The 263,040-nt window shown below is 37.9% G+C and overlaps 4 protein-coding genes across 12 annotated transcripts; 2 read left to right on the forward strand and 2 right to left on the reverse strand.

The window, feature by feature from the left end:
- The first annotated feature begins 847 nt into the window (after positions 1-847).
- On the forward strand, positions 848-33,431 carry tada2a (transcriptional adaptor 2A). Its single transcript, XM_028806596.2, has 15 exons — positions 848-1,008; positions 1,205-1,311; positions 1,443-1,502; positions 1,668-1,759; positions 4,565-4,722; positions 16,524-16,612; positions 21,171-21,243; positions 23,688-23,751; positions 26,638-26,681; positions 27,917-28,027; positions 28,160-28,231; positions 28,418-28,550; positions 29,792-29,835; positions 29,929-30,008; positions 32,817-33,431. The coding sequence occupies exons 1-15, from the start codon at positions 984-986 to the stop codon at positions 33,000-33,002; spliced, it is 1,338 nt and encodes a 445-aa protein (XP_028662429.1). The 5' UTR covers positions 848-983; the 3' UTR covers positions 33,003-33,431.
- Positions 33,432-61,583: 28,152 nt separating this feature from the next.
- dusp14 (dual specificity phosphatase 14) lies at positions 61,584-85,919 on the forward strand. Its single transcript, XM_028806597.2, has 2 exons — positions 61,584-62,043; positions 82,461-85,919. Exon 2 carries the CDS (start codon positions 82,605-82,607, stop codon positions 83,220-83,222), a length of 618 nt encoding a protein of 205 aa, XP_028662430.1. The 5' UTR covers positions 61,584-62,043; positions 82,461-82,604; the 3' UTR covers positions 83,223-85,919.
- A 1,230-nt stretch (positions 85,920-87,149) lies between these two features.
- On the reverse strand, positions 87,150-186,391 carry synrg (synergin, gamma). Of its 6 annotated transcripts, XM_028806598.2 has the most exons (23): positions 186,304-186,391; positions 170,156-170,196; positions 167,165-167,301; positions 166,214-166,332; positions 164,545-164,650; positions 160,115-160,226; positions 154,494-154,811; positions 153,937-154,161; positions 151,944-152,021; positions 147,223-147,419; positions 146,854-147,111; positions 145,300-145,439; positions 143,496-143,611; positions 142,688-142,750; positions 126,181-127,227; positions 112,315-112,893; positions 106,569-106,732; positions 106,426-106,479; positions 104,040-104,136; positions 103,790-103,938; positions 99,389-99,499; positions 97,966-98,001; positions 87,150-87,589 (listed from the first exon to the last, which is right to left on the reverse strand). In XM_028806598.2, the coding sequence occupies exons 1-23, from the start codon at positions 186,336-186,338 to the stop codon at positions 87,458-87,460; spliced, it is 4,314 nt and encodes a 1,437-aa protein (XP_028662431.1). In that variant the 5' UTR covers positions 186,339-186,391; the 3' UTR covers positions 87,150-87,457. The 6 variants fall into 6 exon arrangements, with proteins under 6 accessions (XP_028662431.1, XP_051787401.1, XP_028662434.1 ...); XM_051931441.1 differs by lacking the exon at positions 154,494-154,811; XM_028806601.2 differs by lacking the exon at positions 153,937-154,161 and having other exon boundaries at positions 186,304-186,390.
- A 5,126-nt stretch (positions 186,392-191,517) lies between these two features.
- Positions 191,518-235,455, reverse strand: ddx52 (DEAD (Asp-Glu-Ala-Asp) box polypeptide 52). 4 transcript variants are annotated; one of them, XM_051930406.1, is made up of 16 exons: positions 235,323-235,420; positions 235,021-235,151; positions 227,903-228,104; positions 226,282-226,424; positions 224,362-224,547; positions 222,958-223,101; positions 222,206-222,317; positions 215,494-215,566; positions 212,638-212,841; positions 212,377-212,467; positions 212,095-212,217; positions 206,310-206,460; positions 204,788-204,863; positions 202,069-202,140; positions 198,853-198,951; positions 191,518-191,991 (listed from the first exon to the last, which is right to left on the reverse strand). In XM_051930406.1, the coding sequence occupies exons 4-16, from the start codon at positions 226,378-226,380 to the stop codon at positions 191,958-191,960; spliced, it is 1,464 nt and encodes a 487-aa protein (XP_051786366.1). In that variant the 5' UTR covers positions 226,381-226,424; positions 227,903-228,104; positions 235,021-235,151; positions 235,323-235,420; the 3' UTR covers positions 191,518-191,957. The 4 variants fall into 4 exon arrangements, with proteins under 4 accessions (XP_051786366.1, XP_051786364.1, XP_028662437.1 ...); XM_051930404.1 differs by lacking the exon at positions 235,021-235,151 and having other exon boundaries at positions 235,323-235,455; XM_028806604.2 differs by lacking the exon at positions 235,021-235,151 and having other exon boundaries at positions 226,282-226,427; positions 235,323-235,455.
- Between the last annotated feature and the right edge of the window lie 27,585 nt (positions 235,456-263,040).

Genomic DNA, 263,040 nt, shown 5'->3' on the forward strand with positions numbered 1-263,040 from the left:
AACCGGAGCCCCCGGAGGAAACCCACGCAGACACGGGGAGAACATGCAAACTCCACGCAGGGAGGACCCGGGAATCGAACCCAGGTCCCCAGATCTCCCAACTGCGAGGCAGCAGCGGTACCCACTGCGCCACCGTGCCGCCCCAGGTAAGAAATCAGATTCTTTATTTTGTTTTCCTTACAGAAGCGCCGTAGGTTTTTAAGTAATAATACAAATTGCTTTTGCATGTGCTATGTTTCAAAACTTTTATTTTATGATGCTGCGAATGTTTACATATACTGTATATGACAGCTATTTAACATTTTGGTACTCTACACTTCTTAGAAAGGAAGTCTGAGGTCAATGGTGAAATAATGTAAACGTCTAAGATTTTTTTAAAAATTGGATATAATGTTTTACACAGCCTTGTAACGGAGTTGTGTTGTTTAGTGAATTCTTGGCAAGAATCAGGCATAAAACACGATTTTTGTCATCTCAACACAGCTACAACTTTACACACTTTAGGAACTACAAAAACTGTTAAATTAGGAAATATCAAACACTTTTAGTGAAACTTTAATGTCAGCAATGTCGAAAACAAAAGGGAAACTGGTGCATCACTTTAATGTACAAGGTGAACAAGAACTGGATGAGATTTCATTCGAGTCCTCCGAAGCTACCTGACCGCCGCGTCAACGTGCAGCCCATACTTTTTTAGCTAGATTTATGGAAAATGATGGTGTTTATTTGTGTGTTTCTTTATCTTGTTTGTTGAAATAACAATTTATTTACCTCGATTAAGTCTCCTTCGCAAGGCACCGCTAAAGAGAGTCGGGATTGCAAAGCTTCTGCCACTAGAGGGCGTGAACTACAGTGCTGCCTGCTCAATGGTGCTCACGCTCGATTGCTTGCGCCTGCGCTCTGTGTGCCGCTGCCCTGCCTGCTATTGTGCGACCAGCTAAAGAAGTGAAACACTCTAGTAGTGACACGAGTTAAACAGGGACATGGACCGGCTAGCGCCGTTCGGAGGTGAGTGTCCCGTTATCGTAGATCTGCTACCTGTTAAGTCGTTTTGCCTCCTGTTTACAAGTGCCTGGCTAATGCATTCGATGTCGGAGCCAGGCCACTACTGAAACTGTGAAGCTCCTGTTTGCTAGTTGTGTAACCACAATGACTTTGGAAACCTGGCCTTTTCAGAAAGTTAATTCTTGTGACTGTTTTGCAGCCGATCCTTTTGACAAGCCACCATGCAGGAGTTGCTCATCGTATCTGACAGAACCTTACATTAAATGCGCCGAGTGTGGCCCGACACCTGTCCTCCTGTGCCTACAGGTAAAATGGGAATTGCTGCCTGCTTGGTGGGTGAATGATGCATTTTCTTTGGTTGTCCTGATTGTCTGGTTGATAGCACTGTAGCAGCCATTGTTTGCTCGTTTTTTAAAATACATTTTTTTCGTTTACAGTGTTTCACAAGAGGATTTGAATACAAAAACCACCTGAGTGACCACAAGTATGAAATCATGGTATGCCACAATAAGTGCCCATCTCCTAGGGCACCAGTTTCACTTTGGAGGCTGACGTTGCTGCTGCTTTTGTTATTCTTGCATGTGTGTTAGTCAGAGGCATACTCTGACCGATTTGTGTTTACCTAATGAATTGCTTGTTTGTTGTCCTTATACTGTTTGCAGACTTCAGATTTCCCTGTTCTAGATCCTAACTGGACCGCTCATGAAGAAGTTACATTGTTGGAGGCAGTTATGGATTGTGGTTTTGGGAACTGGTAGGTGAATTGGCTATTATGGAACATACAGTATTCTGTATGGTTGCCTTACACTCAGGGTACTGTGTATTTACTGATGATTTAATTAAGAATTTCCATAATTACATTTATGCATGTTTACAACTTGTTTTTTTTTCTTTTTTCTTTGTCTTCTTGCTTAATGGTTTTTTTTTGTGTAGAATGAAAAAGTAATTTTTCTGCCAGCTATTTTGATTATTTTTTGGTTAAACAAAACAATGAACTCTGAAATAGTCTTCTGTGGATTGCATATTTTTAATGGTTAGTTTCAGGCCAGGGTCTGGTGACAAGTTGGAATTCACCATGAGATGTATATTTTTAGAGGAGTTGCATTTTCTGTGGAAGCTGACTTACACATCAACAAATTCAATTTACAATATGTCAATGACACACAATATATTTATGAACAAGACATACTTCTAGGCTCACTAAACAAAATAAATTCAAATGATTATATTAAACTATAATGGAGATTAGTCAAGTTACGCATAAAAGACAAAACTGTTTATCTAGGTAATATATTCATATACTAGCAAATTACTACCATGAATGCAATTAACTCCTATAAAATTAAATGTTAGTATACCCCTTCTGGGTGGAGTGGTGGCTCTGAGGCTAGGGATTTGCACTGGCAATCGGAAGGTTGCTGGTTCAAATCACATAAACGCCAAAAGTGACTCTATTTTGTTGGACCCTTGAGCAAGGCCCTTAACCTGCAATTGCTCTGTCCTGGGTATGACGTTAATCTGCATCCAGCCCTGCATGTAGGCCTTCCAACCTGCAAGGAAAAACCTGGGGGCTGGTGGCAGAATTGGCACTCCAGCCACCATAAAAAAAACCTCATGAACTAGTGTGGTGCTGAGGTGTTACCCATCAGGTCCTAATCTGGGATCCTGAGTTGGTTTGTAAGCGTATGCTCCATCCTCTATACCCCTACCCAAAAACAGTCCAGTTCTTCTGGTCATAGGTTGAAACTTGCCAAGGAGTTTTTGGATTGCATTGGATTGCAAACTCAAGTCCTGCCTTCTACACTATTTATATTTTTTATTTCTTACTATATTGAGAAATTGTTCTGTTCTGTGTACTGCATTGTATTGTATTGACCCCCTTCTTTTGACACCCACTGCGCGCCCAACCTACCTGGAAAGGGGTCTCTCTTTGAACTGCCTTTCCCAAGGTTTCTTCCATTTTTTCCCTACAAGGTTTTTTTGGGAGTTTTTCCTTGTCTTCTTAGAGAGTCAAGGCTGGGGGGCTGTCAAGAGGCAGGTCCTGTTAAAGCCCGTTGCGGCACTTCCTGTGTGATTTTGGGCTATACAAAAATAAACTGTATTGTATTGTACACTGTTTTAGCCAGAAGAGACAAAGTGGAGTTCTTTGTGGCCAGCTATGTGGCCTTTTGACTGAAAGTATTCCTGTTACAAAAGGCTAACTTAACTTGTGCCTTGTTAAACTGCCTCTTCCATTGTAAAGAACTTTCTTGTACAGCCCAATGAGGTCAAGTGATGGTACTAAAGATGCAGGGATCTTTCCATTTCCAGTCCCATTGTATACAGCAGTGTGAGCTTTTATCTTGCTCTACGTGAAAAGAGCAAACAAATGTACATGGTAGCTATTCAAGTCAAAAGAAATTTCCTTCCTCCCATGCAAGCAAAATACAGAAAAATTGTAAGTACTCCTCTTAAAACAAGAGGTTATACTGGGAACTCTGGATTGCTGAATCACTAAATAGCAGCTTCCAATTTTTTATGTTATAGCTTCATAACAGGACAATGGTAACATTATGGACTGCGATCTAGTGGTCAAATCAAACAGACTTGCTCTCACAAAACTCAGAATGTTCCATCTAACAAAGAAATAAAAGTATTTGACTAAACGGTTTGCCTATTCATTACCTGAAAAAATAGTCCTCACAAATTCTGAATATTTTAAATGTTTAAAACCTAGTACCACCTCACTGTGGTGCAGGTTAAGTTCCTACTTTAGCCAACGGTTGCACCTGTAGGGTGGAACACAAACCGGAAATGCAATTTTTAGTACTGTATTATTTATTAATTGTACTATACTAGCTGTGTAAGCCTGTGCTGTAAAAAGTCCTGAATCCTAGAAACTATTGAAATCCTCAGAAAAAAAATTGAAATGTAGAGATGTCAGGTAATTGAAAGGACCTACTCTGGGCATCTCTCTCCTAGGAGGATTAGTTTTGCCGACGTGCTCGCCTCGCTTGTGCGTTAGCGACGGGAGGAAAAGTAAAAGGGATACCATGTTGCCAATGTTGTTAGTGGTTTAGCGACTTTGACTTTCTTCTGAGGTTTCGTTTTGCTGACGTGCTGGCCTCACTTGTGTATTAGCAGCTAAGTGAGTTTCTGTTTCTGCCCTTACCCCGACTCCACCTCTCACTTCCGGGACGGACAGAAACACACACTTTTTTTTTCCATTTGTTCCACAGCATGTTATTACTCGACAGCAAACATCTGAAAAAATATAGTATTGTGTTTATTGAGGTTTTTATGAGTATAACTGAAATGGCCAATCACAACACAAAAAGAGATGCATGAGAAACCTTCTGTTATTTTAGCAGTAAGTGTTTAATGGAAATTTGCTGAAAATTTAGAAAAGTGGAAGTATTTTGCGTCAGTTTCACTGGCTCCTTGACATGGTATCCGGTGACAAACACCACTACGGTGGCTGTCCAACTTGATTACTGAATGGCATCAGAGTCACATTTGTACTCGACTGTAATTTTATCTACTTGTTTAATACTAAGAATGTCTCCTGTTTCCCTTGTAGGCAGGATGTGGCCAATCAGATGCGGACAAAGAGTAAAGAGGACTGCGAGAGTCACTATATGAAACATTTTATTAACAATCCCCTTTTCTCCTCCACGTTGCTGAGCTTGAAGCAAATGGAGCAAGCTAGAACAGCAGACACTGCCATTCCCTTCAAACGTGAGTAGCTGGCAAAAAAGAAGTTATGGAGCATTTTAATAAATCTTTCTCTGCATTGATGTCACAGTTGCATCTGAATTTTGCACCTATTGGAATGTGTATTGCTGTATGAATTTTCAAAATATAATAGAAACTCTCAAATCTTTGCACTTCCAATTATGTTACTATGGATGCCATTTTGTGACACTGTGCAGATTTTTTTCAGCTCACCATCTAATTTGTTTTTATGCTTACATTATGTCCAGGAACAACATATTCTTATTTTTGGTTTGGTAGTTTGTTTGTTTTTTTCTTCAGTGAAAAAGACTTGTTTCAATCAAGTGTAAAAGAATAGGTTTTTTAATATAAAATGTAGGCCACTTTGTATCATGAACGCTGTTACAACTTGGTACCGTCTTGACTAACAATCCATAGATGAGACAGTTGGGCACGGGGTATAAACACACTAACAGATGGCACAGAGTGGAGTGTGCATACTTAACAAACTCTTACTGTTCTGGACAAAACTTGGATCAGATCAGCAAGTAATTAAGTGTTTATGCTTAATGTACTACCATTTGGACAATGCTTGAGAACACTTTTGCCCTGACATTGCATTATGTGCAGTTCTGCTTTCAGACACAAAAGGCCCTAATTTCAATACAACAATCTGGTACATTAATTTGTTGTGTTGATTAAGCATGCAAAGACAAACAGTCAGCAATTTAGATGAAGATAACTGAAATAACATTAGGAAAGCATCTACAAAAAGCCTTCAACTCAATGTGTAACTTTGTTGATCAATGACTAATAAAGTACACCTTCTTACTCATATTTTTAAAAATCAAAAATATTTCTTGGTTCTCTTCAAAAGAAAAAAAAAACAGTGTAAGTTTTTATTTTTTCAGTTTCTTTTTTTATTGAAATAAATTTTACAAAAGAAATAAGAAAATATAAAATAACTCCAAAAACAAACGGGGCATTACTTTTTGTGGTACATGAGTGGACAGGGTTCATCTTTGTGTGAAGAATAAATCATAACCATAAGGGCCCATTCACACCTAAGCATTTTTCTAGCATTTTAGTGCTGGACCAGAATATTATAAACCTCTTGAAAAGTTATTTTCCATTATTTTCAATGACACAATTCACACCTAAGTATTTTTGTAGCAAGTAATTTAGAGAACTCATGCTGGCAGCAGTTTTCAAGGATATTTAGACAAACACTTGTTCCATTGAAATCACTGCTAACACTCATAAAACCAGCGCAGCGGAGTCAGAAGCAATTATTGGCTTATTAGAACTGGAGTCAGTGGTACCATAAATTGAGGAGTTGGAGGTTTTGTGCCCCAACTCAACAGCCATGTATAAAATGTTGGTTTAATAAATAAAATTTTTAAAAAATTGGTTGTCACAGCCTCCAGAGGCTGGATGGCTAATTTTTATGTCAGACCTAGGAGTACTTCCGGTACAGGGGCATAGCGAGACAGAAGCACTTCCAGGTCAGACTGAAGCCTCCTGAATCAGGGAGTCCCTCTCTCTGCAACACAACCTGGCGGACCACCCTGAGGACTACGACTCCCATACATCCCTGGGAATGTCCTTATTGTGTCCATAGCAGCAGAGCACAACCATCAACCATACTGGGGGAGGAACTGCTCGAAATGTACCAACTCACCCACATTATCCATTAATTTATCCCTTTGTAAGGGATGTTGCTTCAGTCTCGGTTTATGCTTCCTTCCATACTGCCCTTCTATTACAGTGACCCGGCTGGGAAAGGGTCCAGCACAGCATTTTCAATTGGTATAAAGTAATTTTATACATGCACATATGTTTGGGCCAAACCCAAATTTGTGCAATGTGGTGAATGGGTAGTTACATTTGACTCTGTCCAAGGCTTTTTCTGCATCCAAAATTAATAACATCTCTGGTGTACATTACTTTAAATTGACCCCGAAGGTTTGAAGCTAAGTGTCTGCCTTTAGTAAATCCGATTTGGTCTTGTGATATTACAGAAGGAAGCACTTTCTCAATCCTTCTAACTAAAACTTTGGAGAGAATCTTAACATCATTATTCAGACGTGAGATTGGTCTATATGATGCATTTTGTAATAAGTCCTTATTTTTCTTTGGAAGGGAAAAACTTTAAAAAATCCAGGATTTGGTATATGAAGCTTTACAATAGTTAAATTCTAGAACAAAATATATTCTGAATGGAATCTCAAAACCTACAACTGAAAAGAATAACAAATATTTGTTACTAATAAAATATCCATCCATCCATTATCCAACCCACTATATCTTAACTACAGGGCCACGGGGGTCTGCTGGAGCCAATCCCAGCCAACACAGGGTGCAAGGCAGGAAACAAACCCTGGGCAGGGTGCCAGCCACACACACACACACACACACACCAGGGACAATTTAGAATCGCCAATGCACCTAACCTGCATGTCTTTGGACTGTGGAAGGAATAATCAAAGAACAGATACTTGCTCATTCATTAACATTCTTTAGTTACAATTTCAAATTTAAAACAAGAAAGTGTTATGACATCTTACTTTAGGGGTAGTCAATTATGATTTAAGGAGGTCCGGATAGAGAAAATTTCCTCATGTACAGGTCCGCAGCATCATCATGTTTAAGTTGCATTATAATTTAGTTATACATTACAATTAATTTATATATATTGAAGTAGCATTTCCATTGTATCAACATCTGCACTATGTGAAGTCAATGACTCAAATCGAACAAAGAAAGCTATAATTCAATGCCATTTCAACAATATTTATTTTCAGTGCAACTCTGGACTCTGGAGGGCTACATACAATAATAAATAAAATAAATAACAAAAAATAAATAACAAAAGTAAAAGCAAGGTAAATTTGGCATTCAACTGAGAATTCTAAATAATCAGTACTTTCATAATAATAATAACAAGTTTTAACATTTCAACAAAAAAAAAAAGACTTGGCCTCATATAAAAATAAAATATATGAGTTTTTAATATGTGCACAACTGAACAGGCTTAACCAGTTTCACAGTAAGTCTGATCATCTTTAAATAACTGAACGTATCTTCCCCTCTTTCCTTCCCTCGTATCCCGCTGCCTACTTTCTCTTGTTCAGTAATAGAAGTGCGCTCCTGCTTGGTCTGCCAGGATTTTAAATCTGGGCTGGAATGGTGTCAGTGCCATCCTCGTGCATTTGTGAAGATTGTCATCACTAAGTGGTTTTTTGTGATGTCTCAAAATCCACACAACTCTGAGGGAACACTCGTTAGCGAGTTGTTGGCCAGTAAATGAATGTGTTAAAATCCTTCCTGACCGATCGTACTTGGCTTTAAGATCACTTATTTTCTGTAGCCTTACTGGCACATTTAGTAGGTAACTTTTCTCAAATATAATTTTGTGCTTAGTTTCATAGTGGCGTTTCACATTCCCACTTTTAACCACTGCCACCGCCTCAGAGCAGATGAGACACAGCGGTTTCGAGCTTCCTACGGAAGTATGAACATAAATCCATCCATCCATCCATTGTCCAACCCGCTATATCCTAACTACAGGGTCACGGGGGTCTGCTGGAGCCAATCCCAGCCAACACATGGCACAAGGCAGGGACAAACCCCGGGTGTTGGGCGCCAGCCCACCGCAGTATGAACATATTGTAAATGTCTCGGTCCATGCTGGATTAAAAGCCCGGTTTTTGGTGTCAATTTTTGCCATTTACCAAAAGCCATGGCATATTGACTCACAATTTTATTGCTTTTCTCTCTCTTGTCTTCTCAGTCATCTATATTTTCCTCTCCCTGTCACTGCCACTGCCACAAGAGTGCCAGCTGTTTTCACACGAAATGTAGGTTTTCCACGCCTCTATTCAGTGAAGGCCTGCCCTACTCTGCCTGTGATTGGCTGACATTCTTGCCTTCACCTTGACCAATCTCCGTCTTCATGCTTAACCCCAACCAACTTGAACCCACGAAGGCAACAAGTACTGGCCAATCAGAGACACGTAGGAGGTCCCTTTCACTGAGTAGCGGTGTAGAAACACTGTCATAAAAGAGTCGTCAGTAAAAATTTAATCTCCGCCAAAACTCAATGATATGTCTGTTCCGAGTCTGGGTCCAGACAGAACAGAGTCTGGGTCCAGACCAGGACCGCGGTCCACCTACTAGTGACCTGTGTCTTACTTCATTGGAGTCCTACATTGTTATTTTTTTAACAGTAGGCAAATTTAAGTAATACAGGGTAGCACTGATTAACTTCTCCTACAGAACCCATTTCACTCTAGTTATGTAGGAAATGTAGAGAAGTAGCTATATTTAATTTATAAAGAATACTCTTTTGTTTTGTGTAGTGTGATATTTGCCCGGACACCATCAGACCGACACTGCATCTTTATCAAAATACCTTTTATTGTCGTCCACACAACACAAGACTATTCACAGTCCCGCACAACTCACAGTGCTTTAGCCCCAGTCTCCCTTCTCCTGGGCCTTCTCTCGCCTTGTCCCTGGGCCTCCTCTACTCTCTCTCCAGGAGCTTCGTCCTGCTCCTGCTCCTGACTCCAGCTCATTGATAGGAGGGAGGCGGCCCCATTTATCCTCACCCGGATGAGTTCCAGGTGCTCTGCCTGACGTCACTTCCTGGTGTGGCGGAAGAGTCAGGAGAGCACCCAGAAACACTCTGGGTGACCCTGGAAGGATCGTCCTCCATTGGTGTGGCAGCATTAAAATAGTCCTGGGCTCCATGAGGCTCAGGGCGCCCCCTGGTGGTGACCAGAGGCCCCAACGGTCTTGAGTCTCCTTGCTCCCTTTCCGTGGGCCTCTTCTATTCCAGGGCGGTTGCCCCCTCGTGGCCCGGAGGACACATACGCCACCAACTCATCCTTCCAGGCTTCCCGGCTAGGTCTGACCCCCAGCCGCGTACCACAGTAGTAATAGTGAAAAGGGGAAATTTAACTAGGTTAATACTGGCTAACATTTATGTATCTGACTGGGATCATAAGAAATAATAATGTTGGATAATGTTCTTGTTTAGTGCCCAATATATAAAGCATCACAAACTGATGGCTTCTCCAATAATATTCAGCATCTTCCTCTTTTTTATTTTCTTCAGTGCATAATTGTTTGTCTCTAATAATAATAAATATAATAATAATTTGCTACCCTTTGTCAAAACAGACACCATTTTTGTTTCTGGCCATTCTCTACTTTTTCTAAAACTTATAGTACTAATAATTTATCTTAACAGTTGGCGATTATTCCATCATTCTTAGCAAAGATTTTATTAAATGTGTGTCTACATATATTTTTGTGTTTTTTATCTTGGAGATATAGTACCTTGTAAAAGTATTTAGTCTCTGAATTAGTTCTCTAATTTCACTGAGTAACAAATGCTACAGTGATATTTTGTTGCTGTGATATATTTATTTCAAAGCAATGTATCTGAAGGTTTAATCTTGTCAATGTGACATTGTTTTTGTTAAAAGAAAAAGAAGGTGGCAGAGAGGAAATATTCTGTATTTAGTCATGAAACTTTAATATTTTATTCAGCCACATTTACAGCAATAACAGCTTTAAGTCTTTTGGGGTACATATGTACCAGCTTTGTACCATTTTTCCAGGCAAGTGTTTTCCAGGGCGTTCACTTCAATCTTGCTCATAACAATTTCAAAGCTTCAGTTTTTTAGCAGACCAGACTGAAACAAATTCCTTTGCAGTATTTGTAGGTGTTTTCCACCATTCATTCTTCCTCTTATTGTAATCAGATGCTTAGTCCAGGCTAATATACACCAGCCCTACAATATAATGCTGCCACGCATATCTGAGTAGACTTTGACCAAAAAGCTCTATCTTGGTCTCATCTGTCTACCAACCTTTTACCTGCATCACAGCTGGCTTATTCTCAAGCTTTCTGGCAAAGTGCAGATGTGTTTTCACATAGTTCTTTTTGAGTAATGGCTGATTTAGTGCTACCCTGTGCAGTATTCTTGATATGGTTAACTGTTGCACTTTTACTCCAGTCTCTGCAGAACTCGGTAGTACCTTTAGTTGTGGGCATTTCTGTGGCTGCTCTCTCACAAGTCTCCTCCTTGCTTGCACAGAGAAGTTTAAGGGTAAAATTTTCTGAGCAATCTCTGGATGGTTTGACATCTATCCCACTTCCTATAACTGTACCAAAATGGAGCATACAAACACTTGGGTATCGTTTTGGATGTTTTTCCTAATTCTGTATTTGTTGATCAGTCATACTCTTGCCCATTTAAAACACCTCCCTAATATTGTGTAATTCCCTCTTGTGCCACCAAAACAGGTCTGTCCTTTCGAGGCATGGACTCCACAAACCTCTGAAGGTGTTTCCTTTGTTATCTGACACCAGGACATTAGCAGCTGACTTTTTTAAAGTCTTTCATGGATCAGATTTGTTTTTCTAGCACATCTCACAGATTTTCAATAGGATTGAAATCTGAAGAATTCGAAGGCCAAGTCAACACATTGAACTCTTTCTCATTTCCCTGAACAATTTTTTCAGTGTGGCAGGGCACATTATCCTGTTGAAAGAAGACAACACCATCAGGGAATACCATTGTCATGATGGAAGAACATATTCTGCATTGCCCATGGCAATACATTGTGTCTGCCAGCTTGTCTTCTTCACATATAGTACATCCTGCAGTCATCTCTTCCATAGGCAAATGACACACAAACACCTGACCGTCCACATGATCTACAAGGAGACATGATTTATCAGACCAGGACACCTTCTTCCATTGCTCCATGGTTCATTTGTGATGCTCACATACCCGTTGTAGGCGCTTTTGGCATTGGACATGGTCCTTACCCACACACGTTAATGTGCCTTTGGGTGTCAGTGGCCCTGTCACTGGTTCACTGGTCGTCCTTCATTGGATCACTTTTAGTAGGTACTAACCGCTGCCTACCAGGAACATGCAAAAGACATGCCATTTTGGAGATGTTCTTACCCAGTCTACTAGCCATCACAATTTGGCCCTTCTAAAAATTACTCAAATCTTTACGCTTGCCCATTTTTCCCGCTTCCAACACAGGTACCTTTATGACAAGATAATCAATGTTATTCTCTTCACCTGTCAAATGGTTTTAATGTTGTGGGAGATCAGTAATAATAATAATAATAATACATTTTATTTATATAGCGCCTTTCCCATGCTCAAGGCACTTACAGAATTTAATAAAGAACGGCAGAATATACAGTATATAGCATTGTACAAACCAGATAAATAAATAAAGAAGATTAAGACAGTAAATTCTGAAAAAAAAACAGACAACATAATTGATGGTCTAGCACACACACACACAGGTTACATGAGCATCTTGACAGAGAAGTAAACTGAGAGAAAGGTAATAAAGTCAAGTAGAGCTAAAAGCCTTCCTGAACAGATGAGTTTTGAGTTGTTTTTTAAAAGAATTCATGGAGTCAGCTGACCTGATTAATTTTGGTAGGTCATTCCAGAGTCTGGGCGCTATACAGCTGAAGGCCCTGTCACCCATGGAGTGTAGATTAGTGAGGGGCACAACAAGATTACCAGAATCAGAGGACCTTAGTGGGCGGGCAGGCACATAGTGATGGAGAAGGTCACTGATGTAGTTTGGTGCGAGGTTATTTAAAGCTTTGTAGATTATTAGTAGGATTTTATATTCGATTCTGTAGGACACAGGGAGCCAGTGAAGACGGAGCAGGATGGGTGTGATGTGCTCGCTGCTGCTGGTTCGAGTAAGGACTCTTGCAGCTGAGTTTTGAATAAGCTGGAGCTGTGATATAAGATTAGAAGGGGCACCTGCCAGTAAGGAATTACAATAGTCGATGCGGGATGTGATAAAAGCATGGACAAGTTTCTCAACATTAGAGAAGAGAGGAAGGAGCGAACACGGGATATGTTACGGAGGTGAAAGTAAGAAAGTTTCTTAAAGTGATTTATGTGGGCGGAATAAGTGAGGGAGGAATCAAAAATGACACCAAGATTTTTTACAGTAGAGGCAGGTCTGATGAGATCACTGCCAAGATGGACTGGGAAGGAGCTCATTTTATTAAGTTGCATTTTAGTCCCAATTTGCAGGAGTTCAGTTTTATTGCAATTTAATTTTAAAGAGTTCTGCTCCATCCAGGTTTTAATTTCACTAAGGCAGGTTGTGAGCTGAGAAAGCTCTGATGAAGTTCCACTTTTAACATTGAAGTAGAGCTGAGTATCATCTGCATAAAAATGATAACCCAATCCATAACTACGGATAATATGGCCAAGGGGAAGCATATAAATACAGAAAAGCAGAGGACCGAGGACAGAGCCCTGAGGGACTCCTTGTGTGACTGGCACGGAGTTGGATCTGCTGTTGCCAAGACTAACAAACTCTTGCCTATCAGTCAGATAGGACTTGAACCACTGGAGGGCAGTGCCAGAGATACCTAGCATGTTCTCCATTCTGGACAGTAGGATGTCATGTCTGACAGTGTCAAATGCTGCACTGAGGTCTAACAGAATTAATATGCTAGTTTGTCCAGAGTCTGCTGCCATAAGCAAATCATTGGTTACCCGTAGCAGAGCAGTTTCACAGCTGTGCCGCGCCCTGAAACCAGACTGAAAGGGTTCCATCAAATTATTAGAGGTTAGGTAATTGGTGAGTTGGGAAGCTACAACACGCTCAAGAACTTTTGACAGGAAAGGTAAGTGGGAAATAGGCTGGAAATTGTTAAGATTGTCAGCATCAAGGCCAGACTTTTTTAACGTTGGGGTTACAGAAGCAATTTTAAAAGTGAGCGGCACAGAGCCAGTGTCAAGGGATGAGTTTATTATTGTTGTAACAGTCGGGATTATGGCATGAAGGCAGGATTTAAGTAGTGTGGTGGGGATGGGGTCCAGTACACAAGTAGTCGGCCTCATCTTACAAAGCAGGTTATTAACAAACGCAGAAGTGACTGGTGAGAACTTAGAGAAGGAGCTGGATGGAGTGGGAAAACAGGGAGAGATATAAACAGATGATATATTTATGTTAGTTGAATTATTTAGATCTTTAATTTTGTTACGGAAAAAGTGGAGGAATTCCTCACAGACTTCAGTAGAAGAGGTAGTTGGGATAGATGCGTGTTCGAGTAGTTTATTAACTACAGAGAACAAAACCCTTGGGTTATCATGGCCACTTTCTATTATTCTGCCGTAATGGGTGTTCTTGGCAGAAGTTAGTGCTTCTCTGTAAGCTCTTTTCTAGTCAGAGAAAGCCTGGATGTGCACGGTGAGGCCAGTCTTACGTGACATTCTCTCAAGGCGTCGGCCAGCTGCTTTCATAGATCGCAATTCTGAGTTATACCAAGGAGCTGAGCGTTTAAAGGAAACCTCCTTATGTTTTAAAGGAGCTGTTTTATCTAATGCTGAGTGAAGGGCTGTGTTATAGTGGTCAACAAAACTATCTAGTGTTGATGGAATAGGTGCAGACAGTAAAAGATCAGAAATGGATCCAGAAAGGATAGAGGGACAGATATTTTTAAGGTTTCTGTAAGAAATTTGTCGTTTACAGGTAAGAGGTGGGAGAGGTAATGAGACAGTGAAAAATACTGCTTTATGGTCAGAGAGTCCCAAATCAGTGCTGTAAATGTTGGCAACAGATAGTCCAGAAGTGCAGATCAGGTCCAATATATGACCGCCAGAATGGGTTGGAAAATCAACATTTTGTATCAAGTCAAAGCAGTCCAGTAAGGACAGGAATTCATTTCTCAGTTTAGATGTGGGGATGTCAATATGGATGTTGAAATCACCAAGAAGGATAATTCTCTGAGAGTAAGAGCTTAGGTGGGTCAAAAGTTCAATCAGATCGGATAAGAAGGATGCATTGTATTTTGGGGGACGATAAAGAACAATGAGTGAGACAGGACCTGATTCCGTTATTAGTTTAAGAGCCAGGCACTCAAAAGACAATGGACAGTCAATTGGGATTCTTTTAATGTTTAAGTGTACAATATGCATCTGTATTATTGTTTATTTCTTTGGAAGGCAGGTTTTTATTTTCACAGCTGTCCTTTAGATTCACAACCTGAATAATGGTACCATAACCATGAGGTTTTCCATCCAGAAAAAGTTATGTCAATGATTTATTGGTGGAGACTGGCTGTAAGGCAGGTGTGTCCACATTAGGCAGATGGTTTTCACATGTTCAGTCTTGAAGCTTCCACTACGGAGGACTTGAATATTTAGGCAAACAGGATAATTACATAATGATTTAAGATTTATTCAAATTTAACTCAAACAACATGATAGACTGCAACTACACTGTATTGGTTACATCTTAACCTGTTTAACTAGAAGAATCCTTACTCTACTACCATAACACAATTGGAAAATATGTTCTATTTTACTTAAGATTTGAAAAAATAAAACATTTGCAAGCAACAATTCAAAGTTTTTGGAGTCTGGCAGTTGAATGAACATGCTCTACCATTGCTAACTTTTTTTTTTTTTGCATATTTTAGTATCTCTTAAGTGACTACTTCATATTAACCATTAAATATTTCTGTTGTTTAGATGAGTAAGGAAGAGAGATTTAATAATATGTTTTATTGATCTATAATTTATGTATTGTAATGAATATTTGAAGTCAATGAAATAATTTAAAATAAAAAAAATATTGTTTCTGGGAGGTACAGAGCATTACAGGATACCTATTTGTTTCAGATGGTTATTAAATATGTAACTTCTTCATTCTTGACATGATTTTTTTTTCTAAAAATGTGTACCACATCCTGTTAAATGTTTAAAAATTAAATAATGTTAATGGTGTCCTCCTAGTGTTGTGTACCTCAGGCAGGACACATATACTGTAGAAATATGTATTTATTCAAATGAGGTTGAAAATTGTGGTTATTACATATATGTTTTATGACACAATGGTTGGTTCATATGGCATCCCCAGCAGCTTGATTTTATTTTAAAGAATTTAATGGTTTAAATGAGTTCTATTCATGTCTCCCCTATTTTGGTAAAACAATTTACTCCTTCTTAAAGAGGTTAAGCTTAAGGAGAGTTGAAGGACAGATAGTTACAACTAATTAGTTACATTTTTAATGAATCAGAAATTTTGGGGCTCAAGGAATGTTTTACATGATCAGCCTTGATCAAGTACACATTAGGAATTTAACAATGGTAATATGTGGAGACAAGGAGAATTGACTTATTGTCAGTTGAAAATGTCATCTGCATCTTGAGATGTGTTCAACCGATAATCTGTCAGTGAGCCGTATATATGGTGTGCATACAAGTTACTTATATGAGGTAGCATGCAAGTAAGCATTTCTTTGTGCTACTGTGCATTTGAAAATAGTCTAAAATTATACTTGCATATTGAAGACCTAAGAAAAAAATAACTTATTAGGTTGAAGGCCTAAGTATGTGTTATTTCTTCCTAATTTTTAAAAATACAATGTAAAGGTAAAATTACTGCCCACTTACAGCAATCAAACAAGAAATAATACCCAATGAAAGTAAAACCTATTTCCTAAAAGCTTTTACATTTACACTTTGGGAGCAGTCTTTCCATGAATAGTATGGTATATTTTTATTTTTTTTATTTTTAAAGTATCTGGGGTGGTATTTTGGCAAGAGCTGTGCCAAGAAGTCTGAACTAGGGTGGGAAAGATGTTGAATTCATAAAGCATACTCTTAGATACACCAGGTTTGTAATTCTGAGAAACTCCTATCAGAAATATATAAAGATTTATGCAAGCCATGTAGACATTAACCTTTGCACTAGAGCTATATCTGGATTTTTCATGTCCTTCACTTTTTTTCTCTTTTCAGCCGCTGATGATCCTCCAAGACCTGCATTTGATTCATTACTCTCCCGAGATATGGCTGGATACATGCCTGCTCGAGCAGATTTTGTTGAGGCGAGTGCCCTGGGATTATCATCGAGTTTAACACTGTACACATTAGTATTTGCAAGCTTTTTTTATTCTGTGATCATAGACTTACTTAAATAGTATTGATCTACTCCGTTTCCCTTAATCAGCTAGTTGCCTCTGAGCAAAATAAGAAACTACTCACAAAAACGTTAAACAAAACTTCATTTGTGATGAATAGATAGATACTTAATTAATCCCAAGGGGAAATTCACATACTCCAGCAGCACCTTACTGATACAAAAAACAATATTAAATTAAAGATTGATAATAATGCAGGTAAAAAAACAGACAATAACTTTATATAATGTTAACGTTTACCCCCCTGGGTGGAATTGAAGAATCGCATAGTTTGGGGGAGGAACGATCTCCTCAGTCTGTCAGTGGAGCAGGACAGTGACAGCAGTCTGTCGCTGAAGCTGCTCCTCTGTCTAGAGATGACACCGTTTAGTGGATGCAGTGGATTTTCCATAATTGATAGGAGCCTGCTGAGCACCTGTTGCTCTGCCACAGATGTCAAACTGTCTAGCTCCATGCCAACAATAGAGCCTGCCTTCCTCACCAGTTTGTCCAGGCGTGTGGCGTCTTTCTTCTTAATGCTGCCTCCCCAGCACACCACCGCGTAGAAGAGGGCGCTCGCCACAACCGTCTGATAGAACATCTGCAGCATCTTATTGCAGATGTTGAAGGACGCCAGCCTTCTAAGGAAGTATAGCCAGCTCTGTCCTTTCTTACACAGAGCATCAGTATTGGCAGTCCAGTCTAATTTATCATCCAGCTGCACTCCCAGGTTTTTATAGGTCTGCACCATCTGCACACAGTCACCTCTGATGATCACGGGGTCCATGAGGGGTCTGGGCCTCCTAAAATCCACCACCAGCTCCTTGGTTTTGCTGGTGTTCAGGTGTAGGTGGTTTGAGTCGCACCATTTAACAAAGTCATTGATTAGGTCCCTATACTACTCCTCCTGCCCACTCCTGATGCAGCCCACGATAGCAGTGTCGTCAGCGAACTTTTGCATGTGGCAAGACTCTGAGTTGTGTTGGAAGTCCGATGTATATAGGCTGAACAGGATCGGAGAAAGTACAGTCCCTTGTGGCACTCCTGTGTTGCTGACCACAATGTCAGACGTGCAGTTCCCAAGACGCACATACTGAGGTCTGTCTTTAAGGTAGTCCACGATCCATGCCACCAGGTATGAATCTACTCCCATCTCTGTCAGCTTGTCCCTAAGGAGCAGAGGTTGGATTGTGTTATAGTATCTTGATGTTTTTTAATTATGTTAAGTAAACCTTGCAGTCTCAAATTTCAACACTCATTTTGAGCTTGTCACTTGACCCATCTGAGTGAAAACTGTCTAAACCTACTTTTCTGGTTGTGTGCTAATGTACTTTAAAAGCCTTTAAAATAGTAGTAAACATAGGAGGATCATCCATCTGTCTTTTTTCCCCCCCAATAAACTAAACCCACTTTGATGGTTGCAGAAAGCCAGAGTCTACCCCAGTAGCACGGGACTCCATTATGGTGTGCCAGTCCATTGCAGGCTAAACTCATGAACACATCCACACTCACTTCAGATTAATACAGTTATGTTTGTACGTTTGTTTTTTCAAACCAGAGATATACATTGGACCTTTGTCATTTTCCAGTTTAGTCATAAAGAACATAGATCTTATTTTAATTTTTGCCTGGATTATTGCTGTAAATGTTTGTTTTTTTTCTACCTCAGGCAATTATTACAGGCACATATAATCAAAGAAAGCAAAATTAGTTATAAAAAATGCAAGGGATTAGTGGTGATGGTTTTATTTCCCTGTGATCAGCAGTATCAATAGCCTTGTAATGACCCTGAAATGAGTGTGTTACTGAATACCTTCGAGCCAGCCTATTCAAATGGCAGCCCGCGGGCCACATGCAGACCAGAAGCAACCTCCGAGTGGACCAGCCCCTGGTCCCGCCAGAAACACAGAGAAAAAAACAAGAAAAACACACTTGATGAGCCTTCAGAAATCCCTGCATAAATTCCTACAGCAGTGCAGACCATGAATGTCACACCCCACGTAGCCCAGCAACATTCAACCCACAATGTAGCATGTTATTGTGTGTCTAGAAGTGGTGGTAGTAGTCTATGATACAGTGATCGATTTATTTATTTTGACTGTACACGCTTGTACATTGTCCCGGCACCTCAGTCATGACAGCTGGTGGTGGCATTGACTACGTGTTAAATGATTCTATAATCAATGGTAAGCAGAGTCTTAGTTGTATTCCAGTTTCATCAAGTGAGTACAAACATGGGTTTTCGCAAATGAATCTAATTGTTACTCCAGTGACAGCTGGACAAGCACTGTCTCTGTACTTCTCTTCATACGATTGGTTGACCCTCAACTCGGTGTCTTGTGCAGCATATGGGGTCACAAATGTACAGAACACATTTTCTGTGAAAATGACAATACATGTATACCTTTAAATAGTTCGAATTTTCCAGTCTTCTCTTCAGAATACTCCTGGTAGTTACCTTTTATCTTATTGTAGTCTGTATTTACTCAAAAAGCTTTGTGTTAGACCCATTTTTATAGCTCTTATTAGCAAGCCAACCTTGACAAAATTCTTGTCATTGCTTTTCCTTTAATTATGTTGTTCTCCTTTACAGAGTAGACACTTTAATTTTTGTATTAGTAAATACCAATTAAAAATGTTCATTTTAAATTAAAGTCCAATATCTTTCACCCACCATTGCTTACACTGTAGCATGTAGCTGTTGAGAACATAACATTCTTAGTTGCACTTAATTCAATTCAGGGTCACAGATCAGAAGAGCTTGGCCCTGAAGTATTTTTTCATAAGGTAGAAAACAAGTTTAGAATAGGACTCAAGTCCATTGTAGAGTCTGCTCATTCACTCAGAGCCAACTTTGAACCAAGAAATAACCTAATCTACACAGTTTAGGAAATGTAGGAAGAAGACCCACACAGATATAAGTAGAATGGATCAATTCACAAAGTGACTGGTCACAGGATTCAGATTCAGGATGCTTGATATGTGATGAAGTAGCATTTTACTGATTCATCATCATCTTCTTCTTTTGGCTACTCCCGTTAGGGGTTGCCACAGCGGATCATGTTCTTCCATATCTTTCTGTCCTATGCATCTTGTTCTGTCACACCCATCACCTGCATGTCCTCTCTCGCCATAAACCTTCTCTTAGGCCTTCCTCTTTTCCTCTTCCCTGGCAGCTCTATCCTTAGCATCCTTCTCCCAATATACTCCGCATCTCTCCTCTGCACATGTCCAAACCTATGCAATCTCGCATCTCTGACTTTGCCTCCCAACCATCCAACTTGAGCTGACTCTCTAATGTACTCATTTCTAATCCTGTCCATCCTTGTCACACCCAATGCAAATCTTAGCATCTTTAACTTTGCCACCTCCAGCTGTCTCATGTTTTTTAGTCAGTGCCACCGTCTCCAACCCATATAACATAGCTTGTCTCACTTCTGTCCTGCAGACCTTCCCTTTCACTCTTGCTGATACCCGTCTGTCACAAATTACTCCTGACACTCTTCGCCACCCATTCCACCCTGTCTGCACTCTCTTTTTCACCTCTTTTCCACAATCCCCATTACTCTGTACTGTTGAGTCCAAGTATTTAAACTCCTCCACCTTTGCCAACTCTACTCCCTGCATCCTCACCATTCCACTGACCTCCCTCTCATTCACACACATGTATTCTGTCTTGACCTTCATTCCTCTCCTTTCTAGAGCATATCCCAATATTTTACTGATTTTTTTTTTTTTACTTACAAAAAGTTTGGTAGCTTTGAACTTCTTTTGTTGTTTGTAGTTAAAGGCAGCTTTGTTGAGCAGGCAGTGTTTTAAAGGAAAACATTGTTCACATCATTTAAATAGTCAAGTGTTATAATAAAAATAATAGTAATTGTACTGATAAGAGTTCGAACAGCACTAACCCAGACTTTGTAGTGTTACTCTGATGGTTACAGTTGCATGTTTTTGTTAAAAATGGCATTTTCTTCACTTTCTCAGCAAGTCAAATACATGTGTGAGGCAATATAATATCAAATGCAACCCAGCAGGGTTTCTGAAGTTATTCTGTTATTTTGTGTTAATAGAGGATTTCTTTTAATCTTGTGTTTTTGAAAACACAGTTTTCCAATATGTGGAATTATGTATGTGTGTCTAGATGAGATTGGACAGAACTTACTCTTGTTAACAAACATAATGTAATTTCTCTGGTGTCTTAATTGAACAGCAGATGCTTTGAACAGCAACATCTGGAAACATATGCTATGCTGTGCTATACATCAGAATTAATGCAAAATGAATGCTTTAAACATAACTATTTTTATGTCAAAAGTGTGTGGAAGAGTGATTATTTGATTTAATAAGGTTTTTATAGTTTTTGAATCTGTGTCAATTTCTCGGATTAATTCCTTTTGTTGAGTGCCACATTATTTTTTTTTTTTTTTTTTCAATTTTCTTCATTTAAAAATAATGATATTATGTCTTCTCATTTGTTTTCCCTTAGGAGTTTGACAATTATGCAGAGTGGGATTTAAGAGATATTGACTTTGTTGACGATGACTCTGACATTCTTCACGGTGAGATGTCGCCTCTCCCATGTAGATTTAAATAGATAGATGGACAATGCTTTAAATGGTTATTGTAAACATAAGAACAATTTCAGGTTTTTAAGTATTTAATTGATGTTTTCCCTCTTTTAAGTTTTAGCATTTATGATAACTGAGAATTGTCACTAGCTGAATACCCATTATATTAATGTTGAGGGTTTTTTCTTGTTTTAACAAGAGTATGTTAACTTATCCCAACTTTACATAGGAATGTCAGAATAGACGATTTAAGTAGATTGTATTCTTATAACTGGCTGTGTTATCCCACTTCGTCCGGGTAAAGCAGTGGGCCACAGTTATAGTGCCGTGAGTTAATCCAAATGTATCAGAAGTGCTATGTAACCAAGTACTTTCCTGTATGCAATATTTGTTTTTTAAAATAAGGGCTAATGTTATTGGTAGGCACACAGAAAATTTTGTTCCTTTGAATTGAAATGAGCAATCAGTAGTAATAATGTGAATTTTGAGTATATGTTATTATCGGTTGGCTGGGATTGGCTCCAGCAGACCCCCGTGACCCTGTGTTCGGATTCAGCGGGTTGGCAAATGGATGGATGGATGGATGTTATTATCGTTATTAGATAATGAAAATCATTAACGTTATTCACTCAGGTATTTCTTTTTGTGTTTTTCGTCAGTTGTATGTGGTTCCCCTTTAAAGTCTGCAGATATAAATGTATATGCAAAGCAGTGCTTAAAGTGGATATACAGAAGTGCCAGTACCCTATGTGTTATACTGATGTATTTATGTGAAGAATGAGGTGCATGGAGCATTTGCCCACTAGAAATGCAAGCACCACTATCTAGGAATGACGTTAGATGTTAAATCTCCCGTGGAGTTTGCAGTAACGCGATCAAAGAGTGTGGGATACTTGGTGCTCCCTTAATGTTACGAGTGCCACGTTCAAAGAGTGGGGGTGGGAGGTGAGTCAGTTTTCAACACCACAGCCAAGGTCAGGAGATCGACAGAGTGAAACAGATAACCATGTTGAAAGCCAGTATGCATCTAAGAGTGCCAGTAGTGAACTGCACAAAGCAGTGCTTGCTAACTATTGAACTTGTATCTTCCTCTGTCCATTCACAATGTGATCACATCTCTTTTTTCCAGTCCAGGATACTGCTGTCTCCAGCGGGGGGCACATGCTCCCTGGGATTGTGTTCTTTACTGAAATGCAGGATATAAATGAACCTGTTTATATACCCCTTCAGTAACCATGAAGGAAATAATCATATGAGATATATATGGTACAAAAAGAGATATATATTAAACATTGTCTAAAATGCAGCTTTCACTTCAATATACAATGCAGTATAAACACTTATACATACATATCCAAGCCAAAGAAAAGCCATTTGAGCAGTACAGTCATCATCCAGTTCTTCGGGGGGAATGCTGATGAATGTACACCGAGTATGGGGGTCCTCATTCTTGCAGATGGTTTCTAGATGGTCCCTTGCCATTATAAATGGCCACACCTTTTGTATATTCAGTGAGCTTTTTATGAAACATGCCAGGTATGCATACCTACCATACCTAACAGCGGAACCATGTTATTTATGGACTTTGCTTTTCAAAGACCCAAATAGCAACTTTTTCCCTATGTGTGCACTGCTCACCAGCTTTAATCACTAATGTGTTCTGCCTAAAGTGATATGCCAGGCCTGTTGTAATCAACCAAAATCCCTGCCTGAAAGAACTGTCCCTACATCAGCTCTATGTATGCTAAACAATTAGGCTCACAAATCACAATTATCAAATAGTTATTTTTCATTGCTGGTTACAGCCCATCTTCAGTCATCCGTCCACCCTATTGGTTTGTATTGCTGTTCGTGTGACCTATCAAATCATTTCTGCTTCATTCTTCTTTTTCATAAAGCATGTTGTCATCCTATTTCAGAACATTTAAGTTAGCATAATAGTAAAAATTAGTTTTCTTTTTTTATATAGCGTCACCAAATTTCAATGAAATCCATCAAGGTATTTTTGAGATACAGAAATATTTATTTCTTCTGTTTGGGTGGGTTGCCCTAAATATTGATATTCTTAGTGGATGCCTGCTGACCTGGATGTACTGTCCTACCAAATTTCATCTTTTTAACTTAACTGAAAACAGTTTGTTGATTGCCGAGTGAGTGTGTGAATGAGTCTGTCAACTTTGCATTATATAGATACAGATTAAAAGTTGCCTAATGAATTTCCCATCGGGATTAATAAAGTATCTATCTATCTATCTATCTAATGTGTTTTTAAAACTGGTTTTTAAAGTCTTGTAATTTAAAAAAATATGATTATGTATCATAGCAGATATTTACATTTAAGATTAGAATAGGCATTTATATTTAAGTGCTTCAAAAGCTGTTATGTGTTGGTGGTGTTCATTTAGAGGCTAAAGTTGTTTTACTCTTCTTTGCAGCCTTAAAGATTGCAGTTGTAGATATATACCATTCACGCCTTAAGGAAAGACAAAGGAGGAAAAAGTAAGTTGCCTCTGTGATGATCACTTGTTCACTTGAAGGGTCATTTTTAATTAGCTAACCCTTTAAATCTGTAAATAGCATCAGTTATAGAAATCTTTTATTCTCTAATTATCTGTTTGGCATAGTGTAGCACAAGTCTTTTAACAAGTTTCCAATTATGTTTTATATTGCATCTGCTTGTATTGTTATTGGGGGTAACACTGGCAGTAGGTACAGCTGTGTGCCTTTAAGATCCAATAATACTATACCTAAGCAGATGAAATTGTAATGAATTGTAATTACATTATATATGTACAGTTTCAAGAAAAAAGTCATTAAATATATTTAATTGAATTTTATTTATCTTGTTATTCTTGGGATCTCCTTAACAGCTTCATTTTCTCATTGTTAAAGGTAAAGTCATGTTGTGATACTTATGCTGAACAGTAGGGGGCAAAACAGCTTTGGTAATGTTTCTTTGCTATTTAGGAAACTTAGACTTGTATATTTGTAAAGATTACTTCTGTTTCATTTGAGAAATCTTGCTTTGTTGTTGGCAACCATGTCTTTATATTTCTGCATTTAGTATTTATCAATTGGGAGTCAAACTATTTTTGGTAATATAGTTAATTACACACACAAATATCCAGGAGTATGTAGAATTCACTCAGTATTTTTTTGGCCCAGCATAAAAAATGAGCAAAGCTGTCGAGGCATAATCTCCAGGTTTAACACTCTAATAATCAAGACATTAATTCCCAGGTTTTTACCAACCTGTGCATTATTGTGTAACTTGTCAAGCTTATCTACTGTACACATCACTGTTGTGAAACTCCATTGTGCAATATACTTAGCTTTGGAAATGCATCTGATGCTGCGCTGAAGGCCCCCAGCAGTAGTCTTGAATAGTTTTGACATACAGTTCATACTTAAACAGCTGAAATCCAACACTGGCCATTGTTTTTTTATAGTGGACTTCCAGTCATGAATTCTTTGTATACTGGCATTATTATCCTGATAACTCATCCATCAACAGTACGTCAGAAATAAATGTGAAACCCTTTTAGAATTAGTTGGGGGTATTGTTTGAAGGAATAAAAGAAACAGCACTCCAATAAGATTAGCCTGACCCTATTATGTAGAATGACAGTGGGAAAATCAGGGGTTTGGAACTGCATTTCAGTTTCATGACCCAGACATCTTAAAGTTATCAAGTGCCAGGCTTTCACTAGATAGATTTCACATATGCAGTTTATAGGCCTTCTTTATTTGTTTCATATAGAGCAAACATTATCAAAGCCACCATTGGTGCTACAACGAATTGCAGGAAAAGCTGGACTTTTGAGCTCTGTGTGTTCTTGTCTTTTTGGTTTTGTCAAGGAAGATGTGTTCATCTTTAATTCCTTTATTTGGTTATTTTACTTAGTTAATCAAAATGTCTACTTCTGCCGCATTGAGGTAGTTTTTATAATATTTATAGAATTAAAGCTTACTAATTTACTTCTCAGAAGCAAGTGTAAGTTCTGGTATAACAAATGACCTTGAAATTGACTGTGTTTGTTTATTTTGATAGAGAGAAAGCCATATTACCCATATATGTCTGAGATTTCTGATTGATTTGTGCTGTTTTTACTCTAAATGAATGGTTGATAATGGTTATCGGTAAATTATTATGCACCTGGAGGCAAGATAAAACAGAACACCAAATACAATGTATGGATAAACCATTCATATATTTTCAGATTTTCTGAAAGTGGTTCTCTCTATTTTCTAACCTGCTTAGCCTATTCAGGGTCATATAATAGAAAGTATTTCCTAATTCTTGTTAGAATCCTTGCTTCTAGATTTTTCACTGTATAGGACAGAGTGGCAAACATTATTATTAGAAGTCGAATATGTGTGCATGCACTTTATTATGTTTAATATGTAAAATTAATACTTTTTAGCACAGTAGAGATTTCAGTGGGCCATTCCTGTTTTTGTGTTCTGACTGTAGACATGTTTACTAACAAATTAATAAAGTACTTGCATCTAGTTCAAAATGCTGTAAGTGCATTTCATGTTTTGCTATTTGTTTCTAATAGAATACATCAGCAGGTCTCGCTTTTTCATAAAGCTTTAATAATGTTACCTGTAAAGTGACCAGCAAGGCACAAATGGACTGATACTTTGTTAATCCCATAGGGAAATTGCAGAGTGACAGCAGGTGAAACACAAAAACTGCACCAAGTAATTTTTAAATAATAAGAAAATATTTTAAGAAGATGGCAGCACGGTGGCACAGCGGGTAGCGCTGCTGCCTCGCAGTTAGGAGACCCGGGTTTGCTTCCCGGGTCCTCCCTGCGTGGAGTTTGCATGTTCTCCCCGTGTCTGCATGCATTTCCTCACACAGTCCAAAGACATGCACGTTAGGTGGATTGGTGATTCTAAATTGTCCCTGGTGGGTGTGTGTGTGTGTTTGGTGTGTGTGTCCAGCGGTGGGTTGGTACCCTGCCCGGGATTGGTTCCCGCCTTGCGCCCTGTGTTGGCTGGGATTGGCTCCAGCAGACCCTCGTTACCCTGTAGTTAGGATATAGCGGGTTGGATGATGGATGGATATTAAAAGTAAAATATTTAAGTAAAATGCAAATACAGTTGCAGAAAAACAGAATTTATGTTGTAAAAGCTAAATCATCTGGTTTAAAAAATGAAAGAAGTTCCTGCTAGTGAGCACTGGAGCTCCATAGTAAAATTAGAAAAAAATATAAAATTGTATAATAATTACACACTCCTGTAATGAGTTCATTTGTAGGTGGATGGTAGCAAACTAAATGCCAAGCTTTTTTTTTTTTTTTTTACCTTGTTTGTGTTTTAATCTTGAAGGATATCAGCCCAATTATTTAATTTCTTTATTTTTTCTCATTTTAGAATTATTCGTGACCATGGATTAATAAACTTGAGGAAATTTCAGAGTAAGTATGTACTTTGCTTTCATTAAGCAGCATAAAAGTTCTTTGTAATTTCTTCATTCAGGCTGCTGACAAAGACTTTTGTTTTTTTGTGGAGTCCAGGCACCTTTCCAAATTTTAATTCAGATGATAAAATGCAATGCTGGAATTTTTAATAGCAAATTAGCTGCCACCAAAAACTAGGTGATCCCTCATGTAGACCACGAGGGCACAAAGATTATTTTTTTTTATTCATCTTCTAAAGCACGGGTGTCGAACTCCAGTCCTGGAGGGCCGCAGTGGCTACAGGTTTTCATTCTAACCGTCTTCTTAATTAGTGACCAGTTTTTGCTGCTAATTTACTTCTTTTGCCTTAATTTTAATTAACTTGACTTAAGCCCATTTGTTGTTTCTTTTTCCTTAATTAGCAGCTAAATAATAGACATAAAACATGCCACCACATGACCAGGCTCACCTGTGCAACAATATCTGAAAATAAAGAAAGGTGAAGGTCTCAGGAAGGTTGATCTCTCAGGTCACCAAAACATTTTTACAGTGTTCTTAGATAAAAACAGAATATCAACAGTTTTAGAAATGTCTGCTGTGGCAGCATGAGAGTAGCAACAAGCCATGGAATTAAATAAGCAGTTTAATTAACAGCAAGAATCGGCTTCTCATTAAGAAAGTGATTCAAGTGAAATTGGTTTGGAGTTTGTAACCCCAATTTAGCTGGTCATCTGTTGGCTTGTTTCGTGTCTCATTTCTGATTGGCTGCCATTTAATGAAGAAAGAAATCAATTCAGAGCACTGAATCCTTAAAAACAGGGCTATTAAAATGAAGGGAAAAGAAGTTAATTAGCACTGAAACCTGGTCACTGATTAGGAAAAAGGATGAGAATGAAAATCTGCAGCCACTGCGGCCCTCCAGGCCTGGAGTTCGACACCCCAGTTCTAAAGTTTAAACTAAAGTGCATAAGTCAGTGTCCTATGAGAACTCTTTTTCAAGGTCATTTTCTGAATCGCCTTAATGCTCAGTAGTTAAAGGTGCCTTCTTTAGCTCCTCATTTGATTTTTAGGCTATGAAACGTGTTTGTTGTGTCCATCCACCTTTGACTAACAGCTTTGGCATCTTTCATTGTATAGCAGACTCGTGCGTCTCTTACCATTCTCTAATAGTCCATAGTTGCTCACCTTTGCTATACTTCTTCATCATATTTATTTATTTATTTATTTTTGGAAAAAATATTTCTAACTGGCAGTTTTGGAAAGAAGATATCCAAAAGAGGTTCAGGACATGTATGACAGTATGAGGCATTTTGCACGAATCCTTGGACCAGTCGAACACAGCAAATTCATTGAGAGTCATGCACGTAAGTGTGAAGTGAAACAATAGTGTTTTTGTGGAGTTACCTTTTAAGAAACCTGCACATGCTTTAATTAGTTACTGTACATTATTGTATTCCCATCTATCTTGTACATTTTTGATGGTTTGTTTTTTGTAGTTGAATTTGAGCTTCGCCGAGAAATTAAGAAACTTCAGGAATATCGAAGAATGGGAATCCAGACTTTCTGTAGTGAGTAGACAGTAGTTGCCTTATCTTAGTGCAGCTTTTTTCAGCATTTCTGAACTCGTCCTGATCCAATTTTATTCAGACGGAGACTGAGTATGTCATATTTACACTCTGGTGTTTTTTTGCCATAGGCGAATATCATTTAAAAATGTAGCTTTTTTTAACCTGGTATTTCTTTTTGAAATATAGGTGCAAAAGTGTTTGATCGGTTGTCAAGGTCACGGGAGGAAGAAAAAAGGAAGCGTAGTATGTTGTCAGAAGTACTGCAGTACATCCAGGATGGGGGTGCCTGCCAAAGATGGCTGTGCAAGCAGGCTGCTATGTGAGTGCCACAGCCACAAAACTGAATATATGTGTAATAGTAAATGCAATATCACCAGCCACGTTCAGAACCCTAAAATGTATTCCCAAAAAGTCCTAATATTTGGGCCTAGATTTTCCTTTGACTTCTTGACTTAAGTACATTTCAGCTCTCAAGTGTCAATTGAGTTCTTTTGTCACAAAATGCGGTAAAGTTATTTATTGTAAGAAGAGATCTCAGTTAAGAGTTCAGTTTACATTCATACCGAGTTAATCACAAGAAAACAATGGCTGTTGGATCATTTACATATTTGTAGTTGTTTAGCATATTTTTTTCCACTGAATTTTACATATAATTATTTGAAACATTTTTATTTATTTATATGACTTTAATAAATATGAAAAATTATGAAATTCTTTTTGGATTAGTAAATTGATGCATTATAAAATAAAATCTAGGTTTTCATATACACTATTGCACTTTTACTACAGTGCTTTAGTATGCTTGGGTGCTTCAAAATGGAGTCAAGATCAAGTAAAAAGAAGCATAAAAGAGAGAAGCAAGTGCGACCATAACTGAATTTCAGTGCATATAAATGTATTCCTTCTCTTTTTAAAATGTAATTCATAAAGTTTTCATAAAGTTCATAAATGTTTCATAAAGTTTAAAGTTTGCTTTAAATAATGTTCAGCCATCATCTGAATCAGTAATTGAGGTGACAGTTTCAAGCTAGAAAAATGTTCTTGTTCAAGTATATTTAAAATTGAATTGAAAATTCTTTGTATGGAGTAACATGACACTAGCAAGGAGCTCTCATAACTTCTCTGACATCTCTCAGGTTTCCATGTTGGTGTTAAACAGGCAAAATAAGATGTTAGCTCTTCTCTATACTAGCAGTAAAAACAAATTAGCCTTTTAACCAGAGAAGGTTCTAAAAGTGGCATTTTGCATCTGATTTTCAAACTGAGTATGTGCAATATATTAAAGTAAAAGCATGTTCATTTTATGAATATTATACTGATTAATGCTTTTATGCCCATTTCGAATATACATACTGTTGACCTGAGCGACTGCTTATATGGTAGAACTTAGAGTTACCTAGAAAAAAATGTCTGACATCAATCTTGACAGCATTTTGATGGAATGTTCAAGAAAATAATATGGGTTCCAAAATTAAACCTTTATAGTGGATTAAATGTTTTCATAAACCATGATGGTGGTGGTTTAATTTTGCAGTTGATTTTGTTTTTTCTTTTCTGTAGTGACTCAGGTCTCAGCCCAGCCTCATCCGTAATCTCCAGCTCAGGTATTAATATGTATACCTTTTTTTTTTATACTATCCAGTTTTATAAAAATCACAAATGTTATCTTGAATGCCTTTTTCTGTGTTGTTCCTCAGCAACTGGGAGACGCCATGCTCCACCCTTGAACCTCACTGGTTTGCCTGGGACTGATAAGCTCAATGACAAGGAAAAAGAGGTAATGGTTCACTTTTGTGACAGTTTTACTGGAAAACTGGCAAACAAGGACTTTTAAATTACTTTAACTAGGGGGCTTCACCCCTCCTCACTTCGCTCGCCAATCCCCCGTCCTACGCTACGCACCAGCCACTTGGCTTCTTTGCCGCTCACTTATGTGGATTTCACTTTCACCAGACAACAAATCTTTTATAATTCTCGCGGATAGGCCTCTTCATTGGAAAGTAACACTACTTTTCCCTGATGTCAACACGAATTAGACGATCTACAAGTCTCCGACTTAAAGTTTAAATCCAAACAATATATTTGATCTCTTTTCACTGTTCCATTATTTCACAGAGTAATAATTTCCATTTGTTTGTGCTAATGCGATCTTTACTATCATTTTTTTAGACTTTCTTTACGACATTCTACTTTGTCATCTACTCTTTGTCTTTTATTTCCGGCCCCGGGCATGGTTAAATCTCTTGGCACAAAGTCTCGTCTCATAGGAAAGTATCTCTCTGAAAAAGTCTCATCTCATCCCAGGATTTTTGTATTATAATAGAGAAATATAACATTCAGAAAGTGTAGATTTAAAAAAAAGTCTTCAGTAGAAGAAAATGGTATCTTTGAAAAGGATTATGAGAGAAATAGTGGATGCTGAATTATCAAAGAATTATAAGTAGCCACCCAATGTTGCTTTTAAAAAAAATCTCGAGAGAGAGAGGGGGGTTATGTGAGATCTAGATGACCTCTTTGGTCAACTGATTCATTGACTTTATATGAAATATTAACCCCTGTCTTTAGATTATTTTTTTGGTCATCTGGCTTATATACGATGAGTTATGGGATTTAAAATTGTTATAAGCTGGTTTCATTTCACTTTAACAACTACATTATACATCCTGAATATTCATAGTATTTGTTGGAACAGTTATTTATATAAAAATTATAAAATTAGTCATCCTTTTTCATCCAGTATTTTGATATAATAGCTCTTTTTTTGTTTTCTTTTCTTTTTTTTCACACTTTCAGTATCCAAACTGTCTGTTCACTGTAAGGCTCATTTTATCCAATGCGCCACTGAAATAATTTTAAAATTCTCACTGCACAACTGCACTTATGTAACCATGCATACTGCTATTACTGACCACATGATCTGAGCTGCATGCCGCAAGTCTTTCACTTTTTCACTTAACTACGAAGCACTTGTGCATTGATTACAATTTATCACTAAACAGCAGAGTAATCTTGAAACATGGCTCCAAGAAAGGTGTAGAAAAAAATCTAAATAATTGAAATGGTAGTGTAGAGTGTTTTTTCTTTTTAATCATAAGTTTCATAAACACATTTGGTGTTAAGACAAGTCCACCATACAGGTCAGCCTGAGAGGCAAACATTTCTTCTACATGAGAATTGTAAAGACACAGCTTCTCTTTAATACCCACAGACATAGCCTAATATGCAGTAATATTCCCATTGTTGGCTGAATTAATAATGTCTTAATTAGGTACTCGACAAATGAACTGTTCCAAGGTTTAATAGTTTATTTAGATGTTTAAAAGTTTTTTAATGATATTTGGGTAAACTGGTTCTCAGTTTGAGATGGTCTTGACATACATTTTTTCCGCATTTATAATAATGTAATCTGACCCATTTTTAGGAAAGGATTAGAATCCGGTAACAAGGAACAACTGTACATGAATGTGTATTACAGTTTACATAATCAAAATTTAAATAAAAAAAAAATAATTGTCTCTATTCAACTTTGCATTGCTCAATACAGCCATATTCATCATTTGAGGATTTTTTTAGACCGCCATTTTGTATACTTAGTATGGATAAAGGATATATGAATGATAAGAATTAGAGTAAAAACTTATCTTTGATAAAGAACACATTTGTAAAGTAGAACATGAAAAGCCTAATGCTATATTTAGTCTCAAGGCTAGATTAGCCTGTCCTTAACTGCTTTGAAGGCTGATAGGATTAGAACATACATCTGTATATCCAGGAGGAGGACAAAGAGGTCACAAGATGCTTTATGAGAGGTGTGTTTTCAAGGCCTGCGGCATCTTTCAAGTAACACAACAAACTAAAAGCATTTCACGCTTAGCAGACAAAACTTTTCACCCAACAAATCCATGATGTGCTGCAGTTTACCTCAACAATCTAAATAAAAAGGTAGCTATTTTAAATAAATTAATGAATACAGACCATCAATGTATGCGTTTTTCTTTTTTTTTAAGGAGCAAACATTTTGTTAAATGCTGTGACCTGACAAATGATGTATACTGTATATGAAATCTTAATTTATTGTGAATGCAACATGGTAATGATCTTATTGCAAGTATCCTTTACATTATGTTGGAATTTTCAACTTCCATTAAATATATAAGACAAAGACATTTGACATTTAAATTGTTAGGCTACCACTGTCACACATTACAGATGTCTTAGATTTGATTCCTGGCACAAGCCCGGCTTTTGTAGAGTTTGTTTTTATTACCCATGTCTACCTGGGGTTTTATTCTGGTTTAACTTCCATATCCCAAAGATGTGTAGTTGGAGTTAAATTGGAGAATCTAAACTGGATATGTGTGCATGAGGCTACCCTGCAATAAAGAAGTGCTCTCTCCACCTTGCAGCAAATGCGAAAGAGATAAGTGTTGGCTTCCTGCGGTTTATAACGGCATAAGAATGTTAGCAAAAATGGACATTTGAATATCATTGATATTGATGCTGTCTTTTTTTATTATTGAAGATTTTTAAAAGTGTACTTACTGTATCTACTTAAGCCACTTATAACTTTTTCTCTCTCCTACAGCTTTGTCAAGTGGTCCGCTTGGTCCCAGGTGCATATCTGGAATACAAGGCTGCCTTGGTCAATGAATGTCGTCGTCAAGGTGGTCTGCGTCTTGCACAGGCCCGATCCCTGATTAAGATTGATGTGAACAAGACCAGAAAGATCTATGACTTTCTACTTAAAGAAGGCTACATTAGCAAAGCCTAACTATTTAACTTGATAGATAGAACTCATCATAAACTGACAAACCGTGTACATACTATGGGGTCTTTTTTCTAAAAGGAACCAAAGTGGAACTTTAAAGAGTTAGCAAAATGATGCTGCTACTCCAGCAGGGATTGATACGATAAGCGTTAGCCTCTCTGTCATTCTAGTCCCTCTGTTTCCTGGAGTTCTTTCCTGTATATTTAAATTACTCCTAAATTGTGCACAGAGCCTCAGTACTGTAGTTGTGTCTTGCTATATTTGCACAAAGCTTACCAAATCACACAGAATATAAGTGACTTTGCTGTGTTTACAGCTAGTTAAACAAAGGAGCATATCTTTTAGTTTAAATAATTAAAGATTAACTTTGAAATGGCATTTAACAGTTTTGTAATTTGGCTAAATGAATACATGTGACTGCTATCACCCACATAGTGTTTCTCTGCCATTTTGGAAGGGTAGACCTGTGGTTAGCATATAGTAAGGGTCTCGGGGTGGAAATATTGGGTGTGAATTGGAAAAGTGCTGTTTTAAAAGATTAATAGCATTGAATACCACAAATTAAATATACCCAAACATTGGAAAGTGGAACATAACATATTTTGATAACTGCATACCCTGACATGCTGCACCCTTCTTATTTGATAAACAGTTTAATTAAAGCAGGCTGCTGTCAGTTATCCGTGACATCATATTGCTGTTGTTGTTACTGTGACTTTAACAAGTATTCCGGATATCTATAGTACCAGCATCAACCTGTTATACAAATAAGCAGAGTGCTGTCGTTTTATTGTTTTACTAATTTACATTGGGCGTAAAAACTTTTTTTATTCATTTCTATGTGTTGTCAAACATGACAGGGTTTTAGGGGCTGAATCCACCCCCATCAACATCCTATATTAGACATGAACCAACCTTGAATGTGGCATTGGTTCACTGCAGGAACATCCAAAACATAAATTGTGCCTACAAAGGTGCGAATCGTTTAGTGTTTATTTCTCTCAATTTACTGAAAAATTCAATTCACCCAACTCTTTTTGACTTGTGCTGCCACACTTTGGCTGCTGTGTAATAGGCAGGAACAATCTTGTAAGAGGTTGCTTTATACAAATCATCAAAAAAGAGTTTAAATTGAAAATGTGTGTTTATCTTATGACATCAGGTGAAAAGATGACTAAGTAAAATTACTTGTACAGGTTAAAAGACTTTACTTATAGCCATTTTTATTGATCACAATTATTAAAGTAGCCCTTCTACATGGCTTTGGCCAGGTTACTGCTGTCAGTATGTACATAATTAAGCACATGAAGCAGGACTATGTAAGCAACTTAGTTTGGATTGAGACCCGTGAGTAGTTAGGTGGGGTTCAAATCCAAAAAGGGTACGCTTTGTATGACTGATGCTGAGGGGCATAAGAAATCTGTAATGAGTTGTGGCATAGCTGAATGTGGCCTGAGACATGTGCCATACAACAATAGCTGAAAGAAGTCTGTAGAAACAGTAAGCAGTAGTTGTCAGGTTTGAAATTGGCACAACACAAATAATTTAGTAAGTTAATAATCTGAATTAACATTGTTTATTAACTGAATTTAACTACTAACTTTAATGGAATTAATATTAAACATTCTTGACCAGCACCGTCTTTTCCTTGCTTGTAATGAAAAGACGTTTTTTTTTTTTTTTTTTCCATGTCATGCCTTGGAGGCAGGTTTCCTCCGCTTCTGCGTATAGCATTATGCACTGGTTCCCATGACTATTTGCAGAATGCTTTAAATGAGAATCGATATTCCGAAGTGTTTGCCCTTTTCTATAAATAAATGCGCTGCCTCTGTGTGTTCATCTGCTGTGTCTAAGATTAACTGTTTTTTTTCTGCTATCCCCAGCATCACTCACATGCATTTGTCATTTAGCTGATGCAGGTAACAACAGTCATACTCTAATTTGCTTCTGTTCTGAGAGACACAAAGATAAAGGGGGTGGCCGGGGGGCTTAATTAGGCACTGCTGACGTTAGAAGCAGATGTTTCAGTGAGAACGAGGGACACCCACGTCTCCTGATTTGGAAGAGCGCTTTTGATCTAACGATTAGCACTGTGATTGAAAGCTAATTCTCTGCTGGGTTCCTATTTGAGAATCTATGAGAATTTGGTAAACCCCAGGTTACTATTTAGGTACTATATATACACACTGATGTCAAGGATTCAGGATATTCTTCTGTTTTTAGTTATATCTTTATGCCTGGTGAGAGTGGTTGAGGAGACTTGCTAAAAAATTTCAACGTTAAATTCTTCTGTTTGGAAGTATTTTTAAAATAAACACTAGAGAAGGATTTCACATATTGATACAGTGGGTAGCAATGTTGTCTCACGGAGTTTGAATACCATTTGGATTTTTGGTTTTGATTTCTGCCTTCTCCGTGGAGTTTACGGTATACCTAGGGTGTAGATTTCCTTCAGCCGAGTTTATTCTTGCTTTAATTCCAGTGCTAAAAGGTAGGCTCCTGCTCTCTGAAAACTTGTACTGGACTGTGCTGGTACAGAAAATGGATGGATGGTCCTGCAGGTGCTTTTAATACCACAGTGGTGATCTGTGAAGTTAAGATGTGTTGTGAGCAGTGACAACCTTCTTGCAATATGAGCGGTTTCTCAAATAATTTTAATGCCAACATCTGGATTTTTTTGTTTAATTCTCTTTAGAATCACTCAATTGTCAGTGGTGATATCTTACTGTGTTAGATAAATGTAGAATTGAGGTCTCTCCGCCATTATTTGACAGTATGGTTCATGGTTAGGTAACCACCTATCGGTTTTCTGGAAGTGGAGTAGAATGGGAGACCCTTTTTTTGGTTGACAGGGAGTCGCAGTTTTGAACATGTTTCTAAGACCACAGTGTTAGGTCTCAAGTTTGTTAAAGACAATTCCTAAGAAGACAAAGGGGTAATAGGCAGAAACTCTAAACCATTATCACAATAAATGCAGTATGGGCCTTATCTTCAAGCACTGTATTGTATGTTCTGGCTTTTGGAGGAGGTTGTGTTTGTAAGACTGTCTACTGCAAAAAGATACAGTATATACTGTAATACATTTTTGACATTTATTTTCTATTTGTAACACACGCCAACTCCACCCAGAACTAGAAATTAAATGAAGCACTGCACTATGAATGTTGCCAGGCTGCTGACAGATATTTGAAACATTTTTGGGTGTGCTCTTTCACCCTTTGGCCTGATCATTGCAGCTGTCGAAAGTTGATATTTAGCACCAAGAAACTGAAATTGGCCAGCTGGTTCAGCAGTTTTTAAAAAAAAAAAAAGAATTCCATCAGAACAGAACAGAAACAGTAGATTCATGTATGGACTGGGGAGTGTTAGCAAAGTGAGACATGGCCTCTCTCTTAGTGTTCTGGAGACGAGTCTAATCTTGACACACTATTAAAAATGCAGGCCAGGTTATTTGATCTTTCATGGTGTGGCTCACATTTCTCCCTTTGTCTCCCGCTGGGCACTTTTCACTTCTATTTAAACTGCAAGGATGTGCTGAATAACAGGAGCTTTATCTCTCTCATTCCTTTGTCTCGTCACTTTTCTACACTCCATACTTTCCTTTGTCAATGGTATAGATGTAAAATGGCAACCCAAGCTGGCATAACTCACCTTGTTTTAAAGAAATGAACATGCATAGAAGGTTGGGGTGACATTGCAGTAAGTAAGGAGTAAATGAGCCAGACCTGGGTGCCAAAGGGTGTAGGGTAGGGTAAATGAAGGGGGATGGGGGGGGGGAAGGTTGGCCAACAGATCCATGATCGGTGCATATGAGTAAGATCACTGAGAGGGCTGCTGAAATAATAATCAACTAGGGGTCTCTTTGCCATGGTGGTATGTTTTATCGGTTAATGGCTGTAGTTATGTGATCCCAGCAGTGTGATGTTATGAGTTGGCCTTTTACGTTACTTTTAGTAACCTGTCACTGTAGGTTTCTCTTTGCATACAAGCTTCCATATTGGCTGAATCCTGTTACAAATATCAACTGCTTGTTTAGGAAAAAAAGAAGGGAGTAGTTTGTAGTACTAAGGTGTTGTGCCGTGTTAGCCATTATGGATGTAGTGAGAAGTCCAGCAAAATGACACCTTTTATTGGCTAACTAAAAAGACTACAATATGCAAGCTTTCGTGGCAACTCAGGACCCTTCTTCAGGCAAGATGTAAGAGTTGTTTAAAATCAATTATTGCTTTGCAGGCTTGCTGTTTTCTTCACAAAAATATTTGTAATATTTGATAACCATTTTTACCATTATAGCTTTCCTCAATCTAATATCCTCAAAAAGAAGCATGTCATGGATGGGTAAGTAGAGAAAGTGACACTAGATTCATGCTAGACTTTCCTTTTGTTAACTGTCAAAAGTCACAAATTAGTTTATGACTCTGGTTGACAGCCTGAGTGCAGCCATGCAATGGGTGACACCTTGGCACCACACTAATTCAGATGGAATGGAACCAATGGGAGATTTTTTTTTTATGGTGGCTGGAGTGCCAATTCTGCCACCAACCCCCAGGTTTTCATCATTACCAGGATGGAGCAATTGCAGGTTAAGGGCCTTGCTCAAGGGCCCAACAAAGTAGAGTCACTTTTGGCGTTTACGGGATTCAAATGGCCAACATTCCTATTGCCAGTGCAGATCCCTAACCTCAGAGCTGCCACTCAGCCCAGAGTTGGTTTGCCAGCTCCAGTCCTGGAGGACCACTGTGGCTGCAGGTTTTCATTCTAACCCTCTTCTGAATGAGTGACCTTTTTTTTGCTGCTAATTAACGTCTTTTGAATTAATTTTAATTGATTTGCTCTTAAAGACTCAGCCCCCTGATTTTTTTCTTTTTCTTTAATTAGCAGCCAAACAATAATGAGATACAAAATGAGTCTAAACAACTGGTGTTCCTCATACAATATCTGAAAATAAAGAAAGATGAAGGTCTCAAGAATGTTGATCTTCTCAGGTCCCCAAAACATTTTAACAGTGTTCTTAGAAAAGAGAAAAGCAACAATTTCAGAAATGTCTGCTATTACACAATATGAGCAGCAACAAGCCATGAAATTAAATAACAGGCTTAATTAACAACAGGAATTGCCACCTCATTAAGCAGCTGGTTGGAGTGAAATTGGTTGGAGTTTGAGGCCCTGACTTAGCTGGTCTTCTGTTGGTTCCCTCACTTCACATTTCATTTCTGTTTGGGTGCCATTTAATGAAAGAAATGAAGCAATTCAGAGGAATGAATCTTTAAAAATAACTTCTTGTGAATTCATTTTAATTGAATTGAACAGCACAAACAGGGCATTCATTACAAAAAGGGTTAGAATGCAAACCTGCAGCCAAGGTGGTCATCCAGAACCGGACTTGGCAACCCCTGCATTAGAGCATTGGAATAAATATATTAGTAACCTCATAAGATTATTTATTTTAGCTGCAAACCACTCAGGCCTCCAAAGCGCTTATTAAAAGTATACAAAAAAGGCATTAGTGCCATTTTAATTAGATCTTACAGATTACATCATAATTTATTTAGGGAAATTTGGAGAAAACCGGTAAGTTCTTTACCAATATTTTGTAAAGGTTAGGTGTAGGGCAGTATTGTCATATTTTAGAATATTGCCCTGTACATCTTATTTCCATGTACAAAGTAAACTAAATTAGAAAATGTGAGTCAATATGCTTGGGTGTGTGATTAAGTGTAACCCACGCTCCAGGGTGGTTCCTCTCTCTTACCTGATGCTGCTCTGGTAGGAGCTTAAGGAACACGGATATAAAACAAGATTAAGGGGTTCTGTTAATGTGTAGGCTGATTGCTCATAAATTATCAAAAATGTCTTTAGTTTGACTTTGGCTGCTTGTAGTTTGACTTTCCCAGGTTAAAAATGCTGCTGTAAAACCTAACACATTTGTGTGTGTGGTGCCAAGATTTGGATGTACAAGACTATTATATCATGGGCATTAGACTGGTCCGCTCTAGTGGTTTTTCTGCAAAATTGTTTTTCAGAAATTTGGATCACCTTGACGACTTGCATTATTCTGCAGTCTCGCCCTCTCTTTCTCCCTTTTCTTCTCTCACATTTGTTAATTCTTCCAGTAAATCGCTGACACAAAGTGAAATTGGAACAGAGTGAATGAGTGCTGTCCTGAATTGGCACCCGTCAGCCTGCTGCAGCTGCAACGCTGTCAAGAATTTGATAACACTTGACACGCACACACGCTCACACTCTTAATTGTAGGCACTCACACAAGTGTGCTGTCCCTGCCCCCACCCGCAGCCTGGAGCAGCCCTCCTCTTGATGTGCCGCGCACGCAGCAGATGACGAGTCATCCGTTACTCCAATGCAGAGTGGCTTTCGGCTCCCGTTGCGCGCAGCTATAGGTGGAGAGGAGGAGTTTCCAGGTAACAGTCTCTAGGAAATTCACAGGTCAATTGGCAGCCACAAATGAAACCAGCAGACGAAGGATATGGCTTGAGAAGCAAGTGTTCTTTTAATAGTCCATGGCTACTGGAATAGGATGTAGACAATATCGTATAATAACCTAAAAGGATGTTACAACCAAATAAATCCAGTGCCGTTATCCTTTATGTGGCTGCATATTGGTTAACATTTCTGCTTCATGGAGCCTGCATCATGTTGCTGTCTATTCAGAATTTGCATGTTCTCGTACCCCCAAGGACATGCTGGTTAGGTTAATGGGCAACTCAAAAATAGGAGTGGATATGTGTGAGTGAGTGGGTAATCCATGGATAAAATGGTGTTAGTGAAGCCCCCTAAATTCCTAAACTGGACTAAGTGGATATGCGAATGTTATGTTATCTTGTTGTTACTACTTTCTCGTATACAAATTTTACAACCTACTCTAGATTTTTTTTTTTGTTAAACTCCGCTTGTTTTCTTTAATTTGGTGCAGATGACTAAACTGAGTCCTGTCCTAATTACCCACCTATTGAGTTGCCCAATGTTATTAAATCACCTGGGTTGTGGGTGGGGGTAAAAGTAATAAAAAGAAGCTTGTTTGGGTTTTTAGGGTAGAGAGAGAGAGAGAGAGGATGGATGGATGGATGGATTTGGATTTGGGTTTCACAGAGCAGGGTATGGAGAGTTAGGGTTGGATGGCCTGGCTTTGGGTTTTTGTTTCTAATCACTTGCTAAAGAAATATAATTGTTGTAAACTAGCTGTCTATATGATAAATGTGGATATTGTGTACCCAGCTGTGTAAATTTTGTTTAGCTAGATAGCTAAGTTAGTGTTGTCTTTCTGCCTTGTTTCTGTTTTGTGTGTAACTTTCTCCATATTTTGTGAGGTTTTTCTTTTTGAGTCGTTTTAGTTCGCTGGTTTAGTTTTTTGTTTTTTTTTCTGTGTTTTGTCTTCCTCTATGTCTCTTACTTGTGTACGGCCTATTTATGTACCCTTAGGCCTTTTAGTAGGCCGTAACAATGAAGTACAGGGAAAGTATTGTAATCCTCCAAAAATTCCATTCCAAGATTTTGATGAACCTCGACGTTTTAGAGTCCGAAAATACCATTTTTGGAATTAGTGGTGTGAAAAACTATTTGCCCCCTTCCTGATTTCTTATTCTTTTGCATGTTTGTCACACAAAATGTTTCTGATCATCAAACACATTTAACCACTAGTCAAATATAACACAAGTAATCACAAAATGCAGTTTTTAAATGATGGTTTTTATTATTTAGGCAGAAAAAAAATCCAAACCCACATGGCCCTGTGTGAAAAAGTAATTGCCCCCTTGTTAAAAAATAACCTAACTGTGGTGTATCACACCTGAGTTCAATTTCCGTAGCCACCCCCAGGCCTGATTACTGCCACACCTGTTTCAATCAAGAAATCACTTAAATAGGAGCTGCCTGACACAGAGAAGTAGACCAAAAGCACCTCAAAAGCTAGACATCATGCCAAGATCCAAAGAAATTCAGGAACAAATGAGAACAGAAGTAATTGAGATCTATCAGTCTGGTAAAGGTTATAAAGCCATTTCTAAAGCTTTGGGACTCCAGCGAACCACAGTGAGAGCCATTATCCACAAATGGCAAAAACATGGAACAGTGGTGAACCTTCCCAGGAGTGGCCGGCCGACCAAAATTACCCCAAGAGCGCAGAGACGACTCATCCGAGAGGTCACAAAAGACCCCAGGACAACGTCTAAAGAACTGCAGGCCTCACTTGCCTCAATTAAGGTCAGTGTTCACGACTCCACCATAAGAAAGAGACTGGGCAAAAACGGCCTGCATGGCAGATTTCCAAGACGCAAACCACTGTTAAGCAAAAAGAACATTAGGGCTCGTCTCAATTTTGCTAAGAAACATCTCAATGATTGCCAAGACTTTTGGGAAAATACCTTGTGGACTGATGAGACAAAAGTTGAACTTTTTGGAAGGCAAATGTCCCGTTACATCTGGCGTAAAAGGAACACAGCATTTCAGAAAAAGAACATCATACCAACAGTAAAATATGGTGGTGGTAGTGTGATGGTCTGGGGTTGTTTTGCTGCTTCAGGACCTGGAAGGCTTGCTGTGATAGATGGAACCATGAATTCTACTGTCTACCAAAAAATCCTGAAGGAGAATGTCCGGCCATCTGTTCGTCAACTCAAGCTGAAGCGATCTTGGGTGCTGCAACAGGACAATGACCCAAAACACACCAGCAAATCCACCTCTGAATGGCTGAAGAAAAACAAAATGAAGACTTTGGAGTGGCCTAGTCAAAGTCCTGACCTGAATCCAATTGAGATGCTATGGCATGACCTTAAAAAGGCGGTTCATGCTAGAAAACCCTCAAATAAAGCTGAATTACAACAATTTTGCAAAGATGAGTGGGCCAAAATTCCTCCAGAGCGCTGTAAAAGACTCATTGCAAGTTATCGCAAACGCTTGATTGCCGTTATTGCTGCTAAGGGTGGCCCAACCAGTTATTAGGTTCAGGGGGCAATTACTTTTTCACACAGGGCCATGTAGGTTTGGATTTTTTTTTCTCCCTAAATAATAAAAACCACCATTTACAAACTGCATTTTGTGTTTACTTGTGTTATATTTGACTAATGGTTAAATGTGTTTGATGATCAGAAACATTTTGTGTGACAAACATGCAAAAGAATAAGAAATCAGGAAGGGGGCAAATAGTTTTTCACACCACTGTATGTCTGTCTATCTGGCAGTGTGTGTGTATATAAACACGATAACTTGAGTACACTTTCACTTAGGTCAGCCAAATTTTGCAAACAAGTATTAGGTACAGAATGTAGATTTCTATCAACTGTTGGGCTATTTCCACTAACCAGAAGTGGTACTTTACCTGAATGCATGCTAGGTTTTTTTTTTTTTTTTTGTTAATTCATGCAGCTGCAGAATCCAATTTGCTCAACTTTACTTTTATAATTGTTCAATATATTATTGATTTGTTGTTGATGGTTCTTTAATATACAGTGGGTACGGAAAGTATTTAGACCCCCTTCAAATTTTCACTCTTTGTCATATTGCAGCCATTTGCTAAAATCATTTAAATTAATTTTTTCCCTCATTAATGTACACACAGCACCCCATATTGACAGACAAAAAAAAATAATTTTTGAACTTGTTGCAGATTTATTAAAAAAGAAAAACTGAAATATCACATGGTCCTAAGTATTCAGGCCCTTTGCTCAGTATTTAGCAGAAGCACCCTTTTGAGTCTTCTTGGGAAAGATGCAACAAGTTTTTCACACCTGGATTTGGGGATCCTCTGCCATTCCTCCTTGCAGATCCTCTCCAGTTCTGTCAGGTTGGATGATAAACGTTGGTGGACAGCCATTTTTAGGTCTCTCCAGAGATGCTCAATTGGGTTTAAGTCAGGGCTCTGGCTGGGCCATTCAAGAACAGTCACAGAGTTGTTGTGAAGCCACTCCTTCATTATTTTAGCTGTGTGCTTAGGGTCATTGTCTTGTTGGAAGGTAAACCTTCGGCCCAGTCTGAGGTCCTTAGCACTCTGGAGAAGGTTTTTGTCCAGGATATCCCTGTACTTGGCCGCATTCATCTTTCCCTTGATTGCAACCAGTCGTCCTGTCCCTGCAGCTGAAAAACACCCCCACAGCATGATGCTGCCACCGCCATGCTTCACTGTGGGGACTGTATTGGACAAGTGATGAGCAGTGCCTGGTTGTCTCCACACATACCTCAGTGCAAGACACATGACAGCCCGCATGGAGTTTGCTAAAAGACACCTGAAGGACTCTGAGATAGTGAGAAATAAGATTCTCTGGTCTGATGAGACCAAGATAGAACTTTTTGGCCTTAATTCTAAGCGGTATGTGTGGAAACAATGAGGCACTGCTCATCACTTGTCCAATACAGTCCCCACAGTGAAGCATGGCAGTGGCAGCATCATGCTGTGGGGGTGTTTTTCAGCTGCAGGGACAGGACGACTGGTTGCAATCGAGGGAAAGATGAATGCGGCCAAGTACAGGGATATCCTGGACAAAAACCTTCTCCAGAGTGCTAAGGACCTCAGACTGGGCCGAAGGTTTACCTTCCAACAAGACAATGACCCTAAGCACACAGCTAAAATAACGAAGGAGTGGCTTCACAACAACTCTGTGACTGTTCTTGAATGGCCCAGCCAGAGCCCTGACTTAAACATAATTGAGCATCTCTGGAGAGACCTAAAAATGGCTGTCCACCAACGTTTACCATCCAACCTGACAGAACTGGAGAGGATCTGCAAGGAGGAATGGCAGAGGATCCCCAAATCCAGGTGTGAAAAACTTGTTGCATCTTTCCCAAGAAGACTCATGGCTGTATTAGCTCAAAAGGGTGCTTCTACTAAATACTGAGCAAAGGGTCTGAATACTTAGACCATGTGATATTTCAGTTTTTCTTTTTTAATAAATCTGCAACAAGTTCAAAAATTATTTTTTTTTGTCTGTCAATATGGGGTGCTGTGTGTACATTAATGAGGGAAAAAATTAATTTAAATGATTTTAGCAAATGGCTGCAATATGACAAAGAGTGAAAAATTGAAGGGGGTCTGAATACTTTCCGTACCCACTGTACATAATATAATCATTGTCTTGCGGTTTACTCCTCAAATATCCATCCCCATATCTAAGTATACGAGAAAGTCTAGAGGAGACCACTTCTGATTTTTGTCATAACAAGAAAACAACAAATTAATGTCACCATATGTCATAAGAAGGGAAAGTGGTGATATGAAATTATTAAATCAAGACTTAATTGTTGCTTTCCATCAACCTTACTAAAGTGAACTGTATATAAAGTACAGGGTGACTTTTTTTTCTATGTAAAGGTAACATTCTTAACCTCACACTATTACATTTTAATTTAAAAATGCAGATGTTAGTCTCTATTTTGCCTTTCATCCGCACTACCCTGGCATCATTAACCCCTGAAAATGGAGAAAACGCTCTCTAGGGCCATTTCTAAAAACGTCGGCTTGGCGTTGCAGCGTGGACTGGTGAAAACTGACTTTTGAAAATGCAGACTCCTGACTTGCTCTGATTTTTTTTGTGTTAATGATGTAGCTCTTATCTGATTGGATCCTGCTCATTACAATATTTCATTCCCTGATTGGTCGCCCTTTCTTTGGGAATATTCCAACATAGAATACATAGCAGAGTTGCTTTCCATATTGCTTATTATGCTGCTTGCATTTATGCATCTGCATTTCTACAATTTGAATGTTACATTATTTGCATTTTGTACATTTATGCAACGGTTGCTAAAGTTGTCCAGTGAATCACAAGGCTGCTTGTGTTACCACTCCTGATTTTTCTGCAAAAGCACACATGCCCAGTGTAGGGGAACATCTGCGTCATACACCTTTTCATTTGTTTTACTGTGGACGGAGATGGTTAATAAACATTGTAAAACGCTAGTGTGGATAGAGATCGTTTTTATTTAAAAAAAAAAAACACTTTTTAAATGAAAATATGGTAGTGTGGCTGTAGACTCACTGAACCCAACTGAGGACCACCAGAGCCTATCTCAGCAACAGTAGGCACAGGACCATTGCAGGTCCACTCATCCTCACACAGGGCCAATTTGGCATTGCCAATTAACCTAACATGCATGTTTTTTGTGGAATGACCCACACAGACAGCAAGTGGACGTATTATTCAGACCACGGAGGCTGAAGCCCTAGAACTTGCACCACTCACAATTAAACAGAGTCTACACTTCACCAGGTTTAAAGACCCTACAGTATAAATAACTTGGGGACTAATTGCAATATAAAATATCTAACTTGCCAGTAAAAATTAGATAGTACAGAAAGCATAGTAAAGAGTCACTAACAACATAATTGCTTCCCTCTAAAATTAGAATGTTTGGGTGGCCCCTTATTTTTAAGTTGGTGTGCACATCCCAGCTAATTGACCAGCACTATTTGCACATATCATGCTGTCATTTACTGAGTGGTCAAAATATATAGGAGGACAGCAGTGGATTGTAAAGGCGTACAGTTCAGAGACCGAAGATTTATGTAGCATTGACCATGCCAGTGGGCAATAGACATGTTGGGATCAGGGTAACAGTTAGAGAAACCCTGAAGGGGCTTTTACACGTGTACAGAGAAACAGTTCCGTCTGAAAATAATGTCAAAGTGTCCGGTGTATCCTCATACCCACCACCTTTGGTGAACCAACGTTTGATTGCAATATCATTTTTGAAAACTGTTGCTTGGCATGTGCATATATTCCTTCTTGGCAGCAGTGTATGCATCTCTGAATGAGTTTTAAGCAGGATAACAATCCATAACAAAAGGCTTAACAAGAACTGGAATGACTTCATGAAGGAGACTGTGATTTCAGCTTACTCATAGCCTACCAGTCGAGCGATTTCAATCCAAATAAGCATCTGCTGGGTGTGAAGGAATGAGCTATTCTGAATAGAGATCCATAACTAATATCCATAACTAATTCACATGCAATAATTACAATGAACACCTCATTTAGCCCAGTACTCAATGAATTTAGAACGTTCTGACAGAAAATGTAAGTCCGGTCAATAAAATGGCCAACTGGTGAGAAGGGCTTTAGTAAGTATTTTCCCACTTGGACCTTTGCACATTTTTTTATTTTATATTACAATATGGGCTCTCTACTTTTGCTTGTCTCATGACCCTGACACTGCAGCTGGTGTGGCCAAATGACAACTTCCTCAAGCTATGTGGGCCACCACTCCACATCTTCAGATGATGCTTTCAGTTTTCAGGTCAGTCTACATCCTCATCTTCACCTATGGGCCATGGATAGTGATGGGAGGAGATTGTGAATCCAAGCAGCCAAAAACAAGGCTCCACCTAAAGGGTTGCTAACCTCTCAGTCATGGGCTGTGGAACTTGGAGAAGAAGATCAAGAGGAGTCAAGCAAGGTAAGTTGGGCATGTAGTCTGCCTGTCACGCCTATGAGAGGTGCATAAAACACAACACACTGAGAAGAGACCCGGGACAAGCTGGAGGCACTTCTCAACAGGGAGCATCTAAGGACAGGTTGGCCCGGTCTGCACAACTTGGCATGTGTCCACTGTGATCCTTGCCAGGATAAGCTGAGTGAAAGTGAAGTCAAGGCTGTGGAGTCTTCATTTATTTAAAGGGGAAGGTCAGTATTTTTAAGGATTTTGTTCTCTTGTTTGAACAAAAGCTCCTTCCCCACCATTTTACGAAGCAAAAACAGACAAGGTATTTTTAAACAACCCATAAAATTGCTTCACTTCAGAACATCACTACATGGTGCAAATTAATATAAAGTGGATTCCGAAAGTATTCAGACCCCTTCACTTTTTCACATTAAGTTATGTTACTCAAATCCTTTAAGCTCATTTTTCCAGCACATCAAGCAACACTCAATAACCCAGAAAAACAAAGCGAAAACAGGTTTTTAGAATTTTTTGAGAATGTATTAAAAATAGAAACTTAAAAATCTCACTGACAAAAGTATTCAGACCCTTAACTCAGTATTTTGTTTGAAGCCCCTTTGGCAGCGATTACAGCCTGGAGTCTTCTTGGGTTTGATGTGACAACCTTCACACCCAGATTTGGGACCTCTCTGCCATTCTTCTCAATAGATCATCTTGTGCTTTGGCGGGATGGAGACTGTGGTGGACAGCTTTTTTCAAGAAGAAGAAAGAGTATGTCATCATATGATGTCTCAACAGGGAACACTCTAATTGTGATCCCCAGAAAACAAGGCAATCATACTGAAGATTGAGTTTATTAAAAAAAAATTAAACACACAAGGGGTTGGTGACCAAAGAGTGAATACAATGTACAAAATATACAAAAAGACTTCCTAAACCCTACACCCCTTTGGGCCTGGCCAGCCTTCTGTCTGCCTGATGGGTCAGCTTTCCCACATGAAGCACTCCTGTTAACTCCAGTCTAACTCCTTTTCTCTCCACCCTGGTCGCTCTTTCCCCTGCTAGCTCAGCTTTCACCCCAGCTTACATTCCAACTCTGTTCTTAATTAGGTTCTAGGTGCCAGGCGGGTATTGGTCTCTTCCGGGTCAGGATAGTCCTGCCTCTCCTCCAATTAGAGTAGGCTAGAACTTCCTTCAGTAACTTCTAATGTACTCCTGAGTCCAAGTCTCAATGGCAGTTGCCCACCGGCATGCAATCTCATATATTCCCTTATGGGACTGTATGCCTTCCTGCAGTGAGGTGATCTGATTTTTCTTCCTTAGCTTCACTTCTCCCTTTGGATAAAGAGGCAGACATCCCTGCCAACTATTGGGCAGTCTCCTTTCCAGCACACTGTGAGAAACATTCAATGCCTCTACTTAGTGCCTTTGTGGGGCACAACACACATAAAAGCCATAATGCCCCCTTGCAGCCCCTTACATGCACATTGGCATATACAACATTTTACCTGCTGCCACTTTGGCTCACATTCATGTCTTGAAGTTTATAGTGAAATGTCATCTTTTCCTGTGCTAAAGTGATGGCAATCTTGCCCTGGTAACTTTTTGCCAGTGGGGCGCTAGTCATAAAAACTGCTCTCTCATGAATTTGGATTAGTAATTGGATTTTGTGTTTAAGTAACATGTTTTTAACTCCCCTTCTTACCACAAAATTGCTTTAATAGGCTTTTAAACCAGGGTCGCAAACCTTCTGCTGTTAAAACCGGGCCCACATGCATGATGAGTTTTGTCAGTGTCTACCATGAGACTGCTTCACAGATCTGAGGCCATATGCAGAGTAGATCACTTCCCCAGGAGGGAGCTAAGATTTAGCAAGTTTCCTATTTTAATCTTTTGCAGACTGCATGAGATTCTAATCAGAGCAGCAGGCGTAGGGCAGCAGTTGTGTAGTAGATGAGTTCATTGAGCTGATGAGAATGATTTTGAAGGAGAAAATAAAATACTCCATCTGTCGTCTGTCTTCTTGTGCACGTTTTATTACAAGAGATGAAACCATACAGAGTGTATCATGCTAAGGACAAATGGCACTACTTTAACCAGCCTCTCTGTACAGTAGTGCTGGTGTCAAATAACTGAAAGGGCATCAAGTCAAGTATGTGAGACACTAAGTAACGGAGCAAAAGAAAACCCCACCAGGTCATTCCCATTTAATCATTAGGTTTTGGTTCCAGGGCTGCTTCCTGCCTTGCTCTCAGTGCTACAGTCCATTTCCCTGGGATCCGGGACAAGAGAAAGTAAGTGAAGAAAATGCATGGATGATATCCTTCTCCATATAGTTTTCAACACTGAATTGGAGGCCGGGTTGGGGAGCATGTACTGGTACAGCGTGTTACCGCATCCCCCACACAGCAAAACACCTCGAGATCCTGCTTGGATACCCCACAGGCAGACACGTGGTCCAATCCCACACTCCAGAAATAACCATCTGTCTGTGACAGGCAAGTGTTACATGGGTGTCTCCTTAGCCTGGTCCAGCCGTTCAGGCCCTCAGCAATGAGGATTCTGAGAGCCAGATCACCCTCAGGGAATCATGCTGCATGGCCGTAGTGCCGTAACTGATGCTCCCTCATAATGTATGTAATGTGCCTCTTTCGGGACTTTTTGAGCAACTGCTCATTCGACACAAACCAGCGGTACCCAAGAATTCTCTGAAGAGACACTGTACTGAAGGAGTTCAGTCTTCATCTCAGATCACTGGATAGCATCCTTGTCTTGTGAGCATATAGCAAAATAGGAAGCACCAGGACTCTAAAGACCTTCATCCTTTTGCAGAGCTATCAGGAGCACCATGCACCCCCTTTCCAGCGACCTCATAAACCCCCATACTTTCCCAATCCATCTACTGTCTTCATGGGAAGAGTCAAAAGAGTCATGAATGTTGCTGCCAAGGTAAGTAAACCTCTTGAGAAGGATGACATTCTCTCTGCAGACAGACACACTGCTGATGGCTGTGCCCAAGAGGTCATTAAAGGCCTGGATCTTGGTCTTTATCCAGGAGACTTGCAAACCCAGACACTCAGACTCCTCACTCAGTCTCTCAAGAAGCAATCAGAGTCTCCATTGACTCTGCAAAGATCACAGCATCGTCAGCAAAGTTAAGATCAGTGAGTCTTTCTTCACCAACAGATGCCCCACACCCGCTGGACCCCAAGACCCTGCCCAACACCAGTCCATGCAAGCAGTGAACACAGAAGAGAAAGAACTCACCACTGACCAACCCTGGAATCAACTTGGAAGAATGAAGAGGTCCTCCCTCCACTCTGCACAGCACTCACAGTTCCAGTGTATAGGTTTGCCATGATATCCAGCAACGTCTCTGAATGTTTCACAGGGCAGCTCGATAAACGGAGCCAAACGCTTTACAAAAATTGACAAAGGCTGCAAAGGAACTCTGCTGATATTCGCGTTTCCGCTCAATGAGAATCCTCCATGCCTGGATGCAGTCAATGGTAGATTTCGTAAGCTTAAAACCAGACTGTTCTAGTCACTGGTAGGTGAGTAAGTGATCACAGTTCCAATTGAGGACGGCCATAGCAAGGACCTTACCCGGCACCGAGAGCAGTGTTATCTCCCTGTAGTTGTGCAATCCAGGCAATCACCCTTCCATTTCCAGATATGGACGACAAGTGCCATTTTCCAGTCAGTTGGGATGATGCCAGTCTCCCAAATGGAAGCAAATATTGCTTGTAATGCCAGGAGGACAGCCTTACCACCAGCATGGAGAAGTTCACCCCGCATACCACAGGTCCCTGCAGCCTTTCCTCCCTCAGCTGGTTCACGACCTGTGCAATCTCAGTGAGATTAGGTGGTTCACAGCTATTTGGAGGATCAGCCTCAAGAACTGTAGACCCAGAGATATCCAATGTCCTAGCCGGAGGATCAGCTTTGAACAACTGTTCAAAGTGGGTCACAGCGTGTCAAAATGCAGTGTCATCCATAAGGATCGTTCCATCACCCTCCCTAACTGCGACTCTCCGAGGAATAGATTTGGATGTATCTAATGCTTCGATTACTATGTAAATAGGACGTGGGTCACTTGCTCACAGATTCCTCTAACAAACACCTCCTTATCTTCCCTCAGAGCCCTCGCAGCCGTCCTTCTCGTTTCCCGGTACAGACCAGAGTTGCCATCAAGCTGTGCATTGTGACTCTTCTCAATGATATCCAGGGTGCCTGCGAGATGAAACACTGGCTTTTGGGAACACCTGCAACACCAACACAACCCTTAGCAACCTTTAGGGTCTTGTCACATAATGTCTCCCACATCACATTAGGATCAGCAGTCACACCCAAGTCTGCAGCCTCCTTACAGAAACTGCATTCAAACTCATTAGAAACAGCCTGATCATGGAGTTTGGCCAGTGTCACACACGTTCACATGGGGGACAGTTTGCAGGCTCAAATAGTGTTATTCGACAGTCAGACCTCACCTGATCCTCTCTTCTCTTGTTCCTCTGCAGTTCAGCCGAAGGCCCTGCCTCTCAATGACATCACCACCAGTCCACCCACTGTTGACATCACTTCCGGCAAACCCTGATGACATAATATCTGGTACCCATTATCCACCTTCCTGACGCATCAGTTCCTGTTCTCCACTTCTTCCTCATATCTGCCATATTTATAGAGCAGACTCAACCTGTTTGTTAGTTCAGTTGTGAACTCTGCTTATGTTTGGAAGTGTTTCTTTTCTTTTCTTTTGCTGATTTTTCAGTACATGGGGTGGCCATTCCCAAACCTTTTTCTGTCTGCTGCATAATTTTTTATCACACCAGGTCCAGCCTCATTCTCCTAGTAGATGGTAGCCTATTGGACCTAAGCTGGATCTTCAGAGTAGCAATAACAAGTCTGTAGTCAGAATTCACAAAATGTGCACTTCTGAAGACACTGTAGTTTTGTAAGAGCTATCGGTATCTGTCCACGAGGATGTGATTGTTACAGAATGGAAGAAATGTATATATTGTAAAGGGCAGCTGGGATGGTTCAAGGTTCCTTACCTGGCTAGGAGGCCCACGCCGGTAACTGGACAAGAAGAAAGGCAGAGTGTTCCTTGCCTCAGTCAGGAAATTGGCAGAAGGTGTCAATACCATAGCAGAGATGCTGGCATCCCAGATGGGCGCAATCGAGGATCCTTACTCGGCCGGAAAGTCAGTATGCTGGAAGGCAGGGAAAGATAACTTATGTAAAGTATTTGCTCCCCTGAAACACTAGATGGCAGGATTCCATACACAAGGCATGCTAGGAACTGTAGACCTGAGGGCTGGCCCTGTTGGGTTCTGGGAGTGCCACATGGGGTGCTGAAGGGACTAGTACTCCTTACTTTGTGGGGCTTCTGCCTGACCCAGATGGACTTCCTATGCGCGATATCCTGGCACAGGAAATACATCTAGGTCTTGTGTTGTGGGCATTGTCATCAGGAGAGGAGCTGGACAACACTGACCTTGGAGAAGAGGAGGAAAGAGAGAAGAGAGAGAGAGAAGAATTGTGTTGTATTGCATTGCTGTGCTCACAGAGAAGAAGACTGTAAAAGGTACTTTATTAAGTAAAAGTATGTGTTTTGAACCTGGGACTGTATTTGTGAGGTTGTGTTTGGAGTTTGGGGGTGTAATTATAACCTCTACTGGTGAATATGTGTGTCATTCCAATAGATGGCACATAACAAACATGTAGGTATGTATATGTATGTATGTATGTATGTATGTATGTATGTATGTATATATATATATATATATATATATATATATATATATATATATATATATATATATATATATATATATATAGCCATATATATACTCTATATATATATATATATATGTGTGTGTGTGCGAGACCTGATTCCAAAAACTAATTATGGAAATTAACCCTCAACCTGATGACACATTTTTACAAGTGACAGTGGGTTGAAAAAATGATTCTGTCAAAGATGCCTACTGGGACAGCAGAATGATATGACTGATACAATTGTGTGGGCTTATTAAATACATACCGCCAAAGGGGACTCCCTGGAAGTAATACAAATATAGAGAATAAGAATAAATACTTTTAAAAATTATTTCAACTAAACAGTCTCCTCAAGTTGACAGGAAATGAGTAGAAAAGGTGGCCAGTCTTAACCCTGTATTTGTCAATTAAAAATACAACTATAATAATGCTGGATCCTTGTGTACAAACACACACATAGAGGAGTGGTTCAGTATATTGTGTTGGCTTAGAACAACCAACATTGGCCTAAGTTAGTCCATAACTATATAAATGAAAAATGTAATTACTGTATAGAATTTTAGAAGACAAATGTCAGACAGGCGTGACAGAACGCCAGAGCTCCAGGGATCTGTTTTTAAAGCCTATCCTATTGACTGTCTTGTATGGTGTTTCAAAATTCTCAGTGGGCTGTCTCCAGCTTCCTCCCATATCTCACAGATATATCTTTCTCTCCCTCTTTGCACCGTCTCTATGTCTACAGCTGCCAAGGAAGCTGTTTTTAGTTGCAGACCTAAGTGCCTTAGTTCTTTTTCCCCTGTCTGTCATAGTTCCTTGGGTCTGACTCGCTTCCTCTTGCCTTTAGGTGTACATCAAAATTCCCCCTTAGTAATGAACATGGGGTCATTCGACATACAGTATATGGCAAAGCTGTACTTCATTTTAGATCGTATTTGGCCAAAATGTTTTCATGATCCTTTGCAATCATTTAATTTGGAAGTCCTCACACTTATGCTCATTTGTAGTTCTTGTCTTCTAGCATTCTTGCCCATAAAGTAGGATACTCTTGAAAATCTTATTTTTTCATATGGGTTAAGACTGGTTGCTTTCCAGATTGACTTCAGTGCTGCAAAGGCATGACTTGCTTTGCTAATTCTGCTGTTAATTTCTTTGTCGCAGTCTCCATCTGCTCTAATTTTGCCGCCCATGTATGTAAATTCTTCTGTAGAGGTGTGTTTTGGATGCTAAGTGCTTGGCTTATACTGTCTTTTCCCCTCATGACAAATGTCTTTTCAGTGATGATCTAAGGTCTGTAGTGTTATCTGATTCAGTTACATTCCCCAACTCCTTTTTGGATGTCTTGCAACCTACTTGATAAGTGTGCACTTTTGTTTGCATTTTTTAGAATCTCTGGCACTGAGGTTAGTGTCCATTATATACCATGTTTCCTCTTGCCCATTGCTCTCTGCATCAGCCAATCAGCTGCTAATAAGAAGAGAATTGATGAGATGACCCACACTTGTTTCCACCAGTTACCACTTTCAAAAGTTCTGTAAGCTGAATTTGCGTTTATAGTTTGTATACAGCAACGTAATAGCACCAACCATCTTCTTTGGTAGGCCATATTTCCTGAGGATCTTCAACAGTAAAGGCTGTCAAACACCTCCTCAAATTCCACAAATACTGCATACAAGAACTGTTTCATTCTTGGGTCTGCTCCAGGATATGGTTTAGGACAAAAATATATTAGTAGTACTGATCTTCCTTTCCAGAGTTCTTCTCAGAGAATCTTTTTCACAGCTGGTGCGATCATTTTAAGTATTAAATGATTGAAGATCTTACTTGTGAATGACAAGGGATATCCCTCTTCCATCATTACAGTCTAAGAGGATTCGCCCCCTCTTCGCTTTGCTCGCCAACCCCCTGGCCTGCGCTACGCGTTAGATTCTTTGCGGTACTTCCACGCGCGTATGGAGATGTACAATTTAAACAGATGTTTATTTTCATGGGAATTGTTACATATGCATCAATGCAACGTATAACTGCTTGTGATTGAATTTTGTTTCTCTCTATTAAATAAAACTACTTTTTCGAATGTTTAACTCTGAGATTGGTTAATTGTCTTATCAAAAGCTATTCTAATGGGAATCTGTTAATGTTTAATATGAATGGTATATCAAGATCTAATTTGTTGTCTAATGTTATCCACGGAAGATGTACTACATTACCTTTCTTGGATACATCCTTCTTTCTACAGTAATTCGTGCGTTGTAAGACTGGACGTTGTTAATGGTTGTAGATATTGTTCATGATATTCTAAGTTGTTGTTTTCATCTTCCACATGATCACCACCAACTGTTTCAGCATAGTCTATTGATATGCATTTAACCAATTTGCTGTGTAACCGTTCAACATTTTTGGACGCATTTAACCAATTTGATGTATAATCGATCGACATTTTTGGCATTAATTCATTTGACTTCGTCATTTCTCAGTGCTAGGATTGCCCGTGTACTCATTTCTTCTGTTGATAACCCTTCATGATGAAATTTGTCAATAAGATTTGGACATAATACATCTTCTTTAATAGGGAACTTAAAGCGAGGAAAACGTTAAAATGTATAAGAGCTGAGAGCACAGGAAGTGTGTCTGACAAAAGAATTCACACGAATGAGAGTTGAGGTCTTGTTTGAAAATGTTTGAGAGGAAGGCGTGACTTCAAAAAATGTGAAGGCAAGGCAAATGTTTCGTCTCGCAGGACTTGAAAAAATCCATCCATCCATCCATTTTCCAACCCACTGAAACCGAACACAGGGTCACGGGGGTCTGCTGGAACCAATCCCAGCCAACACAGGGCACAAGGCAGGAACCAATCCTGGGCAGGGTGCCAACCCACCGCAGCTTGAAAAAAATCTCTCTTCCAAAAAGTCCATCTCCAAAATGTCTCAATGCGCCAAAGGATTTTTTTATATAATAGAAAGATTTGGTGGTCACCTTTCTTTGGGTGTTTTACTGTAAGTTCAGTTTTTCGTTTCATTGCTATCTTTTCACTATTCTACTCTTGTAGCACTTGACATGGAGTGCATGGTGTTTCCTGATCTTCTGCCTTCAGCATCTCTGCACGCACATCATCTTTCTCTGTTGCTTTTCCATTTTTTTTAATTTATGGATGGTTATCTTTACTTCGTTGAGTGTGAATTCACTAAGGTTCATGTCCAAGTCTACCTCATTTTTGGGGAATATAACCAAATATTTGGGAGCTAGCCTGACTGAGGACTTTTTTCAAAATATTGTTTGGATCTTTTCAACCTTTCTTGTGCTAGAATTAAAAAGGTCCCACCTTTCCTTTTGAGGGGAAGGTCTTGATTTTGCCAGAAGCTACCTGTCAGTGTTCTTATAATCTAGTATACAATTTTCAAGTCTTTCTGTTCTGCTTGTTTCTCCTTAATTCCTCTTATCTTTTCTTGATGAGGACTTTTATTTTTATCTTTTTGTCAGTATTCTATATGGCTTGCTACTTCAGTCTTGGAGCATTTATGTTGAGGAATCTTTTTTCTTTCTTTGCATTTTCTCTTCAGTAGCTTTCCATGTTGAGCCTGATATCAATTTTGTCTCCTTATCTTTTTTCTTACTTTTCTTAATGTTTTCTTAAGACATTTTTTTCCAGTTTCTCTCATGGCTCCATTAAAGCTGTCAGTACTGAGGGCCATTTCATTCTGAGGAATAGCAAAATGATCCTTGAGGACTAACCTAAATTCTCCCCAAAACCATCTGGTCTATTACATTTACTTTTATTTCATTTTTTTCTCCAGTCTTAACTTTCCTCTTTTTCAGAGTTAACAATGCCATGAGAAGGTTGTTATCCTTGCCAATATGAGCATGTCACTAAACTCGCAAAACTTGCAGTAAGTGTCTACTCTTATTGTTAATAATGTGATTGATTTGACTGTGCGTTCTTCCATCTGGTGATGTCCATGTAGTCTCGTGGATATTCTTATGTTTAAAAACTTTACCTCCTATGATTGGGTGATTTGCTTCACAGAGGTTGACTAATCTTTCCCCATTACCTGTTATCATGCTCACACTGTGATTCCTCTGTTTTTATTGTTGCTGCCCACACAGTCATTCAGATCCCCAATGAAAGTAGGACATCATGTCTAAGGATATATTCTGAAATGATCTGCAGGTTTCTATAGAAGGCATCTTCCTTCTGATCTTTTTCATCTTCTAGTGGTGCATAGTCCAACCACCACAAATAACTTGGTCAGTTTAGAATCCATCCTTACTTAGAACAATCATTCATTCACTGGTTTCCATCGCAGCAGTGTGTTAGCTATTTTCTGGATATTTGTTAAAGCTACTCCTTCTTGCTGTTTTCCTGACCTTATGATGACTTCTCCTGAGTTCCATTTCCTGTTCTAGTCCATCTGGATTCTGTTATCCCTATAAGACTCAGGCTGTAGTTGTTCGTTTCATTCATTGCCTGTGCTCGCTTTTCTGACTGGAATAGTGTGTGCGCATGCCATCACCCTGTTCTGATCCATGATATTGGCATTAGCAGGTGTGCTTTCAGGATGGAGACTTCATTTTCACTTTGAGTCCCTTCCCTCATCAGTCCAGTGGTGTGGCCTGCTATGTTATATTTGATTGTGGTGTGATTACCTTAAGAGCGAGACCAACATTTTTACATGATGAAGTTACCATTCCCATGGCCACCCCTCTTCCTTTATCATGACTTGAGACTGGTTAACTGGTGGAGTACCCAAAGATGTATGAGGTTAAGTCAACAATTATCTGCACTATTGTGATCATTTGTTTGAGTTGCCTGTACAGCATTCCCTGCACACGTGTAGAAACAAGGTGTGTCTGCGATCACATTGGTGACAACCGTGATCCATCAGATTCTCTTTTTGTTTTTTTCTAGGATTAAACATGGCCACTCTGCTGTCTGTTTGCACCAAAGAAGAGCGGTGATAAGCTTTTGAAGGGTTAAAGTCCATAGAAGGCATTCTGCACAATTTGGAGACAGTGTTTTAAATGGGGGCGGCACGGTGGCGCAGTGGGTAGCGCTGCTGCCTCGCAGTTGGGAGATCTGGGGGCCTGGGTTCGCTTCCCGGGTCCTCCCTGCGTGGAGTTTGCATGTTCTCCCCGTGTCTGCGTGGGTTTCCTCCGGGCGCTCCGGTTTCCTCCCACAGTCCAAAGACATGCAGGTTAGGTGGATTGGCGATTCTAAATTGGCCCTAGTGTGTGCTTGGTGTGTGGGTGTGTTTGTGTGTGTCCTGCGGTGGGTTGGCACCCTGCCCAGGATTGATTTCCTGCCTTGTGCCCTGTGTTGGCTGGGATTGGCTCCAGCAGACCCCCGTGACCCTGTGTTCGGATTCAGCGGGTTGGAAAATGGATGGATGGATGTTTTAAATGGATTGAGAAGTTCAAATGAGGTTGTACTAGCATTAAACATGAATTTAGTTCACAGGACACCTATCCACATCTACGAATGACAACAACATCAGGTAAGTCCGTACAGTGATTCTGATGAACCGATGAGGATTTTGGTACCTGGCACATCTTCTGTCCATTATTACCGTTCGCTGCTCTTCTTTGATGCAAATGGAGAGGGAAATAGCCATGTTTACACCTAGAAAACAACACGAGAAATTGACTGATCAAGGTGGAAACTTTCCACTGTGACCACAGACACATCGTGTTTCCACAAGTGTGTGTGAAAGCTGTACAGCCAATCCAAGCCAAAATGATCACAAAAGTGAGGATAGTTATTGACTTACTGGGCCCTGGTATATGATAACTCGATTGATTGATTCCGTTCTATCAACTGATGCTGCTCCTATGCAGAAAAAACAGGTTCATAAAATGGATGAATGGATGCGGTCATCCACATCTGGTTCCTTCCTTGATTGATTAGTCCTTGTGGCCTTGAACATGAGAAGGCGATTCAGGAAAAAACATAAACATATAAAGCATGCGCTATATTGAGCGCTTTGAGTGGTGAGAAAAGCGCTATATAAATGTAAAGAATTATTATTATTATTATCTAGCGCCTCAGCCTGTGACAATAACGATTAAATAGCTAGAGAGTTACAGCCTTAGGAATAAAACAAACGAAACGAGATCCGCATAACTTAAGTCACCAAGGAATCCCACTACAGTCCATTATACTGTATAATGGGCAGACTGGATGTGGAATACAAGGTGAACGTCACAAGGACGTGCGTATTCCTTTAACTCGCCATTCTAAATTGATCTGTCTTGTGAATGTCAGCGCGCTTGCGTATGCTCTACAAATGACTAGTGCCCGTCCAAGGATTGGTTCCTGATAAAACCATAACCTCCAAGACGAGAGAGAGGAGTCGGTTTGCAGGGGGTGGACGGTTTTGGTGGGTGTGTGGACCTCTGCTGTTCTGTGTTTCCTCCCACAATCACGACCGCTCGTGCACGCGCACCTGCGAGTTGCGGGGCAGCCTATCAGCTCCAAACACGCGCACGTCTGACGCTGCCTCGCTTTTCGTCACGCTGCCCTCATCCCTTCGTTATTCTGCTCGCAGCCTATAATGAGCGCGACCTGAGGTGACTCAGTCTACGCGCTGTTAGGCTCCCGGCGTTGATGTCAGCTCCCACGCAAGCGAGAAGCAGAGTGCCTTTTTTCAGCGCTTGGCTCTCAAATAAGATGCCCCGATTGTATAGTTACATTAAATACCTCCTCTGTTCAAGTCATAATCCCCAAAGGCACAGGATCGTGTTGACTGTGTTAAACTCGTGTACACGGAAACTCAAATAACTGAATACTAATCAGTCTAGTTAAAGATTATTCACGTTAAGGGCGAACGCTCACTGCATACAAATATACATGCACGCAGTTGGGTACCTGTAAGCGCTTCATATTAAAACAGAGTTCAGAATTAGTTTATTAAACCAAACAAATAATTTGTCTGTATTAACTTCAAAGCCATTAAAGTAATTTTACAAGAAATATTCTACCTTAATATATTTTGCTTTTCAGGAAAACATAGTATATATACGGCTATATAAATTTGGATCATTAAGTGGGTGGCATGGTGGCACAGTGGTTAGCGCGGTTGCCACACAGTTTGTTCAGCTTTCACGTTTTCCCACGTATATACAGGTTTTTTCTCCTCTTCCCACAATTGATGCCAAAACTGCTCGAGGTGAAGTTACAATTCAGAACAGGTTTAGTTTGTTTATCTCTGATCTGAAGATTCGTGTTTTTTTTACAATTGCTATGACCGCTGCACTCGGGTCCCAATCCAGGTAGTTCGTCGTGTGCTCCCAACCTCTCTTTCTATGACATACATTTCTCAATAGAGGGTTCACTTTTTTCCAAACTCTGCACACAGTTTTCATGCCAACATGCTGCTTAGCACATTGTTTAATTTTGCTAACATAATGAACTAAAACCCCCAAACATTTCGCAAATGTCTTAAAAGTGATTCATAATATCAAAAAAAAGAATAGAAAAGCGTGTAATGTAAATAAATCATTTATCAAAATGACTGACAAAACCGTAGCCTCGAAATACAGTTCAATCGTAGTGTGCTTATAGTATCATTCTTAAATCTCAAACAGAGTCAATGCCAATCCCAAATCAATGTCATACATTTTAATCAGCCTTTATGGCGTTATTGTTAAGCATCATACCAAAACTGGCAGTTTTTTCTCAACTGGGAAAAATGTTCCACTCCCTCCAATGTGAGGCAGTCATTAAGCAGTTAAGCAGAAACACAAAAATGTCTGCTCCTGCGTGGCTATTCTCACAGTTCTTCTAGTAAATGATGTTCATTCATATGTTCTTGCACAATATGTATTTTAACTGTTGGCACGCCAGGAAAGTTCAAACAATGGATGTCACTGTAGAGCCTGGTAGTTTTGGCTGTACTCACAGACCTGCCTCTTTCATGGATAGTCTCTGATTCATAACATGACCATGTAGTGTTAGCTAATATTAATGAGACTATGATATTTGACCTTCTTCTCTGGCTTTAACCACGCATGCAGGTACACTTCTCCCTATTTTGTCAACTACTGTCTCTGACAGGATCCATGTCTGTGGATGAGACAAGACCCCGTTTTGTAAGGGTGGTAATGAAAGCCAAAAACAACACACCCGACCAGGTGTGACCCGGGATGGTCAAGTAAAATCATCATCAGATAGAATTGGTTTACTTTTCTACTTGTTTTAACATATTTGTTTTGGATTTTCAAAATCTACTATGGTGGCATGGTTCTCGAGAAGTGATGCATTCTTCAAAATCATATAACATTACAATAAATATTGTCCCACATTTTGAATTTAAACTTACCAGTTTTGAAAACAGTGTGTTGGCATTTACAAAATGTGGTGTGGATAGAAGTTGTGAATGATCATGTACTGCATTTTGTGGAGAAGGAATGAACAGTGATCCATAGTCTTGTGCACGTAAATTGATGTTCTGTGTACTTGGTGAGGAGTTTGGGAGAGATGAACCCTGAATTGAGTAGTTTGTGTCACAAATTTATAAAAATAAAAAAACAAACAAACTGTAAGACAGAAGAAACTTCAACGTTTTATCCAAGACGGAAGGACCCACAAAGGTCTCCATAGCAAAGTTTTTGGGATAAAGAAAATCAGCACACACACAGTCACATACACAAACAAATCTAAGTATTTCTCTCTCTCTCTCTCTCTCTCTCTCTCTCTCTCTATATATATATATATATATATATATAAATAAAATGTCCTTTTCGTGTTAAACCCACCCGAATGTAGTTAGCAGGTGCAGTACATTACTGTTTGTATTTCTACATTTGACACGCAGAGTGGCTTGCTGCTCCTACTTTAGTAAGTCCTTGTTGGGGTTTGAAATAAAAAAAACCCCGCGACTTACAATCCAAAGGATTCCCAAACCTCACCGTCCTTCTCCTTAGACATCTGCAGCTCAGGATTAAATAGAAAAATCTGCGATTTACAGTCCAAAGGTTTCCCAGTCCTCAGTGTCCTTCTCTTTAGACCTCTGCAGCTCTTCTGCGTTCTCCCGGCGCCGGATGGTTTATGACTGTTCTGATCAAACGTGTCATTACATTAAAGGTCTTTCATATCAACTGAAGGTGAGTAAGCAAATTCTGAAGGCAGTTACAAATTAGCTGGGAGGTGTAGTCAGACCTGTGCGTGGTTGGTTTGCTGGGTTTAAGCAAAAACCTGCAGGGAACATTTGTGATGTGTAAACAAGAAGGTGAACGGTTGGAGGTAATAAAAGCAAAAGATGTGACAGGAACCGCAAACTTAAATGGACATAGTTCCGTCACTTTGAAACGGTGATGCAACCGGGAATGACGATATAAAGACATAAAAAGAATTCGCATAAAAAAAAAATTGTAAGACAATCAAGCTTCGCTCCTGAAGGGGTTGAACATTTGGGTGCCTTGCGCACTTTCGAGTGCGCGCGTGTCAGTGTGTGTGTGCGCGCGCACTAAACGCAGAATGGTATCTTGGTAACGGGAGGCGTGCATCTTCCGTCACTCCCGAGAGCTCGGCTTTATCATACGGAGACTAGTATATGACGTGGTCAGATGAGCTCGGCTCAGCCCTGCTCAGGGATCTTTCTCGTTACAAGGAGTGTCCCTCACCACCCCCTCCTCTTCACCAAGAGACAGTCCCTCCACCTCCTCGCCCGCCTGACAAGCCAAGCCTGCGCCCACCGCCCTGAGGGACAAGATTGGGACCGAGTCTACAGTGTGTGAACTGGGTGCCTTTGAACGCGCACACGTTTATGAGTGCTGCTTCTATTGCTTATTTTGCATCGCTCCAGATAGTAACAAATGCATTAACATAGAAGGTGGTAGAAACATTCTCGAGAAAAGCCACGGGATAGTCATCTTCGCTCTTCAGGTGAGTCTGCACACGAGAGTCCGTGAGTCTCGAGAGGACAGCGTGCGTGTCTCCTGCCGGCGCCCGCCAAATCGTGCTGGAAGTCAGTTACTGGATTTGCTGGCGTAGGAGTAAGAAACGATTCAAGTTTGTATATCGACCTTTTCATTTGCTTTTAAAATGTAAATTACTGTACAAGTAATAAATAAGTTTTAAAATGCGGCTACACGAGTGCACAAAATGGACAGCAAGTTTCAGTTTATCACTAGTTTTATTGCGTGCTACTAAAAGTATTGCAACGTGTGTCGTCAGTGAGACAAATATTTAGTTTATATAATCAATACTGCATTTAAATTATTGTGTAATTATTTCTACGTAATATGATATTGCTTTTTAGACATTCACATATTACATTTTACAATCATGTAGCGATCGCAGTTGAGTTTATCTTTATTTTTTTATATTTATTCCTACATATATATAAATCATTACAGTTAACTTTTGTGCACATATATCAGTTTAAAATGTTTATTTAGTTTAACTTTCGTTTTTATATCTATATTAAATAAGTATTTGCAGTTTTTTGTGTTTTTATTTCTGCACGTATCTACATCATACTTTTGCTTAATTACATACATGTATTCTCAGGCTCCCACTTAATTACATGCTTACATTCTCAGGCCTACTTAATCCACTTCAGGGTCATTAGTGGGTCAAAATCCTGGCAGCACTGAGTGCAAGGTGGGGAAACAATCTCAGAGGACCCCCACATACATCCATATGGTTCCTGTTTAGAGTCGGATATTATCTTACAGATAGACACGGGGTGAACGGGGAAAGTCCGCACAGGCAACGACCCCACATTAACTTCGAAGTGGATCTTTGAGGCAGCACTTTGACACTCCACATGGTTAAATGAACGGGGTTGAAACGATGCTTAAATGATATGGGTTAACTGTATTACAAGGAAATGTGTAGTAAATACAACCACAGCTTCGTCTAACAGTCTGTCTTGTCAGTATAATATTACTCAGAAATTTGTTGAAACGTTTATTTTCCAATAATTATATAAAGCCAAATTACAGTTTAGTGTTTGTAACCAATTAAACAACACTTAATACTTATTAAACGGTATTCCATGTAACATTATTTACTTATTGAAATGTAACTGTCCATAGTATTCAGATTAACACAAATTATCAATATAATTACAGCCGCTCCTCAATTATTAGAAATGCTAAAATTTGGCTTGTTGGTTTTTAAGCATTTGTAATGTGTCATAGGATTCTATTACTGCTATCTATCCACGGGCTGCTGTTCTATTTATGCTGTGTACTGTAGTCTAGCTGTGCCAGACACACTCATTTATTGACCAGTGGTGATGGCAACTGCTGAACGGGGAAGCCCCTAACCACCGCCTTTCTGTGACGCTTGTTGTAATAATAGTGTTGATTATTCAGCTTTAGCTAATTTGGCCTGCATGTAATGTACAGTTAGAATGGTCTGCTCCAGCAACTGAATGTGCAGATCAGTGTACTCAGGGAAGTGCAGACAGCTGAAAATTAACTGCGGCATTTGCTGGAAGTAACACACCTCGACTTGAACATTTTCTGTGCAGTTCAGCTTTTTTCACAGTCTTCAGTTCTTTTATTTGATTTCTAGACTTGGCAATAGGATAACAGTGCAAAAGGTTGAGAGCTTGCTGACCGGAGCATGCTTTAGTTTATTTTTTTTATATATATTGTGTCAGTTTTTTCCACTTGGATTCTCATTAAGATATCTATCTATTAATAATGCAAGTTACACATTTTCTGTGTTTCCTTAGCCTTGATGTCTCATTTACAGCTTCAATATTTGCTTTTATAATAATTTAACTCTGATATTTATAGCAGCTGGCAAAAAATAAAATACAGATGAGATCTAAATATAGCATATACGAGCATTTAACTAGTGTAGTCGCAAAAGAATAAGACAAAAGTTTAATATTGGATAATAGTTTTTTATGCCCTTATGTGATAATTTTGGCATGTATAAGCCTGTGTTTCAGTCTTCCATCTTGTTTTTCCATTTTAAATAAAATGATATATCCATGATGTCATTCTTGTACACATTTCTGTTTAATTTTATTTTCTTCTGCTAACAGTGCTATTTTATTTTCTCAAGAAAAATATAAAAATTGGTTATTGTCCACACAAGCAATACATATAAGAGCCAGTTATTTGTTAGTTTGTGCATTTATGTATTTCTGAGTAGTCCCTGGATTGATTAATTTGTCTGCATGGCTTGACATTGCAGGATCAGCTTTTATTTTTGATTTCTGCACGATAAATCAAAGCACTATTGAACTATACAAAAGACCATTGTGAATGCCGTATATGTGAATGAAAATGTTATATATCACAAATAAAAGACCAGCAACATTCCTTATTTGAGACTTCATGCACATTGACATCATCCTACTTTTATCCTTTTTATATATTGTATGTATTTGGCACATTAAAAAGTAAATAAAATAGTAGTTTGTGAACATTCTACCTAATTTAAAAAACACTTAATAGGGGAAAAATCTAATTTCGAAATTCTTGCTTTACTAATTTAAACCTAATTCTTTGATTTAAATTCTGTTGACTGCAGGTAATTTTTAAAATCCAAACATCTCATCGTATGCAGCAATTATTGTTTTTGAAATTATGATGTATAATCATTGAAAACCGTGTAAACACTTTAGAGTATTTTTCTGTAATTTCAGGCTTAAATTTCAAATAAGGAAAGGTCCAGGAAGTTAACTGACATTTGTACCTTTAACCTTAATCTAATGGGATCCATATATATAAAAGTGCTGAATATTTCTTGATGAAAGCATCTTTATATGGTCAATTTATTTTTTCATAGAAATTTTAAGGTGCTGTGCAAATAAGGCAACTAGTTTGCATCTTTATTTATAAATAATTACTCAGACACACCAAAAGTAAAAATGTTCTTATTTAGAGCCTGACACACTTGCAAAATCTTCAGCTCCCATTTAGTTACATATTTACTGAAATTCAATCATCCAGTTTGCAGTAGTTTTTTGCTATCTTTTTCTTCCGCTGTGCTTATTACATATTTTTACTTCAACAGATAATGTTTTGTATGTAACGTGTAATGCATGATTACATTATCAAACTATCCGTTTGTTTGTATCCCAAGCCTGCTTTTTCCCATTACATAAACTATAAGAGTATCAACACATAGCAACACAGGAAAAACTAGAGTACTTGGATATTATAATAATATATCACAGGTATATTAAAGTGAACGTTAGTTATTAAAGTAAAGAAGTATTGTATATAAATTGCCTTTACATTTTAACCAAAACACATTCTGAAGATGACAGAAGCAGCATTGAGGATTCTTCACCTAATCTCCGCAACTTCTTCAAAGTTAATTAGTTCCTTGAGTGGGAAATCATGTCATCCTTTTGGTAACAGTGTTGAAATATGCCAAATCAAACCCTTTTACTAGTTGTAGTAGGGTGTAAACTTCATTTTAGTTAGAGATGAGAGTAAAATTTGTTTGTTCATAGTAATTTCAAATGTAAAGGACACATTTTCACATTTGTATGAAGATTTTGGATTGTTTCTTCTGGTAGATCATTTTTGGCTTAATATATTTATTTTGTATTTCACAAGTTTGCAAAAATTAAGATAATGAAGATTTTTTTCATTAAAAGTTACTTGCCCCCGTGACCCTGTAGTTAGGATATAGCGGGTTGGAAAATGGATGGACATGTTACTTGCAGGACTTTTGCTTCTAAGGATTTAAACCAGTATGACATGGTCGCTAACACTGTGGCCCCAGGGTTCTGGACCAGTCACTCACTGTCTGTGTTGCTGTGGCAGTTCCATGTTTTTGGGGAATTTTTACACCAGATCCCTTTGGGATGCTTTAAGTTTTTCTTAACACTAAATTGCCTCTTTTTGAATGCTAGGGAATGCACAAGCGTGCCTTTATAATCGAACATAGTCTATTCTAGCTGTGATTCTCTTCCACTCATTTGTAGTAGAAAATGAGTCAGGAGAGATAGATGAATGAATAAACTAGTTGGGGATGGATGAATTTTGCCAAAATCTCTATCTTTAAAAAGAGTTCATTTATTGTGTAGCTATAAAACCCCAAGGAGAAGGTATTTTCATTGTAGTAATATTTTGTAGTAATGCAATGCTTATCTGAAAGTACATTTGGGATTTCACAAATAGTAAGATAATAAAATATCAGGCACATAGTATATTCCTTTCTCTATGCATGTGTGTTCATTGTTGCAAGATTAAGGACATGTTGCACTTGTGACTTCTGCTACAGAAGGGTTTTCTGTTTATAAGGTTGGTTGCCATAGAACCAATGAAAGCAGACAAACTCACATGAGCAGACGTTTGAAGCAGGGTGTGGTCTTCTCAGTTATGTGCCAGAGAAACGTGTTCATGAGCAAAAAGGTAGATTAATAAAGTACAAGATGAACACATCAGGGAACTGCAGCCTCCTAGGCAGAAGCCAGCTCCTATCTTTTGTTGCTTATGTTGATAATATTAATATGCTTAGAATATTTTTTCAGTTTTATCATGCATAGCAGACACACTCTGCAAAAAAGTGGGTTCCCTTGCAGGTTGCAAGAATCGGTAGTACAAAATACAGTTCTTTCATTTTTAATTAATGCATGCTTTGTATTATTTCAGGTATAAGATTTCAGTGTTATTTTAGCGTTTTTGTATATGAAATAATTAATACATGCACAGTAGTTAGTGATTTTTCTTTTCTAAATCACTTTTTCATTTTAGTAGCATGTACACGATTTTCTAAACATAACGTGTGTAATGAACAGACGCACTTCCACCCACTTGCAACCAGCATACCAGCAGGCATAACAATATACAGAAATGGAACTGGAAATTGAAGAAAGCCACATGCAGTCAAGTTCCTATTTTACTGCTTTGTTAAATTATGTTGCCTTATCACTTTCTTCTTCCTATTTACACATCTGAACTTGTTAATTGGCATATGTGTAGTATTCTGATATGTGTGTGTGTGTATAGACTGAACCAGCTGCAGTCCACTTCCGAGTAAGATGAGCATTAACAGCTGATCTGAAGTTCCTGTGCCAGCATGTATTCCAGACTAAAGAGGTCAGAGGGGTGATTTTTTTGCAATGAGTACAGACCAGGTTTTATTTCACATAGCAAATGCAAAACTACATTCACAGTATAATACAAACTGATACTTTAATTTGCATCTGTCCGTACAAACTTAATTTTTATTTTTGATATTCTATTTAACTGGTTTTGGGCTTTTCTTTACTATAGTTATCTGTCCAGAAACAGAAAGAATAATACAATTTTTCAATATAAACCATAATTTAGTCTTGTTATTGCTTAAGTGTTTAGAGAAAACACATATTCATACATAGTGTGATTTTTTGGGAATCACTGCAGAAGGGCTTGGGAAAGGCAAGTAACCTTCATCATTGTTTCTTCCAGTCTCAAATATGATTCTCCATAGTTACTGATTTACTGTACTGTGGGCCAATCATCTTCAACTTGTAGAAAATGTCATTATGAAAATACTGATATAGATGTTATCTATTTTTAGTGTGAATTGCAACACTACAGACGTGTGCTGAAAGCTGTTTTACAACCCAATCTTATTCTAGGACGAGTCTAAACTTGCCAGGTGTCAGTTTGTGCAGTGTAATTGCAGTGTTCTTCAGGACATCTTTTTATCTTGAAGTACTAAAGGGATGGATACACTGGAGGGCTATATGTTTACCAAACATTGCTCTGAAATAGGTTGTTGTTTTTCTCTTTAGGCTAGCTGTCAAGGCTACAGGAGTGGCTGCACTTCTATGGGTTAGTTCCATAGGCTATTTCTGATGTGTTATATTTCCAGAAGGGCAGATATCAGCCAAAAAATAATAAATTATGGAACAGAATGTCATTGGTAAACAGTATGTTATTGGGTACTTTATTTGAATAAAGAAAAGTTCATTTATTTCAGAGTCACTAGAACTCTGCAAGATGTAACTGAAGAGAATTTGTTGTGACGGCTGAGCTTCACTAGGGACTGGAGCCTACAAGGCATATTTGAAATGGAAGGTATTTATTCTGAAATAAATTTTATGAATTAGGCATGTGCAATATTAAAAGAATTAGGCTGGTAACCCATAAACCAACTTGTGGGAACTCTCGTTGTTTGTCACATTTCCACCATATTGCATATTAACACTGGAATAGGCTTTGTTTTAATTTTTGACAGAAATGTTTGGTGGGTAGCGCTGCTGCCTCGCAGTTGGGTGATCTGGGGACCCGGGTTCGCTTCCCGGGTCCTCCCTGCATGGAGTTTGCATGTTCTCCCCGTGTCTGCGTGGGTTTCCTCCGGGCACTCCGGTTTCCTCCCACAGTCCAAAGACATGCAGGTTAGGTGGATTGGCGATTCTAAATTGGCCCTAGTGTGTGCTTGGTGTGTGGGTGTGTTTGTGTGTGTCCTGCGGTGGGTTGGCACCCTGCCCAGGATTGTTTCCTGCCTTGTGCCCTGTGTTGGCTGGGATTGGCTCCAGCAGACCCCCGTGACCCTGTGTTTGGATTCAGCAGGTTGGAAAATGGATGGATGGATGGATGTTTGGTGAAATTCTAATCCTTTGTAGTCATTTTTTGTTCTAAACATCCGTTAGAAATGTGTGACTTCTTTCTGGGCATGAACATTGATTAACAATGGCATACTGATCATCCTTTTTATGTTGTCACTAATATGGCCTAAACAAATACCAACAGAGATTGATACTATCAATGAACTTGCCTCCATCCACTCAGTTTAATATATGCAAATAGGACGACCAAAACAAGACAAACTTTTGAAATAATGTTTCGTCAGTAGAAACAATTTCAGTTTGTACCACATGAGAAAGTATTTTCCTCCTTTCTTGAGAGAGGAAGAATGTGAACTCCAATATTCATGCATTAATACATCAAGAAACAAAAATGTTAAAGGACACACATTTTTTACCTTGTGCCGTCCATGGTGGCTTCAGTGTTTGATGATTTAGTGTAACTCGAATATGTATTTTTTTTTGCCTCTGAAAATGTGTCAGTTATAGAACTTTGACACTGTCACTTAATGTTTTTTTCATCATTAGGTATTTACTACTTATTACACAGAAAATATGCATTAGCCTGAAGGTGAACACAGTAAATACACTGATACTCTTACTTGTATATACAGTAGGTGGTCATATTTATCTTAGGAAGTAGTTAATTTCTATTGCTTAATAATGCTGGCTATTAAGGCAAATTATTCTTTAATAGGTATGTTATAGATTAACAGTTGTCTTTTCATACACACAAGCATTCTCCCAAATTTACTGGTAAATTATCAGGTTGACTTTGACCTCTTATTTGAATGAAAGATAGACTCTCAGTATGCTAGGATATATAACTGGGTTCAGTGTATCCTGGTTTAGTTTTTTTGTGAACAAATTTATAAAATTGGCAGATCTATTGAACAGAAAAATCAAAATAGGCTTACATAAGAAATGTTGATTAGCACAAGTGAACCAGTCCTGGGAGTCTGAAGTGATGTTTGAAAAGGAGTTCTTTGACCATTGAGTGCCATGTACAGAACCATTTGAGAAAAATAACGGATGTGGTATTATACAGAAATATTAGAAAGGCTGTTCATGTATGGTGATAAAAACTATAAAAAGGGCTTTTGTTATAAAGAAACTTGAAAACGTTAGGTTACAGACTTTTTATAGAAGTTAAAGTATTCAGTTCTCCTATATCTGTCTGAATTTCTCTCCTTGGGTGCAGTCCACTTCGGAAAGGAATCGGGTCAGCTGTACAGTTGTGAATGAGAAAATTCAAATTATTATTGTGATATTTAACCAACTGTTTTGTATTGTATGTGTGAAGATGGCCTTTGAGACCATGGCCACCTGGACTCAGTGTGCATGTCTGTTTTAAAAGTTAAAATTAATGTAATCTTCTTTTAGAATGTGTAGTTTAATCTGTTCTTGATTTAAGTGTTGAAATATCATTTGAGACATTGAAGCATATATTATACTATTTGTCCCAAGATGAATTAGTGGACTTAGGTTAAGACCGATCTCTTCATATTATTGGGTTGCATTTGTCAAGAGTGTACTCTTCACAAAATACTTCAATGACAGCAAATGCTTCATGAAACCCTGTAGTCACTTGGAGCAACAATGTTAGGAACATCCTGTGAAAAACAAGACAAATCACTAAGAAGAGGTGTGAGGATAAGATCAGGAGATGGAAGACAAACAGAGCAGTCAGAATTCAAAGTCTTGCCAGGCTAGATTTAATAACAAAAAAGGCAAAATTCACAAAACTAAAATGCAAAATGCTAAGGCAAAATCTGTGGGAAAATATGAGCATAAATCTAATAAGACAAACTAAAAAAAAGAGGATTTCTCTTCAAAAAAGAAATATGCAAGGCTTTCAAGTAGTAGATTATCTTTAAATTATGCCAAAGCTAATATTGCAGGTATTACATGTCGCCATCATGGATAGGTAAAGAGTTATGGTGTAGTATGTCATATAAACAAAATGAGCACAGTAACTGGAAATTGTATGTCAACAGCCATGAAAGCCAGGCACAATAGGGCAGTGCCTAATATGGACAAAGATCCTAAGATAGCATTGAAATTATCACTATTGCCATAACAGTAAAAAAAATTGAATAATGAAATAGTAAATTTCCAAACATAGACAAAAATAATTTAGAACATAAAAATAATGTGTTTAATGAGATACAGCTGATGCAGCACACATCTTCATTCTCAGGCGTATGACTTGGCTCAAGTGCATTTTGTGCTTTTTCTAATTTATTGTATTTGTTTTCCTTTTTGTGTTGTTTTGCTGGTGAGTTTACTGTATATTGTTTCTGGAATCCAAAAAAGCTGCTACACCATGGCAGTATGGTAACGTGATGCATTGGCCAATGTTACGTGACCAACATATGTTGTTACAGGATTGTGGTCATCTGAGCTTGGCATTTCCCCTCAGATTATAAACGCAGGCCTACAGAATGGTAAGCTTTTTATCAAAGCAAGACTGTTGTTGTTGTTTTTTCTGTTTTGATTCTTTTTGATGGTGCTTATAGACATGGTTTTGCCAGTTTTTCCAGGTTATTTTAGTTATTTATTAGTTTATTTATTTGCTTGTTTCTCTTTTTAGCAGTCTAGTGAATATACCAATTTGGGGTTAACTAAAGCAAAAAGGTACCCAATCTGGCTTCTCGGGTTCCTCAGCTATAGTAACTAAAACATGCTGTATGGTCCTTTCCTGGACAAGTGTTAGTGCTGTTAAATTTTCTAGCATCATGTTCTGTTTTTGTTGATTTCTCAGTATTAAGTTAAAATCTGCTTTTTTATGTGCCCACTGGTCTTGTTCATTTTATTTGCTCTGCAGTATTTTCCTACAGTCTGGGATTACGAGATGCTGATGATGTGACTGTAGTTGTTGTTCAGCAGTTGTGTACAAGTAAAGCACAGGAATCTATGGACTGCCAGAAGACTTGACTTACTGCTCTTTTCACATGGAGGGGCATAGGAGCTCAGATAAACTTTTGTTCTTTCTAATCATTTTTCAATGAGCTAGACATTGTTCTTTTGATGCATTTTCCTCACTGTGTGTTAGATTTTTTTTAGTTTGTTTCTGCAGCAAGCATATTGTTTTGTAAAATATCCAATCACCCTGTTCCTATTCCTTGTTTTAGATTGGGTTTTCAACATTATGGTGCTGTTTTACTCCTCACTAGGAGTAAGTTAAAATAAGCAAATTCCCACGCTTACCTTTTGGCGATAGGTTATTGACGTTAACCCATTGTAAGGTTTGATATTAGTAAATTCATTATAACTTTTTTATTATAGCTGCATCCTATTTAGCTTATTAAATCTTACATCACTGGATTTGTTACATCACTTTATAATATTTACATAATTTCCAAGAAAAGCAATTAGTTGGATATGTTCTCTTATCATAACTGAAGCTGTCAGTCATATGTCCAGTGAGAAACAGCAGTTTATTAACCACAATAAAATTAGCTTAACCCTCCCTTTCAAGTGGAGGAGACAGACAGTTGATTTATACTTCATGTGGAGGTGAATTTCAGATTCTCTATGCATACAAAATGGCATAAACAAAGGTAGAATGGAGAAATGTGCATTTAGTGCTTTATGCCTTGTTTTACCTGCTACGTACAGTGAGTTTATAGGAATTTTACAGACAAAGAACATTTAGGCAGTTACTTTTGATTAAGCAAACCTGTTTCAGAAAGTCAGTAATTGATTTAGATGCTTAAAGATTCTGCTTAATTGTGCTGTCAGAGCCCAGTCATGTTCTGTTTTAGGTAAAGAAAATCTTTGTGTTTCACAAAACAAGTGGATTTGGTTGTGTTGGTGAGTACATCGTGTTATTGACTGGTATGTTGGCTCCTCGTCCAGGTATGCTTCCTTTCTTGTCCCCAATTTTACCAAGATAGGTGCATGTATTTTCATCATGGAAATGATCTTACTTCACAGAATGCAGTTTCCATATTATGTTTAGTTTGTGCAAAGTGTAAATGGCCATTGTGCCACCACTTGCTAAAAAACACACTCATTGCCATTGTTTCAGCAAGCAGTCCAAAGTTTTTATTCCAAGCAGCTTAGAGTAGAGACTTCTTTGTAAAGTCTAACCAGCCAGTATGTCAGTGTCTTTTTCATTAAAATGAAAATCCTTAGTTTACTGATTTTAAATTACTTCTTTTTATTTATATTGGGGGATTGGACCGAGTTCATTAGAAAACAGTGCAGTGGATGTCAATAGTCAGGGAATGGGACTAAAACATTACTACACATGGCTGTAATAGTTTAATAGCTCTATACCCTGGAATTGCCTTGATATTTATTTTATCTCCATAACTTTGTTTGTATGTCTTGCTTGTGTCACATAGCTTAAATCATTGTCATCCTCAGTGCAACTATTGCAACCCAGGTTGGTTTGTGTGCCAACATTCTTGAATTAAGTTTAAAATAAGTTAAATTTGCAGTTGGCATATTGGTGTGTTTTTCTAGTGTGTTAGCCACTAAAAATCAACATATGTCACAGTTTGAGTCGTATTCCTACTTACTAAAATACTTGAGATTCAAAAAACGTCTGCTTCCACAACTCAGACACTTACTCCATGCTCTGATTTCAATGGAACATGTTTTAAAAGGAGTGTAACACTTTAATAGTTAGAATGTAATAAATGGAGTTAACTATCAACTTCTTATTAACAGTTGTTTAGCTGCTGTGTTATTCCTTAAGTATTTTTGAAATTTCACATGAAAAATTTTAAGAACATTTTTGTTTTAGAGAACTGAAACAATACAATAAACAAACAAGTATGAATTAAATTGTAGGTAATATATATATAACACCCACAACCTACACACCTGTACAGAACAGCTGCTTTTCTGTATTTTCTTTCAGAATTGTTATTTTTCCGTAAATGCTTGTTGCAGTAGGGGATGTAACATACCTCTGCAGTATCAGGCACAAGGCAGGAACGAACTCTCCATGGGACAGGGCAGCAGTCCATTACAGTGCATACTCAGTCATACACCCTGTCAACTTAACTCACTACAGTTACTTATACAGCCCAGTTCAGATTTGTGGATTGATGTAAACTGCATGTATCTTGGATGTCAGAGGAAGCTGGAAAGTATCCATACCAACCACTGTACTGAGCAGGTAACTCCTGAATAAACTCTGATTCCAAAACCAGAGCAAACAAAGCATTCCCTGGCCCTGAATAGAAATCCCCCACTCATTTAGTTAGATCATAGAGTTCCTTGTAACTCCTAGCATGTTACTGACTGCTTCATAGTTAACACCTTAAAAGAATTAAATGTATTTGCTATTTCCCTATCAACATTTTTTACTTCCCAAATGTGTTAAAAATCTTTGAGTGTTTGTTTTTTTATTATTTTAAATTTTATTTTATTTTCCTCCGTTCTATTGGTGAGGGTAGCAGCAGTTTATATTTTTTATGTACAGTATATAGTAACTTTTTTTTGCATACTTCAATATTTACTTTAAAGGTGTGAGTTATCTATCTAACTATAAACTTGGCATCTTAAATTATATAGTTGGATTATTAACTTTGTTTTTATAGATTTCATCTGTTTACATTTAGTCTCAATGAGTTAAAAAGTGAATCATTCTATTAATGTTTTTATCCATTTTTATAGGATTTTTATTTGATTCATAATAAATTGTAATTATGAAATCCCTAGCCAAGCTCAGTTTTATTGATATTATCATAAAGTTGTTCATTGACACTAATATTTGAGCTGTGGGCAGTGCATAACCCTGCCCTTGTCATGCTTTAATCTTTGCCACTTCCTTTCTAACCCAAATCCATATAAATCATCCATCCATTTTCCAACCTGCTGAATCCGAACACAGGGTCACGGGGATCTGCTGGAGCCAATCCCAGCCAACACAGGGCACAAGGCAGGAACCAATCCCGGGCAGGGTGCCAACCCACCGCAGGACACACACAAACACACCAAAGCACACACTAGGGCCAATTTAGAATCGCCAGTCCACCTAACCTGCATGTCTTTGGACTGTGGGAGGAAACCGGAGCACCCGGAGGAAACCCACGCAGACACGGGGAGAACATGCAAACTCCATGCAGGGAGGACCCGGGAAGCGAACCCAGGTCTCCCAACTGCGAGGCAGCAGCGCTACCCACTGTGCCACCGTGCCGCCCATATAAATCATAAACAAGATAAAAAAAATACCCAACTAAATGGCAGCCCTGTGGTAAGGAAGAAGACAGTTGATAGAAGCCGACACAACTTGTTTAGATGAATATATATTGTATTTTGGCTGTAACCATTCACTGACAGTGATACTTAAAAAGACATATGAGAATGCATAACTTGTCGTATGTTATGGGTGTAGCATCTGATAACCATGATGTTTTTAAATACTACAGCTTTTTAGATATATCCTGTCAACTGTGCTACTTGTGTAGCTTTTGAATTGTACAGCATACATAAAAAACATTGCTGACCGCATGCACTGCTCCATTTTGCATTGCTGGGAAAATACTGAAATGGTTTCAGGAAAATGACAGAGAATCTGGGTTAATGAATGAGGCTTTACCATTCACCAGATCTTAGCACTATTAGATTGGTGTACTCATTAAAGAGGCGACTAATTGTAGTTGATTATCAGAAACCAAGTCATTCCTAGAACATGTGAGATGTGTACAACTAGTGGTATCAGTAATGTAGGATTTAAGTATTCAGTTGGCTCAGCTTTCAAATATTATAGTCTGTTGTCCATAACATTCAAATTAGCTTTAACCCTATTTTAAAATATTATTTCAGTATTTTGTCATATTTCTCACCATTTAACAAACAGTATGAAAGGAAAAGATTTTATTTGTTAGGTAGATTTTTCTCTCTGCAGCATCACTCCTGAAACCATTTTTGTTGACCACAGATGACTGTCTGTAAATAGGTACTTATCCCAACACAGACAATTCTTCTTAATTATTTAATCTTTAGTGTATCTTTCTTCTGTAAGCACTGACCCATTTGTAAGTAAGTCATTCCATTTGTTTAATAATTTCTACCTGTAGCTCTTGGTTTAGCATCTTAAAAAGCAAAAAATAAATATACATATGATTTCTACACCTATTTTTAATAAACAGAAGAGTTTAGAAAAGTGATGCTGTAAAAATTGCCATATTCCATTTTTATTAATGAAATATTATTTTTCAAATGCATAATGTTGCTACAAGATCCTGTGAATTAATGGGACATTTTTTGATCCATTGAATTTTGAAGTTTTTCACAAGGTTAGTTACCTCACATTTAGTATATGTAGTAGAAGCTGCAGTAGAGCTTGTTTATCGTAAGTCTGTCCATCCCTATCATTTATTCTGTTAGGCTGTGGTCACTGCAACTGTGAGCTAGTAGTGAAAGCTGAGGACAGGACACCTGTCTGTTGTGATCATTGCTACAAATAGATATTACACGTATGTAAGGAAACAATGTCTGATCTATCTAGGCATTGTGTCATAGCAAGTGACTTAAATCACAGTCTTTAAAAATTACTAGTGATGTAGAGCTGTACACCAAAGCCAGTCCCCTGTAGCCTACAGCAGAATGCCTGGGCAGAAGTCTGGTTGGCTAGTTGGCCAAGGTCAGCCACAATATGACAACGCCCGTTTCATATTACTGTTAGTTCCATTTGTGTTTTTCTCCTGAAAAATATGTAAACCTGAGTTTTTATTTCTCTCCTTCATTAATAACTATAATTGTATACCCTGTTAGTTTAAGTTGTTCCCTTACATTCCACCCTTGGAACTAATAAAAGCAATTATATAAATGTTTTCATTTACTATTTTTTAATGTCTTGTTCGTAATTACACGTACCAGTATATGCAAGTAGTATATAGTGTTAAGGTTTTTTTATTGACATTCTGTATTTGTAAATCAATATGTGTGTTCCAAGCCTCTCTACTGAATAAAGTGCTATATAAAATTAAAATCTAATGAGTTCCTACAGTTTATAAAGATATTTGTTTTGCTGATTTGGAATTAGAGATTACAGAATTGAGATGATAATATGGGATTTAGCAGCATGAGAATTTTTTAAATTATTTACAGCACATTTTTTCTAAGAAGCAGTGTCATAAATTACTGGTAATACCAGTATGTCAACAAGAAAGTAAAGTTGTATAAAGCAATAAAATGATATTTTTTTAACCATTTGAACTGATTTACCAATTATATTAATGTTGAAAGTTGCAAGAACCAAGCTTAGGACAGATGTTAAATGATGATTTTTTTGTTAAATCCATGAATCAGAAAGTAAGCAGATTAATGTGGCTTTAATCAAAAATGAATCATCTTACATTAGGCCAAAAGTATGTGGAAACGATCTCAAAGTGACCTTTTTAAGTGCACTTCACATAAAAGTGACCTGCTGTTACTCCATGATGAAATGTTGTCTATGTACTTATCAACAACGTGCCGTTTTGGGTGGGATGCTTGGCATGGACTGATTCACAATTTCTACAGTGAACATATTTGTTGGTAACCTTCCTCGACAGAAGAAGTACCCAGAATTGTCTCTGAAACAACTTGGAACTGATTAAAGTAATTGGCACCCATCATTGTTTATTCCATATTTAACAAAAAATCAGAGTTTAGAGTTTTGATTCAACAGATTATTTCAAACAACACAAGTGAAAATAACATAGACAAATACGATGGGACCCTTAACCTAATATTTTCCTGCACATCCTTTACAGGCAATCACTGCAAACAAGCGATTCCTGTAGCTGTCAGTGAGACCTCTGCACCGGTCAACAGGTAGTTTGTCCCACGCTTACTGAGCAAACTGCTCCAGCTGTGTCAGGTTTGAAGGGTGTTTTCCCAAGACTGCATGTTTCAGTTCTTTCCATAGATGTTCAATAGGATTGAAATCAGGCAGTATAGAAGGCCACTTCAGAACAGTCCAATGTTTTGTACTTTTCCATTCTTGGGTGCTTTTAGCTGTGTGTTTTAGGCCATTATCCTGTTGGAATAATCCATGACCTGTGCCTACGATAGAGCTTTCGGACACTGGGCAGTATGTCTTGCTCCAGAATGTCTTGATAGTCTTGACATTTCATTGTTCCCTGCACACACTTGAGGCACCCTATGCCAGACGTAGCAAAGCAGTTCCAAAACATAACCAAGTTTCCACCAAGTTTCACAGTAGGTATGGTGTTCTTTTCTTTGAAAGCTTCATTTTTTCGTCTGTGGACATAGAAGAGCTGATGCAACTTGTCAGAAAGCTCCTGTTTTGTCTCATATGTCCAAAGTACATTCTCACAGAAACACTGTGGCTTGTCAAGTCTGTTTTTTTTATGTTTTTCTTTCAACAGTGGAGTCCTCCTGGGTCTTCTTAAATTGAGCCCACTGTCACTCAGACAGTGATGGAGGGTGCAATCAGACACTTATCTCTTCGGATGCTGTCTTTGGCTTTTTGTCTACTATTCTCACTATCCTTCTGCCCATTCTGGTGGCATCCAGGGATGTTGGCTACAGTCCCATGGACCTTAAACTTCTAATAATATTTGCAACTGTTGTCACAGGAATATTAAGCTGCCTGGAGATGGTCTTATAGTCTTTGCCTTTAACATTTTTGTCAATAACCTCTTTCTGATCTCCTCAGACAGCTCTCCCCTTTGTTTCTCTGGTCCATGTTCAGTGTGGGAAACACGATGATATCAAACAGCAGAGTGACTACATTTCTTCATTTAAATAGGCTGAATTACTGTTTGCTCAATTTGAGATTTGTGAGATACTAATTAAAGAAAACAGCTAGTCTGAAATACCACTCTAATCCAATTATTTATGATCTTCTCCAGAGGTGCCAACAAAGGTGTCCAGGCCATTTCAGAATATCTTTTCAGATTAAGCAATGCTTCAACTCTTTTCACACTTGCTTTGCTTTACTCGATGACATACTTTATTTACCAAAGACATACAGGTATACAGGGGACAATTGCTTTTCATTTAATCACTTTTCAGGATGCATGCAGCATATTCTCAATGAGTTGTAAGGTTACCAACAAATTTGTCCACTTCTAGATTTACTTGCATCTTGGAAATACGGTGTGAAGCACTCTGAACATCCAACTGTGGACAATGCAGTGGCTTCAGTAGAATGGGACAGTTAGTCTCCCCATCTAACACAAGCTATAAAGCTGAAGTACGAGAAATCACTTTGTGTAAAAGTACAGTCTCCTGTGTTGTGCAGGTAATTAATAAGAAATTAGGCATTCACTGCTCTGGAATGAACACCAATAATGTAGTCAGATAAAATGATAGAATTTAATGTTTAACATTGTTAGAGAGCCATATTGTTTGCTGTCTTTAATTTTTATTATCTTGTTAAATGAACCAGTCAGAATCCTGCAGCCAGTGCAGCTCTCCAGGGGCAGTTAAGCTGTGTGTTCAGTCCACATTTAGGGAATATTAAGTAACACATAGAATTATTCCACTTAAATGTGCCAAACCCCTCTGTGAGCATTTCCCCGTATTCATCCATCATTGACTCTTCTGTTCCTATATTTGGGAGGTAATGCATATTTCACAAATGGTACTGTACCAAAATATGAGAATAAAATAACCTGCTCAGACCTGCCTAATCGAATTTAGGCTTGAAGAGGGTTGGAGCCTATCCCAGCAGCACTAGGCACAAGGCAGAGAAACAACCCTCAAAAAGATGCCAGTTGAACGCTTAGCTCAAGTTAGGGAAATTGGGTTCAGATAAATGCATATTTTTTCTAGTTGCCATGTGCCACTTTGAACCATGTGCTTCTAGAACTGAAGTTCGGTATGTAGTGCTTGACACTCTCAATGTGATGTTGGTCTGTGCATAAAATGAACTAAGTGAAAATACTCATGAAAAATACTGAGGGGTGTATGGGTAAAAATGTTGTTAAAAAAATCAAAACTTAGAAGATGTCAACTGCATTTGGCATTTGCTATGATTTGGTACTAAGAAAATAAGTTCACACTTTCTAGTGACAAAAGTGATTTGCAGTAGATAGATAGATAGATACTTTATTAATCCCAATGGGAAATTTACATTCTTCAGCAGCAGCATACTGATACAATAAATAATATTAAATTAAAGAATGATAATAATGCAGGTGAAAAACAGACAATAACTATGTATAATGTTAAATGTTAACGTTTACCACCCCGGGTGAAATTGAAGAGTCGCATAGTTTGGGGGAGGAACGATCTCCTCAATCTGTCAGTGGAGCAGGACAGTGACAGCAGTCTGTCGCTGAAGCTGCTCTTCTGTCTGGAGATGACACTGTTTAGTGGATGCAGTGGATTCTCCATAATTGATAGGAGCCTGCTGAGCGCCCTTCGCTCTGCCACAGATGTTAAACTGTCCAGCTCCATGCCAACAATAGAACCTGCCTTCCTCACCAGTTTGTCCAGGTGTGAGGCGTAAGTCTTCTTAATGCTGCCTCCCCAGCACACCACTGCGTAGAAGAGGGCGCTCACCACAACTGTCTGATAGAACATCTGCAGCATCTTATTGCAGATGTTGAAGGACACCAGCCTTCTAAGGAAGTATAGTCGGCTCTGTCCTTTCTTGCACAGCGCATCAGTATTGGCAGTCCAGTCTAATTTATCATCCAGCTGCACTCCCAGATATTTATAGGTCTGCACCATCTGCACACAGTCACCTTTGATGATCACTGGGTCTATGAGGGGTCTGTGCCTCCTAAAATCCACCACCAGCTCCTTGGTTTTGCTGGTGTTCAGGTGTAGGTGGTTTGAGTCGCACCATTTAACAAAGTCATTGATTAGGTCCCTATACTCCTCCTCCAGCCCATTCCTGATGCAGCCCACGATAGCAGTGTCATCAGCGAACTTTTGCACGTGGCAGGACTCCGAGTTGTATTGGAAGTCCGATGTATATAGGCTGAACAGGACCGGAGAAAGTACAGTCCCTTGTGGCGCTCCTGTGTTGCTGACCACAATGTCAGACGTGCAGTTCCCAAGACGCACATACTGAGGTCTGTCTTTAAGATAGTCCACGATCCATGCCACTAGGTATGAATCTAATCCCATCTCTGTCAGCTTGTCCCTAAGGAGCAGAGGTTGGATTGTGTTGAAGGCGCTAGAGAAGTCTAGAAACATAATTCTTACAGCACCACTGCCTCTGTCCAAGTGAGAGAGGGATCGGTGTAGTATATAGATGATGGCATCCTCTGCTCCCACCTTCTCCTGATATGCAAACTGCAGAGGGTCAAGGGCGTGTGGGCCTAAGGTGGTGAAGCAGCAGCCTCTCCATCCAGTAAGTTGATCTTTAGAGTTATTTGTGTGCTCTTGCGGACCTTAGACAGCATCTGTAGGCAGCCATGAGCATAGCCCCTCAGGACGGGTACAGACACAAGGTTGGCCTTGGGACTAAAAAGGGGCAGAGAAAGCTGACCTTATTCGAAGGTGAAGTTCCTGTAGGGTTCTGTCTTGCTGCCTGTTTTTAGTGAGATATATTTACACACTTGGCTTATTTATTATGCTGTAATATGCTTAATTTCTGACATTTATTTAATCCTGTCTGAATTGAAATTTGTTGTTTTTATAGCTTAATGTTCTGATAGTCTCGCCTCTAACTGCTAAATTACCTTAAAACCTGACCTATCCTAATAGGCTCTGCATCACATTGTTGTTTAGTTGCCCTGGTGAAGAGTGGTAACACTTGGATGGTGTTGGAGAGATGGAGGGGTGCGGTGTGTGTACTTCGTTCTACCGATGCTTGTATTAAGGAAACCTGACAGGAAAGATCAAACTGGAATGCATTGGCTTGTGCCATTACATTGTAAGCCTTCAGACAACAAGACAGGCTACTCCTGTTCAGGGAGATCCATCTTAAGAATGTAACCATCAAAAAGTTATTCAAATTAATGACTTAAGTTTGTCTCATATACTGTATAACAAATTGTGTGTTTTATGTTTGAAACTGGACTCAGTCCAGTCTTTCTATACTATGTCTTTGCGGGTCCATCTCTCTTAAATTAAAGGGTGTAGTAGAGCGTTGCTGCTATGTCTCTTGTTTTCCTACAAGTCACTTGTGCAAGTGAATAAGGACTTTCTTGTCATATCAGGTCTTATCATCATTTAAAACTATACTTCAATATTTTCCTTTTCAGTAGTGTTTAATATTAGTAAAGATTTTTAAAGTACAGTATAACATTATGAGACACAAGAATAAGTCACCAAAGTTGTAAATGACTCTTTGGATACCATTAAATATTTTGGCTATCAGTAAATGAACACAGAAAAACACAACTGACCATGACAATGGACCAAGTGGGTTCAGATTGATGAAAATGCAGTTGATAAAAGAAATTTGTCAAAGATACATCTAAAATGCTTAATGATAATTACACTATTTAATATTAAAAGCATTTGGGAAGCTAAAAAGTGACACATTGTGTTTGTTAAATAAGTGTATTTTTATTAAGTGCCAGTTTGTGTCCCCTTCCTTCAGTATAATGGGTTGTAGGGGGCGAGCAGGCATGCAGAAATATGTTGAACATGGGTATCCATCCACCTGCTTGTTATTTGAGTGCCAATGTTTATGTCCTTTATGTCCAAGTGTAATAGAGACTGAAGTGGAAATGATGGTGCTTCAAAAATATACTGTAATGTAATTGCAATTTCCTATAGAGATTCTTTGATTTAGACCAGTAGCACCATGGGATTTAGGGTTAGGGAAACCATTGGGATGTCATTCGTGCAGCATTGGTGCTTTATTGTTTTCAACAATTCACTTTATTTTCAGTACATTTTAAATTTTGTTCTGTCTTTTTTGCAGATTTATAGCCTTTTGTGAAGATGCAAATCCCTTCCTTCAGTGCTGTCCATCTTTCTGTGCCATGGATCCTGGCTATTAGATGCTGATGCGAGCCTGAGTACAGCTCCCTCTGTTTCTACCAAGTGATATTGCTCCGATTCCTTAATGAGTTCCAGGAGTCAAACCTACTTCCTGCATCACCGGGGCTCTGCAATGCCCACTCCTGTTCCTAGACTGGTACCTGAATCAGGGGTGCTCAGTGGTATTGCCCAGATTACACCATCTCTTTTTCTCAGCCGAGGCAATGTGGCATCCAATCGAAGCTTGCTTCTAGCGAAAGGCATCACCTGTGTGGTTAATGCCACCATAGAGCTGCCAAACTTCAACTGGCCCCATGTAGAATATGTTAAGGTACCACTGGCTGACATGCCTCACTCACCCATTTCGCTCTATTTTGACAGTGTGGCTGACAAGATCCACAGTGTGGGCCGGAAGCGGGGAGCAGTGCTTGTCCACTGTGCAGCTGGAGTCAGCCGCTCGGCCTCCTTGTGCTTAGCATATCTCATGAAGTACCACCGTGTCTCACTGGCAGAGGCTCATGCCTGGGTGAAGTCTCGTCGACCTGTCATTCGTCCCAATGCAGGCTTCTGGAGGCAGCTTATTGAATATGAGCGGAAGCTCTTCGGCAGGACCAGTGTCAAAATGGTACAGACTCCATATGGAGTAATTCCAGATGTCTATGAGAAAGAGCGTCGCAACCTGACTCCATACTGGGGCATCTAGGTGGGCACAAACAACTACTTAGCACTCCAAAATGTGTGTCCATTTATAGTTTTAAGATGTACATAAGTGCAGCCACTGTAGTTAAGGGTTTCCAAGCGCTCTCTACTGTGTGCACAAGCTGGAAAGAACTGTCCATGTCAGTCCAATTGTCAGTTCCTAATCAAAAAACCGGGTTAAGCAGAGGGCAGTGGCTCTGACATGCCAAGGGTTATCTTGAGCCATACTCGTCCAAGAAGAGCTAGGTCAGTGTGCTAAGCAGTATGTGGAAAAAGGAGACCAGTCATTCCACTTGAAGGATGTATACGTTTGTCCAGCATGGTTTTGTGCATTTGTGTCTGCATTTTACTCAGTTTGTGGACCATTCCATAACGGGAGGCTGCTTTGCTTTGGGGGCATCATATCGATCCTAGGTAGAAGTTTAACTATATCTCTTGTGCTTCTTTGAAATCCTGATCAGTAAGAATTTGAACAGTGGCTCTGGAGAGATGCCACACAGGGTCAAACACATGTATGCAACTGAAAATGAAATGGCGTCCAGCACTAACGCTTGACTGACAAACATGGGACATCTGCTGAGGAAACCTGTCCAAACGTCTGTAAGCAGAGACTGTGGCCTCATTCTGTTCAGGGAGAAGACATTTGTCACTTTGCGCTCTCTTCTTTGTTTTGGCTGGTAGACAAGTCAGTTTAATGAGGTGTTGTGTGGGAAGAATCACACTGGAGTTCTCAAGTGTCACCTCAGTAGGGAGGGTAATGGAAGCTGCTGTGACTGGAACAAGGTGTCTGTGAAAATGGGAACCTTTAAACAAGTCTGGTGGGCAAACACGTTTTATATGAGCAGACACATTCGTGCCAGGCTGCTAAGGTTTTTAGGTTTTATTTTTCTAAAGATGTCCTTTTAAATTTTATACATCATCATCTAGACACAGATGTAAACGGACGGTGTGAAGCTCCACATTCTCATTCTGCACAGCCCTTCTTGTCCTCACCCCATTCCAGATTCTCAATTGGACTGGTCGGCTAGGTGAAGCAGACTTCACGCGATTATCAAATATTATCTTCTCCATATTGTATTCAATGTCCTGTAGTGTTGTTTGGTGACGTCTTTTACAAAGTCCTTAAGCGTACCCACGAATGAAATAGCTGGGGTGACGATGCCTTCAGCTTGTCTTCTGAGCAGCTCTGCCACATGGCTGGCATCAAGCACACTATCTTTTTCTCTTCCATGTTTTCCTTATGGGGTACCATGTCACAATGTGCCTCAAAATCAAGAATGTCCCGGTCCCTGGCCTTTGGCTCACAGCATCTCTCACCATCCCAGTAATTTTTTTTTACCAATACAAACTTAATCAAAAATGTTGCAGCTATGGGGTGCAGATATTATTAAGTCCACTTCTCTTTGGGCACACTTAGGCCAGATATCTCTGAGGTATATTAAAGAATTAGTCAAAAATGTTGATCATGAACACAATAATCGTCTCTCTACATTTAATGTCATACTGGGTCACTGGACATGTAGGATTAGAAATTGTATATTTACTAAAATGAGAAGAATTTAAGTATTTTAAGATGCCCGTCTCTGGAATAATCTCAAGCATTTATCGGGAGCTTGATAGAAATCAATCTGAAAAGTGTTAACTACCTAGAAATGAAAGTTGGACAACAGCTTGGACTTTCAAGGATTAAACATACAGGTAAACATGGACGTAACCTTTGTCCCAGGGGCCAGCTGTGGCCGTGGCTTACAATCTTTTTTCTCCACAAACATAATAAGCTTCTTACCCTGGCATTCAGCGTATGTGGGCACAATGCCGGGGCCAGCAGACGATGACCTGGTCAGACCTTTACACAGCCGAATGCCATCCATTACCAATACCAAGCATCATAGTAATAACGAAAAAGACGAATCATCCAAGATTGCTGTAACTTATTAGCCTGCAGTTAAGCACAAGTTAATAAAAACGGTGGAATTAAACTGACAGACCTCTGGGATCAAATACACATTTTTTACAAAGGGAACAGGGTACAGTCCACCGAAGAATTCTTACAATTGATGCTGAAAGCTTTTTTGCTCCATATTTTGTTTTAGAGAAACAAATTGCATATTTTTGCATCTTTGAAAACTACAGTAGAGAGCATTATAATGCATAGCAGGGTCCTATATTAGTGCTTTATTAACAAGTAGGGAACTTGTCTCCTTATGTCCAGGTTTAGTCCTAATGCTAAACAAACAACGAATGGCCCTCTGCGGTCAGACAGCCAAGGACCACAAATGGCTCGGCACTAAAGTTTGGGTTTTTTTTTTGTACTGTACTGGATTTCCACTGTGCAGAAGAACCAGTTTAGGTGTGGACTCTCATCTTTTTTATAAAAAAAACATATATATATATCACAGTATGTAGCAGTTATAGGCTGTAAGGCAAAGGTTATTCTGAGATGAAATATATAACCGATATAATTATTTGTGAATATTTATTTACCAGCATACCATGCTCCTTTAGAGAGCTCGTGAGTTGTTCACACATCTGCTTTTGAAATGTAAGCTGTCAGGACAAAATGGACAATCTGTGGTGTGTATCCAAGATGTGAATCATGACACCTCTTCAAACTGAAATGTGGGCCTTGGTCCACAGATGAATTATGGTTTAACTTCATAGTGCTGAAGAAGTGAGGCACAATAAAACTAATGATGCAAAATGTTCTGTTGTGGACTTCTTTATGCCAGTCAGGCAAGTCAAACTGTGCACCTCAGGAGCCTTGGCGTCTGAAAACTTGTTGTTTATTTTTTGCTTTTAAAAATAACTGAAATGTTATGAAATGAAACATTTAGATGTTCAACTGTGATATAAACGTGTTTAAGATTTGGAAATGGCCGCATTTAACCTTATTTTCCCGAAATGGGCCATAAAAAGTGAACAAAACCTGACAGTTGTTAACACCCAGTGTACCGTTTGGCCTCTTGAAGCCTTGAGCACACTGCAATTGCATCGCAGCACATCCCTGCCAAGCACCGTGCCCTGAAGACACGCACGCCGAACACAGCAGCTGCACTCGGAGAGATGGCGTAATGCTGCAATGTGGCGACTGACTCTTCGCTCTCCTTTCTCGTCGTGTATCTGAGTGTGACTAAAAATGTTAAACCGTGAACTGAGGCGAAGCGAGCTTTCAGAGCCGAGCACAATGAAGCAACAGTCGAGATGGCAGATGCTGCCCTGTCACCTTGGTAACCATCACCTAACGAGGAGTCTTGTGTATTAGGAGGCAGCGATGATTTTAATGTGAGAGTGAACACCATGGCCTGTTTGTGGGCACCACCTGGAAATGGCGGAATGCTATAGTGCCCAAGTAAACTCTGTCTTTAATAAATGACATGGGAGGATATCCGTTGATGTGTTTTGGTCAGGATCACTGGATCGGCCCACTGCACTGTGCAGTCTTTTCCTTCCCATCAGCGTTGTGACCGTGTCTCCTCACACCAGGACAATTCTGTTTGAAAAACATGGGAACTCCACACAGATGGCAGATGAGTCCATTAAAGTGAGGCGGCACTACAGCCCCGTGTGCCGCAAGTAAAAATGACCAGCACTGAGGTCAGGTAACCAAAATGAGGAACTTAAGGGAGGCTTCAACAAACTGATTTTCCTGTTCGTTTAAAAAAACCAGTAGACTTAAATGTGCCAAGTCCTGTTCTATGTCTCCGTTCAGCGTTCTCCTCACGGGTAAAGGCTTTAAAGTGTGAAGAATTGAAGTGACTTGTATTATGGCAAACTACTGTAAACTGATAAAACTAAATCTGATAAGAGAGAAATGCGCAGGCACAAAGGAGGCCGCACTCGTACATTTCCATCACAGCCGTCTCTACTCGCGGTATTCAAGTAAATCGAGTTTTAGGTCTACAAAGCAGACACCGAATGCTTTACCCACTTGAGCAACCAACCACTTTATTTCCCAGTTAAGGTTTACATTTCTTTTTTATAAGACCATATATACATAAACGTCTCTCCTCAATAGTATATGCCACCCCTCAAAATGGAATAAATACAAATCCTCCAAATGTTACTTTAACTGACAATGAAAATAAATTAGTGAATGACCAGAAGTCCAGTTACAACTAATGCCCTCCAACTACAGGCCAAGTGTGGTTAGAGATGGGGCACCGCGTGATAAAGAGGTGAAGATACCACTGTGGAGGAGTCCACTCCATCAGCCATCATCCTCCAGGTCAGCATCGCAGCTCACAGCAGGTCTGGCAGGATCAGTCCTGGGGGCTTTGGTTCTACACAGTTAATCCAAAAGTTGGCACAGCTGGCATGGTACTGGTGACCTCCATAAAGCAGCTTAAAGTTGTCCGTTTCTGAGTTGAAGGCCTTGGATTGAAAGAAAAGTAAGATGCTGGTTACAGAAATGCATATTTGTTGAGGTCCAATGTGTCAAATAAACAATGATATTACTAAATGGATTTCTGTTCTGGGCACCTGTCGAGTGGTCACACCGTTTCACGCCATCAAGTTCTAAACCACTCAGACCATCACAAGGTGCGCTGATGGATAATGGGGGGACTTGTACAAGGATAGAGACAGGCTCCCTGTGCCAGCCTAAGACCTGCTATGTCACCAGGCTTGTGTGTGCAAAATGAGGTCTCTGTGTTAAACACAATCTCAAATCCATTTATTACAAAAGAAGTGTTTGTCGTTTGGATTTTAACAACATAATTGCTATGCCTGCTGGGATAGGCGGCAGCTCTGCCAGAACCCTGCTCAACATAAAATGGCTTTAGAAAATGGATGGGTAATTGTCCTATGTGCAGCAAGCATGCAGGTTTAAAGCTTTTTACTCATCCCTTGCAAACTGTAGTGTTTAGAACTGGAAATCACAAAGCTAAATTATGTTTGACTAAAGAAACCTTACGATGCCAACCACCCAAGTTTTTGAATGGAAATCCATTTAGTCACATCGTCATTGTAGAACTGGGCACAACATTACCAAGAGATCACTTGCTGAACGTCTGTTTAAACGTCGAACTATAAAGAGGATGGCCATGTAATCAGATGTACCAGTGAAGAGTGTCAAGCCGAAACAAAACAAAAAAATATATTTACAGTTTTTATATTCATGCCAGCTATGTTAAGGTTCTACTTGTGAATGAAAGGATTTTGCTACAAATTCCCCTTTTCGTTTTTAGATGCCCAAAATCTCTCATAATGGGTGACATTCTTCCCTGCCAGCGTGTTCATCTAATGGCACACAATGGGTATTTCAGAGCCCCCAGCTGACCTGGCACTGCGGCTCTGGATGGTAGAAGACTACAGGAAGACTTGGGAACTCCATGAACAGAATGGTTCGGTTGGCACACTGAACTTCCAAGTTCTGTGAAGGGGCTCGCCATTCTGCTTTATTGCGAGTCTCCGTGTTAACACATTGAGCAAAAATGGCAATCATGTCGACATGTTTGGCTTCCACTTGCTGCATAAAAGAACCACTTGTGCTGTAGAAACTGAACCTGCAGGCTACTCCTGACATTTCCCTTTTCTGTTGTGTGTGCCTGATGTGTGGCTCGTCTCTTGTGGTCAAACATGACGGCTAACCGTCCCGCAGTCACAACCCCATCACGCATCCGCCGCCCATGCTCCTTGAATACGCCAGCGGGCACACACTTTGCATGCATCCCCCTTGATGGTGTGAATTGTGCCGAGGGATGATCAAGACAAACTGTTTTAATTCACTGAGAGTTCCTTAATTGGGATATCATTTCATCAGACTGTAAAAAAAAATACAATTAATTGTGATTAAATGCAGCAAATGGAATGAATCACCAGTTCATGTTTTGTGCCCGTTTCACTGCTCTAATGTATATAAATGGGGCTGCAGTGCAGCAAAGTCAATAACGTCTAGTATGTCTAATGACAAAAGAAAAAGTGAATCGAGTACAATGTTCATATTCATCACACCACAATAAGTATGGAGGAAAAGGCTCTTCTGTGTTTTTGGCTTTGGTGGTCACCTGTACACATGCGGCCTGTTCCATACGTGGACTGTGTAGGTGTAAACAGAGCAGCACGTATTAAAAACAATGCAGAAAACCTTAAAAGAACTCGGAACAAAAGGCAGGCTGCCAATATCTGGAGGTGACGCACTTGTGACCCGTGTGGCTCTCTACCCAAGCATACTGGTACTGAAATGAAAGAAACAAAGCATATGAGCTTTTAGAGTAGACGGTCTCAGGGGTATTAACAAAAAACGGATGAGCAGCATAAGAACTGCAGCACCCCCAGTTTACGTAGGCGGCCTACTGGCTGCTTGAGGCCGTGACACATTACCTGACCTTTCAACTGAACTTCAGTCGTTGCCTTCACTTACAGAATCTTTGCGAGTCGGAGGCAGCCGTCTAGTCTGATAAACCTTGAGAATCATCCCAAGTAGTCCGCAACTCACTGGGATAAAATAAAAACTGGTCTGGTTTTGTCTTTAGTCGTACGGGATGTGCATGAGAGATACTCGTCTGGAGGTACAATGCACAGAACGCAGCGAGAAGGAACACAAGTGTACTGGAACTCCGACAGATGTTTGTGATGTCTCATATTTTATACACCACGACAGAATGGAAAAAGGAAAAAAGACCCAAGACTGCGGCTGAACTCGCCGTACCTGTAAATCTTTTATAACGGCGGCAGGTCTGTCTGGCAGCAAGCTATGGACTGTCATGAAATGGGGGGGGGGAGCACGGCTGCGCTGGAACGTCGGCCGCTCTAAGTGACAAGCCCAGCGACTTTCAGTCATTAAAACTGACGCAGTCTGGCAGTCAGCGAGTCTGACACACCCGACGACTACAAGTCATATAATGAGATGTTGCCGTTAGCTGTTTCTTGACAAGGGGAGTCCTACTGCACCATTAAGCTAATGCTTAGGGTGGCATTTTCTTTTGGAATCTGCTGCTGCTGTCCGTCAACATGAGGATTAAAGAGATGTCCACGTCAGTAAAGTTGGCCATCAAGAGGCTTTAAAAAACAAGCAATCTGAGACACAGCAGAAAGTTTGGGTTTGCCAAAATCAATCCTCATTAAAAAGCATGAATGGCCTGGTAAACCAAGGAGGACGACTGAAGAATACTTTCACTTGGAACACCTCCTCACGTGTAGGTGTAGCCATGACAGAGACGGCCATCAGGAGAACACTACAGATGCCTAAATTTAGAGGGTCCGCCACAAGATGCAAACCACTGGTAAGTTAGTAAATGGCAGCTTAGAAACACATCAACAAAATGGAATTATTATCAAGTGGAAAGATGAGATACAGAGAAGGCTGTGGAGGAAGAAGGGGCCACCTCGTGCTCCTAAAAACACCACCTCCTCTGTGGGCTTAGGACCGCATTGTCTGCCACCATTGTTTTTTTTTTGATTAAAGTCACAAGTGATGCAATAAAGTATTTTATTGAATTAAAACTACCTGTGCTCCTTTTAAAAAAAAAAATGTGTTGGTACAGAAGCTTAGTGCTGGTGACAGCGAGGAGGAGGTTAAGCTCTTGCATGAAGGGAGAAGAATAAAAGTTAAGATGTATGCATTTAATCTGACCAGTTTAGTGGCACGAGGAGCCATCACAGCAACTCAGGGTTTAAAGGAAGAAGTAAATGTGACGGACGGCAGGCCAGTCCTTTGAAGGCTTAATCCCACAGCCAATCAGAAAAGAGCGTGCAGAGTGCAGTCCATGTGACTGACACCTACTTGTACCAATCGAGTGTCAGTTTAGTTTTCCCCCGGCTAGCCCAGTGTGATCGGGTAGTGCAGCGGCCAGCGTTCATCTTCGGGGGCTCACACTGGGGATGGTAAAAGGCGATGAGTGTTATTTATTTCACAACACATGAAGGACTAAACGTATTTATAAAACACAAAAAACATCTACCCGAGTTTCTGGTCAGTGTCACAGAAGTTCAAAATGGGCATAGGATTCAGTACCAAATGCTGGCCAGTGGAAAGTGCTGTTTTGCGTACAAAAGAAGAAAAAAGTAACACACTGTTTGCAATACCTTCCATTTTAAATATAAGTAACTGTATAACGTGGAGAGGGTCTTTTTTGTAAGTGTTGAGTAAGTAACGCGTATTTACTGATGGGGTGATAAAAGCAGCAGGATGAGTTCTGAGGTCCACACACACATCTATCTTACCTGCGTGGATTCACCAGAATAGGCCCAGATTTGCCGGGTGACGTGTTGCTCTGCAGCAGGACAGTCTATGGTATAAGCTCATATCACCTGTTTAATTTCAATACCAGTATGCTTAAGTAGAAAGCCACAACGGTGACAATGGTGTCATGTCAAAATGCGTATGGACTGCACTGTACTTACAAGAACACCTGAACCTGCCCAGGCCAAGTAAAAGCTTCTCCAAACCTTCATGAACACTTTAAACGTAATGGGCACCAGAGCGGATCAACGACATGAAGACACCACAGCTCACTCCTACTACTCAGGAGAAGCACCATAAAGTCTTCGGTTCCCCCTCTCTGTGGCACCAGCAAGACTTGACAGATAATGACGTGTATGAGGAGCCAATTACAGTGATGCCTCTCCATGTCAACAAATCAGGGTCCAGATGAAATGATGACTATGAGGACCACGTGCAGAACAACAGCGTTCACTCTTCTCTACTTCTATGCTTTAATGTTTCATATCGTTTAATGCTACTTCTCCCATTTTTGGTGACTGCATAAAGGCACAAAGCGCTGCTTCTTGACTCCCTTTGACTAAAGTGTTGGATTTGGCCAAAGCTGCGCACACACACCCTTCTACGTCTATGGTATTTTGTCACAGGCACTATTTAGGTGCTTTTCTTTCAGAAACCAGGGTCTTATCTCAAATTTCCATTGCAGGGACTCAGGCCATTTGTATTTCCTGCTACTTTTTTTTTTTAGCTCCTACTCCAGGGTACGTACTTTCCGTTCAACCAGAAACGATCACAGGTGGGGCTCAGGCGATGAACTGTGCTGACTAGCAGACTACGAGCCCTGCCGCCATCTTACAAATCTGTTAGTAGTTTGGACTTGTGAGAGTAATCAGTAAAGATGGAGGGCTGCACTTCACACCGCATCGCTCTTCAAAGCCGCCTCCCTGGCACGCCACAGCGTTCACATCAGCGAAGCAATAATCGCCCCCATGAAGTCACAATCGCTTTGAAGCTATAAGGTGTGCGGAGTCCACCGTGAACTCCCCAGCTCACCTCACTTTTCTTTGCACATCGCATATTTTGAATAAAGATGACAGGTCCTGTGGTGCGGTGGGAACACAACATAGGTAAGCGATCACAAGTGTGACAGGACAGGACGATGTCGGGTCCAGGAACTCATTGGTTTCTAAAACAAAGTTCCAGCGGCGGAAAAACTTCTTTTGATTTCACATTTTAGAGCGCGTACACACACAAGAGTATCACTTTTCTTGTGTAGTGAGGCTACATTACCAGCAGTTAACCACCCTATCAAAAAATCAACAACACTTCAGAAAAAATGTTATATTTCAATTTTTCAAGCTTAAATCCGTAATTTGGGTATTTCTAATAAAGAACAAAATATAAAAGAAAAAATAATCATTCTGATTTGTTAGTTTACAAAAGTAAAGGTCTCCACCACCTTCAAAGTGACGACTGAAGCAGCAGAAGCAGCAGACCCCCCAAACCCCCCGACTATCTCGATGCCTGCCACAAATATGCAGGTGACACAGAATTTCAGTAAAAATACGCAAAAGCAGCACTGGGGGGAAAAAAAAAAAAAAAGGAAGCAGAACGGCGGACACTCCAGGCTACAGAGAGGGGGCCTCAGCTCTTCTGGCGTTCCTACCCTGTGGAGATTCCCAAATCTGAACATGAGGATTATTTGTTACTAGTTGAGGAGGGGTGAAGCTTTGTAATGAACCTAAAACAGGACCCCCTGTGCTGTTATGAGATTTGGGCATTTTGGGCTCAAATCCTGAACCCTGTCATTGCTCATGTGGATGTTTTGTGATCTGCGTGTGTCTTCATGGAGTTTCCTGCCACGTCCCTAATGACATGCAGGTCGAATTGATTAGCCATTAATAGCCAATGGCCCTGTGTGCGTGTGGAGGTGCAGTGGGCTGGCGTCCCATCCGGGGGCCGTTTACTGCCTTGCACTAACTTGGCTCTGGTCTTTGAACTCCTGAGGTGCCTCAGTAATTGTTCTCTAAGTTCTACCATATGAATGGCAGTCAAGTCAGCTGACCATCAAAAGAACACAATTGGATAGTTAAAAAAAAATGAAAATGTGTGTGTGAGATGCGCCCTACAATTCACAATATGCGTTTCCAGGACTTATATAGTGCCAAAAAAATGTACTTGACATTTTTCACATTTCATTCTTACACAACACTGAATTACAGTGGATTTAATGAAGCTTTTATTTGATCTTGACCATCAGAAGACGACTCTTCAATGTCAAAGTGAACACAGATCTCTGCTAGGTGGACTAAACAAATTACAACCATACAGCACAGAGTAACTGATCACACACAGTAAGTATTCACCTCTTGTACTCCGTATTCAGCAGACACCCTTTTGACAGCCATCACAGCCTGGAGTCTCTTTGCACATCGGGACACTGCAATGTTTCCTCACTCTTCTGTATAAAACTGCTCAGGCTCTGTCAGGCAGCATGGGGATCCCGAGTGACCAGTCTTTATCATACCCAGCCTGAAATTCTCAACGACTTGGCCACTCCAGGACTTCAACATTGTTGTTGTGTAGAGCCATTCTTGTGTATATTGGCTTCATGCTCAGAGTTGTTGTCCTGCTGGAATCTTCTCCAAAGGTGCAGGCTTCTCGCAGACTAAATTGGCTTTCCCTTTAGCATTTCTCTGTATGTTGCCACATTCATTTTTACCCTCCACCCTCACAACTGTCCAGAGCCTGCTGCAGAGAAGCAGCATCTCCACATCATGATGCTGTCTGTGCAGTATTTGGCTTACACTGAGCAGATCATTTAGTGTGATGGCCAAAATGCACAACCTTATCGGACATTACAATCTTCTTCCAGGTGAATACAGAGTCTCTCACATATGCTGTCATGTGGTTTTCTAAATAGTGGCTTTCTCTTTGTCCCTCTCCCATAAGGCTGCAACTGGTGAAACATGCAGGGTACTGTTATTGTCTGCCCAGCCTTTCCAACCTCATCCACTGTAGCATGTAACTCCTTCAGCGTTTTCATTGGTCTCTGGTGGTCTCTCTTACTAGTCTTCTTCTTGCATGATCACTCACAGGCTGCTGTAGGCAGATTTCCACCTGTGGCATATTCCTTCCATTCATTATTGGTTAACTGAACTTGACTCCCTGCGGTGGGCTGGTGCCCTGCCAGGGGTTTGTTTCCTGCCTTGCGCCCTGCGTTGGCTGGGACTGGCTCCAGAGGACCCCCGTGACACTTTAGTTAGGATCTAGCGGGTTGGATAATGGATGGATGGATGGATGGATGAACTTGACTCCAAGGGATATTTTCTTGTTTCATTCCCCTGGCTCGTGCTTTTCAATCCCCTTTTCACCGAGACACCTGGGGCCTCATGTATAACGCCGTGCGTAGAACTTACACTATAACATGGCGTAAGCACAAAAGCAGGAATGTGCGTACGCACAGAAAAATCCAGATGCAGGAATCTGTGTGCACGCAAACTTTCACGTTCTTCCACTACATAAATCCCGATCAGCGTGAAAAGTAACGCATGTGCACGCGCCTTCTGTCCCGCCCCAACTCCTCCCAGAATTACGCCTCTTTGAATATGCAAATCGATATAAATAGCCTTCTGTGAAAAGACAATGGGAAAAGCACGGGGGAAAAATATAAGAATTTCAGCGAATACCAAGTGGAGGCAAAGGAAAAACTTACTATTTGTTGGTTTAAAACAGTGGCATAATCAACAAAAGAAAGTTGATCAAGTGACAGAGTGTCGGAAAAACTCGAAAGCTCAAGTTCACAAAGTCGCACAGTGCCCGAAATAAAAAAGAAGTTGTCACATATCAAAGTCGGCGTGAAAAGGCGACTCGCAGCGGACCGTCTGAGTGTCATATGAAAGCTTATTAGGGTACAGAGAAAAAAAATAGGCACACAGTGGGAAATAAGCAAGAAATGTCAACTTTAATCTCGAAATTTCCACTTTAATCAGTAGCTTAGTTTGTCATTAAAGTAGAACATCATAAACTTCATCTTAAAATTGTTTACTTTACTAGTTTCTCAAGTAGCACGTTAAATGCTTAGAGCACATAGAAGATCAAATACAGATCAATGTGTGTGAATCACTATGTGCTTCCGTTCTTTCTCTTTCTCCGACAGGACACAGAATCCATTACATTCGTGATATTACAGCTCTCTGAATAATTAAAATACTGAGATGTATATGTGATATCTTTTTCATGATGACAGGAATGAAAGCATGTTATTAAACATGGGAACACGGTGGCGCAGTGATTGTTCATATCTCACGCAAGAGGCTTGCTGCATCATGTGCGACCTTCGATGAAATAATTTATCGCAGCAGTACTGTCTCTTTCAAACTTACTAACCTCCAATTCCTGTCCTTACTTTTCTTTCTCCAAATACCCAATCGCCACACAATCAGCTCTGTAATAGACGTGAAGCCATCTATAAGCTTAGAACGCCGATTCTTCAAAACTTTTAAGGAACATTGAAATCTTCGTAGTACATGTTTAATTATTCTATCCGTCTATCCTTCCAGTGTTGCGTCAGCACCAGCAATAATACAGCGCAAGGAAGGAGCTATCCGTGAACTAGCTAGCGCTGCGGCACCGTGTCCTCACATGTTTAATTATTAACAATACAGATTATTTAAATGAAGTTAAAGTTTTATCTATATACTATAAGCAACATGTTTTGCTGCATTTCATCTTAAAAATAATATCGTCATCATACACGCTTTATAAAGTGGCGCAGGTTGTGCAATATTATAACTGTAGTGCAAGTTTACAGTGGGGTAATTGTACTTATAAGTACAAACAGTTCTACAAGGAGCACTTGATGGACTGATTGAGTGCGTTTATGGTTCTTGGGATTAAACTGTTTCTGAAACGCGAGGTCCGTACAGGAAAGGCTTTGACGCATTGTGGCTGAGGTAGTGTGTGCTTGAAACTGTACACCGATAATTCTCTTTACGATCAGCTGCTGCTGTGATTCCCCACTCAGATACAGTGATATAAGTACTCCGAGTGGTGCAGTGAGAGTAATATGGAAAAAGATGATCCGCTGTGGCAACCCTTAACAGGAGCAGCTGAAAGAAGAAGATGATGCAGTGAGATTAACAACGCTAAAGCAGTTCTGGTGTTTGGAATACTATGGCTATTCCCTGGACCATTATATTGCTGCAGGTTAATTACAATCAGATGCATTACACTAATAAACAATATGCAGTTAATTTCAGTGTATTTATAAAGCCGTGTCAGGAATGTGGGTCTAAGAAAGAAAGGGTGACCACACAGGAACAGTAACACTGCTTTGAAGCTGGGTGCCGCCAGTCTGAAAAACCAAGCGGAGAAATTGCATACGCCAGGGTATGAGTTACCATGGAAATGTGCGTGGCTTTACGCCAAGTTTAGGTTTTATACATCGCGATTTGAGCGTGGAAACGTTTGTACGCAACATTTCTGTGCGTACGAACCGTTTATACATGAGGCCCCTGGAGTGTTCTTTTGTCTTCATTGTGTAGGTCAGGCCACCACACACGCACAACCTTCCAGATAAGGTGCACTTCTACTACAAGCAAGTGAAGCCCCAGACAGGGGACCTCCATTGAACTAATTTGGGACTTCTGAAACAAGCTGGCTACACCAGTGATGAGTTAGGCATGTCATATTAAAGGTTGTTTTGTGTTTTATATTTATAATTAATTTAGACCACATGGTGGAGATCTGATTTCACTTCGACATTAAAGTCATTTCTGTTATTCAATATCAAAAAAGTCAAATTAAATCCACTGTTATTCAGTGTTGCGTAACAAAAAATGTGAAACCTTCCTATGGGCCCTTTATTTATTATATACTACTACTACTAGTATCGAACAGCTTCCAAAAGACCTGTCTGGGGTCAGTTAGGCCACATTACACTGAAACACGATATGAAGTGGGGCCAGCAGAACGCTGGTGAAATATTAAAAAGCTCATTCTTCTGTTCATCATTTAACAGGCTAACTGATGTCAAGCATCAGCAATCGGCACCGTCTTCGGCTGCTTCAGTCAGTAAGTATCCTTTTGATAGGCGAACACCTGGCTTGAATCCTCTGGAGCCCTCATTTATAAAAGCCGAATGAGAGAGAGAGATGCCATTTGTTAAGTTGTGTTAGCTACTGAGTGTCATGATGAGAACATGAATGTCTACCTAAAGTTCAACTTCTGGTTCAGTGCAAAATATCAAAAGCTAATGAACAAGGCATTCTGAGCCAAATTAAATATTCTGGTCAACTCTCTTGCACTAATCTGTATTTCCCAAAACAACATCTTCTAGTATTGAGCTATTCCACCTGCCTCATTATGGTAAATCAAACCAGATATTTTGATTCAATATTTTGAATGTGCATAATTTCACTCTCAATTAGCTGGTTGGTGATGATGAGCATAAATGGTTAGAAGCACAGGAGAACTCAGTGAAACATAGCCTACAAATGTCATGTCTCTTCTCATTCACCTTCCAAGTAAAATAGTCCCAGCACCCCAATGATTTTATTACAGAAGGGATATTAGGAGCTCCTACTTTTTTAGTTTTCTGCTGTTTAGATTTTTCTTGCATCTGCAAAATAAAAATGTTCAAAAACCCCAAAAAGAAATGGTCAAAGACAGAATGAAATATGACTGAATTATGATTTAATCACACCCAATTTGTGGAATAGCTTCCTTGCAGCAATCAACTGTGATGAGGGCCAGTGAACCATCTATAGGGTGCAGCAATCCGCTCTGCAAACATGCTGGCCAAATCACAAAAACATCTATTTGGCTTGGCTGGAACTGGCAAAAACCTCTGCTCCTTGCTTGCGAATGCACAACATTTACTGAATGCTGCTCCCAGTTTTAATGGGCACATTCAATAATGCCTATCCAGCAGAAAGCAGCAGAGATGAAGCATTGGCAGCTCTGGAAAACACTTTCAAAAATAAAACTTCTATTTAACATGTGGGGGAAGACCCAAACTGACCCATACTGGATATGATCAGTAGCATGGGGTTAGGGTGAAGTTATCAACTACGCGGATATGTATTGCATGCCTACGGTCTTACACTTTGAGCTACATCCTTTGTATTAAAATGTGCTATAGACATTAATGTTGTGATCAGTCAGCCATGGGCATTGTGCTTACTTCATCAAGCGCGTATTTCTGGCAATTATTCTACAATTTGTGCACATGATTTTTGCAATTTTTTTTCCACAAGCCAGGCCATGTCGAACATCAGACAATTGTGTTTTTTTTTTTTTTTTTTAACATTAACGCACATGTTCATGAAGCGTTTCCCTATCAGGGTGTCTCTGTGGGAAAGCATCAGGAATAAAAACACTTGGTGCAATGGCGCAACTACACAAACCATGTTAGAAGTCAAAGAGTTTTTTAAAAAAAGAAAATGTGGTTGTTGCTTCACAACTCTGTATTTGCCAGGTCTCACTACTTGTGACTGTTTTTGCTCCCAAAATTGAGGCTGAGACTGAAGGGAAAATAATCTGCTACCATGTTAGAAATCAGGAAAAAAAAATGGCAGAAGGCTCTGGACACAGAAACAACAGGTGAGCACTGGAAATGTTACAAGAAGTGCTTGGACAAGTGTGTTGCATCCGTACTCTAACTGCTGAAAGATGTGTAATGCATTTTTTTTTAAACAATTCCAGAAATTTTTGGTTCCCCCCTAGTATATAGTTAATACCAAACAAGTATAAATATTATCAGTAAGCAAAAACCTAATAACCAAAGACAAAAAAAATAGTTAAATCAATCACATGCCCTGACTCTCATAACATCATACTGTACTTGTAATAATAACTGGATAATAAAATAAGGAGTTTTTGTTTTAATTGGAGATATAATCTAGAATGGAAAATGCTAATAAATTTAACTGAAATGTAAAATAAAGTAAAAACAGAACAATGCAATTACTAATTTTTGTCTCTAGCCTCTATGTAGTTATACTTACTTTACTCCTTGAATCAACATTTAGAAGACAAACCCCACATGCAAGTTCCTTAGCATTCCTGATGCCGTGGCGAAGAATACATGAAGAGAAATCCAAGGAATTTTCATCCGGCTGTGAGAGAAAGACACAGCATATAAGAACACAGTAAGTCTGACTAAGAACATTAGACCTGTCAGGCCATCAAGGCTGATTGGTCAGCTATTAGCCAGTTTGTCCCCAGTATCTCAACTAGATACTTTTAAAAGTACTTGCTTCAAGGACTTGACTTGAAAGTTTCTTCCACATTTTAATGTCCGTGTGTGTGAAGAGGTGCTTTCTGGCTTTGCTGTAATTTCTACCGGTGTCCTCAAGTATACAATTCACTGTTTAACCGACAGAATACAGATGGGTCCAATTTACTGATACCTTTGACAATTCTGAACACCTAAATTAAGTGAACCTTCTCTGCTTGAGGCTAAAGAGGTTTAGTTCCCTTGGCCTGTTGGAGTAAGACATGCCCTTCAATCCCAGGATGCATTTGGCTGCTGTTCTTTGCACAGCTCTTGAGGGCTTGTCTTTTTTGTAATGTGGTGACCAGATGTGAGTTTAACAGCACTTGAACAGGGTCAATAAATTTTATAATGCTACTTAAATTTACCTTTTTAACTGTTAGTGTACAGTGACAGGACAAAAATGTCATGTCAAGGTAAACTACTACATTTTCAGATGTTGCTTCCTATAGACCAGGTTCACTCATCTTGAATGTTTAATTAACATGCTTTTTACCTTAATGTAGCACTAAGTACTTTCCAAGTAAAATAAACCATTTTACAAATATTTTTTCAGTGTTAAAGATTGTCTCTTGAATTATTTTGTTGTCTGTAATGTATTTGCTGTTTCATCAATGTAAGTGTCATCTGTGAATTTCAGAAATTATCAACTATCTTATAATCAATGTAACTAATAAAAATGAATAATGTCCAATATCCCTTAGGGTCTGCACTAATGATTCATCATGAGGAGTGTTCTCTTCTTACCTGCAGTTCTCGTCTAAATTCAATTACAATGTTTACCTGGATCTTAAAATAAGGTCTCATGCCTGAAGCTACCATTCATTTCAGTAGATCCACTTAACTTAACTTTACCAGTGGCTGGAACTTAATCTGACAGCTTAGGGAGCAAGACAGGAACTCCTTACAGTTAAAAACAGGTCCCTCATTTTGTTATGAGACAGCTGTTTTTTATTTCCTACACTGGATCACATATTTCTCCTACAACTAACTTTTTAACTTCACTCTTCATGTTCTTTCACTCCTACTCCTGCCTTTCACTCATTTCACCTGCTCTGGCTTTGTTTTCTCCTACGTAGGTAACCCGATTTTTTCTTTTCATTGACACGCCTGATGAAATCTTTAGAGCTGAAAAGTTGCATTTCTTACCTTGTTTTCTTTCCAGCATTGAAATAACCTTTAATTTTTTTTTCCTATATTGAACCTAATCTGCCAACAGTCAATGCTAATGGAATTTTTTAAGCTGTTAAAAGGTCACCTGCATCTTATATGTTTGTTCTTTATTGGATTGTGAACCTAAAACAACATGCACTGTAACTATTAGATTACCAGTAGTATTTACACACAGTGCTCTAATTACTCATAAACTACTCACATCTTCCTCAGTAAAAAATAATATTATATATACTGCATACTTGCTTGGATGTGTACATCCCTCCAAAAAAAAGCCAGCTGAATCCATAATACTTAAGCAGAGGATAATCAAATTTATTTGAATAAGTTATAAGAAACAACCTATAAATCCAATAAATCAAGCCTTTGATGAAGCAAATAGCCAAGAATGACTGGTAGGGCAAATTCAGAGTTAAGTATAAAGACAAACATGCGTCATCTGAATCTAGAATCTTGAAAGTTAAATACTTTCTCTTTGAGAGACTGAAGCAGTACTATCTAAAATGTGCAATGGCAAATCCAGTCCTGGTGGGCTACAGTGGCACTGGACTTGCCTTCTGGACAATCCTTACAATGACCAGGACCACCTTCATTGAAGTGCCTGTTTAGTTGGATTTATTCCTTTGCTTTTCTTTTGGTATTCTACCAGTTGTTCTTAGGTTTTAGGGTCACTCTTTCTAATGTGGCTATGAGAGTGAGGGTGCTGCCATGACAGACTGGCAGCCTCTCCAATTTGGTTTCCTGTGTTGCTTTCAGTGTTGCGAAACTGCCTCATGCAACCTTAAACAGAAGGAGTGAGTTATAAACAAATCTGAAAATGTGTGCCTGGCGTAATATTAAGGTGCTTTCTGGGACTTAGTTAATCATTTCTAGAGTTGGAAGTGTTTAACATTTTTTCAAACTAGCTCAAAAAGTCAGTTATCACATTTTTGTTAATAAATGTTTTTGTATACACAAGTCATATTCATTCAAAGCATTCACACTAGAGTGTGTTGTGCATCACCTGACAGTGTTGCAATCCTTAATAATTAAATTCAACAAGGTTACTTGAGAAACAAGTTTTGAAAGTGGGATGTTAATGAGAAATTTGAATTTGAAACAATAATAATTCTTTGCATTTATATATGTACAAAGAGAAAATTAAATTAAAGTCTGTGTAGGTTTTACTTCCACATCCTAAAGACAAGCAAGAACAATCGTGTGCAAAAGTTAGTACACCCCATATTTTTTTTTAACATATGTGGATATATTTAGATTGGATCTTCATTTAAATTGTCTCCTTTGATAAAAATCATGTAAGTGATTAAAAACCAATGACAGTTGTGACGTGCAATAATTTTAAAAATTAGCTCTAACATGTTGTATCACACCCTCAGGTAGGTGTTTCTTCTAACTGTCTACCAGACTCTGACATCAACTGAGATAAAGTTTTTCCCCACTTCTCCATGCTGAATTCTTTTGACATATGAAGGGTGTCTTGCATGTACTGCCAGTTTCAAATCCCCCCGCAGCATCTTGATGGGATTCAGGCTTTGGCTTGGCCATTCCAGAACCCTCCTTTTTCATCTTTTCAGCCATTCCATGGTGGATTTACTGGAATGTTTAGGCTCATTGTCATTGTGCAAGGTCCACTTTCATTTCAACTGCAAAATCCTCATAGATGGTCTCCTATTGTCCTCAAGCACCCTCTGGTACAATAAACAAAATCACTGTCACTTTATGACCATGAACTGCTTGGGCCCTGATACAGCACAGCAGCCCCAAACCATTATACTTCCACCACCATACTTTACAAATGGTTTCAGGTTCTTCTGGTCAAGTGTTATCTTTGGTATTCACTAAAACTTGTCTTCTGGTACTGTGGTCAACTTTACTAACTTTGCCTTGTCTGTCCACAGCACACTGTTCCAGGAGTTCTGGTCTTAGCCTAGGTGTTCATGGGCAAATTTTAGTCCTGCCCTAACGTTCTTTCTTTAAAGCAAAGGTTTTTTCTCCTGGCACCCCTATCACGTGGATCTAATTTGTGCAGATTTTTCCTAATGGTAGGCTCATGCACCTTGACATTAACAATGGCAACAGCTACCTGTAGGGGCTATAATGAAATTCTGGGTTGCATTCTGTTCTCGGGTGGATTTATTGGGGTGGCCTGGCCCGGACAAGGCAGTGGTTGTTTGAAATTTTCTCCACTTGTAGAAGATCTCTGGACAGTGGAATAGTTGATTTCCAAGTATTTGGTGATCTTTTTAAATCCCTTCCCAGACTCATAGGCAACTATAATCACCCTTATGAAGGCCTCAGGGAGCTCTTTCGATCTTAGCATGTTGATAACATGTAACGAAGAGCAAATCAAGCTAAATGTCTAAAGTTTAAATAAGACACCATTAGACAAAATCTTATTAATGATGTTTTGTTCATCTGCTCCTGATCTAGTACACCTGAATTTAGTTTTAGATATATGATCTACTGATAAGTATAGGGGTGCACTCGCTTTTTCTACATGTAAAATTTGTGTTTATGTTTTTTTAAATTAAAACATGGACAGCAAAATGTAAATGTGGCATGATGTTTGCTATATCACTTTTATCAAAAGATACTATATATACAAAGATCAAATCTTAATATATCAATGTATGTTAAAAAAGAAAAAATATTTCATGTGGTGTACTTACTTTTTCTGGGGCTACTTGGCAAATTTAAATGGACCCTGTTTGAGTGAGTGTGGTTGTGTTGCAAGAGTGTCTTGTGATAGACTGGCACTCTGCCCAGGGTTTGGTCCTACCTTGTGTCTGGCAATGCCAGGATAGCTGTTCTCTTAGATCCTGGCTTAGAAAGGATGAGTAATTAAATGTACACAGCTAGAATTAGTAAATAGGTGAAAACAAATTTGTAGATAAAATGTAATTTTTCTTCAAGTGTCCACTTGAGGTGAAGAGTTCTGCAAAACAATAAGCATACTTACTGATACATTAGCAATGGACATGAACCCCATTAGGTTGTTCCAAACTCGGTTGATATCCTTCAGAAGCTGCTGAAGCTTCTCACTGCAAACTGCTGTTGCCTTGATGCCCAGCTCCACACGTTTTGAGACTCTGTAAACTTCCACAACACCTGAACATAACATATGAAATATGATGTATGTACATCTCCCAAAACCACAGCATTGTGATGAAATAATAAAAGACCCACAGGCATATCAGAGTTCACCTTACCCTGAAGATATTCCATTCCCTGGGCAGACTGAATAACTTCGGTGCAGACAGAAGAGCTGCTGATTCCATTCAGTGTATCATTGGCTTTATCAATGACCTGCCAAAAAAATTTCTTCTTTACTCAACTACTGTGCTTTATTCAAGAAATGAACCCATGAACTAATGGTCAACAATTTAACAGAGGAAGAAAAAGTTTATATGGGGTTCCTTTAGTACATTTAATCCATCATATTAATATTCTACGAAAACACAAGTTTCTATAATTTAATATATCAGCAGTAAATAAAAACATACCATAACATTTATTAATTAAAAATAATGAATAAAGAATGCTCATAGCTATTCACACTTTGTTTCTTTGAACATATTGTATGTTTAGTTCATACAGTTAGGTCCATAAATATTTGGAGAGAGACAACTGTTTTCTAATTTTGGTTCTGTACATTACCACAATGAATTTTAAATGAAACAACTCAGATGCAGTTGAAGTGCAGACTTTCAGCTTTAATTCAGTGGGGTGAACAAAATGATTGCATAAAAATGTGAGGCGACTAAAGCATTTTTTAACACAATCCCTTCATTTCAGGGGCTTAAAAGTAATTGGACAATTGACTCAAAGGCTATTTCATGGGCAGGTGTGGGCAAGTCCGTCGTTATGTCATTATCAATTAAGCAGATAAAAGGCCTGGGGTTGATTTGAAGTGTGGTGCTTGCATGTGGAAGATTTTGCTGTGAACAGAAAACATGCGGTCAAAGGAGCTCTCCATGCAGGTGAAAGAAGCCATCCTTAAGCTACAAAAACAGAAAAAACCCATCCGAGAAATTGCTACAATATTACGAGTAGCAAAATCTACAGTTTGGTACATCTTGAGAAAGAAAGCAAGCACTGGTGAACTCAGCAATGCAAAAAGACCTGGACGTCCACGGAAGACAACAGTGGTGGATGAAACCCCTTCACAACAGCCAACCAAGTGAACAACACTCTCCAGGGGGTAGGCGTATCGATATCCAAGTCTACCATAAAGAGAAGACTGCATGAAAGTAAATACAGAGGGTGCACTGCAAGGTGCAAGCCACTCATAAGCCTCAAGAATAGAAAGGCTAGATTGGACTTTGCTAAAGAACATCTAAAAAAGCCAGCACAGTTCTGGAAAAACATTCTTTGGACAGATGAAACCAAGATCAACCTCTACCAGAATGATGGCAAGAAAAAAGTATGGAGAAGGCGTGGAACAGCTCATTATCCAAAACATATCACATCATCTGTAAAACACGGTGGAGGCAGTGTGATGGCTTGGGTGTGCATGGCTGCCAGTGGCACTGGGAAACTAGTGTTTACTGATGATGTGACACAGGACAGAAGCAGCCGAATGAATTCTGAGGTGTTCAGAGACATACTGTCTGCTCAAATCCAGCTAAATGCAGTCAAATTGATTGGGCGGCGTTTCATGATACAGATGGACAATGACCCAAAACATATAGCCAAAGCAACCCAGGAGTTTATTAAAGCAAAGAAGTGGAAAATTCTTGAATGGCCAAGTCAGTCACCTGATCTTAACCCAATTGAGCATGCATTTCACTTGCTGAAGACTAAACTTCAGACAGAAAGGCCCACAAACAAACAGCAACTGAAAGCCGCTGCAGTAAAGGCCTGGCAGAGCATTAAAAAGGAGGAAACCCAGCATCTGGTGATGTCCATGAGTTCAAGACTTTAGGCTGTCATTGCCAGCAAAGGGTTTTCAACCAAGTATTAGAAATGAACATTTTATTTCCATTTATTTAATTTGTCCAATTACTTTTGAGCCCCTGAAATGAAGGGATTGCATTAAAAAAATGCTTTAGTTGCGTCACACTTTTATGTAATCGCTTTGTTCACCCCACTGAATTAAAGCTGAAAGTCTGCACTTCAACTGCATGTGAGTTGCTTCATTTAAAATTCATTGTGGTAATGTAAAGAACCAAAATTAGAAAAAAGTTGTCTCTGTCCAAATATTTATGGACCTAACTGTAATTTACAAAATCCACAGAAACAAGGTACATAAAATGTCTGAAGATTAGAGGCACTGCAAGTGCTCTAACCTGTGCTGAAAAATCTATAGAATGTCAAATGTAAATCAGTATTATTAAGAGGCTATGCTTTGATCACCAGAAGTATCCCCTTAAAGAAACCTGTATTTTGTACATCTCTGATATCTTTGTAATGCTGAAAATGTTGTATGATTTGGTATTTAGTTTAAGAATAATATTCATATTTTCATTTAATATACACATTAAAAAGGTTCAATAAAGTGTCTTTCAATACATTTTGTGTAATGGATGATTGTATACAAGAATCTGTTGTTCCCAAACAATTATCATAAAATTGCACCATTCTGATTTGACTCACTTTTAAGGCACTCTCCAGACATCTCTGCCATTCAAAGGCATAGCGCTCGCTCTCCTGATGGAAAGGAGAGGGAAAAAATTAGCATAGATATCTGTTGTAAGAACACAACTTTAGCTACTTCAGCAGAAAGGAGGCAGTTATACCTCAACTTCCCCAGTGAGATCTTTGTATTTGTCACGGATGATGGGCAGAGCAGGCTTCTCACTCAATGTATTGGAGCGATCACGAAATTGCTGTTCTGGTGCTGTGTTTGAAGCCGATCGGTTAATCTCTTTATCTCCAAGGCTCAAACTTCTTTTGTGAGAACCTACCGCATACAGTCAAGAACAACAGTGGAAGAAAATTAAAAAAAACAAAACAAAAATTCACATAACTATTGGTGATTGTCCACTTTATCTATTTGAGAAGGAGCTAAGAACTTTCCATACAAGAAGCAAAAACTGAAGTGAACATGACAAGTGTAGCTATGAAAAGTACTGATGATCTCAACTTTGACCCTCTAAAGCTTCATCCTGTTTACTTTCAGTGCCATACAATTTCAGCACGTTAAGCTGTACCACATATGGATGGTGCTTTGCCTGCTTGAGGATTATTTTAATCAGCACTGATGCACTGCCCACTAAATAAGCCAAATGCAGATAAAAGCTCTAGATCAATGCCTTTTGGATAAGTGTTAAAAATGTACATTCAAGATGTCCAGATTATGGACTGGCAGTGGTGTGACATTACTGCAATGACAAAAACTGGAAGACAAAAGGATCAGTAGAACAAAGCAGAACATAAGCAAACATATATTAGAGTATACAACAAAAAATATGGACAGTCTGGTTTGAAACACAACTTGACAAAGACACAATAAGGTGCTAAACGTGAATGTGAATTTCCCCTTGGGATTAATAAAGTATCTATCTATCTATCTATCTATCTATCTATCTATCTATCTATCTATCTATCTATCTATCTATCTATCTATCTATCTATCTATCTATCTAAACGCAAGTGTTGTGGACCTCTTGGTTCTGTTACAAGGTTCAAATATAAACAAGGAAACACAATTTGGCAGGGGTCCATTGTTTAAGTTCCTCTGCCTTAAAGCTCTGTGTTGAATTAATAGCCTACTGGATGTTGGGTTAACTGGTTAATTAAAACTGGGCCAGTATGAGAGTATGTATATCTTGGATTGGAATTATATCCCATCTAGAGTCACTTACTATCTTCTGTCTGATGTTATCTGGACAAACTCTGGCTTTCCATAGTCCTGTAATGTGAAAGGCAGATGCAGAAACTGATGGTTGAACATTTGCTTTATGCAGGTTTAAACTTCCAATCAGATAACTAAAATGATGCAGATGGATGATCCTGAACTTGCAAGACTATTCAAGTGGTTTTTGCTGCAGCACTTGAGAGCACAAACATCTGCAATTCAGCTATGATTTTTTAATGACCACAGATTTTGTTGAGACTTTCCAGCACATCCCCACAAATGACACCAGCTGCTTTTTATAGTAATTTTGCACAGTATACCAACAGAAAACAAGAGAGGATGTCAGGCTTCTCTGGTCACTTGTATAGCATTTTGCCTTTTACAGCTGTTTTTTCACATTTGTTAATAATGTTGCAGTTGGGGTAAATTGTGTCTTTAAATGTTTCACAACAGGGTTTAGTGGCTGTAGAAATATCCTCCTCTGTTCTCCACATGTATTAATTTTCCAAATGCTCTTATTCTTATATAGTATTATGTAGAAATCGAGGTTAGAATACGTGGGCTGTGTCTTGACTAACCGTTTATCAACAGGCACACTCATAAACCCACATCAGGCCAGTTTACAGTTATTAATAAATTTAATCTGAATGTCTCTGGGATGTAAGAAGAAATTGGAGTACATGCAAAAACAGCTTTGCGGGCCGGGTTTTCTGGACTCTGGAGCTAGGAGGCAGCCATGCTAACCATTATGTCATAGCATCAGCCTGCTCTATGTTTTGCTTTTCCAAAAAGGGCTTTCTGTCCATTTTTTTAACCATTCAGCATTTATGTTGATATTATGGCACATGGCTGTGGTGTGCTGTTCTTACTTCATAAGTCATGTGAGAGCATGTCTTGCTTCAACAGTTATTTCTACGGCTGTACTGCTGTCTCTGTGAATTGTAGAAAATAGGTCAATTTCGGTCAGATGCTTATTAGTATGATGTTAGTCTGTTCTTCCCTTGCCTTGAGTAACGAAGCTGGACTGGGAAAGTTGTCCAGTTATGGATGGCACTTTTGTATGTGGGATCATTCTGTTCTTCCAATATTGGTGTCATGTGTTCTGACTTAAGAGGCCTGAGGAAGTTTACTGTTCAAACCATCAGCTATCCTGTTCTGCAAGAGAGTTAATTATCCCACAATCACATGATCACTGATCTTATGTAGAATATATATGTGTGACACTTGAGGACTGGATCTTCTGCCTTTTCGGTGGTTTGTCTATTTGTCACTGGACTGAATTTTACACTATTCAGCATGAAATGCCACTTTGTATGCTGCAAACAGCACTATGTAATTTATGTGCATTCATTTCATGGTTGGTTCCAGTCCTTTTTATTTTTTATTATTTTAGAGACCCCAGTGATGTCTGCATTTTGGATCAGATCAAATTGTCAATACATCAAATCAGTGTTGTCTCTGCAGAAATACTATAGGCAGTATTTTATTCAAAATGCATTTCAATTACCCTCATAATGTACCATTATTTTTACTGCACAATGTCAAAGAGACACACTATCTTCAAATTGCATCCCTTGAAATAATGTGAAGTTCTCTTCACTTCTGAGGGCCTAATGTGTCTTGAAAAGGCTAGGCAGTCAGGCTCTGGCAATGGCCCTTCAGTTTTGGTAACTGCAAGGATCCACCTCAAACTCCTGCCAAGCCACACATTTTACATGAAGTAATGACAATGAATTTGTGAAACTGCAGCAGCATTAGAAAACAACTACTAAACACAAATGTTGGGCCATTCTTAGTGTGAATGTACAAGCTATTTGGGTAAGAAAGCATATGTCATGCTTATATTTGGGGGTTTGTTATGTGGAATATTATTCTCTTGGAGAAGGTGGTCCAATCCTTACTAATATCTTACATCTCATGCTGTTTCTTTGAATTTAACACTTTTGTGTTGGTGAGACATCCAGCTTCCACTGTGCTCATCAACACAGTTAGTAACAAGCTGAAATTTCTTCCCACTTACATTCATTAATGGTTCCCCTTGCCTTTGTTCTTCTTATTGTGACAGTCTGTCATCTTTTTGTGTAATACACAGTCTTCACAGCCAGATTTGTGAAACAGAGGCTGACATGTATGCCCATGTATATAATGAACTAGACTTCTTATAAGACTTATTTTTTATTTATTGAAAAGAATTTGGTGTGCTAGAATATCTTCAATATCATAAGCCTCCTGAAGGTGTCTAACCATATTCAATTCAGCTACCTTCTGTAAAGAATACCAGTTTAAATATACCTATGGAAAGCCAGTTGCTAATTTATGATGAGGCAGATTACGTGAAATGGTCTTAATTTGAGTAATGTATGATTTCCCCCTTTGTCATTAATTATGAGCCTTCACTTGTTGGTGAAGTGCTACAACTTTTCTATGAACTGCATTCTTGTCAGGGAATAGAAAAGAAGTGGTTTGTTGGCTATAAAATAAATTTTCAGGAAGGGGAAAAAACACAGAAAGAGGAAGCACAGCCATACCATCAAGGAAATACTAACAAAAAACATTCAATATATGTAAGTGCAACTGATACACAGTTTAGTAGAAACTGGTTAAAAAAAATGAGTACTTGATAAACACACATGCTACTCATGGGGCTGCTTCAAAGAGTACAGATGGTTTACCATAATACCCAAGTGTTGCAGGAAATAATTTCTGATAATAGGACAGGCTGATTGGTTTGATTTCAAATGAAAAACTGAACAGCAACCTAACTAGCACTTGTACAGAATAACTTATTAAAAAAAAAAAAAACACTGTGAACATTGGGTACATTTTCCACAGATGTTAAACACAAAAGTAAACATTAAAGGAATACTTCACCCAAAAAGTATATTTTTTATAAGTTACTTAGCCCATGTAATTTATAGCAGTGGCTGAGAAAAAAAAAAGTTCTCTCTTGTTTTGTAAAGATGATACATATTGAAGTTTCTATTTCCTGCAGTGACCAATTCTGGGCAATGGCATACAATGTGAAAAACATCCATGGAAAAAAGCAAACAAAAAAAAACTACATGTCTGCTATCCAGTCGTATGGTCAAAACGTGTACATTACTGTATATCAACAAGAAAGATGTCTTTCTAACAATACAGTGCTTTTGAATGGAAGGTCAGCCTTTCCCCTAATTCATTGATCACAAATTCTGTCTTCAATTCAAATACAGGTATGGTGTCTTTCCTTTTGACATTCAATGCAGAGTTTTCAGGAAGGAACCATTAATAATATTTTAGCAAAAAATGTTTTGTCCATACGAATGGTAAACAGACACGTGGAGTACGTGGCACAAGTTACTTGAGTTTTTTTTTTTTCCTTTTCCCATGGATGTTTTTCACATTGTTTGCTATTGTCCAGTATTGGTCACAACAGGGTCCTGTTGAAACTGAAATCTCAATATGCAATTTATTCACAAACACATGTCATTAAATTTCTTCTCAGGCATCACTACAAAACAATATGGTGTAACTAACAAATAAAAAAGAAAAACACTTTTGGTGGAGTATTCCTTTAACAAATGTATACAGTATCTGCAGGGGGCTGTAAGCATTTACAGGTTCATTTTACAGTTGCAGATTTTCAAGTCATCTGAAAACCAGCATTTCAGATACAAATCACTCAGACTAGAACAAAAATGTTTGGTAAGGAATATGTTAAAATGTCTTCTGATACTAATGCAACATGTACAACCACTTACTACTTACCCACTTAGTAATAAAGAGGGCTTGCTCCATATGTAACTCAAATAAGATAATTAGCAAATGCCATGTACTGTATGTGCCCAATTCAAATGCAATAAAAACCAGAGTACTACTTGGCATAAACTTAATGTAATTCTTTTTGAAATAAAGAATTATTACACTATTTAAACTATAAGCCAATGACAATGCCCCAAACTGTTTCATGTATATCTGTGACATATTTAAAAAGGTAACCTTATATTACCCAATGACTTCCATGCAGTGAGAAAGTACATCTTATACATCTTCTAAATAGAATCTACTCCAAACTGTGTCTGCAATGAGCCTGGTAAATCAAGTGTCAATTTTTTTTTTTTTTTCTCATAACTGTTTTAACGTTATTTTATTATTGGTTTATCTGTATGCTTTATTTTTATGTTCTTTGTACCTATAATTCCTTTACTTCTTATGAAGCCCTTTGATCTACACTTTTGGTATGGAAATGTACAAAATAAAATAAACTAGTTTAATTAAAATAAAACAATATTATTATTGTGCAATTCCCAAAATGGGAATATGTTAGCAAGCAGCTTCTTTACTTGAAATCAATAAAAAGAAGGTATTACTTATTATAGCATCCTTAGAGTATGAAAGAAAAGGTTCAAAATATGACTGACTTGTGCTTGCAGGAAGCATGACTTTTTTTAAAAGTTTAAAACATTTTAAAAAATCGTCTTAAGAATACCACCAAATTCACCGATAACAGAATGAAAAATCAATTATACTTTACCCCATTTTAGGTTACTTCCACAATGAACAAATTGGCTTGTGGTGTTTATAAAAACACACTTTTAAATCCTACAGTATGTTTTATACATTAAATAAAGGTGAACTTACTCTTCGATATGGCTAGGCTTGGATCACAAGTAGAGGATTAAGTATGCTTACAAATGGATACCTACCTTGAACAGAAAGGTCAAATGTGGCCAATTCACTCTGAATCATCTCTTCACTTGACTTGACTTTAGTCTGGGAGCTGGCCATAAGAAAGTCAAATTTGCCAAATTTGGGTTTTTCACCTTGAAAAGCACCAAAATCATCCATATCACCAGATGAATGCCTGCTGCCATTCCGGGGTTTTTCTGTCAACCCAGATGACAAATTTGATGTAACTGAATGTGTACTAGCAAAGTCCCCAAATTCATCAGCTTCTGAGCTTGCCTCAGGTGGTCCAGCATCTGGCAGTTGCCCAGGCTTGGCTGCTGTAGAGGCAGCTTCATCAGTGGGAAAGGTTGTCACTATAGCAGCCATGGTGTGGGTTATATTCTCAGAACTACCAAAGGATGTTTCCTTCTTGTTCAAAGCTAAGGAAGTGGGTTCTCCATCACCCTCAGATTCAACATTCTGGTGCATTTTCACATCCTTACTGGTCAAATGTTCTTCTTGCTCACACCAGTCGTAGTTGGCAAGGCTGCTCACAGCAGTGGCACCTGGATAGCCATTAAAGGTTCCAAATGGGTCAAACTTTAAATCATCTGGCTCTGCAAGAACAACAAAAAAAAGATGGATTTCTCCTCATGTCAGTGGTGTTTTATTAAAAAGGGGCTGAAAACACCTTAATCCTCACTCAAATGAACTTGAGTTCTGGTCTCAGAAAAGAAGGAAGCATGTTTATTTGAAATTATTAGTACATAGTGGCAGCATGGATCATCAAATAAGGAATAAACTAACTCTAAACTTAAAATAAAATATGTAAGGCTAGATTATCATTTATGAAAAAAACAAAGCGCAGAAAGCCTGATTAAATTAGATCAGCAAGCAAGTTCCAAGAGCAAACTGAAGTGACTTGGTACTAGTGTTAGAAGGGTGGCTTTCTCATAAAAAAATTGAAAATGGGATAACAACACATCAAGTAAATGATATTTTCCTGGCATGTGGAAGCAGTGACTGTTTAATGCTAAGAATCAGAGGAAAATTGTATAGCACAGAGCTACCGACATTCAGATGATGACTGGTAATGCAAGATCTATCACTATGAATTATTTTATAAGAACACTACACCCTACAATTTTCCTACACTGGAAAAAAAAAACGGTTCCAAACACTACCAAAGTACAATGCAACTTTAATGTCCTGGGAAAGGAACAATTTCTTCCAAAGTCTTCTGGAGGTTTACAACACTGATGACTATTTCTTCCAACCTTTACATGGTCTTGACCCCATATTTTGTCAATAAGCAATAGTCCATTTCTGAAAGACCACTTACAATAAATCAGAGCAAAGCTGGGACCTGAAGTGGGAAATTAAGTTCCACGAAAAGGAGAATGATACTCATTTGGTCTTCATTCAAGACAAGAATTCATTACATAATTTGTGTTCATTTGGTTTCTTGGTAAGGTGTCTCTAACTTTATGATAGGTAAATTAAAAAAATAAAATAAAGTTATTGATGCCTATGTGAATGTCTCCTGCATCTGAACATGATAAACGTTAAAATTATGTTCAACATTTGGGACAGGATCATCTCCAAGTTTAGTGTATCTGTAGGACAGGCACACAATACATATTTACAGTTCACTGCATCTACAAAAACATGATTTTCTGATGTTTATGGTAGTCTGTAAGGCTGTGGTTTTTGCTTGTTTGGTAAAGCATCTTCGTCAAATTTCATCACTAAGCTAACATTTTTCAAAGCCGAGTAGAGAAGGCTTATTCTGTGTGTTTTATTGGAATATCAAATATACTGTTCAAATGCATTACAAATTGCTACCTAAAATGTATTCATTATTTAAATTAATTTTTGTATTTTTGGAGGTGTTATTTGTAAAGTCATATCTGAACAGTTAATGTAGTCTTCAAGATAATCTGGGGAGGCTGCAGGTCAGTTATTGAGATATTCTTAGTGATAATTATGTTTTAATAATAGCTTTGGATCTCCTGGTAGAGCAATTAAGGGATTTCTATAATTAGGTAAATGCTCACCTCAGGTTCACTATGACTGCAGAGTTCTTTTACTTGCTTGATTTGTAGATACTGCTCCATAAGACATTTACAATATAAAGACTGTATAAAGAAACATATATTAAGCTCAGTGGTTGCAGTTTCCCGGTTAAGAAGTCAATTACCAAGTTCGATCATCCACTTTATTCACCTGACTTTAACCCTTTGTTATTTCTGGCACTTACCAAAAATAAAAATGGTCATGGAGGGAAGAAGATTTTCAGATATTTCTGACATCCAATTTAACATGACAAAGGAATTCAAGGGTATTCCAGAAACAAAGTTCCAAGTAATTTCTAGCACTGGCAATGTCGTGTAACTAAATGAAGGAGTTTACTACAAAGGTGGCAGTAGCTGCTAGTGCATAGATACACACAATTTTTCTACAGGTTTGTTCTGGTACATAAATTGTCACAGAACGCAAGGAGACGACTATAATACCTTAAAATATACAGTAAATATGTTGTCTCTAGCATCAGACAAGACCGCTGCACAAAAATGAGAGAGAGATGCTTGTGGGAGACAAGCTTTTGCAGTTACACTAGCTGCAAATCAGAGCGGCTAACCTGGCAACTTGGTGATGATAAGTGTCAGTGTGGGTGTAAGCCTGGCTGTGATTCACAACCCACCTCTGCTTCCTGCTTCACCTCCACTTTTCATGCACTTTCTTGTAGGAAGCTACACTTCTAAATCCCACTCAAAACTCTTCAAGAAATAAGGCATGTCTAATATAACATGCAGCAGCCACAGTTTGTTTAATGTTAAATGTTTAATTTCTGTCTATATCTAATTTTTAATTAATTCTTCTTGGCTTATAAAGGAAATAACTAATCTAATAAAATTACATGTGTAAATAAAAAATTCTGTCAAGATGCTGCGTTTTATCTAATATAATTAACATTCAAGTACCATACAATTAACACAGCCATGAACCTTACAATAGTTATCACCTCTGGGGTTCAGGAAATGGGCTACACTTTTACTTTCTGTAGAGAAAAACATTCATTAATAACCGGGTGGTCTTATTCTATAATGTGTTATGCTGCCAGATCCAGACTGTCAGGCTTGTAGGGGCTAGAATCTCAGAATCTTTCACCTCACAAAAAGTCATGTACTAAAAGTAACAAGGTATCAAGCATCAACTATAGTTGTGATACGTGCAAGCTATAGAAACAATAATCCACACTGCATTCTTCTGGAATCACTCTCGTGTGTGCCTGTGCAAGAGACCCTTTCATTTCAGAAAAAGGTTTATACTTGTGCTAACAGGAAACCCTACAGTGTTTTGAATAATAGTTATGTAGTTCTTGACCAAAATCATGTGCATCAGCAATTATGCACAAAAACAAAAACAACTGTGGGGTAAGGACAAGTGTCTGCTGAAACAACTGCGGCATTAAACACAAACTTTTTTCTTCAAGTGACAGCCTGTTATTACAGAATGCCTAACCAGAAAAGCATGCACAAAAATATAGCAGCACTGGAGGGTGGCAATCACTTCAATGAAATCAAATTCAGGGCCAATTTCAAACTTTGTTTAATAATTATTACTAATGCACTATATTTTTAACTAAACTTTTTTATGTTTTAAAGTAAACATTGATGTAGACATACTGTTTTGTTCCCTGCCAACATACTCTGCCATCTTTTTTAAAATTTCTTGTTGCAGAAATGAATTATTAGCACTTCTGTTAAGTAGGTGATTAATTTTACAGTATAGTGGTAGGTAAAAAAAAAAAAATGTAAACGCAGTTAATTACAATGGTGTCTTCCAGCTTTATACACAAAAACACCTGCTTTGCTTACAACTGTTCTTTTGAATTGCCAGTGATGCTTGCTAGACTTTACGACAAGATAATTAAATTCCAGTAGAATCTAACTTACAAATTTATATGCATTCTTACACATTATAGTATAGTGTGCCATGGCTTATCTTTTGTCAAAGCAACATTTAGTTAAGGAGTTATTAAAGATACTTCATTGTTAGTATACAATGACTGTCAATGATTTGAACTGCTCCAAAATGAAGGCTGTTTCTTAAGTTTTCAAATAGAATGTACTATTTTAATGGCTCAAGGTCTGGCTTATTGAGACATTCCCTTACTACTCTAAAGATTACTTAAAACACAGCGTCAAGGATCATAACCATATGTATGATCTTAGAACTCTTGTCTTTAAGGCAGAGCTCTTATTGGTATGACAGCTAAACTCTGACATGACCTACCTACCAAAATTTAAGAAGCCCCACCACTTTCATCTTTAAAACCAAGGTTGAAGACACTTCATGTTAGTTCAACATTCTCTTGTTAGAGTTACTATTGAGGATGTTTGATATTACTTTCTTAAACAGCTTTTAAATTATGATTTTTCCTTTACTGTTACTAAGTCTTTTACCTTTTATTCTCTTTATTTCTGTGGTGGTGTTTGATCTAGCTTGGAACAGGTACATTTTTGCGTATAATAGACCTGTTTTCAGATTTCTTCATACCAAATGAAGTTGTCATCACTTGCCTGCAGATTGATCAACGGCAGAATATAACTGACCTTAAACTTAAAACCATTCTGTATATATTGGCACATATTACTTATTCATCTGTTTAAATTTCAACATAACATGTTCTAGTTCATGCTTGACTAATAAATGTATGTGTGTTTAATAACACTAGATGAACTGCATTTACTGATCTACTCATATTTAATTTCTATTGAGATTAATGGTGAGGGATGGTAATTGGTGCACTTTGAAAATCTCCAATGACTTACAGAAAAGGGCGCAAAATTAACTAGTCAGAGAAAAATAGTAAGCTCTTTTTTTCTGTTATTTTTTTTCCAAACCATATTGGGAAAAATTCTAAGACTTTCTGTGTTATGGCTTTTAAAATATCTGGTTCAAAAACAATGAACAATACCAGTCATGTAAACAAAACAACTTTGAATAACAGAACAGCAGTTTTCAATAAATTACTCTGCAGGTTGAAAATTATAGTAGAAATCTATTCTTGGAATGTGTTAAAACAAGATTCGCTCGCCCATAATCACAGATTAAGAAATAGATATAAATAAATGGTTATTGGAAACCCTGCAATTAAGTGGGCAAGGAAAAAAAAACCAAAACAAACAAAAAGCCTAACAGGAAATGTTGAATTATCAAGTGACGGAAGATGGTGGTGGTGGTAGCATTAACCAAAGGAATGTTTTTTTTATTATATCAAGTCACTTTTCCACTGCATGGCACTTCCTGCAATAACTGTTGCACTATTAGCAATACACTAATAATAATTAAACAAAACCCTGAATTAATAATGGACTGGTACAAACATTACTGGAGGTCATCTGATTTTTAAAAGTATCTTAATTTCTCAGCATCAAGATTTTTTTTTTTTTAACGTAGCCATATTGTGCATTCTGTGAAAACTTTAAATGCTTTTGCCTCAAACATTTACAGCACTGAAGTTTAAAAATGCAGAAGGATCCACAGGAAAGGGGCACTACACAACAATGGATTTAAGTATAAAGTAATAAAAGAAACAGACAAACCCCAAACAGCTTCCCAAGGTGTAAGGTGGAGATTTCTTGAATTTGGAGTGCAGCTGATTTGCACTTGATATACTGTGAAATTGACAAGGAGCACAAACAAATGCAAAAGGAAAATGCATTCCCCCCAGAAATATTTGCAAAGCAAAGATGCATTCTTGTGGTGCATTTCTTTTGTTTATTTTTAAGAGTCAAAAAATCAGAGAGAAATCAACACAACATTAGGCGTGTCAGCTATGCCAAGTTAAATATTTATTACAACAAGAGTGGAAAGAGAAAGATCACAAAATACTGTGAGCATTGTCACAAGAAAGAAATGATTACCAGTTGTCTTTTCTCATTTTTAGAGTACATAAGGGCATGCAGAAAAAAGGAGACCCACAGCAGATTTAAGAAGGCACATTCACAGAGAAGAGTAAATCAGTACTATAAGAAGACATACAGTTGCAGTATTGGAAAAGCAACAGTTGGGTGTTAAGATTCTAAAACCATACAGAACATGACTTAAAGCCAAGAGAGCCTGTAAGAATTTCAATTACATTTTGCAGCTTGGGTGCTTTTTTAACCCTCTGAGAGCTTAATACGGCAATGTTAAAATCTTCTAATAATATAAATAAATATTTATTTACATTCTTTTTTACCATACCAGTTACAAACAGCAATTAAAACAAAAATCAAGCTAATGCTTTAAGGATAATGTGCTACGTGATCAGATTGTTAAGGATAATTTAGTATTGACACAGTAATTCTGGATTCTGCAGCATTTCTACTGATGCTTGTTTCTGATTATTTCTGACTTCTTTTTAGAATTCATTCCAGTAATATTTCATAAATGCTATTTATTAGTTTATTTTGGCACTGCATGAAAGCATTCACAATGCCCTATTTATCATTTACTTGTAGACCTGTTTAGGAATTGTTGTAATAATTTAATATGTGGAGTTTTGTAAACAAAATCTAAACACTAACGGATTTTAATGGAAGGATTTGATGTCTGAAATGGACATGCCAATATCTGTTAAGCAATCAAAGGGTTAAACTCACAAAAGCAGAAAGAACAGCATTTTATTTTCAAGCATTCTGAATACAGATAATTTCAGCAAAGTTTTAAAGAAATCTGAAATAAAGATTTAAAGAAATAGTACCCCTTTTGCTATTATTAGGCTGTATCTTGTCAATTTCACATCTACTGACCAAAAATGACAGTAGATCACACAATGACATTGATTTTAAAACTATAACAAGCAAATCTTATAGAATGTTTGGAGATGATTGAGAGGTCATTAAAACTGAAATAAGATAAGAACAATTAAAAAAAAAACAATGTGAAGCTTAACAAAACAGATTAATAAAAAAAAAACAAAATTATAAAACATCCTGCTTATTAAATATGACAAAAATTAGTGTTCTACATTAATCACTTTTAAACACCATTAACCTAAAACTATGAATACCGATTCTTCAAAAGATGGCACAGATTGCTACAAATGTTCTTTTCTTTGTAATAGAACTTCCATACGCTTAGAACAAGTGACCAAGGTGTGTCACAAATTATTCTATGCTTCTTGAGATGCTAATCCATGAAGGAATAAAGGCATAATTTAATTCTGATAAGACTTTGGTGTGCAGAATATAAATAGGTCAGTCATGAAAAGAAAGTTTTGGGAAATTATGTATTCACAGTAAAGGTTGTCCTTTTGTTATTACTACCTCAGGAACTACATTAATCATTTACTTAATTAATCATTTTGCATTTTTAAAATTGAGTAAGGAATGAACAAATTATCAGGTTTGGATGGCATAACAATCCACTGTTAAGTAAGTTCAAGCCGACATCCTTGATCATTCATTTCTAAGTACATTTAAACACACCTGTACATTGTTGAGGGAGAAAGCTGAACCTTGGGCATACAATGAATGAGCAAATATGACATTGACATCAACTGGAGGAAAAATTAAGCTCAGACTGCTCAGCTGTAAGGCCACAGTGACTACTGTGCCACCATTCTGACAATTCCACCAAATTTGACACTAGAAATTAAACTCTGAGACACAATTTAGCACTGACATTAAAATTTGAGAAAAAAATCTCTATATATGCATGAACAGTATTTTAAATGTTTTTCAGCAATTCAGCTTGAATTTTGGTTTTATTCACTGAAAAGTCATGAGATTACTAAGAGAATGTTGTAAATCATTAATGTATATGTAAAAAATGGTCGCTGTTTAACAGGACATTTTTACTTCATTGTGGTATCTTATTATTAAAATAGAAAAAACAGTCCATATTATTTGCTAAAACAGATTTGTACATAGATACTAATGAGTGAAAGGAGCAAAGTTACATGCTATAATACAAGGAACTGCCATAAAATAACACAAAAGAAATGGGTTCAGACAAAAGCATGAAAGAGTATTTCATATGGCAACCAAGGACGGATTTCAGATGCTATATTGCTATAATGCACTGCTCTTTCCAGCAATGGTGTTTGTATTTTTAAGTAGGTGGTGGTGATGGTGCTGTGATCCTGTAATATGTTAAAAGTTACATTGTGCTTCTTAAATGTCTGTAAGAACGTGAATACTGACAAAGACAACTTGGGGTAGTATTTTGAGAAAAAAAAATGCTGGAATATGTAAATTCCTTTTCAAATTATAACTTGTTATTATTATGAAAAATAAAGACTTTTCTGTCTGTTTTTATTTTATGGCATTTTAGGGTGCTGTTTCTGAAAGGCCTTATATTTTTTTAATCTAGCAATTCTTATTAATTCTGTTGTTTGAAATGTAGCAGTCTATTGTACAGTATATGAAATTCTTTGCAGTTTTATAGAATAGACTGAATACTTTTTGTTAGTAGTTGCATGTAAATGCAGCAGAGGCAGTTTCACTGCTTGGACACAGCGGATGAACTACTTATTTCAAACACTTAATTCTATGTCTTTTTTCATTATCAAGCCTTAGATAATGACATGTGCTCCAGCCAATGGAGTAATGTACCTCATGAAGTGCTGAAGTAAAAATACTGATTAGGCAAGTGAAAGACTATTTCTTTTAAATTAAATTAACTAATTAAACAAGTAAACAATTAAAGCTTGTTAATCGTCAATAATACATCCTGATAAAATTATTTAAATTTTAAGGCAGCTTTTCACTGTAGTTAAACTTATTGTAAAAGATTTTGGGCTGGCACTATTAGAATGAAGGCCCTTCAGTAAACTCCTTCATTGTATCTATGTGTGTTACTTAAAGCTTTGTTAGAAACAATTACAAATTGCATTTAAATTCTAAGCTATCAGAGAAGGTAATCCTAGTCATCAGGAAGCTATATAGAAACAGGATCAAAATTTCTCACTGTGGGGGAAAAACTGACATCGCCTTGGTAGAGTCAGTAAATAAATGTAAAACCATTTAATTTTGTATAATGTGTTTCCACCAAATGGAAGAACGGATTTTGCCGCATCTTTTCTTGGTAGGCATGGATTATGAAAGACATCAATAATATTTCAATAAAACAGTAAAAGTGCAAAAGTTCTTTTAAATAATCAAACCATAAATTAAATACTTTTTAAACCAGTTAATAACGGATTAAAAAATAAAATTAAACCCTTCCAAAGATTACTCCCTTCAGGAAGGGTGATCATTATTCTGAGGCTGAACAGCAGGCATTAGCCAACTATGAACTTTAAATTACATTCTGGTATGCATTAGGAAGTGTGCTGACACGATGTGCCATATTGAAGGTACTATGATTTTTTCATATTTGACATTTTAAGATTAACAGATGGATAGATAAGCAATGGTCAACTATGTAATTACTGTATAAACATGTACGAGATGGCGGATATGTATTGTGTGCCATTATTTCAGTAAGATATTACAAAAAATAGAGGTGACAAGCAAGATATAAAAATATTATGCGTTAAATAAACTATATAAACATATTATATGTGGAATCAAACAACAAAAATTGCACAATTTTCATCATACATTTTTTCACTAAAACTGAATTATTATGCTTTAGGATGTAAACAATTCACAAATGTAATGGAAGTCTAATACAAAGGATTTACCATCATGCAAATTATCGGTATAACTTTTTTTCTAGTGGAAAATAAATCACTCATACTTCTTCAGCCTGAATGGTCCCAGGTGTATGTTTCTTGCACACTTCCAAGATTTTTGTTTTAGTTTTCTTGTACTTTGAAATGTTCTATGTGTAATTCAACATGAACAAAACAAGACCCAGTATTACTGCTTAATCTGTAGTAACACAGGAATACATCACACTAACACAAATGAATTTGAAAAAATTTTCATTTTAAAGATTTTCTGTCCACACTAGCACTATTCTAAAAGTATATTATCCACTCTGAAATGGTTGAAAGAAAAAAAAATGTTCTTACTGGGCATGCTCGGGGGGGGACTGTGCATTTATGGAGCAAGCCTGAAATAAATCAAAATTCCAAAAGAACAAGGAAAAACAAATACTTTGTGTTGACAGATGAAGAAGTACAACTACTTTTAAAAACTATAAATTAATATAAAGTCGTCAAAGCCTAGGAAAAAAAAAACTGCAGTTCCTATCAATATAAATACTGTGAATATTCAGAGTACCAAACAGCTAATTCAGAGACCTAAGGAAAAGACTAAAGATGAGATCACAGTAGCAAACTGTGGTCAGTGCCTGATTACATGACAGGCATGCATGATCAGAATACACTGTCCTCACCTACAATGTGAGAACTGACATTTTCGAATTTCCATACTTTGGAGGGTGCTTACAAAATACCTTGCTTTTGGTGTTTTAAAACACTTTCAGCTTAGATGGAAGGCTAAAATAAATAAACAAATACATTAATCAATCAATCAAAAAGAGATGCGTTTTCAAATTTAGCATGGACAAGGTCACAGACTGAGATTCAGAATGCTGTATATGTTTCAAAATGCAGAGTCACAGTAAAGTTAATTAAAAAAGACTCTTAAAAAAGTAAACGCTAAGTACTAAATCTTGTACCTGAAACACCCTTCAACATACTGTTAATTATAATTTTATAAGCAGCAGACACTCTTTTACTGAGGCTATGGTGTGCATTATGGCCAAAAATACTGAGAATCTAGTATCTACAACACCTTTGAGTATATTGTTATTACTAATTTAACACCATAATTGCAGCTAGAACACTGTAATAGTTCAGTCTACTTTAGCCCCTCCAACTGAGCTTTGTATATCCAATAAAAGTGCTTCAACTATACCAGCAACATAACCACAAACATTATTTTCTCAAAACAAAAAACTACACTCCATATTCAAAAAAGACACTTTACTTAAAAGGACTGCCTGAAGACAATGTATTTTTAAATTGGGTGGCTAAAATGAATGCTTAGGAAATTCTGTTTATTTTAATTAATATAACACTGCTAGGCAAGTTTTAGAGAGAAAGCTAAATATTAAACCAATTTAAAGAAGAAGAAGGAGGAGGAGAATATGCAACATTTCAGTGTAAAAGAGTATATACCTAGACAGTACATATTAATGAATATGCAATAGCTGTTAAGAAAACCATTAGGCAGGTGTTTTTATTTTTCTTTTTGTACTGCTGTATTTTTATACTGCATATGGGAACTAGTTTTGGTAGAACATTACATACCCAAATTTATTTATGCAGCCTAATTTTCACTTTTATCATTAAGAAATATCACACTAACTAACAAACAACCCTTTTTTCATGTTTGTCAATTTCTACCCATATTTTCTAATAAAATGTTGCTCAAACACTTGTTTCCTATACCCCTTTTCTCTTTATAGGCTTTCAGGCTTTTTTTTAAGGCTGACAACAACTCAATTATCCAGAATACTTGTTATTTTATTTCCTTCACTCTTCTTATTCCTCTTCTCATGTGTGTTATATAACTAACTGAACATACTGTATCAATTTTAATGCTGTACAGCACAACACAACAACCTTTCTGGTACTGCCCCTCTCCTCAGCATACATAAAACAATCTGAGCATGTGTAAGGCACATATTTCTGTAAACATTGTTTTAATTTTACTGACTTTCAAATGAGACAGAACCTCATTGTTAATATAAGGGTATATGGTAAAATAAGAGCTTTCATATAGAATTTAGTGTGTCTTTTAAATAAAGTGTGACAGTAGTTTCTTTTTACAGTTAAAAGATATGCTACTAGGCCAACCAGTTCCTCTAAATTGCCCTTTAATAATATGTGAATGTGGAGTGGCCGTGTGTTATGTTTGCCCTGTGATGGACTGGCATTCAGTCCAAGGCTGGTGCTCACTGCCAAAGGCTTCCTGTAACGCCTTCATGTATGAAAGAAGGTTTAGGAAACAGGTAGACAGATAGTCTTCTTTGACTTTTAGGTCTTGAGGCCTGCGAATAGACTTAGACCTCACAAACAAGGATTTTACTGCATGTAAAATTACAAAACCCCTTAGTTTTATGTACTGTAGTAAAAACATTTAAAGGATTGCCAAGGATTAGAAAAAATTTAGGGAATTAAAAGATAGTAAGACCTAGACATATCCAATGTCAAAATCAACGATGAGCTAGAACAAAAGACCAAATAAAATCAATGTACCAAATGTAGGGAGGAGAAAAGAGATTTACACAAGCAGCTCCTAAACAGAAAGTCCAGCTCATATTTTTCCTGAATATCTTTAGCTTGAGTAACTCCATAACCTTCTACGTTTCACATATAATCTCAATGGACATCATTCTTGTTTTGACTGATGACAGAAGAAGAAACAAGTTTAATTATATGGGACTTGTCTAAAAGGTTAAGTGCGGTTACTGCTATTGCAAGTACAAATGAGTTAAAGAAAACAGGGAGAAGGTCACAGACAATGAATTGAGCATCAAAATATCATTATGCAATGTGCTCTCTCAAAGTTCAGTATAAAATTGTTTGCAATTTTTAAATGTCAGATATTGTAGATTTACAAGTTTTTAATCAAGGGTTTTTGTTGCAAGTCTACATATGTAAAGAGATTTAAAGAAGGAATTTCACATTCTTAAATCACAGATTTGAACAAATTTGAAAAATGCTAATTTTCCCCAAGGGAAAAAACTAAACTTCTTCTTTTAATCAACAGAGAAAAGTATGAGTTTCTTATGGTTTATGGGTTACTTACAATTGGATCCTATTTTCAAGCAAGTGTGAAAATTAGCCAGTATTAAAAATTACATTGCTGGTGATGAAGGAGAAGAGTTTTTATGCAAAGAGTTTGGCTAACTATGAATGTCAATATCTTCACTTATAGTATGGGCAACTAAATCCTCAAGAGAATTTAATGTTTTCACAGGTTTGTCAGGGTTTTTCTTATAAGAATGAAGCATTTGAGGAGCATTAGTCATAATCAGGTGGCTGCCACAAGAGTTTTACAAGACAAAAATAATCAGAAGTAGAATATAGGACAGATGAAGAAGACAATAAAGGATTAACATTTTTTCAGCTGAACTGAGGTATGGAGATTTCCAAGCGGTAGAAAGAACTGTTTGTTAAGCAGAAAGAAGTCTGTTCTGTTTGGCACAACTTGTTTCCATCACACATCTCCTTTGGAGAAGAAAACTGATTGATCAGATGTTTAACAGATGTATTCAGTTTGTATTGGATCATAATTCCTCACATCTAAAATGTTTACAACCCTTTTTTTAATATTGCAGTTATAATTATCTGTATTACAGTAATAAATGTATATTTCTAATGTAATGAAATATTAGTTACCAAATGCCAAGCTTTATTTTGATTTCAAATGTTGGACATTACCCCCAAATCGAGTATTCAGTGACATGGGTTTGAGTCAAACTCCTTGTTATTATCTATGTGGAGTCTACATGCTTTCCCTATGTCTACATGAAGTTTTTCAATAGATACTCCAGTTTCCTTTCCACGTCCCTAAACATTTTCTGTGTTAGGTTAGCTGTCAAATATAAGACAGTCCTACTTTATGCCTGGTGCTGCCATGATAGGTTAAACTCAAATGAGGTACAATGAAATGGTCTAAATAGGTTTGGGAATGTTATGCTATAATCTGGCAGCTACAGAAGGAGCACTTTTATTTTTATCAGCAGAAGGATCTGAACAGAGGAACACTATATTTCTTACCACATCAGCATGGAGACAAACTAAACAATGTCAATTGACAGTTAAATGTAATACTGAAAGCAGAAAAACACAAGAGTGTGAAATGTTCTCAAAATACTAAAATATCCATTACTTTAATGTTGTGATAGCATTTGCTTTCACCAAAGCAAGCGCACAAGTTCCTCACCTGCTGCTGGAGGTTGATGACCACTGACTGCTGGCAGATCCAGTGAGCTGTCTGACATGACATGTTTGAGATCTCCACCAACATCTGAGAGCTTCATGTCCAGCTGGACAGACAAAGCATCTTCCGAATCTTCCTTTCCCACACTGCTACCCCCAATAGAAGGCAGATCCAGTGATTTGACAGAGGCAGAGTCCTCCTTGGTCTGCTTGAAGGATGCCACCTTGTCCACCAAACTCCTATCTGAGCCAGATAAGGCAGTTGACAATTTGGAAGTGGACTGGAAGTCTGCAAAGTCATCAATATCACCCTTTAATAGTGATACTCCTGAAACAGTAACACCTCCATCCTTAGGGTCATCAAAGCTTAAGGAAGAGGGTGCTTCTAAGGAAAACTGTTTGAATACATCATACTTGTTCAACAACTGTTCAGACTGCTGTTGCTGCCACTGCTGGGGTACTTCTCCCAGAGCTATAGATGAAGTACTCACATTTGACTTCTCTTCTAATGATTTTTCATCAAGACCACTTGAAGAGGGGGCCCCTCCAAATGCCATAAAGTCTGCAAAGTCATCCTGAGCATCCTCACTGCTTGAAGCAGCGACCACAGATGAGGTGCCAAACAATGTGAAATCATCAAAGTCATCCACACCACTGTGGATTTTTTTGTTGCTGGTTCCTGCCATTAAAGTGGGCACTGAAGGAGCTGGGAAGGTAATAGGTTTAGCCTCTGTTACGGATACTTTACCAACAGAACTAGCTGTGACAGTGGCGGCAACAGCAGAAGATGACTGTGACATTGATGATGATGACCCCAAACCAGAAAAGAGATCAAGGTCTGTCATATTTAAGGGCTGTTTGGGTTGAGGAATAGTTTTACTGGGTGGCAATTGTTGCTGTATAGGCTGGTTGTGAAGAAACGGAGAGGGGAAATTTTTTGGGAAAGTCTTGGCTGATTCTGAAGGCTCTAGAGGGGAGATGCTGTCGGCTGTTTTGAAGTCTGTGAAGCCATCATCAGTGCTTGAGGACTTGAAGTCTGCAAATCCTTCAGCTACAAAAAAGAAAATACATGTTTAAAAATAGGCAATCGAGTACCTTATTTTAACAGCTGAATGAGTGCAGCAAGAGGCGTAATATATTAGGATTTAATTCAGTAGTCGAGTTAATTTTGTTTTATCCATTATCTCACAATGCGAGTTCTTTATTTTGAATGTATGCTGAGAGGTCATGAACACAGTCAAAATGACAGGACATTATACTAAGCTCCACACTGTCCAGCAGTATTTACTGACATCTGGGGGCACTGATGAACAGTGTGCACACTTATGAATATAAGTGCAGTCCTTTATCAATTTAATCACTCTTAAACATAAAATTATAAATAAATCCTAATAGCTTTATGAAAAGATTAAAAAAAAGACTAACAAATGTTTTCACACAACATTATTATTGTTAATGTACACAGCAGATACTTTTATCTAACGTGAAAACATACAACAGTCAATGCTTTGTGAGAAATAATTCTTATTTTGTACTTTGGACTTGATATGACAATGCAGTCTTAAGTATATTTCCTTTTGTTTTCCTTCAAGGAATCAAATAAAAATGTGTCATTTTAATACAGCATTGACATGTGTTCCAAAAAAATCCAAAGCAAAAGCAAATATCACGCAAAAGGACAGTAGTCTTTGAATTAAGACCAGTGCCACACATTTTGCTCTCATAGCAAAGATACAAGGGTGAACAATATGGACTTAAAACGCCATATAGATTGAAGATCAGGTTCAAATACACAATGATATATACATTTCTATCATTTCAATGATTCTAAATTACGTACTGTATTTGAATATACAGTACATGCCTTTTAATTTCTGTAACTGTCATTATGTATAATGTACGTGGGTATTCATTTTATTACATTTACTGCCATAGCAATTACTGCATTTCTAGCTGGGCAACTCCTATTTTGAACCCAGTGTTCTTAAAAAGGTTCTTTAATCCTTAATTCTCTACAGTATTTAAAGGACTTTACAAGGCCACTGAGGATGACAGTGATATTTTGGTTGAAACTAAGCCATTGCATTTACCCAGTGAAATATTACTTTTCACTTTCACTAAACACTGAAGTAACATTTTACTATTACAATTTACCATTATTTCATAAATTCATATTGCATTATCCTAATCCTAAATTTTAATCAAAAAAGTAATATGGTCATTTATTTAACTTCCTTCTAATTACAATAACATCAACAGACTGAAAGATTACCAGGACAAAGTATTTATAAATGCTTCTGCAACACACTTATCAAAGAATATCCACAACTAAACAAAAATTAAAACAAAAATAAAATAAGTAATGCAGTTTATCCCATAGCCAATAGTCAACAGAAAAGAAGACTTAGAAAGCTGCTGTTGTTATTCCTTCTTGTAATGTTTCAGTACAAAATAAAAATAAATTAAAAAAACAAAAAAGTCAGAAATATCATCATTGGACGAAACTTTAACACTACCTGGTTGAAAGCAGTTATTATAGCAATTAAAACTTTGTGTCTTGTTAATGACTGGTATTCAACAAATTTGCACCGTTATATTTCATAATATATTCTTTCTTTTTTAAAACACTTACTTTAGGAGAAATGATTGGACGCTGTTCTGATTGTGGCATGATTTTTACCTTTGGTTTGGCATCCTAATTAGACATCCCAATTTTTAGAACATTTTTCAGTTCTATTAAATAATTTGGTTGATTATTTTATCCAAAAAATATTTACAAGCTGCATATTTACTGAAAACCCAATTGTATACTGTAAGAGTTAAATTTGAATACTGCTCTATGTGTGCACCTGGCATGTGTCTGAGTCTCATATACTTATACTTAACTGCTGACGCTATTATTTTATTATTCACTATGATAAAATGTATTTCTTGTCATTTACATAACCCCTTAAGAGAAGTGCTATATTTATGGCATAACTTTTCCCTCACAATACTGTTTCCTGTCTTGTGCCAAGCTGGATCATAATATATATATATATATATATATATATATATATATATATATATATATATATACAGGTGCTGGTCATAAAATTAGAATATCATGACAAAGTTGATTTATTTCAGTAATTCCATTCAAAAAGTAAAACTTGTATATTAGATTCATTCATTTCACACAGACTGATGTATTTCAAATGTTTATTTCTTTTAATGTTGATGATTATAACTGACAACTAATGAAAGTCCCAAATTCAGTATCTCGGAAAATTAGAATATCAATTAAGACCAATGCAAAAAAAGGATTTTTAGAAATGTTGGCCAACTGAAAGGTATGAACATGAAAAGTATGAGCATGTACAGCACTCAATATTTAGTTGGGGCTCCTTTGGCCTGGATTACTGCAGCAATGCGGCGTGGCATAGAGTCGATCAGTCTGTGGCACTGCTCAGGTGTTATAAGAGCCCATGTTGCTCTGATAGTGGCCTTCAGCTCTTCTGAATTGTTGGGTCTGGCGTATTGCATCTTCCTCTTCACAATACCCCATAGATTTTCTATGGGGTTAAGGTCAGCCGAGTTTGCTGGCCAATCAAGAACAGGGATACCATGGTCCTTAAACCAGGTACTGGTAGCTTTGGCACTGTGTGCAGGTGCCAGGTCCTGTTGGAAAATGAAATCTGCATCTCCATAAAGTTCGTCAGCAGCAGGAAGCATGAAGTGCTCTAAAACTTCCTGGTAGACGGCTGCGTTGACCTTGGACCTCAGAAAACACAATGGACCAACACCAGCAGATGACATGGCACCCCAAACCATCACTGACTGTGGAAACTTTACACTGGACCTCACGCAACGTGGATTCTGTGCCTCTCCTCTCTTCCTCCAGACTCTGGGACCTTGATTTCCAAAGGAAATGCAAAATTTACTTTTATCAGAGAACATAACTTTGGACCACTCAGCAGCAGTCCAGTCCTTTTTGTCTTTAGCCCAGGCGAGACGCTTCTGACGCTGTCTCTTGTTCAAGAGTGGCTTGACACAAGGAATGCGACAGCTGAAACCCATGTCTTGCATACGTCTGTGCGTGGTGGTTCTTGAAGCACTGACTCCAGCTGCAGTCCACTCTTTGTGAATCTCCCCCACATTTTTGAATGGGTTTTGTTTCACAATCCTCTCCAGGGTGCGGTTATCCCTATTGCTTGTACACTTTTTTCTACCACATCTTGTCCTTCCCTTCGCCTCTCTATTAATGTGCTTGGACACAGAGCTCTGTGAACAGCCAGCCTCTTCAGCAATGACCTTTTGCGTCTTGCCCTCCTTGTGCAAGGTGTCAATGGTCGTCTTTTGGACAACTGTCAAGTCAGCAGTCTTCCCCATGATTGTGTGGCCTACAGAACTAGACTGAGAGACCATTTAAAGGTTTTTGCAGGTGTTCTGAGTTAATTAGCTGATTAGAGTGTGGCACCAGGTGTCTTCAATATTGAACCTTTTCACAATATTCTAATTTTCTGAGATACTGAATTTGGGACTTTCATTAGTTATCATCAACATTAAAAGAAATAAACATTTGAAAAACATCAGTCTGTGTGTAATGAATGAATCTAATATACAAGTTTCACTTTTTGAATGGAATTATTGAAATAAATCAACTTTGTCATGATATTCTAATTTTATGACCAGCACCTGTATATAGGCCATTGTTCTTGTTTCCTTCTTTTTAAGCGTTCACACAGCTCCCAAAAAATAAAAATGAAAAACATGCATTCAAAAAAGTCACGTACATCCTAAACAAACAGGACTATCAATCAAATTGTGGTCATCTAAGGCATCAAAATCTGCCATGTCCTGTTAGCAACTAGGTGTAACCAATCATGTTAAAAGTTTTCTGCATTTGTAATGAATTCCTTTTAAAGAAAAGTGACCTAATCAATGGATTGTATAAATATAGCCTGAGAACATTTGTCCCTTTGTAGCAATGTGACTAGCATGTGGCTAACATGTAATACACTTGTTACCTCTTCGAAGATTTAGATAAAGAATAACGATTGATGCTTTCTCCTGCCTGTGTTTTATTGCTTAAATGGGGGCATTCCAGTGGGGGGGTGCCTGTGTGTATTACATTTTCTTCCACAATACAGATAGTCCCCGAGTTACAGACATCCGACATACGACTTACGAACAAGGCCGCAGCTGCTCCATCTGTCTGGGGGACGCGACACAGGCTCCTCGGTAACTGCCGCTCCGTCATCACCGGCCTGGGGACGCTGCAAGCGGTGGCTGGAGGGGGGTAGTTTCGCTGCTCGTACAGTATAGTGTCCCTCGGGCGGCTCCGCTGATGAATGGGGCTATGGGGACAGCACCCCATTCATTCTCATTGGGCAGTTGGGTGCGTGGCAAGCGCTCGTGTATAGGACGGACGCTTGATGGGGCGGTTCGCTGCCTGCCCACCATGCCGCCGCGGCTACTGCTCCTGACTGGACATAGACAGGATGGGGCAGAGAAGGGCGTTTCCCTGCCTGCCCACCACACAGCCTTGCAGCGTCCCTCGAACGGCTGCCCCGTTCGTTCTCGGTGGACAGCTGGTGATGCTGCAAGCAGTGACCTGGTTGTGGCTGAACGGAGACCACCGAGGGTGAATGGGGCAGCGGGGGGCAGCATTGTAGTGCATTTGGTGTATGCCTGTTGAATGGGGTTGGTGGTGGGCGATTCACTACCCGCCTTTGGCTGCACCCTGTTTGCTCTCGGTGGGCTGACGCTGCAGGCAGAATACTATATGCAAGTGGAGGTGACTATGTGGTGGGCGGGTGGTGAACCGCCCCTCGCTGCCCCCATTTATTCTCAATAGCAAGCCTACTTGTACTATTACGTACATAGCAGAAAGCCGTCTCTCGTCAGTACACCAGACGTGCTGACGAGGGGTGCCTTCCTGCTGTGATAGCGTGTACAGTGCTGTGCAGAAGAGCTCATCTTAACCTTTTGTCTTCACCCTTCAACAATGTCTCTGAAACACAAATCTGATGCAAGTGCTGGTGATACAGTAAAGAAGAGAAAAACCATCATCATGGAAAATAAAGTAGAAATAATAATTAATAAAGTAGCTATCTATCTTTCTATTAAAATGGTCAGAGAGAGGTGAAACTCCATCATTCATTGGCAGAGCACTTGGTTACAGTTGGTCAACAATAGCATTTATTAAAATAATGTACTTGTTCAGACTTACATACAAATTCAACTTAAGAACAAACCTAAAGTCCCTATCTCGTACATAACCCGGGGACTGCCTGTATATATTTTTATAATGATAAGGCTGACAGCACTGAATCAGTGATAAAATCTAAAAACTCATTTTAAAGATATTCGGTAGAGGAAAGCTTTCATTTCTACTTCCACTTTCATATGACTCTGTGCTTTGACAATTTGCTACAGGTTTTCTACAAGGATAACTGTAAATTATACTATATTCACTTGAACAGGAAAGGGCCTTCCCTAAACTGTTGCCACAAAGGTGGGAGTATACAATTATCTACACTTTGTTTGACTGCTTTAACATTAACAGTACCCTTCATTGGAACCAAGTGACCTGGCCCTGAAAAACAGCCCCAGACCACTATCCCTCCTCTGACAAACTTTGCAGTATACATTATGCAGACTTGAAGGTTCCCCTGGCATCCGCCAAACCCAGAATTGTTTATCAGACTACCAAAGAGTTAAACATGATTCTTCACTCTACAGAACACATTCACATTGCTCCTGAGTCCAATGGCACTAAGCTTTACACCACTCCAGCTAAGGTTTGTGTGCAGCAACTTTTCAAGAGGCTGCTGATGCTGCTTTCAGAGGCAGTTCAGAACTCTTATCATGAATAATGCAACAGAGAAGAGGCGATTTTTATTTGCTATGCCCTTCAGCACTCTGCGGTCCCACTCTATGAGTTTGTGTGATCTACCACTGAGCTGTTGTTACTTCTAGAAGTTTCCACTATACAACAATAGCACTTACAGTTGACTAATGCAGAAGTAGCACAGCAAAAATTTCTCATATTGATTTGTGGCAAACATGGCATCATATGGCAGCACCACGTTTAAAGCCACTGAGATGTGATTGATTCAAACTCAATAATTTGGAGTGGTGTTCACATACAATTAGAAGTTTACATACACCTAGGATGAATTCTTGAAAACCCACTTTACAACCCCTCAACAGATTTTATACTAACAAAGTATAAACTTGGCATATAGTTTAAGACATCTACTTTGTGCAGGGCAAAAGTATTTTTTACAGCAATGTTCACAGACAGAGAATTTCACTTTTTATTGACTATATCACAATTCCAGTGGGTCACAAGGTTACATATACTTTAGCTGTGCCTTTAAAAAGCTAGGAAACTTACAAAGAAGATTGTTTGTTAGTATAAAATCAAATGAGGTGTTATAAAATGGGTTTTAAAGAATTCACCCCAAGTGTATGTAAACCTCTGACTTTAAATGTATATTTTCCATATACTAGAAACACACACACCTGTCAAAGTTTATTTAGCTGCATGCTGGGTCAATGTTTGCAAGTATATTCCTGTCAGTTCAAAAGCTCACAGCCACCTTTTGCTTATATAACAGCCAAACTGTGGTTAACTCTTTTGAATAAGAATGCCTGCTACTCTATGCAGGTCACTAACTCTGCCTCCAGTAAAAGAACCCCAGACCATCGCACCATTCTTTAACCAACTCGATGGCTTATAAACATCCTGCACAATGAACCAAAGATTTCAAATTTTTAATTCATTGGTCCACAAGACTTTCTTCCAATCTGCAGTAGTCCACAGCCGGTATTTCAAGGCCCTTTTTTTGTCCTTTAAGGAAAGGCTTTCTTACTACCACTCACCCTGTTAAACCTGTTATACAAGGTCTCTTCTTCACAGTAGAAACTGAGATTTGCTTTAAGATAGACAGAGGGTTTTTAAGTAATCAACAAACACTGGAACACCAGTGCAAATTGTTTGCTTTAAATTGCAAGGCTTAATTTACTTTAATTGCTGCAGAACATCTGTAGGTTGTAACCTATTAGTTGTTCCCTGAATCTCACCCATTTGTAATGTGTGAAACGTCAGTTTTTACTAACCTAAATTTTAAATTTAAAGCTCTGGCAGTTTACTGCTTACCTTTTCACCACTTTAGGTCATTCATTACTTTTCAACCGTTTAAATGTAAAGAAACACTAGAAAAACTGAGGTATTCTAAAGCTTTTGACCAGTAGTGTACTGGAATAACAATTCTGACATATCTCAACAGACTCTATGCTTTTAATTCAATAATGTTCTTTTGTCAGTCTTTGGTACTATACTATCAAACAAAAGTTCCTAATAGATTAAAGTCTACACATTTATTATTTATAATTTACTAGGGGTCTTCGCTCACCAACTCCCCCAACCCCAACGGCCTGAGCTACACGCCAGCCACTTTGCATCTCTGCCACTTGCGTTGTGAAGAGGGGGGCTGAAAGCACCCCAAGGAGACGTGGTCACTCCTCTGAAATCCCCTCTTAAACGGTGATACAATGGGAAACAAATTTTTTTTTTTTAACCTCCTCTTTGCGTGATCTGCATCTCACGTGGCACACTTCTGTCATATCTGTCCATATATTCAATCTCTTTTCGCTTTTACCTTTTCATCAATATCGCATTGAATTTGATTCTGTGTTTGCAATTACATCATGACAATGCAACATACAACTGTCCGTGAGTGAATATCATTTCTTTCTCTCTACAAGAAATGTGTCTGACAATACCATGCACACAAATAAGAAATGATTTCTCTCGTGGGATTAATTTTCATGGATACGCCTCTTCACTGGGAAGAAACACTACTTTTTTATTTCCCTGATGGCAACACGAATTACACGATGTACAAGTCTCCAACTTAAAGTTTAAATCCAAACAATATATTCAATCTCTTTTCACTGTTCCGTTATTTCACTGAGTAATAATTTCCATTTGTTTGTGCTAATACGATCTTAACTATCCTTTTTTTGAGACTTTCAAATTTTCGTCCTTCCATTATCTCTAACGTGCTCTGCATGTGTACCGCGCCAACGTTTTTGAATTCTTTACGACGTTCTACCAGGCATGGTTAAATCTCTTGGCACAAAGACTCATCTTGCGAGACGTGAAAGTGAAAAAATCACATCTTGTCTCCTTCCAAGATTTTTTTTTATAATAGAGAGACTAGTCAGAATAATCAATGCAGCCGTAAACCAAAAATACCTTTCTTCAAAAACTGATTTTTTTTAACACTAGTACAATTAGACATATTTTATGTTATATTTCCTTTTCAATTTCTTACAGTCACCCTTTTGATAAGTGCAATAAGTTATGAACAGCAGTCCATGCAAACATGAGGTAAAGGAACTTCTAGAAGTAATGGTAAGCACACCAAACTTAAAAGTAGTCAATGAAGTCACAGAAATCAAAGAGACCAGGAGGTGAGGAGCCTTAACTACTTACAGAATGTTGCTTTAGTGGTTTAATACAGGCATAAAACAGAAAGACCTGTCATGGAATATTTCTTTACAATTTTTAAATTCAAATATATTTCCAGAAATCTAATGATTCTAAAAAGCACAAAACCTGATGAATTTTAGCATTCTTTAAACATTTACAAATTGCCATCACATGTCTTTCAGGAGCTGAAAATAAAGTGAAAATATCATCTTCCAAAAATACAACTAAGACACAGAAACCCTTAAAAAACAGATAAATTAGAGCATGAACAGTAAATAAAACAACAACACAGCAATCCACAACTTACGGCCATCCTTAAAGAGTGTCCATTTGCAAAGTGTTCTAGTTAAAACGGTTAAAAAAAAATAAACCCAAAGTGAATAGGTTTGTTAGAAAGAAACAAGAACTAAAGCTGAGCTATCAACTTCAGTGGAAAGTACAGATTGATCCACTTTGATTACTGACGAGAGCACCAATTATGAATACATTTAAAGCTTCAAGCATTAAGGTCTTTATTTTAAATTAAAGCATTTGACACCATGCTATATTGGCACCAATTAAATGTAGACTACAATAAAACAAGGACTTCAAAATTTTAATTAATAAAAAAAATAAAAAATTATTTAGTGAAATTAACTTTCAAATAAATAAAGAAATAACTTTGTAAAATTGGACATAAATGTGACTGATTTAGTAATTCCATATATTTTATGAAATACAGAATTTTTTTCTTTATTTATATGGCACATTAAATTCAAATCTGCATTACCCAAAACATAAAACAGCCTTTAATCTGTTTTTTCTGCATAGTAAACATTATCAGCATAGTGTGTTCTCTTGTGTATATTATTTTTCATTCAAGTGTTACTGTTTCTTTGTATCTTGTCAAATAAATACTGCATAAAGAACAATAAAGATAACAATTCTCAAATGGGGACACTGCACAGCCTGACGACTGCTGCAAAGAACCAGAAATTTGTTACATTATATGGCCACAGTGGTCATACAGGTAGAAGCTATCAGTAAAAAATTAAAAACATATGCAGGTTCAGAGAAACAGGTCTTCAGCCGGGGTAACTTGTACAAACATCAATGTGATAGGATTGGTTTATCCAATATAAAGTTTATTAACTTTCCTCTATTGGTCATCTGCAATTTCTTTCATGTAATTAAAGATGCATTACTTCTAAAATCAATTCACACTTCATGACTTCTTAAGCCAAGTATTGGTGTCTGAGAGTTGGGAAAACAAAATGCTATGAGGACAATATTTGAACACTGGCTCTGACGTACAGTATCTCACAAAAGTGAGTACACCCCTCACATTTTTGTAAATATTTTATTATATCTTTTCATGGGACAACATTGAAGATATGACACTTTGATACAATGTAAAGTAGTCAGTGTACAGCTTGTATAACAGTGAAAATTTGCTGTCCCCTCAAAATAACTCAACACACAGCCATTAATGTCTAAACCGCTGGCAACAAAAGTGAGTTCACCCCTAAGTGAAAAATGTCCAAATTGTGCCCAATTAGCCATTTTCCCTTCCCGGTGTCATGTGACTCATTAGTGTTGCAAGGTCTCAGGTGTGAATGGGGAGCAGGTGTGTTAAATTTGGTGTTATTACTCTCACGCTCTCTCATACTGGTCACTGGAAGTTCAACATGGCACCTCATGGCAAAAACTCTCTGAGGATCTGAAAAAAAGAATTGTTGCTCTACATAAAGATGGCCTAGTCTATAAGAAGATGGTCAACACCCTGAAACTGAGCTGCAGCACGGTGGCCAAGACCATACAGCAGTTTAACAGGACAGGTTCCACTCAGAACAGGCCTCGCCATGGTCGACCAAAGAAGTTGAGTGCACGTGCTCAGCGTCATATCCAGAGGTTGTCTTTTAAAAATAGACGTATGAGTGATGCCGGCATTGCTGCAGAGGTTGAAGGGGTGGGGGGTCAGCCTGTCAGTGCTCAGACCATACGCTGCACACTGCATCAAATTGGTCTGTATGGCTATCATCCCAGAAGGAAGCGTCTTCTAAAAATGATGCACAAGAAGGCCTGCAAACAGTTTGCTGAAGACAAGCAGACTAAAGACATGGATTACTGGAACCATGTCCTGTGGTCTGATGAGACCAAGATAAACTTATTTGGTTCAGATGGTGTCAAGCGTGTGGAGGCAACCAGGCGAGGAGTACAAAGACAAGTGTGTCTTGCCTACAGTCAAGCATGGTGGTGGGAGTGTCAGGGTTTGGGGCTGCATGAGTCTTGCTGGCACTGGGGAGCTACAGTTCATTGAGGGAACCATGAATGCCAACATGTACTGTGACATATTGAAGCAGAGCATGATCCCCTTCCTTCGGAAACTGGGCAGTAATAATAATAATATATTTTATTTATATAGCGCCTTTCCCATGCTCAAGGCACTTACAGAATATAAGAAAGAACGGCAGGGTATACAGTATATAGCATTGTACAAACCAGATAAATAAATAAAGAAGATTATGACAGTGAATTCAGAGAAAAAAACAACACAACATAATTGATGGTCTAGCACACACACATACAGGTTTCATGAGCATCTTGAAAGAGAAGTAAACTGAGAGAAGGGTAATAAAGTCAAGTAGAGCTAAAAGCCTCCCTGAACAGATGAGTTTTCAGTTGTTTTTTAAAAGAATTCATGGAGTCAGCTGACCTGATTAATTTTGGTAGGTCATTCCAGTGTCTGGGCGCTATACAGCTGAAGGCCCTGTCACCCATGGAGTATAGATTAGTGTGGGGTACAACAAGATTGCCAGAATCCGAGGACCTTAGTAGGCGGGCAAGTACATAGTGATGGAGGTCACTGATGTAGTTTGGCATGAGGTTATTTATGGGATAGTAGGTTATTAGTAGGATTTTATATTTGATTCTGTAAGACACAGGGAGCCAGTGAAGACGGAGCAGGCTGAGTGTGATGTGCTTGCTGCTGCTGGTTTGAGTAAGGACTCTTGCAGCTGAGTTTTGAATAAGCTGAAGCTGTGATATAAGATTAGAAGGGGCACCTGCCAGTAAGGAATTACAGTAGTCTATGCGGGATGTAATAAAAGCATTAGAGAAGGAGAGGAAAGAGCGAACATGGGATACGTTACGGAGGTGAAAATAAGAAAGTTTCTTAATGTGATTTATGTGGGTGGAATAAGAGAGGGAGGAATCAAAAATGACACCAAGATTTTTTACAGTAGAGGCAGGTCTGATGAGATCACCGCCAAGATGGACTGGGAAGTAGCTCATTTTATTAGGGCTTAATTCTAACATGATAACGACCCCAAACACACCTCCAAGACGACCACTGCCTTGCTAAAGAAACTAAGGATAAAGCTGCTGGACTGGCCAAGCATGTCTTCAGACCTAAACCCTATTGAGCATCTGTGGGGCATCCTCAAAACGAAAGGTGGAGGAGCGCAAGGTCTCTAACATCTACCAACTCTGTGAGTGGAAGAGGATTCCAGTGGCAACCTGTGAAGCTCTAGTGAACCCCATGCCCAAGAGAATTAAGGAAGTGCTGGAAAATAATGGTGGCCACACAAAATATTGACACTTTGGGCACAATTTGGACATTTTTCACTTAGGGGTGTACTCACTTTTGTTGTCAGCAGTTTAGACATTAATGGCTGTGTGTTGAGTTATTTTGAAGGGACAGCAAATTTACACTGTTATACAAGCTGTACACTGACTACTTTACATTGTATCAAAGTGTCATATCTTCAGTGTTGTCTCATGAAAAGATATAATAAAATATTTACAAAAATGTGAGGGGTGTACTCACTTTTGTGAGATACTGTATAATATGAATATCATATTCATTTTTATTTATGAACTCTGACTGATTAGTGTTCCCAGTCTAAAGAAGCTGTCACTGCCTAGATGAACAACAATCCATACTTCCTCTGTTTTCCTGCTGTGCACACTCACATTTAATATAATCAGCTAATTAAAACATACAAAAGGTACTTCACATCTAAAAAAAAGGAGAATGGCATGTGGTGGATGGTGCCTCAGAACTGTCTACAAAATGACAAAGAGAAATCAGCTTCAAGAACCAGTCAAGAAGCCATAACACAGGTTTATTTGGAGTCAAGATTAAAAAAAATACAAATTAAACAAAGTAAGAAGATTGGCAAACAAAAAGAGAACATTTATTTTACTAAGGCTGTTAAGTTACCTAACATGTTAATAGCTGATGTCTCATCAAGATATTTTTTTATAAAGCTGTCAAAATTTCTGCTTCTTAAACTATATGACCAGCAATTTGTTCCAGATTTCCATTAGACTATGCACGAAGAAATGCTTAATGAATTGCCTCAGATGCACATCCTGTTAATTGCTCTACTAAGCCCATGATTCACTCCTTAATTGAAAGAATGCTACTGGATGCATGTATTAAATAGCTTTGAGAACTTTCAAAACCAGCATTAGATCTTCAAGTAATCTTGTTTGCCAAGTCTAAATAGCTTTCATTCTTTTAACCTGTCAGAGTAGTCCACTTATGCACTTGGTTCAATTGTACGGCATCAACAGCTCCAGTGCATTTTTGTAATGTCATGACCAGAACTCAACACAGTGCCACTTAATAAATGTACTTATTGATTATAAAAACCACCATGACACAAGTGGCCAACTGGTAAAATAGGAAATGATTTTGTTCAAATCCATTAAGTTAGTATTTAAACCATCTGATATGAAGCATAACCAAAAGACAGAGAGTCGTGGTCATATAATTAGTTAGTAGACATTGGCCCCTCCAATATATTCAAAGAGGTTGCAGTAGGTGGCAATTATTGTTGTTGTTTTAGTCAAATTCTGCGTTTAATTAATCTGCACCTTAATTAAAAATCAGAACCTATAGGTATGGCAAGAAAGTACTAGACTAAGTCCATCATAAGAATGGAATTAAACCAAAACAGAAAAAAGACTTGAACTAACCATGTACTTATTTATTAACAAATTACATGAAAAATTGTCCTTTAGAAATTTCATGGCCATAAGACTGTAATACTGTAATTGTTAACATTTTCTGAAGTACTTGGCAGTAAATGGCAATACAAAGCTGACGGCCTCAATTCAAGTGACAGTTTATTAGTATTATGATACATTATAAAGCACTTATTTTATCAAACATTCTTTTCAACAACAAAATCATTTTTTCAGGTTGATATTTCTGATCAGTATTACAGTGTTAGCTTTGTTTAGAGGAAGAGCTTCAAGGGTGACCTTTCATAACTTAAGGATAAAATGTTACTGTCAACTGCACATTTACAAGTTAACAAAGTATCTCCTCTCTAAAATACACAGCATTCCACGTATAGCAGAACTCAGCTTTTCAGACCTTACAGACATGTTTATCAAGTGAAGTATGCCACATGCATCTTTTTTTTTTTTTTTTTTAATTACAATTATTTGTACATAAATGTAGCACATTTCACAAAAATTCAACTTTTCCCACTAAATTATTTTTTACAGCTAGGTTCTCACACAATCTTTTTCTTTCTGGTGTCATGCAGCAGCACTTGGAGATGCTGTTATTTTGACAAATGCATTCTAAGTTGCGTTGGAATAAGAACTAGTCTAAAACACAGATACAAGTATCACCAGTGACAGACCCAGATTCAAACCGTCAATGTATTTCTTCCAAAAAAAATTAGAATGTTAATGAACTTAGTTATATAAAGCTTGTATGTATATATAAGTCATAGAACAGTGGGGTTTGCCAGCAACTTGACTAGAACAGATGGTTGCTTACCCAACTGGGACATGTTTATAATGGAAGGAGACTGGAAGGAGAAGGTCTCCCAGAGCTATGTACTTCCCAAGTCCGATAAGTGGCAGCAGCTATCTGGAGGGTATCCCATATATACCCCCACAGAGCTTCACGGGAATTGGAGTTCCAATAGGTAGCCTTGTTGGGTCTTGGGGGAGCTGCCAGAGGAACTGTGGGGAGGTGGCGGCTTCCTCCTGTTAGGGAGTTTCTGCATGACCCAGAAATACTTCCAGGATGCAATGTGGTGGCAATGGAAGTACTCCCAGGTCCTATATAAAGAAATCCACTCCTCCTCACTTCAGTTGAGTCAGAGTCAAGTATATGGGGATAAAGACAAAGAGAAGTCAATAACTGTGCTTGTGCAACCTTTTGAAGAAGCCTGTAAAATGTATTTGTGCAAAATAAATTACTTGCTTGAACCCGGGACTTGTGTAGTTGTGGTTGTGTTTGGGGTGCTTCAATGCCCCCCAATAGTCTTGTATGTACTTATGGATAATATAGCTGGATCCATGACCCAGAAATACTTCCAGGATGCAATGTGGTGGCAATGGAAGTACTCCCAGGTCCCATATAAAGAAATCCACTCCTCCTCACTTCAGTTGAGTCAGAGTCAAGTATATGGGGATAAAGACAAAGAGAAGTCAAAAACAGTGCTTGTGCAACCTTTTGAAGAAGCCTGTAAAATGTATTTGTGCAAAATAAATTACTTGCTTGAACCTGGGACTTGTGTAGTTGTGGTTGTGTTTGGGGTGCTGCAATGCCCCCTAATATTCTTGTATGTACTTATGGATAATATAGCTGGATCCATATTGCCTCTATTCTAAAAAACACTTTTCAATTAAACTGCAATGTTAACAGCTACAGTCAAGAAAATATTTAATTAACCAGTTTTTAAAAAATGTAATTTCCTGGTTTGAATGATTAATATGAGCAGTATTCCTGAAATGATGCTAATGTTCTGAATTTATTTACATCTTAATCTGAAGATTAAAGAGGATACAAAAACACAAAATAACAATAAGAAAAAGCAATTCTGTCCTGTATATGATGTCTACCAATGTTTATTTTTCCAGCAATATGATGTATTAACAAACTCTTCAACGTGTTAATTTGAGTCATTTGACAGATAGCTCCATGGGTTAATACTGGCCCTATAATATGGTCAGTGCACTTTACAATATTTACTAAAATATATAAACAGCGCTAATTATTATTTTCACTTACCAACAGACTTGGTTTCTAAAGGTTGCTCCAGCTCCCTGAAAACACTGTATTTATCACCACAATCTAACCAAAAAAAAAAAAAGTAACTTGTAATGTAAATTATCCAATTAAAAATTATTTCATAATCTAAAGAGGTAGCTCTTAAACTATAATGCACTGTATATATGGAATATAAAAGAAAATGTTATTTACTGTGATAAACAAAAAAAATATTTAAAATGACACTGACTTTCAAAATGTATGCTCCAGACAATGATTTAAACAGAAAAGAATATTTTCAAATCCAAAATAAACAAACAAATAACTTTATAAAAACAGACAACTAAGCTTGAAATTGTGCTGCTTTTGACAGATTTTTAAGAAAATAATATACATGGCCATAGTCCATCCATCCATCCATTTTCCAACCCGCTGAATCCAAACACAGGGTCACGGGGGTCTGCTGGAGCCAATCCCAGCCAACACAGGGCACAAGGTAGGAACCAGTCCCGGGCAGGGTGCCAACCCACCGCAGGCATGGCCATAGTATTATATAAAAAGAGATGATATAAACATTTTCTGTTGTAATAATTGTAAAATGATGATTGTTTGCAAATAAATGAAATAGATAAATCAATAAAACAACTGATATTAAAAATGGTATAGTATTGAAAGCAATAAACAATAGTTTTACAAAGACAGTATGGATTCTTCTCATTAATGAAACAAAAGTGATGATGAATATCTCTTTGTAATCTTTCCTTTATAAACATTTAGCACATGGATTTTTATATTTAGTTTCACATATACTGTTTAGTATCACTCTCACCTGATGCCAAAGATACTGCTTCCACTGATTTATCAGTGGAAAGCTGTTTGAAGGCAGCATACTTATCAGATGATGATACAGACATCCCTGAGATGGGAGTCAGCATTGCTGGAACACTATCATTGGTACAAACAAAAAGAGAGAGTTGATTGTTTTAACATTAAAATTCACAACATGTGAATTAACCAGATTACTCATTACATTTCCCTTTCTAAAGATAGGTAGAAAGAACTAACAGTTAATACAGCAATGTGAAAAAAGCATACTAGATTTAGCTTAAGTATATACAAACAATGTATACAGAATAAACACAATGCAATGTCCAAATCAATTTTTACAGTCAATTACATTTAGCACCTTCATTTTTTAAGTCTTATACTAAAATAAGACATTTCCTCACTACTGTACATACAGTATATACTGCACATAGTGCAAAAATTCAAGTTACTTACTCTTCGCAGCTGTCCAGGTTTTGTAATCGAAAAAATTCAATATTACTTATGGAAAACTCTTCCTGCCCTTGCTATTCCATTTCATATCAAAATATTAAGTATTGGTGTGTGCATACACTTGCAAAGGCAGTCATAAAAACTGTAAGATAAACACCTTATATTTGTTAAATTTGAATGATCATGTTTCTGTGATGATAAACAGCTTAGTGGAAGTGATTCATTAGGTCAACAGTAAGAATTCAATGGATTTCACTTAGTCTGAAATAAATGTACCCTACTAATGTGTTGTTTTTAATTAAACAAAACACCTGGGTAAGAAATTGCATCTTTTAAGCAAGATCATGAATGTCACATAAACTGAGTTTTAGAAATGCTGCGTTATCAATTAGTATGAACTGAAATTAAGATAATATTCTGCACTACAAAAACATACAAACAGGGTGCAACTAATGCGAAGAATTGGCATAATTGCTAGTACAAGTTTGAACTATATTTCAATGTTTAAAAAAAGTCAACAGTGTTTCGTATGTAGCATGGAAGGATGTGTGATACAAAATAAAAATGAATACAACAGCAATCAAGAATCCAAGAAAAAAATTATGAGCCCCAAGAGCAAATTGCAGATATGCTGCTGCTTCTTTAGAAAGATTCTACTTTAAAAACTTACTGAGGAGTTAAACTTCAGAATTAACAGAACTGGGCATAAAGAGGTTATAAAGGCAGTGAGGTTTGAGATTGAAAAACGCAACTAAGGCTGATATGTATGCATTATTAACATGAAACAGGTTTTTTAAGTGTTTGTAAAATCATGTGAAGCCATTTCTTAGATTAAAATCTTGCAGTCTACAAACTCCTTTAATCTTTACTGATGTTCAGCTACAACATAGATGCCAATAGCACAAGACATGTAAAAAAAAGTTTCTTAATTGTGTATATTATCCAAAAACAAACAAACAAACTAGAAAAAGTGATCTTCAGTATTTTTGATAATCACTATTTTTGGCATCTGTTTCTTCAAAAATCCTTGTAAAAATCTTTTTTTACTATTAAGTACTTTTCTTTTTTATTTAGTTTGCCTAGTGTAAAAATACATGAAATATTACACCCACACCCTTTGAATTTATTACTAGAATTAACCAGTTTTAGCATAATAGTGCATTTGTACATTTATAAACAAGATAAAATATTCCCTAATAGGTAAAGACATTATTAATTTTACTGCTCATACTTAAACTAACACTTAAATTATTGTTTCACTAAATAGAACAGAAGAATCTATCATGACTTTTTAGTTAAGGCTACTAATACAGATGAATATTTAATAAATGGAAGAAACTCCTGCTTATTCACACCTGTTTTGCAGCTGAGAGCTTCCTGGGTTGGAAAAAGACCGTAGTGATTCACCCTGGAAATCAGAGAAGGAGTCATCATTTGAACCAGGTTTTGGAGCTTCCTGAAAGTCTTGAAAGTCATCATCATCGGTTTTGGATGACTGGGTAAAAAAACAAAAAAAAATGGAAATACTAAAATACAGGTATAAAATGTATACACACTACAGCAGGAGTGAAGCACACCAATTACTATAGGACTGATTCCAAAGTTTTTGAATAAGCAAATACCATTACATTCTGGATATGGTTACCTTGTAAAATCCCTGCATTCTACATGTGAAAGGGGCTTAAGTCAAGCTAACCAACTGGACAGAACACAACATACTGCAGTTGTTTTTTTTTTTTGAATCCAGGACAATTAGCCAACCGTTCACAACAAAAATTTGTATTCAGACGTGAACTCAGCTACTTCGGTTGGAATTGTACACTGGAACCCATATGAAAGGTGATGTTTTTAGTCTACAGAGTGATGAACTCTAAAAAGAAAGTTGGATGTATTGCACTATTTTATCTTTTAACATAAGCTGTAACTGATGGTTTTAGCCCACAGAATAACTGACTCTGAATGGAAAGCTAGACTGATTTCATCATTTTACTTGCAAACAAAGTTTATCTCTCAATTATCAGTAAACAGTCAGCCAAAGAATTTGCTGTATATTGCAGTTTTGGGGATAAACATTACAAAGTACATGGATTACTAATACTTATGTAGACTAATGCTTTCAGTTCTTGTAAGCTTTTTACAACTCTGTGACAGCATACTAGGCCAATCTGAGAGAAGAAAGAGGAGTATACTAACACTCCCGCATTTAGAGTTATGCAAAATAGATAGATATAGACTAATGTGCAAAAAATAGTAAACATGTCACATAAGAGCAGCAGTTCAAGGGAAAGAGGCTTTTAAAATTCTGAAGCGGAGCTGTGGTAAAGCATAGAAAACACTGTTGAAAGTGAAATGTCTGTCTTTCATATTTATATAAAGGCAATTCTATTTTGTAATCCTTATTTGTATCAGTAAATTGTATTTGTTTTGCCTCTTAAATTAAGTGTATTTTAGTTGCCATAGCCACAACTATAAATAAAATTAACAGAAAGGACAGCAAGAGACTTTCTGATAAAGTGTAGACAGATTCTGAATAAATAATAAACACCTGAATGTTCACTATTCCCTTTGCAGACAATTTTAAGACTTACTGTTACATGTAACAGAAAATATACACATCTTTATTTATAGATATACATAATTGAAAGAAATAACACAAAAAGGAAATAATGGCATTATTAATATATAAAACCCCTATTACGTAGATCTAAATATTAATTGACTATACCAACCAAGGCCTGTCAATAATTAGAAAAATAAGCAAAAAACACAATCTGTTACTCAAAACACTTTCTAATATACAATAAAATCTATCAGCTCTCTGTGGGAGGTCCAGTGAATAAAAGTGACAAAGAAATGTGGAATAATCAATCAAGTTTTAAGGTTTCTTACTGTTCATTTGTATTACTTACTATACTGGAAGGAGTAAAAGAAGGCACAAAGGCTGCCTGGCTAGTTAGGACTACCGCTGGTGCTTGCAGAGGAATTCCTAAGGTTGGCTGTGCTGTCGCGAGGGCTACTGAAGCAGCTGGTGGAGGAACAGAGGGTACAGACATAATAGACTGAGCAGACATCACTGCAGGCATTGACATTGGTATGGCAGGCAAATTGGGTACAGGTGGCGTTGGGAACTGGCTTAAGATATCAAGGCTCACTGCTGGAAGGCCTCTCTTGAAAAAAAGATGGAAAAATGTAAAAAAAGACACATTAGAATTGCAACAATAACACCATCATATTTTTGTGAAAAAATTTAAAATAGGGCCAAAGAATAAGTCAAATACCTGAGCAATTCCAATCATCGATAATACTGTATAGAGCTCCTCCTTTGTTAATTTTCCTGGAGTAGTGCGATTGGCTGTGGCCCAAATCTGCCCCAAAGCTTCCCTCGGAAGTCCGGAGGACATCAAAATTGGATACAGTTTTGCAGTGTCAATTCCTGATGTAGTTGATGTGAGATCTAGAACTTTTTTGTATAAATCTGTGAACCATTCAGAAGACATTCGTCAATATGTTAAAAATAATTAATACCGCTAATTTCATATTTTGGAAAATAAACAAGAGTATAGAGGCTGCTTCCTCACTATGCTAGTCTAGCACAATAAACAAAATATACTTGATTTAATCTATAAAACTACAGTATTCGGTTGAAAAAAGGTGAGACCTCTAGCAATAAAAAAAATAATTTAACTTTTAAAGAGAAGGAACACAACAGAACAAAATAATTATAGGCCACTAAAAATCAAATTGAAGGACTTACCGTGAATGAGAATGTGTCAATGTGTTTATAGCATATCACAATGGATTCATTTGGAAATGTTGTTTTTGTCAGACTAACCCTAATTGATTTTAATGTAGAAGCTACAAATATAATGAATAATCATTTTTCAATCAGTTATTTGAATTTTCATGAGTAGTTCAGTACTGTGTCTCATGGAAAAGAATAACATAAAATGGAAGCAGTGGTACAAGGGTAGAAACATGAATGCCTTACCAGGCCTTATTTATATAAATTATTACAGATAACGCTGGCAACCAGCCTTGCTTCTTGAGACAAACATAATTAACATACTGGGCCTTACTTATTTAAAGTACTACACTGTAGGTAACTCTGACAAAGAGAATTGCTCCTTGAGAGAAATATAGTATTTCAATGCACAATAATACATACATGATAAACATTTAAAACCAAGAAGTTGAGAGAAACCTTGAATGTGGACTTCGAAGCTTGAGGTAAATTGTATGTAAAACACTAGAGTACTACTCTTAACATTACAAGGTTTAGAATAAACATGCATCGATATTTGAAAGTGCATTCCAGTTAAGGGTTATCTTTTCAAAAATATGCAAGGATGCAAATGCAACACTACTCTAAACCCTGAGGAATTACAAGATGGCTTCAAGCCAGACAAAATATATTATTACATTTTAACATGCTGGGCGTCTTTTCCTAGATGGCTGGTACACATTTTGTGGAATGTAGCTGGGGCATCTCATAATTGTAACTTTTCAATATGCACTAGCAGACCCCTATGACCCTGTTCAGGACTAAGCAGGTTAGAAAATGACTGACTGCAGTTTCATATTAGTCAACTGAATATGCAATGAGGCATTTCACACTATTCTTCTTTACAAAATAGCTTCAGCTGTTCCACAGTTGTGGTGTGGCTTGCCATAAAAACTCTGTTAACATGAGATCTGATCTGAGTATTGAGAGAAAAGAAAAATTAAAAAGTATTCATATAAAATTGTGTTGGTTGGGATTCTGGGATGCTTATGTCCATTGTCATACTTCAGATTCAAATTCAACACACTAGGAGATTGCCTGATATTTTTCCTATAAAATATTTTGGTTTGAGTCCTACGTCAAATTTTCTTCAAAAAAGTAAAGTCCTTCAAGTTCTCTTAATACTTAAAGGTTGAGAAACGCTGTCCTAAACCATAAATATTTAACAATGATGCTTATAAGATTTTAGTAGTGGGTGGTGAATATTTTGTGCTGGTCAGAATGTCAATTTAAGACTTATTTATCCACAAACCATATGCCCAAAATCAGGATCATTAAGGTGGCTGTTTGCAAACCAAGACTATTAATTTTTTAAAAGAAAAAGTTTTTCCCCTTCCTACCATTCATGAAGGCAATTGTCATTTAGTTTATAACTCAAAACATGTTGGTGGTATATTGGATAACAATTTCAGGCAGCAATAGTTTTTCTGGAGACACTTAACTACAGGTTTTTTAGGGCAATTCAGAAGGACACCTACTGCATGTGTGTTTAATTCATTTGCAATAAATTTAGTGGTTCATTTACTGAACTTCTTTCTACATATCAGCTAATTCAAAATTACACATTTCTTTTCCTACAGTAATAACTAACTCATCTAAATAATACAAATAATTAGCGGGTATAAATGTTTAAAAAATGGTGATGTTCTTAAACAAATGAGAATATTTTAATCAAAATATAACATTTAAAGAACTACAATAAGAATTCACAAACTATCAGAAACATCATACAGGATTAACTAACTAACTATATTTTTCCAGTAAGTTTGTGTGGGGGTTGTGGGTTTGGCTCTCTAGTAAAACATTATTATTTCACTAACATACAATAACCAATAATATGGAAATGCTCTCTGGTTCACATAACAATTTCGGACTGATTTAATAAAAATTAAAAGTTTTTAGAAATGTCTAATGGTAAAGTTTGATTTTATTTTTATATATTCTTTCATGAAATGTAAAAAAGATACTTTCAAGATGGATGATACTATTTTTACTTTAAACAAACTTTTCAAGATGAAGGATACAAGTTTTACTTTAAACAAACCTTTGCAAATGTAAGTTGTCTGCACTCACTTTGTGCCTCTATTAAAATACTTCGGTAAGGCAACTAATTTCCAGATAAGATACTAAGCAGCTCCACTGCCAGTTCTGAAAGACTATTGGGTTTGATTTTATAGCATTAAATGGAATCACTAATTTGTTGAAGTTTTTATTGCCTTCTACTAGTATGAATGAGTACTGCAGCTCATTCATATTTTGCAGACTTTTAATCTTTTAATATTTATAAAGGGGACTTTTAAACAAAAAATCAATTTTCAAACACGCAAAGAGTAGTAAGATTCAAAAAGTACTGCATAAATGTACTCAATTTTCTAACAATGAAACCATCCAGCACATTTAAGAAGTCTCTATATGAGATAATGGGACATCTTAACTATTAGCTAAACAAAGTAGTTTTATGGACTGAATGCTCTCCACTTGTTGGTCAAATTTCTTACATTTTTAAGTTCCAAGTCCAAATAATTGTGAGACTGAGTTGAAATCAATACAGATTATACTATAAAATAGAGACCAGCCTTGAGTTATTGCAATTCCTCGGAAAAAAATGGTCACATTAAAAACCCAAAATTTTTCTGCAACTTTACATTTTTTTATTTGCAAACAAAGAATGCATAGCAGCTGTCACTAACGATGAGTAACAGTATGGCACACAATGAACTTTGTCACTATTTTCAAATATTTATTTGTATGATGTTTATGTGTTGCTGAAAATAACTGGCAGACCACACAAAAATCTCTGTCACAGGTAAGCTGCTGGCTGTTCAACAGAGCATTACAAACCACTGCATGGGATCTCTAGCATCCTAAGTATGTGTCATAGTTGTGTCTTCCCTTGAGAGTACAAATGCTGTAAAGGGGATATGACACTCAGCAGTTCCTCAGGAAAGACAGCATGTCACTGAATTTAACTGGCAGCATGCACAACCAAAAAACACTCAGTCACAGGTAAGCAGTTTGAGCAGCAACTGGCTATTTATCTGAGTGGCAGAAGTTGCTGCCTGTAATTCCCAGTGTCCAAAGTATGTATTCCAGACATACTGTCTCAGACAGTATAGCTGCAGGAAGATAACACACAGTGATCACTTTGCAAATTAAGACACCACATCTCTGCTGGGGGATCAACCATTAGTGGTGGCTCTCCATGTCATCATTATGTCTCTTTCAACTCTATGAGGTATTGTACCATTACAAAACAAAACTGTGGAATGTTTAAGTATAAGGTCAACATACTGCACATACCCGTTGTTCATCTTAGCTTAAATTATTTCTATTTTGTGATTAAAGTACAGTAATATTGCTTCACTGTCATGTTATTAAATTTTAATCAAATGGGATCAACCATTAGTGGTGGCTCTCCATGTTATCATTATGTCTCTTTCAACTCTATGAGGTATTGTACCATTACAAAACAAAACTGTGGAATGTTTAAGTATAAGGTCAACATACTGCACATACCCGTTGTTCATCTTAGCTTAAATTATTTCTATTTTGTGATTAAAGTACAGTAATATTGCTTCACTGTCATGTTATTAAATTTTAATCAAATTTCTTTAAAATAAGCAATATAGTGTTGTGCATTTTTGCAGATATTTTCATTAAACATTTTCAGTGCAAGTTCAAAATTAAATAAAAAATTGGGTTACAAATGTCAGCAATTGAGCTTGTTTGTAACCTGAAGGCCATCTCCATCTGTGTTTTTGTGAAGTATTATCTCCAGTCTACACTAAGGGAAGATAATACTTTGGTGATATGCTTGATTTTATATAATATTATACATATATATATATATATATATATATATATATATATATATATATATATATATATAAAAACACATGATGATGATGTGATTTATTACATAAAAACAATCACAATTCCATGCAAAATATGTTCATAAAAATCAACCAGCTTCTTAATTTTAACTATTATATTTACAATTAATTATTTTGATACTAAAAATTTCATAAATTTATTTTATAGGGACTTTACATACATTCTAATAACAGTTTAATATTTCATACCAATCACATGACAATATAATGTGTTACTTTATATGTTCCTTTCTTTTGCACACATAGTAAAAGTTAAATAATTTTAATATTCAGAAAATTGAGATAGTTCTCTCTAAAACGGTATTTATTTTCTTTGAAGTACTACCTGGAACAAGGCTGTCATTGTAGAGCCAAGCCGGCATTAGCGTCTGGATTGGTTCAGGTTGGGTGTAAACACCTACACCTAAAAAACAAAAAATAAATAAACGCCAATGTTTAGAGGAGCTTCTTTTCTTGAGTATAATTTGTGGAAATAAAATCACCATCTACATATCATTCACAATCTACTTATCCTTCCTGCAGAATGTCAGGCAACTAAATTCAAAATTAACTCTATGCATTTAAGTACACGGTTTATTGAGTAATTGATGGAAATATACAAGCTACACAGAAATATACAGTGCTACTAAAAACAAAAGTGACCAAAGAGTCCATATGACCATAATGGAATTCATAAATAATGCAAGCTGCTACATGGCTGTAATTACAAAAAGTCAGAGAGGAACTTACAGCAAGTACAAAAGTACAAAAACATTGGAATGCAAAATGAGAAGTTAAAATCAAATGTACAGAGTTCAACAGTATTAAAACAAATAACTAAAGAGACAACAGAAACATATGCTGACGTGAACAGATTATCAAGTGAACAACACTGAACATCCAGTGAAAGGGCAGCCAGGCTGATTTTGGCATATGTTAAGAAATCTTGTATGGGACATTTAGTTATTTTTACTTAAAATAGGAAGATAGGGCAGCAAATAGGAGCTTAAAAGCAAGTGTGCAATAGTGACTACAAGAGAATGAGTTCTCAAAAGGAATGCCATTTGTAGGAGCTGAGACAAGAACAGATGCAGCATCCACACTGTTAACCAACAACAGGGATAGATCATCACATATTTGATCAATTACAAATCTGTGTAAATAAAGCTATACCACCACTAAAGTTCCCTGAGAAAATTATTAGTAGAGGTTAGTTTTAAGGCCACTTTTTATAACAGCTGATAACATATGTTTGTGTATGTATAATCACATAAAAATACATACACACACAGACTGCTGCAAGCCATTAAGTATTTTGCAAAATTAATTGATAATGGCAATACAGTGCATCCCGGTTATTAAACTTTGTTATACATTTTGATTGTCTTATGTATTAAAGAAAAAAAACATAGAAATATCAAATTCAATGTGATCAAGCACAGGGTACAATTAAGTATTACTGTTCTTTTGCGTTTTTTTTTTTTTTTGCAAAAAAATGATTAAACAGGTGAAAAAACACCTTGACCTAGACACAGATAATATGGACTTAGTGGGTGAAAAGCAGAATTTCTACAATGAAAAAAAAAAAAACCTTTAAAACAGAAGCCAATTTTTAGAGTATCTATTTATACATCATTGACAGAGCCAAAATAGAATTACTTCTAGACAGCAGTGCAGACAACAAATGCTACACACCTGTGTTACTGATGGCAAAGAAAAATGACAGATATAGATGCTCTTAGAAGTCAAATGATATAACTGTACAAATAGAAATGGATTAATTGCATTTTGTGTAAATTATACACTCTATGGAACTGTGTGTGGATTATTGATGGAGTTTTAAACTCTGATTTTCTTATTATCTCAGCATACTTGCAGCTTCACACATCCTTACACTTACTGTAAGAAAAGTGAAATTCTTTTCTTAAAAAGCAGGCTGACTACAACTTGAGTTGGTGTTTTCACTCTATGCAAAGTGATTGTGTGAAAAGGGGTCAAGCAACATAAAACGAAATGGTACATGAGTAAGAATGTACAGACAATGTTGTGCCATACTATTAATGAAACCTTTGGTATAACTGGGAGGCACTATATCTGAATATATGTTAAACCAAAAACAGAACAGTCTTATTATGTAATAAATAATCATGCTGACACTGAAAAGACATATCACCAAAAGAAAACACAGCTAAGAAATGAAATGTTTATTTTTGAAGTCAAGAAGAATTTCAAGTATAGAGAAGCATTGTTAATTTGCTGATTTGGTATTATTGTGTGATTGGTGTTAATAGAGGCTGCATATAAAGTTTCTTGTTATGCTCTTTTCATAGGCATCTCACCAGTTTCTGAAGCCAGTGAGTCTGTCTTGAGGGTGACGTCTGGCACAGCTACTTCCTCTCTGAAGGTTGAGCCCAATTTTTTCACCATACAACTGGGCTGAAAACTGGCAGAGGCTGGAGCTCTGTGGCTCAACTCAGATACAGTTTGGTTTGAATTTAACTTATTTTGGACCTGTTTGGTAGTAAAGTCAGTAGAAGATACAACTTTCTGCTCCAAAGAAACGCCTGTATGAATGGGATGAATAACAGAGTCAAACTGTTACTCAGTGAGGATTTTTTTAAGGCTCTTGTTGGTGAAGGTATGCTGCTTCTTCATAAACATGTTTTCCTATTTTATTTGTTCACCTTATTTTGCTATCAGTATATAATTTGTATTTAAAAATTCACATTAGAACATTGAAAAATCACTACCTCCTTCCTGAATATCATAAAGGATTTCCTCAATATTATTTTTGAATCGACATTAAGCACCATTTTGTGCTTTATTTCATAAATGGTAGGCAGATCTTTCATCTAAAAGCACATCCTTCAGATATAAGAAAATTCCAAACGGTTACCTTTAATTGGAGAAGACCGAGAACTGGAAGTAACAGAAGGATGTTGGGCCGTTAAACCAATTGGTACAGAGGGCGCTGCAGGTTGAGAAGGAGCCACAGGGCGGAGTGGAGCCATGGGCAGTGCTGGAGGGCACTGCACAGGCCCCGTCTGGACAGAAAGAGATGAGGCTTGAAAAAACTGAAAAGAAGAATGGGAAGCAGAAGCAGAACTGATAGGTTCAGCAGGCCCCTGCATAAAATCACTGAACTCGTCGTCATCACCAGAGATGTTTGGGGGTTGGGGGAGAGAGGAGACAGAAGGATGAGATGATGAAGCGTCTGTAAAAATGGAAAACACAGTGATGGTGATGATGAAGATGATGTTGAAAACAACTCCACAATACAGAGCAATTATAAACAACAGGAGAAAAAAGGAGGATGAAGAAAAAAGTGATGCCTCTGATCAGTCTATGGTGTTTGCAGTATATTATATAATCAGCAGTATGTAATATTTACTACTTCCAACTATATATCATTTTGTTGCATTACCAATGATACCCAGAAAGTATTTAATGCTATTTTAACCAAAGCTTAAATCCATACACATTTTTAATGTAAAATTACTTGGTTAAAGAACCTCTCAAAGCAATTATAGTCAAACATTTCCTTAGGTATGTCCACAAATGATTGGTATAAATGGGGAAGTCTAACTGTTCTTTAAAAATTAAATATGTAAATATTTGGTTACTAGCACACATACCTATTTCTGTTCAAATAAAACAGTAGAGACTCCTAAACAAAAGATTTCATTTTTTAATTGCTCTTTCACTTGAACAGTGGACAGACAAGTTGATTTCCCTGTCTCAAATCTGATGATGTGATTCACTTTCCTCTGGCTGAACATTTAGTCATGGACTTCATGGCAAGCTACATCATGAAATTGGTTCTATTCAATAAGGAGCGCGCACAAAAAGGCGACCTTCAAAAGGGCGACCTCAATTGGGCGCGGAGAATAAAGGTGCACGTAAATAAAGGCGACCTTCAAAAGGGCGACCTCAATTGAGTGCCGAGTAAAGGCGCCCGTAAATATAGGCGAGCCTCAAAAGGGCGACCTCAATTGAGCGCCGAATAAATGTCTAATTTTCTGTAATTTTGAAAACAACGAAATATGTTCAGTCATTGCCTTAATCTAATTTTCTGTAATTTTGAAAACAACGAAATATGTTCAGTCATTGCCTTAATCTAATTTTCTGTAATTTTGAAAACAATGAAATATAGAGAGCTTTAGAAATAGTTTGTTAAAAGTAGTTCGTTAGAAGTTCATGCATTAATTAATTGGATGTTTTAATATTCTTGCTTTCACCTTTTTATATGTTCAATCATTGCCTTTATCTAATAAATTTTCTGTAATATTTTTGTTGCGTTTGCCTTTATTCGCTGCGCCCAACTGACGTCACCCTTTTGAAGCACTCCTTTATTTATGCGCGCAGTTATTCAGCGCTCAATTGAGGTCGCCCTTTTGAAGCTCGCCTTTATTTACGCGCACCTTTATTCGGCGCTCAATTGAGGTCGCCCTTTTGAAGATCGCTTTTATTTATGTGCGCTTTTATTCGTCGCGCCCAATTGAGGTCGCCCTTTTGAAGGTCGCCTTTTTGTGTGCGCCCTTATTGACGGATACCCATGAAATTAGCATCATACCTCATGTACTGGAAAATCTACTTTCAGGCTTACATTAAAAAAATTACAAATTTAGTCAGTTGTCTACCACTTCTTGTGGAAATAATCTGAATAAATACAAGAGTAAAATACTGGCAGTACTTTTCACAGCATTTCTTCAGTTTGGTACAATATCATATTACTGACAGCTAGTGTCTACCACTAGGCTTTAAAATCCCTTCCTACTTCTTTTTTTATGTATACTTTAGTGCAATCTGGTTCGGAAGGAAACATGGTATTCGTATCTCCTATCTCATACATTATATTCTTGTGCAATATTGTTCACCTGGCAGAGCCTTTACGCATCTCCTCTCTTTACTGACCCTTTCTTTTATTTACCTTTAATGAAGTCTTAATCCCTTATTTAAATTATACATTTACATTTCATAGTAATAAATACACAGCTGGTCAAAATATGTTGGAAATTACCTTAATTCAGAGTTTCAACTGCAGTTGGTAAACAAGAGGGACAAGTAATTACCTTAGTCCAAACTTTTACCTTACAGGTTAAATTTGTTAATATTTTACAGAGAACATTAGTATTTTAAACTTGTTTTTTGTTAATGGCACTTTATACCTCTGCAGTGTGGTCTGTGAACCATAAGGCATTCTTACTCAGTTGGTTATTAGGGAACAAAACCTGATCTCAAAAGAAGCACACGTTTTAATATATTCTTCCTACTTTTAATGGGAGGATTTAATTGTTGGTAATATCAATAGTCCTTAATTATCTCTCTCAAGATTACTCCCATTCTCAAGTAGTTTTATTTAAGTATCTTAAATTTCAGACAGGCTTCAGAGGTATTAATAATAATACTTTACATTTATAAAGCGCTTTTCTCACTACTCACAATGCTTTCATAGTGAATGGGGAGCTACTTCAACCACCACTTATGTGTTGCATCCCCCTGGATGATGTGACGGTAGATATTTGTGCACCAGTATACTCTCCACACATGAGCTATTATGTGTTGAAATGGTGAGAGAGACAATTAGAGAAAGGATGATTAGGGCCAGAATGAATAGGCCATTAAGGGCAATTTAGCCTGGACACCGGGATACACCCTGCTGTTTACAAAGGATGCCCAGGGATCTTTTATGACCATAAAGAGTCAGGACCTCATCTGAAGGACGGTGCCATTTTAAAGCACGGTGTCCCCATCATTGCACTGAGGCACTGAGATCCACACACAAACCACAGAGTAAGTGCTCCCTGCTGGCCTCACTAACACGTCTTCCAGCAGCAACCCAAGCTTCTCCTCGATGGTCTCCCATTCAAGTAATGGCTAGGCCCAAACATGCTTAGCTTCAGGTGGATGACCTGTTTTGAAGTGCATTACAGCATTGAGTATTAGAGTAATCTAAAAAGAAATATTAACACATACAAGTCTTTCCAATTTCTAGTTGTTTTGACCACTACTCAGTTTGAATTCAGAGAAATGTTTCCACATCTATAAAATGACTGCTGCTCTTCTGTGAGCATTACCATTATTTTTCTCTCATAACACCACCAAGTACTTTAAATACATTAATATTTCTTGACAACAAAAGTGGAATTTAAATTTAATCAGAATCAACTTTTTTACATGCTAATGGCTACTGATCAGTCTCCAATTCTTGACAAATAGTATGTAATTATAAATTTGTTGTTCTTGTATTTCTTTTTCTCTCTCACAAATCGCTATAACTGAATGTCGGTAATTTGTTACTGTGAAAGAAATTACAATTAAGGTAGAAAATACTTTTTTAGAATTCCTGTTTCAAGTAACTTGCTGGATTATTCTACCACTAAAACACATATGCTAAAATTAATTCCAGGTATTGAGGTGTTACAAAGATTTATTTGTGGTGACTGCAAAGACAGGAAGGATTCAGAAGAAATGGAATACTAGCATCTCATGATGTGAGGAAAATTAGAGGAGAAGCACTTAAAAATAAAAAGTTTTGTCATCAGCAGGTGCAGAGTGAATCTTTTTCAGTGGTATTATCATCACATAAAGGCTGAACGCTGAATGTTCAGTGGAAAATAGAATAGAAAAGTAACTAAACTGGAAAAAAAAAGATATTCTAATTGAGCATGCAGCCCGCGAATACACTCAAGTAATATTCACAAACTGGAAAACGGTAACCCTTCAGCATAATTGTTCAATCAGATCCTTTCAGCATAAATTGTGCAAAATATAACGGCAGGCTTAAGGACATAAAGAAAATATGTGATACCTGAAAAATAAATTGCAGTTGATTTCATTTAAGTGCATTGCAGAAATCATGCTTAGCCTTCATTTGACATAAATCTCATTGTACATGGACATTAATGAAATTTTTACAATTTTTATCCATCTAGTCTTTAATCTTTAAAGGTTTGAACATAATTAATTACATACTGCTATCATACAGATGATTTAGTTCATTCTAAGCAACTAATGAATAATAAAAATTAGCTAATTATTAGTAGCATCTAACAAAAATGAGGTTTATGATCATGTCTTTCTCTCTGATCTCAGATTTATCTAAAAGCAGTAATTAGACTTTCTTCCACACACAGTTCTTTTTTCTCTTCTGACTTCAAGTTTCTTTACACAGAAAGCCAATTTCCTTTCAATTCACATTTCAAATATCAAATAATGACTACCCTATGATTTCTAACAACAATTTGAAACAGTTAACCTCTAGTTTTCAGAAAACATGTAGATTTACATCTTGCTACACTACTGACAATTAATTTTTGTTATTGTCTATTTGGTTTGGCATTAAACTCAAAGAGAAGGTACATTAAAGCGCAACTTTACAAGGAAACATACAATTCATTATAAACTTATTCCACGTATATGTACATTATTCATATGTAAAAAAAAGCAGCAAACACCACAGACTGAAGAGGAAGAAAAGTAAAATTATTGTGATTCATGATCTCTAACACAAAATACAAAATGTGGTACAAAACTGAATCAAACGTTTAGATTTCCATAAGATACATTATTAATTACAATGTACCATATGTTTCATATATTTTACTAACTAATGAGCAAAACCATTATATAAGAAGTCAATTGAAAAATACATGTTGATGTTCTTCTAAATCAGGGGTCCTCAATCACAGTCCTGGAGGGCCGCAATGGCTGTAGGTTTTTGTTCTAACCCGGTTGCTTAATTAGAAAGCAATTCTTGCCAATAATTTAATTTCATGGCTTGTTAGTGTTTTAACTCTGCTATGTCAGGTCATTCTCATATACTACATTTTTTTTTCCTTTCTAAGGATATCATCCAAATGATTGGAAGTCTGAAATGGATGAGCAATTCTCAGTCCTTCACTTTTTTCTCTTCACTTTCCTTCCAAGTATTTATTTAAACCCAATAGTGCGTGATAAATACACACAGGTGTAAATGGCAACAACCTAAATGGAGAAATGCTGGTCTCTTTTGTCATTTGCATGCTCTCGCTAATTAGGAGCCATTAAAAACCAAGAATACAGCTATTTAAGACTAAAATAAGCAATAAGGGTTCAAAATCTTAATGAGCGAGACAACTAAAGTGAAGCAGAAGTGTTGCTTGAGCAATAAGTGCTTCTTATTAAGTAACTGGGTTGGAGCAAAAACCTGACGCCACTGCGGCCCTCCAGGACTGTGATTGAGGACCCCTGTTCTAAATAGAAAGTTTTGTGAGTATACCTACCCCGTAAAATCTGGGAAAATAAAATCAACAAAAAAACAGGAAAAATCTGGAAATGCTACATTTTACTTACTCAACCAACCATCCATCCATCCATCCTTTTACTTAACCTGCTTTAATTAATTAAGAAAGATAAGCAAACCAATGACACAAATGCACCTAGAGAAGTTTACACCCTGAAAAGGGTAATGTATTTTTTTCTTTTTTTTTTTGCAATAATCATTTTACCTTAATTCAATTCAAATTTACACCTTACCAGATTTCTTTGGGTGGGAGGCAGAAGATGGATGCATCTTTGCATCTCTGCTAAAGCCATCCAGATTCCCTTTGATAGCTTCCAAGGCATCATCTCTGCTCTTCTCTCCCATCTGTACATACAAATAAGCCGTGTACTTTTTATAAGTATGTAGTCATACAGTAAAATATTTTTCAGCACACCTGTCAACATTATGAAGCAAATAATATTTGATGCATACTATACTAGCATTCAAATTAATCAATGATTATAATGTAATAGATTTAAGATGTTAACAGCTGAAAATAAGATATTTTATGGAAAACATTTTTTTAACATTTTAATTAGAAGGTGCTTCTATTTTAGTACAGTTCTCCTTATATTATATATATATATATATATATATATATATATATATATATATGAATGATTGAAATAGTTTACTGTCAAATAAATGCAAAGAGTACACGACACGTGTTTCGCCCTCATTCTGGGCTCATCAGGTGTACACACTCCACTGCACTCCCTCTCGGGAATCGAACCTCGGACGTCAGCGCCAGAGGCGATGCCCCTAACGTTGCGCCACAAGCGTTACCTGGTAGGTAACCACCCATACAATCAGATTGTGACACAGACTACGAATGCCGTGAATGTAATTACCCCGATCTACATGCTGTCAAATAAACGAACCACACGCTGTGGCGCAACGTTAGGGGCATCGCCTCTGGCGCTGACGTCCGAGGTTCGATTCCCGAGAGGGAGTGCAGTGGAGTGTGTACACCTGATGAGCTCAGAATGAGGGCAAAACACGTGTCGTGTACTCTTTGCATTTATTTGACAGTAAACTATTTCAAACATTCTATGATCTGCTCCTCACAAACTGAGGGCACCGTGGCAGATGTTAGCAGATTGCTGACCAACCACAAGTGTTACCTGGTAGGTAACCACCCATACAATCAATTTGTGACACAGACTACGAATGCCGTGAATGTAATTACCCCGATCTACATGCTGTCAAATAAACGAACCACATGCCGTGGCGCAACGTTAGGGGCATCGCCTCTGGCGCTGACGTCCGAGGTTCGATTCCCGAGAGGGAGTGCAGTGGAGTGTGTACACCTGATGAGCCCAGAATGAGGGCGAAACACGTGTCGTGTACTCTTTGCATTTATTTGACAGTAAACTATTTCAACCATTCTATGATCTGCTCCTCACAAACTGAGGGCACCGTGGCGGATGTTAGCAGATTGCTGACCAACCACAAGCGTTACCTGGTAGGTAACCACCCATACAATCAGATTGTGACACAGACTACGAATGCCGTGAATAAATATATATATATATATATATATATATATATATATATATATATATATATATATAAACATGGTGTAGAAAAATACCTGAAAAAAATCATTTAAATTTAGAAATCTCCCAGACTCCCACTTGTCATGAGACTGACACGAGCCTCTCACACTACCATATTCTGAAGTCAAATGCAAAAGAGCAGGGAGGAGAGTAAGCTAAGACAGTAGTCTTGAAGCTAATTTACTGTATTAACCACTGAAAAAGAAATAGCCTTTGAATGCATTTGAATAAAATAAACAACATAAGGGCACCAATTATAAGTCACAAAACTGGAAAATTGTATTGATATTTAAAAATAATAATTGGTTTCATGTCAAGAAAGAGCACCACAGATGCAATGTTTGCTCTGAGGATGTTAATGGAGAAGTTTCGAGAAGGCCAGAAGGAGTTGCATTGCGTCTTTGTGGACCTGGAGAAAGCATATGACAGGGTGCCTCGAGAGGAGCTGTAGTATTGTATGAGGAAGTCGGGAGTGGCAGAGAAGTATGTAAGAGTTGTACAGGATATGTACGAGGGAAGTATGACAGTGGTGAGGTCTGCATTAGGAGCGACAGATGTATTCCATGTGGAGGTGGGATTACATCAGGGATCAGCTCTGAGCCCTTTCTTATTTGCAATGGTGACGGACAGGTTGACAGATGAGATTAGACAGGAGTCCCCATGGACTATGATGTTTGCGGATGACATTGTGATCTATAGCGATAGTAGGGAGCAGGTTGAGGAGATCCTGGAGAGGTGGAGATGTGCTCTAGAGAGGAGAGGAATGAAGGTCAGTAGGAACAAGACAGAATACATGTGTGTAAATGAGAGGGAGGTCAGTGGAATGGTGAGGATGCAGGGAGTAGAGTTGGTGAAGGTGGATGAGTTTAAATACTTGGGATCAACAGAACAGAGTAATGGGGATTGAGGAAGAGAGGTGAAGAAGAGAATGCTGGCAGGGTGGAATGGGTGGAGAAGAGTGTCAAGAGTAATTTGTGACAGACGGGTATCAGCAAGGGTGAAAGGGAATGTCTACAGGACGGTAGTGAGACCAGCTATGTTATATGGGTTGGAGTCAGAGAGGTGAGATTGAATTTGTTTGGACATGTGCAGAGGAGAGATGCTGGGTATATTGGGAGAAGGATGCTAAGGATAGAGCTGCCAGGGAAGAGGAAAAGAGGAAGGTCTAAGCGAAGGTTTATGGATGTGGTGAGAGAGGACATGCAGGTGATGGGTGTAACAGAACAAGATGCAGAGGACAGAAAGATATGGAAGAAGATGATCCACTGTGGCGACCCCCAACGGGAGCAGCCGAAAGAAGAAGAAGATTGTGCATATCAGCCAAGGAAAGCAGCTTTTCAAACAGGCTTTTTACACTTGAAAGACCTAATAAATGTGCTTTACTTGAAAGCAATTTTTTTAAAGTAAAAGTTTCTCTTTTTTGCATCAGCAACAGCACCTATACAGTATTTAACAGTAGTGCTGCTTCATTGCTTTACATCAACATATATATACTGTGGCATCCGGACAGGGCTCATGCCCAGCCGGGACGCCCAGGAAGACAGGAGGAGGGCTCATTCCTCCTCCAGACTGCGAGGGGGCGTCCGCCCTGGTTATATTGGGAGCCACGGGTACACGGCTTGGATGCCCAACCCTGTAGGGGCCCGTGGTCACCGCAAGGGGGCGTCCCCCTGCCTGAAGGACCCTGGACCCCAGTACTTCCGCCACACCAGGAAGTGCTGGGGGGAAGAAGAGAGGGAACACCCGGAGTGCTTCCGGGAGGACAGCCGGCATTTCCGCCACACTGGGGCGTGTCTGCGGGATTGCCGGTGCACACCTGGAACACATCCGGGTACGGATAAAAGGGGCCGCCTCCCTTCATTCGAGGCTGGAGTCGGGTGGAAGCAGGACAACATTCAAGAAAAGAGAGAAGGAGGCGGTTCAAAGAGGCAGAGTGGTTGGCCTAGACTTTGGGGAAGATTGGGGTTTGTGGCACAATAATTGTAAATAGTAGTGTAAATAAACGGGTGTTGGGTGACATGAGCGTGTCTGCCTGTCTGTGTCCGAGCCAGTCTCCACAATACATACAGTATGTAGCACATTTCATACAAACGATGCAGCTCAACATGCTTTACAGGATGTCAAAGAAAAACAAATATGATATAGCAATAATATTAAGGAACAAAAAAAAAAATCACACGAATCTAAGCAATTGTACAAATGGATAAATATCAAGCATAAGTGTAGCATCCCTATATACTCATATATACGAGTTCACTGATAAGGTCAGATGGCCAAAAGGACAGAAACAAAAAACACTCCAGTTAGGCTGTAGGAATAAAAAAACAAAATCTACAAGGGTTCTAGCCCCCACTGAGAATTTTACCTACCATAAATGTTTTTAATTCATTCCACTTCGTTTTCAAGCTTCATGAGATATGATATGAGATATGATGAAGTTGGCAATGAAGTATATATCCACAGCTGGTTACCAATTATATGGAGTTTGCATGTGTGCCTCATGCCTGTATCGGTCCCTGAATATTTTTCACAAACGTGTATAAATTCTATATTGGCCCTGTATTTATGATTGTGTACGGGTGCATGATTGTGTATTGTTATGGACTGACAACCTGTTACAGAGATTAATAAAAACTGGTTATGACATGAATCATTACTTTATAGTACATCCAGAACATTCTCCACAGCACTATATCCCTATAACTGGATAACGCAGATTTCAAAAGGGCTAGTGGATACATGGATTTTTTTATACAGTATACCATGCCTGAGAACATTACACATTAATTGTAGCTAAGCTAACCAGCACATCTTTGAGGATATAGGAGAAAAACCAATGTACCCAGAGGAAAACCTATGCAGTGAAGGGGAGATGATACTGTACACAAGAATATTATGATTTCTTTGTTTATGCAAGAAAGGCTAGTGCTGGCATTGACATTATCTTTTTCTTCCATAGAAGCACAAATTAGCCAAGAGCAGATAATATTTAAATATTTTCAGCAATAAAAAAACAACTACCATCCAAAAAAACCTTAATATGAAAAGGGTTAAAAATGGGTTAATTACGATGATATTTGCACCTTGGGCTTGACGCTGCTGAGAAGTCTCAGCTTCTGCTTCTGCTCCTCAAATTGGCGCCTTTTGCGATCCTCTTCCAGTATTCTTTGCTGCTGCTCTAGCCTCTTTCTGCACAAAAAAAAAAATACCACTAAATGCAACTTACACATTCAAACTCAAACACATTTACATACAATACTGTGCAAATGTCTTAGGCATTTTAGATTGTTCACAAAAAGAATTTTCTTAGAAAGTATTTTTTTCTGGATTTGTGTGTCAATAGAAAATATACAATTTTATAGTCACAAATATTCCTTTTACAAAAAAGTGAAGCAATGCAATAAAATATTTGAATGTCCTGAAAAAAATGAAAAGAAACTAATAGTAATAGAACTTTTTCCAGTGAAAAAAACATAAGATCTTTTTAGGCTTAAAGCCCAGTGCTTGATTAAGCAAATACAACAAACAGTTGTATTGATCAATGGCATAATGTGTAAGTTGAACCAAAGTGATTAACTGAAACAGAAACACACACTTAGAGGGAATAAAACTGGATAATAGACACCCTAAAAAAAGCAAGGCTGCAGTACATGTGGAAGTTTAACCTGCTGATATTACACTAAGGTAAAAGTGATTAGATTGAAAAGACACAACAAGGTGGTCATCCTGCACCACAAAAGCCTCTCCCAAACAGAGAGTTTGTGGTGGACATGAGCTTCCAGATGTGTTGACCAAGCTGCACTACAGAAGCTCAAACAAACAGACAAGGTTAAGGACCACAAACACAGTAGTGGGCTGTGGAAACTGAGAGCACCAAATGAGAAATACATTAAACTTACGTACTGCTGTCAGGGCAGAAATGGCAGAAGCCAATGTGACCCTAGTATACCCATCTACATTCTAAAGAAGTCTTATCAGAAGTGGTCTTTGTGAAAGAGTTGTGACCAAAGAGCCATTCCGTTAAGATAGAAGTAAAGCCAACTAACTCACAAAGATACAGTGGACTGTGTGTGGTGCAGAGAAATAGCAGGTGCTCTGGTCTGATGAGTCAAAATGTGAAATTATTGGCTCTAACAAAAAGGGGTTTGTCCGCTTAAGGTCCGGGTAATGGTACATGGATGAATCTCTATAGGCAACAGTGAATCGTGCTGGAGGATCCCTGCAGGTTTGGGGCTGCATTTACACACACAACTCGTTTGATTTGATCAGAATTGATGTCTCCCTACCACCCAATGAGAAGTGCAAGCATTCTCTTATCCATCATGCAATGCCATCAAGAAGGCATCTGATCAGTCCTAGCAAGAAAATTACCATAAACACATGGCCAAAAGTGAAATGAGGAACAAAAAATCCTGAAACAGATGACTCCCCAAAGAGCCCTGATCACAGCATTACAGTCTTGGATTACTTGCAGAGGCAGAAGCAAGTAAGACAGCCAAAGTCTACAGTAGAACTGTGGCAAGTTCTCCAAGAGGCTTGGAACAACATACCACACAAATACCTTCAGAACCTACACGCAAGTAGAACTAAGAGAATAAGGCAAATAGTGCTAAAATCAAAAGTTGCTTTTACTTACTGAAGTTGACTAACAAACAATATGCATGGCATTCCTACTTTACATCATTTTTTCACAAGTGTGTACAACTTCGGCACAATACTGCGCAGACACAGGTAATGTTAAGGTGCTCTTACTGGTGCTCTTCTGCCAACTGCTGTGGATATGCAGACCCAGGTGTCCTAATGCCCATAAAAGGTGGTTGTCCCATGAACTGCATTCCAGTCGCCTGAATAGTTCCCACCTGCATTCCTCCCTGCAGGTCAAACAAAAACACAAAAGATGTTATCCTTTACACAGCATTTATAAACCCAACAAACAATAAGTAAATACTAAATACATTTTAATATATAGTTGCAGATACACCAGTTTACTATTTGTGGAAAAAGTATTATTTGATATACTATGAACTTTGTCAAATTAAATTTGAATGTACATTTTTTATATTTTACTACTGTTAAAAGTAATGAGTAATCCCTACGAAGGACACAAAAGTAAAAATTTCAATCCAATGTGTAAACTTCACTCACAAATCTGAACTTGAGCTTTAACTCCAGTTCTTAATTCACATCATAGTTAAGATTAGATTAAAAAAAAAATTTAAAAAAAAAAATGTAGAAATGTCCTCGGACTCGGAACCTATATCCTTGTACCTACATTTCTAAGAAACTACAGCCCACAGGAAAGAACTAGGACATTGAAAAACCTGTAATTATAGGCTATTAAAATGGCTTTGGAGAAATGGCATCACTAGATCTACAATTCCTTTAGCAGTACAGATAACAAAATGTTTCTTTTTTTCAGTATGGCTAAATGACAGAAACCCAGATAAGCCTACTGAGCCATATATCTGACTTGTTTCATTTTTATTCTTCTTACAATGCACTCTCAGAACATAATTACTTTACAATAACATATGCCGAACCCAAACCTGTTGTACAACACTTTTATGCAAAACAGCACACTACTTCTGAATTGGAAACTACCATTCTTACTGTATCTATATTTGCAGACACTTTTCAAATAGTCATTGGTACACAAGCTAGCAAAACAGCTTAGAAACAATTTATTTTAAGTAAAAGACATACCTGTAATGGCAGCCCTCCTGGGGGCATCTGAGATCCAAAGTTCATACCAATTATGCCTTGCATGTTCGGCTGTATCACTTGCATCACAGGAAAACTTTGCTGCTGTTGCTGCTGGGGCTGTTGCATTGGCATCATCCCTAATACATACATATAAAAAAAAATAAATTAAAAAAAAGAAGTCAAAGTCATAACAGTGTTAAACACAGAAAAATAGAAGGGAAAAAAACTTTTTAGTTAAACAACAGTTCCACCATAATTGTTATCAAAAAAATATAAATCAACCACACAATGCTTTTAAAACATTTACATATATTTACAGAACATAACGTACAGTATGTAAAAAGGTAGTGTTCAATGATGGTCATTCCCTGGACACAATACACAGTTCCCTGTGATTCCAAAGTACAGTAGAGTCTCGCTTATCCGACATAAACGGGCCGACAGATTGTCGGATAAGGGAAAATGTTGGATAATGGGAGGTGTTAAGAAAAAGCCTATTAAACGTCAAACTATGTTATAATTTTACACATTACGAACCTAATAATCATGTTTTACAACAAAACAGAAAAAATTAACTGAAAAAATTAACTTAATTACAGAATTGTCTGAAGTTAAATACAGTATGTACTGTACTTGAAAAGTTCAGTCCTGTGATGATTTAAAGAAATTTTTGATCGTAGTCTGCTTCCCAGATGAGTGCTGTTTCTTCGCTGCCAAGTCTCGCCATCTTTGCAGCATCATTATGTCGATTCCTGTAGCTTCTTCTTGTTGCTCAATGTATTTAATTGCAGTTTCTAGAGCCCTAACTCAGTCACTCATATAGTCAACATCCGTACGAGCGTATACTGTTTACTACAGCATTGTAACTGTCTGTGTGTATGTGTGTTTGTGCTGTGACGTGCAAGTCCCCATCTTGCACCCGAAAACATGAAGCTGAGTCTCAGTACTTTAGCAACACCAGCTTTGTTCAGCTTGAAACAGCAACAGCATGGTTATTTATTGTAGTGGGATCTACCGCTCTCCTATACACAGACACAGCAGTCAGGCAGGGTCATGGCCAAGTCATACTGTGCCCTGCGCATTTATAATGTTCCTTGTATCACCCATCGACGGCAGGCGCTTATAGCATGTCTGCGATCTTTTTGGATTTGCTTTTACGGCGAACTGCTACAGCGCTGGGAGACTGCGACTGCTTTGGGACGCTCTTCTGCGTGTCGTCCCGTTGGGTGGAATCCCACAAGAGTTTAGAAACTCACTCACACCAGCCATAATTCTTTTCAAAGGTAAAATGCAGGTTAATTTGTTTTATGTATTTTTACTTTATATTTTGTATTAATCATTTTTATATGAATAGTTTTGGGTTGTGGAACAAATCATCTGATTTTCCATTATTTCTTATGGGGAAATTCGCTTTGATGGACTGTGAGCACGCTTCCAGAACGAATTATGCTCGCAAACCGAGGTTCCACTGTAATTAGCTGCGGTAGAGTCGGGAGCAACAAAAAACAGACTACGCTCACGCTCGCAACTTGCAGTTCTTGTTGCCGATTGATGCGTTTTTTTGGGGTTTTTTTGCGGTGGGACGTCGGATAATACAGAATGTTGGATAAGCGAAGGTAGGATAAGCGAGACTCTGTATATTTAATCTAAAATAAGAAATGTATGTCAGGATAAGATTCTCCTACTCATTTGTTGGTCAAGAATCCCATCTTCAATTAAAAACATCTTCCCCATGATGCTTTAGTTTGGTATTTATGTTTTAACAATTACTATTAACTTTTTTCTGTGGAGTTTGCATTCTTAATTGTACCTGAATACAGACAATTAATGATGACCAGAGCACTCACCAGTATAAGTAACTATTTCAGAAAAAGTAAATGAATTAAATAAACAAACACATAAATAAAATAAGAATTTCAAGATATAGAAAACAAATATGTCAATTTCTTATAAGTGTACGTTTTACACTACTGCACTTTTCTTAAGGCAAAGTAAAGGAAAAAAGTGATAGATAATTAAATAGTAAGATAATTAAAGTTAGTAATGACTTACTGATTGAGAAACAATAGGAATAAAAACCTGCAGGCACAAGGGGCCCTGAAGACGGTCCATTGAGAACCACTGAGATAAATCATTGTCATGCCACTCTTTATAACACTCTCACAAAATTTCAACCCAATTGTTGTTACTTTGGGGGGGATCATTTTCTTTACCACAAATTAAATTCAGGTCCTGCTGGGAAAGCACCAGATGCAATTCACAAATAATAATTTACACTAAACACAACATGGGATATTACCAATTAAGTATTTCATCTGGTTCCAATATACTACATTTAGTTGTGCAATGAAATAAGCAAAAGTAATATCACATTAAGTAACAATCTCAAACCATCTTAATCCAATTCTGGGTCCCATGGATACTCTTGAGTTCAACCTGAATGATCTCTGCCTTGCATATTACATGACTAAATCTGTAACTGACTCTCACTTTCTTATTATGAGATCAAATTTAAGATACTAAATGAAAAATGTGGCAAAATCATTAATTACAAGAAAGTTCTAAGTGATAAACTAAGGAACAAACCAGTTCTTACTTCTGTTTAAGTCTCTTTTAACGTAACTAGAAATATTAAGTTAAACCATGCAGGATTTTTAAATAATACAGTAAGTAACATTTCCATAATCCCACACTGAAATTCAAGTTCTGATTCTAACTAAGAAAATCATGCTATTAGATCCTCTTCAGGGATTCAGCAAATTTACAGACAGATTACCTTAAAAGTAAACAGAGATAATTCAAATCTGCACAACACAGCTTCTAAAATCATGCTGGACTTCTTAGATTAGTATTTTTCACCATTTTACTCCAGTCTTTTCTGTTTTGTTATTTGATCTGTTTTAATCTCATTAAAAATATGCTTTCAGTCTAATCATTAAATCTCTTAAAACAAAAACATACCACAGTATTTGATGGCAATCTAGGACTTACCTTGTGGTGGTCCTAGACCCCCTCCAACAGGGAACATGAAGCTACAAGAAAACAAATTTAGTTAATAGTTGCTAATCTGTAAATTCAATTAAAGAAAGATGCACTGGAAAGTTAAAAGTGCAACATCACATTTTTTATTTAGTTAACTTGATTCCAGTTTGATCCCTTAAAAGTGATAATAGAACAAAACTTAAATAAAAACTAATCAAAACAGAAGTTGGCCAAAAGTTTGCTTCTGGTTCAGCACAGGGACAGAAACATATCAGAAATATATAAGTTTGAAATAAAAATCCCAACTCTATTTTAGTAAAATAAATAGATATATACTAGTTAATCCACACTTTCCTCAATTAATTTTCAAAAGCACCTACTGGTCAATCTCACTTAATGAATGTCTTCAGATAAAGTCACAGATAATGAAACTGCAGATCTATGCTTCAGAAACTTACGATCACTACACAATTTGGGATCAAAACATTGTCTTAACAGTTTTAAATACAGACTTTTATTCCACAATGTTCAGTATCTACATTGATTATCTACCTCTTCATCTCCAGCTGATCTAAATTAGTGCCGCATTCCCTTTAATTTCAAAAGTAGGCACACTAAATTACTAAATCACTTTTAGCTTTCTGCATCAGTGAATGTGTGGAAAAATGCAAATTTCTGATTCAGAAATACTCATTTTTCAAATAATTAAATGTTAGAGACATTTTTGCATAACCCAGTGCATGATTATGTAAAGATAACAAAAATGTGCTAATTATAAATTACATAATCAAGTAATTGATTCCTTCCTGACCTCCATTCAAAACTGTAAGGTGCCTAGCACTGCTATCAGCTCTAAACTCACAGAAACCAATGGATCCCAAATACACCCAAAGTTAGGAGAAACCTTGTCTTTATTGAAGAGCTGCTGTCAAAAAGCCATTCTTATGAAGTAGAAGCAAAGCCAAGGACAGTAAATGATTATACAATTAAGGAAGACTTAACAATAGCTGTAATTTTAAGAAGCACTGAATTCATCGATAGAATAATATAGAAGATGCTCCAGAAGGAATGATATAATTTAGGCTCATCAAAAGAAGCCAGTGTGTGTCACTGATACACAATCTTTATGCAAGCAAAGTTATGCATTCCAGTGGCTGAGAAAGTAAAACCCACTTGTTCGCTCCATGTATAGATATAGGCATGGTGCAAACAAGAAAGTTTTACTTTTCTATGCCACTGGAATGCCTTTAAAAAAAATAAGTGTACTCCTAAAACCAATAAAACAAAATGGCTAAACAAGGGCATTAATAAAAAAATAAAACTGAAGAGATCACAAGTGAAGTTGGGGAGTATGCACTGGTACAGTGCGTTGCCACAGCCACCACACGACGAAATGAGCTCGGGATTCTGGTTGGCAACCCCCCAGGCAGACATAATAATAATAATAATTCTTTACATTTAAATAGTGCTTTTCTCACTACTCAAAGCGCTCTCCACACAGGGTGCCATCCAGTCCCTCCCTCCAGAAATAACCCTCTATCTGCCGCAGCCAGGCGTTATGTGGGCGACCCCTTGGCCTGGTCCAGCCACTCGGGTCCCCAACAATGAGGATCCTATGAGCTGGATCACCCTCTGGGAATCGTGCCACATGGCCGTAGTCCTGAACTGACGCTCCCTCACAATGCAGGTAATGTGCCTCATTCGGGACTCCATGAGCAACCGCTCATTCAACATAAAGTCAAACCAACGGTACCCAAGGATTTTCCGGAGAGACACAGTACCAAAGGAGTCCAGTCTTCATCTGAGGTCACTAGATAGCATCCATGTCTCTCAACCATATAGCAAGACAGGAAGCACCAGGAATCTAAAGACTTGGACCTTTGTCCTTTTGCATAAATATCAGGAGCACCATACATTCCTTTCCAGCGACTTCATGACACCCCATGCTCTCTCAATCCGTCTACTGACTTCATAGGAAGAGTCACCAGAGACATGAATGTCACTGCCAAGGTAAGTAAACATCTCAACAAGGTCGACACTCTCTCCGTAAACAGTCACACTACTGATGCCTGTGCCTAACAGGTCATTAAAGGCCTGGATTTTGGTTTTTATCCAGGACAATTGTAAGCCCAGACACTCAGACTCCTCGCTCAGTCTCTTGAGAGCCCCGATCAGAGCATCCATTGACTCCATGAAGATCACAGCATCATCAGCAAAGTCAAGATCTGTGAATTTTTCTTCACCAACAGATGTCCCACAGCCGCTGGACCCCTATGACCTTGCCCAATACATGATCTCTTCTGTTCAATGCTTGTATGGACTCATTGAAAAGAAGACATCACTGAACAAGAAAATTAATGAACTGACAAATTATTCTGACTTAAAGGAATAGTTCAACAAGAGATCAAAAAAGCATTGTAAAAGTCAAAAGAGAAACCAAAAAAAATTTGCTAGTGAAGCCAAAACAAACGTCAAACAAATTTTTGAGTTCGGTAAAAAGATGATTTAAGAACGTTTATGGAAATAGCAAAAGAACTGAACAATTATTCAACCAAACACCTGAAAAGAATTAAACAAATGGAATAACCCAGCGATTTTCAACCTTTTTCATTTCATGGTACACACAATTTACTAAAAAATCTATGGCATACCAAAAAAATTTCAATTTTTTGCTGATCTGACAAAAAAATAGGTATAATTTTGATTGATTTCCAAAAAAAAAAAAAAAAAAATACTCTCACAGACCTGTAACTTCTTCTGTAAGAGGCTCCTCTGTCCTCCACTCGTTACCTGTATTAATGGCACCTGTTTGAACTCGTTATCAATATAAAAGACACCTGTCCACAACCTCAAACAGTGACACTCCAAACTCCACTATGGCCAAGACCAAAGAGCTGTCAAAGGACACCAGAAACAAAATTGTAGACCTGCACCAGGCTGGGAAGACTGAATCTGCAATAGGTAAGCAGCTTGGTGTGAAGAAATCAACTGTGGGAGCAATTATTAGAAAATGGAAGACATACAAGACCACTGATAATCTCCCTCGATCTGGGGCTCCACGCAAGATCTCACCCCATGGGGTCAAAATGATCACAAGAACGGTGAGCAAAAATCCCAGAACCACACGGGGGGACCTAGTGAATGACCTGCAGAGAGCTGGGATCAAAGTAACAAAGGCTACCATCAGTAACACACTACGCCGCCATGGACTCAAATCCTGCAGTGCTAGATGTGTCCCCCTGCTTAAGCCAGTACATGTGCAGGCCCGTCTGAAGTTTGCTAGAGAGCAATTGGATGATCCAGAAGAGGACTGGGAGAATGTCATATGGTTAGATGAAACCTAAATAGAACTTTTTGGTAAAAACTCTACTCGTCGTGTTTGGAGGAGAAAGAATGCTGAGTTGCATCCAAAGAACACCATACCTACTGTAAAGCATGGGGGTGGAAACATCATGCTTTGGGGCTGTTTTTCTGCAAAGGGACCAGGACGACTGATCCGTGTAAAGGAAAGAATGAATGGGGCCATGTATCATCAGATTTTGAGTGAAAACCTCCTTCCATCAGCAAGGGCATTGAAGATGAAACGTGGCTGGGTCTTTCAGCATGACAATGATCCCAAACACACCGCCCGGGTAACGAAGGAGTGGCTTCGTAAGAAGCATTTCAAGGTCCTGGAGTGGCCTAGCCAGTCTCCAGATCTCAACCCCATAGAAAATCTTTGGAGGAAGTTGAAAGTCTGTGTTGCCCAGCAACAGCCCCAAAACATCACTGCTCTAGAGGCGATCTGCATGGAGGAATGGGCCAAAATACCAACAACAGTGTGTGAAAACCTTGTGAAGACTTACAGAAAACATTTGACCTCTGTCATTGCCAACAAAGGGTATATAACAAAGTATTGAAATGAACTTTTGTTATTGACCAAATACTTTTTTTCCACCATAATTTGCAAATAAATTCTTCAAAAATCAGACAATGTGATTTTCTGGATTTTTTTCTCATTTTGTCTCTCATAGTTGAGGTATACCTATGTTGAAAATTATAGGCCTCTCTCATCTTTTTAAGTGGGAGAACTTGCACAATTGGTGGCTGACTAAATACGTTTTTGCCCCACTGTATGTTGGGTATCATTCTTTTCAGAATTTATCAAACCTTAATGTGATGTTGTTAGATTTTCAGATTCTTATTCAGTTTTTAAATTATAAACTAAAAATATCAAGAATTCACATCCTGTGAGACCAGACTTTGTGCCAAAAGATTTAACCATGTCCGGGGCCGAAAATAAATCACAAAGAGTAGGACAGCTATCGTACAGGCTTTTAAATGTTCGAAGCGCTGCGCGAGATGCAGATCATGCGACACGGCCCAGCATCTTAGCTAGTAGCTAAACGAACAGGCTTGATGGACTGAATGGTCTCCTCTTGTTTGTCAAATTTATGTTCTTAAGCTGTCCTATGAAATGTCAACATTCTTCCTTACAAAATCTGCATGCTACAAAATGAAAGATTAATTGATTGACTCTAATGCATCCTTAACTTTAACAACTAATCAATTACTGGAATATTCAACAAATGCATGTTTTGTTTTCATGAAGTATTAAAAAGTGCAACCACTTGCCCCGTTGACAATTTCCAGGCTTACATTTGACTTTGATTTACATAGTATAACAACATATTGTTGCTAAACATGTGAAGGTACTGTTTAAAGCATCTTGTGATTGCAAGTCATGAAAGAAACTTTATGAAACAAAGTCTGATTAATTGTCTTTTAGATAACAGACAATAAGGAAGCTACATTATGATAGTATGATTTCAAAATAGAATTTCTCCCAAAACAAACATAAAAAAGTGGATTTTACGCATGGATACTACTTTTAGTTCAAAGCATAGATTTATACCAATCAGTCATTCTATATTGTGCCAGTACAAATGAAAGCATACAAGCATGTCCTTTTGGGGTTTGATCTTGCATACCAACCAGTGCTGACAGCAGGGCCCCAACTCCCCACACAGTTTGTGCTAGATAAAGTAGACTGAAAAAATAATATTAAAAGAAGTGTAATAAAGCACAACACTAATAAAGTGACTTAAGATATTTTAGACCTAAAGCATCAAAAGTATTGGGGAACTGTCATTACAGAAGATTTGCTTTTGGCCTTAAGTTACTGATAAGGATGTTCTAAGTTGTAAACACATTTTACAGTTATGTGACTTTCGCCTATGTAATTTACTCTTAAATTTGGCAGGCTGGCAAGAAGTTGTGATGACAAATGGCTCTCTGTCTCCACATGTCTAATGATAATCTTTTACTACACTAGCAAATAATAGAGCTGCACCTACGAAATTAACTTCATGCAGCAAGATTCACTGCTTTCTGCTGCTAAGCTTCTTTTAGCCATTAACTTCCATTCAGCACTAAAGTGCTTGGCACTGTTAACACATTTATTTATTTCTTAAATACAATATGATCATTTATGAGTTAACTTTGAAAGTGTATTAAAAAGACCATATCTAAAACTGACAAAACCAGAATGAGTATTAGACTTGTGTGAAAAGCAGAGTAAAAGTATGTTAATATGTTATGATGAAAATCAGCATTTTACTCTGAACGCTTTAATAGCAGAATTGGCCTTACAATGGCTCGTTACAGTGATTTTTGTGCATCAGACTACTTCAGGAATAAAGTGCTGCTTTGTGGACAATTTTATAACATGTCACTTTAATTTCATATACAATATTGCCTTTCCTATTTTAATGTAGATAAGTCCTCATTTTTGTTTTTATTTTAATGATGACAGACAGACAGATACTTTATTAATCCCCAAGGGGAAATTCAACATATGCTATAATGAAACCTTTATTACTATTCTTTTTAACATCACTGTCCTTTACAGGGCACAAAATTAGTAGTCTACTAGTCTGAGGCTGCAAGATGTATTATAACGGTATTAATAAGTCTAGTCAAATAATTATTTACCATCTTTTGATGAAAGTTCTTTGAAAATCGTAGCTCTATTATTAGTAAAGGCCCTTTATGGAATTCTCCTTAGAGAAACAGTTGGATAGCAGGGACAACAAAAGTGTACAGAAACAGGACATTGGACAGTAAAATGAGGCTTCTACTTGTGAGCCAAACTTAGTGATGCAGCTTTCTTAAGATTTAAACTGACAATGCTGCTTTAAACATTTTTCACAGGGAGCTAGTTTTCACACCTTAGCACTTCTCGCTTTTTTTGCTGAGCCTTTAAAAAAGACTGCTTTGAGGCAACAAGGCCGTAACATAGTTTAGACATTCTGGAAAATTATAAATCATATTATGACAAGAAAAGTAATAAATAATTAAGCAAAAACAAATCAATAATATTTAAACCTTTTGTTGTGATAAACACCCCTTTCACATTTCTCGCTATGCTATTTTTTTAAACTATTGTTAATTTAAACCATTTAATTATAATATGCTTGGACCTTCTCCCATTTCAACTTGCAATGAAGCATAGGGTTACATAACCATAGTAGGAAAATGTATTTGGCTACTCTGGGCAGTGATAAGTCAACTGAACAAAGCAGTTTCTGATTCTCCCATACTTCATTTTACTAGTACTAAACATTAAATACAACACACATATATTACCTCTACAATGATGTAAATGTAGATTTGAACATGGTATGTGCCAGCTACTGTTATATTTCACTAGTGTGAGAGAACACTTTTTATTTACTACTTCTCTTATTTGGAATATAACTGACTAAATGTTTAATGTTGCTAACATGGAAATAATTTACTTCTCCATTGTTCAATTTTTATTAAACTGTACATGGACTGCTAATAAATACATAATATACCATATATAATGTACTGTATACAACACAACTAGGCCTATGAAGCTATACCAGCATACATGGTGCACCTACGTAAAGCCAAAGAGAGAATAGTGATAGGCAGCAACCAAATACATCATTATGTAAACAAATGCAATAAAGCAGAATTAAATTAAGGTTTCAAACTATTAGTATTGCAAAAGCCATCCAGATATATACCCAAGATCATGTAACTGAGTCCCTACCTAAACCAAACATTTTCTAAGGACATTTGAACTGTTTAAAGCAAAACAGCTTTGAAAGGCAAATTAGGCACAACAAGATTAATTCAAGGAAGCCCTCATTCGCTCTAATGTTAGCAGGATTGTTTGACAAGAAATAAGGAAAAAACGTTTTCGTATCAGTACAAAAGTTGCATGATGCCATCAACACACAAGAAAAACAATGCTTGTATAATAAAACATTCATGAATCAAGCAGTCTTTTCTTTGGAACATTTTCAATTATTTAACTGGTGTGTACATTACCTCTGATCGAGCTGTAATAGGAGAAGAGGTGTTAGACTTTCAAACAAAAGGCTGACTCAGTGTATGTTTCACCAACTCCTTTAATAACATGGTTATCTAGATAAACATCACAAGGATCCAAAGCCCATTTTTGTAGTAATAAGTATAATGCAGGAAACTAGTTCAAGACAATACACCAGGTCTCCACATGTTCAAAAGAAATACAGGTAATGTATACACACACAGGAGTAATCTAAAATAACTAACTGATGAGATGAATTTGAATAAAATCCTGAGAGAGACAGAAAAATGCAGCATCCAAAATCTAAGGACAGATGTTGGGCCCAGAATAACTCATGGTTTTAGGGAAACTAACACTACTGTGTTTAATGGAAATCTTTTATAGCTATTGAAAGCTCTATTTCTGCCAAAAGAAAAAAATAAATTAAAAATTGTGTTTATACTTATGAGAACACAATTTATTCTTTTGATGTGCGTACAAGTGGCAGAGCAGAAAAGCAGATTACAAGGGATTTTCCTCTATAGTTTCTTGAAATGAAGAAATCTACTCAACACCATACAGGAGGAGGAGGTTGGGAGCATAGGCTGATAGCACGTTGCCACACCCATCACATGACGAACCACCCGGTGGAAATGAAATGAAGTGTAGCTGCTTTAATGAGCTCAGACCTTTTCATTTTTCCTTTAATTAAAATGTACACTCTTTGTCTGAGCATGGACAGTGAGCGAGCTTGAGTTTACTGCAGCCACTCAACTCCTGAATTAGAGGAATTAGTAAAAGTACAGATAAAGTAGGGTCTGCTTGCTGCAAATTAAACAATACACCTGTATACTTCAGAACCAAATGTTTCTGTTTTTCTTGTAAACTTATTAGGCACTAGCTGTGTAAGCCCATGCTGTAAAAAGCCCAGGGTCCTAGAAACTATTGAAATCATCAGAAAAAAAAAACTGAAATGTAAAGATGTCAGGTAGTTGAAAGGAACTACTCTGGGCATCTCTCTCCTAGAAGGATTTGTTTTGCCGACATGCTCACATCGCTTGTGCATTGGCGGCAGGAGGAAAACTAAAAGAGATACCGTTTTGCTGATGTTAGCAGCAATGCGACTTTGTCCTTCTTCTGAGGTTTTGTTTTGCCAATGTGCTCACCTCGCTTTTGTATTAGCGGTGGGAGGAAAAGTAAAAGGGATACCATTTTGCCAATATTGGCAGCTAAGTGACTGTCTTTCTTCTGAGGTGGAGCCCTTAACCGACTCCACCTCTCACATTCAGGCCGGATAGAAAAACACACTTCCACGTGTAGACATTTATATATAAGATGCGAATAAAAAAATAAACCCATACAGGCTCATGTTATTCCTACTTTTACCCCATTATTGACAAAGTTCAGAAAAAGACTTGTACACTTTGAAAGTGTAATAATGTTATCATAATCACATTTGTAACAGGAGATTAAAAGATAACAAGATTAACCACTTTTAACAGTGTCCTAAACAGACCCAATAATGAATAGAGACTTTGCATTCATTTTCTGATTGTAATCAGCACTTCTACAAATGTCCACATGCATCCATCCAGTTTGCAGGCAGTTCAATGTTGTGGATTGTGGAGGGGACCTCACATGCCTTCACAGATAACTGTAAAGGACTATGGGATGTGGGAGGTTTGGCATAGAACCTCAGAGTTGGAAATGTCATAATGATGGAATATAAAACTACCATTAACTGATGATTGATCCTCCAGATGAGACTTCTTTGTTGAGGAATCACTAAGAATGACACTGTACTCTCTTATACGACAACTAGTTGATTACTCAGTGGCTTCGCTCACTGAGTGCAAGGGAAAAAAATAAAATGTAGTCTATAAGTTATTAAACAGCAAAAAATTAACATTTAAGAAGTAAAGATACATTGAGCACTACTGGAGTGGTTTCGGGTAAACTACATTTTAAAGGCACTATAACACAACAGGTAAGTAGCAGATCCCTTGTGAAAGGCGCTACACGACCGCTGTGGTATAGAAATTACATTTTCTATGTGATCATCCAAATTTTTGCCTGACAACTTTGCACTACATGCCTGTGATTTACTTGTTAAAACAATTAATCACAAAAGCAACCTTGAATGTTGTGGGGTTTTAGTGACCCGAACCTATCTTAAGGGACAGTAAGTAGTTGTGCAGGGCAATTTACAAACAGAGTCCTGCTTCGATGGCGCCGATTACACTCATTCGCAAAGATTTCCACTCTCCCAGGAGCCGACAGGGGACTTGAAGTGTCATAAACAGTGCGAGAAGAGAGGACGCTGCCCGAAACTGCGAAGCTCTCGACTCGGTGGAGCAGCCCGACATTCTGCGCCTCCCAGAGTCCACTTTGTTCTCATGACCCCTCGCAGGTGAAGGCGGTCTCATCTTCACATTGTTTACAACTCGGCGCAGTTAAAAAGTAGAAAGATGCAAAGCTGTTTTCCTCATCTCTTCTGCTATCAAGTACTGCCAACTAAAAAAAAGTTACAATGTGGCAGTTTCAGCAACAGTCACGTGGACGAATAAATAAAACGTCTCTGTCAGAACGCGCCTGGTGGCGGACGGCTCAGCGCTGTAGTCCAGACAGGAGGGGTGGGAGAGAGCGACGCGGAGCGCACACAAATAATAACAATTTGTAAAGACGATATAAAAATGGCGTCCAAAAACTACGTGATTAGTTCCTGTATCATAATATGTTCTGTGGTCATAGGTAATTTCCATATCGCGTGTCATACGTAATTTCTGTTTCATACGTAATTTCCATATCACGTGGTCATACATAATTTCCGTTTCAAACGCGAAAAGAATTATATATATATATATATATATATGGTTGAAATAGTTTACTGTCAAATAAATGCAAAGAGTACGCGACACGTGTTTCGCCCTCATTGTGGGCTCATCAGGCGTACACACTCCACTGCACTCCCTCTATATATATATATGACTGCAAGGTGTACTTAGGAGGGTGGGAAATTAAAGCAGCAGGTTCTTCCTCAATTCATCTGAACTGATATCTGCCTATGTAGCTGCTTACCTGTGTTCAGGTTTATCACTTGGCTGTACCATCTTTGTTGAGGGATCACTAACGGTGTAGCTTCCCCTCCCTGCAGCTTTACTCTCTAAGGTGGCATAGCTGAGATGTGTACTTAGGAAGGAAGAAACTACAGCCAGCTGCCAACTGAGTTACTTATCTGCAACTGAGCTTTCTGCATATATGCCGGTTATATTCAGAAACCCATGTACACAAAAGCAAAAGATGATTGAAAATGGTGGGAAAGTCCATATTTCTCATTGTTAGTAATGTCTGCTATATATTCATCCACATCAAAACCAGTTTGCTTCATTTGTTAGGAAAAGGAAAAGAAAAATATAAGGAGTTTTACGTGTTTATTTATATTGGAACAACGCTGTATCCTGAAACCTGCTTGTATACTAAATATTTCTCATAATTAGGAAAAAAGAAAACTACATAGACAGCTAAATTGCTCACCTTTTTAATAGCATATAATAAGGCTATCACATCGAACATCGCTACTTGAATATATTTCAAATTTATTTAAAAGCATTCTTATTCCAAAGCAAAAGCTGACATTCGATTTTAAAAGAATAGTTGTTTGTTTTACAAGGTTAATTTTAGTATTGAGTTAATCCAAATGTTCTATGCAGAGCTGTGGTATTTTACTGGTCTCTTATTGCACTTTCTTCCACGATCAGCCTTTTAGTAATTTTGAATGGTTAGCTTGTTATCTTCCATTAATATTACTTACAGCCTGAGCCCTTTACAATGTAGTATTTGTTTTTCCTACCCCACTACTCGGTTAAAAGGCCTCATCAGTGTCAGCTACCACACCATGTCCCACAATTATTTGCATATCTACACAGCAATTATACATCTGCATTTGCAGTTTACCACTAAAAATATATCGCCTTAAAATAAGGTATCTAGTGCATAAACTTGCTCTTAAAAATGTGCAAAGCCTGGATAAATTTAACTTGGATAGAAACCAAAGGTGTGAGAATGTACTAAAAAAATAGAACTACTACTGATAGAATCTAGACCTGAAAGTTACATATTCTACCACTGAAGTTGAGTGTTATAAATAATAGCTAAAATGTCCTCTTAAATTGTAAAGATAAAAATACACGAGAAGCAAAGCATAAACCAAACAGCAGATCTAGAAATTCAATCCTTCTCAGTTTTTTGACACACAAGTAACACTCATTACTAGTAATGACCCCACTCAGGTGTGACAGCATAAATAAACAAAGACAACATAACCAAAATGGGATGAAAATGGGGAACACACAAATAGTGCAAGCATATTTGAATAGTATGAAGAGAAAAGAAATGCAGTCTGCAATTTCAAGTACTGTATACCGATGAATTCATCTAATTACCCAAGTTATGGCCAAACCAGCTGTAGGGCAAATTCAGGATGATTGCACAGAATTACATAATAACAACACTTAATCAATATTCCCTGAATATAAAATAGACTATTTTTTTGAAATTGTGAAATAATGGACAGTGTGAAAGTGGGACAGGTAGCAATAGATCCGTAACCCCTGTTAAGGTCCCTTAAGCCACTAGAGGGCACTGAGGATTACATTCGCAGAAATACTGGAGAGATGGTCTGGCCCTGTCCAGTGACATTCTGGGGTATGAGGAGTCTACAGGGAAACCCAGTGCTGGTAGGGGGAACCCTTCAAGGGTAAATGCAGACTTAAGAGTGCTGGCCTGATAACCGGGAAGTACTTGTAAATGCTCATATGACAGGGCTTTGGGATCCAAGTTTAAAGAGATCCTGCATTTAGTATACCGAGGGCTTTAGGTTGGGAGAAAGCCAATGCTAATGGCTTGACGGGTAAAGAGGTTTTAGGTGAACTAAGCAAGAGGTAAACAGGAAGGCCAGAACAGTTAGGGTTTTGTTATTTTCATGTCCTGTATGTTTATTGGGTATTTTTGTTGATTGTTGTTAATTAAACCCTTTTTGTTACTTTAGTTCTTCAGGCTGTCATTTGGGTTCAGGGATGATGCATGAGCACCCGCTATGGTCCACAATAGGAGGTCAGAGACAATTTCATTAAGTGTAATTAATCACTAATTATCCCTAAATTTACAAATCTACTTTCTCAACAGTAAAAAAAATTATGAAACAAAGTGAAATGTTGATAAACTTGATTTGAAAAGACTTCTTACATTAAAGAGCAGTTACAAATTAAAAAATTGCGAATAACCTGTTTTTTCTGTTTATGTGGTATTGATAATGTCTTGATTCTGAAATTAATAGTAAAGATTAAGCTGTATTAATTTTTCAGATACTGTAAACAAAATGACAGGGAACACATTTAGCATGTGCACAAAATTAAGGAAATGTTTATTATATTTTTTAAACACACAATGAAATTGCCCCATCCAAATATAATGTTGTTACATCACTGTTAATTAATGTTAAAATATCTGTTACTGTTATGTACTGGCACAGCTATTTCATGGATCCGGTATCTCCAATTTGAATCCTACTCCAGTCATTGCCCCTGTGGAGTTTGCATATTTTCCCATTGTCTGCATGGATTTTCTTCTGTTTTTTCTTCTATACTGTAAGTGTGTTTGTGTTGGGTTAACTGGTAATTACCCATCTGTAAGCATCAGTAAGTCTTGAAGTGTACTTGTGCCATGTCCAGGACTGATTCTTACAATATCTTGATTTTGCTGGAGCACACTATAACACTTATGTAATGTTATTAAATTGTTTTTTTTAAGAAAAAAATACATTTACCTAATTAACATAAATGCACATACATGAATTTCATTTTAATATTTTTATTATTGGAAATCTGCCATTATTCTTTTTTGTAAAAGTACTTTGGCACTTGTTAGAGATGGGTGATAATATAATGCAGATAAATATTTGATTTTTTTAAACTCCTCAGTAACAACAATCATATGGCATGTCATTTTTGATGACCTTCACTCTAGAGACCTAATGTATGTGGGGCTTATTTGCCAGTTCTTCTTATATTATGAATATAAATCCAATTCTGTGGAGTATGATCTTGTTATCTGCTAACAATAGTTACATAGCATGAGTTTGAATAATAGTAGACCTATTTAAGCAAATTCTTAACCACAGAGGACTAATGACACATTTGTGATCTAATGTCATATCTGTAGGCCAGGAATTGTCACCCTTTTTCTCAAAATACCACTTCCAGGAAATGAAATTGTCATTTTCAGTCTTATATTTGTAAGTGCTCAAATCTTACTAGGCACAAATGAAGGTAATATAAAACACAAACACACACATTAAAAAACTATATTGCATTTATGGATTTAACCAGAGATTACAGGTAGTTTTTTTTTTTTGTGCAAGCGTACATCTCATGTTTTTCTCATGTCTGCCAAACACTGTTAAATCAAACATTTTTATTGCAAGAACAGTAGTGTGGTTTGTTATGGAATAAAAATTAGCCTAAAACTCCCATAATTTATTAAAATAACATGGCTACATATGAATTCAGCTTAAAAGATGGGGAAAAATAACTCATTTTCATATGACTTGGTTAAAAAAATATGTTAGACATATTATTCATAAATGCTCATATATGTCTTCAGTTCTCATTGTATATTCTTCTATATTAGTCTGATAATTTTTAAAACTGATCTGAAAATTATGGTTGACTAAACAGATTTAAGAAAACTAAAAATTGACAGACCACACCGAACATGAGTAAGAGATGCTGTGCAGATGAGCAAAGCACTGGGGTTGGGGAGTGGTATCAGAAAAGAAGCACTCACTCTCTTTTGTAAAAATCCACAGGTTTTGGTGTGTCGGTTCTTGGATAATCTCAGTAATGACAAGAGCTGGCTCAAGGAGAAATGGGAAATATGAGAGAGAGAGTGGTTACCTCCAACCCCAGTGGGAAGGAACCAAAGTTTATCCCAAAAGTTTGTAAGGGAGGAACAAATTTTGACATTGCAGGGCATGCACATTAATATGCCAATACTTAATCACACTAGACCTGGGGTGGGCAATGTTAGTCCTGGAGAGCTGCAGCGGCTGCAGGTTTTCATTCCAACCCAATTGCTTTTTTATGGCTTGTTAGTCTGTGCAATGTAAGGTTCTTGTATCGCAGATTTTTTCCTTTCCAAAGATATTATCCAAATGATTTGAAGCCTAAAACATATCTATTAAGTGTTTTATTAAATCAAGCAGTGCATGATAAACACACACAGATGTGATTGGAAAAAAGCTAGCTGTTTTGTCATTTACATCTTATTGCTAATAATGAGCTATTAAAACTGCTGAATGCAGCAGTTTAAGATTAAAATAAGCAATTAAGGGTGGAGAACCTTAACAAGCGAGACAACTAAAATGAAGCATTAAAATGTCACTTAATTATTCCTTATGATGCACTTATTGCTTGACATCTAACTAAGAAACTGGGCTGGAATAAAAACATACAGCACTGTGGCTCTCCAGGACCGACATTGTCCACCCATGCACTAGATTATGAATAACCACTAGCAATGTAAAATCCACATCTCAGTAGTTATGGAAAACAAGGAAAAAAATCATGCATGTGAAAAATTGTCAATTACAGGGAACACACATACCACCGTAACTGAAAGTCAATACTAACCCTGGCTAAAAGAATAAATTAGCAAATATATTAGGAAATGCTAGAAAGCATACACTACGTTTTTTTGTTCAAATCAATATAACTGAATAAAGCTTATATGTCCAAATGAGCTCCTACCATAACTAGACTGATTACACCTTTTTTATTTTGTCATTTAAACTTTTTACGAGTATTGTTTTAGCCTCTTCACTCTAAATTTGGTTATTTCTTAAAATGATATAATATGGAATATGAGACAGTAGTGTGAATAATAAATTATTAATACCAAACACTGGCACTTGCATCTATGCATAAGAAATTACCTGCCTCTTACAGAACAAGTGATGAGGTCGAAAATGATCATTGCAAACACAGTCCATTTGATTCAAAACATCCTTGCACTTATGTTTTGGAGAAAGACGAAATTTACTGGCCTTTTAAAATTCGGAAAAGATAAACAATTTGAATAACTGATATCAACCAACTGCACAGACCCTCCATAACAGAGTTCGTCCACCTCATCCAAATAGCCAGCGACCAAAAGAATCGTTATGCCCTTCAACTTAATACAAAAATATTGTGGGTAACCCTACAAAATTAAGAATTACAAACTACGATATATTTAGGAATAAGTAATCTTGATGTTAACAGGCTCATCTTACAGTTGATTACATTAAGGAAAACTGAGTTAGGTACTGCCTAAAAAAGCCTAGGGCTCCAGTAAAACTTAGTTAACACAAAGTTACCCTAGTTGTTTTCTATTACTATTAATGACAAGCTGATGATCGCAGAAGTCGTTATCATTCGGTATTAACAAAATAATCAAACGATGCAGTTTGTCTGACAGCTTTCTTTTTACGTTTGCGTATAGAGATATATACCACACTTCAAAAAGGAAGTGCATTGCATACAATTAGTCTTTAGTGGTCATCCCCAGGGTTGTTTTTAATAATGCCAATTCAGAAGCCATAAGATGCAATGAAACATTAAAAACATTCAGCATACCTTCATATACATGTGTGTGTATACATGTACACGTTTACATTACAATTAGCTTTTTTCGCATGTAGTCAAGTTACTGATAATTCAATATTTGTTATTAGGGGGAAAACACGACTGTCTTCACTGATACAACCCAACACACATATTTACATTGACAATGATCTTACCTGCCACTTCCACCAGCTCCCGGACGCAGCGCCATCTTAAACAAGAAGCCACTGCCCCTCAGTTTCGAGTGGGCGGAGGAGACAATCGCTTCCGGGTCACCTTTCTCTGTTACTGAGGTGACGAGGCGATCTGATCACGTCGCTTCCGGGTCTTAGTTCTTCGTCGCCAGAGAAACGGCATGGTTCTGTAATCAGCCGACCTCTTCCCACTCCCAAATATAAGTAGCGTGCGTCACAGCTTTGCTGGTTGCGTCACTTTTTTTGACACCTTGGATGAGTAACAGAGGAATAATGTACTTATTGTAAGCGATACTTTTAACAAATGCTAAAGAAGTATTAAGGGCATTCAAGCGTAAAAAAAACAGTTTGGTTGCCTAAGCTGAAGCAAACGTCAAGAGTTAAATGTTGTGCAAAGGCCCAATGGTGCTTCTGTTTCTGACCGCACTGACTGTAATGTTTGGCAATAAGCAAGCCCTCTGACGGAGGTCAAATCCTACTGATAATTTAGATTTATCCATTGGTGTATTAATCATTGCACGGCGTCATCAACGGGTCGGTATGAATCTAATATACTTTGTATTATACAAATCATTTCAAATTAAATGTATTGTCCTAAGAAGGACATTTAGTTTGTCAGCAGGTTTTACAGAGAGACCACAACATAACATTAAAAATGCATCAGCAAACAAAGAAATCGAACATTAACTTAGTACAGTTGAAATAGATGAAATATAGCAGTGAGCATAATACTTATGATGAAATATTTGATCAAACACGTAAAAATTAAACCAACAAGCTAAATAAAAGGGCATCCTGGAGGTAGCAAAGGAGAGACTTAAAATAAAACATCCTCTGTCTGACACGCTTACATTGAATACTTTCAGCAAACAATTCAGCATAAGTGTGTCAAGAAATGCTGCTGGGGCTCCTTTATACCAACAGCAATATGCATAATGCCTCACTGTGACTGTGACAGGCAAGTCACAAGTTTTTTCTTTTTAATTTTCTTGCTTTTATGTCATTCTGGTGCGAGTGTATTTACCTATTTATGTATTTAATTGTTTCTGTAAAACGCCAAATTGAGTCATCAGCAAATTTTAAGATGAACCCGTTTTCAAATTTACCTTGACAACCATTATTGTAAAGGATGTATAAGATGGGTGAAAGACTACAGCCCTGAGGGGACCCTGTGGATGAGGACAGCATATCAAACAGATATCCATTGACTTTCAGTCTTTGAGTCCCGTCTGTTAAAAAGTCAGTCAGCCACCCCACCAAACTGAAGTCCGCATTAAAGTCTTTATAAGTCTCTCTGCAAGAATGTGTGAGCGGATGATGTTAAAACCTGAAACAGTGAAATATAATTCACTCAGAATTAGTTGTAATCTAATGATGTGCATGTTGCTTCCAGGGAAATGAGTGTATCTTATTTGTGGTAAATAAGAACTAAACTTATTACTTTTCATTTTGAAAATGATCTTTCACCATTTACAGCTCCCCCACAGATTATTGAAAAAGGGGTTTAGGATAACCCTAACCCTTAATACTAGTCAGCATCAAGTTGTGTTTCAAGAGCAGAAGCCCGTTAGGTATGTCCCTGAGTCCCATTCTATCGCAAGGATTTTTGAGCACCAGGCATTTCAAAACAAAAACAATTGGCAATGAAATTCTGATGAAAGTGGTGGCATTGTGTACACTCCATAGTTTTTCGTCAGAAACATATTATTCATCTGTGCTGACATGTAATACATGATGGTTACATCTATGATTCTTGTAAACCAGGAGTGTCAAAGTCAGCTTCTGGACAGCTGCAGTAACTTTTTGTTTCAGTCCCTTTCTCTATTAGTAATCAGTTACTGCTACAGATTTATTTTGGTTAATTTTAAATGACATGCTTGTTACAACTAAGACCTCTTAATTGTTTCTTTTTTATTAGCTAGCAGCTAAAGAAAAATGAGATACAAAGGAAACCAACATATGACCAGCTATAAGATAGGGACCTCAAAATCCAACCAAATTCTTAATTAGATTCCAGTTCTTATTGTCAGTGAAAGTAGTTATTGAATTCCATAGCTTGTTGGTGCTCATATTCTGTCACCATCAAAATGTGTTGTGGACCAAAACAAATCAATACTTTTCAAACTTTCTCCTAATGGACACACAGCTACAAATTGGATCAGTTTAGCTTGTTGTGTTGGCTCATCTTGCATATTATTATTGTTTGATTGCTCGTTAAAGGGGGAAAAAAAAAACTAAGTTCTAAGTCTTGAAAAGCAAGCCAGTTTAATACTTGAGTAAATCAATTGTGTTTTATTATCGATTGTAATTGGCTAGTAATTAAAAAAAAAAGTGTTTGGAACAAATGCTTTCAGTCTCTGCAGCTCTCCAGGATCAGAGTTTCACATCCCAACTTGCATGAAGAAGGGTCCTGAGCTGCCTTGAAATCTTGCATATTATATTTTTTTTAGGTAGCCAATAAAAAGGTGTTATTTTTCTTGATTCTCATAATATCCCTGTGGTAAACACTCTTGGCCAAAAGTATCTTAATTCTTGTAGACACTGTAGTGAGGTATTCTGTCAGGATAGAGATTGCAGAAAGGAAAAGGAAGGTACAGAACAAGGTTCTGCATGTGGAAACAGCCCTTTAACAGCATGTGTTGGGACAACAGGAGATACTAGAAGGCAAAGAGGTTGCTCCTGCATGCACTTACTTACTCGGAGGTCACCACAGTTCTTGCAGAAAACTCAAAACAAGCCTCTACCACAACCCCACTCTACAAATAGCGCTACTTCCCAAAGTCAGTCTATGGTGAAAATATGGTTATAACAACATACACTTGCAAAACTGGTTACAAGTAGAGAGAGATGCATGCACCTAACCCCCTACCACAAACTACACTCCCAAAAGAGAAGTTGACAAGAAGTAATAACATTTCTAACTATGGGTAGTTCACGATAACTTGGCTATTTCTTTTAAGTCACTAAATAATCCTTAAATACCAGTTTATAAACAAATATAAAAAGGTTGAATATTAATCTACATCACAAGGATAAGAGAGTGTAAACTACACCCAAGACTGTGACTGGAGTGGGTGCCTAGAGCTGAGGAAGCAATGCTAATTACTGAGCTGCCCCTCTTCTAAACAGAAGTTGCTGCTTTATATACATGTGCTTATCATCAAGGATTTAGTTTAGTATTTGACATTTTGAAAGGAAGTGTTTCAATTTATATACTGACTATTCAGATCACTCATAGCAAAAAAAGAACAAGAAACTCTGTAGCACATCCAGTGGACATAACAGCATATCTATTTATGGTATAAAAACTGTGTATATTTGCAGACAAAACTACCCTAAAAATAAGCAAATGTGAAGGAAAATTATTCCAGCGAAAAAAAAAAAGCCCATGCAAGACCTTTGTGGGAAATCAAATCATAGAGGATTGAGAAGGGAATAGTGTATTATATATTCTATATCACAGAAAGTTGTAATATTCAGGACCACACCAAAAAGTAACGTGAGAGTAGTGCAACTAGCTGGGACAGCAGAACTGTACATTCTCAGATGATATTTTCACTAAAAATGTCTTCTGTTCACATATTCAACTTAGCGTCTAATAGCAATGAAAGACCATATCACATTTTTGTTTCATTAAGATTGTTTAATAATTCCTTTCATATTTTTGGTATACATGTAATGAATGCTTACCCTTGTATTAAGTAAATAATAACTAATTATGAGAGATCTTCACTTACCAACATAAAGTCAGAGAACCTTTTTCAATATCAGATACCCATTCAAAACTTAGTAGCATGATTTTTATTTCCATCAATGTGGTGTATGCTGTAAAGATGTGTGATAAAGTTAATTTAATGCAGAGGTTGTCAAACGTTAACCTGTAATGGTTTGACTAGAGAAGTCTGCAGGTGGCATCCTTTCTTCATAGAAAGTGTGTGAGAGGAGTGTAAGATACTGATATAGTAAACATAAATTTAGGTATCAGTAGTGGACTTACTCTGGAGAGAGTTCTTCTTTTCCAAGACATGTTGAGTGCAGATGTGGAAGTGGCGGCAATATTAGGAGTGAGAAATGCGTGGGGAAAAAAAAAAATTCCAGGAACTGTCCCCATTCTTACTTTTTAAAGAGGCCTCCTTGGTACTGAAGGGAAACATTTATAAAATAAACTTACAAAGTATGCTATATGGGAATGAGATATCGCTGATAAATTTGGACAATGAAGCAAAGCAGAGAAGTGCGGAGATAATAATGAGTTTGATGTGCCAAGTGTCACAGAGTGGGAGAAACTTAAATGCCAAGTTTTAGAGAAAGAAATGGTAACATGAGGAAGAACAGACTAAAGTGGTTTGGTGGAGTGAAAGGCAGAGGAGAGGTAAAGTAAGAAAGAAGTGGAGATGAGGCCCAGCAGGAAGCAGAAGAAGAAACAGAGCCTGGTTGTGTCAGGTGATGTAAAAAGAATGGGCCTCACCCCCAAAAGATGCTTAGGAACATGGAGAGTTGGGAAAGAAATAGTTTTGGGGGTAGCTGGATAAACTCTGAAAATGGCTTTTGAAGAAACACCGGTTGTAATAAAATAAATATACTAACATTTCAAAATGTGACATGAGTGGTCCTAGAAGTAGATAGGCAACTCAACTGATTTTGTCATTGGTCATCAAAACCACTGAAAATTCTTCTAATTGGTGGCTTCATGGTGTGCTAGGGAAACACAACCCAACAAGACAGAAAGACCATTCAAAGGGCTGTAACACCCCGCTCCCCTGAAAATGTATTCAGACTGAATTATCTATAATTGTAGTGCCCTGCATCAAACATTGTCATAATAAAGCATGGATGGATGGATGGATGGATAGATAGATACTTTATTAATCCCAAGGGGAAATTCACAAACTGAATGTGCATGTGCTGGAAAACAAAATTCTAAACACACACTCAGCTGTTATGTAAGTGTAATATCATAAGGTACTACAACATATAATCTAAAACCTCACAGAATATGCATAAACTATAGTACCACTCCTGAGAACTTAAAACAGAAAGCTTTCTGACTGTTAACTATGAACACCAAGCCTATATATTATACTTACCCACTAAATACTGTGCATTTTTTAATGTTATGCTGTTTTCCTGCATTATGCTGTATATATTTTGTGCAACTATAATACTGAGGAAAAAGAGTGTAAAAAACAATGAGTGTTCTTGTTAAAATTATATCTAAAGCACAAGTTTATTGCTAGTTTCCAACTGTTACAGTTTCACAATTGTACATAACAGAACAAATAGTTCACAATGAAATCACATCTGACACATTCTATGAATATTCACTGTTTTATGAGTACAGGTATAAAAAGTTAGAAAGCAGTTTACTGAAATGTCTTACTGTATCAATCAGATCCACGTCTGACTTCAAATGTAACTTCTCCCTTATGATCAACAGTCACTTGCAAATAATACTTAAAACAGGAGAAGGCAGTCAGAAATGCAGTCTAGAAGCCAAATCAGGATTATTTTTTCATGGCCTGCAACTGAAAATATCCAGCTGTCCATGCTGAAATAAGTTGTTTTTGCATTGCAGCATGGTCATTTTGTTGGAATTTCCAAAAGAGGAGGCTTTGGACTTTCTTTATTATTTTTCTTCATTTTTCTTCCTTGCTTTTCTGGTTTGGCTTCCTGAAAGAGAAATACAATAAATAAATACATTCATATCCAGATTGTGGTGTTTATTTATGTTCCCTTAAAACCTATGCCTACATAATACTTTTTGAAGGTGAAATTTACTATTGAATCAACATAATGATTTTAATATTTTATGCATGACTGGGTATTTATGCCCCAGGTATAAACACATTTTTATCTTACCTTTATTATGATAAAAAGATATTCCCTCTAATGAAACTGTGAAAACAAAACCTGTTGCCAAAAAATAATTCTATCTGGTATATTCCAATTGAGAATGTATTGCCTTGGTTGGATCTTCACTTGACATGGCAATATTCACTGTTTTGATCAAATGGAGTAAAAAGCTATAAATGACTCAGTAGCTTTATTTGCAAAACATGCATGAGATCCCTAGATGAGCAAAGCATTTACTCCTACAAAATACTCCCCAGAGATTGTCAAATGAAATGTGTCAACACCTGTCTCTTCCTATGTGATCATAAAAGCCAAGTTAATTTATAGAATAGGCCTGTAACTATTTACAAAGTTCACACAATCCCACTCTCTCACTTACTCTTTAATGTATTGTTATAATTTATAAAAGCAGGAAACAACACTGGCTCACACCATCAGTAAGTTACTTTACCTGCCTAGGAAATGCAGAGTTGTCCAGATATACACTTTCATAATTGTAGAGTTATAAAAAAAATTCATAGTCTGTCTTGTTTCCAAAATTTCCTGAACAGACTAAAAACCAAATTTTCTTAAGCAAGTAAAAATCTTTGATGTTGCCAGAGACTTTGTTTATAAATCTATTCTAGAAATGCATTTCAACCTTTTGTAAACCTATTTAAGTTAGAGTTACCCTCTGGTGCTTTAAATAGTACATAATACAGAAAAAGCATCTGGTGAAGGGGAAAAAAACTTCATTATACATTAGTAGGTCTGAGGAATGTATCTGAGAAAATTCCAAAAGAGGTGGTGAGGCGGGCAATAAGAAAGTTGGTTATGGAAAAATACATTTGTATCACTGCAGATACTAACCATAGTAAAGCACAAAACAGGGTCAGCACAGCAGAAGGAAGATAATGAAAGTTTTTAGGGGAAGATTGGGCCACACCAGGGTTGCCTTCTGAGTCCACTGCTTTTTGTGATAATGATGGAGGTGGTGACCAGGAATGTTCATGGAAGATTGCTGTGGGAGGTCTTGTATGCCAATGATCTCACAGTGATGACACAAAGTGAAGTGAACTGAATAAGAAATCTACTCTGGAAATGAAACCCCTCAAGGTTAATGCAGGAAAGAACCAAGATGATGGTTGGAGGCTTGGGGGGAAAAAGGTGTGAAGAGGTGCATTATGATGGGGTGGAGTGGAGGAGGCCTAAAAGGAGATTTATATAAAAAAAAAAAAATTATATATAATAATTCATTACATTTATATAGCGCTTTTCTCAGTACTCAAAGCGCTATATATAAGTAGACTGTAACAATCTTGCAGTCTTGTATGTATGTTATCATCCAGTTGATGCTCAAAACGTTTCTGGTGTGCACCGTAAAAGCAACCGACAGTTTTATCATGAAAAATCTGTAGTATAATTTTTTTTGTCATTTAATGTTTGTTTCTATTAGCTTTATTTTCATCTTGCATTATTCTTATTGTAACAATGTTGTAGTGGTAATAGAATTAAATCAACCTAATAATAATATTAATTTAACTGATGTTTTTGTGTTGTCAAAAATTCTGCATGTAAAAATTTATTACTACACCACAAAAAAATTAAATCAGTCAAAAAACCTCAAAAAAAGGGTTCGCTTTTCCCATCGTTTTTACACTACCTTGAATGTATTCCGTGATTATATTTTGATGAATATAGGCCGTCTATTATAATTAAGGAAGCAATTTTATTTTTTATCTGCCATAAACATCTCATATTTATTATGTGGATTCAGCAGCTCTCTTTGCGATTTTTGTTTATTCATTAGTGAATGAAATGTCATTTGTTTTGCAGCATCGTAGCATATGTATTTTGTTATTTCGTAAAAAGTACAACTTTTTTTTTTTTTTTTTAATACGTTCATAATCAAAAAGCTACATAATTAAGTTATCAAAAATCAAAGATAAAGTATAGACCAAATATAGCTATGATATTTAACTTATATTTATTTATATAGGTAAAGTGTTTAATCTTTAATTAATTGTAAAAGAATTTCAATTGGAAGAGACTGATTGGAGATTCGGTCATGTATGTATGTTACCCAGTTGCAACTCGGAACATTTCTGGTGTGCTCCATAAAAGCAACCAATCTGAAGAATAAAGTATTTCCACATATTAAAGAAAATTATAAAAATCATCAGTGGCTGTGTGAAAGAGCATTTTTGGCTCCCAAAAATGACAAATCTTCAAATTCAAAACATGTTACCTAGTGACAGCAAGCAATACAAATCTATTGACACTAACATGGACCCTGCTCAATCTGTATTTTATCCAATAGAATTTCTTAATTCATTGAATCCTGCTGGATTTCTACCTCACAATCTGGAACTGAAAATTGGTGCTCCAATCATGTTGATTTGAAATCTGGATCCTCCAAGACTGTGCAATGGTAAAAGATTTTGTTTTATAAATTTACCAGCAAGCCCGCAATTCTCGAAAGAATCGCAAATCCAAGAATGGCAATCACTTTCTGTTCCCTCCGATACTTGGAGGGATGAAATATCATGGAGGGTGGGTGCGTCCTGGGAAAGTTCATTTAATTAAATAAACATATTTGTACTAAAGCGGTTTCTTTTTGGAGCTGTGACTCATCTGCGCCTTCGTTTGTTTTTATCCATGCATTCTCTTTTTTGTTTTTCTATGGCTGTGTTGTCATTGAGAAGTCGTTTGATGACGGCGGTGGATTCGTGTGCTGAAGTGACCATGGCGGCGGATCCGGTGCGGTGGTGTGGGCGGTCGCGTTCGGGCGGCTGTACAACCTGGCGTGCACGTTTTACCTCAGGTTTAGTTCACAGGTCGTAGCCATGGTAAAGTTTTCATTTAATTAAATAAACATATTTGTACTAAAGCGGTTTCTTTGTGTGGGCGCCTTCGTTCATTGTTTTTATCCATACGGGCTCGTTTACAGGTCGTAGCCATACGGGCTTGTGTTTGTATTACTAATCGTTGAGCTCCTTCCATTTGGAGCCGTGACTCCTTTGCTTCTGCTGTGTCAGAAGCGCGTTGTGGGCACGTTCGTTCATTGTGTTTATCCATACGGGCTCGTTTTGTATTTCCATTAGTTGAGCTCTTTCATTGTGGAGCCGTGACATCTTTGCTTCTGGTGTGTCTGAAGCGCGTCGTAGGAGCTTCCGTGTATTGTTTTTATCCATGTGGTCTCGTCTTTGTTGTTCTGTGGCTGTGTCGTTAGGTAGAAGTCGTTTACTGTTAGGAAGCATACTCCAACTTACACACACTGACTGCTGGCACAGTGGATTAGAGCAGGTGTAGTTTACAGGTCGTGGTGTTTGGGCGCCACGCACTGACTCAGTTTTGTATTACAAATTGTTGAGCTCTTTCCATTTGGAGCCGTGACTCCTTTGCCTCTGCTGACACTGACTGCTGGCACAGTGGATTAGAGCAAGTTTAATTTACAGGTTGTGTTGTTTGGGCGCCACCTACTGACTCTGGGAAGCCACTGGGTTTGACTCTGGGGCGCTGCGGCACAGTGCGCATGCGCTTCGGTGCGTCCGCCGTCCATGCATAAATTAAACTGTGGTTTAGTAATATAGATATCACAATATTATAGAAGCAACAATTCTAACTGGCTGTGCAAAAGGAGAAAATGTTTTAATCCCCAGAAATCCACTGATTCCAACAGATTTGCCATTTGATTTTAAGAGGCTACAATTTTCGGTCTGTCTGGCTTTTGCCATATTGATAAATAAACCTCAAGGACAATCACTGGAAATTGCTGGAATCAATTTGGAAACAGCCTGTTTCTCACATGGACAACTTTATGTGGCATGTTCAAGGGTGGAAAGTCCCAAGAACCTTTATATATTGGCTACAGATGGAAAAACTAAAAACATTGTATATAACAAGTCACTTCAGTGAACAATACAAGCACATTAGTGAGTCTTTATTGTTTGTTAATTTATTTTTAAAGTTGTGTTTTTTTTAGTTATATTTTTCTCAAACAATTAAAAAATTTTTTTTTCCTCCCTGGCAATGCTGGGTATTTCAGCTAGTATATTATATTATATTATATATATATATATATATATATATATATATATATAAATAATAGAGTGCCAAACAGGCAAATACACTGATTTTCTGAATATAGAATGACAAAGCCTGATTATATATAGAATCAGCATCAGAGTATATAAACTCATTCCTGAATACAGTATTTAGATTATATATAAAGTTATTGATTGTAACTACTCGGGCACATTTTTAGCAAACTCAATGAGTTCCTAATACAACGTAATGTAATTAGGCAACATAAACTTATTCAGATGAGATACATATACACAGTCATATGAAAATGCTTGGGAACCCCTATTAATTCTTTGGATTTTTGGTTATCATTGGCTGAGCTTTCAAAATAGCAACTTCCTTTTAATATATGACATGCCTTATAGAAACAGTAGTATTTCAGCAGTGACATTAAGTTTATTGGATTAACAGAAAATATGCAATATGCATCATAGCAAAATTAGGTGCATAAATTTGGGCACACCAACAGAGATATTACATCAATACTTAGTTGAGCCTCCTTTTGCAAATATAACAGCCTCTAGACGCCTCCAATAACCTTTGATGAGTGTCTGGATTCTGGATGGAGGTATTTTTGACCATTCTTCCATACAAAATCTCTCCAGTTCAGTTAAATTTGATGGCTGCTGAGCATGGACAGCCTGCTTCAAATCATCTCATAGATTTCAATGATATTCAAGTCAGGGGACTGTGACGGCCATTCCAGAACATTGTACTTCTCCCTCTGCATGAATGCCTTTGTAGATTTCAAACTGTGTTTTAGGTCATTGTCTTGTTGGAATATCCAACCCCTGCGTAACTTCAACTTTGTGACTGATGCTTGAACATTATCCTGAAGAATTTGTTGATGTTGGGTTGAATTCATTCGACCCTCGACTTTAACAAGAACCCCAGTCCCTGAACTAGCCACACAGCCCCACAAAGCACTTTGTTCCAAAATGAATCTGGCTTGTCTAAATGAGCATTTGCATACAACAAGCGACTCTGTTTGTGGCGTGAGTGCTTCTTTCTCATCACCCTGCCATACAGATGTTCTTTATGCAAATTGCGCTGAATTTTAGAACAATGTACAGATACACTATCTGCAGCAAGATGTTCTTGCAGGTCTTTGGAGGTGATCTGTGGGTTGTCTGTAACCATTCTCACAATCCTGCACATATGCCACTCCTGTATTTTTCTTGGCCTGCCAGACCTGGGTTTAACAGCAACTGTGCCTGTGGACTTCCATTTCTTGATTACATTCCTTACAGTTGAAACTGTCAGTTTAAACTTCTGAAATAGCTTTTTGTAGCCTCCCCCTGAACCATGATACTGAACAATCTTTGATTTCAGATCTTTTGAGAGTTGCTTTGAGGATTCCATGCTGTAACTCTTCAGAGGAGAGTCAAAGGGAAGCAGAACTTGCAATTGACTACCTTAAATACCTTTTCTCATGACTGGACACACCTGTCTATGAAGTTCAAGGCTTAACAAGCTAATCCAACCAATTTGGTGTTGCAAGTAATCCGTATTGAGCAGTTACATGTATTCAAATCAGCAAAATTACAAAGGGGACAATTTTTGCGCAGCCAGTTTTTTACATTTGATTTAATTTCATAAAACTAAATACTGCTTCACTAAAAATCTTTGTTCGGAAAACACCCCAGTACTCCTAGGAAATGAAAGACATAACGCTGTTACCTTTTTTGTTGAAAGTAGAATCAATTATTATGCAGGCTGAGAGGGGCTCCCAAACTTTTTCATATGACTGTATGTATATATATATATAAAATGTATTCAAAATGATGTGTGTGCCCGGCATTTTGAACACTATACAGTATGTATTTATTCTTTTTGTATGGGCACATTTCTGGACAAACCTCACAAGCCTGATCGACTCTGAGTGGTTTCTGCCGAAGTTTACCTTTCACTAGTATGAGTAAAATGACAAGCACGGAAATTAGAGAATATTTAATGGAACTAGACCATTTTATTTGTGAATTGTCCTAACTTTATATATTCGGGAATGACTTTATATGTTCTGACGCTGACTTTATATATTCAGGAATGACTTTATATATAACATCAAAGCCTGATTATATAATCAGGAATGACTTTATACAGTATATCCAAGTTTTGATTAAATATACTGTATTCAGGAATGACTTTATATATTCGGGAATAGTTTTATATATTTCAATACTGACTTTATATATTCGGATGCTGCCTTTATATATTCAGGAACAACTTTACATATTCGGACGCTGACTGTATATTTTCAAGCTTTGACTTTATATATTCAGAAAATCATTGTATTTGCCTGCTTGGCACCCCATAATATTTTATTATATATATATATATATATATATATATATATATATATATATATAAAACAAACACAAGTATATGTCTCAAACTAACCTCTTAAAACATTTTACATCACCTGACACCTGGGCATCCTTGCATCTCACACTAAAGGATGCCTAGTACCTTGGACAGTAGAGGAAACTAAGTTGGGACAATTTGGAAAATAGATGATAAACTGGTGACAAAAATGTAGCACATTGTATTAAAAGTAATATAAATTTTGGGACACTGCCAGTACTCATCAGAAAACAAAACAGTATCTCTTACTCTGTAGTATTTCTTTTTCTTTTCTTTAACAGGAATTTAGGGGTTGTCCGAATGGTCTCTCTTCTTGGAGGCTTCTTAAGTAGTCTCCTTCTCTTTTTACTACAAGGAAAGAAAGAACCAAATTAAAAGAAAACAAGTTCGCTATCAAGCAATGATTTAATTTTATACAGCTGTTAATACTTATTTTCTAAAATGCAAGTGTAATCTGACCAAAATAAGGTGCCAATGGACTGAAGGCCTAAAATTCCTTATACACGCACACACACAGTGGGGAGAAATAAGTATTGAATGTGTCAACATGAGAATTTCATGTGAGCGACCTCATTGGAAACTTATTAACTGAAAAAATGTTGACTAGTGAAATACTTATTTCTCCCCACTCTGTGTGTGTGTGTGTGTGTGTGTGTATATTATATAAGTACATACATACATGGGCATGCAAAACTGTTAAATCCACTTCAGTCATTATAATTTTCTGCATGACAAATTATTTGTACACAATTTATCCTTTCAGTATTTTTAATGTGAACTCTAAAAGATCTCTATAAATTCTACCAAGAAGAATGGAGAAGAATCACTCCTAAACAATGTGCAAAACTGGTACATACGTACCACAGAAGAATTAAGGCTGTTATTGCAGCAAAAGGGCTCTCAACAAAGTATTAATATGCAGGGCTTGAATACTTGTGCAAACACTAACTATTCAGTTTTTCTTCTTCATTTAAAATATCTATAGGAAATGGTTTATTTTGACTTTGGAAATGTGTTGTTGCAGCATAAGAGTTTACCTTGAAATACTGAATGGATAAATATGTATACAAATGTTTTTGTCATTCAGAAAATTATTATGACTTTTGAGGGGACTGAATACTTTTACATGCCACTGTATAAAATGCAAAGTTCACTCACTCACTCACTCATCAACAAAAACACTACTTCCTGTTTAGCTACAAAGCTGAAATTTGGCAGGATTGTACATCTAGGACACTAGGTACCCATTAAAAAAAGACATTTTGACATGCTAGTATCTAGGGGTCAAATCCCCCCCTACAACAGAAGAACAAAATACCCCAAAATTCTTAAACATGCCTTGGTTGATTTGATTAACATTTCGTGACCTTATAGAAAAAGGAAAATTAGCCAACCTGTGTTTTTTTTATTTGTTAATAACTGTCAATAACAATGCTGTAGCAAGTGAGCTATTTTAACGCACCCTGTCTTTTTTTATCCTCAGTGCAGACAAGTGTGGCTGCCAATTGAATTCCACCAGCACAACACCACCACTCAAAAATAGCGTGGACAGACGAATGAATAAGCGGAGAGTTAGGGTTAGAGTCATGCAAGTTGGTGACCCTCAGAAATTTGCCTTCTGATTGAGATGTGACTTTGGGTCTGCCAGATCTCTTCCTATCAGAGCTTCTTCCATTTTCCAATTGCCTCCGGATTGTGTAGGACATCATAATCACTTGATTTTTTTTTTTTTTTTGCAACTTCTCTAAATGAAAGGCCTACACTTCTAAAAGTAATAATGCTTTGTCTCAATTCATTTGTTAATTGCTGTTTTCTTGCCAATATCACTAGAAATGACAACTTTCTACAGTGTAGTATTGTCCAAGTAGTATTTCAGAGGGTGCATTAACAGAGTCTGTTCCAACTCTACTTTAAGACAGACAGAGGGTTAAAGTAATCAACAGAAGTTGGGACACCTGTGTAAATTGTTTGCTTTAACTTGCAAGGCTCAATTTTCTTTAATTGCTGGAGAACATTGTATTACCATCTGTTATACAATGCCATTATTGTAACCCAATATTTGTTTCCTGAAGGCAGCCCATTTGTGATATTCTGAGATTTCCTTTTTTTCAGTTTTTTGCAAACCTTATCTTTAAATTTAATCCTCTGACAGTTTACTGCTTAGCTTTCACCATTTTAGATCATTCATTGCATTTCCAATGATTAAATTTGAAGAAAAACTGAAAAAACCAAGGTGTTCTAAAACTTTTGATCAGTACTGTGTCTCTCTATATACATTATATTAGGCATGGGAAAATTAACATTATTTTTTTCAATTAATGTGGCCCACTTAATGCATTAAAAATATGGTCACATCCATGGCCAGAAATGAGCCAAACACCTCAGGCAGTGTTTTGGTCAGGGCAGCATTTTCATGTTTTTTTTTTTTTTTTTTTAGTTTTTTTTTTTTAAACATTGTGAAATAATAAGCATTTACCTAAACAAAATTACACACACACACACATCCAGTATCATATTTATATACTGTACTACCTTTCAAAATTTTATGAAATAAAGTTTTTATATAAAAGTCTAACATTTCATATTATGTGGTTCACAATAATACACCACATGTCAATTGATAGCACTAGTGGTTCACTTTCTTGATTTATATACTGACATTGGTGCAGGGGAGTAGGAGTAAAGGTAAATGGGAAGAGGGTTTACGGCAGTCCTGGTGCAATGCTGGAGAAAAACTGCGTAAGTAAAAATTATGCTTTTTTTCATTCCATGTTTCTGTAAGAAAATTAAGTCAATATCATATCACATAATTGCTAAATAAGTTATCTTTGTGCGGCACTGAAACCAAAATAATTCTCTAGTATCTTTGTATTTAACTCGCCAGTCTGCCAGCCAGCTTACATTGCTGACTGCCCTAAATCTAATGACAACATTCAATCAGATAGAAGTGTAATGAATATCCCTACAAATGATTCGAGTTTGCAGTATCTTCACTAATTTATGCCAAGAATGCAACATAACCACATAAGTAATGAGCAATGTCAGTTTTTAAGAAAGAAAGCTGCTTCGGAGATCTTTCTTAGCTTGCAGGAGCAAAGGTGTAGGTAAGAGCAGTGTTTTCCAGACTTTCTTCTGTGGTGGCACACTTTTTGTATCCCAAAAAAAATCCCAAGGCACACCACAATTCTACCAAGCACAAAAGCATTAAGATACTATATAGACTACATAAACATATAAACACATAAAACATTCAATAAGGATGGCAAAAATTTAGTACTATGTAACAGCATTTCAACACTAATTCCCACAAAAGCTTTCTGGCAATAAAATTGCTTGCAATGGTGGTCACATTCCTGATTCAAATTAAGGCGCCTTCTTTTCAATCTGTCATTTGTATGCTTTTTTCAGAAGGGTAAAAATATTTTAGCCTTTTCAAATATATAAATGATTTTATCAGATTCATACCTGTGCAGCTTTTTGAAACCCACCATGTAGTCAGGAACAGGGCATCCAGCCTGTTTGATTACAGTGGCAATACTAAGGGAAAGTCAGAACAGACTGATTAGATCAAATTTAATTTGTGCAATTCAAAGACAAATCTGTAGAACAAATCCGTAACACATCATTTAGATTCATTATCTTCTTTATTTAGTTAAAGATAATATGGCAAGATAGTAAAGCAACAATGATTCATTTCAGATAAAATAGCTCAATGCCATGTTAAATAAGTAACAGACAGACACACTGAGGTGGCCTAATAAAGTGAAAGTGGCCCTTCACACTCTCATAATTACTTTAATTGTCTGGTGGGAATTTGAAAAATATTTTTTTGTTCAGTGTCATCATTGTTCATGTCTAGAAGCACATTATTTCTACACAGCAAAAAATGTAGTGTGGAAGTATAAAACAAGCCAGTTACCACCAGCAATAGTATCATTCTCTGTTTTTTCAATATCAACAAAAATTCTTCAAAGACACAATTATAATGTATGTAATAATCAGACATTATTTTCAAAAAATAAAATTGCAGCTTATATATTAAGTCATTAGAAAAAGATAAGGTCATTGGTGGCCTGATTTCATCTTGTTCCCCCTGCCCATTTTTCTTTCACTGATATATTAACACATACAATGATTTTCACCACAACTAGAAGTGGTGAACTCAGACCAGAAACAAAATTTTCTGTTTCACTTAAGAATTTTCTGGCTTAAAAAGTACAGGAAATATAAAGCTTATGATTTGTTTGCTCCTTTGAAGAGGAAGATATGTTTGCATTCTTTTAATTGCGAGACTGAACTGTCATCTCTGTCTTGTCATGGAGCACAGTTTAAACTTTTGAAAAAGAGACAAATGTTTGTTTGCAGTGTTTGAATAACGTTCCTGTCTCTCTATAACCTCCTGTGTTTCTGCGCAAATCTGTGACCCAAGCATGACAATATAAAAATAACCATATAAACATATGGTTTCTACTTCGCGGATTTTCTTATTTCGCGGGTGGCTCTGGAACGCAACCCCCGCGATGGAGGAGGGATTACTGTATAGGAAAACAGGAGTTGCAACAGCAAAGTTTATAGTCTCCACCAAGTGTGTCACAGCACTGCAGGACAGACTGTTTTACATTTGAAAACAGGCTATTCTCTTATCCTTATGCCAATGAATTTTTAGAGTTTTTTAAGACATCAATCATTTTCCCACCTTCATGCCCCCATTGGGGAGCAGCAAAAAAAAAAAAAAAAAAAAAACACACCCTTTATCGAGTGTGTACACTTGTTTCTTCGGTAGCAGCCTTTAGGTTTTGAAGTCTTTCTACCACACTTGTGCAAAGCTTTGAATTATAAATTCAGTTATTTTCAGTCAGCCTTTATATGTATATAGCAGATTTCAGAATATTTGCCATTATTGGAGCTTTCCAAATTTTACTTTTCACTCTGAAAAGATACATCTTTGTGTAGAAAAGTTGTTTTTTTTTTTTTTACCCACCGTCAACACAAAAGGGTCAACACCTTATTTGTTTAGTGAGTCAAAATAGCAGTACAGCAATCCCTCCTCCATCGCGGGGGTTGCGTTCCAGAGCCACCCGCGAAATAAGAAAATCTGCGAAGTAGAAACCATATGTTTATATGGTTATTTTTATATTGTCATGCTTGGGTCACAGATTTGCGCAGAAACACAGGAGGTTGTAGAGAGACAGGAACGTTATTCAAACACTGCAAACAAACATTTGTCTCTTTTTCAAAAGTTTAAACTGTGCTCCATGACAAGACAGAGATGACAGTTCCGTCTCACAATTAAAAGAATGCAAACATATCTTCCTCTTCAAAAGGAGTGCGCGTCAGGAGCAGAGCATGTCAGAGAGATAGAGAAAAGCAAACAAATGAATAGGGCTGTTTGGCTTTTAAGTATGCGAAGCACCGCAGCACAAAGCTGTTGAAGGCGGCAGCTCACACCCCCTCCGTCAGGAGCAGAGAAAGAGAGAGAGATAGAGAGAGAGAGAGAGTTTGTTTTTCAATCAAAAATCAGTACGTGCCCTTCGAGCTTTTAAGTATGCGAAGCACCGTGCAGCATGTCGCTTCAGGAAGCAGCTGCACAGAAGGTAGCAACGTGAAGATAATCTTTCAGCATTTTTAGACGAGCGTCCGTATCGTCTAGGCATGCGAACAGCCCCCCTGCTCAATCCCCCTACGTCAGGATCAGAGAAAGTCAGCGCAAGAGAGAGAGAAAAGTAAGTTGGGTAGCTTCTCAGCCATCTGCCAATAGCGTCCCTTGTATGAAATCAACTGGGCAAACCAACTGAGGAAACATGTACCAGAAATTAAAAGACCCATTGTCCGCAGAAATCCGCGAACCAGCAAAAAATCCGCGATATATATTTAAATATGCTTATATATAAAATCCGCGATGGAGTGAAGCCGCGAAAGGCGAAGCACGATATAGCGAGGGATTACTGTATATCTATTGAAGATTTTGGGGTAAAATAACAAACAGCACAGATTTGAATTTGAACTTATAAGTTAACCAATTCTACTGGTGCTACATAGCCGTAATAAAGCCAAGAATTCATTACGTCTGTTTTTAGTAGAACTAATCTACTGCAGGAGTATATGTAAACTGGTTCTGGGTTTTGGTAATGCTATAGAACTTAGTGCTCTACTTAAAAACAAGTTGCATGGGACGAAGTTTTACCTCCTTAGTAATGGTTTGTCCTCTTCAGTGAAAAAAGTAATTGCCTTTCCTCTATTTCCAGCTCTTCCTGTGCGTCCTGTCAATTACAATAATGCAATTTAATGGAGAGATAGTTTACAATCACATTCACTGGTCTACAAAAAATATTTTTTGTTTGCTTCTGGGAACTTCAGAGCAGCCCTTTATTAAGTTTTTTACACTGATTTCATATATGAAATCGGAATTAAGCTAGCGCATTAGGCTTTTGAAATACACATCATTGACGTTTTGACACTTTTGAATATCAATATAATATATCAACATGATATCTGGAGTTGGGACTATGTCCCACCAAAATTGTTTTGATGTGTTTATTCTGAAAACAAACCAGAAGACGATACCAGAGACACATTAAAGTATATTTATGTCAGTTTACCTCAATATAAAAGTGAGGTCAGCGTGCCCAAAAACGTTGGAGGCAATCGCTTTTGCGTTTGTACTGCACATCTGTCTCTCTTTGCAAGAACCAACAGTAGTCACCCATCGCAGTAAATTTTCCCCGATATCAGTTTTACATCACCTTTATATATTGATGAAATCTTTCCCCATGCTCATCTCTGACATTGCTTAGATTTGGTAAAAAAAAGTCGAGATGAGAATGTAAAAAATGTGTCTTCAGTGACATTCTGGCTCCTGTAAGCTAATATACTTTCAGCATATTCTCCACAAGCTCAGTATAATTCTCTGCTCTATGGCTGTCAAGAAAATTCTGGACAACATGCACAAATGAGGGTGCTGATTCAGTTGGCTTCAGTTTCTTTTTGAACTCATCGTCAAGCATCAGTTCACGGATTTCAGGGCCAACAAAAACACCTTCCTTAATTTTGGCTTCACTTTTCTTGAGACCAAACTTATTTCTTAAATGCTGAAATGCATCGCCTTTACTGTCCAGTCACCCTAGTTGTCCAAGACCTGGAACATCATAACTAAAAAACGGGATGTGCTGGACGAAAACGTTTTTCAGATTTGGAGTCAGAAAGTGAAATTTGTTAAAGTACAGGTGAAAGAATCCCAGTAGCAAAATGCTTGTTGACCAGTGAGGAAAAAGCATCAGCTTTCTGACATAGTTTGGAAATAAAATAAGAGCACAAAAAAGTGAAAATACTAAGGCTCCCAGCTTCAAACTTGAGTTGTATCACATGTTCTAAACTTTAAGGTTTGTGTCCACAAAACAAATACTGGAATATTTTTAAGAATAGCTACCAGGTATAGTACATATAACACACTTAAAGCACTTTTAAAGTGTGAGTTCCAGGTTTCCAAATAAGGCAAACACTGGGTACATATAATAGAAATACTTTACCAGGGTGAATCTGGAATGGAGTCGATAAAGCTAAAAAGGATGCAAAATACTATTGTGCAAAATATCAAAATTGTAATAAGACAGAAATAGATTTGGAAGATGGCAAAGATTCTAAAAGCTTCCAGTGATTACTGCAAGTCTGAGTAATTCAAGAAAAATACACAGATCTGTAGGACTTACCAACCCGGTGGATGTATTCAATTGCACTGGTAGGAAAATCATAGTTGATGACCAAGTTGACCCCTTTAAAGTCAATACCTCTAGCCAACAATGCCGTACAAATCAGCACCCAAATCTTCCCAGCTCGAAAACTGGAGACTACATTGTCTCGCTGCAGAACAGAGAAAAGAAATAGCATTCCTAGTAAGTTTACTGTTTTGTATTACTTTTGCAAAATGTGAAAACCTATAGAAATAAAAAGTCTTTTGTATAGCATGTGCTTATAATAAGTAAGCAAACAAGTAGCTTACATAAAAGCCTTTTCAAACAATTTTGATTAACATGCTTCTGAGTATGTTTGTATTACATTAGCCCTACTATGTACTACGGCCATTTAAATTTATATCGTAAAAGGGAAACTCTAAACACCAGCTTCCCAATTCAGAGCAAATAACAATCACTACAAAAAAACATTGCACTACAATTAAATATGAAAAATAATTTATGTTTATTTTTTATTTAAAGATAATGAAAAATTTGCTTGGAGATTGAACAACATTTAAAGAATTGGCATATTTCATCCATGTATCATCAGGAGTTTAGATTTTGGTGTATTTAACCTTACAAGCTCTGGGATATAACCAAGAACTCCCTGCAATGTTTACACTACTTTTACTTCATACCAGGTTTGCCCATTTATTTTTTACAAAACATCACACATGTCTGAGCAAGCCACATTCAGTGCTTGTGAAACACTGGGCCATAGATAAATAAAACCATTTAAAATGAAAAGAGTAATACAGCTTCCTGTATACACACACACACATTATATTATATACTATCACGCACGTGCGCATGGGAGGCAGCTAAAGGGCTTGAGTAAGGGCAGTTCCGAGATATACCGGGATGTGGCAGAGTGCACGGACTCTTTTTCTCCCTTTCCTGTAGACCACTCCCGGGAAATTCCACCTGGCTATCTTGACGTCACTTCCGGGACTGAGCCTATGGAAGGAGACCTTGCTGGCTCCGGCACCTGTGATGTCACATCCGGGATCGAACCAATGGCTGAAGACCTTCATAAGCCCAACCCCTATGATCTCACTTCCTGTCTTCCCCTTTAAAAGCCTGCACCTTTTCCCTATTCCCTCAGTTCTGTTTTGGACTCGGTTATGTGCACATCGGTGTCATATTCATTTAAACAACTTTTGCAGCCAGGAAACCAATTATGCCCCAAACCTTTTTATGACTCTGTGTCGAGTTTGTGACAATACACACTGTAGCTAATGCTTGTGCTCTATATAGGACTAGCACCCCATTCAGAAATAGCAGATGCCTGGTGTCCACTGCTTAGAGGTCATAACAACGTTGTCACAACATAAAGTTGACGTACAAAGTTTCCACCAATTCTAGTACCAGTTGATATGCAACATTAATTTGAGACATTTAGTATATGGATGCAAAGCAATAAGCTGCAGGTAATTATTTCATTACTATTCCCCTTTCTGTGGTTTGGTTTTACTGGCATAATTAATACATTGCTCAACATCAGGTAACCTTAAGTTAGAAACATTAGGTCAAAACAGCAAAATTACTGCAATGACTAATAAAAGTGAGAGATGGGGCTTTGAAAAATGAATAATAATTGAGAATAAATATGTAAAATTGGAAAAATGTAATTGTGCTAAGTTTAATTTGCTATGAACATTTCAACAATGGGTTAAATTACTGAGGTATGTTAGATAGACAGATAGATAGAACTTTATTTGTCCCCAGGGGAAATTTTGGTTTTTTAGGGAAGCTGTTTAAATACATCTAATATATAAAGCAGAGTCTATGTTTGTTTGTCCACCATACAAATCTGCACCGGGCATCCGACTGCCACCAAACTGGGCATGGGGCTGGTTTGTGACCAGGAGGAGGTCATGGGGTATGTGTGGTTGGGAGAAATGTCCTTGGTCAAGTGCAGGACACCTTTTGACCGACACAACGTTCGCAAAAAGTCCCTGTACTTAACATCTGTTGTAACGTGCCGCCATCTTGTCAATGGTAACGGTGGCGCCATCTAGCGGCACGTCTGGTCTCTGTGCATCCCTCTTTACCAATGTTCTTTAAATTGCCAAGACATTGCGGAAGTGTCCAAGAATGAGAAAGCTGACTACTTTCATCACGTGAAAGGGGAACTGCCGTACGGATGTAAAACGTGATGCCCCAGTGTGCGTGACTGGCTTTCCGTATTTGTGGTGCTATTTGCTCGCTTCTGACTCAAAGTAAGATTTCAGTCTTGGTCTTTCTGACTGACTAGTGCAATTTGTTCGCTTTCCGACGTATTGTAAATAACGTTCATTCATCTCACTCTAGTCCTTATTCTGTACGTAATACCAGTGACACTTTATAATTGTCCTGCTTTTCGCTAATATACCCATGCCACCAAAAAAAAGACATGGCATTGGAAAGTCCACTTCCGATGCCACAAAAATGTCTATTTCAAGGCCATCTCAAACATTGTGCAAGATGTCAAGATGTTTTCATACCAAGAATTCAGCTGATTCCAAATGATTTACCCTTTGATTTCAAAAGGCTAGAATTTCCTATTCGTTTGGATTTTGCTATGTGAATTACTAAGGCTGAAGGGCAATCACTCCAAGTTAAAGACATCAATTTTGAAAATCCATGCTTTTCACACGGACAACTCTATGTTACATGTTCTACAGTGGGCAATCCTCACAATTTGTTCATTTTCGGAACCCCAGGACAACACAAAAAATATACTGTATCCAAAGCCTCTAAAATGACCACTTATATTACCTATTACAATAAAATGTCAATCAGAAAAATGTTTGTTCGATTTCCATGTTCTGTTTCTTTGTTTTGGGAAATTCACCAGTTATAGATTCCCGGGCAATGCCGGGTACTCCTGCTAGTAAATGCATAAATAGGTAGATAAATAAATATAAACACACACACTTTGGTCTGAATGACTAAAAAGCATGAAAATTCAAAAGAAAGAAAAGTTCTGACTTGGCTGTCACACTGAGGCATTATGCAGACATATTGCTGTTGGTATAAAGGAGCCCCCATAGCATTTGACACTTCTGCTGAATGATTCGTTACCTGAAAGTCCTCAGTGTTAGTTTGTCAGAGAGAGGATGTGCAGTCTTGTTCATAATGGCACTCAGTTTTGTTTTAATTATTTCCTTCGCTACTACTAGTTTACTAATTATTTAATTTTTGCACAACAGCGTCATCTGCCTTGGCATGGGCAGTGCATCACCTGCACCATAATGCAGAAACATTCCTGGCCCTCCACATGAAGCGGCCAGCAACCTTTCTCTAGTGATGCTTCAATCAATTGGCAGCCGATCTAAAATTTGTTCAATTTTCACTCCAGATGACTTAGTGACTAGTAAATTGGTTGATCTCAAAAATGAGTTTTTTTTTTCATCATCTGCATTTCTATTACAGTATTAAGGTACCATTGAGAAATGCAAGTGTTATTGCTGCTGGAATGTCATTTTCATTAAAATTTTCCTTCATTGCTTAATAAACAAAGAGCTTGTTAACTTAAATACATAAATTTGTATTTATGTGTAAACTTCAGCATGTTAGACTTAAATCTTCCCAATAAACATTTTAAAGATTTTATATGAAGTTGTTTTCTTATAATTATGACAAGCATATTTTTTCTTTTATGATATATGTATTATGGAGAAATATTTTGTGTACAGTATATTATTTATTAGTTAAAATATTTTAAAGGGGATTTTATTTTAGCATTTTTATATGGTCTCTGAACAATAAGCCTACTGAATTTCATTTTATTAAAAATTAACAGTGGTTTAATTGCAAAAAAAATTTAAACACTTTAATACACAGCAGGCTATGCAGGAGTTTTGTGGAAAAAAGAAAAAAAAAAGAAGGGAAGGCAATAGGAGAACAGTTCTGATAAGTTAAACCTCAAGGAGAGAAAAAAAAAAAAACTGGGAACATAATTCAAATTATCATTAACAGAAATAGACTGTGCAGAGTACTTTATTGTAGCTTCCCAAATTTACAACTAAAACATTGTATTTTTCACTTGTGATGCCCCAGTTTAAATGACATATTAGTTGAGTTTGAGCGTGGAAGTAACTTATCTATCATATATTATGTATCTTGTATATATAAATCTAAATTTTAAGTTTAGCTACATAAAAATAAACTAATTCAACCCCCCCCCCCCCTCCAACACACACATACAGCTAAATAAATTAAATGGAACACTGAAAAGAAACCTGAGGCAATTTATAAACATCCAGGGAAAGTACTGTACTTAATATTGTGACAATGTACACAGTAGGTGTAGATCATAGGTCATAGTGATTATGACATTGTATTTCCAACTAATTTTGTATTTAAATATACCTATTCAGTATTCTTCTAATTTCTTAAAAAATACTTCAGGTGTTGATGGCACCTAAATCCTTGTCAGTGTTAGGACTAATACAAGGTTTTTCCAATGGAAGGCTGCTTGTGGACTTCGTTTTTTAAATTCTTCTACAGAAAAACAAGATATTATTTACATGATCGAGAAGGACATGATCCAAAAAGACAGGTAGTCAAATTCATCCTTTACTTTTTAAAGTACCATAGATACTCTCGTATAAGTCGAAAAATTTATGCCTTAAAATTCATTCAAAAAAACAGGGTCGACTTATCCGCGGGGCAACACAATTGTCCACAGAATCATGGTCTTTGAAATAATTATAAGCCAGCAATACTATTGCTAATTAGCTAGTTTTTTTTCTAATTTCATTTAATAATTCTTTAAACTGTGAAATACTTGAATTTGAGTATTAGCTTTTGCAGGTTTTGGATAACAAACATACCATTAGCTGCCACGTGCAACTAGATTTGGAATCAAAAGAACCAAGGCAACGCACGCTATCAATGCAATGCAAGCGCAGCCCGCGATTCAAAAAATTTTTCTGCCTACCTGTTTGCCTCGTCTGACAGTAGCTGAAAAGCAGCATCAGGAGAGAGCAGCCTGAAGTAGTCCAGCAGCGGGTGATCTGTCGTGTCCAACAGCAAGCCATGCTGTCTTGTGAAGTCCGGTAGCCAGTTCGGCTCCCACGGATCAATGTCTGGGTATTCCTCCCACGCGAACCTTGCCGTAGGTGCATCGGCTGCGCGAATGCGTTCAGCTGGCAGGGCATCGGCTGGTGTCCGATCACCTGATGCCGGCTTCTCACTCTCTTGCTCGATTCCTGATCACTGTCAATAAAATCCGATTCTGAAAAATCAGAGTCCGACTCAGCGATAATGTGCAAAACATCGTCTGCCGAGTGTTTTCTTTTCTGCACTCGCTTCGCTCCCTTGTGACATATCGACGCCATCTTGCCTTTGTTTACATTTTGTTTACATTTCGCAACTCACGCACACGCAAGGATTAGTTGCCGAGTCAATGAGTCTAGCATTTCTCCAAGCACAGAGGGAATGCCTGTGACGTGACAGTGAGTTTTGTCACCATTAACAGCGAGTTTTGTCACCATTAACAGCTGATTGTCACCCTCTATCTCTGATAGCTGTCAAGTTTTACCCTCGACTTATACGCGGGTCATAACAAATTTCGTAATTTTCGGCTTAATAATACACTCGACTTATCTACGAGATTGACTAATACGCGAGTATCTACGGTACTTTTTGTTGAATAAACACATGGACTTGTGGTAAGCTTTTCTTTGTGTTAATAATGTAGCATACCAGCAACACAGTCATCTGTATTTTAAGAAGTTATACAGTATGTAGTTAATAAAAGTTGCAGACATACCTGCTGCTGTGTTCGTTCAGCATGGATCACATCAACATTTATTCCATCATATATCAATTCATGGAAAAGCTCCTTTGCTCTTACTATAGACTGTACAAACACTAATACTGGAGGCAAAAATCCCTGTTGGGTTACGAAAGAAACAAGTTAAGCAAAAATGCTATTAAAAACAAAAATCAACCCAAAAGTCAGGCCACATCTAACCCAGGAAATGTTTTCTTGTATCATACTAGCAACTGAAACACTGATACATTAAGATACAATTAAAAATTCAACTCCCACCTTTTTCACAAGGTCCCTCATTGCAACCAATTTTCCATTTTCAGTCCCAACAAACAGAAGCTCTTGCTCAACCATATCTGTGGCTGCATTCCTAGTGAGAACAAAAGGCAGATGAACATTACCATTACACTGCCTTCTGGCGTTTGTCTACTGTACTTAATGTACAATTGTAGCACAACAACAAAACTGGAATTCCAAACACTAGTAAACTGAACAAATTACCACTACTTGTGAAAAGGGAAAGCAAGATTTAATTCTCACCTCTGTCCAACATAGACAGACACCATGTTGTCCAAGTTCAGTTTGCACCACTGCTCTACATCTGAAGCAAACGTTGCACTGAACATGGCATGTCTCACAAGATGGGAAGAGCAAGCCAAGAAAATGGTGGCCAGTTGGTCTCTGAAACCAGTCTTCCCCTCCTCAAACAGCTTATCTGATTCATCAACTACCATCCACTCCACACTGCAGAAAAGGCAAGTATCAAATAAAAAGTAACTGTACACCTTCAGGATGACAGTCCCATTTTGAAAAGACAATTCATTAGAAAAGAAAGAAACAGCCTGAAATTACTTTTCGCTCATGCCCAAACCAAATTAAAACAAGCAGAATATATAATGCAAAATATACTTTTTCAATTTAAATAAAATACATGATTCATGCGTGATGATGTGACCAATCCGCTGTAAGTTGCAATAGTTTTTTAACCTGTAGTGTCACACACTTGACTGAGTTAGAAATGGTACCAAGATTTACAATTTTTAATATAGTACCATAACTAATTTAAATAAAAGAATTGTAACTAATTGTAACTGAAACGGCTGCAGTTTTTCATCCAACCAGCCATCCATTTTCTAACCGGTTTATCTTTATTTGTGGCCAATTTACAATGGTGACAGAGTGAGCTGATCCATATATTAATTTCAAAATAAAGATGATTCAATGTTTCAGAACTTGTACATTTGCCAGACATTTGTATGGCTCAGCTTGTAATAATTTGAAACACAAGGGAAATATCTCTAATAATCACAGGGAAATGTGTCAATATCAATTTATTTATAGAGCACATTTAAAACAACATCAGCAATGCTGTAGACAAAGTGCTTTACATTAAAAAAATACAATGAACATAAATAAAATAAATAGAAATAAACAACATATAGCCAGCAGTGAGTTAAAAAATAGAAAGATGACTAAAAGTAAGGCAACCATCAGTATCAGTGAAGGTCTTTGAAAACCAGAGAACAGAAATGGGTCTTCAATCTAGTTTTAAACAGTTCAATTGAAGGTGACTCCTTAATGTAATGAGGTAAACAGTTCCACAGATGAGGTGCAGCAGCTCCAAAAGCCCTGCCCCCCTTAGTTTTACACTTAGTGCAAGGGATCATAAGAGGCAACGGACTGGTAGATCTAAGCTCTCTGGATGACTGGTGTAAAACACACAATTCAGATAAACAGCCAGTAGCATACCCATGTAATGATTTAAAAACTAGCACCAAAATTTTGAAGTCAATTCTGATAACAGGCAGCCAGTGTAAAGAAGCTAATATTGAAGAAACACAATCAAAAAACGGGCAGCAGCATTCCAAACCAACTGCAACCTGTGTTATCAAGAATTTGCTGATCCCAGAATACAATGAGTTACATTAATCAAGTAATAAAATGTGGTCAGCAAGACTGTTAAAATAGCATACTTCACTGATGAAAATAAATCAACAAATGCTGACTTTGTGTAGTTCATTAAAATTTTGAAGCCAAAGTAATTTTCATTAGTGTAACAACTAAAACATGACAAATGAAGAGTAAAATACAACACATATCAGAATGACACTGGAGCAAAAATGGTGCTGTCTCCAGTTAAGAGTAATGACTGCAGTTATAGTCAGTCAAGCTCAGTGGATTTGTACATAGGCTTTGGCCTTAAAAATGTCAAATCACTTATATTATTTGATACAAACAACAATGATTGGTTTGGCCATGGTGTGATGTGGGACCAACACAAAAATCATGCATCACTCAAAAATGGCTATACCTTGGCACAATTTAAAATACTGGCTTATGAAGTTTCACACATTTCATTGAAAGGGCCAACACCACAAAAACCAAAACAGCGGAGTGGATGTTCATGAAATTTTGCATGTATATTACAGTTAAGAGCGGCACGGTGGTGCAGTGGGAAGCGCTGCTGCCTCGCAGTTGGGAGACCTGGGTTCGCTTCTCGGGTCGTCCCTGCATGGAGTTTGCATGTTCTCCCCGTGTCTGTGTGGGTTTCCTCTGGGCGCTCCGGTTTCCTCCCACAGTCCAAAGACATGCTGGTTAGGTGGACTGGCGATTCTAAATTGGCCCTAGTGTGTGCTTAGTGTGTGGGTGTGTGTCCTGTGGTGGGTTGGCACCCTGCCCGGGATTGGTTCCTGCCTTGTGCCCTGTGTTGGCTGGGATTGGCTCCAGCAGACCCCCGTAACCCTGTGTTCAGATTCAGCGGGTTGGACAATGGATGGATGGATATTACAGTTAACCCAGTGTAACAAAGTATATTGAAGTGAGTTGAACAGAGGTTCAATAGAGGGAACAACACAAAAAGTTGTAGTTTTACCTGTCTTACATACCAGTGACTCGATTATTCAATAAGCCATCCAGTTTATTCATGTGATTTAGTCATTTATTTAAGGAAGCACAGTAAACCAGGATATACAAAGCAGTGTTCATGATTCCAACTCAGCAAAGAAGTTACCTCAATTATGGAATCCAACCATTCACAAAAATAAATTCTTGACTCATGAGAGCTAAGAAATTGATAGGTTTTATGCAGGTAGATGATTGGTGGGAAACTTGCATTTTAGTCTACACTGACAAAAGTGTCAACATTTAAACAACTAAGGCAAACATTTACTTTCTTGCTTTAACACATTATATTAATATGTCTGGGCACTTTGGCTATTTCTTTATAAACCCTATGATGAAGCATATAAATCCTACCATTTTTTCACTGGAGAGAAATCCCCAAAACCTCCATCATCCAGCACTGCCCCCATCCCCAGCAAACAAAGTTCAGGCTCTGCATGCATATCAAAGCACTCAAAGAATAAAACAATTATTGAAAATTTTTCTGAGTTTCACCTGCTAAGATCAATTCCTGGCGGGTCTTGATTCAGAAGGTAGATCAGCCTGTTAGGTGTTGTTACTAAGATGTCTAGTACACACACACAAAAAAAAAAAAAAAAAAAAAAAGGAAGAAGAAGCAGCAATCAAGAACAAATTCACAGTAACAACACTTGAATGCAACACTTGTTAAGCACTGACAAAGTGAAAATTACTACATCTGGCAATTTACAAATTTGAGAGGTGTCTCTGTACACCTCCAAAACTGTAGATGATTTTGTATTCAATTAACCACTTGCACAGTAAGGGGTTTTATGGACTTGTTGCATTTAAATTACATACCCAAAAATAAATGGCTAATTTTCTGTTTATGTAATAAAGCAGATGCAAATGGCGGAACAGTAGTGAGCATAACATTCCAAATTTTTAAAATACATCCTATATATGATTAAAACCCTTTGTTTACATCAATTAAATTTTAAAATTAGGGATTTCTTTTCAAAAAAACTGGATTTTTCAGCACATAACCAAGACAATTTATGATGCACAACCCTGGAATCAATATTCTTTTGTGCTCCAATCAGTCAGCTACCATTGTACTAAGTTTAGATATAATATCCCATAGCACTGCAAAGTTAAACTGTTTGACACTAGGTGTTTCACTTTTTAGAAACATTAAATCTCTTGCACCTAGTCAATCTTGTACCTAAACTGTGATGTGCAGAGTAGTGCGGTGTGGAGTGGCGCAGAGTGATTTAGTGTCATTAGACTGAAGAGCCATCCTCCATGAAAGTTTGTGCTACGTAAATCAGTGACACTCGGTGGAGGGTCCATCTAAGAAACTGCAAGGAGCTGCTTGGCCCTGCACTATACAAATATTCTGTGAAAGTGAATCCCCTGTGAAAGTTTGTGCAGCGCGATTCAGTGATAAAGTGGAAGAGAGACTGGGATCCCCAAATGAAGCTATGATTAGTAGCATGGCGCAGCATTATACGAATACAGTACATTCGATTGAAGAGTGGTCCCCCATGCAAGTTTCTACAGTGACATTCAATCAAAGGGTTTCTCGTGTAAGCCTTCAAGCAAGTACACAAAGAGGTTGAAAATAATGGACACAGGAAGAACGTTCAGCACAGAGCGTTCCAGATATGGTAACTGAACCCATATGCTTGAACTGTAAAAGTGCATGCAGCGACACTTTAAAGTTATACTAAGGAGTACTTACAAATCAAGCATAGCCTCGGGTCTTCTTCAATAGGTAAACTGTGACTCAAGGTCTTCACATTCCATATTACTAGCATTCTGTAACTTTTCTAGAACATCCTCAAAAGTCTTACTGCATGTTAGCCAAACAATCCACATACACTCTCACAAGTGTCAATGCAAAAATGCATAAAGATTACCTGTTGCATAAGCAATATATTTCCTGACTTTTACTTATGGCTGTGACACGTAGCACAAGTGACCAATCACAGACAGCTATACATCATTGAAATTGTCTGAAACTTAACTATCCAATGACACAGAGTCTTTTACTGCATGTGGCATGGCATAGGTGGGACCTTTGCTAAATGCAGATTTACTCGGCAGTGATGTACTGCTTGCCTTAGCATATCTTCTTATATAATACACTATTGTTGCTGTCCGTTTGTCTGTCCTGGATTTTAAATCACCTGTAGCTCGCACGCCGTTTGACCTATTGACCTGAAATTTGGTACACATATACTACGTGGCGTCTACTACCTGCTTTTGGGATAATGATTGACCTCCAAGGTTATTCCTCTTTTTATTTTATTGTAGAATCAACTCATGGCAGCAGGCAGAAGGGCGGCCATGCAGCACATGCTCCCATCTCCCTTACCACTTCATATCTTAAATCATTCTTGAGGCAGATTGAAGACTTAAGTGCCAGCTTAAGTGAAAAATTAAGTAAAACGTACTAAGTAATTGCAACACAAACACTGATTTAATCAGTTTTAACACAAAAAGATGCTGACAAAGAAAAGAAGAAGCGGGCTGCTAGGATGAAGAAAAAAAAAAGAGCTGTTCAGGAAGCATCAAGCGCATCAACCTCTGAGCAAATGAATGCTAAACGTACAGAGAAAGAGTATGAAAACTATAAATGCTCAAGTCAAGTGTATTCACTGCACATTATCATGCAGTATGCCGTTACTGGTACAATATATGTGCAAATCACATATTTTACAAATGAAATAATGCAGGCAACATGTAAACTTATGATTTATCTGAAAGAAGAGACCCTTGGGTAAGTAAAAATACCATTAAAGCTTTTGATTGAGTTATGGGTTTACTGCAACACACAAACAACTTTGAAATATGCCAGAGGAAAACCTCTTTCATATAGTGGCTACAAACTAAAAGGTAAACAATGCTCAGTTACATTTTTAACATAAAAGCAAAAAAACTACATTAAGAGCAGAGATAAAAAAAATCCGTGAATGCTTAAAAGTTAATTGTACTACAGTATTAAATTTAACCAACTTGATATTCAAGCTTCATGTAAGTCAGAGTAATAAAAAGAATTAGATTAAATAAAAACCACATACAGTCATGAAAAAGTTTGGGAACCCCCTCTCCTCCTGCATAATAATTTACTCTCCTTTCAACAAAAAAGATAACAGTGGTATGTGTTTCATTTGCTAGGAACATCTGAGTACTGTGGTGTTTTCCGAACAAAGATTTTTAGTGAAGCAGTATTTAGTTGTATGAAGTTAATTCAAATGTAAAAAGTAGCTATGCAAAAATTTGGGTCCCCTTGTAATTTTGCTGATTTGAATGCATGTAACTGCTCAATACTGATTACTTGCAACACCAAATTGGTTGGATTAGCTCGTTAAGCCTTGAACTTCATTGACAGGTGTGTATAATTATGAGAAAGGGTATTTAAGGTGGTCAATTGCAAGTTGTGCTTCCCTTTAACTCTCTTCTGAAGAGTGACAGCATGGGATCCTCAAAGAAATTCTCAAAAGATCTGAAATCAAAGATTGTTCAGTATCATGGTTTAGGGGAAGGCTACATAAAGCTCTCTCAGAGAGCTTTCAACACACATGCAACTGTCAGTTTCAACTGTAAGGAATGTAATCAGGAAATGGAAGGCCACAGGCACAGTTGCTGTTAAACTCAGGTCTGGCAGGCCAAGAAAAATACAGGAGCGGCATATGTGCCGGATTGTGAGAATGGTTACAGACAACCCACAAGTCACCTCCAAAGACCTGCAAGAACATCTTGCTGCAGATAGTGTATCTGTACATCGTTCTGAAATTCAGCGCAATTTGCACAAAGAACATCTGTATGGCAGGGTGATGAGAAAGAAGCCCTTTCTGCACTCACGCCACAAACAGAGTCGCTTGTTGTATGCAAATGCTCATTTAGACAAGCCAGATTAATTTTGGAACAAAGTACTTTGGACTGATGAGAGAAAAATTGAGTTATTTGGTCATAACAAAAAGTGCTTCGCATGGCAGAAGAACAACACTGCATTCCAAGAAAAACACCTGCTACCTACTGTCAAATTTGGTGGAGGTTCCATCATGTTGTGGGGCTAGTTCAGGGACTGGGTCCCTTGTTAAAGTCGAGGGTCGGATGAATTAAACCCAATATCAACAAATTCTTCAGGATAATGTTCAAGCATCAGTCACAAAGTTGAAGTTACGCAGGGATTGGATATTCCACCAAGACAATGACCCAAAACAGTTTGAAATCTTCAAAGGCATTCATGCAGAGGGAGAAGTACAATGTTCTGGAATGGCCGTCATAGTCCCCTGACTTGAATATCATCGAAAATCTATGGGATGATTTGAAGCCGGCTGTCCAGGCTCGGCAGCCATCAAATTTAACTGAACTGGAAAGACTTTGTATGGAAGAATGGTCAAACATACCTCCATCCAGAATCCAGACACTCATCAAAGGATATAGGAGGCATCTAGAGGCTATTATATTTGCAAAAGGAGGCTCAACTAAGTATTGATGTCATATTTCTGTTGGGGTGCCCACATTTATGCACCTGTATGATTTTGTTATGATGTATATTGCATATTTTCTGCTAATCCAATAAACTTAAAGTCACTGCTGAAATACTACTGTTACCATAAGGCATGTCATATATTAAAATGAAGTTGCTACTTTGAAAGCTCAGCCAATTATAACCAAAAATCCAAAGAATTAAGAGGAGTTCCCAGACTTTTTCATATGACTGCATACGTATCTGCTTCAAAAATTCACATAGCGATTAAGTATGAGTTTGAAACTCCTCCTTCTAAGACAGATTCTGTGTGTATATTACAGTTGCAAAGTAAATTTTATTAACTACAGTTTTTTCCTCCCACATCATCAATGATGTGTGTGTTAGTTGACTGGCAAATCTAAACTGACATCACGTTACTGTATGTTTGAGTGTGTAAGTGTGTGATGGGCCTGCTGTCCTGTTTAGGGTTAGTTACTGCTTTGTAGTCAGTGTTGCTTGGATAGGCTTTGGCCCCCCTAACACCCCTAAACTGGATTAAGCACGAATGAAAAGGATGTATTAGCTCATGTTGCAATACCCCTTTTAAAATGGGTATCAATTCAACAGAAATTATTTGCTCACTGCCTTATATGTGGCAGTACATTAGTCCATATTATGTTGTCTGAAACTGAAAGTCGAATTTTCCTTGGCTCATTATGTAGATGGTCAAAGATTAACTAATATGTAGTAAAGTTTGTGTATTAAAAATCTCCAGTATTTGTGGTTTATGGTTAATGTTTCTTTCTTCAAAACAAAATCAAAATGGATGCAGGAAACAGTAAAACCAATTAATGTGCTTTTATTGAATTTCTAACGCTACAGAATAGATCTTTGGGGATTTATTTTTGAATAGTCAACATGCATCAGGACCAGTCTTCTTCATACAGTGCAGTCAAGAGATGGGCTGGAGATTTTCACTGTGGATAGTCTCAGCCAGTGCCAGCAATATCATGTGCACAATTTTAATGATTCTGAGAGTGCAGTCCATACCATACTGCTTACTTACCTCAAAGGTCACATATAACAAAAAGGAAAGCTGTCAAATCATCCCTACAACAATGTCTCCATTAACACTGCATAAGCTGCAAAGGCTACTCTGAAAAATTGTGGATTCAAAGAGAGGATACATCCACCATCTGACCTCATGTGACTAGTACCTGTTCCCCAATCTGAAGGGCTACCTATGTGGGGTGCACCATGCCAATGATGAAGATGTCAAGCCAGCCACAGAAAAGTAATTGCATAAGCAAGACAAAACATTTAATTTTTGAGGTTTTCAGAAAAGAACAAGAATGTTACAAGTATACTTGTGCTCGCTGGGATTATATTAAAAACTAGACATTAAGCCCGTTACAATAACGGGCGCTAGAATAGTAGTGCATAAACATTAGTAGGAACAGTCTATATTAAATGGCAAAGGACCGTCTATTTTCTGTTACAGTAACACTGGCTTGTATGTGGCTGTAATATGTGTCACTTTATTGTGTGCCTTTAATTTTCTCTCACAGTAATACATCTCTCCAGCAAGTATTTGAATCTGTGCTGGCGTGCAGCTGATTATTGTATGTATGGCGTTTCCCTAGCAACGGATTTTATGTGCGCGAAAATAATTCTACTTTTAAAAGTCATCCTATTGTAATATCATGAACATTCGTATATTTAGGAAAATACTTTACACTTTACCGGGCCAAGTTTGTTAATCGCAAATCTGACCTCTTCCGAGTGAACAACAAACACTAATCCCACACCTCTTGGGGAAGCTGGTCTCCGGGTCTCAGTACCCAATTGGATTTTTCGTGCGTTATGTTTTAGGTCTTACCTCATTTACCGAAATCCGATTGGATCGGCTGCACAATATTTTATAGGTCCCGCCCTCTCTGTCTTGTGTGACGCGTCAGGCGGCCTTTGAAGCATCACACCGTGCCCCGCGCATGCGCACTTTACCAGAAGACACACACACGGACACATGGACGCATAAAGGGATTTTATTAAAGAGGATACTTGTTTGGTTTTACTGGCATTTCTAATATTGGTTCAGGCTCAAAGCCTTTTGATATCCAAATTTATGTTTCAGCATCCCTTTACTGTAAACCTGTTATAAATGAGTACCTGGGCTGAAAACCTGGGGAAAAAATTAAACACTAGACTTAAAATTGGTTATTTTTGCTCCACATGATATCAGCCTACTATTTGTACTCTACAAGCAGATGAGACTTCAATTTTAGTGCAAGTGCAACATTTCTTATTTAGAAAAATGGTTGCTTTCAATACTTTATTCTGTGATGAAACACTCTTAGTTTGTGTTCAAAAGGACACAAGCTGGTTCAGCTTCTATTTCTGAAAACCTGTAGCTGCAGCAAGATGTTACTTAAAAACACAAGAAATTATATCACTCCAGGTCACCTAAAATGAACCTGGACATGATTGAGTATTCTTTTCTTTGTATTAAAAAATCATCTTGAAGACCAATATTTACATTTACAATGGACTGCAGTACATTAGTCTGTGGGAGACGAGCATCTGTTTGAGCAAGGTTCTACTACATCAATAAGAATTAAGTTTAAACCAAATAAAGTCACACAAGCTTCCAACACTTAATACATTATCATCAATTCTGCGCTGAAAAATATTAAAATGCATTTTAATATATAATTAATACAAATGTATTTGTTCCGGAAGATGAATAATGGACACAACAATACCTACCACACTTTTTAGATGACTTTGGGCCAAATTTTTTGGCAGCCTCCTCTCCTTTATTAATTGTATGGACTCTGAACCCCGTACCCTGGGACAGTTTTACCATCTCCCGGTGGGTCTGTAAAATAAGAATTAAGAACTTCACATGTTCTTCTGTAAATAAAGGCATCTATGGAGGAATTGTGCTTGGTGGATGGATAAAAAAAACAGATAAGCAAAGTAGGCAGAGAGAATGTCAGATGTAAATAAATAACTATTTAAGGTGAGAAGACCTCTGTATCTACCTGGAAACATTCAACAAGAAAATCTATAGCATCTCATATCAAAGGGCATGTTTGGTATTTATTAAGACAGTTATTTTTTCATATTCATGGCAAATATTAATTGCCATGTGATCTTACGTCAAGCATTTCTTATAAAATAAAAAAAAATACTGTACCTGTTTTTACAGTTTAAAATAGGGCCTTTCTTAACACTTATACATGCTTCACTCAAAACATAAAAAATTCCCAAGGCAATACTTGGATTATAAAAATATTGCTTTGAATCGAAAAATACCAAACCTCATGCCTTACTTAGGTCATAAAAAGCATGTTCCAGGGTAGCATTTAGTAAAATTGAACTCAGGGCACAACAACAGTTATACAATATTTTATCTTAATATGTATGATATACTGATCATATTACACTTACTTCAAAAACTCCCATGCAAATTTTATCTTATTCAACTAATCATATCTATCTATCTATCTATCTACCTGACTTGCCAGCTCTCTTGTTGGAGCAATGATTAGGGCACGGAATCCTTTATTCATAGGTTGTTTTAAGTGAGCAAGGATAGGCAGGCAGAAAGCCGCTGTTTTCCCAGATCCAGTAGGAGCACATGCAAGAACTTCACGATTCTGCAAAAAAGAGAAAACCCAACAAAATTATACATGTATATGGAATACATGAAGAAAGCTGTTTGACATCTGCGTGATATTGTTGAGGTTTCACGGACTTGAAAAAATATATACATTGCTGCTGCCACCTGGTGCCTACATTCAGTTTCAGGAGCCCATTTCAGTTGTTTCTGTTTTTCTTATTTCTGAATCTATTAAAGTTTATATTAAAACAAGAGGACTGCTATGAAAATGACATTTTATAATAAAAAAATGTGATTATATCAGCCAGGCAACTTTCTGTTTCTATATAAATTGCATATTAACCATTCATCAAAGAAAAAGTGATAAGGGCACAAAAAGGCTTATAAAAAAAAATTCCCAGTAACTACACATTTCTTTTTTAGTCTAAAAGCAAAAATACTGGAAGGCAAACATAGCTCTCTGTCAAGATCATGGTTTTATTTATTTATGTATTGATTCATGTATTACTGTTTTGTATAAAGTACAAATGTATTTCAGACAAATACAGCACTGTTGACTAGAAACTTCTGACAGTGCAGACTGAAATATGAAACACCAAGGATGCAAATACATATGTTACTGCATATTTACTATTTTTGAAGGACGTATTAAAGTTTAAATAAGAGCTGAGCATCACAATTCACCAGAGCTGGTCCATGCATTCATCTTTGCCTGTGGAAAACAGTGCTATTACACCAACCTAGGAAATTCCTAGCAATAGTCTTGTCATAGATCTACCAGATTGGCTAGTTGCTTTGACTAGTACACTGTGCACTGTAAAGGTCAATGTGAAAAGTGCTATGCAAAATAAAGTCAGATTTTGTTTTTAATTTCAGTATATTTGAAATTTGTAAATGGTAACCTGGACTGTTTGGTAATTAAAATTTAAATATAGCCTTAGAAACAAACACAAATGTAGTGCACTGGCACAGAGCAAAACTTTCAACAAAATTTGTTAAAACTGAAAAATAATGAACATACTGTAATATGTTACCAAATCACTGCATAGCCATCAATCACAGTTGCACGTAGCTTTCTAGTTTAATTTCTTTTTGCAATAGCATAGGGTCATTACTGCCATGTCTGCCAAGTTTACTTTTTGCCACAGACAGGCATTAAAATGATGTTTACTTAATAATGTAGCCTCTTGAAAATCCAAGGCAGCCTAGTGTTCAGAAAATACAAGCTGAAAGAAAGAAGTAAATGCAGTGCTATTTTTAATGGCAAAATTTCAACAAAGAGTGCAATATTACTTACATGAAGCATGACAGGGATAGCCTGCATCTGAATAGGTGTAGGTGTGTGGAAACCTGCCTCATGAATATTCTTCATTATCTTTGGACTGATCTGGTATTCCTTCTGCAACAGTTCAAAAGTGGCTATAGGATCTGGAAGGTCTGACCCATGAATGTGGATTTTGTGCTCACGCCTCAAGCTATTTATCTAGGAAAGAAAAAAAAAATAAAGTATGAGGAAATAAACTTCAGACATGTTAATGAAATTAATAATGCATAATAATTTTTACTACAATTTATGTTTAAAAGCTGTCATGCCAGTCATATGTGCAAATGTTTGCTTCTAAGTTCTTCATGGATTCCTTACAAAGAAAAGCCAGTAAAAGAGAAACAATCCATGGTACCACATGTCACAAAACAAACTTAAACACATATCTCAGCTTAGACATTAAACATACAATTAGGTATTTTTATGCAATCGTTTTGTTCACTCCACTGAATTAAAGCTGAAAGTCTGCACTTCAACTGCATCCGAGTTGTTTCATTTAAAATTCATTGTGGTAATGTACAGAACCAAAATTAGAAAAAAGTCTCTGTCCAAATATTTATGGACCTAACTGTAAGCCATAAAGCATTTCCATACAGCTGTCTTTTGTGCATGTGCTGCTAAAATAAAAGTTCTTATAATGCCCTTGAATGGTCTCAATAGTAGAAATTCTTCAGGTTTTTGAACTATTCTTGCACTACTTGGTGAAAGTGTTGTCATTTGATGGTTCTGTAAACATAAGTTAAGTTTCGTATTGTTGTGTCCAAAAATGTGTTTTTGGGAAATACTGATAAACACAAACAAATTAGCCAACAGCCACTGGGTATTTTGTTTTCTGTCAATACAATATGTTTTCTTGGTTACACTGTTAATCAGCTAAAGATGTTACTGTGATATTTGAAAGTAATGTAATGCATGTGTCATTTTAAATATAGCCTCATTAATCGTTGTTCTGGAAGTATTTCATAAAAGCTTACCATTATTCCAGTACTCTACATGTAACACTGTTAAGCCTAAAACTACTATAAAAACATAACACAAAAAAAGCAAATATTCAATAAAGATTTAGCAATAATGCCTGTTTATTATTTGCACTGTGTTATTTAGTACTACAGTATAAAAAAATAAGGCAATTATGCATTACAGGAATTCCTTCAGCAGTTTCTCACGAAAGAATAAACTGACCAATTTTACTTTACTTCGAGAAAACACCCTAAATAATGTTAAAAATGTACTTGGGTAAACCACCAACTCCACATTTTAACTGGACTTAAGGTTTCACCTTTATCTTGCTGAAGTTATTTGTACTCATGCTACCTATCATCATGTTGTTAGAAAACAGTGTTAACAGTTCATTAAAATCATGTGCAAAGTCACTGAAGCATGGACTACAAAAAAATAAAAATAAAACAAAACAGCTTGCTGCCCAAACAGCAAGGCAAGAAAAAGTAAACAAACTGGTTTTAGTCATACAATGAGCACACTGTCCAGACAAGGCAAACTGGTTTTTGTTTTGGGTAATATGAGACACTGCAAAATATGTTTTATGCATTTATTAATTGTAAAATTTTACAAATAAGTAGTACCCAAATCTGTATGACGTATACTGCATCATTAATGCCAATTCATACTTTCAGTAAACATAAATTCCTTTTTTGTGCATGGAGACAAAATGCTGTCAGCCCAGATATCTGCACTCCTCCAACTATTGCAAATAACAGACACATCACATACCTGTTGACTCATGAAACATGCATGTGCAAATTGTATGACAAAAACAGACTTGAAAACATGCTGTACAAGAACAGAACCAATGCCACTAAAGTAGGCAGACAGAGAAACACAAGGGAATATTAAGGAACTCAACACCATATTAGCCTTGGTCATGCAATTTACCTCTTCTTGGTGCAAATGTTTCAACTTCTTCCAAGAAGATTTGTTTTTCTTTTTGCTTTCTGCATCACTGCTCTTTTCTTTTTGTGATGACGTCCACATTATTCCATCATTTTCAAGAGATGCTATGGTTTCAGAGATACCTTCTACTGAAGGAAAGAGGAAAAAAAAAGAAAGAAAAAGATATAAGCCTGTTCCAAAAGCTTTTTATCTGTCCTCAATGATTCAAGATGTTGGTTTTCAAGATTCAAACCTTAACCTACATTATACCAGAAATCCTTGCCAATCACTAAGTGTGCTTAACAGTAACAAATTCAGCAGAAGAAACTCTGAATAATATTATATTTGGTCATTTAGGTTTTTATTTTTGTTATGAAAAGTATAGAGGAAGAATGGAGCGTGAGATCGACAGGCGGATCAGTGCGGCGTCCGCAGTGATGCGGGCTCTGCATCGGTCTGTCGTGGTGAAAAAGGAGCTGAGCCGTAAGGCAAAGCTCTCAATTTACCAGTCGATCTATGTTCCTACCCTCACCTATGGTCATGAGCTATGGGTAGTGACCGAAAGAACAAGATCGCGAATACAAGCGGCTGAAATGAGTTTCCTCCGCAGGGTGTCTGGGCTCTCCCTTAAAGATAGGGTGAGAAGCTCAGTCATCCGGGAGGGGCTCAGAGTAGAGCCGCTGCTCCTCCGCATCGAGAGGAGTCAGATGAGGTGGCTCGGGCATCTGATCAGGATGCCTCTTGGACGCCTCCCTGGTGAGGTGTTCCGGGCACGTCCAACCGGGAGGAGGCCCCGAGGAAGACCCAGGACACGCTGGAGGGACTATGTCTCCCGGCTGGCCTGGGAACGCCTCGGAATTCTCCCGGAAGAGCTAGAAGAAGTGGCCGGGGAGAGGGAAGTCTGGGTATCTCTGCTCAAGCTGCTGCCCCCGCGACCCGACTTCGGATAAGCGGAAGAGGATGGATGGATGAAAAGTATAATACTACAAAAACAATAATACAGTATGCATTATGGTGGCACAGTGATAGCGCTGCTGCCTCGCAGTAAGGAGGCCTGGGTTCGCTTCTTGGGTCCTCCCTGCGTGGAGTTTGAATGTTCTCCCCATGTCTGTGTGAGTTTCCTCCCACTGTCCAAAGACATGCAGGTTAGTTGCATTGGCGATCCTAAATTGACCCTAGTGTGTACTTGGTGTGTGGGTGTGTGTGCCCTGCGGTGGGCTGGCGCCCTGCCTGTGGTTTGTTCCTGCCTTGCGCCCTGTGTTGGCTGGGATTGGCTCCAGCAGACCCCCATGACCCTGTGTTAGGATATAGCAGGTTGGATAATGGATGGATGGATGGAGTATGCATTATATACACTGTGGTCCAGTATAAATGTGAATTCTGTCTTTGCAACATATTGCAATTAAATCAACAAAATCATGAATACGTCTTCTTATATTGGGGGAAAAATACATTAAGAATCACCACCACCCTGTCTCATATATTTAATATTAATCTTTCTAGTGCCTTTTCTGATTTTCACTCAATATTACAAACATTTCTGTCAGTTCTAGTTGCAATTTTGCTCAGCTATCAACCCTGCACCAGAACAGGAGTAGAATAATAATATGTTGAAACATCAAACCTTGAAAAGTATCTTGAGAGCATGGTTTCTCTTCTTGTATTCTCCTCCTCTTCTTCACAATTGGCTGTTCATCAGATACCAAAGGTTCTTTGGTTGGGCTGTCTGTCTGTTGATTTTTGGTAGTCCCACCATCTTTTTTTGCACCAAAAAAGTTAATCCTGGATAGGTTAAATGATAAGCTGCTTTCCTTAGATTTGATCACCTATAAAAAGAGAAAATAGAAGAGAGACAATGATTTGATTTTGTTTTTCCTCAGTATATTTGCTGGGCTTTTGGACAGGCAGCTGTGCTTACACTAAAGAAACATCACAGTCATGTCTCATTCTCTTACTGACATACAACATCTTTCCCTTTTTTATTAGTAATTTGGTAAACTTGGTTAACTTACACAATAAATTAAATTAAACACATACTTTATAGACTTATTAACTGTAAAATAAACAATAACTAAATGTGTTATTGGCATAAATGTGAACATTTGCTCCTCAAAAACATTTAAAATAATAAATACAATGGAAATACAATGACTGACAATGGAAGATTGCAAATTTCTGATGTCAAGTCTATAGGCTGAAAGGACATCCCTGCATTGTCAACTTTTCTGTATATTCAGTGTGCGCCTCTACTATTGCAGCTTTTACCCGTGGTGAAAAAGAATCAGTTATTATTTTGACTTTGATTAATCATATGTATGGAGTCCCAAACAGTGGTTTCAGCTATTACGGTGATACCTTGACTTACGAGTGTCCCAACTAACGAGTTTTTTGAGATACGAGCAGTCTCTTGGCTGATTTTTTGCTTTGAGTTGAGAGCTAAAATTTGGGTTACGAGCCAGCTTCAGATACCCCAGCCCACCGCTAGCACGTGCAGCTCGCCACAGTGAACGCCCCAACATCCCGTGACTCACTTGTTCACTTTAAGCAGTTAGCTCACAGTGGAAGCTTTAGTGTTGTGCTCGCAGTTATTCTGCAAAACTTCGTTTTTCCAACTATGGGTCCGAAGAAAGTGAGTGCGAAGGACAGTGCAGAGAAGAAGCAGCGGATGATGTGCATTGAATTAAAGAAAGAAATTATAGAAAAACATGAGCAAAGTGTGCGTGTAGTCGATTTGGCGAAGCAGTACAAGCATAGCACTTCTACAATCTGCACCATACTGAAGCAGAAGGAGTCGATAAAGGCTATAACGCCAGCCAAGGGCGTTAAAATCATTTCTAAACAGCGGACATCTATCCATGAAAATATGGATAAGCTGCTGATTGTGTGGTTGACGAAGAAGCAGCTCGCAGGAGATACCGTGACGGAGGCTATAATCTGCAAGAAGGCACGAGCGATTTACACGGATTTGCAGCAGCAGACCCCAGGCACTTCAACAGACGAGGCATCGGGCAAGCCATTTAAAGCCAGTCGGGGCTGGTTTGAGAATTTTAAAAAGAGGACCAGCATTCACTCCGTTGTCAGGCATGGTGAGGCAACGAGCGCGGATATAAAGGCAGCTGAGGATTACCTCAAAACTTATGCAGGAATTATAGCAGTCGAAGGATAAATCCCCCAGCAAGTCTTCAACTGTGATGAGACAGGACTCTTCTACAAGAAGATGCCAAGTAGGACTTATATAACAGCAGAGGAGAAGAGGATGACAGGCCACAAACCCATGAAGGATAGGCTAACCCTCACACTGTGCGCCAATGCAAGCGGTGACTGCAAGATTAAGCCGCTGCTCGTTTATCATTTGGAAAACCCCAGGGCCTTTAAGTCACAAAAGATGAAAGAAAAACTGCAGGTTATGTGGAGGGCAAACCCGAGGGCGTGGGTCACCAGGCAGTTCTTTGTGGAGTGGGTGAATTTGGTCTTTGGTCCTGACGTTAAAAAATATCTCCAGGAAAATAACCTACCCTAAGCCTAAGCCTTTCTCGTCCTGGACAATGCGCCTGCTCACCCACCTAACCTTGAAGATGACATCCTCGAAGAGTTCAGGTTTATAAAAGATTCTCTACCTTCCACCCAACACCACCCCTATCCTGCAGCCCATGGACCAGCAGGTGATTTCTAATTTTAAAAAGCTCTTCACCAAGCACCTGTTCCGCTGCTGCTTTGAGGTGACAGAGAGCACAAACCTCACCCTTCGAGAGTTCTGGAAAGACCACTATAACATTGTGATATGCCTCAGAATTATCGATTTGGCCTGGCAGGGTGTTACAAAGAGGACATTGACCTCTGCGTGGAAGAAGCTGTGGCCTGAGGTTGTGTCTGAAATGGAATTTGAAAGACTTAAATCCGAAGCAGCAGTGGTGGAGGAGATTGTATCCTTCGGCAAGACCATGGGCCTGGACATGGTTGAAGGTGACATCAATGAGCTCATCGAGGAGCACTCTGAGGAACTGACAACAGAGGAGCTAAAGGAGCTACAGAAAAGCAGCACACAGAGGTTTTGCAGGAAATAAGTGACACGGAGGAAGTTCTCTCTACAAGTGAGATAAAGGAAATGTTGGGAATGTGGGAGAAACTTTCAGACTTTATTCAAAAGAAACACCCAGAAAAAGTTTCAACTGGGTACGCGACTGCACTATTTAATGAAACTTGCATGATGCATTTTAGAAACATTCTGAAAGAGAGGATGAAACAGACCTCATTGGACTGGTTTTTTCGAAAACCCCTGCAGCTGAAAGCGAGGAAGGTGCAGTGAAAAGGGCAAAAATCAGTGAATAACATACAGTTATTCAGTTCAGCCTTTCTCCACCACCTCAGTCAGCATCTTCAACTTGTCTGATCTCCAAGGTAAATGCTGCACATTATACTGTACTGTACTTAATAAAAACAGTTTATTGCAGTACATTCTATTGTATTGTGTTTTTATACAATATTCGTTATTTATAAGTACATTTTTCTTATTTAAAAACATGTAACAAAAAAATTGCAGTGTTTTTTGCGGGGTCCGGAATGGATTAATGGCATTTCAATTCATTCAATGGGGAAAATTGATTTGAGATAAGAGAATTTTGACTTACGAGCTTGGTCACGGAACGAATTAAACTCGTATCTTAAGGTATCACTGTACTTCACAGGTCCAGAGCCCTGGGTTCAAACTCTGGCGTGTATGAACTTCACATCTTGTCTCCATGTCAAGAGGATTTCTCTCATATTCTAAAGATGTACAGTACTTGTTATATTACATAGTGATTTCAAACTGGGTGTGTGTCAAGAGTCCTCAGCACTCTGCCCAGAGTTGGATCATTCATTGCACCCTATGCTACCAGTTGCTCCATGAATCTGAACTGGATAAGCCAGTAAAAAAAAAAAAAAAATGGATGGACAGCTAAATATTTGCAGGAAGCACATTAAGCAAAGATCTTATGTAAAGGAGGCTAGTGTTATTTAATTTTTACTAATGTTCATATATTTAAATCTGTTGTCTCTTTTAGATTTCTGCACTGATCTTCTGCAAATACAATGTATGATTCCATACTGATTTTCTGTCTTTCCCATCCCTCGAAGTTAAGCGACAGGAACTGCACATGCTGCTAGCATGTAAGAAAAAGAGCTAGAGCTCTCTTTCAGGTATATTTCTTTCAACTGTACAATCACTGTGAAAGATAATGGATAAGATTTAATTGCTTGAAGCATTAGAACAAATTATTCACTTATTACCTTTTTGTTTCTATTGTGAATAGGCTGAAAGATTCCATCTATGATGAGGCTATTACTTTTCCTATATTGCAGAGTTGATTGGTATAATAAAAATGTACTGGGGTGGAATGTGCCTCTATGTTACCAACCTATTGAGCACCAATGTCACAATGTTGTTACCAACCTACTCTCCCAATCTGACACATCTGAGGATTAACAGCAAACTGTTTAGTCTTCCATCTTTATCAGTTATTTTCATCAGGGTTTTTGGTCCCCCTCAAGCACATGCTATAATTGAAATTCAGTTTCCACAATTAAGAATAAATACCCAGACTCAACAGTTATCTTGACTGACTTCAGCCATTCCACGCTTGTTTCTAGATTCACCAGATTTTAGCAGCCAAGAATATGTTCTTCTAGAGCAGGGGTGGGCAGATTCAGTCCTGGAGGGCCGCAGTGGCTGCAGGTTTTTGTTCCAACCCAGTTGCTCAATTAAAAAACAATCCTTGTCAATTATTTAATTGCATGGCTTGCTAGTGCTTTAACTCTGCCATGTCAGGTCATTCTCATATCCTAGATTTTGTTTCCTTTCTAAGGATATCATCCAAATGATTTGAAGTCTAAAATAAATGAGTAATTCTCAGTTCTTCACTTTTTTCTCTTCACCTTCCTTCCAAGTATTTAATTAAACCCAATAGTGCGTGATAAATACACACAGGTGTAAATGGAAACAAGCTAAATGGAGAAATGCTGGTTTATTTTGTCATTTGCATCTTATTGCTAATAAGGAGCAATTAAAAACCAAGACTACAGCTATTTAAGACTAAAATAAGTAATAAGGGTTCAACATCTTAACGAGCTAGAAAACTAAAGTGAAGCAGAAGTGTTACTTAAGCAATAAGGGCTTCTTATTAAGCAATTGGGTTGGAACAAAAACCTGCAGCCACTGCGGCCCTCCAGGACTGAATCTGCCCACCCCTGTTCTAGAGCAGGGGTACTCAATCACAGTCCTCGAGGGCCGCAGTGGCTGCTGGTTTTTGCTCCAACCCAATTGCTTAATAAGAAACACTTATTGCTCAAGTAACACTTCTGATTCACTTTAGTTGTCTCACTCATTAATATTTTGAACCTTTATTGCTTATTTTAGGTTTAAACAGCTGTACTCTTGGTTTTTAATTGCTCCTAATTAGCAGTAACATGCAAATGACAAAAGAGACCAGCATTTCTCCATTTAGCTTGTTTCCATTTACACCTGTGTGTATTTATCATGCACTATTGGGTTTAACTACATACTTGGAAGGAAACTGAAGAGAGTAAAGTGAAGGACTGAGAATTATTCATCCATTTTAGCCTTCAGATCATTTGGATGATATCCTTAGAAAGGGGAAGAAAATCTAGGATATGAGAATTTCCTGACATGGCAGAGTTAAGGCACTAACATGCCATGAAATCAAATTATTGGCAAGAATTGCTTTCTAATTAAGCAACCGGGTTAGAACAAAAACCTGCAGCCACTATGGCCCTCCAGGACTGTGATTGAGGACCCCTGTTCTAGAGAGAGAAATCTGGCCCATTACTACAGTGCCATCTTTGATGCTTACCATGTTATTCTATGAACCCCTTATGCCACCTTAAGCTGCAACATAAAATGTATTATCCCTTTCTTGTCATTTTTTTTTCCTATGGCAGTCACGATGGTAAATTTCTAACACCTCTGTATTACCAGGGGTGCAGGCAGAGTCCAGCCTGATTTATGTCTACTTTTAAAGACTTACTAAGTATAGGACATGAGTGCAATTATATGCACTATCATACTGATTAATACATTTATTGTATTTTTGTGCACCTTGATATTACTTACTACCATTGTATATAATGTGTTTCCATAATGTATTGTAACTTGTACTTCAGTTACATTTGTGGTGTAAAGTTTACATACACTCAAATTACAGACATGTATGTCAGGGTAGTATTGAACTTTCAATAATTTCTACATTTTTTTTGCGGCAGAAGAGCGTACATGTTTATTCAAAATTTAAAAAACAGAAATTTAGTGCACAAGTTTAAATTTATTGCGAGTTTTCTACAGTTATCACAGGGTTCAAATTATACATACATGAACCTAGATAATTAATTAAGTGGTGTGTGATAACTGCTTGTTAATGATTGGCTACAGCTCATAAACTTCTCTGCATTGCCATAAAAGGGTTTGAAAGCACTCATTGGACTGAAAAACACACATTAGAATGGGAAAGTCCAAGAAGATCAGTGTAGACGTGAGAAAGAGGATTGTATATTTACACAAGTCACAAATGTCTCTTGGAACCATTTCTAAGCACCTTCAGACGTCAAGATGTTCAGTTCAAATAACTGTTCATAAATAAGTACATGTTACTAGGAGCTGTAAGCCACTTTGCCAAGGTCTGGAAAAAGACCCAACTGTTTCCTTCAACCAAGAGAAAAATTGGTCTGGATGGTTAAATACAATCCAAGAACCACCAAGAAACAGGTCTGCCATGAACTCAAAGCTGCCATAACATCAGTGCAACAATCCACAGTCAAGCAAAGTTTACCTTGCCATGGGCCAAGAGAGTGCCATCCAAGAAAGAGGCCCCTGCTCCAAAATTGACACCATCAAGCTCATCTAAAGATTGTGGCTGATCACATGGACAAAGAAAGAGCCTTCAGGAGGAAAGTTTTATGGTCAGATAAGACAAAGATTGAGTTGCCTGATCACAATATCAGATATGTTTGTTGGAGAAAAGGTTAAGAATTTAACCAAGAACACTTCCAACTATTAAAGCTAGGGCAGTTTTGAAGCCATTGCAACAGGTGCACTACACAAAGTGGATGAAATAATGAAGGAGGAGCATAACCTCAAACTTAGCAGCTAGAAGGTTTGAAACTTGAACAGAAGTGGGTGTTCCAACAGGACAAGGACCCTAAACAAACATCAAAGCTGATTCTGGAATGCCTTCTCAAAGTCCTAACCTCAACACTACTGAAAATATGTGGACTATGTTTAAAAGTCAGGTCTGTGCCAGGAAACCAACAAATTTGAACCGTAACAATTCTGCCAAGAAGAGTAGTCAAATATCCAACATGAATTCTGCCAAATGCTTGTAACGGCTACCAGAAGTGACTGATCAAGGTGAAACATGCCAAAGGACATTTAATCAGCTACTGGGTGCTTGTTCTGTATATATTTGACCCTTTCTGTGTATTTTTACTCATTTAATGATTTCAGAAAACTCACAATAAATTAAAACTTGTGTGCCAAATTACAGTACTTTCTTTGTCTGAAGATGCATGTTGTACAATCATTTTGCCACAGACAAAAATAGTTGTAAGAAATAACTGAAAGCCTAGCACTATCCTGACACATATATCGCTCTTGCAGTAAATGTTAACTTTTCATTACAACTATATATTTGAATCTTGTCACACATGTGGCTTAAACACAATGACAAATTTATTGCAACCGTGTTGACTTACATTACAATTTATTCCACTTAAGTTTAGTTTGTCTGCATTTCCATGCACCGTATGTGTCTTTGTTGCTACAACTTAACTACGGCGCCCTCTCGGTTGCACTTATACACTTATGCCGCTTGGTATAACCACCACTGAGAAAGAAGCAAAGGACAGAGAGGCTTATTTGTTTACCAGTACTCGGTATATATCTCGCACGTGCTTGTCTCAAAGATGCCAGGGGTTTTTTTTCCAATGCATGCTTCCGTACCACAAACGGTCATAACACGGACTGCATGGTCACAGATTTTTAAAGCTGTACTCACCTTGAATCGCTCGGCATCATTTCCAAACTTTTTAAAGTCGAACTTAGCACCTGCCCCTAGTTTTCGAAACAGATCATTGACATCCATCTTCACCGGAAGCAACACGACGCAGAGTGTGGGCAAAAGCAATCGCTGATGAAGCGTCCGACTCGTAAATAGGCACTCGATTAGTGCGCCTTGCAAAGCTACAGCAAAGCTGCGAGCATAGGCTCTGCAAGTGGTTGCTGCTCGTGTGGTGTACGCTTAGTGCTTCGTAATGCGGGGTAATAGGAGAAATACACTTATATTGTTTCAAAACGACTGAGATGTTGGACTGGGTTACTAAATGGTTACACGAATTGTACTGCCTTCTTTCTCAAATATGAATGGAAACTTTCACAGAAATATTATTAATCTTTCCAATGCGCACAGGGTTTGAGCCAACTATCGGGAGTACTGATCAGCCTTCAGAGGTCAGTGTTGAGGCACGAATACTAGAATAAAAACAGACCACAGTACACAGTGTCTACTTTACTGTGTCGGTGCATTTCTGCCTTTTCTTGCCTGTTTATCTAAAAACATCTTATGCTTTCATTTTTGCAAGATGGGAATGAGCTCCCCATCACTAGGGATTCCAATTCTTAATTACTTTTTTTCTCTGGCTCTTTACCTTAGACCGGTTTGTCAGCAGTAGACGTACTAAGAGCAAAAAGTTCTCAACAATTTCATTCTGAGGGTCGCAGAGACAACACAAGTCCCTCTTCCATGCAATGGAATATTCCCGTGGGGAGAAAACCCAGTACATATTTCAGGGGTTAAATTACGAGACTTCAAAGTATCTGGTACTAGGAAATGAGTGCGTTAGGGTTACAACCTTTGCAACCCATTGAATCCCAATGAATTTCCCATTGGGATTAATAAAGTATCTATCTATCTATCTATCTATCTATCTATCTATCTATCTATCTATCTATCTATCTATCTATGAACCCTAAGATCAACAGTTGGGAAGTGGCAGAGTGACAAGAAAGTTTGCTGTAACTACAGCAAAAGAATCTAACTAGTCGATTACTCACACATAATATTTTTTAATTTTAAAAAATGTACAGGATAATATTTTCCATTCATTTATTAATCCAGTTCAGGGAAGCAGGGAGCTGGCTCCCGTCCTCACAGAAAGACAGGGAGCAACTCCTGTGTAACAGTCTTTTGGAACCAATTTGGAGATGCCAATATCCAAACCTGTATATCTTTGCAGTGAAAGTTGGAATTTACAGTAATAAACGAAATGGTATTAAACAAAAAAAAAAACCATGTAGACACAGATTCAATGTGTAAACTCCACCAGAGCGGTGTGTGTGGATTGGGTTTAAAGCATTGACTTAGGAGTTATGATACGGCAATGCTAACTACAGTGTCTCACCTTATGAAGACATTTGAGAGACTAGACTATATGAGTGCTCTTGTGATAGACCACCTGGATTCACTGTAGTTTGCCTATTGGGCAAAGGTTGACCTGGAGGATGCAATTATCTATGTGCTCTACAAGGCTTATTCTCATTTGGACAAAGCTGGCAGTCCTGTTAGAATTATGTTTTTTGATTTCTCCAGCGCCTTCAGTACCATCCAGCCATCTATGTTAAGGGGTAAAGTCAGAGATATGCAGGTGGATGACCCTATGGTGTCCTGGACAATGGACTGTCTGTCAGAAAAAACACAGCTTGTGAGACTCAAGGACTGTTTCTGATACGGATGTGAGCAAACCTGGAACACCACAAGGAACAGTCCTGTCTCTTTTTCTCTTCACTTTGTGCACCTCAGATTATAAATAACACTTTAGGTCATGTCACTTCCAGAAATTCTTGGATTGTTCTGCACTTATGGGATGTATTTATAAAGGGTATGGAACAAAGTATATGAATCAGGTGGAAAAGTTTGTTTTGGGTGCAATGAGATCTGTCTGCATCTTAATTAACATTCACATAACCAAGGACCTAGAAACAGATTTTGCCGTGCCAAGGAGCCTCTATGTCTGGTCACTATCCAAGGAGTGAATGTAGAGGTTGTCCACTTCTACAAGTACTTGGGGGTCCACATTAATGACAGGTTGGACTGGTTTCGGAACATAGAGGAAATATTTAACAAATGCAAAGCAGAGTCTTTTTCCTTATGATACTGTATTCCTTATTGTGGGAAGTGACATCCTGCACATCTTTTATAACTCTGTTATGGTCAGTGCGGTTTTCTACACTTTGGTGTGCTGGGCTGGTAACACCACTTCATGAGAGACCTACCAAATTAACAGACTAATTTAAAGGGTAAGCTCAGTTATAGGACACACTCTGGACTCCCTGGAGGTCTTAGTAAAGGAGAGAATTAAAACAAAATTGAGTGCCATTATAAACAATTCTTCACATCTTCTCTCTGACACACTAATACTGAGGACTTTCATCCAACAAATCATTCAGTAGAAGTGTGTCAAGAAACACTATGGGGGCTCCTTTATATACCAAAAGCAATACATCTGTATGGTGCCTCACTGGGACTGCGGCAGCCAAGTCAGAACTTTTCTTTCTTTTGAATTTTCTTGCTTTATAATTTTCCCAGTGTCTGTACAGACCAAAGTGGGTATGTATATTTATTTGTTTACTTACTTATCTATCTATCTATCTATCTATCTATCTATCTATCTATCTATCTATCTATCTATCTATCTATCTAGTAATATTATTGTAAAAATCAGTCCACAGTGCATAGCAATTTATTTTAATGCTTCCTTAATAGGCATTGATGATTGGTCAAATAAGAATAATTAAATTATAACTTAGAAGTATATTAGTATTTTCTGAAATAATTTGAAACTAGAAAACAACTCCCCCAAAGTCTCAACAAGTCATTGCATATACAGTTGCAATCAGAAATATTCAACCCCCCCCCCCCCAAAGATTGTAAGGATTTACCAATGAAATTTTTTTCTAACAGCTAGATTTTGTTTTGGATGACTTCTTCTTTATCAGTTTAGTTGTACGTAAAATCAACATAGAAAATGTGTGATGTAGTATTTGTGAGTAACAGGACATTTTATTGATATAGCCATGTCACAATTATTCACCCCTTATATAATATTGCTGTTTTTAAAACCTTCTGCTAGTTTGTATGGCCTAAAGTGGAGTCAAAACATAATTAAGACTTTGGGAATTCAATAATGATCCTTAATTGGCTTCAACTGTGATGCATATATAAACCCCACCCATGAAGTTGTTGAAGGTAAGTTTCAATCTTGGGTAAGACTAATGAGCTTTCACAAAAGCTGAGTCAGGAAATTTTTTCATTTCATCTTTAAGTCATCAGGTACAAGAAGTTCTCCCAAATATTGAACATTCCACGAGGCACCATTGGGAGCATTATAAGCTTACAGCACATCTGCAAATCTGCCTGGCCATGGGAGAAAGCCCAGAATTTCATCAAGAGCCCTTAACAACTTAGTCAGGACAACTGACAAAAATCCCCGTGTTACTGTAATACACCTACAGGATGACCTGATGAAGGCCGGGACAATTGCTTCACTGGCAACTATAAGACAATCATTGAATAAACACGGACTTCATGGCCTCACTCCACTCTTGACCACAAAGAACATCAAAGGTTAACTAGAATATGCCAGGAGAAATTTGAATAGGCCTGCCGAATCCTGGAAAACAGTTCAATGGACTGACAAAACTAAATTGGAACTGTTTGGACACATGGACTAGCAGAATGTCTGAAGTGAGAAAGGCTTGGCTTAAAATACCATCCACACAGTCGAGCATGGGGGTGAATCAATGATGATGTGGGGATTTTCTGCTGCAGGAACTGGCAATCTTAACCATGTAACTGGCGTCATGGATTCCCAGAAATACCTGGCTATTTTAAAGAGGAACATGATGCCTTCTCTTCAGAAATTGAATGGACTTTCCAGAAAGATATCCAAAGCACACCTCCAAGTTAACTAAAGTTTGGTTGAGAAATAGATCCTGGAATGTCCTGGAGTGGTCTTCTCAGTCCCCTGATGTAAATTCCATTAAAAATCTTTGGTTGCAGCACGGACACCATTAAACATCACTGAGCTGGAGGCTTTTACATGTGAAGAATGGGCAAAGATTTCAACACAGAGGTGTACAGAGCTTGTCAGCATTTTCCGAAAATGGTTATTAGAAGTTATAAAGGCTAAAGGATGCTCCACAATGTACTGAAGCTGAGGTTTGAATTATAGTGCACATGCACATTTATAAACAGAGTTACATTTTTCATTTGAACTCAAAGTTAAGTCAATTTACAATATGTTCTCAAAATAACTTTAAAAATGTGTCAGTAAATACTTTTGTTGTTTATTGAGGCTTTTTGTCATATATTTTCATTAACCTTGATTCATATCACTATAATGTATTTTGAGGTGAGGGGGTTGAATATTTCTGATTGCATTTGTAGTGTATCTTGGTAAGTAAATGACAGGATGTTTTATTTTCAGATATTTCAAAATGTTTACTGTATTTTTTTATTGTACTGTGTAGGAAATATGTGGCCAAGGCACCATAAATCTGAAGTTACCAGTTTAAGCCCCAGCCTTGACTGCCTTATTCTGTATGATTTCCATCTGTAAAAGAAAAACAAATATAAATACTGCAATATATTTCTGTATAATGTACCTTGAGCTAATACCATCATAAAAAGGTGTTGTATAAAAGAAAGGCATGTTTTTCTGTTAAATTAATGTAGTATTTTGTATGTTTGGTTAAAATGGTAGAATATTTGTAAACCTTAAAAAAGTCATTACTAATGTAACATTTTTGGTAAAATTTGTCAGCTTTTATTAAACCTGTATGCAATTATGTATTGTTGTTAGTTTTTTGTTTTTTCAGTTTGTAGTTGTAATGCTCTTGAGTACAAAATGAGATTGAAAATCACAAGCAATGGAAAGGATAAGAAAGGATCAACATGTTTTGCAAGAATCATTAGCTGATATCAGTGTCTCAGACAAACGTCTTAACATAAATCAGTATGTTTGTTAGGGTCTTCTTTTCAAAAGCACTAAATTAGAGACCATTTGGAGAAGCAAAGCAGCCTTGCCTTGCTAATTCTCCAGTAAACACAGAAAAAATTCAAACAACTTATGCAAACATGTGTTATGATGTCATCTCATCTTCAATTCCACCTTATCCTGTTGAGCGTCACAGTTGTAACAAGCCAAGCAAGGAAGATTTCCCATAAACCCAGCAACAGGCTGCAGCTGTTCCTTGTGAACTCCCAGGCGCTTCCCAGGTCAGCCAATAGGTGTAAGCCCATCAATAGCTCCCTTGCCACAAGCAGATTACATCAGGCATGTATCTGTAACCCTTCAGGTTTTGGGTACATAGAAGGTAATTACTCCACGAATAATAATAATAGAACAGCAGAAAAGCAGCACAAATCATCCAAACATAAGATGCACTAATGTTCATGCAAATGAATCAAACAAAACAGTCCAAGGTAATAATTAATGAGTCCATTTTCATAATTTTTTGCTAAGGTTAGGTATTTAAAAAAGTTGTTTGTGAAATTTGATGCAATCTGAAATAAGAAAGCTATGCTGCTTGCAGCTCCAGAAGGACATTTTGAGTCTGGTTACTTCCACCCCTGGTTATATACTGTTATTTTCACACATGTTGTTTTCTACCCGCACATGGAAGAGCATGCTACAGATGCTGTGGGTGAAGCCAGAGGGTGTGGAGCTCACTGCCTCTGTCAGATTGAAACTGAAGTTTGTGCAGATCTCTGAACAGTAAAAATGCTGTAGCCTACTCTTTTGGGTGCTTATTTTGTATTTGGCTCTGCATTTTTTTCAGTTTCCTGTCCATGGTGTTATTTATGTCTTAAATTCAACAGTCTGATTCAGGTGTATTGCGTAAAATATCAAATAAATAAGATTCCAGTCCCCCATAACTCCACACTTCTATCTGTGAATGAGCAAATCCCAATTGTATGTATGTAAAGTAGTGACGTGTTTAGGTTCTGAAAGTCCTGGTCTACACTGATTGACTGTGCCACATGCACCTTCCATTTGGGGCATACAGGCATTTTACTATATTTCCATAACAATCTGAATTGGTTCCTCTTGATGCAGAGAAGGAACAACTCTATTCCATCTTCCAATCAGATTGTCTATCTTTTCTGAAAGGTGCAGAGACAGGGAACAGCAAGGCACTGTTTTTTTGTATAAGAACCATGGATTTGGAGAACCGAATTTTTGGAACTTGTCATGTCATACTCTGCTGTCAATGAAATGCACAAAGTCAGGTCCCAGACTGCACACTCTATAAGCCTCATTTTTATTCTACTCGTATTGGTACATTATTCTATCCATGAAAATTGAGGAAGACCCTTGAAGGAATCCATTTTCAAACTTCAAAGGAATTGATTTATGCCAAAAAATGTGGAGACATCTCTCACTCCTTAGCTCTCAGGGAATAATGGCTCAAACTGAACCTGAAACTCTATACTCTTGCAACATATCCAACAAGATACATGTATGTGTCTATAAACTGACTCTAGGTTCATTTATAAACTGGACTTTCGTACTGTGCAAAATAAGTGCTAGGCTTCCATCCTCAATTTAACTTTAATATTGAAACATTTAAAACAACTGGCAGTTTTGTCTTCTTAAGCTTTTTTAAAATTTTCTATCATATGTGCAATGTAATTACTTAGCAAGGAAAATAATGCATCTTGTAGTATGTAAAATTGTCTTTGTGCTGGGTACTGCAAACCTGTTTTCAGCTGCTTTCTTACAGTTCACTAGTCTTGGGTTCAAATCCTTATCTGGCTCCTGCCTCTGTGGAGTTTGCTTGTTCTCTGCCTATTTTGGTGGATTTTTCCTTTGATACTTCCTCTGTCTAGGATTTCAGTTTTGCAAAGGCATGTATGATAGCTTGCAAATTGGCCTCTAATGAGTTAGAGCTGATTACCATCTTGTACCCAATGTTAATGTGATGGGCACTACTCCTCATGACTGTGAATTAAATAATCAAGTCATAAAACGTAATGGTTAGATTCACTTCTCCAAGCTTAAACCATCTTGAATGTATATATTACTACTAAAGTCATTATTGTCATATTTACAAAGTTCTAATCTGATTGCGCTATTCAATATATTCAGCACCATGATCAGTGAGTATAACCATCATACCTCAAAACCTCTGTCTTCTATACCTGAAAATCTCAGTTCACTAATGTAATACAAGTAGAATGATTATGTAAGAAGTGTCAAGATTCCAAAAATAAATTATCATTTAGAATAGATGACATGAAATAAACCCACCCTTTCACTGCACAACAATTTTTTTGAAAAGTCTTGCTTCCTGAAAAGTTTTTGCGGATTGTGACAGTTACCTACTGGGTATGCACAAATATAGTTTTGGTTTTACTGCATCACACGTAGGAACTCTGAGAAATAGACATTTATATGTTTACTGACAATAATGTATTTAGTAACGTTTATGTTTCGCATAAGCTATTAAATTCAACAGAATTAAAAGTGTTTTGCTCCTGATTTTCTTTTGTATTCAATGTCTGGTGCATCACGTTGCAGTGTCCAACAGTAGTCAGCAAGCATTGACGGATTCCAGTTGCCCTGGTATTGTTTCTCCATCGCAGCAATGTCCTGGTAAAACCTTTCACCGTGTTTGTCACTGACGGCACCGAGATTTGTAGGGAAGTAGTCCAAGTGTGAGTGGAGGAAATGAATCTTGAGTGACATGTTGCACTTCATTGTCTTGTATGCTTTGAGAAGTTTGTCTACCAGCTGAATGTAGTTTTGTGCTCTGTAATTGCCCAGAAAATTGTCAACAACGTCTTTGAAGGCTTTCCAGGCAATTTTGTCCGGCCCAACTAACAGATCTTCAAACCGCTTGTCACTCATAACATGTCTGATCTGGGGACCAACAAAAATGCCCTCTTTGATCTTGGCATCAGTTATTCTTGGGAACATCTGTCTTAAATAACGAAAACCTTCACCTTCCTTGTTCAGTGCTTTCACGAAAATTCTTCATGAGTCCCAGTTTTATGTGAAGAGGAGGCAACAATATATTGCCGGGTTGACAAGCGATTCATGTGCCACATTTTTCTGTCCTGGAACTAACTTTTTACGGAGTAGCCAGTTCTGTTGAGAATAGTGTGACTCTTTGGCACGGCTGTCCCATTCACAGATGAAACAACAGTACTTTGTATAGCCGAGCTGCAGTCCTAGTAACAGAGCAACGACTTTAAGATCTCCACAGATATTCCAGTTGTACCTGCTATACTGGACGTGCTTCAGCAACAGTTCCATATTCTCATATGTTTCTTTCATGTGTGCTGCATAGCTAACAGGTACTGAAGGATAAACGTTGCCATTGTGTAGCAGAACAGCTTTCAGGCTTAACATTGACGAATCAATGAAGAGACGCCACTCTTCTGGGTTGTGATCACAACCCAAGGCCAAGAACAATCCTTCAATGTCACAACAGAAACAGAGACTGTTGACTTGTGCAAAAAATTTGGTTATATCATGATGTCGGCCTCGAAACACAGAAATTTTCGTACCTGGTGACAGCAAACACCATTCCTGCAGTCTCAAACCCAGCAGCTCGGCTTTTGCTTTTGACAGACCCAAATCTCTGACCAAATCATTCAATTCAGACTGTGTTATCAGATGTGGATCACATGATGAGCACGATTCAAAATCCAGGTGAATGTCACTGTCAGTACCCTATTTGCAGTTTCTTCATCTGGTTCGTCTAAGGTTCAATCCTCTGGTGGCTTCGGAATTGGAAGACTGTTGTCATGTGAGACGGGTCTCATTGCTGATAGCAGATTAGGAACAGAACAGCTTCCAACCTGGCCTGATTCCATGCCTGGACATGCCCAGGCTGCACAAACCATTGTTGATAAGTCACTTACGGGAGCGAAAATGTTTGGATACAAATATAAGAAAAACTCATGACAAAACTGAAGATGTCTCTGAAACAGTACATGATGGGTAAATATTGATGTGATATTCGTGATCAGCACCCAAAAATCTATAAGAAACACCCAATAGTGTTCAAGAAACAAAAACTTCATAGTGCAGTGTATTGGGAACAACTACTATTTTGGCATACTTTTGTAGATTATACTATAAACTGTGTTAGTTTATTAGAGAAAAGCCAAGCAAAATGACACCTTTTATTGGCTAACTAGAAAGATTACAATATGCAAGCTTTCGAGGCAACTCAGGCCCCTTCTTCAGGCAAGATGTAATCTTACTTACTGCATATACTAATGATCACATAAGATTTTTTGCCTAACCTTTATATATGAAGCAGAATGCATGTTGCCCATAAGTTATAGTAAATTGCCAAATTGTTCTATCATCATTTAGAAAGCAGTAAATCCATTATTTAATTTAGAAGTGAAAACATGTCATTGCTACAACAGACACTTATTTTTTCACCATTATAATTTCACTTAAGTAGCCTTGTCAGGAACCATGCAAAATGCACTATTCCAGCATATACACAGTTATTAAAAATTAATTAAAAAATAGAGTCAAATGTTTTAATCCAAATGTGTTAAGATCATGCATTCAATTACTGTGATTATGATGCTTAAGTCTTATCACTCAATGCACACAAGCCCTTCTTTTCAATTGCCATATATTTTGGTTCTGCTGAAACTTGTATCCTATCGGTCTTGTATTTTTACTCTTCTTACACTCTGTGTGGAGTTTGTATGATCTCCTCATGTCTGCATGGATACTGCTGTTTTTCACCCACATCCAAAAGATGTCTGTATTAGCTAAATTATTTACACTTTAAACTGGCCTGCTGAGTAAGTATATCCCACAATGCTCTAGTGCCCCTTCCACAATAGGTTCCCATTCCCATCTTGTACACAGTGCTGCTAGAATTGTATATGGGTTCCAAAGCCCTGAATTACATTAAACAGGTTTCACAATAGATATATAATTGCCTAAAATATATGCAGTGTAATCTGGGCGCCATATAGCGTCCAACCTGGCACAGACTGACGCAGAGGCACGTACAAAATGAACACAGGCTTTATTATTCTTCAACTGTGGGACACGTCTTCCCCGTGCCACACGGTCCCAAAGCACAATTACAACACCACCAAAACACTCTTCTCCTTCACCACCACTCCTCCTCTAGCTTAGTCCTGCTCCTCCTGACTCTGGCTCTGGAGTGGTGGTGGCTGGCCCTTTTTATAGCCCACCCAGAAACGTTCCAGGTGCTTGACCACCTGGTCCTCATTGCACTTCTGGGTGGGGCTGAAGATTCATCCAGCCGGGCTGTTGACTCCATGAAGCTCCCCCTAGCGGCCATCCAAGCTCCCAACCAGGCTGTGGAAGACTCCATCTCCCATGGAGCCATGCAAAAGGTTGGGGGATCACCGTCCTCCAGGGAGGCTGCCACCAAGCGTCCCGGGGGAGGTATTGAGCTGCCCATGGTGGCTTCCCCGGGAACAGATGCAGCAGGGGCATCCCTGCCGGGCATGGGACCCGGCTGTCCATCACAGCAGTTATTGTTGTTAACGCTACCAGGCTGTTTCCTGTGTTGTGCAAGATGTTACCAGGAAGGGCTCCTACACCCTAAAATGTATTTAACTGGGTTAAGAGTTAAAGCTAAGTTTTTCTAGAATCTTGTCACATTGTCCAGTGCTTTTAACATGCTGCCTAGATAGCAGGAAATATTAAAAATGCAACAGTGGTGTCTAGAATACAACTGAGTTCTCCTGAATAGAATAGTGTGTCACTGGTACTAGTACTAATACACTGCAGAGTCCACCATTCACAGGTACCTGCAACTGGCATAATGTTTGGCAGAGAGGTTAGCTGAAGGAACTATCATGCAGAAGTTCAGAGTCAAGCACAGGTCTTCAGCAACCCTGACAGAAACTGGATCATGGTCTTCTAGAAAGAAAATCAATATGACTCAAAATCAGTGAGAAGGACTCCACAACAACTTGAACAAAACTCTGAAGGATGAACTTGCTGTGCTGGTTGTGGGACATTACCAGTAATTTATTTCAGGGAATGATGAGAAAGTACATGAATTATAAGTCCATCTGTGATCATTCAGTTGGAACTGTCATGAAATATATTTTGTGGGAGTTCAGACCTAAAATCCCTCCCTAACTATGCCCATGCATTGATGATATCATGATCTGTCTTACTGTTGAACTCCAGATGTATAGTAATATTAAGGCTGTTCGACATTATTTGATATTATGTGATATTTCTTAATTTGTTTTTCTCACGGGTGTCTGTTTTTATTATATGTAATACATCAATGGTTGCCATGTGACAAAATGGTTAGTACTCCTGCCTCAAAATAGAAGGAACTTGTACTAAATTCTTGAACAAATCTCATTTTGTGCAGTGACTGAACATCTTCCATGTTTTCAAGTATGTTTTCTCACACATCATAAAAGTGTGAAAGTTTAAATAATTTGGTTTTGTATGAGTGAGTGTGAGCAGCCTATGTTAGACTAGCCTCCTATTCAGCTTGTCTTGTACCTTATACTGCTATGATGGCTCCATGTGATTATTTCATGCAAAAAAAGAGTTCAAAAACGAATCAATATGGTGCCATTGACAGCAGGGTTACACATTGACTAGCACCGCTGTCTCAGAATGTTTACTGCCACTAATTATGATATTTTTGGACTCTTTCCCTATTTTTATGTGGGTTTTTTTCTTCCTAATCCAAAAAATTTGTACTCTAAGATGACTGGTGACTGTAAATTGATTAGGGCAGAGTGGCATCCATTGTACCCAGCACTGCTTAGGAAATGCTTCCCTTGACTTTGTAATTTAAAATTAGGTTTAGAAAATGAGTTGCTTGATAGATATTGTCCTTTTGGGATGATTTCCTTCAAGGTAAAAAAAAAAAAAATCAGGACACTGTAACACAACGAGTTCTTTTAGAGATAAGTATTGAAATTATGGAAATTGCTGTTTAATTACTGAAGGGAGAGCAAGGCACAGTTACATGTGTGCTTACAGTTCCCACTTCATAGCTCCAGGAGTTTGATTTCTGTTTCAGTTGCTAGCTCTGAGGAGTTTGCACATTCTCCCTCTGTTTCCTTTCATGACACAAAGGTTAATTTTCACAAATGGCTGTTGGAAAGTGTGCTCCACATATAGACCTGCCTCTGTTTTTTTGAGTAGTTCACACAGGATAGGGTTCAAAGGCTTCTTCTTGACCCAGTAATGGAACAAATGGGTTCATAAAATGGATATATAAATTAAAATATTATTAGGTATGACGAGGTGGTACGGTGGTAGTGCTGCTGCCGCTCAGTAAGGAGAACGGGATTTATATCCCAGGTCCCCACTGCATGGAATTTGCACATTCTCCAGTGCGTTTCCACCAGGTGCTCTGGATTCTTCCCACAGCCCAAATAAATGCAGGTTAGGTGGATAAGTGATGCTAAATTAACCCTAGTGTGTGTCAGTATGTTCACCCTGCAATGAATGGGTGCTCTGTCCAAGGGATTATACCTGCCTTGTGCCCTATGCTTGCTGCTGTAGACTTCATACCCTCCACAACCCTGACAAGCAGGCTTAAAAATGGTTTGGCATATTATTGGGAAAGTAAGTTGGATGTCAGTGATGCACGCCAGAGGGCACAGGCTGTCCTGTTTATAATGTAATTTTCCATACTATCACATGTTGGATGCTCTTCAGTTAAACTTATTTCTTTTACTACATGTGAATCTAGTGAAGTTGTTTGGGGTGCTGTATCATTGCCAAAAGATGTAATAGTGGCAACAATTCTGTTTGCCCATTATCTCTGGGGTATCATTTGAATGGTGGGATGTAGGGGTCGGTATAGGAACAGATCTGTGGGTGGCTGTGCCATATTAATGACCCATCAGACTCCCTAGGCCATATATTTTCTTCAATCAGGGTCCACCAGTAATGCTCCTTTTGTATATTTTACCCTGGTTTGCCATTTCTGTTTCCTTTTAAATCTGTCTTACAGTTTTACAGGCTCTTCTTTTTGCTGGCTTCTTTTGTGTAAGTAGACACACCAACTGTTTCATCTCATCTTTAATCGTGCAACCATTGAGCACAGGAATAAAGGGCCCAGCCCCCGGAACAGATTGGATTTGTCAGTGCTTGTCTCCAAAGGAAAGATTTACAGGATAATTAGCGGGTCTCAGGACAGCATTGTGGCCTGCCCTTCTCCTATCCATCACTTTAGTCTTGCACATTCACTATATTGTAAGAAAGTCCAGCATCCAGAACAAGAAAAGAGTGCTAAAGTTGGTCAGTCCATCAGCCTGGCAGGTCTGTCCTGGGCCTGAACTAAGTGCCTCTGTGGAATTCACAGTTCAGCATATGAAAGACCTCTCAACCACCAGAGTAAAGGCAACTTGCAATCAGGTGCTCATTCCAAAAGTTCATGCCCTTCAGGATGTTCACATAAACTTCTCTTAGGCAGAATGAATTTATCTAATACTCCTCATACCATCAAATTTTTATAATTTTAAGATTGCCTGTCATTAACTACACATAATCTACAAAATGAGAAAAGGTATTTTTTCAGAGACTAGCCTCCCACACCCCCACCAGCAGTTTTATTATTCTATGTATATTAGTTCTCTCTTCATGTTTTCTCGCTTAGGCTCTATGGAGTAGGAGACCACACACTGACCCATTCCATATTCAGACAGCGTTATCAAATGGTTATGCTACAGCAAAAAGTCAAAGGTACAATAAGACTTATAGCAGTCATGGAGAAGCAATGTTTGCCAGAAAGGGTACTTCATAAAATGTAGAAATACTACACTCATACGGCCATAAGATTCTTTACATGCTACACATGTCTGTAAGGAGCTTGGTGAGAAGCTGTCAATTCAATGATGTGCAGGTTAAGCATATATAATACCCAAAGGTGATCTGGTATTGGGGGGTACTGTGCAGAAGGTAGTCATTCATAATCAGCATATGTACTAGTGCTCTGTAAACAGCATAGCATTAACATTAATCAAAAACAATTAGATAGATAGATAGATCTTTATTGTCATTGTCACTTTTACAAAGGAACAACGAAATTGAAGGTGCAGTCGACTCAGTGTGAGGCATAAGAGTTAAAAAGACAAGAAGAGAGAAAATAATAACAAACCGAATAGTAATAAAAGTAATTTACAAAATATATGAATTGCACTGGTTGACTTAAGGTCTGCTGCACAGTGGCGCAGTGGGTAGCGCTGCTGCCTCGCAGTTGGGAGACCAGGGGACCTGGGTTCACTTCCTGGGTCCTTCCTGCGTGAAGTTTGCATGTTCTCCCCGTGTCTGCGTGGGTTTCCTCCGGGCGCTCCGGTTTTCTCCCACAGTCCAAAGACATGCTGGTTAGGTGGATTGGCGATTCTAAATTGGCCCTAGTGTGTGCTTGGTGTTTGTGTGTGTCCTGTGGTGGGTTGGCGCCCTGCCCGGGATTGGTTCCTGCCTTGTGCCCTGTGTTGGCTGGGATTGGCTCCAGCGTGACCCTGTGTTCGGATTCAGCGGGTTGGAAAATGGATGGATGGATGGACTTAAGGTCTATATTGCACATTGGGAGAATGATATGAAGCAGTTTTTTTCTGAGTTCAGGGCCATGATTTATTAAAGTATTTGATACAACAAGTATCAAAAGAAAAACTCTCAAACACTTTTAGCACAAGAGTTCAAATAACTACATACCTCCTGGTACATTATTGCTGATGCACTAACACTAATTTCTTAATGTTGTCTCAGCCATTATGACAATAGTTTAAAATGCAGTCAACACTACATAGTACATGCAAGCACAAACTGTTAGCTTTTACTTTTACAGAATAATATGGGAAGATGACTGGACAATTCTTTACAGACAAATACAATATATTTCTTCCTTGTGTTCTTAAGTAACCTGTAATGAGTAGCTTAGGATACAGTTCTCAAAGTATTTGAATTCTACTGCTCTAAGTCAAGTTTTAATTAATTAATGATAATAATTTGAGATAGATAGATAGATAGATAGATAGATAGATAGATAGATAGATAGATAGATAGATAGATAGATAGATAGAAATCATACTAGATTTCTAACCATTTTTCATTTAAATCTTGCAATTTTTTGCTTTTGTCCAATTTTTAATCAGCAATTATTTTGAGATATTTAGAGACAGTCAGCAGAAAACACATTCACAGATATTTCAATAATAACTTTTCATTTCCTGCTATCCTTTATTAAAGCTGTTTATGTAACATCCTACAAGTTTATTTTATTATTTAATTATAGGAATAACTTCCAGCTTTTCTAGTTTTGACATTTAACATGCCATTTTATTGGAGTCTGCCAATTCATCTGGAAGTATCCAAACCGATGCTTTGCGTAGCTGCCGCTGGTGTCTAAAGGCTTTTTTCCCCTCTTTGCTGTATGACCAAAGACTGTTTTTTCATAGATTTTTTTTGTATGATACAACTGACGAAACTCTGTGGATAAGCATGGGATTGTGTCAAGAATGCTGAATTCTAATATTTTATCATATGACTCTGGTGGCAATTTTCTTAAGGTTAGGCCATTAAAAGGAGAAAAATGTTTAATTTTTGTTAATTTGAAGTTTGCCGTTCACTATTATAGCCCATTCTGAATAATCTGCTATATATTTAGCACCTGTTGAATGAGAAAACAGTCACACACTTCTGAATGAGCACAAAACCACCAGCAAACAGAGCTTTTTCAACTTTAAATCATTCTTACAACCAAATATTTCCTCTTTTTATCTGTAACACACCTTTCATAGTCTTTCTGGTCCCTTTCTGTGGCATAGTGCCTAAAACACTTCACATTAAAATTCCGTGTTTGTACTTTTAACACCCCAACTCACTTATCTGACTTTGGTCCATCTTCAAAATGCATATTAGAGGCCATTTCAGCCACTAGTACCACTGCCTCATTTCTCCACTGTCATGAATTTCAGTCTTGACCATGTCTCTGCCTCTATGGATTCTGTACATTAGAACTTTAGAACAATTGTAATGAAAACAGGCCGTTCCCCCAACGAGGTCACCAATCCTATTCACCTATACTCTCAAAAATTTGCATTAGAATCAGAATTAGAGTCACTTTTATTCACAAGTAATTAATGTACAGGAATGTTAACATGTTAACTTTGGATTTGCTTTTAACAGAACACAACAATATATACAAATAACATGAATGACTAATTAAACAATATACATTATAAACAGGTGGAGAAAACAGGCTACTCAGAGAGGTCCCTGCGCAAAAGGAGTAAGAAGGTACACATAGAAAGTGACCTGACTGAGATTCGAGACTCAAACTCTTGTGCTGTGAGGCAGCAGTACCCATCACTGTGTCACTTACCTTAAAAATAATTAAAATAAAAATAAAAACAAATTGACCCTGTGACCCACAGTTTCAAAATTGAGATGAGAATGGAAGCCGTCCTGAGCCACGACAGATCACCTCTATGTGTCTGTTGTGCTTTGTTTCATTCTCTTACTTTTCTATTCCCCATTATTAGAGAATACTTGGAGCAGTAGATTCACTGAATGAAGCTATCATAGTTGGGCATTGACTTGGGAGCTGCCGGATTCATGCCCTGGTGACCTCTGACCCCTGCTGTGTTGCCCAATCCATTAACCCTTTAGATCTCAGTGTGAATTGATGTAGCACCTATTCTCTTGCGGCAAAAGAACACGCTCCCGCATTTGTCCTACCGCTTCCACTTTCTCTGCTTTTGTCTAGCCCTTCTGTTCCCCACCTTGCTCGTGCTGATTGTTGCCCCATGACCTCTCCCTCCTACACTTTTTAGCCAAGAGGACTTTGGTATTGTTTTTTTAATTCTCTAATCTCTCTTTCTCTGTATCTGTGTCTTTCTCTTGCCCCTGGCATTAGCTAACATACTGTACCATTACAGCTCTGCTAGTGATATGAAGGAAAAAAATTTGTAAAATGTGTGGAGAAATCAATGACAAAAAGAATTAATAAAAATGAGAAGTGTTTCAATGTATACTGTATGTTTCTTTATCTTTACTGCAGTTCATCCTTCCGCATCCCAAAGACAAGTGGTAGGTTATTTAATGAGTGAGTGATTCTGACCTGTGATAGACAGGCGCCTTGTCCAGGGTCGGTTCCTGCCTTGTGCCCAATGCAGCTGTGACAGGTTCTGATACTTTTACTGTGATAAGGCAGGGAGCCAATGTCAGGTCTCTGGAGCCGGACAGCATCACTAACCACTGTGCAACCATTTCTAAAATATTGACAGAAAAATGAAGTAAAGTAGCACTAAACATCAGATGATGTGTGTACTGTATTTATCAAGTGCATGCCTGGAATAATGCAAAGGTAGCAATATGGATCAAAAATGGTGTGTTTAGATTATAACAGTAAAACACACAGGGAATTTCACAAAGGTTACAATCACGAGCAATATCTGCTTTGCCACTGTCTATGGATTGGAGTGCTTCACCCATTTTCCAGCCTTTGTTCCACACAAAGCCACACTCACTCTCACCTTTCAGTTCTGCCATATTTGAGTCTTCACCTAGATCTTTGGCCAACTTTAAATTCAATAATCGAACTTGTAGAAAATGGCTGTAAGTCCCTGCCAGTGGTCACTTCCAGCCAGGTATTGTTTTCACTTCCAGGGTCTTCTGTTGCTACAGGTGTCACAGGATAAAGCTCATTTGATGGACTAGTACTCTCAAGCAGCTTTTGTGCTACCTGCAATATAGACTCACCCCCTCCATTTAGGAACCGTGTGCCCCTACCTAATAGACTGGAAGGTAATAACAGGCTATACATGTGAGGTCTCGCAGATCTCCTTTTTAATATGGTAATGTCCCAAATCTCCTGACTTGGAAACATGTGCTGCATGTGCGCTTATAATGCTTGCACATCTTCTCTCTCTTTCTCTGTCTGTTGCTCTCAAGTAAAATATCTCCAATGGCTGTTGTCTTGCCAAACAAACATGCCAAATAGTCAAGTTTGGGCCTTTTGCTTTTACAGAGGTTTTCTGGGGACTTTGCACTTTGCCACCTTTAGAACGTGAGAATATCAGAATATTAGAACAGAGTATGAACAAGAGGACACATTAAAATGGGCTGGGCCACCAGTGAGCAAACTCTGTATAACTGAATTTCATGCATAAAGAAAGTGCAATTAATGAGCATTAAAGAATTAAAGTGTCTGATGACGAACTGGCTCAAAAATGGTGAATCTTACAATTATGATAGTTTCCAGCAAGAAGAGGCGATTCCAGGCAGATGGACACTGGAAATAAGGAGAAAAGTATGCGTTATCACATAGCATCAACCCCTGGAGCAGCAGAGGAATACCCATAAATACCCATAAACTGTCCCCTAAGTGCACACATGTGACAACATTTAAACAATTGTGATGAGAACAAGCCATTTTCCTCAACAAGCTTGTCCATCCTGTTTACTTAGATTGTGTAAAGTAACATCAATTGAAGATTTAAAGGCCCCCTACGTCTTACTGTCTACTACACTACTTGGTAATCTCTCTATTATAATAAATAAATCCTGGGATGAGACAAGACTTTTTCAGAGAGATACTTTTACATCCCACGAGACGAGACTTTGTGCCACTTTGTGACTACACCCAGGGCCGGAAATAAAAGACATAAGTAGATGACAAAGTAGAACGTCGTAAAGAATTTAAAAACATTGACGTGATACACATGCAGTGCAGGTTAGAGATAATGTAAGTACTAAAATTTGAAAGTCTCAAAAAAATGATAGTAAAGATTGCATTATAGCTAACAAATGGAAATTATTACTTGGTGAAATAATGGAACAGCGAAAAGAGATCGAAGATATTGTTTGGATTTAAACTTTAAGTCGGAGACTAGTAGATCGTCTAATTCATGTTGCCATCAGGGAAAAGTAGTGTTTCTTCACAATGAAAAGGTGTATCTGCGAGAATTAAAAGATTTGTTGTTTGGTGAAAGTGAAATCCACATATGCAAGCGGCAGAGTGGTGAAGTGGCTGGCACGTAGCACAGGCCAGTGGGGTTTGTGATCGAAGCAAGCAGGGGACGAAGTTTATTCTATATGTTCATGGTTATTTGAGCGAGGAAAAATGTTCTAACATTTGTGAGAAATTTACCCATAATAAGTTTCTAACTGTGTTCTGGTGTATTTGTTGAAGAATGAATTTTAAACTAACAGCTTGGATTTACTGTATTAATTCTCCTTTATAATTTTAAATGCTTCATTTATGTCACCTCTTAATCTCTGTTTTCCTGAACTAAAAATGTTCATCTCCTTAAGTTTTTTTTTCTCATAGCTCAAATGTTGCAGCCCTGCAATCAGTCTAGTTGCTCTTCTCTGGACTTTTTCTACTGCTGCTATGTCTTTTTTGTTTGTCTGTCAAGGTATGGGGATGTGTCAGTGTCCATGGCACGGGTAACCTGCACATCTGTGAGGGAACCATTAATGCAGAAAGATATGTACAAATTTTGGAGAAATATATGCTGCCAACCATGCACCACCATCTTCTCCAGGGATGTCCCAGCATTTTCCAGCAGACAACGCCAAACCACATTCTGTCCAGATTACAAGCATATGGCTGCATCAGCAGAAAGTGTGGCTTCTGGATTGGCCTGTCTGCAGTCCTTACCTGTCAACTACTGAGAATGTGTGGTGCATTATAAAATGCAAAATATGGCAACAAAGGCCTTGTGCAATTGCACAGCTGAAGACCTGATGATGCATGAATGGGAATGAATTTTGCTTGCTAAACTTAGCCAACTTAAGGGAGAGCACAGTGGCTTAGTGGTATCCCTGCTACCTCGCAGTAAGGAGACCAAGGTTCACATCGTGGATCTTCCTTGCATGGACTTTGCATGTTTTCTCTGGGTGCTCTGGTTTTCTCTCACTGTCCAAAGACATGCAGGTTAGGTGAATTGGTGAGGCTGAATTAGCCTCAGTGTGTGTTTGGTGTGTGGGTGTGTGTGGTCTCCCTGAGAATGGCACAGTGGTTAGTGCTGCTGCCTTTTAGCACCAGGGTCTTGGCAGTTTACATGCTCATCCCATGTCTGCCTCATTTTTTTCTCTAGATATTCCAGCTTTCTTGAAGCATCTTATACACTTATGTGTTTGTTTCATTGGCAGCTCTGCATCAGCATGTGTGTATAAGTGTATTCTGTCACAGATGCATTTTTCATTCGCAGAATCGAAGGTTATGCCTTGAGCTGGGTGCTGTATGCTAGGATAAACAGCAGCTGTCCATAGCCTTGAAATAGATAAGTGAGTTAAAGAAAATGGATGAATGAATTATTGAGAATTAGTGTATACATGAGTGTACCTTGATATTTTTGTGACATTTTGTCCATAGGTGGCTTCTGTCAAGCACCCAAAGCTGCCAGGATAGGCACAGACTTACCATCACTGCAATAAGCCTGCCAACCCACTACATTGGTTTATTTGGTTATTATGACCAGCACTTATGTTAAAAAATGTTTTTTTTTTCTGTGTGTATATGCATATGCCTGTTCCAGTGTGGCACAACATGCCTCCATATATGTTTAAGAGCCAGTGGGCAATTGCATGGAGGCACAAAAAGATCAATGGCATTGGTGCACTGACCCAATTATTCATGTGTGCCTTAATTTGAGTAATGGAGAAGTAAAGAATGCCAATGCAGTTGTGTGACAGTAGCTGATTAACTAGAGAGAGAAAACAGCAGGTGCAAACTGCTTTAAAGAGGTACTCGTGTCAGGGTTCTGCTCCACTAAAATCACGCATTCTATCTTCTAGCTTTTTTGTTACACAATGCAGCTAAGCTGTGGCATCTTGTCAGCACATAGCATGATCACTTCATTGCTGTCTATTGGTGGCCTACTGCTCAAAGATCCCCACTAAGAGAAAGAGAAGAGTGGAATTAATAAGTAACAAAGTCACATTCAATCATGCTGGGCCTGACACCTGCCACTGCCTTATAGATCACCAGAACTGGCCAGGATAGGCTGTAAGGCTCATCCTTTTTTACTTCAATGTTTGGAAACAAGTTTGTGAAATAATGGCTGGTCCTTCCCATGAGTTGGACAGATAGAGGTGACCCCCCAGATGATACAGAAGAATGATAATAGGTGTCAGTTGGACCTGGAAATTATGAAAGTGATAAATAATTTACTGTATAAGTTTCTCCAGATGCCAGCCTCCTACTCTCTCTAATACCACATGCCACGTTATTAGAATCCATGATTCACCCTGCATGGCTACTTAACCGCACACACACACACACATTTCTGCTAAAACAGATCCAGTACATATAGAAACATCTGGTATTCTGGAGTCTAATCAAAGCGCAGGTAACATCTGGTCCCAACCAACATATCTGACTCTCGATGTACCACTGACAGCAGTGAAGACTCCATTTAGTAATGGAGCAAGGGCCTCATTATACCTCAATGTGAATTAAAGTGCAACAGGGAGACCAAAGAATCAACAATCAGAAGACTGCAAGACCTTACTTAGCAGGCAGACGTTTTAAGCAACAGTATGCCGCAGAGCATATTCTTGACACAAGGGGGCAGAAGCACACACCTCAGCAGTTCTCTGAACTACCAACCAAATTCCAAAGCATATCCTCCAGGGAATGACTGGCAAAAGGTTCATTGTGCTTCTAAACAGACTTTCTACAATAGTCTGAAACAAAAACAAATAAGCATAACTAAAGTGTGACCACAGTTTCTTACCTTTAGAATAGAGTAAATTAACCATTAACAAGTATTTCTAAAATAAAGAAAAACACTTTATAAAGCTAATCCTAATACAGACACATTTCGGTAGAACTGAATATATCAAAGAACAAAAATGACAGAAAAATTAAAAAAAAGGCCGATAATATCACATTAGATAAAATTGTACATCATTGCTTTACAAACAGCAAGCAAAACAGAATTTGTATCCATCAGTTTTTGACTTTGTCCTAGTCAGGAAGACTGTTCATCACAGGATACATTCATACACAGTAATAGTTGGTCACAGCATGGAAATTTAGAGTCGTCAGAGCAAACAAGATTACATAGCAAACTGGGACATGGACAACTGTGTGCCTCTCAAATACACAGTCTGGTCACTAAACAATAAAAATGATATCAAATAAAAAGCAAGTCAAAATTAAAAAAGAAAATACTGCATTGACCATATCAGGAAAAGCTAAAGAGTACTTTTCCGGACCCACATGGAGTATCTGTACATATAAATAGTGACCAGCCTGGAAATGAACCCAGGTTCTTGAGGACACAAGATGTAAGAGCAGAGCTTATCTTTGTTTATTTCAAACAATCATTGCAAATATTTCACAAAATGCATCAAACCCTTTCTAAATTACATAACATTCACAAGCTGCTTAATCTAATTCATGAGGCTGGAGCCTGTTCAGTAGGAAGCAAACCTGTATGGGTCATTGCATTCCTTTATAAATAATGCTTTTTCATCTAAATAGTTTCAACAAAGTTAAATAAATTAAACAATACTAATAAAGAAAAATTGTATTTGCACAGAAATTATGTTGGACTTTCAGATTAACATAAAATACAATAAGCCATTCATTTATAAATGTACAGATTGATTGAAAGAAAGAAAGAAATGTGCATTTCTATGGCTACACAATTAAATATGTCAATAATAAATACTTCAAAACATTGAAAACTTCAAGAATTATAACCTAGTTCAGACACACGGAAAATTAAATATTGAATATATTCCACAATTTATTAATATTCTGAACTTCTTTCTTCCATAAGTGGACTGCACATGAATGAGAATTCTTTATTCTTCCTAGTTATATTAGTGAATACAAATGTCAAGAATCAATTTTTTGCACTCTGGTGGCCAAGTGGTTACCACTGCTGCCTCACAGCTCCAGGGCACTCAGATCCAATTTCAACTCAGTCAGTGGCTTTGTGGAATTTGCTCGCTCTCCTCCATATCCACCTGCTCGCCTTCCACACCCCAAAATAATGCAGACAAAGTTAATTGGACATTATGAATTGGTCCAGTGTGACTGAGTGTGGATATGTTTTCAAATGTGCCTTTTAAAGATCAGACATCATGGGTTGGATACCACCTTGCACCTATTGCTGGTACTGATGCCTAGTGACAAGTTAGAAAATGGATTGATGGACAGTTCTAAAATTGTTACATGGAGGAATTTACTTTTAAATTTCTGGTGTAAAACAAAATTAACATAATAAATACTGTACAAAGAAATAATATTACAAATTATAACAACAAATTAAAGCTGTCTATGTCTTTCTTGTGACATTGGAAACAGATGCGTGATTAAAAGTTAAAAGGTATGCCAGCACAATACGGGTTAAAGGCTGACTTCCACACTACATTAGGCCATTGGCACGGATGTATTTTATGGCACAGAGTACCTCAGGGTGAAGTTAAATGTATACAGTACCCACCTGAGACTTACACAACAGCGGCACAGGGAAGAGTTTGATCACATTTTTTTTTTAAATGTAAAGGCCAACCGGCCCACAATGTAAGGGTTAGGGTTCTCTTTGCATTTGGATATTTTGGTTACAATTGTATAATGGTAGATTGAGGCAAGAAGGGGCTCTGATTAGTAATGCCAGTCCACTAAAAGGCACACTAACACCAACACAACTCTGTGGCTAAGCCGGAGTAACCAGTTTATTAACCGCATGGTGGGTTTATATCACCCCTAACGTGGGGAGAACAGAACCAAGAGTACATTTTGAAGTCAAACTGGAGTTCAGACCCTGCAACATGGATATGTCACCTGCTATGTCAATACAGTGACTCAACTCATACATATGAACAAATACAGCCCCGGTTCTATCTAAGCAACTGAAGCTGACTTAATGGTTAAATAACCTGTAGTCAGTGAAGGACAAAAGTTGCATCACTATTGATACGTTTTTTAGGAAAGCACCAGAATCTGCCTATTCCACTTATTGGTCACAGGCAGAAAGAACGTATTTAGGCAACACTGAGAACAACATAGAAACCACATCAAGATGGGACACATATGGCCTACTCACATGCACAAACACACACACACATACAGTTTAAAATCTCCAATTAACTTTGCACACAAGCCATTGAAATGTGTGAGGGAAAGGGCAGTGACAATAGAAAATCTACACAGACACTGAGAGGACCTGCATACTCTACATAGCCAGTGAAAAAGCTGCAATTTAACTTAGCACTCCAGAGCTTTGAGGAAGTGGCAATAACTCTTTTTATAAAACTCAAACTCTCAGGAAAGTTGTGTCTTTTATAAGATCTTAGATCTTTTTTTCCCTTTGTCTTCATAAGAGATCAGTTTCATCTCATAAGAATTTTACAATATTTGTCAGTTCTCTCTTTTTGCTTCTTAATAGTTTCAGTTAATATTAATCATCGACAAAGAAGTAAACAATTTATTGCCCGTTTAAAAGATCAGGAACAGTTACAAGTTGTTTCATTTAAAAACAATCTTTCTTTATCAAATGTATGGGCACAAATTCAGATACAGTGGAATTGATAAGAAATTGTTAAATGTGACGTTGCTGTGCAGTGCCCACCATTGCAGTCTTATTAAATCATGGCCAGAATGAAAATCGGCTGTTAGGTTATTTCGGTTTCAATGGGGTACAGGAAGCCACCTCACTTTACCTAGGACTATCATCATCCATTGGAACTGGAGAACCAGTCTTTCCTGCTACTAAGCAGTGAAAAGTCAAGCAAAATGATATATTTTATTGGCTAACTAAAAAGATTACAATATGCAAGCTTTCGAGGCAACTCAGGCCCCTTCTTCAGGCAAGATGTAAGCCTCGAAAGCTTGCATATTGTAATCTTTTTAGTTAGCCAATAAAAGATATCATTTTGCTTGACTTTCACTACATTTATAATGGCTAACATGGTACAACACCCTAGTACTGCTACTAAGTACAAAGAATGACTCTTCTTCTGTGGACTTGTTAACTGTGTCTACTTAGTAACTTGATGTCCAAGGCAACCAACAGATTGAAGAACACAGTAAGAGTTTTTTTAGGAACATCAAATGTCAAAAACTATACCTTAAACAGCACTTTAGACTCAATCTGCTGGAAAAGCCTTTCTGCAGAGTAAATAGCCACCCAAGGTCCTCTATGCCAAATCCAGACACGCAGAATTGAAAACTTTTCAGTGAGTAAAGCTTTTTCACAGTGCTGTGGCAATACAGGTGAGGCAATTTGCTTGCACCTTCAGAGAAAAGAGGGACTGTGGGGTTAAACAGAGGGCATGACCTGGCCACCATTGTGTTCAGAACATGTTACTCAGTGAGACAGACCTGGTGGGGCAGCTCTTTACGCAGCTGGTATCTGTGTGTACGCAGTCTCAAAGCACACACATTCTCTGATTAGGGGCACTCCAAAAAGACTGATAGAATGGAAAGGAGGGCCTGCAGGGGGATGGGTACTTACAAGGCTGGACCAGGTATTGTTGGGGCCTCACCTTATTTTCATAGAATCAGAGTCACTTAGATGTGTGAAGAAGCAAAAATAGAGATGAGCTGTGTGTGGGAGACATGACTCCATGAGTGATGACAAGCTAAAGGAATACTGGTATCCTCAGGGTTCAGTTTGAGGCTGCATGGGATCTGAATTACAGTTTTGTAATGCAGGAATTATACCTACTAAAGAGAGAACACAGCACTGGTTGTTTATGACAAAAGGCCGCAGAGGACTGTGGACTCTGACAGTGTATACCTGCATAGCCCAGACAGTAAAGAATCTTACATGTAAATCACAAATTTCCCTGATTACACCCAGACAGTTATTGGTCCTGGAACAAGAAGACTCTTAGTTCAGCTATCTGTCCTCATCTACATGTGCAATTTAAGAGACACTTTTGCAGCCTTGAGTATCAAATGTCTGATACCCACATCATTGTGGTCATGAGGGTTAAAATTGGGTTCAGACCACATATTGCACATGTGTCTCAGAGTTTGAAGTGTTAGATATACAATTATTCACAGTTTAAGGGAAAACTCACTGTGTTACCTGAGTTTATACAGGACAGACTTCACTGTAGCTCTATGGTAAATTACATGGCATCCATATATCCATTGTCTTCCAGTGTTGCTCAAAGAATGAAGGGTTTGATATCCTGAGAATGCTAATTTGACCAAAATGATAAATAGGCTAGTAAACATTTGCTCTGGGTTCACCAGTTGGCTCCCAGTGTAGTCTAGATGGGACAGCATTGGATACCCAGAAACCCCAATAATACAAATTTCCATACCGGATTGGTCGAGCCCCGGGTTAACAACGACCGCTACCAGTACTGTTAGCCAACAGGGTGCTGGCGAAAATTGGGCTACTATTGGCCGAAGAAGTAGAAGAAGAGGGGGGAGAAGTGTCCGGAGGCAGGAGGAGAGGAAGAAGATAAAGAGAGTGGAACTGAGGGTAGGAACTTTGCATGTTGGCAGTATGACTGGTAAGGGGAGAGAGTTAGCAGATATGATGGAGAGAAGGAAGGTTGATATATTGTGCGTGCAAGAAACTAAAAGGAAGGGGAGTAAGGCCAGGTGGATCAGAGCTGGATTCAAATTGTTCTATCATGGTGTGGATAGGAGGAGAAATGGAGTAGGGGTTATTCTGAAGGAATAGTATGTCAAGAGTGTTTGGGAGGTGAAAAGAGTGTCAGATAGAGTAATGATTATGAAGCTGGAAATTGGAGGTGTGATGATGAATGTTGTTAGTGCATATGCCCCGCAAGTTGGGTGTGCAATGGATGCGAAAGAAGATTTTTGGAGTGAGTTGGATGAAGTGATGAACAGTGTACTGTGATAAATAACGTCACTATACAACGTCAAAGTTTTGGGGATTTGCCCCGTATATTGCTACTGCAATATTAATATTTAAAATAACTGAAAAAATCATCCAACATTCGACAAAATGGTCGGTTTCACAATGGCTTTTATACAGATCAGAAAATGGCTACGGGAAATGAAATCATAAAGGAAGTGACGTCATCAATGTGGGACCAGAAGTGATGCAATCTTCTAAAGCCGGAAGTGACATCATTTTCTAAAGCCGGAAGTGACGGCATCCATGTGGGACCGGAAGTGAAGTCATCATCAGAAGCCGGAAAGTGATATCATCAGATTGGGACCGGAAGTGACGTCATCATCGAAAGCCGGAAGTAGCATTGTAGATGAGGAAGTGGATGAGGAGCCATTTTCATGATTATGGATTGGTGCAGGTACAGTTGAGTTATTTATCGTCTTTGGTTCTAAAAGGTCAGAGAGAGAGGCATCATTACCACAGTACAACCCCCCATCTGTTAACTCTTCACTCACCTGAGGACTTGTTGACTGCCTCCGAAGTGTAAGTGTGTGACAGTACCCAAGGGACAGAAGAGGTGATTGGAGAGGATTTCAATGGACATGTGTGTGAAGGGAACAGAGGAGACGAGGAGGTGATGGGTAGGTATGGTGTCAAGGAGAGGAATGAAGAAGGTCAGAGGATAGTGGATTTTGCCAAAAAAATGGACATGGCTGTGGTGAAAATGTATTTTAAGAATAGGGTGGGGAGGAACATAGGGTTATGTACAAGAGTGGAGAAAGATGCACACAGGTAGATTATATCCTATGCAGAAGAGTCAATCTGAAGGAGATTGAAAACTCCAAAGTGGTGGCAGGGGAAGGTGCAG

The sequence above is a fragment of the Erpetoichthys calabaricus genome, chromosome 8 (genome assembly GCF_900747795.2).
Source record: "Erpetoichthys calabaricus chromosome 8, fErpCal1.3, whole genome shotgun sequence".
In the NCBI taxonomy this organism is placed as follows: Eukaryota; Metazoa; Chordata; class Cladistia; order Polypteriformes; family Polypteridae; genus Erpetoichthys; species Erpetoichthys calabaricus.

Excerpts from the sequence above, each read along its gene's own strand:
- dusp14 (XM_028806597.2), top strand. The coding sequence starts at position 82,605 with ATGAGTTCCAGGAGTCAAACCTACTTCCTGCATCACCGGGGCTCTGCA.
- tada2a (XM_028806596.2), top strand. The coding sequence starts at position 984 with ATGGACCGGCTAGCGCCGTTCGGAG. Across the intron at positions 1,760-4,564 it reads GATTGTGGTTTTGGGAACTG|GCAGGATGTGGCCAATCAGA; the intron begins GTAGGTGAATTG and ends TTTCCCTTGTAG. Across the intron at positions 16,613-21,170 it reads CTCGAGCAGATTTTGTTGAG|GAGTTTGACAATTATGCAGA; the intron begins GCGAGTGCCCTG and ends GTTTTCCCTTAG.
- synrg (XM_028806598.2), bottom strand. The coding sequence starts at position 186,338 with ATGGCGCTGCGTCCGGGAGCTGGTGGAAGTGGCAG. Across the intron at positions 106,733-112,314 it reads ATTTGACCTTTCTGTTCAAG|GTTCTCACAAAAGAAGTTTG; the intron begins GTAGGTATCCAT and ends TGTATGCGGTAG. Across the intron at positions 104,137-106,425 it reads GTCTGGAGAGTGCCTTAAAA|GTCATTGATAAAGCCAATGA; the intron begins GTGAGTCAAATC and ends TTTTTTTGGCAG.
- ddx52 (XM_028806604.2), bottom strand. The coding sequence starts at position 235,409 with ATGGATGTCAATGATCTGTTTCGAAAACTAGGGGCAGGTGCTAAGTTC. Across the intron at positions 224,548-226,281 it reads AACATTTGCACCAAGAAGAG|ATAAATAGCTTGAGGCGTGA; the intron begins GTAAATTGCATG and ends TTTCTTTCCTAG. Across the intron at positions 222,318-222,957 it reads CAAGAGAGCTGGCAAGTCAG|ACCCACCGGGAGATGGTAAA; the intron begins GTAGATAGATAG and ends CTTATTTTACAG.